This window comes from Ascaphus truei, chromosome 1 (genome assembly GCF_040206685.1).
Source record: "Ascaphus truei isolate aAscTru1 chromosome 1, aAscTru1.hap1, whole genome shotgun sequence".
In the NCBI taxonomy this organism is placed as follows: domain Eukaryota; kingdom Metazoa; phylum Chordata; class Amphibia; order Anura; family Ascaphidae; genus Ascaphus; species Ascaphus truei.
Window position 1 is genome coordinate 158,881,106 of NC_134483.1, and position 288,358 is coordinate 159,169,463.

Below are 288,358 nucleotides of genomic sequence, written 5' to 3' on the forward strand. Positions count from 1 at the left end.
GCAAATCTCCATGCAGAGGCCTGCCTTGGACTTCTGTGCTGAAGCGTTGGTTTCCCCGACGCTGCCCCACGGTGTACTTCGGCCAGCCTGCTGTCTCCCCCTGCTGAGACCGGCATCATGGGCCGAGCCCGCTCCTCGCGCAGAAACCACTCCCGCGCTCACGCCCCTAAGCTGAAGCGGGGAACCCCTGACTACCTGTTGCCGAACTCCTGCTTGAATAACGACGATCCTGCCTTCTCCAATCCTGACCCCTACGAACTGCGCACTCCGGATCAGTCTGCGCGGACTAAGGTCAGTGATTATATAACCCCACCTCAGCCCCGCGGTCCGGTCCCGGTTTGTGGCGAGCACAATCGTAACAGTTATCAAAAAACCTTGGATTTCTTCTAGCAACTATGTGAGGTGATCCTGCCTTTCTCAGAGAACCAATCTTATTGTTTACTGACTAAAACAGCAGGAAACTGACAACACAAAAAGTATTTTAGCATAAAAAGTATTTTAGCAAAATCCTGAGCAGAGAGGAAATGTAATTTGACATAAGCTGAATACATTAGAAATTATATTTCAGCAAAAGGCTGACTACAGAATCTTAACAGGTTATGAAAAGACAAAATGGATGGTTTAACACAAATGCACTTTCTGGCCTTACCTACTGTCCCTAACAGCTTTAGTTCAAGGGGTTGAACAAAAATATTGTATGAATCGTTCAGGAATTGCAACCATTTTCACACAGTCCCCTTATTTCAGGGGCTCAAATGTAATTGGACAAATTAACACAATCATAAATAAAATGTTCATTTTTAATACTTTGTCGAGAATCCTTTGCAGGCAATGACTGCTTGAAGTCTGGAACGCATGGACAACACCAAACGCTGGGTTTCCTCCTTTGTGATGCTTTGCCAGGCCTTCACTGCAGCTATCTTCAGTTGTTGTTTGTTCGTGTGTTTACTGCCTTAAGTTTTGTCTTCAGCAAGTGAAATGCATGCTCGATTGGGTTGAGATCAGGTGATTGACTCAGCCATTGCAGAATATTCCACTTCTTTGCCTAAAAAAACTCCTTGGTTGCTTTCGCAGTATGTTTTGGGTCATTGTCCATCTGTAAAGTGAAGCGCCGTCCAATCAACTTTGCTGAATTTGGCTGAATTTGAGCAGACAATATATCCCTATACACTTCAGAATTCATCCGGCTGCTTCTGTCTTCTGTCACATCATCAATTAACACTAGCGACCCAGTGCCATTGTAAGCCATGCATGCCCATGCCATCACACTGCCTCCACCGTGTTTTACAGATGATGTGGTATGCTTCGGATCATGAGCCGTTCCAAGCCTTCTCCATACCTTTTTCTTCCCATCATTCTGGTACAGATTGATCTTAGTTTCATCTGTCCAAAGAATGCTGTTCCAGAACTTAGCTGGCTTTTTTAGATATTGTTTGGCAAAGTCTAATCTGGCCTTTCTATTCTTGAGGTTTATCAATGGTTTGCACCTTATGGTGAACCCTCTGTATTTGCTCTCGTGAAGTCTTCTCTTTATGGTAGACTTGGATAATGATAAGCCTACCTCCTGGAGAGTGTTCTTCACTTGGCTGGATGTTGTGAAGGGGTTTTTCTTTAAAATGGAAAGGATCCTACAATCATCCACCACTGTTGTCTTCCGTGGACATCCAGGCCTTTTTGTGTTGCAGAGCCCACAGTGTGTTCTTTTTTTCTCAGAATGTACCAAACTGTTGATTTGGCCACTACTAATGTTCCTGCTATCTCTCTGATGGATTTTCGTTTTTTTGCAGCCTAAGGATGCCCTGTTTCACTTGCATTGAGAACTCCTTTGATGCATGTTGTGGGTTCACAGCAACAGCTTCCAAATGTGAATGCCCCACCTGGCAATCAACTCCAGACCTCTTACCTGCTTAATTGATGAAATAATGAAGGAATAGCCCACACCTGTCCATGAAACAGCTTTTGAGTCAATTGTCCAATTACTTTTGGTCCCTTGAAAAAGAGGGGGCTACATATTAAAGAGATGTAATTCCTAAACCTTTCCTCCAATTTGGATGTGAATATCCTCAAATTAAAGCGGATAGACTGCACTTTAAGCCCATATTCATGATTTAACTGTAACTTTAATTTATTTTGGTACACAGCAGAAATAACAAAACTTGTATCAGTGTCCAATTATTTCTGGACCGAACTGTATACATACAGGTGTGTGAAAAAGAAAGTACACCCTCTTTGAATTCTATGGTTTTACATATCAGGACATAATAACAATCATCTGTTCCTTAGCAGGTCTTAAAATTAGGTAAATAAAACCTCAGATGAACAACAACACATGACATATTACATTGTGTCATGATTAATTTAACAAAAATAAAGCCAAAATGGAGAAGCTATGTGTGAAAAACTAAGTATACCTTATGATTCAGTAGCTTGTAAAACCACCTTTAGCAGCAATAACTTGAAGTAATAGTTTTCTGTATGGCTTTATCAGTCATTCACATCGTTGTGGAGGAATTTTGGCCCACTCTTCATTACAACGTTGATTCAGTTCATTGAGGTTTGTGGGCATTTGTTTATGCACAGCTCTTTTAAGGTCCAGCCACAGCATTTCAATCGGGTTGAGGTCTGGACATTGACTGGGCCATTGAAACACCTTGATTCTTTTCTTTTTCAGCCATTCTGTTGTAGATTTGCTGGTGTGCTTGGGATCATTGTCCTGTTGCATGACCCAATTTCGACCAAGCATTAGCTGTCAGACAGATGGCCTCACATTTGACTCTAGAATACTTTGGTATACAGAGGAGTTCATGGTTGACTCAATGACTGCAAGGTTCCCAGATGCTGTGGTTGCAAAACAAGCCCAAATCATCACCCCTTCACCACCGTGCTTGACAGTTGGTATGAGGTGTTTGTGCTGATATGCTGTGTTTGATTTTCGCCAAACGTTGCGCTGTGCATTATGACCAAACATCTCCATTTTGGTCTCGTCTGTCCTAAGGACATTGTTCCAGAATAATAATAATATACTTTCTCACTGTAGAATGATGGACTTTAAATTGTTTGGAAATGCCTTATAACCTTCCCAGATTGATGGGCAGCAACAATTGCTTCTCTAAGATCATTGCTGATGTCTTTCCTCCTTGGCATTGTGTTAACACACACCTGAATGCTCCAGATCAGCAAACTGGTAAAACTTCGGCTTTTATAGAGGTGGTCACACTTGCTGATGATCAATTAAAGAACACACAGAAACACCTTGCTCACCATACAGAAGGGGTTAATACAGACGGTGCAAAGGGAAACGAATACGAAAAAACACACAAATAAGTGGCCAAGAGAGGTCACTAAAAGTCCCTATGGGTTGCACTCATTCCATAGTCTAATATATATCCAAAAGTACCAGTTAGATAACTAGTACCAATAGTGAGGGAGTAAATAAGTAGACCAACTGGGAAAAAAAACCACATAATCTAACCTATAACTTAACAAACTAATATGACAACTTTAATACATAATAAAATCAGACGAAATGCATAAAATTACAACTAAATTACAAAAACTAAAAAGCAGCACTTGAACACACTTCGCTCCGGAGGGGGCGGGACATCTTTGACGTCACGTTGGCAATTTGCAATGCTGAAAATGCCGACAGACTCAGCACCCATCCGCCGCTGCAGCCACAGCAGCACCCGCACAGCCACCGCCCCCCTTCCCCCCCTCGCCAGCAGGCAAAATGCAGTCGCCCCGGCGACCGCATTTGTCGAGGATGGCATATATATTGTGACAGAAACCAGGGGTTGGTAATAAACTCCATATACAGGGCTCCCAGGATACTGAACAGTTTCTGTCCTGTCTAAGCTGAACAGGGCAGCCTCGTGGTACAGGCACTCCATTCCACAGTTTGTCTGCTGCCTGTTTTCTGTCACCTGTCATGCTGACTAGAGTTCAGGTATATAAGACCTGTTTCCTGTTTCCTCTGAGCCCCGCCCAAGAGCCTGGAAGGCTGCTGAACTGCAGAGGGGTGAGAAAGCCTCTTTCCCAAATCGCTTCATTCATTCTGTTAGTTTGTCTAAAGACTGCAAAGGTACTTATTTTGTTGGTGGAAGTGGACAAGCCACTTCCAACTCTGAGTCAGGGACATCTAAGTTTAAGTTATCGCTCAGACGAGCAGCTTTTTGTTTGGCTTTGTTTTCTGTTTAAACTGTGGCAGTCTCAGTGCCTGGGACTGAATAAACCAGGCATAGCCTGTTTAAAGGAACAGTACGTGACGTCTCATCATTTAACCTACCCTAAAAGACCGTGTTCTAACAGTCCCGGACAGACGGCGGAGCCCCGGAGTAAGCCGTTTGTCACATATGGTGGAGAATGCAGGCAGAACACTGAAAGGTCTGGGGGTTAAAGAACTTTAAAAAAAAAAAAAAAAAAAGAAGGTTTTTTTTTTTCTCTCTCTCCAAACAAGATGGAAGACGTGGTGAGTGCGCTGGTACGCAATGTCGCTGTCCAGAAAGACGCGAATGAAGCCCAGCAACAGGCGAGTGAAACCCAGCGACAGCTGTTAATAGCCCAGCAAGAGACTAATGCAAACCAGCAAGAGACAAACCGCCTGCTGAGAGAGGAGCAAAAGCGGTTCGCTCAGGGCTTACAGCAGGAACTCGAGATCCTGAGGGGGACTATCAGTAACCTTCCACTGGCAGAGGCAGCCCCAGTTCCGAAAATGACCAGGGCAAGCCACTACCTTCAGAAGATGGGACCCTCGGATGATGTGGAAGCCTATCTTCTCACGTTTGAACGCACGGCACAGAGAGAGGGATGGCCAGAAGCTGAGTGGGCTGGTCTAATCGCACCCTTCCTAAGCGGCGAACCCCAGAAGGCTTACTTTGATCTAGAGCCAGCCGAAGCTAACGTCTATGCAAAATTGAAGTTCGAGATCCTCGCCCGCCTCGGCGTAACCACGGCTGTTCGTGCCCAAAGGTTTCACGCATGGTCCTTCACGATGGATAAAGCCACCCGAAGCCAGATGTATGACCTCATCCACCTCGCCCGGAAGTGGCTACAACCCGAGATCAACTCAGCAAGCCACATCGTGGAACGGTTGGTCATGGACCAGTTCTTGAGGAAACTTCCCTCTGCCTTACGCCGTTGGGTCAGTCGGAGTGACCCCCACAATGCGGATGAGCTTGTGGCCCTTGTAGAAAGGTACAGTGCAGCAGAAGAACACCCGCAACCCACAGTCGTGGAGCAACCCCACTATCCGAGGTTCCAGGACTCTTCCAGAGACGGTAAAAGGGTACCGGGGTTAAGGGGCGCTGAAGAGCGGCGACCACCTTCACGCCGCTCCAGCAACAGTGGTTCGCACACTAAGGGCAATAGCCAACATGGGGAGCCGGGAAAAGGCTCTAAGTGGGACACAGACTATGTACCTAAATGTGTAAATTGTCATGAGAGGGGCCACACAGCAAAAATCTGCCCACTAAATGATGAGCCCATGCAATGCAACAGCGTGGAACCTTATTCGCTGTTGTCCCAATGTATGGGCCCTAGCCCAGAGGACCCCTTGAATAACCATCTGTGGGCATTTGTAAAGGTTAATGGTAAGAGGGTTCGGGCACTTCTTGACTCTGGGAGTATGGTCACACTAGTGTCCGAATACCTATTGCCCATTAAGAAGAAACAGGTAAACAGTTCACAAAGAGTGGCAATTTGTTGTATACATGGGGATAATCATGAATATTCCACTGTTGATGTTTTTTTTGAAACAGAATTTGGTTCTTTAGATTTCAAGGTGGGTGTTGTACCCAAACTGGCACATGATGTGTTAATAGGGACCGACTTTCCCCATTTTCTAAAAATGTGGTCCCCAGCTCAGAATAGCGCCCAGAGTTCAATAGCAGACCATAACGAAGTGTTAGAAGAAACAAATCCTTTCCCTTTTTCAGAAATGGAGGTTGACGAGGGCCCAAATAAGAAGGGGGAAAAGGAGGAGTGCTGTGAAATTCCCTTCCCCATCACTACTTTGGTAGGGAATACCCCAAATCAAGATGTTGATCAGGCACTTACCACCCCAGTACAGGATAAGACCCTCGCTGACCTAGAGGTCAGTCCTGGGAGTTTTAAGAAGGCCCAGTGGGAGGACCCCACATTAGCGGTAGCAAGGGGAAATATACGGGACCAGAATAGTACTCATGGCCAACCAGATAGGTCACTTGCTTACCCCTACTTCGAGGTAGAGAACGACCTAGTATATCGGGTTGATAAAAGAAAATCAGTTACAACTAAACAATTGTTGGTACCACGGACATTCCGTAACGTAGTATTACACCTCGCACATAGTCATCCATTGGGGGGACACCTAGGGGTGGAAAAGACAAAAGAAAAGGTTCTCCGAAGCTTTTATTGGCCTGGGGTTCTGGCAGAAATTACAAACTATTGTTCCTCATGCCCAGAATGTCAGATCACCGCCCCGTTCAAAGCATACCGCAGCCCATTGGTACCCCTTCCCATAATAGAGGTACCATTTGACCGGATTGCTATGGATCTAGTAGGACCCCTAATAAAGTCTGCTAGGGGACATCAGCATATATTGGTAATATTAGATTATGCTACCCGATATCCGGAGGCAGTTCCCCTACGTAGCACCTCTGCTAAAAACATAGCAAAAGAGTTAGTACTTCTGTTTTCCCGGGTCGGAATTCCTAAAGAGATCTTATCTGACCAGGGAACACCATTTATGTCCCAAGTAACAAAAGAGCTATGTAAACTCCTAAAAATCAAGCATCTCAGAACCTCAGTCTATCATCCACAAACAGATGGTTTAGTGGAAAGGTTCAATAAAACCTTAAAGAGCATGTTACGCCGGGCGGTCGCTAAGGATGGGAAAAACTGGGACTGTTTGTTACCATACCTGTTATTTGCCATTAGGGAAGTTCCCCAGTCATCCACAGGCTTCTCCCCGTTTGAACTATTGTATGGCCGACATCCAAGGGGCTTACTGGATATAGCCAAAGAAACTTGGGAACACGAGGTTACCCCTTACAGAAGTGTAATAGAGCATGTTGCCCAAATGCAGGACCGCATTGCTGCAGTCCTACCCATAGTGAGGGAACACATGGAGAAAGCTCAAGAAGCACAAAGGAATACGTATAATAAGGGTGCTAGGGTCAGAATTTTTTTTCCAGGTGATAGGGTACTAGTTCTGGTTCCCACCGTGGAGAGTAAATTCCTTGCTAAATGGCATGGGCCATATGAGGTCTTGGAAAGAGTGGGAGAAGTAAATTATAGGGTAAGGCAGCCAGGTAGGAGGAAACCTGAGCAAATTTACCATATAAACCTACTCAAGCCCTGGAAAGATAGAGAGGTCTTGTTAACCCTAGTACCCCCAGGTCCGTCAGAGAATCAAGAAACTGACCCAGAGGTTAGCATAGCTGAAACACTGTCCGTGCATCAGAAACGAGAGGTCCAGAGTTTAGTGAGAAGGAACAAAGAAATCTTCTCTACACAGCCAGGTAAAACTAACGTAATTAAACATGACATAGTCTCTGAACCGGGGGTCCGAGTTAACCTTAAACCGTACCGAATCCCAGAGGCCAAGAGAGAGGCTATAAGTTTAGAGGTTAAAAAAATGCTAAAACTAGGCGTAATTGAGGAATCCCAAAGTGGGTGGAACAGCCCTATAGTTTTAGTCCCAAAGCCAGACGGTACAACAAGGTTTTGTAATGACTACCGGAAACTAAACGCGGTGTCAAAATTTGATACTTATCCTATGCCCAGGGTGGATGAACTTGTAGAGAGACTGGGCAAAGCCCGATATCTCACAACCCTAGACCTAACAAAAGGGTACTGGCAGGTTCCCCTCACAGAAAGGGCAAAAGAAAAAACAGCCTTCTCAACCCCAGACGGCCTCTTTCAATATAAGGTGCTGCCTTTTGGCTTACATGGAGCTCCCGCCACATTCCAAAGAATGATGGATAAAATTTTAAAACCACATGTTCGGTACGCTGCCGCCTACCTGGATGATGTGGTAATCCATAGTGAAGATAGGCAGTCCCACCTTCCAAAGGTCCAAGCTGTGCTCAACGCAGTTCGGTCTGCTGGACTAACTGCTAACCCCGCTAAATGCACTATTGGTCTGGAGGAGGCCAAGTATCTGGGGTATTCTATTGGTAGAGGGTTACTCAAACCACAAACACTCAAAGTAGAGGCGATACAAAATTGGCCAAGGCCAGTCACAAAAAAACAAGTAAGGACCTTTTTGGGGTTAATTGGCTACTATAGGAGGTTTATTCCCAATTTTGCAACTAAGGCAACCCCACTAACCGACCTCACAAAAGCAAGAGGACCGCTAATGGTAAAGTGGTCCCCCGAAGCCGAACAGGCCTTTAGAAGCCTGAAAGAAGCTCTCTGTGCCCAACCAGTGTTGGTCACACCTGACTTCTCCAAAGAGTTCGTAGTCCAAACCGACGCATCTGAGGTAGGGCTGGGGGCGGTACTCTCCCAGGAGTCTCAAGGGGAGGAGCACCCCATCCTTTATTTAAGTAGGAAACTAAATCCCCAAGAGAAAAATTACTCCATAGTCGAGAAAGAGTGTCTCGCAATAAAGTGGGCTGTAGAGACACTCAAGTATTATCTGTTGGGGAGAAAGTTCCGATTGGTCACAGATCATGCACCCCTTACCTGGATGTGTCAAAATAGGGAGAAGAACGCTAGGGTGACCAGGTGGTTCCTAAGCCTACAGCCCTTTAAATTTTCTGTGGAACACAGGTCGGGGCACAAACATGGCAATGCCGACGGGTTGTCAAGGATGCACTCCCTAATATCCATGGTCGCTCACCCCTCGAGGTCTGAGCTGGGGGGGAGGATATGTGACAGAAACCAGGGGTTGGTAATAAACTCCATATACAGGGCTCCCAGGATACTGAACAGTTTCTGTCCTGTCTAAGCTGAACAGGGCAGCCTCGTGGTACAGGCACTCCATTCCACAGTTTGTCTGCTGCCTGTTTTCTGTCACCTGTCATGCTGATTAGAGTTCAGGTATATAAGACCTGTTTCCTGTTTCCTCTGAGCCCCGCCCAAGAGCCTGGAAGGCTGCTGAACTGCAGAGGGGTGAGAAAGCCTCTTTCCCAAATCGCTTCATTCATTCTGTTAGTTTGTCTAAAGACTGCAAAGGTACTTATTTTGTTGGTGGAAGTGGACAAGCCACTTCCAACTCTGAGTCAGGGACATCTAAGTTTAAGTTATCGCTCAGACGAGCAGCTTTTTGTTTGGCTTTGTTTTCTGTTTAAACTGTGGCAGTCTCAGTGCCTGGGACTGAATAAACCAGGCATAGCCTGTTTAAAGGAACAGTACGTGACGTCTCATCATTTAACCTACCCTAAAAGACCGTGTTCTAACAGTCCCGGACAGACGGCGGAGCCCCGGAGTAAGCCGTTTGTCACAATATATATACACATATACAGTGGTCGACAAATCACCAAAAAATCTACTCGCCGAACAAAAAAATCTACTCACCACCTAGTACCAAACGTGTGCTGCCTGGGCCAATAGGAGCTCGCCACGATGTTAAACCCACTCGCCCGGAGCGTGCAGATGTATAGGTTTATCGAACATTGCACATATATATATATATATACACACACACATATATATATATATATACACACACACACACACACACACACACACACACACACACACACACACACACACACACACACACACACACACACACACCCTCCACCGTATAGCATATAGCATATACAAATATTACTTGTGAGCACATTCACATGTAGGCAGGTCTGCAACCCTGCCTTTCACCATTATCACCTAGCATACAGCGCTTCCACTGCAGCAAGGGATTCTATGACATGCAAATGAGCACACAGCGCCACCTTTTGTCTCAAGACCACATTACGGTGGAGGGTTTTTAGTCACCTTTTCACCTACCATAACTTAAATAATGTGTGGTGAAGACCTACTCATGTCTCAAGTTGCAAAGCCAGTACAACCAACCTCACACTGATGAGACCCACAAGGTCGAAAAAGTGACAGAGTGGGTTTATTGGCTTTACATCTCATCCCAGGCTATGTTTAAAAGCTGTGTTTAAAGCAGCATGCATTGGCTTAAGGGTTTAACCAGAGCCCCGGAACGCGCCGGCAGTGGAAGCTCGGCGACATGGGACAGAGAGAGGAAAGGTCCTGCAGGCAGCCAAGAGTTGGGGCTCGGCTGCAACGGGCAGCAGGGCCTGGCCAGAGGTCAGGGGAAATTTGCAGCTCTGGCCGGCCGGCCAGTCGGGCCCCGCTCCCCCCAGCTAGCAGGCCCGGTACACCAGCCCGCCTGTCCCCCCCCCCCTCTCGGCAGCCCTGGGTGCATGCAAAAAAAAAGTGACACATAGCGTAGGGTGACCAGACGCTCCAGTTTTGCGAGGACAGTCATGCTTTTTAGGCTTCTGACACGACTTTTTGGGGTGCTGTCCCGGTTTTCTATACCGCTGGCCGCGCATGTGCGATCGGCGCTTGCCGGCTGCTCGTTCGCAATCAACAAGCTCCGTTCGTGCATGCGCATGAACAACCGGCAAACGCCGATTGCGCATGCGCGGCGGCAGGCGCTATTCGCTCATGCTCAGTCGGCACTCGCCGTTCGCCGACTGCGCATGCGTGACATATGTAATGGTTTTTGCCAGGACAAATATGGTCACCCTAACATAGTGTCAAATTTTTATTTTTTTTACATTATAACATATTACATCTCCGTTATAGTTTTGCAGCATTTTATGTGGAAATACTGGGTGTCCTTTTACAGACCCTCCAACATTTTGTATAAAATAGGTACCACTGTTGTTCCACTACTCACAGAGTCATGTTCCGGGCGTTGGTGCACTCCCGTATTCGGGCAGAGTACTCGTACGCCGAGTCTACTGGGACGGTTTCAGAGTTTGCCTCCCAGTGGGCGTTAGGCGGGGTGCTTTGCTCGGTATCCACCAATCAGGGTTCTTCAGATTTAACCCTTCTGTTTTAAGTGCACTTCATCAGTGCACTTGTTGGGTTCATTTCATTTTTGTTTGACTGGTTTATCTTTGTTCTACTTGGTAACAAGTAGAATTGCTGTTCAACTGAATTGGCCGGCTTTGCCGGCCAATCAGTTTCAAACCAGATCAAAATAGAATCCACTACTCACAGAAGTCCCATAACCTGCGCAGTTTAACCACACACAAGAAACTGTGAAATAGGCACAGCTGGTCTCACATGAGCCAAACACATGTAGCGTGCCTGTTGCATAGGTGCAGTTGGAGGGTGCAGACAGCTACATATTCTGAACACATCCAGCAACACTCTGAGCTCATCCATCGCGTGCTGCCCCAGCAGGAGGGTGTGAGCCACCTTGACCCTCCCCCTGGTCTGATCCCTCATGCATGCAGCCCCTCCCTGAAGCATCAGCACATGTTTACAGATTGGGAGCCTGTGGGAATGTTGCAAGCTTTGCAGTTTTCTTTCCACCGGGGCTTTTATTATCAGCATGATGCTCGGTTATTTGCTGTCTCCTTTGCAGGGAGGCTTGTCCTCACGTCAGATGGCCCAGGCTGCTTGATTGGTGGAGCTGAGTGTATGGAGGGGGGCGTGGTGACAGCGCTGGTCTCCCAGTGCTTTAGTACAAAGTGATCAGCAGGTGCCAGGCATTGGGGGCAAGTGCTGCACAAAGTGCAGGAGGGGAGGGGGGACACGGGTGCGCATCCTTCCTGGCAAATCTTGCAACCCTGGTGTGCAAAACCTGATCCGTCTATAAGGGAGGGAGCTTTGTAATATCCATATACCTCTAACACTATTAATTGGGGAGAGAAGCAGAAAAGTTGCAAGCACAATGCAGAGCTGTGCAAAGTGGTGGGGTGTGCTGTGCAGGTCAGTTAGGCTGCAGCAGCAGGGCTGCAGAGGTGTGGGATGCAGCAGGAGGTCTGCATGGCACAGAGCAGAGGGGGTGAGGAGCAGCAGCAGCAGCAGCCGGGCTGCAGCAGGGGCTGCGCTGTCCCCATCCTCCTGCACCCCCAGCTCCCCCCGGCAGATTGAGCTGCTCTTCCCCCGGCACGATGACTTCTCAGAGAGACACATTGGACCCGGGGACAAGGAGAAGCGGGAGATGCTGCGCACTGTTGGGGTGGAGGTGAGTGCAGGGACTATCGCATCTGTGTGTGAGCAGACACAAACTATATTGAAAGCTCTTTATGTACAGTTGATATATACTTTTGTCTAGTTATTTAATATATGTATAATTTGTTTTTATATATATATATATATATATATATATATATATATATATATATATATATATATATACATACACATACACACACACATACACATACACATATACACACACACACACACTTTTAGAAAGGTGTACATTGTTGTGCACAATCATGTAAATGTATATAGGTTTTTTTTGTTTTTTTTAAGATGTAAACAACCAACGTTTATTGTCTTCCTGCTTGGAGTGCTAAATTAGGCAGTCATTTGTTATAATGCTGCATAATAATTTGCCTATTTAACATAACTTATGGCGATCACATGTTCACATCCTCCAGGGCACCCCTGGGGAGGGTTAGATGAGGTGCTGCAAGTGTTCATAAGAAGCCCCACTGTGAGTTCTTGTGCACTCTTTCCATGCAGCAACATAATATCTTTAATCTTCAAAATCCCATATGTAAGATGTGTTGGATAGTAAGGGAAGGGTTAATGATCACTGACCGGATTGCAAATAAGCATTAAGGCTCCTTAGCAAGAAAATAAGGATTGAAATGTTTGATTACCTCCATCCCCCTTCCCCCCCCCCCCCCCCAAATCCACTCCCCCCCCCCCGGCTTGTGTGATTACTCGGTGGGTACAGACAGAGTAATAATCCTTAATTCTTTGTGGGTTGTGTGGTAAAGCATCTGATTAGCACAGCACATAACATACAGTATTAATGTATAGTTGTCATCTCCCCAGAGACGGTTTACACTTTACAGGGGAACAGATTGTTCTATAAAAAATAAAGCACATGCAGACTTTTGTTGTTGTGATACATGGAGTCTTGCAGATGTTTGCAAAGGAGATACCAAAAATTAAAGAAGTCTGTGTGTGCCCTTGTGATGTAGGCAGCAGCTGCCTCTTTTTGGCATGTCTGAGTCTGGCGTGTGATGGAGCTTCTCACCATTGAATGCTTTGTGTTTCCTCAACAGAGTATTGATGAGCTGATTGATAAGACAGTTCCTGCTAGCATCCGGCTGCTAAGACCCCTGAAGATGGATGATCAAGTTTGTAAGTCTGTTTACTTGTGACTGACCGAGATCTCGTAACTAAACCTGCTTTTAAGCCCTGTGACCGCATGCCATCACTGTGCATGGTGACAACTGTGTTTTGATTCATTTTATACAGGGGACAAACTGCTATTTATGCTACCCTCTTTCTATGACAAACTTGGCTAAGTGTCGTAATATACCACGGTATCATGATTCCCTGGTTGATAACTGACTCGTCTAACCTGTTACAAAAATATAGAAGAGTTGTATGTTTATGTATAACCATCTCCTAATATCATCTTTCCTTACGATTGTCTTTATTTAAAGTAATCTGTACAGTGTACCATTGATTTGTCGCACGCTATCGAAGTCATTGGGAGTTTCTGTACGACCCTGCCCTGATCGGCACTATCACAATTGAATGAAAAGGTGAACCAGCACACAAGCTGTAAGCAGCTTTACAAGTGCAGTTTATTGCCTCCATTTTGCTGTTTTGCATTCCAGCCAGGCATTGGTATCTGTAATCTGCATACAGAAAAATCAAAAAGTAAATCCATGAGAATATCATGCATGCCTGTGCGTCTTCAAGCCAATAATAGTGAAAATTAATTGCAGAGCTGTCGCATCCAACTCTTTAAACCGCAATCTCCCTAAACCTTTCAGCATCAGTGGTCTCAGACTTGAGTAGTCCCACCAACATTATTTTTTTTTTTTAATGTGGCCAGTTCATTGTTCACTGACATACTACAGTTTAATCACTGGTTTGCTCTTTAGTAACTTCTGCCCCCTTAGGTTTTCTGGTTTTAACTAAAAACCACACGGCAGAAACATCACCACCTGCTCATTTTGCACTGTCTGTTAAAAACAATACAAATTTGGAAGTGACCCATTTCCTATTGCGTTCCTCCTCTTGTAACATCCCAGGCATAGATCGGAGAAAGCTCAATTGGGTTATGGAAACGGGGTACAAAAAGTGCACCAATAATCAATCGCCAAACGCGAACGAGTCAATTCTTTTAGTTGATGACATGGATATATAATTTATTTTATATGAAAATCCTGGAAAAATAAACATTATTTTTCATATTTATTTATCCCACCCCGATCCAGAAAACTGGAATCCAGACACACACCGCTCATTGCTATTTGCTTGCAAACTTTAGACCCTGGAGCTTCTGTCAAGTTCAGGGCCAGTTTAATCTGGTTAGTTCGGGATGACATCAGAGAATAGCAGCAGCAGCAGGAGCAGGCAGAGCAGGGAAAGTGATTCAATAGCATGATCCTGCTCTCTGAGAGTAATACTTGCTGTAAAATTCATATTTTTTCCTCGTATTCGTTTCAGTTGAACGTAAAAAAAAAAAAAAAAATCCCCTTCTAATACCGTGAAAACAACATTTTTTTTTTTGATTTGTCGGATTTTTGAAGCACTCTCTAATCTGTGTATTTTACAGAATATTCTTGTGTTTGTTTGATAAAACTTAAAGGCTCATTCCGCACAGATGTATTTTTTGTTTGTTTTTACACTCTTGGTTCAGGACCTATACACATTTTTAATTAGTGGGTAACTGGGAGGTTAAAATGAAGTTCTCCCCAGAGCTCATTGTAGTCAATAGGTTTCCACGGTAACCTAAAGATTAAGAAAAATCATGTTTCTGCATTACAAATGATTAAACAAATAGAGTGGGATATGCTCAGGGGGCAAGATCCCAATGTTGTATGAGGTAAACTTTTATAGGCTTCTAGAGGAGATTGCGGCTTTAGCCCTTTGGGCACCAGAGAGGGTCCATGGCGCCACGGCTCCTCTGGCAAACCTCAGAAGGATCACGGATCAAGGATCATGTAAGAGGTGTCCTCTTCCATTTTCCTGCGTTACAGATGGTGTATGGAGCGCAGTACGCGATCTCCCCCAGAAAACACGTACTCTGCGGGCATGACGTAGTAACAATGCCTTAGGGTGCCAGATCCCATGATCAGGGCCACTGACTGGGGGAGAGCCAGGACAAGTGGCTGCGGGGCCTGGCCAGCCAGCACTGGAAGTTGGACCTGGCCAGAGGTCATGTCCAACTTCTGCATCCAGCTGCCGGGCTTCTGGTTGCCACCGGGCTCCAGCTACTGCTGGGCCTGTTTCTTTCCTCCATTGGTGCATGCCAGAAGCTGGGCCCGACCGGAAGTCGTCGGGCCCAGCTTGAGGCACTCAGCGAGGGCAAGGCAGGCCCGGCAGGAGGCCCGCAGCTGCTGGGGAGAGATCCAGTGCACCAAGGGCATGAGGCCATCCTCAAGGAAAGTGTGTATTGTATGTATTTGGAGGATGGGGGGTAGTGAGAGTCCATCTGGTGGGAGGGATCTTGCAAAACCGCTACACGGGGGGGGCCCGGTTGAAACTCTTGTACTGGGTTCTGGGAAATCTGTTGGTGGCTTTGCCCATGATGTAGTAGCTAAGTCTTGGGGCACTCAAAGGGTTAAGACGCAGGGGCACAGCTGCTTTTCATTTTCTGTCCTAGTTTATTATCTGTTAAGTCCTTGGTCTGAAGGGGTGTTTATGTCTGCGCATTTAGTGCCCGCGATGGTGCGTCAAAACAAAAGCATTGCCGCCGTTGTGTGCGCTTATAGTAAGAGCGTCGCGACAGCTTGGTCGCGATCGCTGGAAGTCATCTCAATTTGATTTTTCCAGCAACCACAGCCTGCCGTCGCCAGCGCTATAAGCGTAGCCTAAGAGATCGGCATCAGATGCAAGATTCTCAAATAACATGGGACGCTGGTGCAAACGGAGCAGGAGACCGTTCTTTCAATGAACATTAAAACCCTCTGTTTATTAGGGGCTGATGGATTTGTACTGGTAAAGGGTTAAATCATTTTAGAGGATATGTACATATGACTTTAGCGACTTACTCAGATCTGTTTCGTTCTAATAAAAATCAATTTTATATAGCAACAATGTGCGTCAAAGTGAAAAATTGAGCTTTTATTGGAAAACTGTTGCAAGTTTTCTGTATCCCTCACTGATTTTTAAAGATGATATGAATTCGATATGAAGTGAAACCTAATCTGCATTTGTATAAATGCGGGAGTGTCACGACAATGTGAGAAGCTATTGTTGACAAAACTAGTAGATGAGTCAAGTTTCTGGGAATCGCCTTCAAATGATGACACCTCAATACATGCTACAGAATAATGTTCATGGAATATAGTGTGTGTGTGTGTGTGTGTGTGTGTGTGTGTGTGTGTGTGTGTGTGTGTGTGTGTGTGTGTGTGTGTGTGTGTGTGTGTTTATTTTTATTTTTTTGAGGGGGGAGAAATATGTATGTACCTGTTCCACTACAATAAATCAACACTATTTTTAATGCCAGAATAACAATGGTGTTAAATAATTTTAGACATATTCCCCCTCTCCCCCATTTATTTTTTAAAAAGCCTTTAAAGAATCCAAGATGGCTACAGCGTAGGAATCTCTTTAGCATTCTCATCTATTTTTCTGCACCCTTACAAAAGCAGCATGTGTTCTGCATTCAGTAAAATTTGTCATTGCACTGTAGTTTCTGCAGCCAGGACTTTAATACTTCAAGGCATGGTTTAAAGGTTGTCCATTTCAGATTTAAACTAGCATGATACAATGCTGGACAAGATGTAGCATGAAATTATTTTCTTCAGTGACCTCAATTATTTATTTTTATTGTCTTCAAAAATGTGTATATGCTTTAAACGAAAGGTAGCATCTGCAATTTAAATACCTTAATTTAAATACAAGGTTGTCTTTAATACACTACAAGATATTTCTTAGAAACCGGTTTCTAAGAATAGAGTACAGTTGAGCAACTTTTCTTTAAGGGTGTGGCTTGACGCTCGCCATACTTTAATACCAAATGAGACTTACATTTGATTTTTAAAAGTTCTGTCCTGTATATTTTGCCAATGTCAACCCTTTCCCTTAAGAGTTTATGGTTGAATTTGAACGGGTTTTAAGGATGCTCATTCAGTGTACTTCTGCTTCTTGTAACCATTTAGTGGAAGTGCAAAATTGGAATTGGTCATTGACTCTGTGACTCTTATGCATCAGTCTCCTGGCTGAAAAACTGGGGCAATACTTTACGCCAGATGTCAGAGAATAAGGATTCATAGGATACAACTGGAATTTGTAAAAAAACAAACAACAACAAAAAAAACTTGGGTGTATATATGGTGGTTTATTTCTATTTTTTTCAGCATTGCACCTGAGATGCTTTGCTGGATATCCCCCTCCCCTTAAGTACAGTTCTAACTTAATCATGACATCTGGGTAATCCTTGGCAAACTCTCTTTTCATGTTATGGATGATGATGTCTATCAAGAAGGGATGCTGTGATTGCTAGGCAACCCTCATGTTTATTGCTAAGAGATGTATTCTAGAACCAAAGTAATCCTACATGTACAGTAGAGCTAATAATCCTCGTTTGCTAATTTGTGGTATGGAAGATTCTTGTTGCTGACAATTGATGACATTCAATACTAGTAGTAAATTCCTTGTACCCACTTTTTCTTGTCTGCTTTATGTAAGGTACAGTAACTGTACAGAGCCTTGGTCTCTGGTCAGCCATAGGGAGCATATTTTAGAATTTTGTGACATTGTCTTAAAGGAGCAGTTGATGCAATATCCTACATGTGGTTTTTTGTTTTTTTTTGTTAAATCAGTTCTGTATCTTTAGATAATACTTCCTACATTTTTATTTTTTATATTCAACTCTTAATGCCTTTTTTTATTTTTTATTTTATTACAATCATTTGTTTGATTTCTATAGCAGGTTTTAAAGAGGCAATCTGAGCAGTTTATATAATGTTTTGATTTTTATTTTATAATATATATCTCCTATCTATATCCTTTAATTACCTTTTTTATTGAAAATGAATTGACTAAGCTGCCGATCCTGTTTCCCAAGGTTCACTAAATGGCAGCCTCAGTTTCAAATTAATCCTTCAGTCAGTGTATCTCAACAGCTACAATGTATCCTTATATTACTAAAGTAACATACATGTAATCTGTTAGTTTGCAGCTCAAACTGCAGAGAATATTGGCAACAAATCATCACAAACAGGACCACAAATAGCCCCTCGTTTCTTCCCCCAGTAGTCACAGTACAAAAGCTTAAATAGAGACATTAATATCATCTTGGATCTAAACTTTGGGAGGGAATTGGTAAGCACTGCCATGGAAGGACTCCAGGAAAAAGAAAAATTACGGTAAATTGATATCAAATTAATATTTTCCTGTAGTCACAATGGGACTTAACAAAGCAGTACTCCAACATCCTATCATAAGTGCTAAGATTTATCTCACATCACGGCTGGTTGGTCAACAAGGAAAAGTGCCAATGAAGCCCAAACCAGAATGTAAGTTTCCTAGGAATTGCGTTCAACACACAGCAAGGCTGGGTGGTTCTTCGCTCGGACAAAAGAAAACATTTGAAGCAGATGGTAAAAGCCAGCAAGCGATGGCGGGCCTGTCAATGCATCAGGCTGATAGAGTTCCCATTGGTATCCATACAGGTGGTAAAGTGGGCCAGGTGGCATAGAAAGGCGTTTTGCTGAAACGTTCTTACGCCAGTGGCAGCGTCAAGCCTGGACCAATGGATCGCCTTTCCACGTGATGTAAGAGAATCACGGAAATGGTGTGTTCTGACCGGAAATGCTTAGTTCACTGACGGGGAAAATACTTACAGTATGCTCGGGTTGTCTGTCGCCCACGAGTACACACAAGGACACGCACACACCTAAAGTAAAGGACAGTTTATTGAAATACTTGGCTGCGGACAGTATTAGACATCAGGATATCACACGCACACGGTTTCAGCAGAGAGCCTCCACACCTTGCACAGGTGCCTGGCGATTAGAGTTATGTTATCTGCATATTCCTGGACCAGTGATTCCCAACTTTTACTTTTTTTTTTTTTTTGGAGGAACCCTTGAAGTATTTTGAAAAATCTCAGGGAACCCCTATCTGGCTGACACATTAGGTTCGACAGGGGTAAATCACAAAATTTCACACCTCATGAGCCCCCTCTATTTCCCACCCTCTACCCATGTATTTCTCTCCCCTCCGTCTCACTCACTCTTCCCCCCCCCTCCCGCCTTGCATGTATTTATCCCGTGTCTCACTCTTATTCCTTCTTTTCCTCAGTCACTCCCTTCCCCCCCCCCCCTCTCCTATTACTCGCCCCTATCTTTTGTCAATTACCCCACTCTCTCAATCCCCCCTACAAACTACATACCAAAAAAACCCACCCCCTATATGCATATAACCCCACCCCGTAATACATAATAAAAATACCCCGCCCCCGCCAATACAAAATAAACTTGTACAGTGAGAAGGGCCAAACTGCTCCAAGGAAAACAGATTCAGGCCGCACGGGTAAAATCATCATCCTCATATCTCCCCCAACACCCATCATCCTCATAACACTCCCCCCCCCCCTGCATCTCGCATCACCCCCGGGAAATCGGGGAAATCCCACGGAACCCCGACTGGGAAACGCTGTCCTGGTGACACAGCACAGCATGACTGTTGTCCTTGTTCATAGGCGAGGTTCTGCCCGCCCTCCTCCCAAGACAAAGCTGCTATACCATCATCTCGGAGAGCTGGGGGGGAAGGAGGGTGGCAACGCACTCACTGAAAAATTAACCTCTGTGTGCCAGCAGCCTGACCCAGAAAGAGAGGAAGTATCTTCCACCTATTCCTGCAATTCTGGAGGTTTTGCACAAAGGTCTAGAACAAGGGTTCGGCTATAGCTCATTGAAGGTTCAGACGTCCACATTATTGGCTACTAGGGAGACATTTGCTGCCATAGATCTCATAAATAGATGCTTCAATCAATCCACCATACAGTGACCCAGTTCCGGCTCGGGATTTAACATTGATATTACAGACTCTAACAGATGTCCCTTTTGAACCGCTTTTTCAAGCATCAGACATGGATCTAGTGCTAAAGGAAGACCTGAGCAGTAATGTTGGAGTGTAGGATTGGTGAATTACAAGCTTTATCCATGAAGGAACCTTTATTTTTCATAAAGACAAGTCCGTCTTGAGACCAGTAAAGCTTTCCTTACCTAAGCTTGTTGCAAAACTATCTTAACCAAGAGATACCAACTTTAATTTTACCCCAAACTAGCAAACGACAAATAACTGATTCTACACACGTTCGATGTAGTGAGGTGCTTAAAGCTCCAACTTTCCAAAACAGAATGCTTTAGGAAGTCAGACTGTTGCTTCCAAAGGGAGTGAGGAAAGAGCAAGCAGCCTCAACCTACCATAAATCAATGGATTGTAATGGCTCTGAGGAAGGTCTATAGTACTATTCAAAAGATTCCTGCCTCCAAGCTGGTAAAAACACATTTGGCAAAGGCCATGGCCACATCATGGGCAGCAAAAGCTGCAGGCTGCCCCTTCAGAATTATGCAGGGCGGTAGCATTGACTTAAATTGACAAATGTATGAAGTATTATTCTTTGGGTGTACAGGCCTCCACAGACGCATGCTTTGGTAGAAAGGTCCTGCAGTCAATTGTTTCCACTTGAATAAAAGATCATATTTAAAGATCATATTTAAGTGTCAATGGGTGTGGTGTCTTGTTCTAGGACCCTTCTTCTTCTTCCCTTTTTTTTTTTTATTTATTTTTTTGGTACTGCTTTGGTAAGTTCCATTGGTGACCACTGTAATGGGGACAAGAGGAGAATCTTAAATTGATACCAACTTTCTTTTTCCTGGAGATTCCTTCCATGGCAGTGCTGACCATTCCCTCCCAAAGTTTAGATCTATGATATCCATGTTTCTAGTTCTATATTTCAGCTTTTGTACCGTGACTACCCGGGGAGGAAGGAGGGGCTATTTATGGTCCTCCAACAGGTAGGGAAGAAATCTATCTCAGCTGGAGGGTGGAACTTAACTCATTGGTGAGCACTGCCATGGGTTGACTCCAGGAAAACAAAATAATAGTAAGTTGGTATCAATTGTCAAAAACATTTTTTTAAACGATATTCTCAGTTGGTTACGTATTTGGAAGTTTAAGTTATATAGTTTGTGTACATTAAACACGAGGGCTATTTGTACTACCGTCGCAAGCTGAAAAGCCTTTTGACTTGACCGTTAAGTGGTGGAGAAAATGTTGCACATTTAAGTTTGTCACATCTATGTAACTTGTGAAACTGGATCAAGATGCATTGGTAGCCTTTCAAGTTTCTCTGTGCTTCATACAAATTATGTATGTATGTATGTATGTATGTATGTTATGGTGGGTGAAAAAGGCAACAAGAAACCTCCACCGTATTGTAATGTGTCGCCTTTTGTCTGAAAATCCATTGTTACATTGATTCCTTACCTGGCTTAATATAAAAGCATACCTAGAAACCCACAGACTGAACTCTGAATAAATCACACAAAATATCTGTCAACAGAGGAGATTCAGAGTGTGCTGGCGGATATAAGTCCGGCCACAAGCAATAGTTAGGTGAGGTCAGTTATACAAATGTTTTCATTGAACTGTTCAACCTGTTGCCTTCTCTGTTCTTGTCTCTAAAGATGACGGTGCTGAAAAAGATTGTACTTTGCTATTGGTAGATCATGTCTACTGCCTCTGGCCACCTTATTCAATTAGATTACTTCCAAAAATGCACACGGTCAATGTCGGAGACCATACTGTACTTCTGCAAGGCAAGGATTTTCTAGTGAAGGCACTCTGATAACATGACCTAGTGTAATGAGCTCAAGCTAATACGCTGTATCTTTAGATGTAAATAGAAAAGGATAGACACGGTGAGCTAGATAGTGGTTTAATACCACTGTGACTGCCAATCTTTTCTGTAATAACTGTACACTTTTTTATTAATTGCAGATTAGCACTTTCTGTAAGGTCACCCATCTCCCAGATTTATACTTTGTTTTAAGTTCTTATGTTTGTCACTGGGGTGCGGTATTTCCATTGTATATGGTAGAACAATAGTCACAATTTAAACCTTATTTTGTTTAGCATAAATGGCGCACGTATTTAAATAGATAACAATCAATCAAAGGAATTGGACCAGCACTCTTTCTCCCCTCCCCCCCCCCCCCCCCAAAATAGCCTAATAAAATCCCTTCGTCCTTGTTCACTTGTTGACATATTTATTATTTCATGTAGATTTCTTTAAAGATTTATAGAATGTAGAAAAAATGTAGTTGGACATATATATTCGACCAAATAACGTTTCAGAACCCCAGACTCCTTGCTCGATTGTAAGTATCCCAGGAGAATATGAGAATATATATATGTATATGTATGTGTGTCACGTGTGAAATCAGTGGCCCAGGCACTAGTCCACGCCATTGCTGTGACATCAGACTTTCTGGTTTAGTCAGACACTCTGAGCCACGGATATCTCTTCTGGAAAATGCAAGGCTCCCTGACATGCATAGTGGACTATTAAAGTACCACTTGCATTATCCCCATACATACATACATATTACACTACAAGGTGTTGACCTGAATATAAACACAACAGTGGTTCAAATACAATACAAACAATCATAAAAAATCAAATCCAGTATATAATTTACTTCATGGTCTCTGTATTATTGATTAAAACCAAACCTATATTCAAGGGTATTACCCCGGTTTATGCTTCCACATAGGCTATTGAAATTTAACCCAGTCTTGTTTAGTTCATGCATATTCCAGTTTAGATTTACAGGTCATATCCATAATGGCTATGTTTTATATAAAACCTAAAGGGCATTCCCCATTTTCCTTAATTGTTCTAAAAAATATGTTTGTTGGCAACTTCAGTGACCATGCTCTCCAATTGTTTTGGAAAACAAAAATTATATAAAAGTTTTTACTTCAATAAAACTATATCACAATGTTGCCTTTATCAATGGTAAACTGGGGCATATTACTTGTTGTCAGGCAGATATATTATATAGATATATTATAGATCTAAATGTATGATATAGATACTGTATATCTAGATCATATATTATGATCTAGATATATAGGAGATCATATATCTATTATTGGGCAAAATAACTATTTACAATATGTATAATTATACCATACATTAGAACAGTATACCTGGCCACCAAATATAATGCATAAAAAATATGTATACGCAACGGCAAGGAGAACCCATCATACCTCCCACAGAACCTCGCTCCTGACGACACACAGATCTTGCAACACTTCAGAATTGGATTTTACCTGCCCACATTAAAGACAAAATTTGACCAGTGAAATAATGCAAGTTAAAAGTAGTAGTCATGTTTTTTCTGTTTAATTACACTTTTTTTTTGTCCCATGTTGGTGCATGACGTGAAGGCTTGAGCCTATTCCATCTGGAAATAGAAAAGACTTCTGACCTGTAAGTGGCCTTCTAACCCTCTCCTATGCCCGTCTCCATTGTCTGTCCTTTGCTGTCGGAGGCTCTCAATCTCTGGTGTGGTGTTCACCCTACCTTCCCCCACCATGACTCGCTCTAAATGCCAAGTTGGCCTGATGCCACCATAGCGAACACATGCATTACTGCTAGGTACCGAGAGCAGGCCGTCCTTGCCTGTACCCTCCTCCATAGTTTCATACCTCCTTTCCACTGCTAAATGCAGAAACAGAAACCTGCACGCTTCCTCCCTGATGTAACCGCCTCCCTGCTCAGCTGGTAGGTGGCACATGAGGATGACCCGACCACACAGAGCAGGGAGATTTCATATATGCAGAGGTGCTGGAGATGTCATTACCGTGCGACCAAGCGGAGCGCCTGCTGGAACAGGCAGCTCCACCACACAAGCAGATAAAAGGAGCTCCGGATTCCCACTGTGTGTGGTAGTGGGGATTAGTTGCTGGAATATCTATTGTCCCTTTTTCATTTTTCTTTGTCAGACCTAAGTCCCTCCTCCGCTCATGCATTAGGCAAACTGCATTATAGGAAGCCCCTGTCTGTTCTTCAATTGGTTTAATATCTTCGTGCTGGAAACCTTCAAGGAAGAAGAAGAAAATGTGTTGGTGGTATACACCAACAAGTGCTCGATCAGTATATATTTATACTATGTATTAAATCACACAAAAATAGAAACACAGGACATGAGACTAGATATACCAATACAGCTGAACCCCATTATAATGCGGTGCTTGGGCTCCACATAATGCGACCGCGTTATAATGGGGATCACACCAAAAAAATTGCCGCCGCGATCAGGGGACCCGGCGTCACCACCACGCAGGAGTTACCGGAGCATGGTGCCGGGAATCCGATACCACGTGTCAGCCATCGCGGTGTGTGTCTGTCTCCGTGTGTTGGCAATAAAGCATTGAATAGAGGGAAAAAATGTGACAACGTGATTGGTGAAAAATCTGGCGCTAATTAAATACTAGTGATCACTTAAAATACAGTGACTATATAACACACATATAGTGATTCAGAATAATATAGTGCCTAAAAATAGTGCAATAGTGAAAAAAAATATAATATAGGTTGTAACCCCCTGCTCAGACCCTCTGGAAGGGACTGTCTTCACTGGTCCCAGATGATCAATATGTATTTTCTCAACCCAGGGGGAGCATGTAGGGAAAGAACAACAAAGAAAAAAACACACTAAGTGCAAACAATTTAGTTCAAGGGTGAGGTATGATGCTTGGCCCCTGTGTGCTCCCTACTCCTCGTGCTCCTGTGTGCTCCTCGGCAGAGGAAGCCACGGGGAGACTGTGGAGAAGCCCATCCGAGACGGCGGCGGTGCGGTGAGCTGCGGCAACCACCCTTACACTCCTTATCATTTATACAGTGAATAACGCTTATATTGATTTTTAACATTGTGAGTGCACATTTTAATACTATATAAAGTTTATCCCTATACCATTGATATGCACCATGGAGGTCTGTTTTTATCTTTCCATGTACGTTTGCAACTGACATCCCAGTCCTAGCTGCTTCCTGTATATGTCCAGTGAGATCCACCTGACTTCACATATCCCGCCACTGCACTTATCCTACTAACTTTCTGTGAGTAGGGAGCACACAGGGGCCAAGCATCATACCTCACCCTTGAACTAAATTGTTTGCACTTAGTGTGTTTTTTTCTTTGTTGTTCTTTCCCTACATGCTCCCCCTGGGTTGAGAAAATACATAGAGGGAAAAAATGGCCACCACGATCAGGCGCCCCGGCGGCACCCGCGTGTGTGTGTGTGTGTGTGTACACTATGGACCTAACTAAGGCATGTCAGATCAAAGCTTTGTATAGGTTGTTTAAAAATCCCTTCTACATCAAATTAAGCAGCCCTAGTATTTGAGCAGCTGTTTTGCACAGTGAAAGGGCTGAGCTGAATTGCAGCTCTGCCGGGTCTATCCAATTTTTAAAATGTATTATATATACATACATACATCTCCAGAGAAAGGAGGCTGTATCTTCTAATCCACAGGGTGGACAATAAAACAAAAGTATCTAGCACACTATTTCATACTTTAGGAGTTCTCTCACTAAAAGCCCCATTTTTAAATTTGACTTAAACCCAAATCCGTGTGTTATGGATTCATAAAAGCTGCAGGAGTAACTGCAAATCCAATAGCAAGAGCCTCCAGTTGAGGCTCCATCATCCACTGATAATAGTAATAATAGTTCCCCTTCCGTACATCAATCAATGGGAGGACATGCATTGGTGTCCCACACTTGCAACATATTCTTTTAGCTGTGTGTCTCCATGTGTGTCTGTTAGCAATAATGCTTTGGGGAAAAAACAAACCGTGGAGATGTTATAAATCGGGAGCCACGCTTAGCTCACGTTAAAAGCGGATCCACGTTGCAGCGAATCGCGCTATAACAGGGTTGATATATGTATGTATGTATGTAAAAAAGTCTGAAGCAATAAAGTCCTGAAAAAGAACAATGTATCCCTGAAGGCCTAAATTGGTGGGAATAAACCCACCCCTCAAAGCCTTATTGGGATAGTCCCTGGACTAATAAGAAATGACACAGTATGTACAGTTGTGTGAAAAAGAAAGTACACCCTCTTTGAATTCTATGGTTTTACATATCAGGACATAATAACAATCATCTGTTCCTTAGCAGGTCTTAAAATTAGGTAAATACAACCTCAGATGAACAACAACACATGACACATATTACAATGTCATGATTTTATTTAACAAAAATAAAGAAGCCAAAATGGAGAAGCTATGTATGATAAACTAAGTATTATTATTTCAATAATGCACTTTGATAAAGTCAATTTTTGACGAAACATGTCAGTGTAATCCATTTTTTTTTTTTGCACATTAAATAGTTTTTATTCTCTCCTTTTTTGCTTCTTTGAAATTTGTGGTGCAGCGCTTTACCAGGGCTATATGCCTTGATTTTTCTATTAAAATTTGTCTGGACTGGTTTTACTCATAATGTACAATTCGGTGATCCGGTATTTTTCTTTGCCGGAGTTAAACAAATGGGCAACCATGAGATTTAAGATCTAGAACTGGTGGTAGGCTTTATTTCATTGAGCATTAATGTGTGTGTGTATTATGTAACAGTGTTTCTCTCTTTCCGCCCCCCCCCAATCGCAGATAGGGGCCATTACAGGGTGTGTGTGGTACATACCTGTTGGTAACGAGGGCTGAGTCATCCGCGATGACTTTGGGATACAGGATCAGGCTTCTGGGGTCCATACCACAGATAATACTTAGCAGTGCAGCACCTCCATCTGCCGTAGGTTCCAAGGATGTATGGAGATGATCTCCCACGGTAGAACTTGTACTCTCCCCATAGTTAGATCACACACCAGGCCGGAGGTATATTGCAAACAGGAACGGTTTGTTACTACAGTCTTCGCAGTAATACACAGCTACTCAGCAGTCTTCTGCCGGTTCTGTCTCTTTACTCGCAGCTATCACTGGAGATGGTCCCTGGACCGCCACTACAGGCCAAGGGCACCCGCAGCCGTCCTAACTCTTCCCCACCTCCCTAGCGGAGGCAGAGGTATAATCACACTCACTCCTCCCCGCAGGGAAGAGCACATGGGTCGGCCCCAATCTCAGGCTCCCGGTCACAGTCGTGTGACCTGCCTTCCTCAGAGGGAAGGAACAACCTAACTTAAGTACAGCCAGAAGGTGGGCTCCCCGTTGTCCCAGCTACAACAGGATGAGTCACCCCGCTGCTGTCACTCAAGTGCAGTACCAAAGGTGAAGGGGAAAACCCATACCAACTACTGGCAAGCCTGTAATACCAGGGTTTACTGACAGCCCATAGGGTAGAATACTAGCATGGGGATAACCCGCTACAATTTGTATTATTATTATTTTTTCAATTCTGATATTCTGGTGTTGTCATTACTTGCTGCAGTTGTTGTTTTTAATTACATGCTTTTAAAAGTAGAACTGGCATTCATATATTTTATTATGGATACTCCTGCATCATATTTTCCCTTTGTATCTAATCGATTTACAGCTAGCCTAAAACATCACAGCTCACATGTGAAAGTAGTAATGTCTTGTGCTTTTGACATAGGAAATATTTCCTAACAGTTTAGACAAACTTTAGGTATTGCTGATGAGCAACACTTTCCTCTGCTTTTAATGATTGGGCCCATGCAATATAGCCGTACAAATAAAGCAATGGGGAGTTTACATCTGTCCCATTTTAATTTTTTGAGTCATTATGGAGTTGATGCTTTTTTTTAAAAAAAATTGTATTTTTTTTTTTTTTTTTTTAGCCAGTCATTTGTACTAATTTATGTGCACTGTCTTTTATGTTATCCACCTATAACATAATGCATTTATCGGTAGGATACGTTTAGCAAAACCTTTTTAATTTTCTGGATACATTTTGTAGTCCAGGTTGAATATTAATATGTAAGGTGCTTTCAGAGGGATACAGACTAGATCGACCTGTCCATCCCCTGGGACATGTCATTGTAGTTGACAGATCTTTGGGAATTTTGCATCTGGAACATCTGTAAATGTTCTATCCTGTACTTGAATATTGTAAGAGGCATCGGCCACATACAGAATACCTCTTAATTCAATAGACTGTTTAATGTAGTAATTACTGAACTCTTGAAACTTTTTAGTTTAAATTAAACAAACAAACTACCGCATCGCTCGGAGCACGAGTTTGATACGAGTTTTTGTTGTTGTCTTCTTCTCTTGTAGGTGAAAATGAAATCCTTGAATCTCTCAACAAAATAGCAAGGAAGAATAAGATATGGAGGTCCTACATCGGCATGGGTTATTACAACTGCTCCGTGCCACAGACCATTTTGCGGAATTTATTGGAAAATGCCGGCTGGTAATGTATCTTTCCCTGACTTGTGAATGTAAAAAAAAAATTTTTTTTAAATCCATAAAATTAGGTGGTAACTATGTACTGCACAGTTCATTTTAAAATAGAATAACATGAGTCTGTTTTTCTCATATGGCAAGATTACCAAATGTATTTATTTTTAAAGGCAGACACAGTTCTTGCAAATTGAGTGTGTAGGAATGATGAAACTGAAATAGGAAATATATATTTTTGATTAGTTGAATTTATTGCATGGCTTTGTGAGTTGTACTGCCATGGGTGAAGGAGTGGCTCAATGATTAAAGACACTGACTGGCACTGAGTTTGAAGCAGGGGAGCCTTGGGCAAGTCACTTTATCTCCCTGTGCCTCAGGCACCAAAGGTAGGAGGTAGTCTGGCACACAAAATTACTGTATAGAAAGATATCACCTGCCGGTGCCCACGGACAAAAGGGGGCAGTCCTGCAATGTCCCCTAGGACTCACATATAGAAGGCAAAAGTCCAGGCACTCGGTCTTCAAAATAAGTAATAGAGCTCTCCCCTTGATAAAGACTGCATTTGCAGTCGAAACGTTGGATTTTTCTGCTGTATTAAACTACTTATTTTGAAGACCGAGTGCCTGGACTTTTGCCTTCTACCTCAGGCACCAAAAACATAGATTGTAAGCTCCACGGGGAAGGGACCTGTGCCTGCAAAATGTCTCTGTAAAGAGCTACGTAAAACTAGCAGCGCTATACAAGAACATGCTTATTATTATTACTACTACTACTGTGTTAACTGGTGTTTTGTTCCAAGTCTATCGTGCTAGTAAACCGCTCTGATATACTTTAAAAAAACAAAAAAAAAATGTAATATGCATATCCGCTTCCCCATTACTAGTAGTATTGGCTATATAAAGGCATCGGTTCTGCAGACCTCTTGTGGACTGTCCCTACAGAGCTATGAATAGATGTGTGGCAGGACGGCCTGTAGCCGAGGTCAGGCAATAGTCCACACGTGTAGTTTCAGGTTAAAGCAAATCTTGAGTGGCTTTATTTCTCCACAGCATAACTGAACACGTGGGCACCCTGTCCCTTTTTAAGGCATAAACAAAACATAGCAAAATAAATCCTGATCCACATTGGGAGAACTTACAAACACTGCAAGCCTATTTATCAGGCTGGCTGGCTAATCCATTTACCAAACCGTTAACATATATCAAACAGTCAGAAAACAATAGGAACATACCTTACTGTGATTTCAGAGATATAGTTGTGAGACAGCGATCTGATTACCAGCAAAGACTTCCTTATATCTCATCATGCTGGTGGTCAGGTGTCTGCTTACTTCCTGATTGCCCAGCTTTTTCTCCTGGGTAAACTTTTTAAGTGCTGGATGCAGGACTCAGATGTATGTTTTGCCAGGCGAAATACTCAGTACCTGACTTCACCCTGTCACAATGAGCCTGAAACTTTGTCTATCTGGGTGCGAGGCATGTAATCCTACCCCAATTTCTTAGGAAATGGAGTTACAAAGTTTTGTACGTGATGGTAACTGGCATTAGGCTACAGTTGTGCTGGTCGGGGTAAACACGAAGTGAGAATATACCTATATTCCCTGCCCACGTAACTTTCTGGAGTGGACATACAGTATAATACTTTATTTTAATTTGTGCAATTGATTTATTGAAGGTTTGGAAACGTATTAATATGTAGATGAGTTTTGAAGGCCTCAAGTCAAGTGTAAGGTCTTGAAAGCTCTTACAACTACACATACAAAGAACTTTCGTATTGGTCCATTTTTAAAAGGTGTCAACCTGCATAGAATGTATGCTTGGTAGAAAACTTCATTAAACATCGGGATTTATCACGCTCTGATTCATGGTATAACACACGATCCGGCAATAACTGACACTCAAGTAAATGGCAGTGAAAGCATGATCTGGGTGCAATACTCCGCATCAGAGTTGGATGCATCTGTTGAATTGATTGTTAACTTCCACCCAGTTGAAAGAAGTAGGGGTTTAAGATGTATACAAATAGTGGAAGGGTTGTAAATACATGGCGAGCTCACTCGGTGAGGGAATATGCTGCTTTAGCTCCTAATGGGAACAAGAAACTGATGGATAACGATTATGGAGTTCTGACACAGGTCCCATGGGTTTCTAATGAGGACATCCGGGCACCTAGACTTCCCTATGTGCAGCGTTAATATCTGTGGTATTTTTGTTGGCTAATCATGGGGCCACTGAGATGTTTCTTATATACTATACAATTCACCAATTATCTCTTTCTCAGAGCCACAAGTCAAGAAAAATAAAAGTTCCACTACTTTTAAAAGGGATTGGTTTTCTTTGATAACTCAATACACTGCAATTAGCAATAGATTTATTTCTTTTAAGGTTGCTGCTTGTTTGAGCTTCATAATTCAAAATATTTTGTCCCACCCATAAAAGTGTTTTTTTTTTCCCCTTCTCTTCCCCCTCCCCCCTCCCCCCCCCCGTTCCAAACACTCTCTCACCATATCGCCATAAAGGATTGTGGGTAAGACACTTATGGCGCGCGCTCACACATCAGTTTTTAGCTTCTAAGGTCCTTTTGGCATTTTAGTATATAGGTTTTTTTTTTATCCCGACTATTTTTGTTGTTGAGTACAGTACTTTTTTAAAGATACGAAGTGATGAGATATTTGAGTTGTTGATTTAAATCATCCAGATTTGTCGATGACAAGAGACAGGGGGTGCCCAATGCTGCATCCAATTGACAAAACATATAAAGTAAAATACTTCAATAATAATAATTGGTTATTTAGTTAACCCTTTGGCCAAAGGCGTCATAAGCCTGCATACCAACGTCAAGGTATAACCAAAATAATGCAGGTCCTACACTACACTGTGAAACCTTTCCTTTTACCTCTGTGAGAGGGGAAAACACCATAATGGGTCTTGTTCCTGCAGCAAGTGAAATGACCTTCCAAGTTAAAAGGGTGAAGGAGGAGGAGTGAGCTCTGGGGGGAGGTGCCACAGCCTCCAAAGAGACATAGGTTAACACAGATACCCAGCAAGCTCAAACTCCCCCACCCACCACAAAGTGAATATATATTTATGTCAACCAGAGAGCTACTGAGCGTGGCAATTGTATATAACAAGAGACAGGTTTGTCGATGGAGTGTTTTCTGTCTGCAGAAAGCAGAATAAGGATGTACTTCTCTGTGGGCAATTGGTCCAGACAGGCACTCGAGTGGGCTCAAAAAATATTTATTGATGGTAAATATTTCTGCTGCTGCATGGGCCTTTCTGAAAATAAATAATGAGCCCACTGGAGTGCCTGACAGTGCCTGTCTGGACTGCATCCTAACAGTGCTGTACATTATGCAATCTGGTTTATTATGGTGCACCCGTGGCATTTAACATCATTGTTGGAGTTCTCTCTTTACTAGCCGATCTGAGGACAGGCCAAGAATGAGTCATTTGAAACCCTTTCAAAAGCCATTTGTGCAAGTCTCCACATTTTGTCTGAAGTGCTTTTATAAAGCTGTTCTTAATAAATGTAATAAAAAGAGAAAAAAAAACATGGAGCACTGCAAAAATCAAAGAGAACTGGAGGCAGGATCAAAGGTGAAAAAATAAAAAGATTTTATTGAGACAAAATGCCCATTGGGAAGCTGAAATAGCACTCTGACGTGTTTCTCGCTGTGACTGGCGCTTTATCAGAGTATACCATGACAGTTCTTTCTCTCCAATACCTCTGGCTGATAGAACGCAACTCAGCCAGGGGTATATGAATGAGGTCTTTATTTGTAGCAACCACTGCAGAAGGTAAACCGCGTCGCAGATAGTAGAGTAAGGGTCTCAGATCCATGGATAGTGCTGGCCAGCAGTTAATGGTTGAGGCCTTGTGCCATGCATAGATCTTGCTCTCCAAGCCCCAGGAGGTGGAGGAGAACTTGACACACACTCCTCTCCCAAGAAGGGGTGGAGGAGGACTCACACCTCTTCTCCCTAGGAGGGATGGTGGGGATCTCACTTCTATAATTTGGAACATCCTCCCTAATGCAAAAGTGAGGGCACAGGGTCTGCACCAGGATTGGCTGCAACACAGACCTCATGACACCACCTCTCCTGCCACTCAGGGAGGCTGCGTGAGTGGGGGTAAACCCCACAGGATAGCCTGTCACCACCTGGGGCTACCAGGACTTACGTGATGGGAGGGGGAGGAAGATAGCTGGACCAGCCATGGAGATATTATATTTGAATCGATGTATTACATTTTTTTTTTTTTAGTGTCTACAGTACTAACCCCCTCTTTTCACTTACCATGTTTTCAGGAGAGGTCCCATGTCAGTGGACAATGAAGTGGGTGGCGGTGGCAGGAGAGGTCCCACGGTTGAAGATGGACAGCGGGTGGGAGTGCGGCGGCGGGTCAGGTCCCAAGTCTGCAGGTGAATGAAGATAGGAAGACAGCAGGCGTGCGGTAGCGGCAGGAGATCATAATAGCAGGAGAGCTGAGCAGGAGCAGAGCGGCATAGGGGAACGGCTTGGCAGGTGCACATTGTAACACCGGAAGTTGACCGGTGTCTGACTTCCGATTACAGTGTGCACCTCCCAAGCCGTTCTCCTATGCCGCTCTGCTCCTGCTCAGCTCTCCTGCTATTATGATCTGCTGCTGCCGCCGCCGCCACCACAAGCCTGCCCACTGTCTTCTTAACGTCATTCACCTGCAGACTTGGGACCGGTCCTGCCGCCGCATGCCCGCCCGCTGTCCATCTTGATTCATCTGCAGACGTGGGACCTCTTCCGCCGCCCGCTTCTTCCCTCGCTGACATGGAACTTCTCCTGAAACATAGTGAAAAGGTAATTTTCCTTGATTGTAAGTGCCAAATCGATGGTGCGTCTTACAATCGATGGCGTCTTACAATCGAGGAAATACGGGATATAGATATAGATGTATAGATGCATACATACAACAGTTTGCTACACACAAAAAAAGCAAGGCATTGCAGTACCCTCCGACTGTTTTGGAGGGGTGTTGTGGGATTCCAAAGTTTATGTATAAAAGGGATTTGACGAGAACACATCGATTTTATTGTAATGGGGTTCCAATATAATTTGGTGAATGAGGCCCGGAGTACCACAATGTTTCATAGCAGTTGGCTTTTACCCCTGAAGGCAAAATACTGTGACATTGGCAACCCCTTTTTTTTTTTTTTTTTTTGCCTTCTTGTAGCATTTCAGAGTTTCTTGCACTCACCCTTTAAAGGGGGTGTTTTTAAATTTCTCATTTGATATACAGCGTAATGATGAAGACCTATATATATATATATTTTTATGCAATTGGCATTCAAACGTCTCCTTAGTATTTTGACAATGTTTTATGAAACTGTTTTATGTTTGTGTTCACCTTTTTTATTATAAACAATACATTGTCTGTGATTGACATTTGGGAATTCTACCTCGGACATAGCTGCACATTGTACATTAGAATCTTTTTCAGAGTAGAATACCTTCTTTATATTTAAAAGCGGGAGAACATTAATACATATGTAGCTGTGTTTCCCCCACCCTCTGGGAGATTCTGCTATTGCTGGTCGTGTGGTGCATGATACCTGCTGGTAACAGGAGGGTTGAGTCGTCCACCTATGGTTGTGGAGACACAGGACTAGGCTTCTGGGGTACATATCTTTAGCAGTGCAGCGCCTCCATCTGCCATAGGCTCCAGGGAACTGAAGATGATCTCCAACAATAGAACCAATAACTTCTCCCTCCAGTAAGATCACACAACGGGCTGGAGGTATAACAGGAATGGTTTATTGTTTGTACACCAACAGCAGTATACGGCAATCTTCTGCCCAATGCAGTCTCACACTCGGCTACCGACTGAAGGATGGTCCCTGGACCTTCACTACAGGCCAAGGGCACTTGTAGCAGTCCCAGCTCTTCCCCTGTCCCTCTAGCAGAGGTATGGTCCACACTCGCTCTCCCCCGAAGGGAAGAGACACTTCTAATTTGGGGCTGCACCGCCCTCAAGTACAGCCAGGAAGAGGGCATCAGGTCTATCTCATGATTGGAGATGCTCAAGCCTGATGTCACTGTCTCCCCCTGCCACTCAAGTGCAGCACCAGTGACTGGGGAAAACCCATATTGACTACTGGCAGGCCTGCTTTACCAGGGCTTACTGCCAGGAGTAGGGCTGGTTAGTAGCCATAGGTGGCATGGCTACACATAGAAGTCTGAAGTAGTGACATAAAGAAGGACAAAGAGGTGGAATAGCAATTTAGAGGAGTGGGCTTGCTGCTCTTCCTAAAATCCCATTTGGATTCCTGTCTCCCTGGAAACAGGACCAACAAATTCCAGTGACAAAGGGATCAGAAAAAACAGAAGCTTGTAAAATCTGTTCTTACAATAGGTCTCAACTTGCATTCACATTCCTGTATCCTAGTTTTCAAAGAAAACACAGCGCAATCTAGTGGTAGCTGTTTTCAATTACTGTGTTCAACACAACGTGTTTTTAGTCTATTTTTGTTTTGGGAAAAGATTGGGATCTGATCTAAATTAAAATAATGTTCTCCAGTATTTTAATTTAGTACCAGGCTTTTCAGAGGTTGTACTCTATTGCAATAATCAATAGTGCCACTTTTGCATATTGTGCCTATTTGGCTTCTTTCTAAATTAAATTCCGTTTGAACAAACGTAAAAAAAATAATAATCTGGAGTCCTGATGTTCGGTAAAGATGGGATCCTGATTATGCAGACAAGAGGGTTGAGGTTACAGTAGGGCCATTGGGGTTTGGTGGTGGGGGGGGCAAATCGGGAGAATTGAGTTCCAGCACTTTTTTTTATTGGCGATCAACAATGAGCTCTTTATACCCACCACGATGCAAATATTTGGGATGGGGCTGGAATAATATCTGGGAATGACACACATGGCTTTCGACCACATTTCTTTATTTAAAGTTGAATTATTATAGTTTGGATATGAAACTTTTTATTTTATTTTTTGCTTGGGGATTCTAGCAATGTTTTTCTATACAAATTTGCCTGCACTAGGGCATCCTAAATAAAACTGAGTTGACATATAAAGGTGTACCTTAAGGAAGTGACCCACTATCACGTTTAAGTGTCATACAAAAAAAATGCACTTTAAGATTTAACAGATTTAATTTATTACTGGATAATACATTTCTGATGCTAATGAGATCTGCACTGATTGAATTTTTTTTTTTATGTAATTTGGCCTATTTTCCCAATAACACCATGGGTGATACTTGTTTCATCAAAGTGTTGTGTGTTCCTGGAAATAATAACATGTGGTTACTGTCGGCTGTTTATCGAATTAACGTGGGCAGAAAACTTTGTGTGTGTGTAACCTGGATAAACGCATGTAAAACATCACACATGGGGTATTTTTTTATTTATTTTTTCTAATGTAAAAATCAGCTTTTTTTTTTTTTATCTCTATCTATATCTATATTTTTTTTTTTTATATACACGGAGGTGAGTTTGAAAAGAGGGCAGCAACTCAATGCTAGTACCACTCCTATGACTTTATGCTACCAGACTGGGGCGCTGAAGTCACAAAGCACTGTGTTAAAGCAAAGTTATTAACCAATTCGGTTGCGGCTGGAGGCCGGGGAGTAATTTCAGTAAATTCAGAAGGGCTTAGTGGGCTCCGCATCCCAGACGTGTGTTGTATATCTATATTCTCTTTAGTTCAAACTTTGACTAGTTCGTTTTCTTAACATTTGAGATCTATTTATTTATTTTTAACGCAGAATTTAAAGGTTTAACCACATTCAAGATTGATTGTGGCCAGTAGACAGCGTGCAAACCTGTGTTTTGAGAGGTGATGGCCCCAGGGCTTCTCTGTGCTCAGCCAAGACAGTCCACCCTGTTAACATTGTCTTGTAGGTTGTGTAATACTGTACCTTGTACTGAACATAATGTTCATGTAAACAAGACCTTATGTCTTCTCAGGCTCTTTCTCTCCCCCCACCACCCACTCGTGATAAAGTTACAAGAACATGGTGACAATTGTAGCAAGTTTAGCTAAATACATGCTATGTGGTAAAGCAAATAACTACAAACTACATGTATTTATTTTTGTTCCCTACATTTCTATTGTATTCTAAAATTCTCACTGTAAATGACTATACTATTAGATTTACAGATATTATCTAAGTGAATTTACTGCTAAAAGATATACACTGTTAAAGTTGCAATTGGTGGCTTTTTATATCGCCAACGTACAGAGGTGTCGGCCTCCGAGAAACAAAATTAATACAATTTGGCTGTACTGGCATTTAAAAAAACATGATACCATAGGACTACTGATGCTAAAAAGTTGATATACTATAGCAGTGATTTGGAAACTTTGCGTACAGTCGGTCACAAGGGCCGACACTTTAGGGGACTTTCATGGAATATGATCTTTGCTCGTTGTGTAAGGCTTCATTTTTACTACTCTCCATTTCCAGTCGCATCACTGGGGGCTGGGACTTCAAGCAGTATCTCATGAAGCCGGGGGTCCCAGAGCTGCAATTGGCTCCAGAGGGCCCCCTGCTTCAAGCCTAGAACCGAAAAAAGGTGTAGTGCAAAGTGTTAACCGTCAAAGGCTTGCAACACATTGAACTGAATGGTTGTCACATGATGAAACACGAGAAGTTGCCAACTTTTTAAAGCCAAGCTGATTAATAGTGGTCAGCATTCACGGATTGTCTCACATAGGCCTGAAGGAATGCCAAAATTAGTTTGTAAAACTTATTTATTTATTTTTTTGTGGTGGTCAGGGTTTTTTTATCCTGAAGAGGACCATCATTTTGACTTTGATCTAAACTGCTCAGTTTATTGTAATTAATTCCCATGTGGCATAAAAGTAAAATGAATAAAAGTTTAGGTTTGTCCTTGCACAACCGCAAATGCGCCTGCACGGGTTTCCTTGGGCCAAGGGCTTGAATGTTCCCTCTGCATTCTCCCCATTGATGTTGCAGTTCCCGGGCCCCTCTGGGTTGTTATGGCAGCAGCAATGAATGTTTCATGTCCATGTCAGTTGTTTTCTTGCAGCCCTCATTAGGTGCCCTGCTGTTGTATAATTTAATTCTGTTACACACACCATAGCTCCCGCTTACTGGGCATTGTTCTAATAAATTCCAAACTCTGCAGCGAGGGGGATGGTGACCAGCACGTATTTATTTTCCTAATAATAATATAATAATAGCATGTTCTTGTATAGCGCTGCTAGTTTTACGTAGCGCTTTACAGAGACATTTTGCAGGCACAGTCCCTGCCCTGTGGAGCTTACAGTCTGTTTTTTTTTTTGGTGCCTGAGGCACAGGGAGATTAAGTGACTTGCCCATGGTCACAAGGAGCCGATACAGGAATTGAACCAGTTTCCCCTGCTTCAAACTCCGTGCCAGTCAGTGTCTTTACTCATTGAGCCGCTCCTTCTCTAATATTTTATTTATTTCAAACAGTTATAAGTTTTAATGTATAGGAAATTAAACCAGGGTTGTAGCTATAGATCAGCTTTTTATTTTATTTTATTATTTTTTTTTTTTTAAGGAATCCCAAGAGAAATTCTGAGGAACTCCCAAATCTCTCTAATAGTGCTTCTGTGATGAGATGAATTGTAAATTCTTCTGTATTTTTGGTACAATTTTCAAATGACAAGAAAATTGCAAGGAACGCTTTAAGGATGCCCGGGGAACCCTGGTTGAAAAACAATGCGATGGATAGATTAACTACTCGATAGTGGCAATTTGGGGGGGAGGGGGGTCTGATGGCAGAATAGAGAAGATTCTTGTTCTACATTGTTTTTTTTGATGGCTGATATACACTTGTAGCATGGTTTTCTGCATGAATGATGGGCATTAAGCCTCTCTCTCTTGGTACCTCAAACTGCAAGTTCTACACTCTCTCTAACCCATTTTTCTATTACTGTATTTTTCCATTGATATTTCTAGAATTGTTTTACCTAATAGTTTAATGTGCAAACGTAAGAGTCATGGTCTCCATAGCCATCACAACTGGACTTAACTGGACCGCTATTTCCATTCCTCCTCCCCTCCCCCCCCCCCCCCCCACCCCATTCCAGTGCAATTCATTACATTTAAACTGGCATGGGAGAAATTGATGGATATAGTCTGCAAATTGATGAGAAAATGTGGCCTGAATAGTCAGTCTGAAATTCATGAGGAAGATCTCTGCATTACAATAGCTTGCAGGCCCTTTGTTAAAGTGCTCAAGCTCTCCTGAGAAACTGAATGCAATGTGAAGCTCATCAGGGGTTGAAACTTAAATCCTTGAGCTTTGCTAATAAATAAAAATGCTTCACTGATGCTAACCTTTCCAATTTGTTTCTAATGTACCACTGAAGACGCTCCAACAAAATCTGTAATCGGTACAAATTGTTTTCAAAAGAACTAGAGCCCATATTCACGAAGCGCTGTTATGCCATAAGTTTTTTCAGCACCTTTCAAATGGAATGTAAAGTGCCTTATGAAATAGGATTTCTTCGTAGCCATATGGGCCTTTATTGTGCAGCTTGATCAACCCATTGAACCCTTTTAATGTAAACGTTTAAATTGGTTTTAGTAATGATATTGCAAGGTCAGGGTCATGGACTGATTTACACCACTTTAAATGGCTTTCATGCCGTACCTTTTAAAACAAAACAGAATCCGTGCTGTTCATCTTGTTTGTACTTTATTTTTATGAAAAATGGCATCTGTCTGATGAACGACCACCCTAAATGTGATCTTCAGTTGCCCCCAGTTCAGCAGATATTTGCATCCTTTCTTTGTTTTTTTGGAGAGTAATTATTGTTGGTAGCGACCTTGTTGGAGTGAGCATTAAGAGATTAATTCGAGGGTCATTCAATGGCTAGCTGACCGGGATGTGAAGTCTCACACAAGCACAAATAACACTGAATGTCAGGGGCCGATTTTATAAACTTCTAAGTTTAGATCAGCCAATCGCTCCCCATCCATTGCAAGAGGCGTTATTGACTGATCACTCACAGAATCAGCCTCTTTATGTCTGTTTTTAAACGGGTATTAAGTTACATTGCCTTTGTACAGTATTATGACATTGTTAAAGTAGACTTGCTTTCCCAGTGACCACTCCCTCAACAAAACGTATCCCGCTCCCCATCTATGTAAACCATAGCAGCACTGAACTCATTGAACACCAATAACTTTTATTTGTATTGTTTTACTTTAGCCATGAGGACCACGTTGTGCTACATCTGTGTAATAATCACCAATTGTGATTTTACCGCATAAGATGGCATTCTCTATACTGTATCAAGGGTGGCCAACTGCAGTCCACATGGGCCAGCTATAAGTCGGGTTTACAGGCTATCCCTGCTTCATCACCCGTGCTGAAGCAGGGGTATTCTGAAAATGTGACTTGTTGGTGGCCCTTGTGGCCTGGAGTTGGCCACCAATATACTGTAACAGATGGCAGGTGGCACCTCCGCTTCCTTAGCAGTGGCACCTCAGAGTATGCTTAGTACAGTGTGGAGAACTGCTCCATTGATTATTCTCATCATAGAGATGATCACTGTATTAACCCACAAAACAATATGGGAACCCTGCTAATTGATTTTGAGGATAACTGTAGTATATCAATCTCACTGATCATTACTTAGGGTAACAATTGTTGTTACTAGTAGGGAGTACTGCAAGAGCTATATGGTAACTATAATAGACACCACGTATTAATGAAAAATGTAATGCTGGGCATGTGTACGGCTCTACCCTAATAAAGAAGTCTTGCGAGATATATAACCAGACCTCTTGCTACCATATAAATGCTAGAACTGTTTGCCTTCATAGGGTCACACAGTACACTCCTTACCAACCGGAGGTGTCCCAGGGCCGCCTGGAAAGCCTGCTTAACTATCAGACCATGGTGTGTGACATCACAGGAATGGATGTGGCCAATGCATCACTGCTTGATGAAGCGACCGCTGCTGCCGAGGCTATGCAGTTAAGCCACAGGTAAAAAGACCCATGGCCAGCTTTCCCCTGCTCTAGGACATTTTGGTCACTGCCGTTTCGCCCGTGATTAAGTGGCCACCGGCACTTTGCACTGACTCTCTGCGCCACCGGAAGCTGCTGCCACTGACCACTTCACCACCGGCCACTAACGTAAGTAAACCCTCTACCCTAACCGCTAAAACCCTTAAATTAAAACCTTGGACTAACCAATAATAAAACATGGCTTCGACGTGGCCAGCAACGGAGGTTACAGCGACGGAGGGTCCGACTGTGGTGAAACGGCCACCACCAAATGTCCCCATTCCGGCTTTCCCCTGCCTTCTGGTTCAATGTGTATGCAGTGGCACTGGCTCTCTGACATTGTTACAGATTGCAATTTTAATGCGGGGTTACTGCTTTAACTGTCGGCTTCTTTTTCTGTGACCAGTGTGTTTTACTTTTCATCAGACACAACAAGAGGGGGAAATTCTATGTGGACATCCGATGCCATCCTCAAACAATAGCCGTGGTGCAGACAAGAGCCAAGTAAGAGCGGCTTTTTTTATTTATTTTTTGTCTTTTTTTTTATTTTTTATAATGTGCCAATCTACTCTCTAGCGCAGTACAATAGGGTTGGAGGTCGAAAACGATAACAAACATTAACGTACATTGTTACAATAGGTAATGAGGGCCCTGTGCCAAGTAACTTACATTCTATAAGGAAGGGTTGGTGGAAATGCAATGTACAGGGGGCTAAAATATTTTAGCCAAGACCAATAACGGAGCAGCTGTAACATCAGCACACGACTAACACTCTTTGTCAGAGTTTGAGGAAGAGTGAATTCGGCTGCACAGCAAACGGACCCCCTCACAGTCAAGATGTGCGAAGGGCGCTAATGCACTCTGGGTCTTTTGAACAAGAGTCTTATTTTTATTGTCCTTCACAATAATTGGAGGGAATTGGGAAACAGGTCTTTCAAATGTCTAATTTACTTTTAACTAACAAACTTAGTTAAGTAAGCTTAATGAAAAATAGAAAAATAAGAAATCAGAACGTACCCTATTTGTTGAAAAATACATTTTGTTACATGGTGCCATGTATTAACAGAACATAATACAGTTATCAAACATGCAGTTAAATGTAAAACATTGAAAATGCAGTTATATTATATATATAAAAAATATATATATATATATATTTGTTTGGTGTTTTTTTTTTTTTTTTTTAAATCATGCAGACTCAATACATTTGAAGGGGGAATAAAAAAAAACACCACTTGTATCTTGTTACAACAACAAAAATCCTTTTTGTTCTAGCTACATCGGTGTCACTACTGAACTGATGTTGCCCCATGAGATGGACTTCAGTGGGAAGGACGTCAGTGGAGTGTTATTTCAATATCCAGATACAGATGGACAGGTGGAAGATTTCACCCAACTGGTTGACCGAGCGCATCAAAATGGAGTAAGTACTCAATGCTCATTTTATTTCTCGTGCGCAAAATCGTTTTCATAGTGCGCAAATTACATATGTTAATGAAATAAAAATCTGTATGCTATATAGCAGCAGCTAACATTTGTATGATTACTTGATTCCTAGTTGCTTTGCAATGACAGAGGAATTGAATCTCTGCTGCATGTTTCGGGTGCTGCAGAGGAGACCTGTCCTCTATAGGTACGAAAGTAGACGCAGAATGTTGCGGCTACCCAATTACAGGTTTGGGAGAAGTAATTATGGCATAATTCACTTTGCAATCAACAAAGAATAATTTACTAGTGACTCTGAAGACTGATAAACAGCTAGATACAGAATATAAAAACATTCAAAGCTTTTGAAAAAGTACAAGGTATAGGCAGAACTCGAGTTGTAATTTACTGGACAAAGGTGCGGAGTAGGTGCAAGGGAACAGAAGAGGGACCCTATACCCTCCCAACATACTTTATAAATCAAATACCAAAAAGGGTTCCCAGCACACTGGCGTAAGAAGATATAGACAAAGGGTATATGACAAAAAAAATCTGTATTGGGAAAAAAAAAAATGCTACAGGATATACTGTAGTGACGACGACAAGGTGTAATAAACGGTCTGTACTGACCCTACCACAATAGAAATATACATGGATAATGCAGGAACAGGTGTATATACAAAATAATGAATAAAATGTGTAAGGGGGGGTGGGGAAGAGAAAACAACATGGGAAATGAGGTATGAAGCAAGATGACGGGGGGGGGGGGAGAATGGCTCATTCCCACAGACCCAAGGGTCCCTTCAACCAACCACACACTAAGCAAGAATAAAATGGTATAATACACAGTAACAAATATAAAGTTGGGTAAGTATCAATGTACAAAATGCACAGTAGAACTAAATGTCAGATGATGAAATAACTCTGACAAACACTTAAATAGATGAATATCACACCTAACCAATATTCTGTACTAGCAAAGGTTTATAGTCGGTGACGTGAGATTGAAATACCATAAAGAATAACCTAGTAGTTTAAACTGAGAAACCAATGAGACTGAAATCCCATAAGGCCCGTAATATAGTGGGTGCGCGTGCCTGTGCGAACGCTCGTGTGTGTACGGTCCGTGCTGCTGTGAGCGACAGGCTTGGAAAGTGTACGGTGTGTCACTGTGTGTTACTCTATCTATTCAATTTATATTTAAATGTTTTATTTATTTTTGTCAGAACTTTTAACATATATCTCATTGGATGTCAACAATTCACTGATTACCAAATTAGTGACATGTTAACCCTTTCGCCGTCAGAAGGCCCATTAATGCATAGATAGTGAAAGTGTGTTAATGCAAAACTACTGACTTTAAACAGACATGTCGCTATCACATATTTTCCCATGAGCCTTCCTGATTTTCTGCATCAGCGTTTCATATTCTTCACTGGAGTCTCACTGATCAAAAATAGCACTTTTCTATTAAAAAGCCATTATTACATATATATATATATATATATATATATATATATATATATATATTTTTTTTTTTGCATTTTGATGTAACTGATTTCCCTCTTTGGAGGTTAACATCTCTGTTTTAATTGGTGAGATTCCACTGAGATCTATGAGGCTGCTAAACAAGCAAAGAGTCAGCGTCACTAGCGGAGAAGCAATGAGAGCTGAAATGTCTGCAGTTCTACGAGTTCTGGAAAGTATGTGCCGGGGTTCCCTCTTCATAATTAATAAGCATTTTCTTGCGAAGAAGTGGAAAAAGTGACTGACTACACACATGCAAAACACATAAAAACAACACACATGCGACTACACACATACAACAACACACAAGCGACTACACACATACAGCAACACACATGCAACCATTGCAGAGTGAGCGGTAGCGGCGCGAAAACATAGTTTTCGGAGTCTTCTCCCCGTTCGCCCGGCTCCACGCTCACTGCCAACTATAAGTGCCGTGCGCACGTACGGCGCAGTAAGTGCGCCCACTATATTACGGGCCTTAGAGGTAACCCAGCATCACAAATGGAGCAACATTGTTTTTTTCTGTTCAAACTACTGTCATAATCACTAGTAAAGAAATTGTAATCCCATAAAGGGTAACAGAGTATATGAAAATTGACAGGCAACAAAGGCAGATTAGACAGGCTAAGGTAACCAGCCCTTGGGCTAGAATACATGTCATTAGAGTCCCAATGGTCTGGATAGGGTGACGCCTCAGAGCTTTTGTTTACCATGGAAATGTTAATTTAAACAAAAACAAATGACTCCCTCCTTAATTCACATTTGTCCTGGGGAAGGAGGGGTTGGTCCTTTAAAGCATTAACAAGCCTATTTATTATTCATAGAATGCGTAAACAAAACATTTGTGTTTTTTAGGGTCGTTTATATCCCGTACCCTTTGTATTAGATGTGGACAAACGAACGTCTGAAAATAGCAGCTCATTAAACAGTACATATCTGATTGCAGTGAAATAGTTTTTATACCATTCTCAAGTGTGTAGGTCGTCACCACCCCAAACTTATACCTATTCATACAATAGGTTGGCAACGTTTATACATCCCATTATAATATTGTGCCCAGTAACTCTTGCTAATGAATAACGTGGGGATTAGTCATAGAAGGAAAAAACGAGAAATGGCTCAGTCTGTGCAATGTGCCTTCATATAGATGTAACAAGTCTTGCTGCCCTTGGAGCTGTGGCATAAAAAGCAACCTTCCCTGGCTCCAGGGACGTAAAAGCCATGGCTGCTTGTTTTTGAAGTTTGTTCTTCCGGAGATATTTCCTGGTGACAGGTTACCACGGTCGGGATTCTACTGCTTCCCCGTGCAGCGTGAACCATTGGTCTGGTTACATCTGTACATCGATGCTGAAAGATGCAACATGAAATTAACTTAACTTTTTTTTTCCAGCATTATCTTGCCAGTAAAACAATATCTTCCTGTCTTTACATGGCTTGTAATAGCTTGTATAGTATCATGCACACAAGCATGTTAAAATTAAAGCCACTAGATCACTAGAAGGCTCAGTCTGGGACAGGTTTAGGTGGTCTAAATATACAAAATGTTCTACTTATATTAAATGTGGGTATCGCAATTCCCCCCCCCCCCCCCTCCTACTGTTTTTTGTTTTTGTTTAAACAAATGAGAAACGGGCTCAGCTGTAGCTGAGCTGTGGGGCCGTGTTTTTCTCTGGAGATAAACCCCCCCACACCTTCCCAGTTCCTGAGATATTTGCATTTATCTGCTAGTGTTTCGGATCCCTTTGTTAAAATAATAAGCGCTATGTACATTAATGGCGCTATATAAATAAAGACATACAATACAATTAATATGGTTACTATCCATACCTCCCACAGACTAATAGGAAGCAGCAGTGTCTTCAGGGCTAATTATACATTAGGAACCTGGAGCTAGGAGTCTGGCAGTACCGCTCCAGGGGCCCTTAGTTTTGATTCTGCTGCGTTAAGCAAAATGGTATTTTGAATCCCAATTTGACACTCCTGTCTTTCACTGTGTTGTCAGACACTAGTGTGCTGTGCTACTGACCTCCTAGCGCTGTGCATCCTGAGACCTCCTGGTGAGTTCGGGGTGGACGTCGTCTTGGGCAGCTCTCAGAGATTTGGTGTGCCGCTCTGCTATGGGGGACCACATGCTGCCTTCTTTGCTGTCAAAGAAAAACTGGTGAGGATGATGCCAGGAAGAATGGTGGGAGTAACCAGGTATGAGAGTGGTAATTGTTTGCCATGATTTGGAAATGAAATTTTAATTTTCGGAATGACCCCCTTCATTGCCACAGCGGACTGCAGCATGTTGCTGCTGGGCTCTGGATTTTAGATTGGGGTAATAATGCATGATTTGTAAAAGCATTTTATTTTTTTAATAAAACACATTTAAAATCAGTCTGTCACTATAAATGATCTGTTTTCCCCTTGTGTTTTGTTTCCCCTTTTCCTTCCATTTGTTGTAGCATAAACACCTATAACATTTGGGAAAACCTGGGTACCAGTTTGTAACTGGGAAATGAAATTCTGTAACCTCCATAGGTAAAAAGCTATTTTAAAAATGTTTTGCTATTTCATCTCTGCCGACAAAAAGGTTTGCAAACCACTTTCCTAAATATCAGCTGTTATCCAAAGAGCATTTTGTATGAGTAGTGTTCATCTTAAAACTGACAGTAGTATAAATATAAATAGATTCCCAGAAATAAGGTCATTGTAAATTTAAATAGATTATTTTTTATTTGTATTTTTTTTTTTCCAGAATTAAATATGGCTAAAACATTTGTCTTGTACCTTTTTAGAGATGCTACAGGAAAGGAAGTATATCGACTTGCACTGCAAACACGAGAGCAGCACATCCGGAGGGATAAAGCCACCAGCAACATATGTACTGCTCAGGTAAGTGGGATTTACACCTTCATGCATTTCACTGAGGCACATATGGATACACATCTATGTGGGTACACTTGTACACTTCAGTATTGCAAAACTTTGCTGACAAATAATGCTTTGGGGTACTGGTCTACACATGTTCTTCTGAAACTTTTTGTTCAAGATTTATTAATAGGTGTGAGAGCCTAAACCAGTGCATTTAAGACCCATATCTACTAAACCGTATTCTATAAAAGACCTCTTGCATCATAATAGCCTTGAATGGGCTGCAAGCGTCGGCACTTGACTTGTGGCACAAGACTGCTTCATAAATGTTTTTGTTTCTTTGGGCAATTTCTCAAAGGACAGGGCAAAAAAACAAAACATTAAGTGCATTGAAATTCTGTTGTGATTTTCTAATAATAATGAAAGGAGTGGATACTAAGTTCTTTTTATTTCACTGGTTGATTACTGGTTCATTGTGTGGTTGATCATATAATATGACCGCAATATAAGCTACAACATCTTCTCTCATTTGTGTTGATTTGTGTAGGCCCTTCTGGCAAACATGGCTGCTATGTTTGGAGTTTATCATGGTCCAAATGGCCTAAAGCACATTGCCCGGAGAGTCCACAATGCCACCTTAATATTGGCAGAAGGTAATTATCTCTGTCCTTTTATGAAGGTTTTTGTGGGTTGTGCTGCCTCTTTTAATTGAGTGTGTATATATATATATTATATATTATATATATATATTATATATATATTATATATATATATTAGTTAACATGAAATGTCTTGTTCAATGTCAAATTAATTATATGAATAGTTTTTTTTTTTATGTTGGACCAATAAAAATTACATAAAGCCGCAAAGCTGCATATTCAGAAGCCCAGTATGGTTACTAGGACTTTTTTTAGACCAGTTTTTATCAGTAGAAAAACTAGACTTTCCAATTCTCCTTGTTAAATGGGGAAACTTGTCCAATATTGCTAAATGTATTGGGACGTTTAATTAAGCTCCTTTTTCACATCTGGTCCAAAACGATGAAGCTATTCTGCTTCCGCTCTTGGCTTTCTCAATCCCATTGCAGGCTCCTAGGGTAGCGAGGGGGTTAATTGTGTGTGTTTCTTTCCCATGCTTAGGTCTGAAGAGAGCTGGCCATCAGTTACACCATGAGATGTTCTTTGATACCGTGAAGATTCACTCTGGGTGTCCAGCAAAAGAAGTTCTGGACCGGGCTGCCCAGCGCCAAATTAACCTTCGCATTTACAGCGATGGTTCGGTAAGTCCTCCTCCCTTCTTCCAGCACTTGTTTTGCTAGTTTATTGGTGATGTCCTCCCGTGGATGTCAGATCTAGTTTGTACGGGACTTTTTTTTATCTGGCTCACAGCTGTAACAAGGTGTTGCTGAATATGCTGCAGGCTTTCGTATCCTTCTAGAAATGTACAGAAAGTTAGTACGTTTCTGATTTAGGTAGATATATCGCATACAAGACCAAACAAGTTAAAATTTCAAGAAAATTGCAGAATTAAAGTCAAATACAGAAGTTGCTCCAATTACAAGGTCTCTTTTCTGTAATGTCTGACAACATACAAAGGGCTGGGTATCATATTTTAATATTAGATGGTATACTTTGCCTCATGCGTGGATAATATTTATTTCAAAGTAAATAATGCCCTTTTTAATGGAAATGTAGGGTGGCCATTTACATTGACCCTTTTATACCAAAAAGGCTTTACAATAAACACAGAGGGTTTAGGTAAGGATTTGACATTGTTGCAGTTTATATAGATGATCAGCAAAAAAGTAGCTTTATTTTCTTGACGCTTTGTAGATGGAAATTATAACTCCAGACTGTGAATAGCAGAGGTTTAAAGTGGTTAAAAAAAAAAGGTTTCCGGCCCTGAGGAAGGCCCGTTGGCACTCGGCAACCTAAGGCTGTATTACCAATAATTATGTTCTATATCTAACTGCAGTCCTCTTCCCCAGTGTGCTAACGGGTAAAGTTGTTGTTTCACAGATTGTTAGCATATCAAGGTTGTTTTCCAACCTCGAGCACCCACTTTTTTTTTTTTATATATATATCTCTTTCCTTTTGCGAAGAGTGTACATTAAGGACTCGTTTTGTTCTTGTGAATTTTAAAAAATTTAGAGTCGTAGCTTTCTCTGGAAGCACTGTGTATTTTAGAAAGATTTAAACCAGGTGCTCTCAAACTGCGATCCCTGATTTTATTTTAAAGAAAGATTTTGTTTTAGAAAGGGGAACAATATATTATGCTCTAGAGTTGTAAATAAAACGTGGTTTTACTTTTTCCCACTGGAGCATATTCGTGTCAAGTCGCCCTGTGATTTCTTTTTTTCTTTTTAAATTCTTTTTATTTACCAGCTTGGAGTATCTCTTGATGAAACTGTAACAGAGAGGGACTTGGATGATCTCTTATGGGTGTTTGGCTGTGAATCTTCTGCAGTAAGTAAATTAGAATGTCTTTGCTACCAAGATATGCTTGGGGTGCCTGACATGCTAGAGGTCCAGTAGCCTTATTGAGGCAGGAAAATGGTTTGTTTGTTGAAGGCAGTGATGCCTCCATAATAAGTTTCCAAAATAACATTCCTTCATAGATGCAGTTGTTGAAATCTTACGCAAAAGTCTCTTCTTTAGACGTGCAGTAGCTACATTACACCGGAAGAAGGGACTTACGAGGTCTCAGAAGCTAATGAACAGCTACATCTATGAACCGCTGTCCTGACATTTTACATAGAATTTTGAACCTTATCCAGCCCACAAGCGTATTTCCAAACCACTGTTTTTATTTTTTCAGTGAGATTGTATTTTCTGTGGGGTAACGGGTTTCCCTCCTACATTGCTTGGTAACTCATACAAATCTTTACAGCCCCCTTATTATCGGGATGCTTCCAAAATGTGCAGCTAATGCTGAGTCTTAAGTGCTTCTCTATATCAGCCGGCTCAGGCCGTTTGCAGCTGAAATTGCCCATTGATGTTTGCTGCAGCTTACTGTACATAGAATAAGTCCAATTTATTTTAACTGTGTGGTCATTTTGGAGTTGTATCCATATATTCCATTTCTACTATAGCTCGACAGATTCTCCATGGTATTGTTGGGTTTTTATTTGTACTCATGTGTGGATATCTTTCTTGTACAGGAATTGGTCGCTGAAAGCATGGGAGAGGAAACCAGAGGCATCCTAGGCACTGCATTTAAGAGAACAAGCAAATTTCTGGCTCATCAGGTTTTTAACAGGTTTGTCAAATGTAAAAAAAAATATCTATATCTATCTCTCTATCTATCTCTCAAATATTAACACTTTTTCACTAGATGTTACCCCACAGCAATATTGTCATTTATTATAAATGGCACGAGTAAAAAAAAAAAAATCATATTTCTAATCTGTAGATCTCAGTTGGTTCTATGTGGGGCTTATTTCTGCAAGTTTTTGTTTTTGTTCAAGCTATCATTCTGAAACCAATATTGTCCGCTACATGAAGCGGTTGGAAAACAAAGATATTTCACTTGTGCACAGTATGATTCCTCTGGTAAGACTTTTTTTTTTTAATACACTTTTTGTGTGTGATTTCTTTAAAGCTAATGTAACCGGTCTGAATTACTTTTCTTCACTGTGTTTATCTACAGGGATCCTGCACAATGAAACTTAACAGTTCATCTGAACTTACAGTAAGTGTTCAGTTTGTTTCCTCCTTATACGGCTATAGTTGGTTCTAGAAGCTGTATTGAACCTAGAAAAATGTATATTTGTTGTAAAACCTTTTTCAGGGAACCAACAGGGAAGTCCTTCATATGCAAGTCGTGTACAGAACCTTTTTAAGTCTCAAAGATCTCACTTTTATAGTACAGGTGAAGAGTCCTGAAATATTTTTTAAAAAGCTCTGTAATTTAATTTCACCTAATAAGGAACTCTTTTTTTTTTTTTTTTTGGTCCTGTAAAAGGGATAAAAACTTATAACAAACCTGCTTTGTAATACTGTAGCAAATTATAGATGTCACTTGAGATCCATTAAGGTTCTGAGCTAACAAAATAGAATGTGACACGTACGTTTCTCTTCTAATCTAGACGTTTGGGTTATGTCTGTATATGCTACGAAGTTGTAGAACAGGCACCTTTTTCCTATGGAGATTGAGAACGATTCAATTATTTTGACAATATGTTTGACAGAAGATATTGTGAAAAATGTGGTCAATCGTGAAGTTTACATCTATTATTAACGACACAACCTTGAAATGTAAACTGCTTGGTATGTCTAGTTTGTCTTCACATATGCAAACTAAATACACTATCATGGATTATTAATCTCTTGACATCAAAACTGGTGCAAAGACGCTACTTGCTTTTAATGTTTTTTCCTTTAATACATTGGATGTTTCTCTTTGGGGGGGAAAAACTAGGGCAAAAAAAAACCCCAACACCATTTTGGTTTCCATCTGACCGATGTGGATTAATGTTCCCTGCATGAATAGTTGTTGCAATAGGAAGTAAAACTAATTTGACATGTAGCAGTGATACTTATATAATTAATATTTCATGCGCAAACCTTATTTTTCCCAACCCCCCATAAAGAATGCTACTGTAGATTTTGTGTTAGATGCTTGTAGTAAAAATAATAGTTTTTTTTTCTTCATGACACAAAATATTTTGTGTAGTTCATTATAAACTGTCCCTAGAGAGAGACACATCTGCTGAATCATTCACAGGCATGAATTGTTCTGCAGTTTCCTTGAGGTAAACATTATTTACAGTCTGGCGAAAATGGAACCGGTTTTCTCCAAATCCGATTACAGCACAGATTAATGCATTTTGTGTTTTATGTGACTTGGTGCGTTTTAACACACTTTTATTTGTTTTATTTTGTAGCCAATTACCTGGCCGGCGTTTGCCAATATTCATCCATTTGTGCCTCTAAACCAGTCTCTGGGATATCAGCAACTATTCAGAGAGCTAGAGAAGGACCTGTGTGAAATCACAGGATATGACAAAATATCCTTCCAGCCAAACAGGTAGGAAAATCCCACAATGTTACAATAATTCACTTCCTACTATTTCTCGATTCATAGCTATAAACGACAAAATAGTTGGCAGTGGGTTAAAGAACAAAGAAGAGATGGGCAAGACCATAGGGGGGTGCTCTAGGGAACGGGACAATAGTAAAAGGACATTACCGAGGTGAATAAAGGAAAGCTGCTAATATTTCTGCATCTGTTTTTATTTTATTATTATTCTGACGCTCAGTGGCGCACAGGGAGAATATGCTGGACTGGCTGCAATCAAGGCTTACCTTAATGGAAAGGGGCAACATCATCGAACGGTCAGTGTGACACTGCAGATCATTTTACAAATGTGAAATTGTATTGAAAACATGATGCACATGAGAAGCTGGAAGAGGAAGAAAAAAAACAACGAATTTCCCTCTTCCTACTGTCTTTACAATAACTTCGTCATAAAATAGAAAGAAATGTTCAGGGGGCAGAGTCCACTCCAACACACATCAAATATTGGCTGGCATGATGATGGGGCAAGAAACACATTGGGTTTTGATTTAAAATGTGTATATATATATATTTTCACTTTAATGTCTGCTGCTGTTTGCTCTTGTTACAACTGTGAGACGGCCCCCAAAGTGCATGATAATAATCCTATATGGACACACACAACTCCATTTCCTGGGTTTGTAGGTTTTTGGCATGCTCTTTAACCCACACTACGATCAGGAATGTCTGTGCTCTTCAGGCTTTGCAATCTGGCACCTCAGACGCCAACATTACATTAGACGCTCCATAGGTCAGGGATTCGTTGTAAACCACAAAAGAAAAATGATCTAGCTTTGTAAAAATTAAAAATTGACTATTTATTAAAAAATAGTATAAATTTGAACATTGGTTTCTCTTCTGCTATAAGTAGTAGTGTCAGTACGATAAAATATGGCAACAGAATATTGGAGTCTTAAATGAAAACGTGTTAAATAGATCACCTCAGATCATAAATCGCATACTGCACAGGGGGGGAAAGCCTTCACCCACAGATGCTTTGTTTCAATTAAGATTTTTGACTGAATCAATTGTAACATCGCCGGAAGAAGAGATCAGTGTATCTCGAAAGCTCGCACAAATAAAAGCATTTAGTTAGCCACAGAACGGTATTGTCTATCTGTTTTTGAATACAAATACACCAAAAACAGATACCGTTCTGTGATTAAATGCTTTATTTGTGTGAGGTATGTATATGTATTTATCTATATCAAATAAAAAGATCACTTGTGAGCACATTCACATGTCTTAGACAGGTCTGCAACCCTGCCTTTCACTATTATCACCTAGCGTGCAGTGCTTCCACATGCAGCAAGTATTAACAGCGAGCATTGGCTTATAAGGGTTCCATGTAAAAATGGATTTTAGGTAAAAGGGGACAGTGTGCTGATTTGCATGTCATTTCCCAGAATCCCTCACTGCAGTGGAAGCACTGTATGCTAGGTGATAATGTGTAAGGCAGGGTTGCAGACCTGTCTAAGGGCTCGTTCAGGCTGCCAGCTGAGGACTCGGAGGGAGGGCGGGAGGCAGGCAGTGCTGGGAGTTTGCTGGGCGACATGTGATTATCCCCCAGCAGACGTTTCAGCGTTGGGGAAAGGGCGGGGCTACAGACGGCAGGGTAAAGTATCCAAGCTGCAGTCATGAAATCATTCTGAAGAATGATTTAATTGGCTGCCTTGGTCCCTGTGACGCTGCTTCAGCTCCATGAAACGAAATTTTCGTTTACTGAAGCTGTTGTCAGCAGCAACTCCTGGCTTCGGAGGCAGGGCAGTAGCTACCCTGACAACAAGTATTCAAATTGAATACTTTGTTGCTCACGGCAGCACGCACGTCAGCACGCCCTGCCCCCGAAGCCAGCACCCTGAACGAGGCCTAAGACATGTGAATGTGCTCACAAGTGATCTTTTTATTTGCTATATGGTGGAGGTTTCTTGTCGCCTTTTTCACCCACCATAACTTAAAATGTGATCGAGATATAAGGTGTTTTCACTGGACAGCCGTGCAGGAAAAAAGAGACAGCACACAAAGGTAGTAGTTAAAAAAACTGTATTGAAGTACGTGGCGCGCACACCGACGTTTCGGTCCTCACAGAGGGACCTTTCTCAGAAAGGTATCTATCTATCTTACCTCCTAAGGGATAAGCACCAACATCTACTCCAACTCCATGTGAGTGCCAACTGCCTTACTGACTATATACACGTACGTGTGTGTGTGTATACATATTTATATATTACAATGATGTCTGGTGCACTCCAAAAGCAAAACATGGTGTATATAAGGGCTAATATGGGGTGCCAGCAGATAGACTGGGATGCCAAATTAGTCCAAAACAATATAGAAAAGAGAAATCTGCAGCACTCACCGAGATGATGTTAAAGAAGGTATTTATTCACACCATGTGTTACTTCACATGGTGTGAATAAATACCTTTTTTTTACATCATCTTGGCGAGTGCTGCAGATTTTTTAGATGGCTGTAGAGCAGGCCTGCCCAACTCGTAAAGTCAGAAGGGCCGAACTGCTCCAAGGAAAAAAAATTTGGGCAGCACGGGTTAAATCATCATCATCTCTCCTCCAGCACCTTTCATCATCATCATCATCATCATCCTCATATCTCCCCCAGAACCCCTCACTATCAACCTCTACGATACTCCCCATCTCTCACCCAAACAATACCCGCCTCCACATCAAACACACAATACCCCCCTCCACATCAAACACACAATACCCCCCTCCACATCCCCCCAGCCCATTCCATGTCAGCAGCCCCCCCCCCCCAAGTCAGCATCCCATGTCGGCATGCCCCCCCACAAGTCGGCATCCCCCCATGTCTCTCTTCCCTCAATATGACACTCTCCCCCTCCCCTAAATATGACACGCTCTCTCCCTCCCCTCAATATGACACTCTCTCTCTCCCCTCAATATGACACTCTCTCCCTCCCCTCAATATGACTCTCTCTCTCTCTCCCCTCAATATGACACTCTCTCTCCCTCCCCTCAATATGACACTCTCTCTCCCTCCCCTAAATGACACGCTCTCCCCCTCCCCTCAATGACACGCTCTCCCCCGCCCCTCAATATGACACGCTCTCCCCCTCCCCTCAATATGACACTCTCCCCATCCTCTCAATATGACACTCTCCCCCTCCTCTCAATATGACACTCCTCCCCTCAGTATGACACTCTTTCCCCCTCCCCTCAATATGACACTCTCTCCCAATCCCCTCAATATGACACTCTTTCCCCCTCCCCTCAATGTGACACTCTTTCCCCCTCCCCTCAATATGACACTCTTTCCCCCTCCCCTCAATATGACACTCTTTCCCCCTCCCCTCAATGACACTCTCTCCCCCTCCCCTCAATATGACACTCTCTCCCCCTCCCCTCAATATGACACTCTTTCCCCCTCCCCTCAATATGACACACTCTCCCCCTCCCCTCAATATGACACACTCTCCCCCTCCCCTCAATATGACACACTCTCCCCCTCCCCTCAATATGACACACTCTCCCCCTCCCCTCAATATGACACACTCTCCCCCTCCCCTCAATATGACACACTCTCCCCCTCCCCTCAATATGACACTCTCCCCCTCCCCTCAATATGACACTCTTTCCCCCTCCCCTCAATATGACACTCTCTCCCCCCTGCACCTCACATCACTTCCCCCCCCTGCACCTCACATGTCAGCAGCCCACCCCCCTCACATGTCAGCAGCCCACCCCCCTCACATGTCAGCAGCCCCCCCCTCACATGTCAGCAGCCCCCCCTCACATGTCAGCAGCCCCCCCCTCACATGTCAGCAGCCCCCCCCTCACATGTCAGCAACCCCCCCTCACATGTCAGCAGCCCCCCCCTCACGTCAGCAGACCACCCCCCACCCCTGCACCAGCCCGTTTTTCACACCCACCCCCCCACCAGCCCGTTTTTCACACCCACTCCCCCACCAGCCCGTTTTTCACACCCACTCCCCCACCAGCCCGTTTTTCACAGGCACCCCCCCCCACCAGCCCGTTTTTCTCTGGCACACAGGCACACCTCTTAGATCAGCTCAGCACATCCTCTCCCCGGTACTAAGCCCCGCCCCCGACATGCTCTGACCTCCAACCCGCCCCCCGGCATCCTGCTACTGGAAAAAAAATACTCACGGCTGCTGCTGCCCCCACGCACCGCAAAACCCGGGGGCGGGATGGAGGGAGAGAGGGGTGGGGGGGATGGAGGGAGAGGGGTGGGGGGGATGGAGGGAGAGGGGTGGGGGGGATGGAGGGAGAGGGGTGGGGGGGAGGGAGGGAGAGAGGGTTGGGGGGGATGGAGGGAGAGGGTTGGGGGGGATGGAGGGAGAGGGGTGGGGGGGATGGAGGGAGAGGGGTGGGGGGGATGGAGGGAGAGGGGTGGGGGGGATGGAGGGAGAGAGGGGTGGGGGGATGAATTGCCGCCATTTTTTTAAACTTTTTTTTAAAATATATATTTTTTTAAATTTAATTAACTGGCTCCCGGCCGGAGTCATCGCGGGCCGCACAGAGAGGCCAGGCGGGCCGCATGCGGCCCGCGGGCAGTATGTTGTGCAGGCCTGCTGTAGAGGTATCTGTACCGTGTTAGCTGACCTTAATCAAAAACGAATAGACGATACCGTTCTCTGTGGCTTACGAAATGCTTTTATTTGTGCGAGCTTTCGATATACACTGATCTCCTCTTCCGACGATGTTACAATGGATAAAGCAAGAAAGGTTTTTACTTAAAAGCAGTGCATCCTGGAATGTATCTGACTGAAGCCTATCCCTCCCCCCTGTGCAGTATGAGATTTATGACTTAAGGTGTTAAATTGTGTGTGTGTGTGTGTGTGTGTGTGTGTGTGTGTGTGTGTGTGTGTGTGTGTGTGTGTGTGTGTGTGTGTATAAATATAAATGTATAAAACACCCACAGTGAGTACAGCGCTTTACAAAAGGTGTGTGTGGGAGTGTGTACCAATGGTGTTTGTAGGTGTAGAAATGTAAGATGGTGTTGCGTTATTATTGATGTGTGTAGATACTATGTGGTCCCTATTGGTATATAGGGATAGAATTACATTGTACATATGTATAAAAAGTATGTTTGTGAGGTAGCACTCCACAAATAACTAAATGTATAAATATAAATTGTAGATAAATTGGTGCACAGAGGCAGGGGGGACCTCTGACTCCAGAAAAAAAAAAATGTATATATAGACTATAGACTATAGTCAATTTGAAAAAGTCAATAAAGGTATATTTGGCAAAATTTGTAGCAGCTGTACAATATACCCAAATGCAGGGTCTGGAGATCACATCTCGCAAAACAACAACTACAATAATGTGGAGGGAAGGGAGTGGTTGGGGGTGGGAAAAAGGGGGATGGAGGATAACAACAATGCGACGACAAAAGGAGGGAAAAAACAGGAAAGCCTTATAATAACACGTAAACCATGTAGGGGGGCAACGAACGTTTCGGGGCCTCTGACGCCCCTTCTTCAAGCCCATCAATTTATTTTTTATGTAGCCCTTCCTGCCCAGTTTATAGGAAGATTATTGGTTATACAGGGTTGACTAATCAGGATGTTGAGTTCAAGTGGCTGGACGATGAGGCAACCATTGAAAGGCATGTGAATGTGCTCACAAGTGATATTCTTTATTAGCTATATGCTAACGGTGGAGGTTTTCTGTCACCTTTTTCACCCACCATAACTTAAAATGTATGGTAAACCTACCCAGCCTAGAAATATTTCAAAGCAAGTTTATACCAACCTCACACTGATGATACCCATCAAGGTTGAAACATGTCTGTGAGTGGTTTAAACTTGCTTTGCTAGTCCCATGCTGTGTTTTAAAAGCTGTGTGAACGGCGATACATCAGCTTAAATGGGCTCCATGTGACTGGATATTACAGGCAGAAGGTGACACATTGTGTGCTCATTTGCATGTCATCTCCCAGAATCCCTTGCTGCAGTGGGAGCATTGTATGCGAGGTGATAATGGTTGAAAGGCAGGGTTGCAGACCTGTCTAAGACATGTGAATGTGCTCACAAGTGATATTCTTAATTAGCTATATGCTAACAGTGGAGGTTTTCTGTCGCCTTTTTCACCCATCATAACTTTGTGTGTGTGTGTGTGTGTGTGTGTGTGTGTGTGTGTGTGTGTGTGTGTGTGTGTGTGTGTGTGTGTGTGTGTGTGATACCTTCTATGTTAGCTAACTAATGACATGGGTGAAGGAATAACTGCAGAATACCATACAGTTTCAATGCAGCATCTTAGTTTGTCATAGTTTTTAACATGAGATAACCGTGCATGTGGGGTCTGTACCTTCTAACTTTTCAGTCCTGCTGGGACCTTCATCAGGATGGGAACTGATAATTAAAACATACCAATTTTATGTTTTAAGAGCATCACCTCTCTATTTTTTTCTTTTGTGTGTAATGAGTGACATAGTTGCAAAATCATGTTCCAGGTCTGTCTAATCCCCAAATCTGCTCACGGAACCAACCCAGCGAGTGCCCAGATGGCCGGGATGAAAATTCAGCCTGTGGAAGTCGATAAAGATGGCAGCATTGATGTGGCACACCTGAAATCTATGGTAAATACATTTTTCTCAAACATATATATATATATTTTTTTTTATGTTTTACAAATACCTTGGTCACTACTATCTCTCACTTTTATTAGTTCTGCCCATGGCGGCTCATCTTTTGAAATGTAACCCCTTCTATGCAAGAGGGACCGACCACCAAGCAGTGCATATAAGTGTTTCATGCACAATTCACCAGATACAACCTTCACGTGTAGATTTCAGCGGGCGTCCAGGTGTGAAATACAGATGGCCAGTCTGAGCCGCTATTCAACTGATGTCAATTAAACAATGTATTTTTTCATTCAGGATGCTTTGGGATTTTTTTCTCTCCTTGGTCCCTTTTTAAAATGTAATGCAAGGAATTCACAAAATGCACCCATTCTGTATGCTACACAGGTTTTGTCTCTGAAACCTCATACCATTTCCCCAGATATCAGAATACTTCAGACATTTTATAAATGTATTGATTAAAAAGCATTTGCTCCAATATGAACATACATAGGTTATATTTTGGCAGAGTGAACAATGCACTTCAAACGTGTTTTAACCTGCGTACCTTTTTATAGGTTGAGCATCCCTTTTGTAAAGTTCTAAACAGCTTAAGCACTTTTCACCCCCCACCCCCACCCCCTAGCTCAAGTGGGTTGTTCTATCTACTGCATTTGGTTCTTTGCATAGTTCTTGTAACAGAAGGAAAGTATGTGCTGCAAAACAAAAGGTCTGATTTATCAAAAACATACAGCTGCAGGTTAACATTTACCTGGTACTATGCATCTTCCCCATCTCTGGCCCATCAGTTGCTAGGCTACAACTGCTTTGTTCGCGCAAAAGGCTGCTTCATGAAAAGTCTTTCCGAATGTAAAGAATAGATGCTTTAAATGGCTGCTAACGGACCTTTTCAGGTTGCTTGGCACAGCATCGAAATTGATAACTCGGTATGAGAAACGGAATATTTTAAGAAGAAAGGTAGACGAGGAAGCATTTTGTGAAAATGTTTTTCACATGAAAAATAAGATCTCTTCTCATTGTATTCAATTGTTTTTGTACCAGTTCACTGAAGCAGATTGTATGGTTCTGCATGCATTACTGACGCCACTAACAATTAATTGTTCATGTTTATGCTATAAAGTGTGGCTCTTTTATTAAAGGCTAGTGAAAGCACATGAGATGCAGAATTTGTATTCAAAGCATTACCTATTCCAAGAGCATTATTTGTAGCTAACTAGAAAATGGTTTTATGCAAAATAAATAAATACAACAAAAATGGATGTTCTGCTGCGCATTCAGATAAGATAATGTACAGTAACTCTGAAGATGCTAGTACTACAACAAAAGACGGATGCCCAATGCTACATCCAATTGACAAAACATATATGGTAATATATAAAGTATAAAGTTTAAATACTTCAATAATAATAATTACTTGGTTATTTAGTTAAACCCTTTGGCCAAAGCGTTGTAAGCCTGCATACCACGTCAAGGTATAACCAAAAATGCAGGTCCTACACTACACTGTGAACCCTACACTGGGTTTAACTAAATAACCAAGTAATTATTATTATTATTATTATTATTGAAGTATTTAAACTCTATACTTATTACCATATATGTTTTGTCAATTGGATGTAGCATTGGGCACCCCTGTCTTTTGTTGTATACATTTGCCACGCTCAGTAGCACTCTTTTTTGACATAAATATATATTCATGATGTGGTGGGGGTAGGAGTTTGAGCTAGCTGGGAATGTGTTTTAGATGCTGGTACTAACCTGGCTTTATTTTGATGTGTTGCTTGACCAGAGGTAGAGAGTAGAACTCTCGGAAGCTTGTCTTTAAAATATCATTTGTCCTAATCAAATTTTAAAAAGTATCACCTAATACTGAAGTACTCATTGAATTTTTTTCTTTATTCATTATTGCAACTAGACAAAGATAGTTGCAGCACTTCTATTTCTTTTATTTTGACACCAAAATTAGCCTCAGCGGGGTGGTCAGATCAGGGTCATAGTTACATACTGTTTGGTTCTGCGGCCAGAAAAAGTATATGGTGTCGTAACATTCTTGAACACATTTTTGGATTCCTCATGGCTGCAAACAAACATCCTCCTTGCAAATCGTTGCATCTTCAGATACTTCTAACGTTTTGAATTCACAGAATGTGATTAGGCTGTTCTGGTATGCCAAATTTGGAAATAACGGTAGAGGTAATTGTGTAGTATAGTTAATATAGCGGCTAGTGCTGATCTTCTAAACATGCAAATTTTTTTGTTGCTCTGACAAATGTAAAGTTACAGATATCTGAACAATTAACAATTAATAATGGTGTCTAATGAGAAACCCGATTTAAACTTGAGCTTCCCAGACAATCTACTTATAGTATGATTTTAAAAGAAAATATGGAAGTTCACAATATTAAGACGCCTATAACCTTGCACCTGTTTTGATTTATGTGGAACTCCTAAACCTATACTATGGAAACCTATAGGTATTCATCATCAGGAGTTTCCATAACTGTTTTATACATAGGGTATACATGTTTAGGTCCTTCAGTCTTTCTTGCACTGTTTGTTTGTTTTTTTGGCCACACGTATTTTGGTTCTGTCCATCTTGAGATTTGCCTCGTTCAGACTGCCCCCCCCCCCCTTGCTCTTTGCTACAGGTAGATAAACACAAGGACAATTTGGCAGCCATGATGATCACCTACCCCTCCACCAACGGTGTATTTGAGGAGGACATAAGTGATGTGTGTGACCTCATTCATGAAAACGGTGGTCAGGTTTATTTGGACGGAGCGAATATGAATGCTCAGGTGAGAGTGATCTAATACAATAAATGTTTTGTGTTTATCAATCTAATAACCACTTACTGATATCTCATGTGAAAACATGTAGAGGGGAAACATGAAAACATTAGATCTTAATACAGTCAAAGCTTCTGCTGAACTTTTTGATGTAGATATAGATATAGATCGATAGAGCAAGTTGAGAAACAACTGGTGGGCTTTTTTTGTGTACTTCCAAAAAGCACATGATGGCACGCTTGTTTTTGTTTGTTGTTTTTTGCCATTTTATTGCTTCTGTGTTGCAGTAGAACCTAAATATCCTGGTTTATACCCATCATCGAGGTTGTCGGTAATTAAGTTTTGAATCTTAAATATTAATCATAGTTGCCGCTGTTTTGTAAGGTGGAATAACACTTCTACTGCAGAGTTTTATACAGACTAATGCTTTTCCTCAGTTTTTGTCTCATTGCAGAAACTAACCGGTCTTTGTGTTAACACACAGGTTGGCTTGTGTCGTCCTGGGGACTATGGTTCTGACGTCTCACACTTAAACCTCCACAAGACCTTCTGTATTCCCCATGGGGGTGGAGGTCCTGGTATGGGACCAATTGGAGTGTGAGTAATATGATGCATTGCCTATCTGATGCTTTTACTAAAGTGCATTATGATGATGATTTATCGCCCGTGAAATATGTTGGGTGCAATAGACAATATCATAATATAAAATGAGAGCACTTTTTAATGACTCGGCTTAGTCGCACTTAAAAGCACCTCGCACCCAGGGCAGTCCTTTTTCTCTTTTTTTTTTTTTTTTTTTTTTTTTTTTAAACACCTTTTGCTTCCAGAAGGTCATGTAATGTATCCATACCCTTAACCATGAGTGCTGGGGTGGCTTTACATTGACTTGCTTATATAGTGTTATTCCCGACTGTTTGGTCACCTAAACAAACTAAACTATGTCTTAAGAGAAGCAGTGTGTTGATAGAGCAGAGAAGTGGTCCGGAGAAACAAAGATCAGGATGCATGATGTCATAAAATTGGCAAATAAGATGTATGTTTGTGCACATCTGGGACATGATTGATTGCGAGCATCTCAGGGCAGATATTTCTTTATTTCTAGGCTTCCCTTCATAGTGTGCTCTTCTCCTGGTACTGGTGTGTGCTTATTTCTTAAAAGCCTTTGCAAACTGAAGAGGCTGGATAAATAAAATGGTGATGATAAGGGGACTAATATTTCCATTTCAGAAAGAAGCATCTTGCCCCATATCTGCCCAGCCATCCAGTCATATCACTTCAGCAGGACAATAATGCACGCTCTCTGGGCACAGTAAGTGCTGCTCCCTGGGGCTCCAGTGCTATCCTGCCCATCTCCTGGGCTTATATTAAGGTGAGCTGTATTCTTGTACAAATTGCAAGTATACTTTGCCTGCAATGCAATCACTTTGTATTTTATTATTGTCCTGGTATATAGGTTTTTCAACCGGATAAGCAATTAGTTTATATTAACCAGAAAGCCAATAGTTTACATTAAGCATATATTTTAAAATCCCACGGATGTATTTTGTGGGTGAAAGATTGTTCATTCCAAAACGTTACCAGTAGCATTGCAGTATCCATTGTTCATTGATCTCGCAGTCATACTTTATTTAAAGAGCATACAACGTGAAGTACCACTACTGGTGGGGGAATATAACTGTACTGTACTTACAGCTTCCTTTTGAGCACCTTTTTATTTAGCTATTCTGTGCACATTTATACATGAGATTTTATCCAATGTTTAACCAGCAAGTAATACATTGAGTTGCCGCTTGTTTTGACGTATGTCCTGAGCACAGTTATAATGTATAACCCTGTTCCTTCAATGTAACCATGTATTATATTTAAAGACATTTCACTAACAGTTAAAGATAATTTTGGGAGCATATGTAACAGTTACAGACATGATTAAAATGTGTGACAACTGGTCTTGAAAGAATTTAGATTGGTGGCGGCTTATAGAGTCTCTAGTAGGTTCTTACAGTTGTGAGGTGCACGGTAAGAAGAGCTTCAGGATTCTTTGTTGAAATGTGGTTCCGTGAACAGTCTCTTGGAGTCAGATATCTGGTGATGAGAGCTGTGTGTTGTAAGGGTGAGGAGTTTGTTCAGATAGACGGGTAGCTTGTCCAGTATTTGAAGGCAAGACTGGAAAAATTTACTTTGCGCCTAGACTCAAGTGATGACCAATCTAGTTCTTGGATCATTTCGCAGTGATGTGTGTGTTGTAGTTAGATTATAGGACAAAGCGGCATATTGAGTTTTATAGAGGGTGTCTAGTTTGCCACGGTGAGTTTGGGGTGCTGTACCATATACTATGTCCCCATAGTCTATAATTGGCATTAGCATCTGCTATGCAATGCGCTTTCTGACCACCTGGCTTTGGGAGGATTTGTTCGTATAAAGTGTACCCAGTTTGGCACAGATTTTGCATGTGTAACGGGTTTCCCCCCCCCCCCCTCCTAATCTCACATTGGCCCGGGTACTCTAGCAACCAACCCCCATTACTTGTTCGTGTTTGGTGGTGCACCTGTAGGCAACAGGACTCCCGAGTCTCCCGCTTGATGGTATTAGGGGATGTCATCAGGACAGGTAGCTGAGGTAGTGGGTGCGAGTTCAACTTACATCATGTGCAGCGCCTCCACCTCATCAGGATCTATGCTTCCGCAGGGAGATGGTCCTGGTGAGGAACTCCTTCTCGGTGGTGACTGCCACTGCTGAGTAATCTCACACTCACACAGTGGGGGTTTCGTTAACAAGGTCATCTTTATTGTAGATTGGGATGTAGCAGACTGCCCCAGGCAACTGCCGGCTCTAGCCGCACATCTCCTCGTGCTGTCCCTTTGCCAGGTACGCTCTCCCGTATTGAAGTGGGGTTCCCTCTTCTCCTAGGGAGACCCTCTCTATGCCAGGTCCCTGGACACAGAGTGGCTTAGACAGGCTTGATCGGTCAACCTGTGCCGCTAGTTACTGCACTAGGGTCACAAAGTGTTCCTACAATCCGTTATGCAGGAAAATACAAGTTACCAGCTACTTCACATAACTGCTGGAACACACACTAACTAACTGTGTTGTGCCTTATATACTTCAGGAGGCAGGCGCATCCCTGATGTCACTATCCAGGGACTCAGAGCATACAGCCACTCCCCTCCATACATAGGGCACCTCACCAGGGTGTGAGGGAAAACCTCCATAACTACTGCTGGCATACCCGTTCTTATCAGGACTTACTGCCAACAGAGAGGAAAGTAATATACCATTATTATGCATGGCTATATACTCCCCCTGGTGAATCCCCACCGTCCCGGCTGGGGCCTAAATTTGGTGTACCTTGCGCCAGGAAACACTGTGAAAGAACACACAAATTACATATATAACATCATCACGGTTACATAATAATGTCAGAACATCACGCTCACTGACCAGCAGGGGCGTTAAAGAAAATATCAGACCACTCTTCTTCGGGACCTAATAATAGTGTCGAGGGTCTGGTTTCTTCACCTCCCGCCCCGCTGCATCGGTGACTGTCACGCTATACTCTCGGGGCAGTCCTCGCTCATTACAATACACCGCTTTGTGCATGTAAATGCTGCGCCCGATTTTCCAAACCCTCATCAGTTGGGAAACCCTCTGCTCAGCCTGGACTCCCTTAATGGCCCCTCCCTTATTAACAATGTAATATTCTATGTCATTACAGAGCCACCTCTCTCGATTATTCTCTATTTCTCGCATCAGAGGTTCGGGGACATAAGGGTACTCAAGCCCATGAGACCGCTTATACTTTGCCATAATGGCTCGTTCCACTCGGCAGGCCCGGGTCAATTTAGTTTGCCCAGCCCTTCCCGGTAACACCCATGACAGGGGCTCGTCTGACTCCACCGGATCCTCCAACCCTTCGGTTTAATAAAACCCGCTTTAATTCGGTTCCACCTCACTCCCAACTCTCTGAGGTATGCCTCATCACTGAACTCCCCGGGAGCCCACCAATGGTCCACTATCCTATCCCTTTCTAAAATGAAACGGGTGCGGTCTATCCAGGCGACATACCACTCATATAGTGGTGCCCACCATCTAGTTTCCCGTACCTCCTCTGAGTTGGATTCTAGTGGCTCTTCCTCTTCAGGCCCGCCCGATGATACCCCTGAAGTACCCTCAGATGGCGTAACCTTTCCCCGAGGCTGTGATCCGTGTCTACCCGTGGTACTCAATACACTAGTACCATCACTGGGTACCGACCCTTGTCGGGAAATCCTCCCTCCACCCTCCGATCCATCATCCGAAGTTCCCCTGTCCAGGCTTTCAGTCCGATCCTCGGTAGGACCCCGGGAATCCCCTGACATCCCCAGGCTAGACGTAGACCCGAATGAACACGTGACAGGGACAGGGGATTTAACTAGGGCCTTGGGACTAACTCTGGGAGTGGACGGGGTTGGGGGACGGGGCCGGACAGTAGGTATCGGCAGGGTTACGACCTGCTCCTTCGCAATACCTGACTCGCTTCCGCCACAAAGTCCGTTCTTTTCTTTTGCAGCTGGGCTCCTCTCTCTCCGGCTCGAGCGCCCATTCCGTCTGTCCGTAGGAGATCGACTTCCACTGCTCGACCGCAGAGGCGCGATCATCTCCCACTCGATGCCGCTCGGATCGTCCGGAACTGCCTCTGGACACGCACATGCTGCGACGCCATCTTGGGTTGGGTCCCCAATCGAGACCTCTTCCTCCACGAGGACATCCGGCAACGCCCGTCTGCTACGCGGTCCAGCCTGGCCCTGGATCCGCTCTTCTTTCACCCCCACCCCCTGGGTCTGCGACAAGCACTGTGCTGGCCTACTGCTTCGCAGCGTCGGGGTGGATCGACCTCCTTCCGACCCGCTAGTCACCACGGCAGTGGGACTCCGGCGATCGGGTTGTCGCGGTACTGGAGACACTCGACTCCGTGTCTCCACACCACGCGGTATAGCATCTCGCCAAGGCGTACCACTGGTATGGTACTCGGTTAGCAAGTCCTGGGTATCAGCCAGTCGGGCACACTCCTCGTCCGAGGATTCCAACTTACAGTTCGGGCGGGGCATTCCAGTAGGGGACCGCCGATGGGCTCCTTTCCGGTCACCTCTCCGATGGCTGGCTTTCTCTGCCTGAAGAACCCGGCCTGATTCCTGCTCCGCGGGGCCTGCACTCTCCCTCCATAGTGCACCCGGAAGCTCCGCTGCCGACATCGGGGTAGAATCTTTCACTCCCACGGCTTGTACTGGCACAAACGTTGTCATGGGCCACATATACTGCAGTCCACAGTGAGGGCATCGAGCCTCGCTGCCCACAGCTCCACCCGGCAGTCTGCACTGCAGGCAGAGACAGACCACTGTCTCCACACCCTCTACGCGAATAATCAGGAAGCCTCCTGGAACCGAGTAGGGATGGGTAGAGATCAAGGGACTCTGGTCCACTTTCTCAGAGTGTTCAGCCATAGTCACCAACGGAGGCACTCTTCTTAGAGGTCTGTATCGATCAATGTCTTCGCAACTGAAGGGCAGGGGCTGGTTGAGCAATCCCTCCTCCTTCTTTCTCCATCGGCATCCGGCGGAAAGGCAAACCACTCCCCCTGGTTGAAACTAGGGGGATGTCTCTTAGACTTGTAGGCTGACCCAGCACAGTTGCACAGTGAGTCATAGTCCATGAGGGCGCGGCTCCAGCTTTCGCGCCAAACTCCCCAGCAGGGTGGAGTTTTCTCGTTGCCGCCAATCCTGGCCAACAATTAGCAAACTGCAAAGTTGCAAGACTTTCTGCAGCTGGCCCACCGCCATTTTGGTTAGTATTGTCCTTTTCCATATTTGAGGTTGCGTCTGGCTGTTTGTGTATTGGTGTATAACAAAGTCCATTTCGTTCCTCCCATCTCACAATACTGTCGTCCTCACTCATCTCAGGGGTACCTTCCCGAGAACATAGGCAGGACAAACACGGCGCAGCCACAGCTTTCACGCCATTCCATAACAAACTCACAAAAGTCTCTTCTGTAGCTTGTTCTTCTTCCTCAGTCCGGCATCCTGGACCTTCTGCTCTTTGCAGATCCTCCATTCTGACGGTTGTTTCTCGATCACTGTATACTGGATTATTGTACATGGAGCTCCGCTCTGCGGGGCAGCTACCACATCAGTACAATAAACATGCCTTGTACACCACCTTATGTACCTAACGTAGATCTGACTCGTGTTTGCACTACCTCAGGCTAGGCTCACTCTCTGTGTCTACTGTATCTCCTTCCTCCCAGTCTGTGCTCCCTTCGGTAAGTGATCTGGAATGGCTAGAGTACTCTGGGGCTTCCATGCAGTACTTGGGCGTCTACCTCTCTTGGTCAGCCTAGTGCAGACCCTCTCCAGGATTCCTGACCTAGTTAACAGGCTATCCCTTCAGGCATCCTACCCCTAGCGCTACCTCAAGTTGACTCGGACAGCTATAGCCCCTCTCCAGACCCACTAACTCCTCTCAAGTTCCCAGGTCATCCCTGCGGTTCCATCCCAACACAGCACAAAGTGGCAGCATACACTTTCCCTGTTTCCTAGCGTGTGCCTAGCAAAAGCCTGTCCTGTTAACAGGTCTATCTCAGCAGCGCCTCCAATTGTAACGGGTTTCCCCCCCCCCCCCCAATCTCACATTGGCCCGGGTACTCTAGCAACCAACCCCCATTACTTGTTCGTGTTTGGTGGTGCACCTGTAGGCAACAGGACTCCTGAGTCTCCCGCTTGATGGTATTAGGGGATGTCATCAGGACAGGTAGCTGAGGTAGTGGGTGCGAGTTCAACTTACATCATTTGCAGCGCCTCCACCTCATCAGGATCTTTGCTTCCGCAGGGAGATGGTCCTGGTGAGGAACTCCTTCTCGGTGGTGACTGCCACTGCTGAGTAATCTCACACTCACACAGTGGGGGTTTCGTTAACAAGGTCATCTTTATTGTAGATTGGGCTGTAGCAGACTGCCCCAGGCAGCTGCCGGCTCTAGCCGCACATCTCCTCGTGCTGTCCCTTTGCCAGGTACGCCCTCCCGTATTGAAGTGGGGTTCCCTCTTCTCCTAGGGAGACCCTCTCTATGCCAGGTCCCTGGACACAGAGTGGCTTAGACAGGCTTGATCGGTCAACCTGTACCGCTAGTTACTGCACTAGGGTCACAAAGTGTTCCTACAATCCCTTATGCAGGAAAATACAAGTTACTGCACCGACACACTTTATTCGAGCAAATACCCAGTATGTACCTGGCAGATACCTGGAATGCGCCGCTCCTCACCTCTGACAAGCCCCGTTGCGTTTGCCTTCCCAGCCTGGGTTCATGCCTGGCTGACGGGCGGCTGATCTGTTAAATGATAATGATTAGGATTTAATAGGCTGCAATGCTTCGCGTGTCTACCAGATGGCATAAATTCATGAATTGTAATGCATTATATATATATATACTGTGCAGTTTTGCAGCCAGCGGGAATAAAATGCTTCAATCCCTGCTTGGAAAATACCTCAATGCACTCGGGCAGAAAACAGTCACAAACCTCAATACACCCGGGTATACCCGAATTCGTGGGACTAGCCGAGCTCGAATAAAGTGTGTCGCCAGTGTACCAGCTACTTCACATAACTGCTGGAACACACACTAACTAACTGTGTTGTGCCTTATATACTTCAGGAGGCAGGCGCATCCCTGATGTCACTATCCAGAGACTCAGAGCATACAGCCACTCCCCTCCATACATAGGGCACCTCACCAGGGTGTGAGGGAAAACCTCCATAACTACTGCTGGCATACCCGTTCTTATCAGGACTTACTGCCAACAGAGAGGAAAGTAATATACCATTATTATGCATGGCTATACATGTCAGTATCAATATGGAACCCAAATGTTAAATGGGAGTCCAATCGTATGCTTAGATATTGAACACCATTCTAGCTCATGTCACTAGTTTTTTAGAGTCGGTTCTGATCCGTAGCTCTGTCCTTGGTAGCTTTAGGCTGCGTCCATAGATGGACCAGCCGTGCTGAGGCGTGCGGACGCTCAGCGCTGAGCCCCTGCATCCTCAATGAGGATGCAGGGAGAGGGGGCTCACGCGAGCGTCCGCAGGCGTGCTCAGGCTTTGGAGTTTTCAGCCGAGCGCCAAGCTGTTTTTCAGCGCGCTGTCGGCTGAAAACATCCAATCAGCCTTCAGCAGCGTCAACGTCACGGCGCCGTGACATTGACGTCAGTGCGTCGCGGGCGATTGGCCCAGCGACGTCACTGCCCCGCCTCCAACCACCTCCCCCCCGGCTCCCTTCGCACACGCTGGCTCGCCTGCAAGTTTGTGCAACTGCGCTGACTGAAGCAGGCGAGCCTCAGCGTTAGCGCGCCTCTGCTCTCCCCACCCCTCTATGGCCCGGGCTTTAGAAATGTAGCCTTCGTCCCATACCATTAGTTTCATTCGTGTTTAAAAACTATTTGATTTACGAAACCCAGTTATCAGGTCTTGAAAAATCAGATCGAAGTATGGGTTTAATGTCGGAGAGGCTAGGGCTGTATGCATATAAGATTGTGTCATCCGCATACATGTGCATTGATGCTCCCTTACCTGCTGTAGGTAGAGCATTATTGAAGACTGACAAGAGTAGGGGCCCCAGAACCGTCTTACGGGACATCCAAGGTGTTTGAGTTAGAGCCTGAGACATATATTGGGATCTACAGTACCTGATTTTGGTAGGAGTGAAACCAGTTTAAAGCATGGGACCCTATTCTAGAACAATGGTGCTTGTTTAACAAGATAACATGATCAACAGTATCAAAAGCCTTTGCAAAATCTAGGTATATTGCGCCAGTGAGTTGTACCTGTTCCATTCCACAATGGATCTCATAGCAGGCTTTTAGGAGGGCAGTTACCATGGAGTGTTCGAGACTGTGTTTTTGTCCCCCCTTTGAAGATTGGGACCACTCTGGCAGTTTTCCAGTTCTTTGGGATATGGCCTGTAGACAGAATAGTTGATTAGGGAGTAGGGTGACCAGATTTTCAAATGTAAAAACCGGGACACATTAAAAAATATTTATACTGTATAACAAATTAAATCAAATTGCGCCCCCCCCTCCCTTTTTTCCCCTCTCCACCCATCCTCTCTCCTCCCTCTCCATCCTCTCTCCCCCCCACTCCCTCTCCATCCTCTCCCTCCCTCTCCATCCTCTCTCTCAAACACTACACCATATACACACATACTAAACATGCAACATTAGTTTAACACACACATACCATCTACACATACACATTTATTTGTGTGTGTGTGTGTGTGTGTGTGTCTGTGTCTATAGACCTGGCGCGCATGCCACCGCTGCAACACGTGGGACAGAGACCTGCAGCTGAGGGAGAGCCGGGACCCGGCCGCGAGAGGACCTGAGGCCTTTTTTTTTTAAAAAATATGCATTGGGGTTTTTGTGTTTTATATATGTATGGGGGAGAGATCTATCTATCATCTATCTATATCTCTCCCCCATACATATAAAAAATAAAAACCCCAATGCATATTTAAAAAAAAGACCCCAGGTCCTCTCGAGGCCGGGTCCTGGCTCTCGCTCAGCTGCAGGTCTCTGTCCCACGTGTTGCAGCGGTGGCATGCGCGCCATGTCTCCCTCTGCTGCAGTGCGCCGGACGCTGGTCCAAGCTTACTTCTGGAGCGCTGACGTCCGAGGCCTGTCGTGTGCAGCTGATGGAGAGCCGGGGCCCAGCCGCGACCGGACGCCGGGCCTGGCCCAACTTGCAGCGCCGGCCGACCGGGCCCCCTGCCGACACCGAGCCCGGGACACCTGTCCCTTGTGTTCCACCCTGTCGATGGCCTGGATGCTGTTACCTTTAACCCTTTCTAAGCCAGATTGGCTTATAATGCACCAAAGCAACATTGGAATCAGTGTAACAACGGATGCTTTGCAAGCCCTTCCATTTGCAAACTACTTGCAATCAACCATTCGACTAACCATATCCTCACAATTGCTGTTTTTGAGAGCAGATGTTAAACCTGTTTCTTTGCTTTTTCTGTGCTTGTAAATTACAGATGATGGGTGCAAAGGGTCTGAAGCACGCTACAGAGATTGCCATATTGAACGCAAACTATATGGCGAAGAGACTTGAAAATCACTACAAAATATTATTCAAAGGGGCCAGAGGCAAGTTTCTCAAATTTACACATTTACCTCATCTTCAGATATATATATATTTTTTTTTAAAATAACCTATTATCTATTAAAGCTATTTAAGAGGGTGCATTCAACTGAATGGTTTATAAATAAGTGCCCTCTCTGACACGCGGAATAGACCTTTGCAATCAAAAATATTAAGTGCTGGGCAAGCAAAATAAAATGCAACTGCTTTTATTAAGGACACAATAGCCCCTATTTTATTTTATGCCTAAAAATATTTATAGGGTATGCCATTATTATAGAACTGTACCCACAATGATGGGAAAGTTGGTTAATTTTTCTTACCTACTAAATGAAATTCAATGAATTGAATTATTTGTCTTGTTTTATACTGAAAGACATTGTTCGTGTATTAAGGCTTCACATCTCATCAATTTGTCTTTCTAAAACCTTTTTTTTGTTTCAGGGTATGTAGCTCACGAATTCATTCTTGACACAAGACCCTTTAAGAAATCTGCTAACATTGAGGCTGTAGATGTTGCTAAGAGACTCCAAGACTATGGTGAGATATCATGAGGGTCTCTCGAGATACAACCTTCTACATCTTTCTTCCTGGGCTTTGTAATGGAGTCATGTGAAGACACCATTTACCAGCCGGTTCTCATAATTATAACAATAATATGATTTCCGTGTATAACAATGACTGTACACAGATCTTAGAATCTAATCCAATTCCCACGATGATAGTGACTTCAAAGACAGTGTTCTTACCACTAAGCTACTTCAGCCTGTATTAATGACTATATTTATTAATAATAAATTGTATTAACTATATACAATACTGTGCATATATGCTGCAATTAAGATATTTTATGTGGTGAAGTCTGGGTTAAATACACAGAATCTGTCATTTTCAGATACACTGGGGACATAAATGACTGGAAGATGTGGACCAAGGGCAACCACTAACACCACATCCTTAAGCTGCAAGGTTTCCAATTTAAATATAAAAAGATTTTGCAGCTACAATTAAGATTTTAAGTAGTCATTGGTGGGCAGCAAGTGGTCCTCTGGGCTTCACCTGTGGCCTCCAACCTATAGCTGCTAATGCAACCCTCTCTGTTTCTCTAATGCAGAGGCACCAGAGACGTTAGCTTCTCCTAGATCCCTTGGCTGCTTAATGACCAGTGCACTGATTTGGTATAGGAAAGGGACAGTATTTGTCACTGGTTCCCTGTGTAAGTAGAGGAGTGGGACAGTATTCACCGGCACGATGCAGTTGACCGGAGTGGGAAGAAATTCTTGCCCACTGCTGCAACGTGTGTGTAGCTTTTTGAGGGAGCAAAGGCTGCACATGTGGTACTTTAACTAGCGCATGTTGCCTAACACTGGGTTATGTCATGTATGCAGTCTCTTTTGACTGGTGTTTTTCCATCTCTTAAGGTTTTCACGCTCCCACAATGTCGTGGCCAGTGGCAGGGACTCTAATGATTGAACCAACAGAGTCTGAGGATAAAGCTGAGATGGACCGCTTCTGTGACGCCATGATCAGCATAAGGCAGGAAATCGCTGAAATCGAGGAAGGTAGAATGGACTCTAGGATTAATCCACTAAAGGTAAGGCTTAGAGATGGGGCTTCAATAGAGGGAGAAAAGGTAAAGTTGAAAGGATGAAACCTGTCAAGGAGAACTACAGCTGCCGGTTGCAGACTGCTTGCCTTGAGAATTCTGCACTTAAACCCATCCTACGTTGCGAGAATCCTGCAGCCAGACTAATGGACACAGCGGGGTCCCTGCATTTGAATGGGACTCGCACTGTGTGAATCCTACCGGGCTGCGAGTCTCATTCAAATGCAGGGGCCCCCGCTTTATTAATCCGATGGGCAATTACAGCCTGCTGTGGACCATCTCATGAGTTACTGCGAGATGGTCACAGATTTTCCTTGGCAAGAAGTCTACCACCGGCAAAAGTAGAAACAATAAGGTGCAAACTTAAACTGGTGACAATAAACAAATACTTAATGTGCAATATATTTAAATGATTCCTCTGCAAAGCAGATGCTGCCAAAAAAACACTTGCAGTTTTCAACTGCAACATACCAAGAGTGAATAAATGAGTGTTTACGGCGCAAACGGAATAAAGGTGAAATGTGATAAAGTGATAGAGTGATTACACGGTAACTAATGACATCAGCCCTGCTAAATGGTTTTGCACACTCCTCCGTTGAACCAGGGCATCATGAATCAAACCGCCATCACTGATACATGTGGGAAGAAACACATGCAGAAATGCTGGTGCAATAACGTTTTATCTCCATGCAACAAACACAAAGGGGATACAGTAAACTCGCACTCTCCCCCAAGGTAGACCTCTGACATCAGCGCTGGATTATCGAGGGGTTGGTATGGTGGCCTCCAAGGTCCAGAAAGCCCAACGCTTTTGAGGACCCCAGAAGAAGCCTACAGATTTGGCGAAACGTTGGGCTTTATGGATCTTGGAGGCCACCATACCAACCCCTCAACAATTCAGCGCTGACGTCAGAGGGCTACCTTGGAGGGGGGGGGAAGAGTGCGTATCAGTGATGGCGGTTTTATTCATGATACCCTAGTTCAACGGAGGAATGTGCTACACCATTTAGCAGGGCTGGTATCATTAGTTACCTTGTAATCACTTGATCACTTTATTATATCTCACCTTTATTCAGTTTGCGTCGTAAACAATTCAGTCTACAACCGGCAGTTGTATCTGCAGTAACACTTTTCACACCACGTTTAAAATGGAAGCACTTTGATCACTGAATACACGAGAATTAAATTATGGCGGTGCTGAGCAGCATGGAGAAGAGGTAGATGACAACTTTGTACAAAAACTTGCAAATTTGTGTAAATATGAATTTTTTGCCATAAAACAGCAACTGTTCATTTCTTGCTTTGAGAGAGCATTTGATACCAAATGTGTTGATCTTTTGAAAAAGCAGTTGAACATTTAAAAAAAAAAAAAATAGCACTTCTCTATCTGCAATTAAACAAATTGCTCCAACATTTGACAACATGTATTTGGCTTATTTGTGAGGTTTGTAAGTACTGACTCATTAATGAACTTGACAGAACTGACTTTCATGTCTGCAAGTTTTACATAAGTGTTTCTCTGTGCTAATGTTGGTTCTGACACATGGCCTGATGAGACCCATATCTTGTTTCAGATGTCTCCGCATACATTGACGTGCATTGCATCTTCTAACTGGGATCGTCCCTACTCAAGAGAAGTGGCTGCATTCCCCCTCGTATGTGATTGAGACGGGGGAAAAATACATGCATGATTCGATCCACCAGTTATTTTCGTGTTCAAAACCATTTAATTTAAAGGGCCTTCTCGCACTTTTACTTGAAAAAAGGGGAAAATAGTTTTGCAAGAAAATATCTTGTTTGTACAGCAGAGTTGCTACTTTAGATCATATAAACTTGGCTCAGATGTGAATACCCTTAAGGCCCGAACATCAGAGATGAATGATTTTATCTGTCATTTACTTATGGGGCAATTCTGCTGAACTGCTACTTAAGGAGCAATCCAAGCGCGGGTCTCTCGAGTTAAACCCCCTTAATTTCAGCCCTGGGGACCCCTTGCTTCTGGACATACCTCTCTAGTAGGTGTTGGTAGCTGCTCCCGGCTGGGCTTTAAAGTTTAAAGCTCCTGCGTCACATGGGCCAATAGGAAGCCGAACCTGATGACGACACGGCTTCCTATTGGCCCGCAGGGTGCGGTAGCTTTGAAAAGTGTACATTACGTGATCCCTGGTAGCCAAGTAGAGCGACTACCGGCACCTACTACGGAGGGGAGTAAAAGAAAACAAAATGGCGCTTTGATTGACATTTTAAGGGACCATCATAAAAGTTCCTAATAGATAAAATGAAAGTGTACAGGGCTTTTAAATCCTTGCCGTGTTTATTTTGTACTGTATGGGCTGAAAGAGTCGCTCAGTGAGTAAAGGTACTGACCGGGCTCCCCCTGCTTCAATGTCCGTGTCGGCTCCTTGCGACCATGAGAGAGTCACTGTACTGTATATCATTGTGCCTCAGGCATAAAAATGGCAGTTGGCTTAATGGAGATGGGGCAATTGTGCTCTGTACACAGCTGGCGCTATAAAATAAAATAAATATTCTATTACTGTGTGCTTGATGTTTCAAAAAACACAGCTGTAATTTAATCTATGAAGAACTGGCATGATTGTCCAGAAATGCAGCAAGCAAGAAACCTCCCATCCCCTCTCTTCCCCCCTTCTTTAGCTCCACAAGTTCCTCAGGTACCTGAGCTACTTACTAGTTTTGTTGCTGGTGTTTCTGCTCCCTATGGGAAAAGCAAAATGGGCTCTAAATTTTGCAGAGCCAATAGAAAGCAACAACATCCTTGGATGTCGCAGCTTCCTAGGCAATCTTTAAATGTCCCAGTAGGAACATGGGCAACAAAACCAGGGGTCTCCATGGTTAAAAATAGAGACGTTGTGCTCTGATGGAGCCCCATGGTTCACATTTAACCTATGAATCCAATAGGCAGAATTGCTCCATTAAAAGTTATCACAATCTACAAATTGTTTAGGAAGAAAGAGTAAATATTTGTAATTTCTCTCTAAAGGGAATAAATGTATGGTTTTTACATTGATCTTAGATGTATTTCTCTTTTTTTTTTTTTCCCAGCCGTTTGTCAAGCCAGAAAGCAAGTTCTGGCCCACAATTGCTCGGATTGATGATATTTATGGAGATCAGCACTTGGTCTGCACTTGTCCACCGATGGATGTATATGAGTCGCCTTTCACAGAACAGAAAAGAGCCTCATCGTAGAGTCCACACTCCCTTTCCTTCCCCTAGTTCCCGGCACCCTCCCCATCTCTGCAGTTCAACTACACAAATGACTTTCTCCCTCCAATTTGAAAAGGGGATTTATATACTGTGTATATTTTTTTTTTTTTCCCTCCGTCTATATACTGTTAAATAATGAATCGCTGCTAAGCAAATTTGTGAATACAATCATTACATGGGGTGGAAGCAATTAAAAAGGCCGACCGATTTTTACACAGTGCCTCTGTTTCCATGACAGACAAAGTTGCCTTGATTGTGGATCTTCCATTCTGGGTGTTTGTTTGTTTGTTTAGGTATATATTTTGTTTGTGTTCTGTGCATTAAAATCAATGTAGCGCTTTTTTTTTGGTTTTTTTACGGTGTTCAAATGAGGGTCCTTCGTTTTTGAATCGTTATCAAAGTTGGAAAACTGCGCAGATAATTTTAGGTTTGTATCTGTGTAAAGGAATATTGTAACTTTTTGGAAACTGGAATTTGACCCATACAAAGCTTTCATGTATTCCCCCATAATGTTCTCATGCATTAATATAACCTTGGTAACTGTTTACATTTTGTATTAAAGAGGAAGCGACAGGATGTGTTACTAATGTTGATCTATTATGGCTGACATTGCTGACGCTACACAACTTTTTAACATATCTTGGCTGTAATTTTTTTTTTTGTATTTGTTTATTTTAGCATTCCAATAAAAGACTATATTTCAGTTTTACACAATTATCTTGTTACTAGAGTGGGGTTGAAAACCATGTTTACACAAAAAGATCCCATATGTTATGTCTAATTGATAAAAACCCTAGTAACCAGAGGGAGCACGTGCTGCATCCAAAGTTGTTCTACTTTTCAAAGCATGTAAGACTGGCACCGTGGTCTTTTTTTCGACAAGTCTCCATCGTCGTTTTTATTGAATGATGGCAAAACAGTTCTCTTTGGTGCTGTTCCTCAAGATGCAATGTCCATAGTGGGATATGGAGAAGAAAACAAACAGAAATATGTATAGTATAATAAATCAGTGCAAACACTTTGCTACTTAGGACACACTTTAAAGAAAGGATGCAGACTACATTTCAGTATCAGTTCGGCACTTGAAGGGTTAACCAGAAGTTCTCAACAACTGTGGGATGGTCAAATGATGTATTCCCATAACATGGGGGAAAGAGAATACAGGAGCAGAGAGTGGAAGGTCCTTCGTGGGCTAGTTTGGACCCATAGGCCACAAGTTGAAAAGTCCTGATGTACCACAAATGCAGTTCCACAGACAATAGCCAAATGCTGTATATTTGAGCTCTATTTCACATGGAGGTGTCCCTTCAAGAAAATATTTGTTTTAGGTTTGCTATAATAGGCATGTAGTTCTCTCCCCCTGATATTATTTTCACATAGATAGGCATATATCAAACGCCTGCACCAGGATTTTTTTTTTTTTTTGCAGCGTTGCTAATTGGAATTGATCTAGCCCTAGAAATATTAGCAGGTTTGTTGGGGGCGGGGAAGCTGTAACAATTCCGACGCTGCAGTTTCAAATTGGGTATCATCTCAAATATCAAAAACAACACTTCAGCCAAAAGACTTTCATCCGGGTAACCTGATAGCCAAAACTTAGGTGTTTATTTTAAATAAAGAAAAAAAAAACTTTGTATTGAAAATACAGCTTTTAGATCTTTCCAACTATATATATTTGTGATGGGTAAACATCTTTTCTAAGGGTGCACCTAGTAACCTCCTGTGCATTACCTACTACTTTTTGAATGACTAAATTGTCATTATTTCATCACATCGGAAAACTGATGTTTTTGCAATGCAATATGTGATTAGAAAATATAAAGGCATTTTGAACCCCCCTCCAACAAAAATGTATAGCGAAAATATATGGTCTAATGATATCAACATATGTATGTGACTACAGACGTTAGTACCTAAATATAATATACACTAGATTATAAATGTAGCGCACTTTCCCCCACCCCCTGGGAGATATGGCGGCTACGGTGTATGTGGGGCGTTACCTGCGGCTCACAGGAGGTCTGAACCTCCGCTGATGGGAGCCTGGGGTGTACCTGATACGGTTGATGACAGCGTTTCCACCTGCGCGGGATCCTAACAATGTGGGATAACTCCGTGCAGGACAATATAATACACACACACACCAGTATAATATAACAGGTTTTAGTGTACAGGATCTACTACTGACACTACAGAACATAAAAGCCTCACAGGGCTTTAACCCTGCACTGTCATAACACTGTAGGGTTTGCCCCTCCCCACCCCCCCACTGTACTGAGGTGTCCCTGGCCACCCAAACACCATGGTGTCCACAGAGTCAACCACCCAAATGTGTGAGACAGCGCTGCCCACTAGAATAGGTATATAGTTGGTGCACGTGGTGAGGTACCTGCCAGGTGCTCCAGCAACCGAGCGCGCTGACAGAAAGGAAGACAGGATCTGCTGATCCAGCGATGGCATCGTCCCTGATAAGTCTACCTCCACGTGGGTTGGTATCCGGTTGGAGTGTCCCACCATGAAGAGTCTCTGTGCCTTTTAGTGGTGGTCTGGTCTCAGACCACAGGCCGCAAATGCTGGGTAGCTTCTGCTGTGTCCCTGACACTAGGGATGTGTAACGGTTATGCTCACCACAAACCTGGACCGGACCATGGGGATAGATATACACCAACCTTAGACCACGAAGCCGGATCCGGGTTGTGAATTCCGTGGTCAAACGTAGCCGGGTCAGGACTGGAGAAGGCAGGGTAATCGGTAGACAAGCCAGGGTCAGGGCAGGCGGCACAGGAGCGGAGGTCACTAGCAGAGGTCCTCATCAGGAAAACAAGGTTGAAGTTGCTTCAGCATAGAGAGCAGGAACTACTGCTTCAGCGCAGAGAGATGGAAACAGGAACTGGGGATCCAGTGCTTCAGCACAGAACAGCTCCCCCTAGCCGGGTACAGCTGTGAGTAGTGGAGGCTACTGGAAGCAGGAAGATAGCAGGAGTAGCACAGGATCCAGCGCTTCAGCACAGAACAGCATCCTAGCCGGGTATAGCTGAGAGTGGTGGAAGCCACTGGGAACAGGAACTGTAGACAGAACAAGAAACAGAGGCTTCAGTGTAACAGCTTCAGCGTGGTGGAATCTGCCAGTAGCACAGAGGAGCCAGTGCTTCAGCACAGAACAGCACTCCCTGGCAGATACAGCTGAGAGTGGTGGAGGCCACTGGAAGATCACTGGGAACAGGAACTATAGACAGGACAAGAAACACCGAGGACTTCAGTGTAACCGCTTCAGCATGGCGGAGTCTGCCAGTAACTAGGAACTATGGCAAGAAGGCCAAGGCAGGCCAAACAGAGATGTTGTGGAAAGCACAGTTACTTGAGAAAGCCTATGTTCAGCTATGAGGAAATGGGAGAGCCCAGTATAAGAAGGTCGGGGAGCCAATCAAAGGACAGGGGTGTGAGGGAATTCCTCCAATGACGGAGCACAGAGACAGAGCTGCACAGGAGGCATCCAGGCTGCAGTGATTGCAGGAGCAGGGAATGCAGATTTCAGGAATGAGGAGGTGACTAGAAGCTGCATAGTTCTGAAAGGAAAAGGTTTCAGCCAAACCCAGGAGCGGATTCCTTACAGGATGCTAAGCGGGGCAGTGTCCCTATCTAAGGGGCCTGTCCCAATAGCAGCCACAAACCGAGATGAGTCGGGGCCTAATAGGGGGTATCTGGCCTAGTGCAGGTGCCACAGACACCTGCATGCACAACCTACCCCTTCCTTGTCCCAGCTCCAACTGGCGTGGTGCAGATGCGCCAAACGTAACAATTTCGGAGCAGGGGATTGCTGCAGCCCTATTGGCTGGTTCCTGGCACCTGACCAACTGCTGTGCATTGTGGGGCTGTTGGGTGTAATGGCCACCGCTTGTGCTATACTGCGCATGCGTGCGGGTGAAGCAAGATGGCCGCCGCAACTCCACTTTCTGCATGCGCGTCCACGTGCAAAATGGCGGCGCCCTGCTAAGAGAGCCACCGGTGATCCGATCACCGCTCCAACTGCCCGCAAACCACCTCGCACTCTCCCTATCCTCTGCTGCCAGATGCAGCCGCAGCGGAAGGTAAGGGGATGAAGGGGGGACCGGGTCACATATAAAATAAAAGCAATCTAGTGTATATTATATTTAGGTACTGATGTCTGTAGTTGCAATATTCTGGGCACTAAAATAATAAATAATTGTTCAATATCAAACAAAAAAATGACATCCAGCGTCTTTGTAACTTTATATTAAGAAAATGTAGATGAGTTTTTGTACGTGAGGCAAGACTACATGGGCTCTTCACTATTTATGTTCAGATATTGTTTTGTTATAATGTATTTGTCCAATTGCATCTGTCTTCATTTAGAGAGATTGGAATTGTGCTAATTAAACATGAGCCCTGATGTGCACACAACTTTGTGAATTTTGAGCTTATCGAGTAAGCTACGTTGTGTGCGCCATCTGCCACACACAAAGGGTCCTATTCACTTGGATTAGCCATAGGGTGCGTTACAGCAGAGCACTACTTAGTAAATATGGCCCATTATGGAATATTTACATTTAAAAATGAAGCTTTAAAATGCCATCCAGAACATATTGAAAATACCCAGCATTAAAATGCATAATATAAATGTCTAAACATGTTGAATGCACCACAGGTTCACAGGTTCATTTATCAGGGACCAGAGGTTGTCCACAATTGTCTTGGTAAATACCCCCTGCATATCAAATGTATCTTTGGTTTGACGTGGGAATGTTCAGAATTCAGAGAATCTTTCCTTATGCTGTAGCACCGCAGATGAACCTGCTGGCACATGTCTACATTTCTGTTCATATTTACAGTGGCTGTCACCCTAGTAATTACCAGTTGTAATTAAATGGTTATATTATAATTTATAACAACTGGGGAAAAAATAGAAGACTACAGTTAACTTAGCTTTGATTTTGTTCTGCTAAAAAATGTTTTAAAGGTAGGGAACTTTAAAAGGTATTTTTCCTCTTTGCCCTTCATGGCAGTGACGAATGGGTTAATGTCCTCAGCAGGTTTGGTTGGACAGGTAAAAAATGGTAACTACTCCCTGATGTGGATCAATAAGTAAGTATAGATATAGGATAAAGTATATGTTGTCTAAATGTAACATACTGTAGGTTGAAGTGATAGACGCATGTCTTTTTTCAACCTCATCTACTATGTAACTATGTAACAGTTGGTGATCCCCTCCACACAGGGATAGGTAGTCAGGAGGCTCCTACCCACATCTCCCTTTGTGTTCCTGGGAGAGGACCAGGATGTTTTTGGATATCATCAGTCCATGGCTAGTAGTAGTAGTAGTTGTTGTAGTGAAGGAAGCACATAGGAATCAGAACTGTAAAAAGTTTACTCTGTTCTTAATCCATAAGCAGAGCAGGTCCAAATATGTGATATTTCAGGGCACAAGCGCCCTTTCCTCTGACCCTACACCTATGATAGTGGATAGTGGTCCCCACCACACCAGTCAAGTAGCTAGGAGGCTACCAACATGATTGGGCTAGGTAGCCAGGAGTCTATTAGCCCTTTTCCCTGGACTTCTGGGAAGTAACCGGAGTACTGTTACCACCTGCTGGATTGTTTCTTAAGCTCAGATTGAGCTGCTCACATTGACTAAAAGAGCCCAGGATTGCTTAGCCTAGGCGGCATCCTGGAGGATTGTGAATAACTGTGGAAACCTAAAGTTCTGGGCACAGATTGGGGACCTCTTGGGATCTCTGGTTGTGAGCACCCTTCTAATGTGGCTTAAACCAGGGGTGCACAAACTGTGGGGGGGGGGAGTTACAGAGGCCCCACGTGCTTCCCAAAGGCACTTAAATCCCGGAAAAGCAGCGAAGGCCTCTGTAAACTTCACTTACCTTGGCTCAGACGGCTTCTGGAGATGTGTTGCCATGGCAACGTGACGTCATGATGCCCAGAATGCCGGAGCCAAGGTAAGGGGCAGGGGGTGTGTGGAGAGAGGGGACATCCGGCAGGGGAGCTCATGGGGAAAAAGATTGTGCTCCCGTGGCTTAAACTGGTGGCAACCAATGGGAAAGCTAGCCTCAGTGCCTGGACTACCTGCGGTTCTCCTGGTACTGACAAGGTATATACCAAAATTGACCTCCAGACACGTAAGCACAGCAAAGCCCAACTCCCAACACCCTCAGGGATAGATTCCCCTTTTTACACAAGCCAGTGGTTCCACAATCAGAGCCCGATGGCTGGGCACTATGGAAGCAGGACCAGTGTGTGGTCGGCACCAGGGGGAAACCTGGTGGAAGCGATGCGGATCCATCAGATGAGTTTGCGCCCAACACCACACACTCAGAGAGGATGGCCTCTCTTGTAAACCAAAGGGCTCTAGTATCCACATGGCTGTGGTACATATGGGACGAATATTAGGGTAAGGGCATACCCTGAGATGGATGTTCGGATAGGCGGCTCATAGAATCATCAAGGCACATGGAATACCGTCCCGTGAGCTACGGATAATTCTGGCCGATCAGGGACCAAGCTCCAAAGAGGTGGAGAGAGTGGGAGCCATCCAGTAGCTGAAGGACCTGGAAGACGCTGTGAGGCATTGGCATGAGAGGCTCATGTAGATCTGGAATGCAGAAGGCAGCAGATCTCAGGAGTTCCGCCAAACCCGAAGGTCTAGGGTGCGAATGGCACCAAACCTGCTAGGGCCCTATCAGCACCAGGTTAGCGGAAGGCCTCCCAACAGAGACCTGTGGTGTAGGCAGCACCAGTGCAGCAATCAGACCGGCAAGACTCCCGTAATCTACAGCTCTCTCCCATAATATCTTTTATATATCAAATGTGAGTGAGATAGTTTTTTCAGCAATTGTGCAATATATTTCTCTTTTTACAATACAATACTATTGAGTACTCTCTTTTTTCTCGGCAGGAAAATACACTGAAGTGGATTCGAGGAGACACACTCCAGAGGGTCCGATAAAAGGTTCCAATCTGAGGGTTCATTCAAGGGCTTCTATCAGAGAGAGATGGCTCTATAGAAGAAATTTGTGAGTGAGACCAACACATTTATTTATAGATAGGACATATTTTTACTGGTCACACTATATATTTTTTTGTATTCTCTTTCATATACACATCTCATCACGTGACTCACCAGTGCTCCCCCTACCTGGAAGACGACATACTACTATTTGAACAGTCACATTTAAGGGTGCAGAGCAGCTATAGATTTTTTCCACACTTCGATTTATACCACTGATTGTTCATTTCACTTTGGGGTTAAGGTTTTTATATGCACATTTATTTGTATTTGAGGTATTCAATGTTATAAGGAAAGCACTGATTGTGGGTGTTATACACTTGTTTCACTGGTTCACATCACACAGATTTATATAGAAGTGCCCGGTTCCATTTTTTTCCCTTTCACCCGACCAGGGGCCCAGATCCAGGTGCGATCTGCGAGGAAGGAGGCGATCAGAACGCCAGTGCAATCACTGTAAGCAGTGATCCAGGGAGAAAATGGCCCTGAGGCAGCGGTGACATGCCAGACAAAGGTCTGAGGTTCAGGAGGCACCTGGGTAGCAGAGTAATGCCACCAGTATCAAAGGCCCGGGCGCAATAAGTGCCAGACCGGAACCCCCGATTCAGTTCGGATCAGCCGAGCAGACAGCACTAAATGATATTGCAGCAGTGGCTCCGATTGTGGTTGGCACTAGAGCAAGAATCAAGATCTGCGACCTATGAGGCCGGAGGTGATTTTCCCGCCAGCAGTACACTTCCTGCAGGCGGAGATCGGAAGTGGGAGAGCGGTCCTCCAGGAGCGGCGGTATTCACACATGTCTGGGATGCAAGCGGCACCATTAAAGTGGAAGCTAGGGAGTCCAGAGTGGTGCGGACGGCCCCAAGTCAGAGATATTGATCCCCTCAGCAGCGATCCATGGAAAGAGTAGCCCCAAGGTGGCAGAATTCCGCCAAGCGAATAGCTACAATGCAAGCATCCCCACAGAACTGTGAGCTAATGAGCCAAGGATGGTGGCTCGAAGTGCAGACAGACCTCAGCCAGAGGCACCTTCCCCACAGCAGTGATCCATGGGGAGAGTAGCCTCATGGCGCTGGTGTCCCGCCAAGTGAAGAACCATGGTGCAGGCACCTTATTCACCCAAGCCTGTCTGCCTGATGCAGAGGTCTGGGCGCTATCGGCACCAGACCTATGAAGGTCCTGGAACCAGAGCTCCAGGGAACTACCCCAGCTACGGGCAGGAGAAAGGGTAGATCTGCCGCAGTGGACCCAGCACTGCTGGAGGGGGTAGCAGCTGACTAAGGGGAAAGTGCCTCCCTGCAGTATGTGCTCCAGACAGAGGAGCAGAATCTAACTCTGTCACGGATGAGTTCCCACTGATCCAGTACTGGAATAGATGACAGGAAGTGGAGCATACAGCCCTACCATGGCTGTGATCAGGAGTGGCCCATAGCCAGGAGTCCCGGAGATCATACTGAGCCATGTGGCTCCAACCCCCAAGAGAAAGGTGGTCATCAAGCCTTGTGGGGCTGCACCAGATAGTGACCTAGCATCAGTGGTCACCAGACGCCATGGCTCAGAGTGCGCTCCCTATCGATACCCCGTCACCACCATTGTTTGCCATGGGTATCTGACGGTGGCACTGGTAAACAGTGCCCGATTCAGAGGCAGAACTGCTGCAGGAGGCGGCCGGGGAATATTTAGTCTCTTGCCTGGAGCCACCCGATTTCATGGGGGGGATCATATTTTACCCTTTTTGGAGGATGGGCCCTGGGGGGCCATTGAGCCCCCATCACCCTTATGATGTCCCACACTGTTGTGAGCCCCAAAATTTTATTACACCCCATGGAAGCAGAATGGCTCTGTCTTTGGAGACGATTCTCCACTATTATGGGGGGAACAACCAGACATGCAGTAAGTTATGGTGAGTAAAAAAGTGCCAACTAAAAATACCACTTAAGAGTAGTCACATCTCAGACCGGTCCACAAACCTGTCTCTCCCTCATTATTCTTAGTATGCAATGCTTCCACTGCAGCCAATGATTCTGGGTAATGACATGCAAATGATCACTCACTATGTGTCACTTTAAGCTTCTTATCCATTTTAATATGGATCCCTATAGCCTGGGTTAAATAAGTGCACAGCCAGTAAACCTACTCACAGATAGCTATTTCAAACTTGTTGGTCTCATTACTGTGAAGATGGTAGTGGTTACAACCAGAAAATGGGGGTAGAAGAGCACACAGGGAAGCCCGATAGTGTAAAACCTTTTAATAGAAACAGGTAATGAGTAGGTAACAGAATGTGCAATTACCAAACTTAATCTTTACAAAAGCATGTGAGAGGAGCCAGTGGGTTTCCCAAGCGGGATGGACCCGCATCATCTGACTGTTTCCAGCACAGCGTCCCACTCTATGTGGCCTGTGTTCCTGGAGACGGCGACTGCACCGCCATCTCGTTGTTCTGGCGACGCCGGGGTGACATCACTTCTGGGTTCGGAGGGCAAGTCCAACAACTGTTTCACGGAGCTTCAGCGTTGCACAGTTTCAGAGGAGCTGGATGGCTGCAGATGTCTTGCTTCCTCAGGAGTTTGTTACAACCAGACACAAAGTAAGATATGGTGAGTAAAACGCCACCATGGAGCAAATAAAAATACCACTTGTGAGTATATTCATGTCTGCGAGAACCATGATAATGGCGGGAGAATGTAATCAATTTAAACAAAGGATGCTTGCTAGACGATCCTCAGTGGATAATCGTAACAATGCACGCGTGTTTGAAGGGTTGGAGAGCACATCTCACCCAATAATGTTTTCAGGGTCTCTGGGCTCGAGAGTCAGAGCGACAATGTAAATGTTCTAGAATTAAAAGCCATACATCTAGTGTTGCGAAGGTTCTGGCCACAGATCCAAGGAAATGAGGGTAGAAATGAAATCAACAACCAGACTGCCATCGCTTACATACATCATCATGGTGGAACCAAGAGTTCTCAAGCATTGAAAATACCTTTCCTAAGTCTGAGCACTTCATATCGATGGGGAGATAAATATAAAAGCTGACTTCCTCATAAAACACAAAGTACATCACAAGAGTGGGCGTTGAACAATGAAATTTTTGAGCAGCTGGTCAGCGCTTGGGGTATACCAGAAATAGGTCTAATAGCGGTAAGAGCTAATGCAAAAAGCACATGTTATTGTGGTTGTTCCAAATTGGCCCAGGAGTGCGTGGTAAAATAAATATAAATATGGCAATAGAGGAACCATGGACTCTTTCTCCACTTCCAGATTTACTATTCCAAGATCTGACAAGATTAGCTTTAAAAGGCCGCGAAATGATAAGGAATACCATAGTCGATAAGGGTCTCTCCCCCCCCCCCCAAAAAAAAGTAGTAGATCACTTGCTACGAGCCAGGAAATATTCAAACTTTTATTGCAGGACACATTTCTTCCAGATTGTAAAGCCTGAACAAATAAAAGATCCACTATCTATAGCAAATATCCTGGAAAGCAGGTTTTTGACATATATCTAGCCTTTGGCATCCTAAAAATACAGATTGCAGCATTGGGAGCGATATATTTCAAAAGCATTTCTGCTACTAATGATTTAATTATTGGATTTCTACAAGCAACCAAAATAATTAGACCGCAGAATAGACTTTATTTTTTATTTTTTTAACAGTCGTGGGCTTTAAACCTGGTACTAGATTAATTGATGGACAAACTATTTGAACCAATAGAAAATATATCATGAAGGGACCTCACATTAAAGACAACTTTTTGTAGTCACAAAAAAACTATTCTTTACCCTTCTCTGGGGATTGTTCTGATACTTCCTGTTCGAGGAGCCTTATATATGGGAGGAGCCTGATTTTTTCCCCCCGTCCAACCCAGGCAGGAGAGGGCATTAACCCATTCGTCTCTGCCTGCCATGGAGGGCTCGATGAAAGAAAATGATCGGTAAGAATAATTTGTTTTTAGGGAGTTTTCAAATAGACAGTGCAAGATGTTAAATAGAAGTTGGATAAAGACCATTTTGACCCACCTAGTCTTCCCATATTCCATATTTACTCCAAAACCATGAGTCTCATCTGATGCAAGGCTTTCGTTGCACAAATCACACACACACACATATACACACACTATATTATATTATATTTCCTCCACCATGGAAATAGATATTTTTCTGACCCCCTTGATTTTTTTGTGAACACTTTTTCCGCAGCCTTGTAAGACAAAGGGAAATAGGTTTCTCTTTTTCCTCCCAGCTCACTTTCCTCTCAACCAATTGTTTTTGCCTTTCCAGGTTAATCTTATTGTAGCTGGTGTATATTGCCATACCCACTTTTTTTATTTGAAAACAATGTCCCCCAGTGTTACCCACCATTCTCTCGCCACGTTGTCCCAACCATGGCCCTTTTTCGATATGCTGTGAAGCCGCTAATGTTGGAGAAGAGATAAACTCCATTCAAATACACGGGATTGAAATCTTCCCCAGCATTGGGTAGCATCTGCACATTACATTTAATATGGCCCTATAGCTCTTCTATCACTCATGTCTCTTGAACCTCAGTGACTAGAAATGTGCGAACTGGTCACATTCCCTTACAAGTTTTATTTTGCAAAAAAATAATAATAATAGAAACGTGACAATTTTCACAAATGTATTAAAAAAATGTATATATATTTAAGTCTGTTAACCCCTCCAGTGCCCTTACGTACCATGTACATCTAAGAAAAGTGCCACCTAAGGTCCCCTTATGACGTATACCGTACATCATTGCCCTTTGCAATTTTTGTAGGGGCTGTATGCGATAGGTGCTTCTGGCCACACACCACACTGAAGGGGGGCCCTCCCAAGCCGACCCGATGGCCGCTACCTAGAAGTGTTATGTGATCGATCAGTGACCGGATCGAGGTGGCACTGAAAGGATAAAAAAAAGAAAGAAAAGCACTCCACATTGGTCAGGTGACCTTGCAAACAGAAACTTGGTGTTTTTTGTGTGAAAAATGTTTGCACGTCCCATCACGGGCCTGTATTCTTTGATATTGAGCTATGCTTTAACTGTTGAGGTAGGCACATAGCCTTACTATAAGACCCCAGTCCCACTTAGGAACATAATACCAGTACTGGGTTCAGACTTTAATGGGGCAAGAATGTTTATTCTAAAGTTGCAGTGATTTGGGCAGTTATGAGGTTTTTTTTTTTTGGTTTTTTTTTTACAAAATTCACAATACCTGCAATATTTAGAAAAATATGTTTCAAATTGTAACCTGCTGAAGAATTTAACAGCAAAGCATAAATAGAGAAAAAAAAAGTCACGTCAATTGATGAACGAGAAATATGTTTAGATGCTTCAAAGTCTAGATGCACTAAGCTGAGTAAAGTCAGAGGAAAATGACATGACATTTTCTAAAACAGGAATGGCATTATGTACCCCATATTAATGTCGAGTCCACAAACGTTAATTATATGCAAAAACAAGGTTACCTTGCAGTACCATAGCATTACTCCTATCCAGACCCTGGGGGGAGAGGAGAGAGAGCAGACGTGAGGGAAATAACGCCAGTAAATAACGCTATGTTCATGTAATCTTAATCTTGCCCAACTGCGGCGTTGCAGCCATACAGACAATGCAAAAGCAATATTTTAGGGTCTGGATGGGAGTAAAGACCCGTTTTGCATGTGACTTAAATAATATAACGTTACTTCCCTGTGATAACCTTAAGAGATTTTAAGGAGATGATATCATGCTAAATTTGCATCTCATCACTAATGTCTATTACCGTTAACGCTCTTTATGGCAGAAAACATGGCGTAACATTATTGTCCTTAGTGGATACATCATTCCTATTAACGTGACATTAACTTAGGTTAAGTAGCCTAACAGAGCTTAGTGCATCTAGGCCTGAGTGGAACTAACATTTTTAAGCAAACCTAAGGGCGAAGCTGTGACGTGGTAAGTTATTCATCTTAAATACAGTACAACACAGGCGTCATCCGCTCAAACTCTTTATGTAATATTGGTCATGTCCCTAACTTCTTGCTTTTTACTTATAAGTGGACAATTCTAATAATAATAAGAAGAGTTCCTATTTCTTTTTTGGAGCGCACACAGACCCTACCACAAGAAATATGCTTCCAAGATTTCAATATGGCTGAGGGAACGCCCCTAAACTGTACAGCTCACATGAATTAAAATGTGTTACATAAATACAAGATGATATTATCACCAAATGACTGATTTAACAGACCAATAACCTAATCTAATAATGAGGGGCATGCTTTTGTTCCCCTACTAGTGAAATTATAAGACCACCACAGATATAGAAGCCACTTTATACCAGATTTCAGACACAACCTCACTTAACAAAACGGAACAGTTTCATATAAAAATGTGACCATTATATTAAAAAAAACAAACACATTGTTCATAAAAAAAAATGTTAGCTGGCTACAACTACACAGCATAGAGCAGCAAAGGAGCATAAGCAACATTTCATCATCATAAAATATTTAATAAGGTATATTTTAGGGAATATACTGTGTATAAAATTGGAGATCACAATATGAAGCGATTTCAGACCCTTTCCAAGCTATTACTGCCACCCACTTGCATTGCTCTGTGGGTTGTATTGCCACTGATACAAGGCCCTACTGAAGCAAACCGTTTAAACTAATACAAAAGTGGCTTGTTTTATAGGAAATCATTTTTTTTTTTACACGGCTAGAGTGTCTTAAAAAGGAAAAGAAACCCCACCCCCCCCGATCACTGTACAATAATGCAGCAACAATGCATACATATTGTTCTCATTAGTTATTAGTAGTCAACTTGCATAAGGTACAAGAAAAAGAAGCAGAGAGAAGCTCACGGTAATAAACTACAAATAAGTTTTGCAACAAAAAAAAATAAAGGAAACCGAGCCAAACGAAGAACAGTTCCTAGTAGAGTGTGTGAATGAATGAAGAGAAGACAAAAAATAAAGTTATGCACATGAATCAGCTGCTATTAAATCTAAAACGTTTCTCTCGGTTCTAAGTGCTGTCAGTGTACATTAAACCCTTCAGCCATAGAAGGGTCTAGAACATATTGCCCTGCAGTGTACTGCAGGCCACTCTGGCACTGAAGCAGTAAAAATCTCATGGACGAGGCACAACTAAATATCCAGGAGGCAGTGTGTTGCTGAACATCAGTTGACCCATTGCTTTATTTCTTTTTTTACTCTGTCCCCACGTATTCTTCTCCTCTGTCCTGAGGTAGTTAAAACAAACAAGCAGGATTTAAGCTTCGGGTTTGATGGCCGGTCTGTGCTGAGGGTTCTCTATCGAACCCTCAGACTTGTGTGGGAAGCCACTACCTCGGATGTTGAGACAGTCAATAATTGAATACGTGGCGACATGAGGAAGAGGTGTGTGGGTGTGTGTGGGTGTCATACATTGTTGAGTTCCATCATGCCTGTTGGTCCGCCGCTGATTTTATTTTATTCCTTTTTTTCCCCCATCACTCGAGCTGTCCATTTAAGGTTTATAAAAAGTCAATGAGGGGGAGATGATGTGCGAGCACAACAAATCATCGCCCTTTGCTATAGCCAGGGAAGAATTGGTCAAGCAGTGTCTGCAGGACCTTGTTGGGAACCATGATGTAAGTCTTTCCAAGGTCAAAGCGACAGGCCGGACAGGTGAAGACCTCAGCTCGGAAGGAACGTTGCAGGCAACTCTGTGTGTAGGAGATAAAGATGACAGAATAAATGCAAATGCTAATATTATCTGGATGGATAAAATATGCATTTATCAAATATTAATCTGCGGTAGGAAACGGATGAAATAAAAATATTCCCCCTAGTAAGTGATGTATCTTGGTTTTTGCAACCAGTTATTTTTCACAAAAATCATCCAGTTTGTGTAAGGATTAGAAATTAGAAAGTGATTTTTTTCTCCAGGTATATTTTCCCTTGACACCTGAACATCACATCACATATATACTGTAGGCTAAATTCAGCCCACAAAAAATAGAATATGCCAGAGAAAAAGGCAGAAAAGACAGTGAAAAGTGCAGATAAAAACTCACGACACTCAAAATACAAAGCAATGTAAGTGCTCCCTTCCTTCACAATATTACATATACATCATATGAAAATCTCTGTGAATTTACAAGCTGATTTTGTATTGTATGTGGCAACAGAGTGAAGTGCTAACAAACGGAACCCATTTTTTATCAAGACTTTTTGACAGATTTTTTTTTTTTTTTTTTAAGTCTGTAATAAGAAATATATTTTTGTTTTTTCGATCTGATGGGTTGTCATGAAAGACAGGACTTTTCCCCAAAGGTTTGATATATACATATTTTTTTAAGATTGTTTAATGAAACCATTCAGAAGGTAGAGTGGTGCAGACTCACTTCTAAAAGGGATTGTAATTCAGAAATGTTGGTTCTCCTTACTGTTAGGGAAAATCTTTTAGTGTCCCAATTGATCGTAACATAAACAAGGAATAAGCATGGGCACAATAATGAATAATAATAGCATGTTCTTGTATAGCGCTGCTAGTTTTACGTAGCGCTTTACAGAGACATTTTGCAGGCACAGTCCCTGCCATGTGGAGCTTACAATCTATGTTTTTGGTGCTTGAGGCACAAGGAGATCAATTGACCTGCCCAAGGTCACAAGGAGCGAAACCGGGAATTGAACCAGGCTCCCCTCAGTGCCAGTCAGTGTCTTTACTCACTGAGCCATAAACTCCAATGTTTCATCTGCATCAAGCAGCCTTTGTCAAGGTGATGAAACCATTCAGCACAGTTTATTGACATCAATGTAAACGATTTAGGCCCAGATCTACAGAACCCTGTTAAGTGAGTTAACATGTGCCTAAACGTGCATCTTCAAAGCTTAAACAACGTTAAGTTACAATACGTCCAGTTTACTGCCAGAAAGGGCACTGCATTAACTCTAATGCATGTTAGTGCTAATAAGATGGGGGAAAAAAGATGTTCCTCTAACAAGGCAAAGCCACAATGATTCATTAAAGTTATTGCAGGGATTGAACAAGACGAGTAGCAGACCTAGGCACCGGTGGACCAATTTGGCCATCCACCCTTTTTTTTCTAGATCAACCTAGACAAAAACCTATCCACAGCGGCACGCATCATTTACACCGGATTGATTATTTTAGATTTCAGGCAGGAGGAGTATTTTTAAAGATAACTCTTCCAGCGTATGAACAAGGACACTTCTCCTGTAACATTCATGCTATGAGAGTAATTTAGAATATTCCCTGCAATGCCACACTAATACTTGTCAGTGTTTGAGGGAATGAAAGACATAGTTCAAAACAGTGATGTAATAAAGAGAAAGTGTGTAAAGAAAGAAGGCGAACTTACTTTGCACACATTGTGGAGGCATGCTGTTGTTACTGGTTGGTAAACCAGCTCCTGGCAGCAGACACACATGAAGGATTGCTCAACCTTCTTTAGAAAATTCTAGTGTGAAAAACAAACAACAAAAATTCCATGTAATCGTCTCATTGCAAAAATAAAATGCAATTGTCTCACTGCATAATAGAATGCAACAGTCTTCTTGCATAATACAATGCATTTTACAATGCATATCTCTTGGCGGTCCTAAGAAATACACTCATGAAACCAGAGCCTTACACTTTCAGGAAAGCCATATGCAGCACCTTATGGTGAAATACCCCCTCGCCCCCATCATCCCACAATAGCTGCAATGCTATTGCAAAAAAATAACCAATAAATGTTCAAAATATTGACTAAAATATATATATATATACACACATATACTATCATTATATGTATGTTTCAAAGATTTTCACATAAATAAAATGCAGTTTTGTTTTATATGAAATCATCTTAACCCTTTGTCATCAACATGTATGAAGTGAAGGTAAAAATCCAAATGAAAGGAAAATCCCAACTTGTAAATAACAGAGCTAGGGATTGTGTGGGGAGGCATTTTAATTAACGTAAACCTAAATCCCACTAAATGAATGTGAGCCTGAATCCCAGGCTCAGAGTTCCCAAGAACAGCACTGCATTTTAGGTTTGGCCAGCAAATTAATCCAATTGGGTTTGCATTCCATTTCCTTTTCCTGGCAGCCACCACCAGGGGGATATCGGAGAGCCTCAGACAGCATCCAACTAAGGATATCGTTCTAGTTTGGAGGTTCACTGTCTGTAATACCTTTTCATTTCTAACATGATAGGTTCTTCACAGGTGGATCATAACATTATGTTACATTTAAAGCTCTCTCAACCGGCAACTTCTCCAGGACAAATACACTTAACACTCTGCATGTCTTACTTTGAATAAATTCAGCTGAAACTATTATTAACCAAAATTCTCAAGGTATGTGTATTACAATCGGTACCTTGTTAATATTAACACGGAAACAATAGGGGCTGCTCATTTTCTTTCTTTTTTTTATTGTAGCCTGAATTACTATTTCGGTCTCCGCGGGCTCACAGGCGATTTAGGTTTCTTGTATCTCTGCTCTCGGCAAGCCAATCAATACTGAAAGTATTCTTTTCACAAGGACTAACCTTGGAACACATACACTTGCACCGTCAGTATTAATGGAATCGCTATTATTGCCAAATACATCGAGAGAGTAAAAAACAAAACTTCAAATATCTCAATTCCTCAATAACCGTAGGGAACCTCGGAAAAATTACCAGATGCTCGTGCTCGGGAAGGATCCCAGTTTATTACAGATAAACAAATAATAATACTAAATAAATAAAAACAGTGAGCAGAGGCAAGATGCTGCCATAAATAACATGACATTCACCGGCTCTGGATAAGCACATACTGTACAGTAGAACAAATTTGGTTGTAAAAGATCTACAGGGATTCAGTCTATGTCTTGCTACGTATTTAGTTCAATGAAGAGGTAACTCAGAAATAACAGGGGAAATGAGAGGACGTTTATACGTACGGGGCCTTCTTTGATGGACGCAAGCACTTCATCCCACAGCTTCTGATTCAGGCAGTCCTCGCTAATCAGCCAATGCTGCTGTGGAGTGAGCTGGAAAGTCTCCCCCCGGCCTTCTTCTGTCAGTTTCATGGACTTTGGTGGCGGTTTAACCACTTCCATGTCTGCTGCAATATACACAGAACAACATATAAAAATACAGGAAATGTCAGCAATTTCAGAGTTCAGGGCTTTGTTTTCACTTTTTATTCACATTAGAAAAATACAGTTTCAAACCTTTCTGCCGGAGGGCTTAGCAATTCACCGCATTGCAATGTGCCGGATTGGCATTTCATTGTGTAAGACAGGTAAGCCATTATTACTTCTAGAGGCTGTGATGACAGATTTAGTAGATATACTTAAGAAAAGGTTGGACATCTTTTTAGAAATTAAAGGTATGCAGAACAAGTTAAAACATAAAAAGACAATTGAACCTTGAAGTCAGGAAGGATTTTTTTTTTCCGTTGTAGAAATAAATGGCAAATGTTTTATTGTTTGTGTTTGTTTTTGTTTGCCTTCCTCTGGAACAATATAATTCTAAACATAAGATGAGTATATTATATCTCTCAATTAGAATGAAACAAACGTTATCCCTGATAGACATATGTCTTTTTTCAACCCATCTAGAATGATGTTACTGTGTTATTAGAGAACAGGACAGTCATTTTATACACTCATGAAAGCCTAGAAAGAAATCTAAACATGTACTGCATACCTGAAGTGCTGCAGCATAAAAATTTAAATTAAAAAATGGTTAACGCAGATGTCTTATACGGCATGGAAAAAGAGGGCGGAAAGAAGGTAACTAGGATAGAGGGAAAAGGTGTGGAGGAAGTTCAGCATCAAACCTACAAGGAGGAAGAGGCACAGGTGCTTGGGGCTATGTTTTTTTTCTTGCATTAAACTGTGAAAGTGTCCCAAGGGTTTTTAGGAATAACCCTCTATGGGCCAGATACATTAAGGAAAAAAGAGGTATTATCGCAAAAAAAACAAAAAAACACGTTATTCTTATAGTCAACGTTACAATGCAAAAATGCCTTTCTTATTGGGTCTGCTAAAAATATTGGATTTGTTAAAAAATAGTCAGAATACCACAATTTTATGTATTATCATGCCGTATATTATATAGGTCCGATATTTATTGGAACGTGGTGAACAACATGAAATTCCCCACTTTTTCCCCCACCTACTCCAGGCTGGCGTTAGACCTATCTTGCCATCCTTATCTTCATGGCTGAAGCCACAAATTCAATAAAGGGCAGATCCACAACAATAAAACAAAAAAAGGATCCAATGTTGTAGCCCCAGGATGGCACTGCATTACAAATAGGCCATTGGGCATGGATTTCATTTTGGGGGGTCTGCCATCTGGCTTTGAATTCATTGTTTCTGGTTTTGGGTGGGTTTTTCTTGTTAGTTTTCAGGCTTTGGATTTTTTTTATGGTTTGGGGTGGTGGTTTTTTTGTTTGCGCCCTTTATTGGATTTTTTCCCTGTGGCTTCAGCCATGAAGATGAGGACGGCCTTCATCCCGGCTGGAGTAAGTAATCCGATTTGAATTACAGTCAACATTGATTGCCAATGTGGCTATCTGTTCCCCCACTGAGAGTAGACACTTAAAAGGATACACCGTGTGCCACTTTGTAACATCAAAATCCATGTTTAAATAAGGTATTCCCCAACCCTTCAATCTTCTGTATTAAGACACTTGTTCAGAAACAAGCAACGCACACAGACAATTATTTTGTCCTTTTGGCCTCATCGGCTTGAGTTTGGGTACTTGTTGAAGTAAAGAAGGCTAAAAATGTGGCAAGTCAGTTAAGATATACACTGTGGGGAATATTAATTAATGCAAAAGTTATCTTCTTAAATTGTTCACATAAATGTAAAATCTATTAATAGCATTAGGAACAAGTACCCTCTTCGATTGGCCTTTTCTGGTTCCCGTTGCTTTGGTTGCTGTAGTATTTCTGGCTGTTCATATCGTCCGGATTGACCTGGCCGCTGGTTTGCTCTGGGCTGCTTTGCTTAGTCTTGCCTGCACTGCTCCGGAGATTCTCGTTGACTGGACAGACCGGCGGGCTGCTGGGCTCGGATTTCACAAGCGGTTTCTTGACCTTCTTCTCCTTGTTAGCCATGGCTTCCAAATACCCTTCCGGGAACTAATTCAGGAGGCAAACATAGAGCACAACAAACGCTTCAGTTGTGTTACGTGTAGACCTCTGTCACAAAGCCAAAGCCCACGCCGGTTTCACAGAAAGTAAAACAATATGTCTCATGCTCTCACCTGTAATGTCAGCCCAAGTTTCTTTGAGCGCTCTATGCCTTCTGCCGTCCAGGGAGCAGGTTCAACATCGTCCCGACGCAAAAGGTAGCGCCAGACCAGAAATCCACATTTGCCTATTTCCGGCCAATATTTTACCACCTAAATTACAACAGATCAAAGCAGTATACACCGTTTTTTATTATGTCTCTGACACTCACTTTATACATTATGTAAATCTAAGCGTAAGAGACACATAAAACCCTAATGAGACTTGTACCAATTGCACTGGGGGAGCATAAATGCATTTTTTGCTCGTTCTAGTACCTCTTTACATAGAAGTGCTGGAGGCAAAGGGGTAAAAATCCTAACTAATTCTACCTTTTTGTTGATCAGCTGACAAGAAAACTCGTCTTCAGAAGACAGCCAGGGCCATATTTACTAAGTGATGCTAACACATAAGGCCCCTGACGGCTCATTCAAGCTAATTCACTTGAATGTACTTCCAGATGCCTTACAGCTTAGCATTGCTCAATAAATATGCCCAGCAATCATTTTATATCCTCAGACGATCACAGCTTTAAGGACACTAACTTTGCAAAAAGACATTTATTTTTCTCAATGATCTAGTTTGTCTTTTTTTTACTAAAGTTTCACGGCCGTGAACTGATTTTTGCACAGTGTAAGCGAGCCTCTCGGGCAGCAAAGGGGTTAAAAAAAAATGGAAGATGTTATTCCCCTGGGATTTAACACCTTGTAAATGCCATCGTATCTGTTGCCGTCCTCGGGGGCATATTTGCTGATTCTGCGTCCCTTTGAACTGCGCACTACTCGGACGGGCTTCCCAGCTCTCCAGTTCTTAGATTCTGCTCCATCTTTATCATTCAGGGCCGCGTCGCAGTTTAGGGCCAGGGCCCTGGAAGGATATACAAAGATGGCAACATATGAAGTGCTGTGCATTCTGCAATGCCCTGGACCACAATTGAGCCAATGCTGCTGTTTTGTTTGTGAACTGGTGTTCTGATTTACCACCCTCTATGGGATCTATGTGTTATAGGTGCAAACCCACTGTCAGCCAGAAAACAAACATTTTACAGTCTATCTGGTTTGCCTAAATATATCTAATAGCAAAGTTTGGGCTGCTTTTTTTTTTTTTTTTTTTTTAAACATTTTTTTAAATTTGTTACAAGTTGAATTTCTTATGGGGACTCTAAATATGGAAGTGTTTGTCAATCAAGTGTTTTCTTTGCTCTTATCCCACCTTGTCCTTATCGGAGAGACAATAAACATAAGGGGAGGTGGGGAGGGGGGAATCAGGCTGTACAAGCACTTGCTGATCACACAGTGACATCACACATAAGGGAGCAACCAGGGGAACGCAAATCCCTCCCAAGTGTAATATTAATAAAAAGATTTAAAAATACTTATAGGTGGCAGATTTGAATACAAAAATGTATTAATCACCCAGATGAGACCCCCTTAAACATGTCACTGGAATTAGTTCACTTTGGGCCTAGGATTACCCCTTAAAATTTGTCATGGAGTCCTGGCTACAAAACCAGTGTAAAAATAACTCTATATGTATCAAAGAAAAGGAATCACATTGAGAGCATTTTGATTGTTTTTTCTTCAATAAATGTGGTGCCATTATTTTGCACTCGTTTTCCCCCCAGTTTTTCCTCTACAAAAGATTAGTAAATAACCTGGTATGTGTACATATTGTCTCATATTTAGGAAATTGTTACTCTTTTTGAAAGTATATTATATTACGCTAATCGTGCTTAGACATTGTCAATTACACTCAAGTAATCACGTGTCACTGGTCTAGAATGTCATTATTGCAGACTGAAAGCTTTTGTCATTGTATGTTCTATTTTCTTTTGTATCTAGTTGTTTTATTCATTGTTCAGGAGCAATATGAGAGCTACAGAAAGGGGAGATATTTATAGAGAGTGCGTATACTAATACTGCCATAAGGCACACTGAGTGTAGGAAATGTTTCACTCTAATAACTGGGTTGGCCTTACATTTCACAATTACCCTTCTACTGTTGGATGTGCATTGCTAAGGTGGTTTGAGCAGCTATACAAGTGAAGAAAGCAAAGATGCAATCTGCCATTGTTTTAAAACATGATACACGAAAGCAAAGCTACACATACTAAGGCTACGCTTATAGTGACGGCGACGCGACGGTCAGGCTACGGTTGCTGGAAAATCAAATAGAGATGACTTCCAGCGTTTGCGACCAAGCCGTCGCTCCGCGCTTACTATAAGCGAACGCGACGGCGACAATGCATTTGTTTTGACGCGACGTTGCTTTCGCCGGCACTGTAAGCGCAGCCACTCTGCTATTGATCTTCAAGTATTCCATAATACCATACAAAATGAAACAGTAACCATTTTATTTCTAGGCTATTCAATTTAAGACGCAAGAGAAGGTCTGTAGCATAAAAGAGGGAAGAAGGATTCTTATGGATATAAAGGTTGGTCGAATAGAGACATCAACAAAAGAAAGTGGGTTTTTGTATTTAATGGCCCTTCACAGATTACACTTTGAATTTGTTTTCTGTACAAACACAATACAAATGACATTCAAGGCTGTTTCAATATAAAAGTGCTTTCCAACCTATAATATGTTACACATAATAACTGGAAAGATTCATTCAGTTACAAGGTTCTGTATCTTACTAGTGATGAAAAAAACATAATTTTTAATCAGTGTATCTACGTTGGGCTCCTGCACAGTGTCTCCTATATAAGTTCAAGTTCCACAAACATAACTTATACCTGTTCAGATGAGTCAGAGTTTGGTCAAAAGAATGTTCGCCAATCCTTTTATTCCCAGACAGATCTCGGCCACCACAGCCCGTGTACGTGAATTCGTCACCTCGGTCCTGAGAAAGCAAAATATTTTTTTGGGGGGGCCTGAAAGTATTGCACCTATGATGTATTTCACTTTTCATGGTTAGATTATTATTTTTTTTAATTCTATACTAAACTTAAAAACGTTACAGAAGTAAAAAAAAAAAAAAAAAATTCCTGTCATTTATTTACGATTATTTATTAGTGTTAAGCACATACCACTTCATCTTCAAATCCTCCGGCTAACACAAGAGAATAAGCTCCATCATTACTGCGCCCATGAATTCCACCAACATGAGGCCTGTGGACACCTGCTTCACTGACCTGGACAAAAACAACAAAAGACCAACATTTCAAATCTCAATGTAAAGATATTCAAAGAATAATAGAGAGCGTTGTTGAAGCACATTAACGTGTAATCACATCAGATTATATTACCATTTGCATCTACGTGCAGTTGAATTCTCATTAGTCTATGACAGTCTAGTGAATAGAACATGAAATGTAGTACATACACTGTGAATACCAGTGTTCTGAAAGTGCATTCATTCTTGAATCGAAATTGCGATAAACACACTATGTCCTTGTACTTTCTCAATATCACTCTTATTTATTTCCTAAATTACTATATACTAGATGGTCAAAGCCGGGCTACGCACGGGTTGCAGTAATCAAAGTTACTAATAATAAATGGTCTCTCCCCCCCTTCTCTCTCTCCCCCTCGACTGTCTCCCTCCCATCACTTTCCTCTAATACCTTATGATGTCCACAATTCTTTCCGCCTCTCTCTCCTTCTCCAGTATTCTTGCTTTCTCCTCAAGTGTCAACTGACTTCCTCTCCTTGTCTGCTTTATATCTAAACGTATAGCTATCAAACTCATATCTGCCACCAGGCTATGTGCAGTATGATGTCATGTACAAGATACATAGCACCAGGTACTGTGCAACACCTAATGCTGACTTGCTTGTCAGAGACATTTTAATCACTCATAGAATTAATGCATTTATATAAAAATTAAAAAGATAACCCAGGTGCACACCATTAGGGTCCCCTTAGTTTGCCGGCAAAGTTCCACAGTCTTGGAGCTACAGTCTGGCCTTGACAGACAGACATACTTTTAATATAATAGGGTTATTTTTTTATTTTAAATGTAGGTCGTCATCTTCACTCCAGCAGTTTCCATGCCATCTGATAAATACTTATCTGAATGCACCTTCCCTGAGTCCTATGCCCCTACAGTTTTTCTTTGCTAGGTTGACATAACAAGGAGAGCAGTAAAGACTTCAAATTGCAGTGGTGCACATAGAGCTATTGAGATCACCACGCAGGCCTGGCCTTAGGGCAATGCAAGCGAGGCATTTGCCTTGGGCCCTGCACCTTTGCGACCCACACAACACACTTCAATTCAGTGGTGCACAATCCATAGGAAAATTCCTGGCGGTTGCCAAAGGACCCCTGCAGTGTTATTCTTCTGACCGAAAATACAACAGCTCAAGTATCCTTCTATGTCTCTCTTCCTCCGTGTCTCTCTGCCTCCACAGCAGAAGCACTCTCTGCTCCATTCAGTCAGCCTGGATGATGACATCGTAGATGCCCGAATATTGTCATAACCATATTCAGGCCTCTACAATGTCATCATCCAGGATAACTGAATGGAGCTATGATCGACACTATCGCGTGTTTAATGAGTAACCCCATGTAACAACGCCTTTACCCTGTCTAAAAGGCTTCCAAAATAAAACCTGTCTTTTGCTGATGAATCCAGCAGGGAGCAGGTTAATTTCAGCAGGAGTTAATTGACCAGTCTCCACCTGGTTCATTAAGCACATTTAAAAGCCTGCTGCAAGACTGCCTGGGATCTCTAGCACAGAAGAGTTTGTGCTGCTAGAGAGATCCCAGTTCCCCAGATTCGAGATCGACTAAGCAGTGGGCCCCTTTCTCTGCCAGGACAAATGCAAGATGCAGATGGTTTTAATCCCACGGTCAACAACCACCCCCTTGGGCTGCGCAAGCGGAGGGGCATCCCGCTCATTCCCTTGGGACCCTTGGTTACATTTGTGCCTCGGGTAGCATACAAGCTGGTGGTGGGCCTGCTTCCAAGTCTGCCTGAAATCTCCATATCCTAAGCCCTAACTGCAGACACCTTTTCTACGGTGCACCTACAATTATCAAAAATCACGCCAAGAAATAAAAATCAAAGATTTTTTTCTTTGCATAGAGCCCCATTCAGTGCATTCACCAAGCATTCTACGCTTTCCTCATTTTATTTTCTCTTCCATCCAACACAACTTTAAGGTATTGCACTGTTCTTGTGTGGGTACCAAGCCCAAAGAGATGTCTTGCAGCCAGACCTAAACATTGGTTTCCTAATGCAATACAGAGTGATACAATAATTACTTATTTAACTGTTGTTTTGCTGTGCACCAAAAAAATAAACAACAACAAAAAAATGGCACTCCATTTAGTAATTATCATTTCAAAACTGGCCAAAGGCGTGTGACAATTTTAGATACAAGAGACTCTCTTGGGGCATACATATAGTTTTGTATCAAGATTTGCACAAAGCAGCAATTTTTTTTTTATATAATTTTCAAGCCTTTTATTAAGCTTTTTCTTCCTCTCCATGTCTATGTATTGTTCTGCTTTTTAGCGTCCAATTTTTCAGTTAAATGTTAAAAAAAATAGTTGGCCTGGAGGTATCTTCAGGCATGCAGAACGGTAGGTCTCCAAAATACTTGTAAAACCATATAACACAGTGCAGAAAACTGTCACCATCTGATTTGACTTATTTTTATTTGTACAATTATTGAATAGCTAAATGCTATGTGGCGAAGATAAAATGATAAGGTTACTACCAGATTTACATTTGCTCTTGGCACAAGAACTCTCCCCATGTAATACCTGCACTCGAAATTTCCAGGCTGCACCGACAGGAACACCAGGAACAGGTCCATAGTGATTCGATGGGACGATGGTACATTCCTTAGTACGACCAACGCAGGCCATTCCCTGAAGCAGCCGCAAAGAAGGCAGTGTTAGCACAATCAAGGTCAGCAGTGAGTTGTAATTTTTCAATGTATCAATATATAGGGACATCGCAGATCATTGTACAAATACAGAAAATAAGGCCGTGAAAGAAAGACGCAATCGTTCATTTATAACTTTCTCGTTCAAATTCCCTTCCTCTTTATTCATAGTGCAACAAACTTTTGCAGGCTGTGTACCAAGAAGCATTCCCCAATTGTGTTATTGTGGTAAAGTATTACAGTATAATAGCACTACACTTTTTTTTTTTTAATTCACTGCTGCTAAAGATAATTCTGCATCAGAAATGCTGTAGAGAGTAACAAGTGTTATCCAGCCGCAAAATAATATAATTTAAGGACCAATACTAATTCGAACAGAAATCCGATTAAACACTTTTATTCATAAAGTAAAAAAATGATGCTACGGGGTGGAGAAAGAGGTGGAGTTGAAAGCTGTCTGTGGCGCACATACTGTATGAAAATACGTCATCTTAAAAACGCTGTTGAGTGTCATCAATGCATCAAAATTGTCTGTCAAGTTTTTCTTGACAACAAATGTAAGTCGTCACAAACACTCCGTAGTGCATCCATATGCACTGTATGAACATAGTCGCTCTGAGGCTTTACTAGTCACCAATTTGTGTAATTAATGAACTGTGCATTTGACTAATGGTTAAATAAGAAGATAATGGTAAGAGGAAAAAATGAATATATCTTCATAATTCAGGTACATTTAATTGGGTTTCATTACCATTTGCGACAAATTTACATACTCCACACATTATTTAACAAATCTTTATACTTAGTCCCTTATATCCCCAGTGCAAAGTGATGCACATTAAAATTGTTGTTCTGTGTTTTGGAGCAAATTGCCCCTATTTGATACAAATCGCCCAATGTATAGCGTTTTATTGATCTACCACAAACATATTACTGTAATAGGTTTCATTTAAGTCGGTACAGTCAGTATCCTAAACACAAGCTGTGCTTTCCTTACCAAACATGGAAGGCACACTTGCATCAAAAAATCCCAGCTGCAAAACGGGGGCAACATTGGGGCCAAAAGACAGCACCAGATTTATAAAAGCGAAAAAAGCCCAATGCTTTTCATTTTTGCACTTGTTTTGCATGCAGGAGTAAAGGAAGCCGAACTAATTCTATGCCCCATAGCTCCAGCTGCAGAAGAAATAAAGAGCGGATTGTTCTTTGTTCAAAGAAAAGCTTTTGATGGTTCCTTACACAACCCATATTATTCAGAAAAGATTATACATCCCACCTGAATTTGTAAAGAAAGAACATCTGCAACACGTACACAAAATACCTTGGAAAGGAACATTACACAAAACTTTCAAAAGAGCTGGACACAAAGATTAACATTGCTACAGGTAAGGAAGAAAATAGCTCATACTATACCTTGCCCCAGTCCCTCTGGCTCTCAGTGCTAGCTGAAGGCATCTTTGCTTTTTTTTTGCTCTGCTTGAGTTTCTCACCAGCATTCACCACTTCAGTGGCATCATTTTTACAGGAAGGGCAATACCTAAAATAATCATTATGTGCATTACTTTATCATTTCCAAGCTGTATCTACAACATCTTTTGGTCTCATGTCAGTACTGCCTGGCACAATATAATAACATCATTAAACATTGGTTTCCCTTTGGATATAAAATTCCATGCTTACAGCAATTTTGATCACTGCTACTATATTACATTATATCATGAATTACGGTATTGTAACAGGTATCATATGTAGAGATGTGGTAACTGTTAGCAAATTCTATGAAATTGCTGGGGGGGGGGGGGTTTTAATGAAAAACATTCACATAATAATAATAATAATAATAATAACATATTCTTGTATAGGCTGCTTATTTTATGTAGCGCTTTAGGCTGCGGTCCCAGTCACTGCCACAGCGTGCGGCACGGCGTGCGCTGTGCGTGTAAGCACCGCCCATCAATGAAATTGAGTTTAAACCTTGCGACGGAGGCGTGGCAGGGTGAACCTGCCGCGTGACATGTTGGCCACGCCCTTGCAAATCCCCGACCACGCCCCCTCCCGTCGCAAGCTCCCTCTTCTCCTGGAGACCGCAGATCGCGGTTAGCGCTGTGCACGTGCCGCCCACCGCAGCCTTAGAGACATTTTGAAGGCACAGGTCCTTGCTCTGTTTTTTGGTGCCTGAGGCACAGGGAGACAAAGTGACTTGCCCAAGGTCACAAGGAGCCAGCACTGGGAAGTGAACCAGGCTCCCCTGCTTCAAACTCAGTGCCAGTCAGTGTCTTTACTCACTGAGCCACTCCCTATGGCAATGGCAATGGCAATGGCAATGGCAATGTTTAACTCTAAAAATCTGCTGTGTCATGTGACCCTGATGTACACAGTCACGTGTCGAGTAACCTAAGTTTTTTTAAATGAAACTGTGCAACAAAAAAACGTGCGCCCTTTTTTTTCAATTTAAAAACTGCCACGAAAATTTAGCAAAATTAAATTAAAATGTGCAAACTAAAACACGAGGGGTTTGCGCATCTCTAACTATACATGAATGTTTCTGTGCTTTGGAAGTTCACATATAATGCGTTTCATTTGACAATATTCACATTTTTTTCGCATCTTTCTTTTATTTGTTTGTTGTCCCAGGTTCATTAATGTTTTAATGAGGAGTTAACTTAGGCCAACACCTTGTTAAGTGCCGATGGGTATTTTTAGTGCTCACTAAACCAGCATTAAGTGCCGTTTTTGTTTCGGAACGGCCATTGCGTTAAGTATAACGGACGTTAGTGCTAATGATATGCAAAATAGTTGTTCCCTCTAACAACGCGTTGCACAGAGCTCCGTTATAGTTACCGCAGAGATTTAACGAGACGCCAGTTAGGTCATAGCTAAAGGTGAGGTTACTCCCAATCTTTCACAATCGCTCACTTGATGGGAGTAACACTGGTTTAACGCAATGTTATTTAAATCTAATGCAAGGCAGACCTAGCTTGACATGGTGTTAAACCTATTCTGAGATATACTACTGTTTTTTTTGTAGCTGCAAATAATTAGCTTTGTGGATAGGCATTAACCTCAGGGAAACTAACATCCGTTATTGATTTTGATAGCCCATTTAAACCGCCATTTTGTTTCCCCAGGAGGGGGAATGAAACGCTAGTATGCTCACTGGTAAGTATCTCTGGAACCAGGGCGTCCCCTGAGATGAAAAAAGTGCAGTTCAGGTCTAGCAACCCAGAGGTTCCTATTCTGTAAAAAAAATATAGGGCCAACATTTTTTCAAAACAAGCAACCCTTGGATTTATGCATTGTGTGAAGAACACTATGCCTTGAAATAAGAATAGCAACAAAACATAAATAGCACTACACTTGTTTGTGTTGTAAATTCCTGCTTATGTGCAACAACAGATTCCACTTAGGGTGAACCTCTAGACGAGTCTAGGACTACTGTGTACTCAATATCCCGATACTTGTGCAAGATGTGAATTGACCTCTCTATATAAGTTGCATATTTGATTTACTCTTTATACGTAAAGATCGAACTAACACCAGTGTGTTTGGCTAAGAAAACTTCTATTCGCCCCCCCCCCACACAAAAAATTTTAGTTGAACTATTTCAAACCTAAGCTACCATGCTGATTATAGCTAATACCCCAGAATGAAACCGGTCATCCCTGGTTCAAGAGAGCCTGACTAGCTGTTTCCAATACAAAATTAAATAAAGAGCAAAACATGTGTACGTTGACATCCTATAAGAAGTGCCTATCCCTACAGGTGGAATTCCACTTAAAAACATATATTGGCGGTGAAAGCATTTCCATACGATATAGAATACAAACTGCTTTCACTTGGGGAAGGTCAGTGCTAAAAAAAAATATCCAAAGATACAGAAATCTGAGCTGATTTACAGAGCATTTCTAAAAGACCGCTTTACAATATTTGACACCAATAGAAGATTTTGTAATGAGGTCTATTTAATATCTGCGACAGAGCATTTGGAACTGCTTTTTTTACAGACAATTAGTCATTCAACTTGGTATCACACAGTTACCATCTTTGGGTGGCACAGATAGTATACATGTTCCCTTCCTCATAGTCCTTAAAAATGGGGATTTTATTATTTATTAGCAACGCCTGTTGAAGAGGTATCTAATACGATGTGAAAAATGATCTCTATTGTTCTTACAGCAGCCCGTTGCTCTATAGCAGCGGCGTGGAAGAATATAAATGTACCATTGAGACATACAATAATTAAAAGAGTGAATGAAGTTAAATTAATGGAAAAACTTTCAGCTCAACTTAATAAAAAATTAGATAATTTCTATAAGGTATGGGAACTGTGGCCTCCGGTTTTTAGGTAGAATCCCGATCATGGTTGATTGTTATCCCTTGTCTCTTTTACCTTTTAGCCCTTAAGCATTCCTTCCCCTTCCCATTCCTTTCCTCTCTGGTCCCATCTTTATCTATCCTTTTTCTTTATCTTTTCTATGTTAAAAAAATTAAAATAATTTGAAATTAAAAGAATCCAAAGCGATTTATATATTGATATGCAACATACAGAAAATAGTAAAGAAAAATTGTTATGAAGATAATTGTTTTTACTAAGATAGATGTATAAATATTGTCCCTTTATCAAAATTGTACATGTAAGTAAGATGTTAATTTATTTAAGTAAAATAATAAAAAAATATTGGAAAAAAATAATGGTGACAAATATGTTGGGTGCCATCTCCAAAGGTATGTGGAAGCTGCCATTTTGTTTTATTTCTGCTTATACATGTATGTTACCAGAGAAGCTTATTACATAAACCTAAACAGATACATAGCATGATAGACAACAAGCCACTGGCTCATTGGCAGTGAAGAGATTCAAATATCTTTAGGGATGTCAATACCGTCTTCTTTGTTATAACCGAAGTGAATCCGCAATAATGACCGGAGAAAGTGTTAAAGAAAAAAAGTCGACACAAGCTAGGCCGCTTTAATTTCTCTACATATATTTACCAGTCTTCATCTTCTGGTATCTTGGATAATGGGGGATTCAGGCAGTATATGTGGTAGGCCATGTTGCATTCATCACATAGAAGCTGCATATGGGCATCCTGTTTTCCACCGCACAAGTAACAAGAACAGAATCTGCATTCTGTCTCTGGATCTGCCTTGCAGTGCTTACATTCAGGGCCACTCTTCCCTGCAATACAAAGAGATTCATGTGTGCAGCACAGTACACGACTAGGCCTGCGTTTCGGGCATAAACATATAGGCCCATATTTACTAAGCAAGGCTATTACAAGACACTTTCCCTCGCCAGAAGAGGGAATGGGATGTAAGGAGTCTTCCGGGCCTGATTTACAGACCGACATACAGTAGGAGGAAGGTATTGAAACTGAAGACACTATCTCTGATTTAGTAAATCAGACACAAGACATACAAAATACACAAGTTGTTACTTTGTATACTTGTTATTGTCTTATATTGAATGTGTAACAATGTTTCCATTTTGCTATTTGTTATCAAATATGACATTTATACAAACATTTTTAGTTAATGGAGGACGGTGTTGAAGTACTGTATGGGAAAAAAGGATTATTTGAATAACCATTGGAGGATAATGGACTTAATTAGCTATAAGTAGGAGTGTAGCATTAAGCAATAGAACCCTCTGAATAAAACGCACAAGAAACTGTGAGTCGTCACTAAGGTGGAGCAGTAAGGTCAGCGATAGCAGTCAGTCCTGCCAGGCTGTGACATTGGCGGTGGGCGGAACCTCAGAGCCTGGGAAACTGAGAGGCCACAAGGCATGGATGGACGGGAGAGACAGCACTGGCGTCAGCAGACTCAGCAGGTCAAACAGAAATAACATACATACATATATATTACGCAAAAATGGAGAAGCCATGTGTGAAAAACTAAGTATACCTTATGATTCAATAGCTTGTAGAACCACCTTTAGCAGCAATAACTTGAAGTAATCGTTTTCTGTATGATTTTATCAGTCTCCCACATCGTTGTGGAGGAATTATGGCCCACTCTTCTTTACAACGTTGCTTCAGTTCATTGAGATTTGTGGGTATTTGTTTATGCATAGCCCTTTTAAGGTCCCACCACAGCATTTCAATAGGGTTGAGGTCTGGACTTTGACTGGGCCATTGCAACACCGTGATTCTTTTCTTTTTCAGCCATTCTGGTGTAGATTTGCTGGTGTGCTTGAGATCATTGTCCTGTTGCATGACCCAATTTCGGCCAAGCTTTAGCTGTCGGACAGAGGGCCTCACATTTGACTCTAGAATACTTTGGTATACAGAGGTGTTCATGGTCGACTCAATGACTGCAAGGTTCCCAGGTCCTGTGGCTGCAAAACAAGCCCAAATCATCACCCCTCCACCACCGTGCTTCACAGTTGGTATGAGGTGTTTGTGCTGATATGCTGTGTTTGGTTTTCATCAAACGTGGCGCTGTGCATTATGGCCAAACATCTCCACTTTGGTCTCGTCTGTCCGAAGGACATTGTTCCAGAAGTCTTGTGGTTTGTTCAGATGCAACTTTGCAAACTTAAGCCGTACTGCCATGTTCTTTTTAGAGAGAAGAGGCTTTCTCCTGGCAACCCTTCCAAACAAACCATACTTGTGCAGTCTTTTTCTAATTGTACTGTCATGAACTTTAACATTTAACATGCTAACTGAGGCCTGTAGAGTCTGAGATGTAACTCTTGGGTTTTTTGCAATTTCTCTGAGCATTGCACGGTCTGACCTTGGGGTGAATTTGCTGGGATGTCCACTCCTGGGAAGATTGGCAACTGTCTTAAATGTTTTCCACTTTTGAATAATCTTTCTCACTGTAGAATGATGGACTTTAAATTGTTTGGAAATGGCCTTATAACCCTTCCCAGATTGATGGGCAGCAACAATTGCTTCTCTAAGATCATTGCTGATGTCTTTCCTCCTTGGCATTGTGTTAACACACACCTGAATGCTCCAGACCAGCAAACTGCTAAAACTTTGGCTTTTATAGAGGTTGTCACACTTGCTGATGATCAATTAATCAAGGGCATTTGATTAGCAGCATCTGTCTGCTACTTAGCATCTTAATTCCTATGGAAGCAGTAAGGGTATACTTAGTTTTTCACACATAGCTTCGCCATTTTGGCTTTATTTTTGTTAAATAAATCATGACAGTGTAATATGTCATGTGTTGTTGTTCATCTGAGGTTGTATTTACCTACATTTAAGACCTGCTAAGGAACAGATGATTGTTATTATGTCCTGATATGTAAAACCATAGAATTCAAAGAGGATGTACTTTCTTTTTCACACAACTGTATGTATGTATGTATGTACTGTATGTATGTATGTATGTATTTATATAGTGCCATTAATGTACATAGCGCTTCACAGCAGTAAAATACGTGATAATCATATAAATAACAGATAATATAAATAACACAAAGGGGAGAAGTGCTTCAGACATAAAAGTAACATTTAGGAAAAGGAGTCCCTGCTTCGAGGAGCTTACAATCTAATTGGTAGGTAGGAAGAACGTACAGAGACAGTAGGAGGGTGTTTTGGTAAGTACGTCTGCAGGGTGATGTGATGTAAAACATTTCTAAGTCCCATACTGTATCTTTACAATAGCTGGGTAGCAAGAGAAAAAAAAAGTATATTTTTGTTGTTAGCCAGTCAAACTCTACTGAAAAAGTTTTATTAATTAAGTGTATTCAATAAAACTACTGTAGCAATGTTCCTCCAAGATCATTCATTGTATAAAATGTCCCACTGATAGACCACGTGTACAGGGTCACTAAATTTGTTAAAAAAAAGCTTACTTTTAAATTCTCCATCCATAAATGTCAATGGGTAAGCTCCAGGTTTCTCTATTTTGTACATTTCCTCTGGAAAAAGAATCTTGAATTCATTTTTCGAATCTTCTGAAGAACTGAAATAAAAAAAAAAGATTGAAGTTTACAAATTGTTTCAGTTCCTGGAACCCAGGTGTGTTAATTGTTGTAAATCCTTTTATTAAACAAGATGCGCTATTTATAATATTTCACCAAACTTGCTAAGAAAAGCACTCCAGAGTACTGGGTGCGCTGAGATTGACATCACCCCTTTAGTTTACTGGAACCAAAGCAACGCAAAAATAAATCTCCCAGCACCCCGATGAATAAATGTCCCTTAATGCATTTCTTTAGGTAGATACGGTCAATGATCCGACATCAACACCAGTCCTATCAACTTTACGGGATGTGTTTTGAACTGGTACAAGGAGCGATATGTTGGCCCTGAATCGCATTGTGCCATAAAGTTGGTAGGGTTGATGTTTCTGTATTACCAATAATAACTAATCATAGATACAGTCAATCTTAAGACATGCGGTAAATGATATTTCAGAGCTATTCAAAGGAGTGCTGAAAGATGTATTTCCAAGTTGTTCTCAAAATGTGTGTAGAAAGCTTTAATTGACCGTAACGGAATATTCATACTAGTGCATGACCTCTTGTGCCCCCAATTGGATAAAGTCTAGAGTAGGTGAGACTGCACCATGAAGGATCATTACCAGGATGATTCACCGAAACGCCAATCTTCAGTTCTGCTTATATTTCCCTTTTATTACTAATATTGTATTATAAATTATATTATTACACAGTAGGGCTCCTTCCCTAAATACAATCAGCCATTACCTATGATCAACAGCACTTTCACCGGTATTTTCAACTACATTCCAAAAAATGGATCTGCTGTAAAGCAGCAGTTCCCCGTGCTGGCTGTTTTATTTTTTAGATTACCTAAACCAGAGGTCCCACGGCGCTGTATGGGTCCTGAGATACTTTTTTGTGCCAGTTTGATACAAAAAAAACCCCTCTATATCTGGCAATTGGACTTCAAACATGGGAGAGGGATCACTAATAGAAATCGGCAACGGTATCTCCCGATTACATTGTGGCTTTTCTAGTGGCCGCTGGAGTGAGCCCTAACCTTGTGACCATTTTGAATCTTCTAGCCTGATTGGTTGACAACCGGATGTGTCGCTCCTGAAATTAGGAGAGTGTTGGAGAAGAGGGAACACGGATGAGCTCCAAGGGCCCACCGCGTGTTCAGGTAAGTTAAAAAATGTAAAGCTAGACGGAATAGCTGGTTCAAAAATCAACACATGTTCTATTCGCATAAATATAACAAAGATTTTTCAAATGAGATTCAAACTGCGATGCCTTTTCTTTAACAGAAAAAGTGTACCCTGAAATCCCATGCTGTACTACTAACTTTTAATGTAGGTATACTTATTTCAGGAGATAAGTCAAAGGCGCATTTAATCTTACTGGTTCCCTGGAGCTCAACTGTGCTTCCCCAATGTCCAAGTACCAGTGGTGAGCGCAGGGTTGGCCCGGGGTCCACTGGGTGAAATGGGGAAACATCCTTTTATATATATATACACAGCATCCTTTTATATATATATATACACAGTGGTTGACAAATCACCAAAAAATCTACTCGCCATATATATATTATCACCCAGCATACAGCACTTCCACTGCAGCAAGGGATTCTGGGAAATGACATGCAAATGAGCACACAGTGTCACTTTTTGCCTCAAAAACCATTTTTAACATGGTTCCCTATAGGGTGATAATGGGGAAAGGCGGGGTTGCAGACCTGCCTAAGACATGCAGATGAGCATACAGTTGTATTTGCATATTTGCTTTCTGGTGGCGGGTTTTTGTCACTTTTTTTTACTCACCATAACTTAACTCAGTATTATAGTATAGCCCATCCCATAGCCTCTTATGCATATCCAGTTAAAATCAACCCCACACTGATGAGACCCATCAAGGTCGAAACAGCTGTCTGTGGGTGGTTTTCTGGGTATGCACCTTAACCCTGGCTGTGCTCAAAGCTGTGACCATGCAGCAAGCTTCAGCCTATAGGGAACCATGTTAAAAATGGTTTTTGAGGCAAAAAGTGACACTGTGTGCTCTTTTGCATGTCATTTCCCAGAATCCCTTGCTGCAGTGGAAGTGCTGTATGCTGGGTGATAATGGGGAAAGGCGGGGTTGCAGACCTGCCTAAGACATGCAGATGAGCATACAGTTGTATTTGCATATTTGCTTTCCTGTGGAGGGTTTTTGTCACTTTTTTTACTCACCATAACTTAACTCAGTATTATGGTATATATATATATATATATATATATATATATATATATATATATATAAAAAGCAGATTGTTAACTCACAGATATTGATTAAAACAGCAATCCGCCTACTTTATTATTTATTTTTTAAGTGAAACTTCTTTGCAGGCATCAAATCGCCTTTCTAGGAGACACAAGTATGTTATGCAAGTGATGTCAGTGCTGGCAGATGAGGCCACTAGGCCGCCCTCACCAACACTCACCTCCATTCCTGCAGTCCATTGATCTGTCTCCCGCATCCAGCACACGGCGATCTGTGCATGTCCTCTCTCCGTCTTCCCCATCCAGCATGCAGGCGCACAATTACTGTTTGTGACTACCACTGCGCATGTGCTGAAAGTAAAATTTCCCTGCGCATGCGTATCATCACCTCAACGTATGTGTGCCATCACCAGGGACAAGAGCCCTGTGCATGCGTGCCATCAGCGCATGCGCAGACGCTATCCTACGCTTCAAACTGTTCTCCAAAGACAGAAGGGTCCTCGGTCTTTGCGCATGCGCAGAAGAATACTCCGGCCGGTGCACATGCGCAGAGGCCTCTGGATCTCGGCAGCGCATTGCGCATGGGCAGCAGCAGCACCAGAGGAGAAGAAGACACAGAGCTAAGACCACACACACACTGTCTCACACAGACACTGTCTCACACAGACACTGTCACACACAGACACTGTCTCACACAGACACTGTCTCACACAGACACTGTCTCACACAGACACTGTCTCACACAGACACTGTCTCACACACACACACAGACGAGGAATTCACAGTTGGTGTAAATAGCCAATACGGGGGTGGAGTGCAGAGCACACGCGTTCTATGTCAAATTTCTTTGCGTTTTGTCAATGAAATTACATTTTGATTTTTAATTAAAAACATCACCTACACAAATACAATTTAGGAGACAAAACAGTGACAAAAAACATAGAAGTTTCACTTAAAATGCGCGTGCTCGGCACACACGGATTTTTTTTAACTTACTTGAGCCCCATCCTGAAGCTCATCCGTGGTTGAACCAGCCGTCCATTCGCAAGTTTCAAAATGGCTGACATGGTCAGCGTTCTATTGGTGACCCTGCTGCCATGTTTGTTGCTTTTTTGGGGGGGGTGAAAACTGGCGCAAAAAAACCCACAAATTTCTCAGGGACAAGGGGGGGCCCTGTAGAGCACCGGTATTCTCCATTGCAGCCCGGGATTTAGGTAAACTAAAGCAAAAAGGTCAAAAAGAAGCAAGCAAACGCATCTGCTGCTTTAACGTGAACTCAAAGTCATTCCAAACATAAATATTCAAAAATAAAAAAGGGAATGCTGAAAATGTATAAAAGTGTTTGAATTTCCAGAGCTTTCATTTTCAAAAACATGTTAGTGAAAGTGTACCCTTTAAATATACAAAATCACGATGGTTTAAAAATTTTAAAAAAAATTAAGTCTCCACGCCCAGACAGAACTGGAAAACTGTATCTCATATCTGGTTACTGACTATTTATAATATATCCTGAACTCCAGCGAGCAAAACACATGACTTCAGCAACCACCAAATCCAAATTTCCATGTAGCATGAAGAAATTCAACTCCCACACAGGAAAGCGAAGGGAGAAAATATTATGTTGTGCATACACCATGTCTTATATCCTTCATTGCTTCAGGGGACAGCAAGGAAAAACAGACCAGTGCAAGCCTATCCTTATAATATTCCAAGACAGAGTTCATTCATATCAAATATATTTCGATGATTCTTTTTTTTCTCCAAAGCATTTGCAAAAAAGACTGGATTTTAGTGCCATTTGGCGATACAAAGAAAATAAGGAACAAAAGAAATATCACCTGGTTTTTACCCTTGTGCAATGCAATCTTTTTGCGTTTCTCTGATTCTCTTAGAGGAGATCTATTATCTGACTCAATATGATGGTGTGAAACTGAAAATATGTCTTAACCAGTTGAGATACCACCAAGTGATTGCAGAGGAGCTAGTTAATTAAGAGTTGGCCGCAGGTTTCTAGAAAGCAGGAGAGCACAGCTTTGAACAGAACTCAAAGTCCATTCTGTCTGGACACTAAGGAATTGGTGCACAGCTCAGCACTAAACTGGAGGGATGGTTATCTGGATGTCTGATGATTGTCTGACCCATTGCATTTAAGATAAAGGAAACATGTCCCAGGTAAAAAAAATAATCCAGAAACCCCACTTTAGAAAGAAAAGGTAAGATGTAAAAAGTGCAGCTTCCCTTAACAGAATATAATAAAGGTGAACAAGCAACTGGTTTCATTCTTGCAGCTGTAAGACAACTTGTCAATATTACTCTTGCCTGTACAGGTGCTGGCTAACTTTGAAATCTAGAAGAACCACAAAAGCAATGCAGTGTAATCTTTCTCAGGAACTGTGGATAAAACAGAAACAATGCCTTGAAAGCATTCACACCTCAAACTTGTCTTTTTCTAACTAGCAATCTATAACAGTTAAGAACAGCAAAGAATTTCACAGCCAATTTGGTATTTAAAAAAGGTGGAATAACTTGCCCCCCACACTACAAGGGCACAACTTATTATTTTCATAAATCAATCTCTGATTTTACATAACAATTCATGTGCACCAGAAAAATACATGTTTTTCTTTCTAATTGCAATTCTCAAACAAAGTCATTTCTGTGCAACATTTAGATCTGACAAACAAGTGTATATAAAGGTTCACACAGAACAAGCACACATACCGAATGGAACAAAAAATGTTAATGTATTTATTTGGGTCTAAATAATGACTTTACTCAAAGAATGCTGTAGCAACTTAAGTTCAAAAGTTGCAGAGACCAAGAAATGCATTACATAAGATTCGCACCAAACACTAAGCGGCCTATTGAGGTTGGTTCGATAAGTGACTTATCAACAGTTTTGACCACTTTGAGCGAGTTTGCATGTGCAGCTATTTAGAAAGCTCCAATAACATGCCAAATGGGGTGGGGGATGGGGGTAGTTGCCCCGGGAAGGGTGGTTAGGCATCCCAGCTGGGTAGCGGGCATGATTAACCCCTGAATTACTATAGGAACAGATTAAAAAAAGGCAGTGCCCTGCCTAAAAAGCAGGAGGAGGCTCACGGTAGCAAAAAACAAACAAACAAACACTTTATTCTACTGAGGGATCAGACATAGCATAGCCCCCCACAGCAGCAGCAGGTAACACACTTACGTGTTTCGAGCCGTGTGCCCTTTATCAAGGTGCCCTTTATCAATAGTACTAGGTACTAGTCCCTTAGCTCTATTAGGGCAATTATATTATATTATATACCAGCCTATTTGGAGTGGTCCTAGCCCAGACTCTCATATACTCAAGGGACTGGTTTATTCTGATGCACTGGTCTTCTACACAGCTATCCCTTAATTACTATAGCATTTAATAACCGCTAAAGTAATTAATGGATTAGTTTTTTCATTTTAATGTTGCTGCCCACGGAAGACACGGAGGATAAAGACTGGGAGGAGGACAGCCGTCATCCTGGCAGGGGTAAGTACAACTTTAATTTACAATATGCTGGCTGGGTAATGTTTTATTTTTAATGGGAAAATGCGCTTTTATCCAGGATTTGGATAATAGGGATTTTGTCCATTACTGTACAGTGTGTGTGTGTTGGGGGGAGGGGTTGAGGGGTTGTAGGGGGTGGGTAGTAGGGTGCCCATTCATTGCCTTTGGGGTTATCTTTGTTCCATTGACAGCATAGGTAACGACACAGGCAGTCAATGGGTGTATTGGATAGTATTGGTTGTTGTATTGTATTTTAATGTTTATTAAGGGTAGAGGGAGTGGGTGGAGCTGGCAGTTGCCACAGGGTGGGTGGTTAGGCCTCTCGGGTGGGTAACAGGAGGAGTTAACCCCTGCATTATCTTAGTGGTAGTAACCGCTGAGGTAATGAAGGGGTTAACCCCTCCTGCAACCTTCCCCGTAGGCCTAACCACCCACCCTAGGGCAACTACCCCCTTCACCCACACCGTTTACCCCCAACAAACCAGGTACTCTGGTTTAACCCATTCATTACCCTAACGGCTAGCCACTAAGGTAATGTGGCTGTTTTTATTTTATTTTAATAACATAGTATTGAAGCAGGGAGTCTCTGAAGTGGAACTGCCTTCATTTCAATACCGGGGACTCCCTGCTTCCTGAGTTACAGGTCCCGGTATGGGGTGCCGGTATCTCCCGCATTGTATTTAAATCTCCAGCGTCACGTGACCGGGACATTTAAACTTTGCGAAGATACCGGGGCCTGTAACTCGGGAAGCAAGGGGTTCTTGGGACTTAAATTAATGCGGTTTAGCTCCGGAGACCCACGGCTTATATAATGTGTTATTAAAATAAAATAAAAACCGTGAGATCACTTGTAAAAGCTGTGCAGGGGGATGCAGTTCTCTTTATGCAGCTCTTAAGGACTGCAGTCAGATTACATGGGCTCACCTAAGAAAAAATAAAGAAGTGTCCAATTATGAACTGGATATGTTTTTCTCATTGTAGGGGTTAGGAGTCAAGGTAATGGATGCTGCTGAGGATCTTGGGGTAGAGTATATATATATTGAAAATCTATAGATCTCTTTTTCTATAAGTACTAAGAAAAAGACAGAGATAAGGACACTGCTATCCCAAGCGGTATTGCATTTTCCTACCGAACGGTGTCTGACTTGCGATACATTTTTCTGAATACCGTGATAACGCAAATGTCAGATTGGTCAGTAGGCTATGCCAAACCGTTCGAGATGGCAGTGATTTTATCAAAGTTACCGGAATAGGCCCCTAAGGCCCTTATTCTGTAAGGTGTGATAGCGCAGATGAAGTGCTATCACATGAAATGTCCTATTAACTTTAATGGAGCTTTTCATGCTCTAGCACGTCATCTGTGATATCAAACTTTACAGAATAAGGGCCGAAGTCTATGTTCTATCACAATTTATATGAGATGGGAAGCATCAGAAAGACTTTGCAATGACTATGAGATGACCGCGGTTTGAAAACAGAAGAGGCTACTCCTTTAAGGCAAGAGCTTGTGCAATATCAGAGACTTTAGAAAATAATATCTTACCCCAATATAATTTTGGCATACACTTCCTTGTTAGTTCTTGAGACCTCCTTCAAGTTGGTTACTTCAGCGTCAAACCAGAAGCCCCGCTCCTCTGGCGTTTCAATGTTGTGGTTCACCATGATAGCATCGCCCACTTGAAGATCGTTATACTTTAGTGTGGTTCTCGCGCGTGGTCGCAGGTTAGCGGAATCTATTTCTACAACTCCATTTTCTGGATAACTGGGAATAAATAAAAGAATGGACCAGGAATTGTGGAAAGTTACTAGAGAACATAAAAATCCCATATTATATCTGAGGTAAAACAAGAAATGTTAATACTCTATTGTCGAGTCACAGCGGGTTGAGATATGTTTCAATTAACCAAAAATATCATAGTACATTTGGAGAAGTGACATACTGTACAGTACAGGCATACCCCGCATTAACGTACGCAATGGGACCGGAGCATGTATGTAAAGTGAAAATGTACTTAAAGTGAAGCACAACCTTTTCCCCACTTATCGATGCATGTACTGTACTGCAATCGTCATATACGTGCATAACTGATGTAAATAACACATGTGTAACAGGCTCTATAGTCTCCCCGCTTGCGCACTGCTTTGGTACAGGTAGGGAGCCGGTATTGCTGTTCAGGACGTGCTGACAGGCGCATGCGTGAGCTGCCGTTTGCCTATTGAGCGATATGTACTTACTCCCGAGTGTACTTAAAGTGAGTGCCCTTAAACCGGGGTATGCCTGTATGTGTCTTTTAAATCTCTGTACACTATAATTTCATATATGAAGGCTTAACACAGAGGTTCCAGGTATTGCAGGGCTCTACTCAATAGTTTGACCGGGGACCCATTCCCCAAGACATGGCTGGTTCCCGCAGCTGATGCGGTAGTGTATGGAGGTGAGGGAAGTCTTTCCTGTACCCTGTGTCCCTTGACAAAGGGTAGAAGCATGAGAATCTGGGCCCCTTCAGGCATACGTAGGTGAACTAGGAGGTCGCTTATGTTGCTGAATGGTAGAATCCCACCTCTGGTATCACATACGGGAATTAATCTACAATTCAAGACAAATATGGCTACTAGAACTTTGCACTACAGTAGACCAACAATAGAGTCCAATCTATATAGTGTGTTGGTAACCTCACATCATGTCTCTTATTTATTACTTCTATCATTAAATCTTATCACAACCTATAATACGTGTATGCTTCTGCAGGGCCAATATAAATAATAGAAAGTTGCACTTAATGCATTAGTAATTGCGATTACATGCTGATGAATTCTCCAGGCACATGGCTTCCATTTTCAGACAAATGCTAAGATATTTAACTTTTTGAGTCACATTATTTCTTTGTACTTTATATATTTTGCTAAAATATTCAATGAGATTATCTCAACTTATAAAAACTGATACTGTGGTATATTAATAATATATGGTATAGAAAGATGTACATTATTTAATAAGAAGAAGAATCTTAGGGTGAAGTAACCCTAGTGGGTCCTGCAGGTCTTGAAGAGTTGAAAAACAATTTCCTGGTAATAAGAAAGAGGCATTGAAGACTCAAAGTTGAGTCTTTATATTAAAACAGCAGCCGCCCCCCCCCCCTATTTTTTAATGTACCTGAACCAGGTGGTCTCCAAGAGGTAAACCGTGGCCCCTTGACATTCGCAAAACCCACTGGTTCCCGACACATTTGTAGTTTTTTGTGCTGGGGTGAGATACCTAAAATCTACAGATATGGCTGCTTGGTCACATATAGAAAGGTGCCACGTCACCTCCAAAGATGTTGGCCGCCGGAGATAGGCTGATGGGTCATGTTCTGTCCACCAGGTAAGTACTATTGCTCAGTGGCTAAAACTGCTTTTATTTCAAGAACCGTGAGGTTCCTGGAGATCTGGCAACTATGGATCATTTCAGTATATATATATATATATATATATATATATATATATATTTATATGTATATATATATACAGTGGTCGACAAATCACCAAAAAATCTACTCGGCGAACAAAAAAATCTACTCACCACCTAGTACCACACGTGTGCTGCTTGGGCCAATAGGAGCTCGCCACGATGTTAAATCCACTCGCCCGGGGCGTGCAAATGTATAGGTTTGTCGAACACTGTATATATATATATATATTTTGTGAGAGAAAGGGAGGACCCCGCATCCACAAGACAGATAATGGCAACTAATTACCGACAGAGTAAATCTATACACAGTGATATGTCGGTGGTGCTATAAGGGCAGGTAAATATTGTGAGAGAGAAAAAGAGCCCTGAACAAAAAGCACTCTAGTATGCCTGGCAGTACAAAATCACATAATTTTTATTAGAGGTTGTCACAGAACAAAAGTTAAAAAACAAAGCACAGAAAATTAAAATAGGGCATGGATCCCCTGTCCGTAGCAGAACTTGATAAATCCTCCAACAAGTATATCCCAATGGGAACAATACAATTTCCAAAATTGACAAGATAAATGCTCTAAAGTACCTGACAAGGTTAACACAGTGAGGCTGACAACAGGCCAAACAGAGGTGGCTAAGGCTACGTGGTCAATACAAAAAAATAACGGCACACTTCTATCCCCCTTGAGTCTAGGGTATATAAAAAGTGACACAGTATCAAGGAAAATCAATGAAAGACACACAATATAAAGCCAGGAAAGCACACGTGTTGGAGGATTTATCAAGTTCTGCTACGGACAGGGGATCCATGCCCTATTTTAATTTTCTGTGCTTTGTTTTTTAACTTTTGTTCTGTGACAACCTCTAATAAAAATTATGTGATTTTGTACTGCCAGGCATACTATAGTGCTTTTTGTTCAGGGCTCTTTTTCTCTCTCTCAATATATATATATATATATATATATATATATATATATATACTGTATATATATATACACACACACATATACATACATACATACACAACAGAAAATCACCCGCTCCCCCAAATCGAAAACGAGCAAAGTGGACTGCTGCTTTAGGAGTTCACTGCTTATAAGAGCCAGAGTTAAACCCCCCTGAAATGAACAGGCTGCCTTGTATATTGAGTAAATAGATAGGTTTCAAGATACTTACAGTTATTTTCCTTAAAAATCTAATATAAACTATCCCCAACAGTAATCCTGCCTGATTATGTTAGGGTGGCTTATTAACAATAATTGGAGAGAATGTGACATTTACTTCTAAAAATACGTCTTGCTTGATGCAATAACCCCCTCCTTGCACTGAATCTCCTCCTCAGTTAAATGTTTATAGCCATGGCTGGTGCAGACTATCTTTCTGCCTTCCTATCACATAAGTTCTGATAGCTACAGACAGTGACAGGCTATCCTGTGGGTTTATCCCCCCTCCTGCTGCCCCACTGAGTGACTTGGGTGGAGGTGAACTGAGTTTGTGTACAGCCAATCATGGTGCAGACTCTGTGCCCTCCCCCTTTGTGACTTACAGTAGGGAGGAAGTGTTCCAAATTGTTTCAGTAAAGCCCTTCCCCTTCTGGGGTAAGGAGTGGAGTTGAGCTCTTCCCCTCATGGGGTAGAGACATACAGCCTAATATCTGTGGAGAGCACAAGGCCTCAAGACTGTAAGAGGTCAGGAACCATTCAGAGGTTTGGGAAATCTTCCTGACAAACTCATGCATACGCTGTAATACGAACTGCACAAATAAAGAATCCTTTTTATATACTCCTGCCTAAGAAACAGTCTATTGGGTAGGAGTATGAGAGAAGTCTGTCGTAGTGGGGACTGTCTCCAGGAACCCTGGAGCCTATTGCGACTGGAGGCGTTGATGACACCAAGATAAGAACATGAGGATCACCAAAAGCCTGTCCTGTTTCCTCTGATGAAGTTGCGGCTTCCTATTGGCATAGTGGACCTGCAAGATTTGATAGCCATTTTTATCTCCCTAAGGGGAGCGAGAACGCTGGCAACTAAACTGGTTTCTCAGGAACGGGTGGGGGGGGAGGGGAGGAGTCCATGGGAGCTAAAAACAACATCAATTGAAGAAAATAAAAACAATAGGGGGAGAGTGCTGCTTTAAACAATAGCTGTTAGCACTCACAAACCCCTATTCAATATTTTTTCCTGTGCTGGATAAGCATTTACCGCCATTTATTTGAATGAAGCTAAACTCTTATCCTGCACAGGAAATACATATTTATAGCACAGGGGAGCGCAAACTGGGGGGCACCGGGGGATCGCGTGAGGCCTCTGCAACACTTTACTTACCCAGATTCAGCTGCTCTGTGACGCAACGCCATGGCAACACTGCGTCAAATGACGCCGCGGGGTCATATGACGTGACGTCACGCTTGTCAAATGACGCAGCGAGTCACATGACGTCACATGACCCCGCAACGTCATTTGACGCAGCTCTAAGGTAGGGAGGGGGCGCGAGCAACACAGCAGGGAAGACAGGGGGCACAGCACAAAAAGTTTGCGCTCCCCTGTTATAGCATATTGAATATAATGTTACTTAGGCTTTGGCCATAGTGCACGTGACCACGAACAAATTCATTAAGTGCACCAGTGCAGGCATACTGCGCGATTCGATGCGCGTGGCAGGATTTGGAAGAGACAAATCCATTAAATTTTTCGCGCGACACCCGCGTCACGTGAGCCGTTTGAACCAATGAGGGTGAACCTCAATTGTCCAGCCTGGTGATGTCTCCATCGCACACATCAACGGAGGACTGTATGCTGATAGCAAGACAAGGGGACCTGACCTCTATACCTGGACACAGACATTGGCATAGCACACAAGGGTGCGGACCCAGGAGAGCAGAGAGGCCTTCCCCTACAGCTACAACAAACAGATAAGAGACTTTCTTCTTGAACTGTTGTACATCTATATGTATATATGTTTGGGGGTGGTAACTAGCTTAGCTACCCATCCGGTCAGAGAGGGACGGAGTAAAGGTGTAGATATTCTCCAAAGCAGAGTAGGCCTTTATTTTCTTTATTTGAATGTTTTTGCAGTGTTAAAAGAACAGGTGCAATAAAGCCTCATTTTAGTTTCACCTTAAAACGGTCTCCATTGCATACCTCTGCACACATCTCTTACAGGGGCAAGGTTTTGGGGATGTGCCCCTTCATCAAGCCCGTTCCCAAAGGTCAAATGACCAAAAGGTACTTCCCTTGACCCTGTTAAAAAAAAAAACTCCCTAAAAAAAGGTGAATCAACACTCCAGATGCAGTACCTCAGGGAGCACCAGAGACTGGAAGACCTAATGGGAGGTATACCTAAATGTGTACAGTCCCCGGGGTAAGGGATGATAAGCTCCTATATGCAAGTCCAGTAATACCCTATGTGGGCAGAATATGGAGCTGACCTATCAGTATAGAGAGATGCAACCTGCTTACACGCTCCCAACACTCAGTGAGAAATTAGCGATGCTTATGTAACATGGTAAGTCCATTCTATCTGTCTTTCCCACTGTTATATAAGCCCCTAGTAAGTTCAGGGCAGTAACAGGTTAATTATGTGGGTATTACACCCCATGCAGCCTCCTCTGTGATGGACAGAAGTGAGGTGGTGACTCATGACCTGTGTAAGCCTATCAGGATAGGTACAGATTATGAGCCCGTCCCTTCTGGAATCCTAATCAGAGGAGTGGCCCAAAGTTAGATTAGTCTTGCTCTACCTTTCAAGGTGAGAGCATGGGCTGTCAGACTCTCCCATTGCGAGGATGAGCTGGCCCACTTTAGGCCTAAGGGCCTAAAGACCATCAAGACTCAAGGCCCCATACTATCGGGGTGAGCACCATCTGAAGTCCTGGGACTTTGGACCTCCATATGTATGCTGTATAAAGAGCTACTGCAGCATGTACAATAAATCCATCTGTTCATCATACCTCTGCCTGGGTGTCAGTTCCTGGGCAGGAGTGGTAAGGAGTGCAGTGGTGGGGACTGACATCCATATACCAAGGATCCCATCACAGCTGGAGGCGCTGACACCATAAACGAGAACCCAGAGACCACTCAAAAGCCTGTCTTGTTGCCCCTTACCACCGCGGCAGACTCAGCGCTTCTGTACTAACAGGTTTGCCTCAGTACCATACTAGATAGTAATTCAGTCCTTCCCTCAGAGGGGGGGGGAACGGACATGGGTTACACCTATAAAGCAGAAGCAGATGCTATAGCAAAGTCCTGTAATGGAGGGTCCAATAGGCAATGGATACAGACCAGTAGGAATTCACAGTGGGATCTGACCCTGGGAAACGTCTACTTCTCTCCAGCTCCTGGGAGATGTAGTGGTTCGTCTGCTTCCTTCCTGCATCTGAGGGTGATGTTCTATCAAATGTTGGACTATAAAAGGGTGACGTACACCCTGATGAAGTCGCAAAATTCTGACGTGACGAAACGCGTAGGGCTTTCCTTCTTGTTTGAGGACTGTATGTGAGGAGCCATCTTGTACATGGAGCTGAGAGCAGTGGAACTCTGGAGCCAGTAACATCTCTTCCAGAGGAGGATTGATGCGACATCTAACTAAGGCGCACCCGGAAGTGGAACTCCATCATCTGTTTTTCCGCGAGGCCCAGGTTCCGGTCAGGAGTGTGGCTGAATCATGCATCCTTGGCCCTTGCCACAGTTCTCCAACACTTACTATTTTGCGAATTTTGTGAGTTGCCATTTTTTTTATCTTGACACAAAACTTTTTATATATATATATATATATATATATATATATATATATATATATATATATATATATATATATATATATATATATATATATATAGTCATCTCATTAAAGTGAAAAATGTGGGGTACCATAACAAAGCTGTGCAAACCTATATTTAAACAAATATGGCACCAAACAAAACAGTTTATATCCCTTAGAGGATTTTCTTGTGTGCAGACACACATAAATTCATACACACACAAAATATATTGATATGTATTTTTTTTCTCAGCAATGCCAATACCATTAAATATACAAATTAAAAGGTACAGCTTCTTCCTTGTGTTACTTAATCAGCTTGTAATGCAAACAACGAAAAGATGATAGATATGTAGCCATGACGTGTTTTGGGCTACAAGTCTGCCCTCCTCCTGGCAGTTATCCCTAGTAAGGGTAGGTTTGCCAGGAGTAATCATGGGTTTTCCCCACACCTTTGCAGCTCAGTGAGTCAGAGAAGGTAGTGCAATCAGGCCTGGTGTCCAATCAGGGGCAAGGGGCTAGTTCCTGCTGGACCGACTGACTTAAGGAGTTGTACTTCCTCAATTTACTCAGTTGCCTCTACCCTTGACAGAAGCTAGTTTACCCATCCCAGTAGTGCAGGGCTCTGCTTACTGAGGGCACTCCCTGAGGGGAGAGGAAGGGAGACTATTCCCCTTACCCTACCAGAGGGTAAGAGAAGAGCAAGGACTGCTCCTGGTGGCCAGTGGCTGGGAGTGTATGTCCAGGGACATCCTGAAGGTGAAGACATGTTGCTGAGAATTGATTTCAGTGTGTTCTGTACACTATCTTTGAGTACTGTGAGGGTACTAAGAATAAAGAACACCTGTTTTCACATACTTTTTGCCTGAGACTGAAATCTATCAGGAAGAAGAAGAGATAAGTTCACCTGCCGAGATTTCTCCCCACATCTCTGGGGGCTGCAAGAGATGGAGGCGCTGTCACCGTGAGTACGATTCGGGTAATACCCCAGAAGCCTGTCCTGACCTCCCCTATAACACCAGGCGGGAGACTCAGGGCCACTGTTTATCAGCACGTATGCACCACAATACTTCGAGTAACCAGTGTAGACTTTCTCACAATAGACTCTATCTGAGATTGGGGTGGGGGGGGAAGAAACAGGGTTACAGATATATATAACTATCATCATTTGGAAGTCGTGTCAACTTACGGCTTACAGGAGGAAGAGGAAGGATCAGGCAAGAGTGCAGGCCGGCAGCTCTCTTAAAGTGAGAGAGTGTCTGTGTGTATGTGTCCGAGTAAGTGTGTGTAAGTGAGAGGGCGAGAGTGTGTGTGTGTGTGTATAAAAGATAGAGTGGGCGAGGGAGTGTAAGGGAGGGAGAGAGTGTGGAGGAGGGAGCGTAAGGGAGAGAATGTGGGGGAGAAGGAGCGTAAGGGAGAGAATGTAAGGAGGAGAGTGTGAGTATCTGTAAGTGAGGTGGGGAGATTGTGTGTGTGTGTGTGTGTGTATAGAAGACAGAGGGTGAGAGTTTGTCGGGGAGAGGGAGCGTAAGAGGGAGAGTGTCAAGGGGGAGAGACAAGAGATGGGTGGACGGGGATGAGAGATGGGTGATGAGAGGATGGGGGGGGGGGCGTGAGATGGGTAGAGGAGAGGGGGGGCATGGGACGAGGGAGAGGGTTGCGTTTCCCCAAAATTTCACAATCAAAAAAAGGTTGAAAACCACTGATACAGTACATACACACACAATTGAATAGGCAAACTATGTTGACCTGTAAAAACATACCTATTTATATAATATTTTTTTAGCTTTGCACCATTACAATTGTTTTTATTTTCCAACATTAACTCCTTGTTGCCAGAGGAGCTAGTGGTGCAATGTTCCCTCTGGCAGCGAGCGGTTTAAAAATCTCAGCATTTCAGAATTCACATGTGGTCTCCAATAACCATGGAAACCTTTCTTTGCAGTTCCTCGCCACTGCAAAAAAAAAAAAAAAAAAGAAATCCAGCTTTCATCCACCACTGGCGGTGTTTGCAGCGCAGAAAAAGAAATGAGCTTTCAGGGCTTTTCTTACATGGTCCTCCTTTAACCGCTCGTGGTGCTGAAGGTGCACATTGCATGGAAATGTGGCGACTTGCTATCAATCCTTTCCAATTCCCTTTTCTGTGTGTCATATCGCGCAATCCATTCTTATTGTCTTGTCGCAGCCAATGGCCTGCGAAGCGCTAACGCGAAGCACAGAGGTTGTATATAAATGAACCACAATTAACAGCCGGAGCTCCCTAACTGAAAACTAGAAATGTACCATTTCCTCATTGCATCACAAGCATAGCATTTGCATACAAGACCCGAAGAATCCCGTCCTGCCGGGCATCTTGTAACAACGATGTGTTCGTTCAAGAAAACCATTTCCCTAGAATTGTTATTTGCGCACGGTTTTATTGTGCAAATATAACTGGTTGCAGCTGCCATGCATTTTTGGCATATAACTTGTAACTTATACCTTAGAAATTACCCTCACATTGAGACAAACACATTCTTTCTATCTCCCAGTGAAAACCAGGATTAAAATGAAAGCATTTGATGCGCAGAGCATTGAAACAAAGAGGGGGGATTTGTTTAGAATGATGTATCCCTTTTACGAGCAATGGATAAACAGAAGTTATTGAATGTGTGTTGAATTTGGCCAAATGCGGGTACTTATTCACCTGCATTTTTTAATTGCTGAGCTGCCACAGTATTCTTAGATCACTGAGTGTGTCCAGTGAAATCAAAGTTCTTTGTGGCTTTGCACTGCCAAGGGGGAAGGGTGTACAAGAAATGCAGTATATAGGTAGAAAGATGCCCTACTGAATGCACTCGTAGTGTGAAAATGCAGAGTAAATTGGTGCAAATAAAACACTTTTATTGGATATTAAAATATGTATTTATAAGGGGTCAGGTGTATAGATCCATGACCTGTCCCCAGAAAATAAACCACTACCTTTAAAGCTTCTAAGTTAGAAGTGCTATAACGGAGTCAGTGACTGTATCAACCCCTCCGAAATCCCCCCATAGTAGTATGGAGGTAACTGTCCTCTAGACAGAATAGTGAAGTACACATATACCCTCAATGGAGGGTGCAAAAGCTCTTATTGATTTAACTAAAAAAATCAGGTTTAGTTCATAAAAGTTAATGAACAGTTTGATGTACTGAATGCACCAATATTTTTACAACTGTAGCGGAGGGGGAAATGCAATAGTTGCCACCAAAATTAGTATAAATCAATGAAAATCAAATGACCTATATATCTGTTTATGCAACTTCGTAGGGACGAACATCACGTGTTGCATCAGAGTATGATCAGATGCATTGACAATCAATGTGAATATTAATACAATACACGCATACACATTTATAACCCATGAGAATGGATACACTATAAACAGTATCAACAATATACTGTGTATTGAGGCACACTCTAAAAGTGTTTTTACCCTTCGAGGCGTGGTTCAAATGACCACATCAATTTAAAGCCTCGAAGTAGATGTTTAGCGGTATACTGCTGGTACATGTAGTGAGTTTTCACACTTGTGTCTCTAGAACCGCTATATGTCACTTTAAATCTGCAGTATCAAAAATACTGTGTAGTGAAGCACACTCTGAAAGTGTTTTTACTCCCCGAGGCGTGGTTCAACAGACCACATCAATTTATAGCCTCTGGGTAAGTATATAGCAGTGTACCATTTTATAAGTGTATACTTGCATCAGTCAGATCCATTAAACGCTTATAGAGATTAATGTGCAGATAAACTCTGTTAATCCAAGTGTGCAATAGTGGAATTGGTGCGGACGTGTGGTGAGAAAGGTGTGCCAATGGCATGAGCTATAAACAAAAGATAGCATGCAGTCTGTATGTTACTGGTGATGACGGGGTTAATATCTAAAGGCTGAAAAGAGCTAATGAGGAACTGACCCAGAGTCAAAAGAAAAAACCCTGACAGCTGAAATGCAATAAGTGCCAAGACAACAATAACCCTTCGGCAGTATTGTATGGTCAAAAAGACATTTCAGGTCAATGTGATTGACGAGAAAGACATCTAAGGAAGAGCAAGATGTGCAGGTATTTTGTGTATGTGTGTGTGTGTGTGTATATATGAGAGTGTTTTACTATAAAGCAGCATGAGATTCACTGCTTCAGGCCGAGTGCATGCTGCTGCAGAACGCGTGGACGCGGCGCGATCACATTGCCGTAAGCCCTTGAATGCGCCCATAGACCGCACGGGCAACAGCTGCAGGGGGCGTGCGTTGCGCGAGGAATCCGTTTAAACGGATTTCTCGGCGTGACGGGCAGGTCACGTGAGCGGTTCGCCCTGTGACGTCACTGACACGCCCCTAGACACGCCCGACGGCACATCTTGCATGTCCAAAAAACGCACCTGCTTCACGCGGGTGACGTCACGGATGCGCACGCCTCCGTGCGGGCGAAGGCTGTATGGACTCAGCCTTACAGAGATCTCCAGAGCAGCAAAGCCTAGCTGATGCAATACAGGCATACCCCGCTTTAAGGACACTCACTTTAAGTACACTCGCGAGTAAGTACATATTGCCCAATAGGCAAACGGCAGCTCACGCATGCGCCTGTCAGCACGTCCTGAACAGCAATACCGGCTCCCTACCTGTACCGAAGCTGTGCGCATGCGGGGAGACTATAGAGCCTGTTACAAATGCGTTATTTACATCAGTTATGCACGTATATGATGATTTCTGTACAGTACATGCATCGATAAGTGGGAAAAAGGGAGTGCTTCACTTTAAGTACATTTTCGCTTTACATACATGCTCCGGTCCCATTGCGTACATTAATGCGGGGTATGCCTGTACTGCTGATTCCTGTTAGGCGGGATAATAAAGAAACAAGCTAAAGGAAAAATCTGGAACAGTTCTTTCAGGTAGTATTCGCCATTGTCCCCCCTTTGATATGATGGTGTCTATTTATTTAGGCAATCTTGAAGTAAAACCAGGGTATTTCCATCCTACACCAAGGTATCGATATACTTCCCCACCATTTGCAGAGCTTGTAATTTGAGGGTGTCAGTAGGAGTTGGGGAGGTGTAACATGGTGCAATTCTGCATCCTTTTCCTTTGTGGCAAAAGATGTGCCAGATCTAAAGTGGCATAAGTTAAATATTCTCTACCAGATGTAAGGAACTGGCTCCTACATTTTAATAATGTTCTTGAAGTTAAAAAAAATACAAATAGTGTGCCAAAACACACTTTTCTCTGCATTGGTACACAGAACCCGAAGTGTTTAGTCCAAGGTTGGACTGGAGTGGAACGCACCCTCAATACACCTCCAAGTTAGGTCCAAAAGCTACAAAATACCAGAAGCAAACAATCTGATATGCTTTCTCCAGGGACAAAGACAGAACTGAGAAACTGTTGCAGCAGTTCCTATGATGCAGCAATGAGATGCAGTTCTAACGACTCAAGATATTCTCTAATAACACACAGGACAATTTCACAGGGAAGTATGTGATCAGGATAATAAAAAGAAATGTAAAAATATGAAAAACACCATGGTGGGGAAATTTGCATAACCACGCCGATTCAGACAGCTTGTGATATAAGGCTAAGAAATTAAGCAGCATTTTAAGTTACAACTACTTTTCAGAGCGTACTGTATTTTGTCTTCCTGGCTTGTGTTGCTTGTGAAATGCCAACCATTCCAGTAAACAATAAAATATGATTCATTAGGTCTGACTAGCTCATTTGTATTTGTATCAAACGTTATGTTGTTTAAATGCATCATTCATTCATTTCAACAGTCACCAAAGCTGAACGGTAGATTTAACATATTGCATTCATACTGAGCATGATCTTCATCTCCCCCAAAATGTGAAAAAAGAAATAGTTCCAATTAACTTAATTGTACTATTTTCAGCTCCGGAATCGCCCACGGTTCCACAGATACCTCTGGTGTTACCTGGTTTAAAACTCCTTTCAGGGAATACAAAATGGCTGCCAAATCTCAGGCCCATAGGATATTGCAACATCATCAGTTGCAGCTTCCTATAGTACGCCACAGATTTGAACGCCATAAACATTTCACTACAATTGCTTCATTGTGATGCTAGGAGTGACTGCAGCTTTAATATGTTTACACAGAACCATTTAGAAACTAGTTTTAAAAAAAATATATATAGGTCTCATTCCTCTTCTAACATGACTGTTCTGGTGGAACAGCTTCACAAATAGCCACTCCATTACACTACTCTGCGAATATCTACAAGACTGGCCTAATAAAAGAAAATATTAATATGCACTGTTTTAGGAGGTAAAATTAATCTTGTTGAATGGTCATCTGATACGTGTAAAACATTTCATGGTGGATTAAAACTACAAGCGTGACCAGGCTAACTCTGCCATTTCCCCTGTGCCATTACTATTCTGGCTATGCAGATGTTCAGTAACATTTTCAACACTGTAATTATCTTAACAGGACTTAACATGCTTCTATCCTGCACTCTGGTCAAAACGGTCTCCCTTCCACTCCTTCCACCGCTGCTCTCACCTGTAAAACACCTTTGCTGTCCCTATATATGCCAAGCTCCTAGTCTTTCAAGTTACATCTGAGAACACATCCTCTGAACGAAGCATTTCAATAGTCTGGATATGTGACCCCTGTCCCCATAAACACAGAGACACTTACCAACCATTGTGGTCAGGTTCTGGTATCCACTGCACTTACTCCTTCTCCTACTATCTCTAAGTGCTCTAATATGCCACTACAGAGGTTCTTCATCAGGCTTGAGGGGGGTGGAAGAGCTGGGGCCAAGCATGCAACAGTTACGAATGTTGGGCCCCACCTTTGACCAGGCCCAACTTCCAGTGCTGGCCTGACCCCTTGCAGCCACCGGGCCCGGGACAGATGTCCCGGCTCTCTCCCCTGTCGGCGGCCCTGCATACAGTTATAACAGTGACAGAGGGGTTTGAAAAAGCAGCACTCCTGTACAGCGATGACCAGGGGAGAAAAACATCACAGATGTGCAAACCATGAAGAGGAATGTAAAGTATGGATTCACACAAAGAACAAAACCATCGTCCCTACATTTTTTTTTTTTTTTTTTTGCAAAAGCCCCTGATTTTGGTAAGAAGAATTAGCCTTGTGACAAATGAAAAGGGTAATTTGAAGGAAATCTCCAGTTTAGCATGAAACAGCACTGTGCAACAGAATATATATATATTTTTAATCTAAACCACACGTGCGCGTGTGTGTGTATATGTGTATATATATATATATATATATATATACACACACACACACACACACACACACGTACTGTATATGTATATATAATACACATATATACATATAATCTCAGAAACGTAAAACCTATTCATACTGAAAGTATCGTCTCAGTTGATTTGTACTCTTTATAAATTAGCAACATATACACCTGTGTTTAATATCTGATTCTAGGCATTTCCTGGTTACTACCCAGTGAGCCATTTCCTTGTCACTACCCAGGATACTTACACACCTCATAAATATGTCGCGGTCAGGGTTATGATTAACTCATTCTTTGTCATGTCAGACCCCTTGTCTTTCTTGAACTTGCATATCCAGGTTTTGTTAGCAGAAACCAAAGGGGGGTTGGGGGGGGGTGCAAACACACAGCGTGTCCAAGTAAGATTGACAACACTTACTCGTCATACTTGATATGATAAATAACATCTTCCTCTTTGTCCAAAAAGTCAGAGTAAGAAGTGGAAGGGGCGGTATCCAAAAGATCGGAGTTTTGTCTTGGATGCTCCTGGCTCAGGTTTCCATTCGTCCCTTTGTAAGCGTTGCCTCCTTTTATTTGAGCCTTGCTGTTCTTGTGTCCCTTTGTGGATCGCGTTACATTTTCCACGTGAGCTTCAAACCATGCTCCAATACTTACGTCGCGGGCATCCACCAGTTCATTGATCTACAATGAAATAATAATAAAAAGAAGACGGAATGAAATCCAAGCTGCTATAACCCTGTGATGCCCTGTTCACATATAAGAAATGATGGCAGTCCCCACGTAGTTACACCAGAAAATGAAAAGTTTACACAATAAACATGGAATATAATTATTTTTTTTAGCAATGAGTGAAGGGGTATGTTATTTGTATGCAAACATGAATGAAGAATATAAATGGAAAAGAAAGGTTATTTTGTATTACAAAAAAAACCCCTAAAAATATATATTTTTAAATAGACTAAATTAGGTTGCACTCTTCAAGGCGAAAGATCACCACCTGTCCAAACCCTCCCACCTTTTAATTTTTATCAGGAGGGGAAGCAGAGGTCCCCGGACCTGAACCGTGTTAATTTCAGGTCCCAGGGAAGGTTTGCTCTGTTACGTAGCATATTTAAATCCACCTCATCACGCGGGTCAATAGGACACCGCGACGGAGGATGTTGCGGCGACGTGTCATGTAGTAAATTGAAACTGCCATTTTGTTTCCCCTGGAAAGGATGGTACTGGTGCTAGCTTTACAGATATGTATCCTGGGGACCGGTGGTTCCCAGAGCTGAAATTAACACAGTTCAGCTCCGGGGGCATCCCTGCTTCCCATATATATATATATAGTTGTGTGAAAAAGAAAGTACACCCTCTTTGAATTCTATGGTTTTACATATCAGGACATAATAACAATCATCTGTTCCTTAGCAGGTCTTAAATGTAGGTAAATACAGCCTCAGATGAACAACAACACGTGACATATTACACCGTGTCATGATTTAATTAACAAAAATAAAGCCAAAAAGGAGAAGCTATGTGTGAAAAACTAAGTACCCCCTTACTGCTTTCATAGGAATTAAGATTCTTAGTAGCAGACAGGTGCTGATAATCAAATGATTAATTGATCATCAGCAAGTGTGACCACCTCTATAAAAGCTGAAGTTTTAGCAGTTTGCTGGTCTGGAGCATTCAGGTGTGTATTAACACAATGCCAAGGAGGAAAGACATCAGCAATGATCTTAGAGAAGCAATTGTTGCTGCCCATCAATCTGGGAAGGGTTATAAGGCCATTTCCAAACAATTTAAAGTCCATCATTCTACAGTGAGAAAGATTATTCAAAAGTGGAAAACAATCAAGACATTTGCCAATCTGCCCAGGAGTGGACGTCCCTGCAAATTCACCCCAAGGTCAGACCGTGCAATGCTCAGAGAAATTGCAAAAAAAACAAGAGTTACATCTCAGACTCTACAGGCCTCAGTTAGCATGTTAAATGTTTAAGTTCATGACAGTACAATTAGAAAAAGATTGAACAAGTATGGTTTGTATGGAAGGGTTGCCAGGAGAAAGCCTCTTCTCTCTAAAAAGAACATGCCAGCACGGCTTAGGTTTGTAAAGTTGCATCTGAACAAACCACAAGACTTCTGGAACAATGGCCTTTGGACAGACAAGACCAAAGTGGAGATGTTTGGCCATAATGCACAGCGCCACGTTTGGCGAAAACCAAACACAGCATATCAGCACAAACACCTCATACCAACTGCCAAGCACGGTGGTGGAGGGGTGATGATTTGGGCTTGTTTTGCAGCCACAGGACCTGGGAACCTTGCAGCCATTGAGTTGACCATGAACTCCTCTGTATACCAAAGTATTCTAGAGTCAAATGTGAGGCCCTCTGTCCGACAGCTAAAGCTTGGCCGAAATTGGGTTATGCAACAGGACAATGATCCCAAGCACACCAGCAAATCTACAACAGAATGGCTGAAAAAGAAAAGAATCAAGGTGTTGCAAAGGTCCAGTCAAAGTCCAGACCTCAACCCTATTGAAATGCTGTGGCTGGGCCTTACGAGAGCTGTGCATATACAAATGCCTGCAAAACTCAATGAACTGCAGCAACGTTGTAAAGAAGAGTGGGCTCTTACTTCAAGTTATTGCTGCTAAAGGTGGTTCTACAAGCTATTGAATCATAAGGTATACTTAGTTTTTCACACATGGCTTCTCCATTTTGGCTTTATTTTTGTTAAATAAATCATGACACGGTGTAATATGTCATATGTTGTTGTTCACTTGAGGTTGTATTTACCTTATTTTAAGACCTGCTAAGGAACAGATGATTGTTATTATGTCCTGATATGTAAAACCATAGACATAGAATTCAAAGAGGGTGTACTTTCTTTTTATATATAAGGAAGATGAGGATATAAATATATATATATATATATATATATATATATATATATATATATATATATATATATATACTGTATATTACAAAAAAGGGGGTGACTTCTCCTTTAAGAAGCAGAGAGTATACTACTTTGGCTGTTTTCCTAGCACCACTGGCTAACTCAAGTAAGCAACCATGTTATGTCTGATCCTTAAAGTAAGGAAGCTCACAAGCCGCAGATTTTTGGTTTGAAATAAAATCACGGGATTTCCAGGAAAGGCTGACACATTTTTATGGCCTGAGTCAAATACATTCTTCACTGTAAATTCTTCCAAGTAATTCTTCATTACTTGGATTCAGAATACAAGACAAACTTTTAGTACTGGGCCACAATTTGAATCCTTTTACTGCAAAATACAAACGCTGCTACAGAAAACTACATACTGCAGGGTTTATTTAGAGTATCAGTTGATTGAGTAAACAATGCTTTATCACCGTAGCAGATTTTCTTTCCATACTAAAGTTACAAAACCAATAACAAGGCGTAAGTGACTGATACTCCTTTAGGAACACATTACCTCCCGATGGAAAAAAAAAGTCTTTGTTAAACCACTTTATGCATGTTCCCCCCAATGCATGGAGGACATGAATAGATAATCCCTTAAAATAACTCTGTGACGGTAGGGGGTAGCCGGTCTTCATTAATAAAAGTCACGCCCGGCTGGCTGCCAATATGAACCGTAAGCCAAGTGCTGAAGTGTCAGCTCTTGGGTCTAGTTGTGCGCCCTAATGTAAGCAGGAATGTAAGCTAGGGATGCCAGGTATAGTTAGGAAATAGCTGCAGAACAGGGACTTTGGGAGCATGAGATTAAACAGTGGATATTAGGGAGCAACTAGGGTTAAAAAACTGTGTAATATGTTGCTGACCGGAGTAGCCGGTAGTACTTTGTTACCCGCAAATAGTGTATAATTTTCGGGTACCCGTCTGTACATAAGGACGGGGTGGGCTATGGAAGTCCCATGTAGGGTATAGCAATAACATGACCTGTTGAGGGGCTTTTGGGGTTCCCTCTGTCCTAGAGACATGAGATTTTGGGAGTGTAAGTTTTAGGTGGGATATTTGGGTTGATATGTATTCCTTTTGTTTGCAGGAGTTCGGGGTCCAAAGTTACCGGTAGTCCTTTAATTCTCCCTGGCGAGCAGGCATGTTTTGTGGGTATGCGGGGTGAATTACATTGGGGCTGCACAGTGTCCCCAGACTCCTGGTTTTGGAGCCCAGGTATCCCAAACACATAAGGTTCCCCAAGGTTTATTCTTTATTTAATTGTAGCCATGCCATTCTTGGCTACCTGCCTGACATATTAGTCTTGGTAAGTACAAGCAGTGTCAGGCATACTCCTGGGTTTTCCCCACCCTCAGGCAGCCTCCATGAGTGACAGGGGTGGAGGTGGAACTTGATCTGTGTGCAGCCAATCCGGGTGTAGACCTTGTACCCTCCCCCTCTGTGCTATGGAGGAAGCATGACAAATTATAGTCAGTCTAAGTCTCTCCCTCTTGGGATAGAGACGTGGCCTCAGCCCCTCAGGGGGCTGAAGAGAGACATCAGGCCTCAAGTCTGCCAATGAGCCTAGGTATCATCCATAAGGTCTAGGACCTGATACAGAATCATGTATCCACTGTAATACCATCTGCAGTGGCTGCAACAAAGAAGGCCTTGTTTTATATACCCCTGTTTAAGTCTACAGTCTATTGGGTAGGGGTATGCTTGATGTTTTCCACTGCGGGGACGGTCTCCAGCCATGCTGGAGCCTGTGGTGGATGGAGGCGCAGCACTTGAGACAAGAACATGAAGTCAGCCTTTAAAGCCTGTCCTGTTCCCCACAACATCACAGAAGCTTAGCATCTCCTGGAACCAACAGGTACTATGCATCACAGCACAGGTAGCAAGGGCCAAATCTCCCAGAGGGGACTTTTTACATAAGTATGGTTTATAGTGTGTTATACTGTATTATAAATATCTATGTAGCCAGCCTGAGCATTTACATATATGGCAGGCTGACTGCATAGACATCTGAGCTCAAAGGAGAACCAGGATGTCCAGAGGTGTCGGGCCATTTGGTTTAGCAGGGAGGGGCAGAGGAACAGGCCCAGAAGCCATCGTTGTTCTCTGAGACACTGTGGAGCCTGCCCAGCAGGTGGCCATGAGTGGGCTGGGGTGAAGAAGCGGTGTGGCACGCCTCTTCCTCTGACATCAGCAGCCAGATGAGCCCCGCTCTGATTGGCTGGTGGGACAAGTTCCCACAGTCTGTGGGCAGTTCCTGTTCATGTTAGATATAGGAGACAGAAGTCTATTAAAGGGGCTGTCGCAATCAGAGCTCATTTATTAAACATATTACAATATAAAGATTATTTTATTATTGTTGTTCTATATCCCATATGATGCACATACAAAATACTGTATATTTCTTTATCCAATTTATTTATTTTAACTCCACTATTACAATGTATTTTATTTTCTCCTCAGTTACAGCACATGCAGCATATAGAATTGTCAAAAATTTTAAAACAGCAGCTTGGCCTGCTGCTTTAATATTCATTCAGCTATGACACACACACACACACACACACACACACACACACACACACACACACACACACACACACACACACACACACACACACACACACACACACACACACACACACACACACACACACACACACACGTGACCTTGAGGTGTAGTTGCACTCCACTAAAAGGTGGGAATGCCTGGGTGCAACAACCTGTAACAAATAACTATGTACAAATAGGAGAGAAGCAGGTACCCCAGGTCTTGTAGTAAAATAGAAAGAGTTTACTAGAAAAAAAAGATCAATGTTTCAGCTCTAACTGGAGCCTTTTTAAATGTAGATACCCCTACAACTCTGATTCCTCCTACCCCTGCAGATCCGACACTGGAATCAGTTGCCTGCAAGAAGAGCAGTGTAAGGCACGTTCTATAGTGCTACGCCGGGCGCGCGCGGATCTTTCGTTGGCTGACGTTAGTCAGCCTTTCTATAGATGTGCCCCGCACGGCAGGGAGAGGGGAGCCGACAGACAGCGGCGAAAATGAAGAAATTCATCTTTTCGCGCCGCTGCCTGCACTCAAATGTATGTATTGGTGTGTATGTGTGTATGTGTGTATGTGTGTATGTATGGATGTGTGTATGTGTGTATGTGTGTATGGATGTGTGTATGGATGTGTGTGTGGGTGGGTGTGTGTGTGTGTGTGTGTGTGTGTGTGTGTGTGTGTGTGTGTGTGTGTGTGTGTGTGTGTGTGTGTGTGTGTGTGTGTGTGTGTGTGTGTGTGTGTGTGTGTGTGTGTGTGTGTGTGTGTGTGTGTGTGAATAAATGCACACACAAAAATAAATTATTAAACTTTTTGTTTAATTTAAAAAAAATCTTACTTACACTCCCCTTACACTTACACTCACACAACATATACACACACATACATGCATATACACGCACATACACTGACCTGCAGCTCCCGGCTCTATATACACGGAAAGCATGCGGCACGTGCACGCACGTTCGCATAGGAACGCGCGGCCGCACGCTGTATAGAACGGCCCTAAGAGGCTACTCCAAACATTTGTGCCCCACTGGAATCTAACAATCTGCCCCTGACACACCCTAAGGACATTGAAGGTTATGAAGGGTTGGGGGAGAGCAGGCATGGAAGGGGTTACATTAGTATTAGATCCTCACAAATGAGATCAAATTCCCCCAACCCCCAGTGGCGGGAAGATTTCTGAGTCACTGGAGAAGGAGAGAGATCTTTTTCATTTATATAGGTCATTTTTTTGTAGAAAGAACTTATAACGCTTTTAGCAATTTGAGTTTAATCTGTCATCTGCACTTCCAGGGCTGCAATGCAAGGGCCGCACTTCCAGGACTGCAATGCAAGGGCCGCACTTCCAGGGCTGATGCAGCCAGTGCAGGCTGATTTACATTCACGCCGGCTGCACAGGGGCAGGGGATGTGCAGGACGTACCTGGTACATTACAGGAGCCCCTCTCTTGCCGTCCCCCCTACGTCTGTAGGGCAGTGAAAAGATTGAGGAGAATGTTCTTTATTGCCAAGATTGAGGCAAAACCCCAAAAACTTGTGCTAACCCAAATTAATAACTAAAATAAAAAGTGCATAAACAGAACGGCAGGGCAGCATTCCCTGCTAGTCTCCAGTTGCAGCCTTTCTGAGACCTCGGGAACCTAGGTTCTCTCAAGCAAAAATTAGAGGAACTATCGAGAGCTATTGCGCTTTATTTTATATCCTACAAAGTACATACCTATTCCTAATCAGCTGACTACTTGCCGTCTCTGCATTGCAAGCAGTACTTTCCTTGCAACTCTTAAATGTTCAGCCCCTGCACTGCCTAACCCTCTGTCTGGCTTTTTTACATCATCACACCTGTGTTTGAGATGATTTTTGTCCCATTCATTTGAACAAAGCTCAACTATTCTCCGGTATTGGAGACAGCGTTACCACATATACTGTAGCTTAGGCCTATAAGAGCTATACAAAATAAAATATAAAATACCATTGAGATTTTTTTTTTTTTACATGTGTCCGGTTGCAAAAACTTTAGGTTTGAAGTTCATCAAATTATATTACTTATCCTTCTGATGTGTGCAGCTTCCAGCACAACCCTGCCCTCTTCCTCACTAACGTTGTGTAAAACACAGAGGCACGAGATTGCGCTATTACAGAATAAATATATATATTTTGATAGTGACCAAACTCCTATGGTTAGTCTGGCACTTACAAACATATTAGTTTCCATGGTGATCATTGCATGAGTAATGCTACAAATTAAGAGGTTAAGTAGATGGAAACAAAAGTGTAAAATTACAATTTACTGGTAAGAAGACATCATCACCACATGTTTTCCTTAGTACATATATACATATGCATGTTTACGCGTATTTATTTGGTATCATCGACAGTTAAATAAACTATGGTTCCCACGTTACTACATTTTAAAGTGCCTCTGGAGATGATAAAATTCAGATCTACAAAAAAACGCCGGTGTCAATAACAGACCATTATTGTTCGAGTATGGCATATGCTGCTTGAAAATTGCTGTTTTATCTGCATCCATTTAGCAAATGTGTATTTCATTGTTGCTTTAGGTATCACAGCTAATAACATACATTTTCAGTTGCTGTCATCCTTTTAAAGATATTATGAGGAAATTAAACAATGAAATCTCTCACAAAAGCCAAGTGACATTAGGGTCCGCTGTCAAAAGGAAATAAGTCAGGAAACGAGCCAGTAGCCCTCCATAGGGGAGTTTAAAAAATATACAGTTAGGTTCCGGAAATAATTGGACACTGATACAAGTTTTGTTATTTCGGCTGTGTACCAAAATAAATTCAAGTTACAGTTAAATCATGAATATGGGCTTAAAGTGCAGCATATCAGCTTTAATTTGAGGGTATTCTCATCCAACTTGGAGGAAGGGTTTAGGAATTACATCTCTTTAATATGTAGCCCCCTCTTTTTCAAGGGACCAAAAGTAATTGGACAATTGATTCAAAAGCTGTTTCATGGACAGGTGTGGGCTATTCCTTCATTATATCATGATCAATTAAGCAGGTAAAAGGTCTGGAGTTGATTCCAGATGTGGCATTTGCATTTGGAAGCTGTTGCTGTGAACCCACAACATGCGGTCAAAGGAGCTCTCAATGCAAGTGAAACAGGGCATGCTTAGGCTGCAAAAAAAAAAAAATCCATCAGAGAGATAGCAGGAACATTAGGAGTGGCCAAATCAACAGTTTGGTACATTCTGAGAAAAAAAGAACGCACTGGTGAGCTCTGCAACACAAAAAGGCCTGGACGTCCACGGAAGACAACAGTGGTGGATGATCATAGGATCCGTTCCATGGTAAAGAAAAACCCCTTCACAACATCCAGCCAAGTGAAGAACACTCTCCAGGAGGTAGGCATATCATTATCAAGTCTACCATAAAGAGAAGACTTCACGAGAGCAAATACAGAGGGTTTACCACAAGGTGCAAACCATGCATAAGCCTCAAGAATAGAAAGGCCAGATTAGACTTTGCCAAAAAATATCTTAAAAAGCCAGCCCAGTTCTGGAACAGCATTCTTTGGACAGATGAAACTAAGATCAACCTGTACCAGAATGATGGGAAGAAAAAAGTATGGAGAAGGCTTTGAACGGCTTATGATCTGAAGCATACCACATCATCTGTAAAACACGGAGGAGGCAGTGTGATGGCATGGGCATGCATGGCTTACAATGGCACTGGGTCACTAGTGTTTATTGATGATGTGATAGAAGACAGAAGCAGCCGGATGAATTCTGAAGTGTATAGGGATATATGGTCTGCTCAGATTCAAACAAATTCAGCGACGTTGATTGGACGGCACTTCACTTTACAGATGGACAATGACCCAAAACTTACTGTGAAAACAACCCAGGAGTTTTTTTAGACAAAGAAGTGGAATATTCTGCAATGGCCGAGTCAATCACCTGATCTCAACCCGATAGAGCATGCATTTCACTTTCTGAAGACAAAACTGAAGGCAGAAAGACCCACAAACAAACAACAACTGAAGACAGCTGCAGTAAAGGCCTGGCAAAGCATCACAAAGGAGGAAACCCAGCGTTTGGTGATGTCCATGCGTTCCAGACTTCAAGCAGTCATTGCCTGCAAAGGATTCTCGACAAAGTATTAAAATGAACATTTTATTTATGATTGTGTTAATTTGTCCAATTACATTTGAGCCCCTGAAATAAGGGGACTGTGTATGAAAATGGTTGCAATTCCTAAACGTTTCATACAATATTTTTGTTCAACCCCTTGAATTAAAGCTGAAAGTCTTTACTTCTATTGCATCTCGGTTGTTTCATTTGAAATCCATTGTGGTGGCATACAGAGCCCAAATTATGAAAATTGTGTCAGTGTCCAATTGTTTCCGGACCTAACTGTAACTCTCTTCCAGGCAGTGGATGGATTCATCTATTCTGATTACAGTAAACACTGCACTGTCATCAAAAGAAACTCATTGACAATTATTGCCAAAGGGCCCAGTTGTCCTGGGTATGACAGCACAATTCCAAACTGCTGAAACGTCAACATAAATATTATTGTGGCTTCTCATACATCATAACATTTGAACCATCACTGTCAACTCGCAACGTCCTCTAAAACTATTCAAATACCAGTGGTAATATACCCACTAGTGACTATGGGAAGGATTTTTCTGTTGGTTGTCACTGGTTAGACAGAGACTCTCCAATCACAAGGTTTTTATGTTTGCAAGCCTAACGTCAGCGACTCTTAACTGTAGCCCCAGTGCTGCTTTAGGAGCTCCAACATTTATTTGTGTACCATTTGTTTTTTCTCTGCCATCCTAATCGTGTGCTTCATTGAGAAATAAAACATCATTTTTCAGTGTTGGAAAAATATTGACATAAAGACATATTTGGCTTGTCCACTTAATATATAGGTTTTCATAACTCCGTTCTGTTCACTGCAAATCTAAAATGTTCCCATTTCCTAACTGGTCCGCGGGCCGTGTGTTTGTGTCACTGCTCCCCTTCACAGGCCCGGATCTAACTGAAAACAAAGGAAAATGTTCAGACTCAAAAATACTGATTTTATTTATTTATTTATTTTTAAATTATAAAAGACTGCAAACATCTCATTTTGATCCTACCATTGCTATTAGTTTACTTTATTCCTAAATGGGACTGAACCTCTGAGATACTTGATTTATATACTATGCCAATCGGCCACAGTTGGGGCTGGGTGATAAAAATACCTTGGGTATTAAAATGTGATACAGATGTAGCGAGTTTTACTGTCTGAAGAGCCGCGGCCGAAAAGAAAAAATCCACAGCTCCAGAGACAGTGTCTGCCCGCGGTTGCGCTATGGTAATTCCATGCTTCCAGAAAGGCTCCCTGTCTCATGAATCCTCCGGCGCCGAGGGCAGTAACGTGACCACAGCTTCCCCCGGTGCTGGAAACAATAAGCTTTGCATCTGTATGTAACATTTGTAATGATGATAAATCTAGATCCTTTCCTTTTGTAAAATGGAATACATTTCCACAGACAAGTGAAATAGAAATGATATAGACATGCACTGGTTATTTTTTCATCACTTAAAATATAATTTAAACCACTATGTGCCACATTTTATACACCCCGGACCGGCAGCTTTAGCCAAAAGCCCTCTTTTTGGGTATTCTATATAGGGAGAAGAGATAGAGGTCCAAAGCCAACATTCAGTGGAATTTTGGCCTAAGTTCTATATACTCCAATGTACTTTTTGCAGAAAAAATAACAGTATTTATTTTTTGGTTAGTCCTGGGGGCCAAACGGGCCTCTTTTACATTCTATATTTTGAAAACATAAGAGTATGCCTGGACTAGTAAGAAAAAAAAAAAAAATAACAGTATAACACCTTTGTAGCCCAGGAGGGCCTAACTCCTCCCCAGGACACCTATGTACCACGATGTGCCATTTTAGTGACTGCAACAATCCCTGTCTTGAAAGTGGCACGTTTTACCAAGGTGTACATGCACCATACATATTTTAAGACAAATATAGAATTAAAGATCCAAATTCATATTTTGAAACATTGAAGAAATGGAAATTTATGTCTGTAACCAAAATAAGTAGTGGTGCTTAGGACACAAAGCACCATAATGTTCATCATTAACTTGTGTAATCATAGCATGTATATTTTCATCAAGTCATGGCTTCCTTCTATGCTTATACATATCTGTGTGCCAACCCCCCAGTTCCTATTAACTTTTTGTTTCTGATGGTATTATGTATGTTCAGTGGTGAGAAGTTTATGAACTGCAATGATAAGTACAGCCTTTCCATAGTTTCTCCATGATAACTTTCTCGAATCAAAACAAGTCTGTTCTTAAATATCCAATAGGGTTTATATTAACCAATTCTATGTCTTTTGAAACAAAATGATGTATGAATTAGACAAACAATGAGTAATTAAGAGTCTGGGTATGTGCAATAATAAGTGAAACCCTGGTTTTATCAGCTAAATTAAAGGTGATAATTAGAATCAGGTGTTTAAATAATTAGGTAGATCTTCAGGTGTGAGTTTGGTGGGCCCCACCCTATATAAAGATCAAAAACTTTGTGAGTTTGGTCTTCACCATAAAGGTGTGTGAAAACACGTCATCTCACGATCAAAATAAATCCCTGAGGACCTCAGAAAAGCAATTATTGATGATCATGATTCTAGATAGGGTTACAAAACAATTTCTAAGGATTTGGGGCTCCACCAATCCACTGTCAAACAAATGGAAAAAGTTTAAAACCACAGTCCCTCTACCCAGGAACGGTCGTCCTACCAAAATCTCTCCAAGAACATAATCATCCAGGAAGTCACAAAGAACCCCAGAGTAACATCCAAGGATCTGCAGGCCACTCTCGCCTTGCCTAATGTGAGTGTTCATAACTCAACTGAACAAAAAACAGGATAATAGTGCGCAAAACTAATTCGTGACGTGATAGGTGAAGAATAAGTGAAATAAATAAATAACTTAACCTAGGATTGAGCGTCTGCAGCTGTGATGGAATGGGGGGGCTCAGGATCCCCCTAGAGCTAGCAAATGAATACAAAAAAGACACAGCGCACAACGCTCATAGTGCATTACAAAATATTATTGACATATATAATAAATGGGTGAGTAATGTGCGTACATCAAATACAGTATTAACGAGCAGTTTCGGGATATTTTACCCAACGCCTCCGGAGACCAGAATAGGTGTCTTTGCAGGAGTGATGCTGCTGTCCTCGATATTGCAGGGTCCTATTGAGATTGGTGCACAACCTCTGCTGTTCCTTGCTCCCCTAAGCACAGGTAGGCTGGGAGATGCTGATTCCTGCGGTTCTTCAGCAGGGCAGTCTTTGGCATCAGCTGGGCGCCAGCACTCTCCTCCGTGTGAAGCGCTTCCGGGATCGTGACGTCACCACGGGGATTTCGGCGCCGCTCACAAACAGTCAAAGTCGCGCACTGGGGTGCTGGTATGAGGCTAGAACACTAGTAAACCTTGTCCTACAGGACAAGTTCCTGTACAAAGTTCTCAGAACAAATGTTCTGAGACATCCCTGGTATCGCAGATGCTCCAATTACCCAGTGTCCACAAGGTCACGTATTGATTATATTTATCACTGAATATCACTTCACGTTGTGTATTGATTGTAGTTGCGCACTTTATTTCCACTTCTTCACATATACTGTATGTATTGCTTTATTTATATAGCGCCATCTATACCCATGATTTAATAATAGGAGACCTAATAGGAATAAGCGCTTCATACATAAAAGTAACATTAGGAAAAAGAGTCCCTGCCCCAAAGAGCTTACAATCTAAGTGGTCGCTGTTAAGGTAAGTGCATATGCAAGGGGTCATGGTAAATGGATATGAGATGTATAGTAAACAGGCCACTTGAACACAACCCCTTGCATGTTAATATGTTCTAAGATGCATGTATTTCTAGTGGTGGTTAGTGAATATGTCACAGAAACTGAGTATAGCAATTCCTAAACCCCCATGGTTTAACTATATGTCCCCGACCTGTTATTTAGGGGGTAAATGTAATTGAATAATCACGTTTATTAATTTGCCGCTTTAAACAAAAAACGAGGAAGAGCTGCACTCCTATACAAAGATTGTGTTGATCAGCTCTTAAATGAGACCTCATTATACAGTATTCCTTCGTTATTTCATTTCATGTTGCTTCTTCACCTGCGGTAAGCATTTATACAACTCTCCATTTCTCACTTAGCACAGATAATAAGCCTGCCAAAAAAAAAAACAACTCAGGCCTGTGCCAAAGTCTTTAGTTACTGCAACAGGTTCATAACAAATGCAAGCTCGGTATCAGCATATTCCCATGGCAACTGAATGCTAAATGAGACATGTGAAAAAACTACCAGATGAGAAGAGTATTTGAAACAAGACTGCAGTCTGAATTGCACGTTCTTAATATTCATTTAATTTAACGCTTCTATCACTAGATATGCCCACTATTTTGTTGAGATCATTGCAGGTATCTGCAGCATTGAAGGGGTCCCTGCAAAAGAGAACCATTTTAAAATGTCCTGTCATTGTCCGCAAGAACATCAGTTTCTGCTAGTGCCTTTTTTTCGACTCATTGTCCTCCGCCATCTTGCAAATTTCCTTTCTAGTGTGTTGGAATTCTGCTTCCACTTATCTTCAGTACTTTCAGTAACTCCTAATTGAGCACATTGCTGCAGGGAGCCCCTTTGATGAAAGCTGCCTTCAAAAAATGTGTTATGTTCAAATGCTTTAAGCTGAAGGTATAGAATAATAATAAATAGTAATGGCCGCAAGAACAGTCTCTTCCACTTTATTTTTGTTCTCAGCACTGTCAAATCTGAATAAATTGCAGTCTACGGCTACAGGATGTTTACCAGGACATCGAGGCTGTAAAAGTTTCCTGTCTATAGAAAGGTGAATTTGTAAGTATTGGTCCATAATGCATGGTTTGGTTTAACAATCAGTAAACATTCTGGAATCCACACGTTCATCCTGGGCATGTAAGACTCGGCAGATCAATAGAAGAATGTAAAGTCTCTTCATTTATGGGTCATAGATGTTATACTCTCCTCTAGTAACGTGTGTCAGTACTTCTATAGCACACGGCTTACTTTCTCGGATGCAAGAACAATATTGTCTTTCACATGCAGAGACATGCCCAGCCATAATCCCTACTGGCTAAAAGGTCACACTGGTTTGTGATGCCTTGTATTATGTGGGGCACTTCTAAGGGAAGATGTATTTTGGCAATTTCGTGTGTAAAAGTGCAGTAAAAGAAGAGATGTTTGTACCTTTTTGTATCAAGGCCCTTTGCTCAAGTAGGAGGAGTTACATGATGCACAGGTTATTATGAGATGTATTATATTCTGTGTGTTCAATAGGAGATGTTAGGGAGGAGTTACATGATGCACAGATTATAATGAGATGTATTATATTCTGTGTGTACAATAGGAGGAGTTAGGGAGGAGTTACATGATGCGCAGATTATAATGAGATGTATTATATTGTGTGTACAATAGGGGGAGTTAGGGAGGAGTTACATGATGCACAGGTTATAATGAGATGTATTATATTCTGTGTACAATAGGAGGAGTTAGGGAGGAGTTACATGATGCACAGGTTATAATGAGATGTATTATATTCTGTGTGTACAATAGGAGGAGTTAGGGAGGAGTTACACGATGCACAGGTTATAATAAGATGTATTATATTCTGTGTGTACAATAGGAGGAGTTACATGATGCACAGGTTATAATGAGATGTATTATATTCTGTGTGTACAATAGGAGGAGTTAGGGAGGAGTTACATGATGCACAGATTATAATGAGATGTATTATATTCTGTGTACAATAGGAGGAGTTAGGGAGGAGTTACATGATGCACAGATTATAATGAGATGTATAATATTCTGTGTGTACAATAGGAGGAGTTACACGATGCACAGGTTATTATAAGATGTATTATATTCTGTGTGTACAATAGGAGGAGTTACATGATGCACAGGTTATAATGAGATGTATTATATTCCGTGTGTACAATAGGAGGAGTTAGGGAGGAGTTACATGATGCACAGATTATAATGAGATATATTATATTCTGTGTGTACAATAGGAGGAGTTAGGGAGGATTTACATGATGCACAGGTTATAATGAGATGTATTATATTCTGTGTGTACAATAGGAGGAGTTAGGGAGGAGTTACATGATGCACAGATTATAATGAGATGTATTATATTCTGTGTGTACAATAGGAGGAGTTAGGGAGGAGTTACATGATGCGCAGATTATAATGAGATGTATTATATTCTGTGTGTACAATAGGAGGAGTTACATGATGCACAGATTATAATGAGATGTATTATATTCTGTGTGTACAATAGGAGGAGTTAGGGAGGAGTTACATGATGCACAGATTATAATGTGATGTATTATATTCTGTGTGCACAATAGGAGGAGTTAGGGAGGAGTTACATGATGCGCAGATTATAATGAGATGTATTATATTCTGTGTGTACAATAGGAGGAGTTACATGATGCACAGATTATAATGAGATGTATTATATTCTGTGTGTACAATAGGAGGAGTTAGGGAGGAGTTACATGATGCACAGGTTATAATGAGATGTATTATATTCTGTGTGTACAATAGGAGGCGTTAGGGGGGAGTTACATGATGCACAGATTATAATGAGATGTATTATATTCTGTGTGTACAATAGGAGGAGTTAGGGAGGAGTTACATGATGCACAGGTTATAATGAGATGTATTATATTCTGTGTGTACAATAGGAGGAGTTACATGATGCACAGGTTATAATGAGATGTATTATATTCTGTGTGTACAATAGGAGGAGTTAGGGAGGAGTTACACGATGCACAGATTATAATGAGATGTACTATATTCTGTGTGAACAATAGGAGGAGTTAGGGAGGAGTTACATGATGCACAGATTATAATGAGATGTACTATATTCTGTGTGTACAATAGGAGGAGTTAGGGAGGAGTTACATGATGCACAGATTATAATGAGATGTACTATATTCTGTGTGTACAATAGGAGGAGTTAGGGAGGAGTTACATGATGCACAGATTATAATGAGATGTACTATATTCTGTGTGTACAATAGGAGGAGTTAGGGAGGAGTTACATGATGCACAGATTATAATGAGATGTATTATATTCTGTGTGTACAATAGGAGATGTTAGGGAGGAGTTACATGATGCACAGGTTATAATGAGATGTATTATATTCTCTGTGTACAATAGGAGGCGTTAGGGAGGAGTTACATGATGCACAGATTATAATGAGATGTATTATATTCTGTGTGTACAATAGGAGGAGTTACATGATGCACAGATTATAATGAGATGTATTATATTCTGTGTGTACAATAGGAGGAGTTAGGGAGGAGTTACATGATGCACAGGTTATAATGAGAAGTATTATATTCTGTGTGTACAATAGGAGGAGTTAGGGAGGAGTTACATGATGCACAGGTTATAATGAGATGTATTATATTCTGTGTGTACAATAGGAGGCGTTAGGGGGGAGTTACATGATGCACAGATTATAATGAGATGTATTATATTCTGTGTATACAATAGGAGGAGTTAGGGAGGAGTTACATGATACACAGATTATAATGAGATGTATTATATTCTGTGTGTACAATAGGAGGAGTTAGGGAGGAGTTACATGATGCACAGGTTATAATGAGATATATTATATTCTGTGTGTACAATAGGAGGAGTTAAGGAGGAGTTACATGATGCACAGATTATAATGAGATGTATTATATTCTGTGTGTACAATAGGAGGAGTTACATGATGCACAGATTATAATGAGATGTATTATATTCTGTGTGTACAATAGGAGGAGTTAGGGAGGATTTACATGATGCACAGGTTATAATGAGATGTATTATATTCTGGGTGTACAATAGGAGGAGTTAGGGAGGAGTTACATGATGCGCAGATTATAATGAGATGTATAATATTCTGTGTGTACAATAGGAGGAGTTACACGATGCACAGGTTATAATAAGATGTATTATATTCTGTGTGTACAATAGGAGGAGTTACATGATGCACAGATTATAATGAGATGTATTATATTATGTGTGTACAATAGGAGGAGTTAGGGAGGAATTACATGATGCACAGATTATAATGAGATGTATTATATTCTGTGTGTACAATAGGGGGAGTTAGGGAGGAGTTACATGATGCACAGATTATAATGAGATGTATTATATTCTGTGTGTACAATAGGAGGAGTTAGGGAGGAGTTACATGATGCACAGATTACACTACCGACACACTTTATTGAAGTGTGGTCGGTACCGCAAGCCGGGAAATCTCCCGGCTTGCTAGTGGCCGCCCCTCGGCGTGCCGCGCGTCATAGACGCGCGGTCACGCGTCATCGGGAGCGTGCGCCCCCTGCACGCGTGTCCAGGGGCTCCCCGAGGGAGCCCTGGTGTCCCGCGATCGCGGGACAGCGGCAGGGGGTTCCGGGGGACCCGGCGGACCCGGCAGCGGTAGGGAGAGCGCCCCGATCGGAGGGCGCTCTTCCGCTGCTTCGGCGCGCGCCCGTCACACTCGGGCGCGCGCCAGGCTACTGCTGCGGCACAGAACGGGCAAATGCTCGAATAAACTGTGCCGCAGCAGTATAATGAGATATATTATATTCTGTGTGTACAATAGGAGGAGTTAGGGAGGAGTTACATGATGCACAGATTTTAATGAGATGTATTATATTCTGTGTGTACAATACGAGGTGTTAGGGAGGAGTTACATGATGCACAGATTATAATGAGATGTATTATATTCTGTGTGTACAATAGGAGGAGTTAGGGAGGAGTTACATGATGCACAGGTTATAATGAGATGTATTATATTCTGTGTGTACAATAAGAAGAGATAGGGAGTTACATGATGCACAGATTATAATGCGATGTATTATATTATGTGTGCACAATAGGAGGAGTTAGGGAGGAGTTACATGATGCACAGGTTATAATGAGATGTATTATATTATGTGTGCACAATAGGAGAAGTTAGGGAGAAGTTACATGATGCACAGGTTATAATGAGATGTATTATATTGTGTGTACAATAGGAGGAGTTAGGGAGGAGTTATATAATGCACAGGTTATAATGAGATGTATTATATTCTGTGTGTACATTAGGAGGAGTTAGGGAGGAGTTACATGATGCACAGATTATAATGAGATGTATTATATTGTGTGTACAATAGGAGGAGTTAGGGAGGAGTTATATAATGCACAGGTTATAATGAGATGTATTATATTCTGTGTGTACATTAGGAGGAGTTAGGGAGGAGTTACATGATGCACAGGTTATAATGAGATGTATTATATTCTGTGTGTACAATAGGAGGCGTTAAGGAGGAGTTACATGATGCACATGTTATAATGAGATGTATTATATTCTGTGAGTACAATAGGAGGAGTTAGGGAGGAGTTACATGATGCACAGATTATAATGAGATGTATTATATTCTGTGTGTACAATAGGAGGAGTTAGGGAGGAGTTACATGATGCACAGGTTATAATGAGATGTATTATATTCTGTGAGTACAATAGGAGGAGTTAGGGAGGAGTTACATGATGCACAGGTTATAATGAGATGTATTATATTCTGTGAGTACAATAGGAGGAGTTAGGGAGGAGTTACATGATGCACAGATTATAATGAGATGTATTATATTCTGTGTGTACAATAGGAGGAGTTAGGGAGGAGTTATATGATGCACAGGTTATAATGAGATGTATTATATTCTGTGTGTATAATAGGAGGAGTTAGGGAGGAGTTACATGATGCACAGGTTATAATGAGATGTATTATATTGTGTGTGTACAATAGGGGGAGTTAGGGAGGAGTTATATGATGCACAGGTTATAATGAGATGTATTATATTCTGTGTGTATAATAGGAGGAGTTAGGGAGGAGTTACATGATGCACAGGTTATAATGAGATGTATTATATTGTGTGTGTACAATAGGAGGAGTTAGGGGGGAGTTACATGATGCACAGATTATAATGAGATGTATTATATTCTGAGTACAATAGGAGGAGTTAGGGAGGAGTTACATGATGCACAGGTTATAATGAGATGTATTATATTGTGTGTACAATAGGAGGAGTTAGGGGGGAGTTACATGATGCACAGATTATAATGAGATGTATTATATTCTGTGTGTAAAATAGGAGGAGTTAGGGAGGAGTTACATGATGCACAGATTATAATGAGATGTATTATATTGTGTGTACAATAGGAGGCGTTACATGATGCACAGGTTATAATGAGATGTATTATTTTCTGTGTGTACAATAGGAGGAGTTAGGGAGGAGTTACATAATGCACAGATTATAATGTGATGTATTATATTCTGTGTGTACAATAGGAGGAGTTAGGGAGGAGTTACATGATGCACAGGTTATAATGAGATGTATTATACTGTGTGTGCAATAAGAAGAGATAGGGAGGAGTTATATGATGCACAGGATATGAGATGTATTATATTCTGTGTGTACAATAGGAGGAGTTAGGGAGGAGTTACATGATGCACAGGTTATAATGAGATGTATTATATTCTGTGTGTACAATAGGAGGAGTTAGGGAGGAGTTACATGATGCACAGATTATAATGAGATGTATTATATTCTGTGTGTACAATAGGAGGAGTTAGGGAGGAGTTACATGATGCACAGGTTATAATGAGATGTATTATATTCTGTGTGTACAATAGGAGGAGTTAGGGAGGAGTTACATGATGCACATATTATAATGAGATGTATTATATTCTGTGTGTACAATAGGAGGAGTTAGGGAGGAGTTACATGATGCACAGATTATAATGAGATGTATTATATTGTGTGTACAATAGGAGGCGTTACATGATGCACAGGTTATAATGAGATGTATTATTTTCTGTGTGTACAATAGGAGGAGTTAGGGAGGAGTTACATAATGCACAGATTATAATGTGATGTATTATATTCTGTGTGTACAATAGGAGGAGTTAGGGAGGAGTTACATGATGCACAGGTTATAATGAGATGTATTATACTGTGTGTACAATAAGAAGAGATAGGGAGGAGTTATATGATGCACAGGATATGAGATGTATTATATTCTGTGTGTACAATAGGAGGAGTTAGGGAGGAGTTACATGATGCACAGGTTATAATGAGATGTATTATATTCTGTGTGTACAATAGGAGGATTTAGGGAGGAGTTACATGATGCACAGATTATAATGAGATGTATTATATTCTGTGTGTACAATAGGAGGAGTTAGGGAGGAGTTACATGATGCACAGGTTATAATGAGATGTATTATATTCTGTGTGTACAATAGGAGGAGTAAGGGAGGAGTTACATGATACACAGATTATAATGAGATGTATTATATTCTGTGTGTACAATAGGAGGAGTTAGGGAGGAGTTACATGATGCACAGGTTATAATGAGATGTATTATATTCTGTGAGTACAATAGGAGGAGTTAGGGAGGAGTTACATGATGCACAGGTTATAATGAGATGTATTATATTCTGTGTGTACAATAGGAGGAGTTATGGAGGAGTTACATGATACACAGATTATAATGAGATGTATTATATTCTGTGTGTACAATAGGAGGAGTTAGGGAGGAGTTACATGATGCACAGGTTATAATGAGATGTATTATATTCTGTGTGTACAATAGGAGGAGTTAGGGAGGAGTTACATGATGCACAGGTTATAATGTGATGTATTATATTCTGTGTGTACAATAGGAGGAGTTAGGGAGGAGTTACATGATACACAGATTATAATGAGATGTATTATATTCTGTGTGTACAATAGGAGGAGTTAGGGAGGAGTTACATGATACACAGATTATAATGAGATGTATTATATTCTGTGTGTACAATAGGGGGAGTTAGGGAGGAGTTACATGATGCACAGGTTATAATGAGATGTATTATACTGTGTGTACAATAAGAAGAGATAGGGAGGAGTTACATGATGCACAGGTTATAATGAGATGTATTATATTCTGTGTGTACAATAGGAGGAGTTAGGGAGGAGTTACATGATGCACAGGTTATAATGAGATGTATTATATTCTGTGTGTATAATAGAGGGAGTTAGGGAGGAGTTACATGATGCACAGGTTATAATGAGATGTATTATATTGTGTGTACAATAGGGGGAGTTAGGGAGGAGTTACATGATGCACAGGTTATAATGAGATGTATTATATTCTGTGTACAATAGGAGGAGTTAGGGAGGAGTTACATGATGCACAGGTTATAATGAGATGTATTATATTCTGTGTACAATAGGAGGAGTTAGGGAGGAGTTACATGATGCACAGGTTATAATGAGATGTATTATATTCTGTGTGTATAATAGGAGGAGTTAGGGAGGAGTTACATGATGCACAGATTATAATGAGATGTATTATATTCTGTGTGTATAATAGAGGGAGTTAGGGAGGAGTTACATGATGCACAGATTATAATGAGATGTATTATATTCTGTGTGTATAATAGGAGGAGTTAGGGAGGAGTTACATGATGCACAGATTATAATGAGATGTATTATATTGTGTGTGTACAATAGGAGGAGTTAGGGAGGAGTTACATGATGCACAGGTTATAATGAGATGTATTATATTCTGTGTGTACAATAGGAGGAGTTAGGGAGGAGTTACATGATGCACAGGTTATAATGAGATGTATTATATTCTGTGTGTACAATAGGAGGAGTTAGGGAGGAGTTACATGATGAACAGATTATAATGCGATGTATTATATTCTGTGTGTACAATAGGGGGAGTTACATGATGCACAGGTTATAATGAGATGTATTATTTTCTGTGTGTACAATAGGAGGAGTTAGGGAGGAGTTACATAATGCACAGATTATAATGTGATGTATTATATTCTGTGTGTACAATAGGAGGAGTTAGGGAGGAGTTACATGATGCACAGGTTATAATGAGATGTATTATACTGTGTGTACAATAAGAAGAGATAGGGAGGAGTTATATGATGCACAGGATATGAGATGTATTATATTCTGTGTGTACAATAGGAGGAGTTAGGGAGGAGTTACATGATGCACAGGTTATAATGAGATGTATTATATTCTGTGTGTACAATAGGAGGAGTTAGGGAGGAGTTACATGATGCACAGATTATAATGAGATGTATTATATTCTGTGTGTACAATAGGAGGAGTTAGGGAGGAGTTACATGATGCACAGGTTATAATGAGATGTATTATATTCTGTGTGTATAATAGGAGGAGTTAGGGAGGAGTTACATGATGCACAGGTTATAATGAGATGTATTATATTCTGTGTGTACAATAGGAGGAGTAAGGGAGGAGTTACATGATACACAGATTATAATGAGATGTATTATATTCTGTGTGTACAATAGGAGGAGTTAGGGAGGAGTTACATGATACACAGGTTATAATGAGATGTATTATATTCTGTGAGTACAATAGGAGGAGTTAGGGAGGAGTTACATGATGCACAGGTTATAATGAGATGTATTATATTCTGTGTGTACAATAGGAGGAGTTAGGGAGGAGTTACATGATACACAGATTATAATGAGATGTATTATATTCTGTGTGTACAATAGGAGGAGTTAGGGAGGAGTTACATGATGCACAGGTTATAATGAGATGTATTATATTCTGTGTGTACAATAGGAGGAGTTAGGGAGGAGTTACATGATGCACAGGTTATAATGTGATGTATTATATTCTGTGTGTACAATAGGAGGAGTTAGGGAGGAGTTACATGATGCACAGGTTATAATGAGATGTATTATATTCTGTGTGTATAATAGAGGGAGTTAGGGAGGAGTTACATGATGCACAGGTTATAATGAGATGTATTATATTGTGTGTACAATAGGGGGAGTTAGGGAGGAGTTATATGATGCACAGGTTATAATGAGATGTATTATTTTCGGTGTGTACAATAGGAGGAGTTAGGGATGAGTTACATGATGCACAGGTTATAATGAGATGTATTATATTCTGTGTACAATAGGAGGAGTTAGGGAGGAGTTACATGATGCACAGGTTATAATGAGATGTATTATATTCTGTGTACAATAGGAGGAGTTAGGGAGGAGTTACATGATGCACAGGTTATAATGAGATGTATTATATTCTGTGTGTATAATAGGAGGAGTTAGGGAGGAGTTACATGATGCACAGATTATAATGAGATGTATTATATTCTGTGTGTATAATAGAGGGAGTTAGGGAGGAGTTACATGATGCACAGATTATAATGAGATGTATTATATTCTGTGTGTATAATAGGAGGAGTTAGGGAGGAGTTACATGATGCACAGATTATAATGAGATGTATTATATTGTGTGTGTACAATAGGAGGAGTTAGGGAGGAGTTACATGATGCACAGGTTATAATGAGATGTATTATATTCTGTGTGTACAATAGGAGGAGTTAGGGAGGAGTTACATGATGCACAGGTTATAATGAGATGTATTATATTCTGTGTGTACAATAGGAGGAGTTAGGGAGGAGTTACATGATGAACAGATTATAATGCGATGTATTATATTCTGTGTGTACAATAGGGGGAGTTACATGATGCACAGGTTATAATGAGATGTATTATTTTCTGTGTGTACAATAGGAGGAGTTAGGGAGGAGTTACATAATGCACAGATTATAATGTGATGTATTATATTCTGTGTGTACAATAGGAGGAGTTAGGGAGGAGTTACATGATGCACAGGTTATAATGAGATGTATTATACTGTGTGTACAATAAGAAGAGATAGGGAGGAGTTATATGATGCACAGGATATGAGATGTATTATATTCTGTGTGTACAATAGGAGGAGTTAGGGAGGAGTTACATGATGCACAGGTTATAATGAGATGTATTATATTCTGTGTGTACAATAGGAGGAGTTAGGGAGGAGTTACATGATGCACAGATTATAATGAGATGTATTATATTCTGTGTGTACAATAGGAGGAGTTAGGGAGGAGTTACATGATGCACAGGTTATAATGAGATGTATTATATTCTGTGTGTATAATAGGAGGAGTTAGGGTGGAGTTACATGATGCACAGGTTATAATGAGATGTATTATATTCTGTGTGTACAATAGGAGGAGTAAGGGAGGAGTTACATGATACACAGATTATAATGAGATGTATTATATTCTGTGTGTACAATAGGAGGAGTTAGGGAGGAGTTACATGATGCACAGGTTATAATGAGATGTATTATATTCTGTGAGTACAATAGGAGGAGTTAGGGAGGAGTTACATGATGCACAGGTTATAATGAGATGTATTATATTCTGTGTGTACAATAGGAGGAGTTAGGGAGGAGTTACATGATACACAGATTATAATGAGATGTATTATATTCTGTGTGTACAATAGGAGGAGTTAGGGAGGAGTTACATGATGCACAGGTTATAATGAGATGTATTATATTCTGTGTGTACAATAGGAGGAGTTAGGGAGGAGTTACATGATGCACAGGTTATAATGTGATGTATTATATTCTGTGTGTACAATAGGAGGAGTTAGGGAGGAGTTACATGATACACAGATTATAATGAGATGTATTATATTCTGTGTGTACAATAGGAGGAGTTAGGGAGGAGTTACATGATACACAGATTATAATGAGATGTATTATATTCTGTGTGTACAATAGGGGGAGTTAGGGAGGAGTTACATGATGCACAGGTTATAATGAGATGTATTATACTGTGTGTACAATAAGAAGAGATAGGGAGGAGTTACATGATGCACAGGTTATAATGAGATGTATTATATTCTGTGTGTACAATAGGAGGAGTTAGGGAGGAGTTACATGATGCACAGGTTATAATGAGATGTATTATATTCTGTGTGTATAATAGAGGGAGTTAGGGAGGAGTTACATGATGCACAGGTTATAATGAGATGTATTATATTGTGTGTACAATAGGGGGAGTTAGGGAGGAGTTACATGATGCACAGGTTATAATGAGATGTATTATACTCTGTGTGTACAATAGGAGGAGCTAGGGAGGAGTTACATGATGCACAGGTTATAATGAGATGTATTATATTCTGTGTGTACAATAGGAGGAGTTAGGGAGGAGTTACATGATGCACAGGTTATAATGAGATGTATTATTTTCGGTGTGTACAATAGGAGGAGTTAGGGATGAGTTACATGATGCACAGGTTATAATGAGATGTATTATATTCTGTGTACAATAGGAGGAGTTAGGGAGGAGTTACATGATGCACAGGTTATAATGAGATGTATTATATTCTGTGTACAATAGGAGGAGTTAGGGAGGAGTTACATGATGCACAGGTTATAATGAGATGTATTATATTCTGTGTGTATAATAGGAGGAGTTAGGGAGGAGTTACATGATGCACAGATTATAATGAGATGTATTATATTCTGTGTGTACAATAGGAGGAGTTAGGGAGGAGTTACATGATGCACAGGTTATAATGAGATGTATTATATTGTGTATACAATAGGAGGAGTTAGGGAGGAGTTACATGATGCACAGGTTATAATGAGATGTATTATATTCTGTGTGTACAATAGGAGAAGTTAGGGAGGAGTTACATGATGCACAGGTTATAATGAGATGTATTATATTCTGTGTGTACAATAGGAGGAGTTAGGGAGGAGTTACATGATGAACAGATTATAATGCGATGTATTATATTCTGTGTGTACAATAGGAGGAGTTAGGGAGGAGTTACATGATGCACAGGTTATAATGAGATGTATTATATTCTGTGTGTATAATAGAGGGAGTTAGGGAGGAGTTACATGATGCACAGGTTATAATGAGATGTATTATATTGTGTGTACAATAGGGGGAGTTAGGGAGGAGTTACATGATGCACAGGTTATAATGAGATGTATTATACTCTGTGTGTACAATAGGAGGAGCTAGGGAGGAGTTACATGATGCACAGGTTATAATGAGATGTATTATATTCTGTGTGTACAATAGGAGGAGTTAGGGAGGAGTTACATGATGCACAGGTTATAATGAGATGTATTATATTCTGTGTGTACAATAGGAGGAGTTAGGGAGGAGTTACATGATGCACAGGTTATAATGAGATGTATTATATTCTGTGTGTACAATAGGAGGAGTTAGGGAGGAGTTACATGATGCACAGGTTATAATGAGATGTATTATATTCTGTGTGTACAATAGGAGGAGTTAGGGAGGAGTTACATGATGCACAGGTTATAATGAGATGTATTATATTCTGTGTGTACAATAGGAGGAGTTAGGGAGGAGTTACATGATGCACAGGTTATAATGAGATGTATTATATTCTGTGTGTACAATAGGAGGAGTTAGGGAGGAGTTATATGATGCACAGGTTATAATGAGATGTATTATTTTCGGTGTGTACAATAGGAGGAGTTAGGGATGAGTTACATGATGCACAGGTTATAATGAGATGTATTATATTCTGTGTACAATAGGAGGAGTTAGGGAGGAGTTACATGATGCACAGGTTATAATGAGATGTATTATATTCTGTGTACAATAGGAGGAGTTAGGGAGGAGTTACATGATGCACAGGTTATAATGAGATGTATTATATTCTGTGTGTACAATAGGAGGAGTTAGGGAGGAGTTTCATGATGCACAGATTATAATGAGATGTATTATATTCTGTGTGTACAATAGGAGGCGTTAGGGAGGAGTTACATGATGCACAGGTTATAATGAGATGTATTATATTCTGTGTGTACAATAGGAGAAGTTAGGGAGGAGTTACATGATGAACAGATTATAATGCGATGTATTATATTCTGTGTGTACAATAGGGGGAGTTAGGGAGGAGTTACATGATGCACAGGTTATAATGAGATGTATTATATTCTGTGTGTACAATAGGAGGAGTTAGGGAGGAGTTATATGATGCACAGGTTATAATGAGATGTATTATTTTCGGTGTGTACAATAGGAGGAGTTAGGGATGAGTTACATGATGCACAGGTTATAATGAGATGTATTATATTCTGTGTACAATAGGAGGAGTTAGGGAGGAGTTACATGATGCACAGGTTATAATGAGATGTATTATATTCTGTGTAGAATAGGAGGAGTTAGGGAGGAGTTACATGATGCACAGGTTATAATGAGATGTATTATATTCTGTGTGTACAATAGGAGGAGTTAGGGAGGAGTTTCATGATGCACAGATTATAATGAGATGTATTATATTCTGTGTGTACAATAGGAGGCGTTAGGGAGGAGTTACATGATGCACAGGTTATAATGAGATGTATTATATTCTGTGTGTACAATAGGAGAAGTTAGGGAGGAGTTACATGATGCACAGGTTATAATGAGATGTATTATATTCTGTGTGTACAATAGGAGGAGTTAGGGAGGAGTTACATGATGAACAGATTATAATGCGATGTATTATATTCTGTGTGTACAATAGGGGGAGTTACATGATGCACAGGTTATAATGAGATGTATTATATTCTGTGTGTACAATAGGGGGAGTTACATGATGCACAGGTTATAATGAGATGTATTATATTCTGTGTGTACAATAAGAAGAGATAGGGAGGAGTTACAGATGCAGCTGCTGGTTTTAGACCACTTGCCTTGGAAATCTGTGGCTATCTCGCAGTAACTGGTGAGATGGTACAGAGCAGGCTGAAATGGTCATTCGGATTAACACAGCGGGGGTCCCTGCGTTTGAATGGGACTCGCAACTCACACAGCATGAGTCCCATTGAAATGCAGGGACCCCGCTGTGTTAATCCGTTGGGCCATTAATCTGGCTGCAGAAATCTTGCAGCGTTACTGTGAGACAGCCAAAGATTTTCCATGGCTGCAGCTGTCCGATGCCCAGATTCTCTGATAATTCCAGGAAAACGTAACTTTATATGTATAGGTCTGTCAGTGCGGATGCAGCTGATTCAGCATTCAATTTCTAATTCTAACACGTTTTTATTTCTTGTACATTCTGCATCCAGAGAACTGAAACAGAATTGGTAAATTAGATTTACAATAGTTACAGTTGCACTGTTTTTTTTACCATGTTAAAGCGACAAAATGGGAAAAATCCAATGTGTTTTTTTTTAATAAATCAGTTTTGTAGTATTAGATAATACTGTCTGCATTTTTTTAAAGTCCTAATTCCATTTTTAATGATTTTTTTTTATGTACTGATCATCCTTTGGTTCCTATAGCAACCATTTATAAAGTCATATCCTTTTCCTCTTTGGAAACAGGCTCTCACACACACCTTTTTTTTTTTTTAGCTCTGCCCTTTGGCAACAAAGTATTAGAAACAGATCAGTTGCTGTCTTCCAAACAGCAGACTGTCTGTTGCTCTGAAAGCTGTAACAATAATGTGTTACACTTTGTGCTTATATGTAACATTATATTACTAAGTTAGAAGACGTCCATTTTGTTAGGCACACAATCAGGATTTTGACAGATTTATTACAGGAGCACCAAACTATTGTCAGCTTAGGTAAGAATGTAGATTTATACTTTGTCACATACTTTACATATACAAATAATAAGAAAAAAAGGGGGAATGTAGTATTGCTGCTGTAAGTGGCAGAAACAATTTTGTCCCTCACCCCAAGTTCACCCTTTAATTTGTGCCACTGAAAATAAAGTACTTTGCACCAACCTTATATAATCCAATGCCAGGATCAATGAGGAAGGCTCGAGCGGAAGTAGACGGTTGACTAGAATGAGCGCTGGGCCGTGGCTTGTGCTTATTGGCAGCATTGGGGTGGAGCTTCCCATCCCCCTCCTTTATCTTCAAGGTAGGAGTAGGATCATCTGATTGTGAACGGATTAGCAGCTGGACGATATCGTTCAGTCCAACGTTGTAGTCAAACAATGTATGCCCATCTTCCAGCTGAAAATAGAACAGAAGGAGTTCAGATTCCCCACATAACGAGAATGATGGGTACTGTGTAGGACATTTTTTTTTTTCTTAAAGGAAAATAATAATTCACGCACTTCTAATGTAATGGGAACAAATAATAACGCCTTGGGAAACACAAATGAAAAGAAGACAACTTCCCGTAGCTACTGTATAGGACACCGCTGATTCTCCTTGCAGCAGAATATGTTGCAGTCACATAAAATAAGAGACAAGGCGATATTTGTCATAGTAAATCTGCCATCTCAATTAGCTAGTCAAAATATATATTTTGTGTCTGTGTGTGTGTATATATATATCTATATATATATCTATATAGATATATATATACACACACACACAGACACAAAATATATATTGACAAGCTAATTATATATTATATATAATTATATATATACACACACACACACACAAAGATAAACCATATTTTTCACTACAGAAAATGGAGTGCTTAGTAATGGAACCCACCATAGAATCTACATTTGTTTGCAGTGAGCTGTGGAACAAGTCACTTAGAAAGCATGAAATAAAGTCTAAGGCCGGGGCCATAGAGGGTTGAGCAGAGCGGAGGCGCGCTGACGCTGAGGCTCGCCTGCTGAAGTCTGCGCGATTCCATGGACTTGCAGGCGAGCCGTCAATGTCACGGCGCCGACGTCACGGCGCTGTGATGTTGACGCTGCTTCAGGCTGATTGGATGTTTTCAGCCGACAGCGCGCTGAAAAACAGCTTGGCTGTCGGCTGAAAAATCCAACTCGTCAGCACGCCTGCGGACGCTCACGTGAGCCCCTCTCAAGGCATCCTCATTGAGGATGCAGGGGCTCAGCGCTGCTTGTCCTTCTATGGACGCAGCCTAAGGCTTCGGAAGCTGGTGCACCCGCAAGTCAGGCCCAGCTTCCGCGCGGCAGAAGAGAGGCAGGCCCAGCGCGGGAAGAGGCTGCAGCAGCGGGGAAGAGGTGGGAGCAACCAGAGGTAAGTGGTAATTGCATTTGCGGTGGTGGTATTGTATTGCGGGGGTGGGAGGTGGCGGTAATTGCATTTGGGGGGTGGTAATTATATTTAGGGTGGTGGTGGTAATTGTATTTGGAGGGGTAGTGGTGGTTATTGTATTTGGGAAGGGTGGTGGCAATTGTATCTGGGGGGTAGTGGTAACTGTATATGGGGAAGGTAGTGGTAATTGTATCTGGGGGGTAGTAGTGTTAATATCTTGTAGGGGGTGTTTGCATCTGGCGGGGTTGTAGTAGTGTCTGTATCTTGGGGGTGTAGTAGTGTCTGTATCTTGGGGGTGTAGTGGTGTCTGTATCTGGGGGTTAGTTGTGTCTGTATTTGGGTGGTGGGGTAGTTTTGTATTGGAAGGGGGTAAGTGTGTGTGTGTATTGGGAGGGGGGTTGTGTGGGTAGTGTGGGAGGGGGAATTGTATGGTATTGGGGGGAATTGTGTGTGTGGCCAGGGGAAATGAGTGTGAGAGGGGGGGGGGAATTAAGGGAGTGGGATTGAGTGAGAGAGGGTAAGTGAGTGATAGCAGAGGGAGGGGAGAGTGAGAGGGGGTATAAGAGAGGGATGGCGGTGTGAGTGAATAAGAGATGGGGAAAGAGTGTCAGACAGGGGTGAGAGAAATACAGGTGTGAAAGAGGAGAGCTCTCAAGTTCTAGTCCTGGGCTTAAGGAAATCTGTTGGTATCCCTGCAGTCCAGCATTAATATTTACTTCATAAAATTCATACCATGACCAATAACAACATTTCTATTTTATAATTTGATAAATAATCATTTATAGATTAAAATGACATTAAAAACATGATACCACACTCAGTTATGCTCTCTACATGGCTGCAGCGTTGATACTTTTAAGAGATGCGCACTTACGTAATTCAAGTGTGTGTGTGTTTGTGTGTGTGTGTGTATACTCTTTCATATTTTACTTGCTGCACTGTCAAACATTTGAGTTAAGACTAGCTGTCAGTGCTATGCATCAGCCCCATTCATCAGTTTCAGCTGTAACTTGAACATATAATGAATTATATATTAGCAAGACCGGTGTGAAAGGAAAAAAACGAGTTTAGTAAAGATTAGTATTTTTCACAGTTGGGAGATTTTCTAGCCTGCTGTGAAAACACATACAGTCTCACTGTGTAGGCACTCCAGTTTGTGCAGTTTGCTGAAAGGGACATTCTGAGGCAGCAGAGGTGGCAGACTCGTTACTTGTTACCGCTTCTCCTCGAGTTGTAACAATGAATAATGCTGACATATATCTAATGTCTCAGAATACATTTTTTTTTTTTACAGGCAATAAGGTGTGATACCCTGTCAGAAGCATTCAACTACGAGAAGTCACACAATACGGAAGATGGTTAAAAAAAAAAAAAATGTATAGGGCAACAGCAAACATAAGTCAGTACAGGAGCTCTCTTAATTTAGGGACGTTATTTCTAATTCAATATACAGGCATACCCCGGTTTAAGGACACTCACTTTAAGTACACTCGCGAGTAAGTACATATCGCTCAATAGGCAAATAGCAGCTCACGCATGCGCCTGTCAGCACGTCCTGAACAGGAATACCAGCTCCCTACCTGTACCGAAGCTGTGCGCAAGCGGGGAGACTATAGAGCCTGTTACACATGTGTTATTTACATCAGTTATGCACGTATGTGACGTTTGCAGTACAGTACATGCATCGATAAGTGGGAAAAAGGTAGTGCTTCACTTTAAGTACATTTTCGCTTTACATACATGCTCCGGTCCCATTGCGTATGTTAATGCGGGGTATGCCTGTATACTGTTTTGTTGAGATGTCTCCAGAATTTTATATTAGTTCTGATTCTTTGGGAATGGCAAAAACCCTGTCTCTTGTTAATCAGATCCTTGCCGAAAAACAGTATCCGTGGAATAAAATAATATTATATGATTCCACTGTAACCATAACACATCCCCATCCTCATTTTTCTACCAACCAACCAATAATAAAACAAAAGGATACCAATAGTGGTAAATATGTTTTTTTCTTTTAAACAAAGAAACATATTTATTAAAGTGCAAAAGTACCCTGATTGGCACCATTGCAGTTTAATAAATTACCCACACTGCCTCTGTATTTTGTGACTTTGTTGAATGGTTGACAGCTGACGCAAAATGTTTTTGCTTTTGCATGATATGATCTTAGAACATTATGTCTGCTGTCTTCCTATTAAAAAGTATGTACATTTAAAGGGACAGTCTAACGTAAGATGAAAATGAACAAAGGACACTTAAATGTAAAAAGCAAATCAAATAAGTATTTTAAAGTCCTTTTCAACCTTGAACATGGTAAACAAATGGTTTTACTATGTTTGGGATATTATCTTATCATTAAAAGACATTAAGTAGTCATTAACATTGCCCAGGACATACTTGAAAACGAGAGGTAACTCTCAATGTATCACTTCCGGGTAAAACATTTTTATAAATAAATAGTTAGCTTAGCTTAGTTCTTTTGTTTATAAAGTAATTATGGCGCTATCTATATTCAAACAGATAAACATTATAACTTCTACACTGTTTTTGTAGTACAAATATTCACTTTAATTAATACGTATTAACAGTATTGATATTAATATAACACATTTCTTTCTCTATGCAAGAGATTCAAAGTGCCAATGATGTTGTTATATCAGATAAACATAAGCAGCGAAAAGGTTTAGTTACACTGTTCCAGACAACATGTGATTGGTGTTCATGTTTTACAGCAGGGGGGCGCAAACTGGGGGGCGTGCAACCCGCTGGGCGGGAATTGTGTCTGGGGGGGCGGGGGCGGTTGCAGAGGTCCGGCGCTCTTCCCCCCGGCATTTAAATGATATGCCGGGGGATCGCGTGAGGCCTCTGCAACAGTAAAACTTAACGGGATTCAGACGCTGTGATGCGTCTCCACGTGGCAACAAATTACGCTGCGGGGTCACGTGACGTCATGACCCCGGAGCGTCATTTGACGCAGCTGCCAGGTAGGAGGGAGGGGGCGAGCTCTGGAGCAGGCAGACAGGGGGGTGCAGCAGGAAAGGTTTGCGCTCCCCTGTTTTACAAGATAGAAATAAGTAAGGTAATTACTTCAAAGCAGCCACCCATCCAGAAGGAATGGGACAATTTGGAACAGCCCTTTCACCACCGGTGATTTAGGATTTTTATGGTTTAGGATTAGGGGTTAGGAATATTAGGATTAGGGGTTAGGAATATTAGGATTAGGGGTTGGCGATTAGAGTTTTTTAGGGTTAAGGTTAGGGTGAGTGTTTAAAGTTAGGGTTTACGGTCCTACATTACAGTTATCAGCATTACTCAAACTGGCCCACAATCCCCCAGACTTCCTTGGTCATCTGTGGCAGCAAACTGACCCGGCGACCAAATGACTGCGGCGAAACGGCCATGGCTAACTATCCTAGACCCTCATCCAGAAGCCTAAATGATTTTAACTTATATAATGTTAGCATCTTGCTTCCTAAATATGTCCTGCTGTTTTGTTTAGTGGTAAAAATCCTGATTTTCATAGTCTCAGGTTATCATGGTAACCTTTAGACTGAACTTGTCTGAGGAGAACTCCATTTTAACTTTACTAAACAAAGCACCACATTTAAAAAAATGTTTAAAAAAAGCATTTGAAACGGCAAGAAGGGATCTTAAAGCAAGGTTAGAAGAGAGATCTTAAAGCAAGGTGAGAAGAGAGATCTTAAAGCATGGTGAGAAGAGAGATCTTAAAGCAAGGTGAGAAGAGATCTTAAAGCAAGGTGAGAAGAGAGATCTTAAAGCAAGGTTAGAAGAGAGATCTTAAAGCAAGGTGAGAAGAGATCTTAAAGCAAGGTGAGAAGAGAGATCTTAAAGCAAGGTGAGAAGAGATCTTAAAGCAAGGTGAGAAGAGAGATCTTAAAGCAAGGTTAGAAGAGATATCTTAAAGCAAGGTGTCTTATGGAAAAGCACAACATAGTAAATATGGTCTACAATGTGCATACATACAGTCTGTCACAAATACAAATGTAATCTTTTTTTCCTTTGAAGTTTTTTTTATTGCTGACAGGAAGCAATAATTTACATGTCTGGATTGTTACATTACAATTAAAAGGCAAATCTTCATTGTGAAAGACAGACATGGTTTTCCCTTTCCTCTTCCTTCACGTATGTCAAATCAAAATGAATTGTTAGTCTACATTTTCTTAGCTTGTTAGAACACAATCAATGCAAAACGTGCAGCCCTTTGTATTGCAATTCGACAAATATGTACTGCTCTAGATTTACAAACAATAAAAACCTAGTGGAATAGATATACACAGGAAGCATAGATAATATATAATATATATAACCGCAATAAATCTTTTATTTGGTGAGTGCGTTCCCTGGACTTTATTTATATTACAGTGCCCTTGTTTAATGGTTTACAGAGCACCTCCACTTTGGTGGAGTCCCCATTTCCCGTATGTATGTATATATATGTATGTACATACACACACTCGTAACCTTTGATATATGCACAAATATATGCTATCATTGCAAGTGTAGCTAGTGCTTTGGACAAAAGTGTTACAAATATTTACATTTTGAACACTGAATTAGGCAAAATGAACTAAAACCAAATAGTTGGCAGCTGGGAGTTGGAAGTTCATTATACATTGTACATACAGTACCATTTTCCCCCTCTAAATCGACTTCTCTGGGTTTCAAGGTTTTTTTTACGTTTGGCACACCATTTTAAAACCTAGTTTCTCAACAAAACATCCAGGTTCCAGCCTTAAAGGTTTTATAGTTCAAAGGTTTCAATTGCGGCTTTACACAAATTGACCTTTACTCTCACATTGCAAAATAAAAACTGTATAGGGGGTATCTCAACTGTGACAAAAGTTACAGCTACAGGTTTTGTTACAGATTTTTTTTAATATACATTTTTTTTATTATCTGGGAAATCAGATTAGGGAAATCAAAGCAAAGAAGAGCTTTGAAAACTAAAGGACACTAAAAAGTGGACACAAATGGCACAATTCAGGACCAACTATAGCTTTTCAAGGATTTTAAAATCTACTTTTCTGAATTCCCAAAAAAGTTGGCTCGTTTCAGCCCCTGAGTGCAGAGCTAACACAAGAAGTGTCACATAATTCAAGCAAGTACGTAGACGCCATCACCCAACACTAGTTAAGATGTATGTATAGGGATTCAAACATCAGTTTTCTGAACATAAGCCCATGAAAAAATAACATTGGAGGACTTTAAAAATCATAGCCCATAGCTCTAAATATATGTCCTGAAAGAAATGTTCTTTCTGCTTCAGTTAGCCACGTTCAACGTTTAGTACCAAACTGCACAGACCAGACCAAAAAATACTGTATGTAATACATTATGGGCAAAAAAAGTAAATAATTACCAACACACATAGAGTGAGCTGGCCAACCTGTGGATTGTAATGCAGAACGGGCATTTATATTCACAAGCGGATATCCTTGCCCTCTATTTTTGAGATTTGTAACATTTCAAAATGGCTGTCAATGTCACTTATAAACATGATGTGGACATACAGCCTGGAGTATATACTCTACAGATATACAGTAATTGGACAAATGGTGATTAACACACCTGACAAACAGTTTCTATGGTCTTTTGGAGACTTGAATTGGCTTCTTCCAAAGACTTAAAAAAAAAAATCTGAATTTTACCAATGTGTATTTTTATGTTATGTTTTTTTTCCCCCATAGAGCACCATAAAAATAAACAGAATATTTCTTAGGCATGGTGTAATCCGCGATGTGTGTTCATATAAAGAAAGTAATAAATAAATAGATTTTACACACAGCCCTCCTTACCACTGATATAAAAAGGCTTACAGAGAGCTTTGTGAGCAAACATCTAAACCAGCCAACATTCACCCCATCCAGAATAAATACAAAGCTATTTCAATGCACAGTTGAATGCAAATCATTTTTAAGAGAACCCAGTCATTGCTCTTAAACAGCGACATTGAAAACGCATAGCACATGACTACAATTGTCAGATAGCATGCTGCTCCAGGCATGGTTATGCCTTACGAATCTATAGGTTTTGGAGGCTTTTTAAATTTCCTATCGCAAAACTAGTACAAAAACAGCACCAACATCACCCATAAAAGATTCCCACAGAAAACAACATTTTTCAGAAATGACAACGAAAACAAATATGAAATTTTATTTGATGTTAGTGGAAATTCAAAGAGTTTTTACATACAATATAAAATAAAAAATAAATAATTTAGGGTTTGTATGTCGTGCACGCGCGTTCCAAGTGAAACTTCTTTGCATTTTGTCACTGAAATTGTATTTTGATTGTTATGAATTTGATTGAAAGAAAGAGTTACAGTTACATATAGTAACTATGTAACTGTTGAGTATAGTTTTTTTTAGCAGAAATTTCCATAGTATCAGTTGTAATACATGATACAATTGACTTATGATAACTAAAGTAAGATACGTATATTTTGGATTGTAAAGTATCTAAATGCCGTTACTCTCAAAAGTGTTTTATTCAATCAAAATCATAAAAATCAAAAATACAATTTCAGTGACAAAATGCAAAGAAGTTTGACTTAGAACAGCGGTGCGCAAACTGGGGGGCAAAAGATTATTTAGGGGGGCCGCGAGCTGCGTGCGGGGAAACCTGGGGGCGGGCAGAGCTGTGCACGGGCAGCCAGAAGCTCCGTGCTGAGGCTGCTTCTCTGCTGTGTCTTGTAGAGGGGGTGGGGCCTTCCCTGCATACAGACAAGCCCTCTTCCTCCTGTCTGTTAGCCGCCCGTTTTCAGCAGCACATGGGGGGACCTGAGCAGGCTTAGTTACTCCCTCCCCCCACCCACCCACCAGGTGTGTGTGTGTGTGTGGTTGAGTGTGTGTGTTGGGGGGGGGGGTTGATTGTGTGTGTGTGTGGGGGGGCTGGAGTGTGTGTGGGGGGGCTGGAGTGTGTGTGTGGGGGGGGGGGTTCTGTGTGTGTGTGTGGGGGGGGTGGGTTGTGTGTGGGGAGGGGGTTGTGTGTGTGTGTGTGGGGGGGGGGTTGTGTGTGGGGTTGAGTGTGTGTGTGTGGGGGGGGGTTGTGTGTGTGGGGGGTTGTGTGTGTGTGGGGGGGGGGGTTGAGTGTATGTGGGGTTGAGTGTGTGTGGGGCTGTGTGTGTGTGGGGGGGGGATTGTGTGTGTGTGTGTGGGGGGTTGTATGTGGCGTTGAGTGTGTGTGTGTGGGGGGGGGGGTGTGTGTGTGGGGTTGAGTGAGTGTGTGTGTGTGGGGGGTTGAGTGTGTGTGTGGGGGGGGTTGAGTGTGTGTGTGTGGTTGAGTGTGTGTGTGGGGGGGGTTGAGTGGTTTTGTGTGTGGTTGAGTGGTTGAGTGGTTGTGTGTGCGTGTGTGTGTGTGTGGTGATTTAGTATGTGTGCTGCGTGTGTGTGTGTTGTGATTATGTGTGTGTGGGTGTTGTGATTAAATGCAGCGGTGCACAAACTGGGGGGAGAGGGGCGCGCAGGCGAAAAAGATGTGCGCGGGTGGCCAAGAACATGTGTGCGGGCGGGCAGCCGAAGATGTGTGCAGGCGGCCGAACAGAATAGTGCAGGTGGCGGCCACGTGATTCAGAGGTACGGGGGAGGAGCACGCCCCAGCGCTGTGATGTCAAACGCCCCTCCTTCTGGTGTCTGCCCTGCAATAGCGCTGTGTTCCTACTCTTCTCCGCTGGCAACCTGCTTTGCTGCGATCCTCTGCAAGTGAGAGGGTCGGCTACCACTAAATCACTCATACTATGAATGTACAGAAATAATGGAAGAAAAAAAAAAGTGAAAACACTTCCCCGTTTGTGCTTGCAAAATTATGCAGGACACCCTGCGCTCGTGCTTGGAGAGTTGGTGATGTCACCGCTCTCAGCGGCAGCGTAGACGCAGCCTAATTTTGCAAGCGCGAGCTGTTGAAGTATGTAAGTATTTAGGCTGCGCTTATAGTGCCAGCGACGCGACGTTGCCCGAAAACAAATGCATTGTCGCCGCCGCCGCGTGCGCTTATAGTAAGCGCGACGGGCGATGCGATTTTTTGAAGCCAGCAATATTTGATTTTTATGGGGCTGTCGCCTCATGTGACAGCCCCCGAACCAATCAATGGCCTGGTCGCCCGCGCCGCCACAAAGCGAAATACAACTTTCGCTAGCGGCAACGGGTGACGTCACGCGTCTCCGTCGCGGGCACTATACGCGCAGCCTTAGACATATTTGTATTTACTTTGTATACCGTTAATAAAGGTTTTGCATGTGATTTGATTACATCAGGCAGGGGGGGGGCCCGAGAAATTTCATGGATAAAAAGGGGGGCTCGGCATAAAAAGTTTGCTCACCCCTGATAGAACATGCGTGTCGGCACACACCCTGTTTTTTTGTATAATCACTACAGTTACTTTATTATATTAATCTATATACAATTCATGTGTTATATGTTTACACACCTTGCATCTTTTGCACTTCTCCATTTTTATTATTAATGGTAGATTTTTAAAAGTTATACTATTTGCACTTTTATATTTATACCCACTGGGAATTCCTGTAATAACACTGTACCTTTTGTTTATGTGTATACACGGGGTGTGTGTCTGTGTGTGTCTGTGTCTCTCTGCGCATACACCTTGCGGTGTTGGCCGCCTCTGCAAATGTTCCGGCGGCATTGACCGCCTCTACGCATGCGGGAACGTCACCGGGTACTACTGCGCATGCGCGGATGGCAACGGACACTACTGCGCAAGCGGCGCCGGCCCTACTACGCATGCGCGGACAGCACCGAGCACTACTGCGCATGCGTGCGCTGCAACGGCCGTTTCTGCGCATGCGTGGGCAGCTCCAGCAAATGACGTCACTTCCATTACACATTTTCATTCCCAATGAAGGAGATTTAGTGCTATGATAATTTACTAGGTGAAGAAGTTTTACTTCAATAATTGGAGACAGATAATGGCTCACCTGCCTTATTTATTTTCCCTACTTGCTACAACATTAAATATTCTATATAACTTCAATGTGAGCTTTTTCCTACAATCGTAGATTTGTAATTTATCTTTATCACAAGCATTCTGATTGCTTTGACTGTATTTGCCTTCACCGCTTTGGCTAGAAGGTCGTTCCATGCATATATTACTTCTTCAGTCAAAATACTACTTACTTAATTAATTACATTTCCCTGGAATGAACTCATTTTGTATGTTTAAAGCATGTTCCTGAAAAAATGCTTCCCTATGTGACAGTATACCAGAATTACCAGCTCGAGTGAACTAAAGGGTGTGTGCAGTCTCCAGCATGAATACAAGTGGAAATAAAACTGTGGGTGTAACACATTCTCTACCATTTTTCAAAATAAATGTATCCTAAAGGTTGAGAAATAACAAATATTTTCCCACGATAACAATATATATTTTTCTCATTTAAAAAATATATATATGTCACAATTATTTGCCCAGTAGGAAAGAAAAAAAAAAACATGAACTGTTTCAACAAACGTAAGCATTTTCTTTTAGAATAAATATTCGGGGGGGGGGGGGGGCAAAAAAAGCTTAATATCTTTATAAAACAGTTCTGACAAAGGAAATGTGTTTTTAAATGAATTATATTTTTAAATAAATAAAACATCCTTATGCCTGAACGTCAGAGATAGGGGTAAGGATGGGATTAAGAGGAAGGTGCGCACAGAAAGTAAAATGACAGTATCTCTTTGGGTAGAGGGGTGGAAGACAGTGTACAGATAGCGGCACCTGTCAGTTCTTCCTATGAAGCCTATGCGTTATAAGCTGCATATCACTAGCTGTTCCTAAAAAGTCAATGACATCTAAGGCTAACTGATATTAATATCACAATGAAAAGAGAAATACTGACTTATTGTCCTATTTTATTACCATGATCTTACCATCATATCTGTATATTACCAAACTGTAGTTTAAAGAAGCAGTTCCGCCCAAGGGCCTTTTAAAAAAGAAAAAAGAAAATCCTATTTGAACCGGGGGTCGCACGGAGCTCATCGGTGGTGCCCTCAAGTTCTGGAATCTCCGGTGCTGGAGATATATTTAGGTTTTTTTTTGTGTCGGATCTGACACAAAAAAAACAACAAATATGGACGCGGACAACAAACATGGTGGCACGGGTCACCAATGGAATGCCGCAACTTAAACGCCCGATGACGTCACGTTTTCTCTTTTGGTTGTCGGGCACTATGGCCTGCCTCATAGAGATACGGCCTTTTGTTCACGGCGCGCGGACGGGCACTATAATCGCGGCCTAAGTGAATATCTGAGGAACCCCAACCATCTAATAGCAACTCTGTGATCAGATGCATGGTAAATTCTTCTGTATTTGATAACATTTTCAAATGACCAGAAAATTGCAGGGAATCCTTTATGGATGCCCGGCGAACCCAAGGGTTCCTAGGAACCCCTGTTGAAAAACAATGATATAAGTTAGAATGTAAGCTCCTCGGGGCAGGGACTCCTCTTCCTTAATGTTACTTTTATGTCTAAAGCACTTATTCCCATGATCTATTATTTATATTTTCTGTTATTTATTTGATTACCATGTGTATTACTACTGTGAAGCGCTATGTACATTAATGGCGCTATATAAATAAAGACATACAATACAATACAATAAGTTATGGTGGGTAAAAAAAGTGACAACAATATGAAAAGTTTATTTAAATGGTATTGAGTTATTCTCCAAGTAAAGAAATATGCACTTTTCAGCTTTTGTATGTGAATTATACAAAAATTGTCAACATTGCCACATTTTAAACATTGACTGGAAGGGGGGTTGGTGATGGATATCACAAATCTCCCCAAAAGAATTGTGTATAAGGTGCACTCCTTGGTAAATAATATACCTTTTATTTGTAATAATTAAAATATGATGGCAAGAATAAAAATATATATATAATATCAACGCAGTGTAACACTCGTGCACTGAACTGAATTAACAGTATCAAAATTAATAGGTGTAGAGATCAGATGGTGCCTGATGTAGGCTGAACTGGCTAGTAAATGTATTAAGGTTGATATGCCAGTGGGAAAAAATGCCCAAATGCCTAGAATGACACCAGGGGCAGAGGCAAATGATAGATGTGAAATTGTATTGTATGTCTTTATTTATATAGTGCCAAAAGTGTACTCAGCGCTTCAAAGAATACAGTACAGGGAATTATGATAATACAATAAGTGCAGTAAAATCAGACAATAGGAAAGGAAATCCCTGCCCCGAAGAGCTTACAATCTAAGAGGTTTGATGAGAAATTTACAGAGACAGTAGGTGAGGGAGTAAGTGCTGTGAAACATAATGAGCAAATATATCTAAATGGTTAACACCCTAGTTAGGGGATACCAGTATAATAAGTTGATAATAGTAGGCTAGAGATGAATATGGGAGACTAAGTGGATATAGATTTTGGTGAATCTACAAAATTCCCCAAAAACTTTAATTTGTCACTGGTTTGCACATCTCTAATGATCACAACAAAGCAGAATACATTAAAACTGGATTAGACATCTTATTGTTTTAGTTAGGGTTTGGACAGCAAGTTAGGGTTTGGGCAGCAGTATATAGATTCCGTATATGTGAGCCATTAAAGATGAAGGTTCATATTTACTAAACAGCCTTTTATTTACTAAACAGGCACTGGAAGATGTCTTATGACATAACAGTGCATAGTAAATATGTCCCAGTATTATTGTATCCTTTATTTCAGACAGATGTTAATTTCTTGCTTTGCTTTGTCAGGTTGCCTCTAAACGTCATCAAAGGCAAACAATGCAAGAAACCATTGAACTTTACTGTAAGTTTCAAAGGGTCCCATCTAAAATAACTGCAGAAAAACTAATGCAAAATACAGCACCAAACTGAATGTATAAAAAGGTGTCCCATTGAAGGCAATAGGGGGGGGGGGTGGATGAGGGGTTCCTATAAATTCTATGATTGCACCAAAATTCTGAATTTGCAGACGGTGTTGTGGCCTTGGGATTTGAAAAAAAAAAAAAAAAGTGTACATTTCAGAGGGGTTATACTCTAAAAGGCTGGTATTAACATGGCAACGTAAATCCAGAGTCATGCCATCTGGCATAGTATGCTTAAGGAATTTTCTGTGAAGCTTATAACATTCAACCACAATGCGATCTCATAACTTCAACTATTTATTTCACATATTTCATTTATTACCAACATTCGTTTTCTACAGCAATTACATTTATAGCAATGTTATTTCCCCTGGAAATTATGTAGCACTAAAATCATATTAGTCATACAATGCTGCTGTTTTTAGGCATAATAATGTTTCAAATAGTGTATATATTTGAAATGTTAAAATACATACTAGATGATTATTAACATTGCCACATTATTTGAAGCCTGCGACAAGTTTAAAGTAACAATTAATTGTTACTTAGCAGAAGACAATATGAGCTAGATGTGATATATTTTGATTAGTGACAATTAAATTATACTTTTTTTTTTTGTGGTTCTAAGTACCAACTGGACATAAACAAGATATGCAAATCTGAAATGTTAGTATACCCAAAGCTAGGACAGTATTTCTGATCGCCCACATATTTGCAATATCTTTTTATTCTAGTGTAAGCCTGTAATTTATTGTTGTTTAAAACCAGCCTATACAAAGTTGCAAGAATGCATACCCTGATCTTTATTTGTTTGCTTATTGACTTTAATAAAAAAAAATAGGTGCTCTGTATACTACCGTATTATGTTACCCGATTAAGACAGTTCACGTGAAAAAGAAACCTGTAAGATGTCAAAAACACTGTGCTCTATAATTTCAGCTAGGAAGAACTCATAAAGTCCAAGAAAAGTTATCGGACTCTATATAGTTTTCTGCTTTATACCAAATAAAAGAGACGCTAAGAAAATCTTCTGCTGGTAAGGTTCTGAGATAGCCGAAGATAAAATGTGCTCTGGGTTACCAGTTTTCTTGGACAATGTCAAGTTAAAATCTAGTTTCAAGATACATGTTTTAATTGCCAATCAAATAAATGAGTGCATACAATTTGAGCCGGGATTGCAGTTTATGGTTTTCCCTGGAAAAAACAAAACGTATAAACGTTACTACCGCACACCATTTGAAAACAGATAAACATAAGTAGGTGATATTCTTGAATTCAGCAGAAACCAAATGAAATGAAAGCATATTTATTATTAACAGCATGCACATAACAACGGTTACTTCAATGGTGATCGAATCTTTGTAAGGAAGCTGAATACACTGTTGGGTTGTTAAAAAAAACATTTTTTAGGCTTGCTACATGGCTCTAATCCTTTTAAATGGAGAGTTTTGTAATGCCTTTGCTTGACCATTTGATCCGACTATGGGCCTCATGCAGTAAGCGACGATTATGTGAAATCGGCAAGCTTATCGATTAGTCATGTTATTGGCGTTTTTCCCTCTCCGTATGCAGTAAGTGCCGAATACATTCAAAATCAACCAGAAAACAAATCCGCCCACTCTCACGATGATGAGCCGATCACACACAGGTGTATCGGCGTGCGTGGCGGGGTGCTGTTAGGTTGCACAATCACAAATCTTGCTGAATCAGGCGAAACAAGCATGTTTTTGATTGCGCGCCATATTTAAAGGCAACGTGTACTGCTAATCATTCTCTGTGTTGTTGGGAGTGAGAGAGAGAGAGAGACGCACAGAGCTGGACGATTGAAGATTTGCATATTGACTGAGAGACTTGTTGTGTATTGGGTGAGCTTTGTCCTTTGTTGTTTTGTTTACATCTTTGTCTTGTTTTATATGTGGAAGTGGGTCGTGTGATTGCCTGTACATTTCTTGTCTGTTTTTTGTGAGTGCTGGAAGTATGCCCGCAAAGCGTGGGAAGAGTGATGCTGGTGGGAGTGGGAGTGCTACTCGTGCGAGTACGCGTCGGAGTGAACGTTCTGTTCAGGGGAGTGATGTTGCTGGTGCACCGAGTGGTGTTGCTGGGAGTGGGAGTGCTGGTGCTGGGAGTGGGAGTGCTGTTGTTGGGAGTGGGAGTGCTGGTGCTGCGAGTGGTGTTGCTGGGAGTGGGAGTGCTGTTGTTGGGAGTGGGAGTGCTGTTGCTGTGAGTGGGAGTGCTGGTGCTGGGAGTGGGAGTGCTGTTGCTGTGAGTGGGAGTGCTGGTGCTGGGAGTGCTGGTGCTAGGAGTGTGAGTGCTGGTGCTAGGAGTGTGAGTGCTGGTGCTAGGAGTGGGAGTGCTGGTGCTAGGAGTGGGAGTGCTGGTGCTGGGAGTGCTGCTGGTGGCGCAGTTGCTGATGGGGTGTCTGGTGGTGGCGTGCTTGCTGGTGGCCAGCTTTTGGAGGCTCTTCCATTGGAAGAAGGAGAGTCCAGTCAGCACCAGCCAAGCTCTGACCCTAAACCTGCTCGGAAAAAACGTGTGGAGAAGCCACGTAATCCTCGCTTCAATGACCAGGAAAATAGGGCTCTTGTCACTGGCATTCTGGAGCACTATGACAGTCTCTATGGACATTTAGTAGGTAAGTGTAACTTTACATTTATTATTCAAATACATGTGATCCTAGGTCATCTGAGTTTTGTTCATATGCAAATATGGGTACACAATATCTTTCTATGTTCATTAGTGTGGAAACACAGCTTTTTATCATGCCTTACAAGGACAAATAAACACAGGCGGTCAATTTGCCAGAACTGCATACAATATGAATGCAACCTTGCTTACATGTATAGGTTTAGTAGTGAATGCTCATGTGCTGCACATATTACACATAAAACAGCATGTTTGCTATCTCTTGGAACAGCTAGCAGTGTAGGAAACTGGTGCTTATATTATTATTAATTTACCTCATATCTTTTATATGTTTTTCAAGGGCGGACAAGTGCAGCAAGCAAAAAAGAAATGTGGGACACAATAGTCATTGGTGTCAATGCCTGTGGGAATAGTGTCAGGGACAAGTATCATTGTCGGAAAAGATTTGATGATATTAGGTCCAAATTGAAAAAGAAAATACAAGACCAACGCGTGCATGCTACTGGCACTGGAGGTGGGCCCACACCACAACGTCTCATATTGACTCCATTGGAGGAGCTGCTTCGGCCAAAATTACTTACCGTCGTCGTGGAAGGCTTGGCTGGTGACCGTGACATTGGAATTTATCCGTCACAATTTCCAGCAGGTGATAAATATTACTGTACTAGGCGTGTCGTTGCTTACAGTTATTTTGCATATTTACACTGCTTTTTATACTGTCTTCACAATATAAGCATACCTGCATCTATATATGTATATGTCTGATTCTGTATATATATATCTCAAAATAGACATATATGTAGTAGTCCTACTAAAAGCAGTAACTAATATAGCACGTGCCATTGCGTGCTCATTTACATGTGAATTCCCAAAATGCATAGCTGCAGTGGAAGCAATTGATGGTGGGCGAAGATGGGGAACAACAGGGTAGTACACATGTGTAACACATGTTCATGAGAAATTATTAGTAGCTACAGGTACAGAACAGAAATATGTATCATATTATTGTGTATTTTATTGATTTTACTCCGACAAACATGACATTACTGCCTATTTTAAGCATGCATCAAAGAAATTGCATGTAACGGCCTACAAACATCACTGGCACTAACACATCTATAGTTGCTTATGAAAAGGTCCATTTTTGCTTTATGTCATATACAGACAGCATAATGAGGCACACGTATCATATGTTATGTCATTGTTTTCATAACTTAAACACTGCAGATGACTACTTAGCTCATCTACCATTGTGTTAAAGCAGCTGCAATTAATATCTCATCACAGCATACACTTCAACAGAGGGGGTGGGGTTCAGCACACACACTAATTACAGCCTCATTTCACGGTCAACTTAGTTCACACCATTTGCACCTGTTTCAAGTCATTGAAAGGTGTGGCTGATTAGGCTTTTTGGGGAAGGGAATACCTTTCTTACAACCTGAATAGCACAACTGAAGTTAATCACACTCATTTGAAAGCTTAACTCTAGCTACTAAATGCCCCAACAACTCATTACTTATCAAAGCGTACGTCACACATTAGTTCACTCATATCTATAGTTGAACTACTATGAAAGACACATTATCACACACTGCATGTGTTGTCTTGTTGAGTCACAGCCACATTCAGGTGTGCCACATCTTCGATTAATGTACCACACATATCCTCTACCAAAAACAACACTTTTTGCAATATGACCACCTTCATGATAACCATTGTGAATGGTCATCTCATGATAGTTATGTACATTATGATACTGATATCACTACACAACATATGATTTTTAGATACAAATTTAATCTATTTATCCTCACGCATTACTGCAGAAACATAGTATGTTGTATGTTAGGGAACTCAAAAATTCTAAGTACACAGGCATGTACAGTGTTATTACAACTATTTATGTTCACTTTCACACACATTTTCGGTTAAGGAACTGATGTTGTTAGTTAATCATAAATACAGAACATACAATAAGTGTTTGTTCAATATTTACACATGTAAATGTAAAACTTATGTTATTGTTATATATAGTTGCCCCTGGAGGACATGTGTCACCTGAGATGGAACAAGTGTCTTCACCTGGGTCAGCCAGCTCAACACTACTAGAAGGTGAGTGTATCATTTGCTGGCCATATAATATGTGCTCTTCTATATGTTATGTTGTCATGTGCATTATTTGTTTTGCACATCTTCTTTAAATAGGATTACTTAGTGTCAGTGAAAATTAAGTGTAAGGCAACATGTATTGTGTTAGTGATGTTAATTATCATGTAGGACTTCTGAGTTTAGAGCAACTTTTCATTCATTCATATTTCATACTGAGTCCAAACATTATTCGTAAGTCAAGGTAGTTTTTAATGAGGTTATAAAACGTATGCTAACATGTTAGGTGTTACTTAGGACACAGTACAATTACATAGTAACACAGCATACATTAACATGCCATTTAATAATGTGTACATTTCTTTTTAGAACATCATGGTGATGAGGATGATGAGTATGATGAGGATGACGCCACAGAAGAGACTGAAATACAATCATGTGACCATGAAGAGGTGCCAATAGAAACTGTTGTACCGCCAAATCGTCCATCAACTTCCACATACGATGCAATTGTAGCTTCAGAGGGAAAAATAGTGGACGCAGAAAATCGTCGCCATTCAGACATGATGACAGTGCTGGAAAGGATGATTGGACTGCAGGAAGAAACAGTATCACAATTGGCACATCTCCACAGAGTCTTCATTGAAGTGCCTAAACAGTTGCAAAAAATCAACACCTCATTCGAAGCATTAGTTGTTCAGCAAACACAAGCTAATTACTGGAGAATGACTAATGTACCACAATTCAACACCTCCCAGCCAGGATCTGTTCATGCAGGTCAGTTTTCACCACATTCATCTGATATTCATTCACCAGGCCCAAATGTTACCGGTCAAGTAGCAGACATTGCTGTGCAGGTTCCTGATGACATCCTACCGCTGCCATCTGTACAAATTCAGCAGCAGACACCTACAAAGGAGGCGACAAAAACAAAACAAGACACACATGAAACAGACCAACCATCACTTGTGCAGTGTCTACCAACTTGCTCACATGTGTCACTGGGCACAAGCCCTGTCCGTGAACAGTCACTACCCAAAAGCCCTGTAGGTGAGTCGCTGCCCAAAAGCCCTGTAGGTGAATCGCTGCCCAAAAGCCCTGTAGGTGAATCACTGCCCACAAGCCCTGTAGGTGAGTCACTGGCCACAAGCCCTGTAGGTGAGTCACTGGCCACAAGCCCCGTAGGTGAACAGTCACTGGCCACAAGCCCTGCCCGTGAAGTGCCAGAGGCCACTCAAAGTGGCTCTGTTGTGCCTAAAGTTGGTGGCAAAAGAAAAAGGAAAATTCAAGAGACAACAAGCAGGCCTGTTACTCGCTCGCAAAAGGAACAAAAAAAATAAATGTTATAATTCAGAAAATATGTGTTTGGCCTTGTTTTGTTGACTTCAGATTATCTAATTACTATTGTATGTATGCTGAAGACTGTGTTGTTTCCAAACTTTCAACTATGTTCTTGTACACGTGAAGTTTTGGAAATGTTAACACTCATAATTAATTGTGTTATAAATATTTATGTTGTAATCGTCTGTTCAGTAATGGTCCACCAGGAGCCAGTTGCTAAGTTTAGAGAAGCTGCCATTGACTTTGCAGCAAAACATTGCATTTGGGTGTGTTAATTGATGTAAGAATTGCATATGCATATTAGTCACATGCAATTATTAAAACACCTAAGTAAGTGCAAACATCTTTCTTGTACGTGTACAGCAGGATTATCTGTAAATTATTACTTACCTTTGCCTTGCTTGGCCATTGTAATTTTGTCCTTTAATCAGTTGTGTGTTCGTTTCTATAACATCTCAGAATGTATAATAATATATATACACACACACACACACACACACACACACACACACACACACTGAGTGAGTGTGAGTGTGAGTGTGTGAGTGTGTATATATATATATGTATATATGTGTATATATATATATGTATATATGTGTATATATATATGTATATATGTGTATATATATATGTATATATGTCTATATGTATATGTATATATGTGTATATGTGTATATATATATGTGTATATGTGTATATATATATGTATATATGTGTATATATATATGTATATATGTGTATATATATATGTATATATGTGTGTATATATATATATATATATATATATATATATATATATATATATATATATATATATATATATATATATATATATATAGTACTATATAAACTGGTATACACAAACTAATACACTTCATGCTTCCTTGTGAAAGCACACTATTTTAATAATACAGGCCTAATGTTTGAGAAATATCCTAAGTATGAGACTCTAACAGTATTGTGCTTAAACAAATGTTTATTACTTAATTCAATCATGTTTCTCACCATTTAAATAGGTTTCATACAAGGTATACTTAATGCCATCAATGTTGTGTGTACTCCTGCAATATAAAAAAAAATAAAATATTATATATAAATATATATATATTTTTATAAGAGATATATTTATATATATATATATATATAAATATATATATATTTTTATAAGAGATATATTTATATATATATATATATATATATATATATAAATATATATATATATATATATACACACGTATTTAAACTCATGCAGACAGGGAGTTAACCAGACTTTCACATACACACAGAAATGTAAGCGGGGAAAAAACATTTCTTTTTGCAGGTGTGTTTTTACTGATATGCCTGGCTAAGAAATATTTTCACACACTGGTCTTTGTTAGTTTTCAAAAAAACACTATGTGAACGCATTCACAGTCTAGGGATGTTTTTCACAAACGAGATAAAAGAAGGAGAAATGTTTCTCCCACAGTCCCATATCACGAACCACAACTGTTAACCCAATTAGACAAACAAATCCAATTGGCGTTTGAAATAAGGAGTCAAAGTAGTTAGTTTTGTTGACCTTGACAAGGAAAAACAGGAGTTTGTTAGCCATTCAGCACATTCATTTTGATGAGCAAATAACACAGACCTGCACACAGCTTTTGTGCTACTCAGACATGGCTGATGAATTCGTTAACAATATTAATCCCCTTTTAGGGTATAAGTACATGATCTGTGAAGCCATCTTGAACAGTCGCGGACAGAAAGCAAGCACACGCCAAATCGATGATTTCATTCGAGCAAAATATCCTTATTACCAAGACCGTAAGCATGCACGGAATTTTAATTCCTCAATAAGATTCACTTTATCAAGTAATGACTTTTTTGAACGTGACCAGGATAAGCTACAACACACCTATGGTTTCTGGAAGATTGCCCCGGAAAAACAATTTATCCTGAAAGACGGCACTTATATTGTCGTGAAAGGCATATTTATTCCTAATGGCAATAGCAATGTATCCGCTACTACTGATCCGTTTGAATCGATACGTGCTGCAATATCTGCAGCCTCCATTCCTGAAACCCACATTGTACAAGAACAAAAGTACTATGATTATGTACCAAGCCTTTCAGCTGAAATTGCATTGGAATGGGAACCGGAAGAAATGAACCTACCTCCCGACCAATTATTTGAAGAAAGCAGTGGCGATTCCTATGAGCGCATCCTGGAGGAGATATGTGCCATACTGGATTCAGCGGTTGGGTTAAGCGTGGATGAAAATGGCTTGCATTTCTGGAGCGACCAGTTGCAGCCAGGCGAAGAGTTAATTCTAGAAGAATGGTAAATATAACAATCGTTATGCGTTGACTCTGCGTTTAAATTTTTTTTTTTTTTGTAACCACCATTTTCACTTTCAATGCGTGGATACAGCGTAACATTGCAGACTGCATAACATGTAGCGATCACAAACAAATTGTTTCCTAATACAATATAGTAGGACCTGAAAGAGTAGTACACATTGCTGACGGAATAAATATACGTACTTTCCTATCCCTTTAAACATATTAGCAACATTTTACCATTACTCTAACACATACCTGTTTTGTTATCATGCAACATCTACAACATTGAAATCCGGGTCCACCACGTATGACGTGGGACCCTTGTCATGGGCCAAGGCGTCCTTAAAAAGGATTAGTGATGTAAGTCCCGCCCCCAAGCGACGTGCGCGCCTCAAAGCCTATTGGCTGTCATGTTTTGTTATAGTAACGGTAACTGCAGTGTGTGATGCGTGCGGCTCAGTGTTTGTAGGCGTACCCTGGGCGTTAGCCGAATGTTAATTGAGTGGGAGGAGTGTTAGCGTGCGTTTCACGCTGGCTTAACATGACGTCACACGTATTGCATTTGCGCATTGTGTTATCGGCCGTGCTTTCTGTTCAAACACGTCTGTTTAAAAAGAATACAGATGTACTCGTTTAGAACGAATGTAGTTTCGTCTTCATTGTATTTGAAATAAAGATGTTATGTTTACTGGTATTTTCAACATGTATTGAACGCACAACGTACGCTTTGTTTTGCGCATGCGCTAACAGTTAGTGGAGCCAAGCGTGAAGTGCGTGCGCACACAAAGATGTGCGCGCACATCTTTCAGTATACAGGCAACGTTCACTTCTTATACATAGTTATGCCTGCTACAAATTTAAAGAAACATTACATACTGATGAACAGTTTTACTTCTAACATATAAGTGAGTGACGTGTGTATCTACACAATCATATAGAGCTGCGTAACGCGTTGTCACGGATGCATATCTAGTAAGGTGCCATCTTTGACCATCATGTGTTTGCTGTATTTCAGAGATGTCGGGGAAGATACAATCGGATCAATGTATGATTTCAGAAGAGTCTACCTTTATATGAGATGATTGTGAGGAGGAGCCACCGACTACTATACTACATATGGAACTAATTTTATATTGCTTGCAGCGCTTATTAACAAACAATTAAAAATGTGATACCCTTATGCCTATATTGCATAAGCACTTAATTAACATAATGATGTTGCAAAAGAGTGCCTCATGAATTTTTATTGAGTGTTCTTTAATGACTACTAACATTTTATGACATGGTGTGTTTTATATATAACAACCATTCCCACTCTGCTAACACATTTGTGTATTCTAATATGTAATGGAACGTATGACTGTCGAAACTATGTAACAATAATAATAATAATATGAGCATGTTCATGTATAGGGCTGCTAGTTGTACGCAGCGATTTACAGACACATGTTTCAGCCTGAGGTCCCTGGCCCGTGGAACGTACAAATGTTTTTTTGCCGCATGAGGCACAGGGAGATAAAGTGACTTGGCCAAGGTCACAAGGAGCCCACACCGGGAATTGAACCAGACTCCCCTGCTTCAAACTATCAGTGCCAGTGTGTGTCTTTACTCAGTGAGCCACTCCTTCTCCCAATGTAAAGGACACTTACAACCAAGTAGCCATTTATTTTTAAAATCTCTTGTTACATGGGTATGTAGATAAAATGGTTTGGGACTGTAGCAAATAATGTTAGTGGCCAGATGTTATGGTCCCCTCCAATGCATGATGTTCTGAATATGACATCACCATCATGTTATGAAGTACGTTTCTGTGTATATTTCATTAACCTAACTAACTATAGTTTACTGTGTTTATTAATCGTTTAGAAATACATAGTATAGTCAATATGATGATATAAGCTACCATAATAAAGCTGGTGTTATCATTTGTCGGTGTTATACATGGATCCTACACCAATTGATAGAGACACAAACAGTTGTCTTAAAAAGTGTGTCTATGCTAGTGATGAATGTGCTCCCGTAAGTAAACAAATAAGTACAGTTATCCCCTTTTCTCCAACCACCTCTATATTACATTAATGGAAATTATAAGGAAACATACATAAAATGTGATGAAATGTGAGTAATCATTTTGTAATACAATGCACATGAAAGCTCAAGAGTAGCTAAATGCATATACATGATACAGAAAGTACATATATGTAACATTTGTGTTTAAACCAATATGTTGGGTTTTTAGTTCCAATAATTATAGGAAGATTGAGGTAGCCACATCTTATGAGAGATGTCAGCAAATATACATACCATGATCAGTCATACTGGAGATATACCTATAATGCAAAGGAACAATATATAAATTGCAAACATTGACATGCCATCTTCAGTACCGTAAACAACACAGCAAAGTGTGTATTTGGTGTTAAATGTACAACACCATGTATATTTCATGACATTCAAAATGTAAATCAGCCTGGTGTACACATCATATGGATGTACATGTTACACTGCACCAATAACATTGTATGTAAGCATACTAGAAGCATGAATGATTATGGGCATAATATGTGTTTTGTCTTAGCATAAGGAATAACACAATGCTAAAATATTATTGCTTTGTTACCCAAGTTGTATTCACATACACACAACTAAAGTACAATTGAAGAGGGATTATATAACCTGTGCAACAATAACATACCGGTGCCACATCCCTTTGTGCACACAGCAGAGAAAAGAAAGGTGTGCAACCCATATTCATCTGTGTCCTAACAGAAGGTTATATAAAGAAACATTATTGTTAATATAACATAATTAAACTATAAAAGTAGTACTAGGAACATATGAGTTTGTACTTACAAGAAAAAAATGAATTGATGAGATTCTGTCGTGTCTGGCCACCACTGGCTGTTTGTTCATTTTCAGCAGCTACATGGGTGGGATGCTCGTCTACCAAAGCCTCAGCTAGGTCTGACTGTACATTGTGCCTGAGTGCAACATTGTGCAAAATGCAACAGGCAAGGATAATATCAGACACTTTTTGAGGCTTGTATAGAAGAGCCCCACCAGTTCTGTCCAGACACCTAAACCTGGTCTTGAGTAGGCCAAATGTCCTCTCTATAACAGATCTTGTAGATATATGGGCTGCATTGTACCTGTCCTCTGCTTCAGTTTGAGGGTTTAGCACCGGAGTCAAGAGCCACGGCCTAATTCCGTATCCTGAGTCACCTATAATGAATGGAGCACACATAAGCTGACATTAGTGATCAAATTGTACAATGCCAACATTCCTAAATCAACATGTGTTTTGTGTTAGAACATGTAAATATGTACTCACCCAGCAGCCAACCAGGTTCAAAATGTCCCTCTTCGAACGCATGGAAGACTGAAGAGTTCCTCAGGATAGAGGAATCGTGACTGGAACCAGGGAACTTGGGTACCACATGCATTATCCTCATCGTGGCATCACATACCACCTGTACATTGAGTGAATGGTAGTGCTTCCGATTGCGGTACACATGCTCACTCTGACTAGGTGCAATCAAAGCAACATGTGTGCAATCGATTGCACCCAGCACACATGGTATCCCTGCTATATTATAAAAGCCCGTCCTGACTTCCAGCCACTCTGTCGCCTCTGTAGGAAAATGAATATAATTCCTAGCGCGTCTATTGAGTGCATAGAGAAACTGGGTCAAGGCCCGCGAGAATGTAGATTGCGAGACCCCGCCCACTATGCCCACAGTTGTCTGGTATGACGCGGAAGCAAGATAATGTAATGAGCACAGCATTTTAACAAGCCCAGGGACTGCACGACCTCTGGCTGTGAAAAAATCTAAATCCCCCCTTATCTCCTCATAAAGAGCTAAGATTGCTGCTGAACTCAAACGATAGCGACTTACAATCTCCTCCTCACTCATCCCATCTAACAGGGTTCTCTCCCTGTACAGACGCGGACGAGGCACAAGTTGTCTCCTCTGTCTTCTCCTCTGATCTCCTGTCCCTCTACCTGTCCCTCGGCCTGTCCCTCTCCCTGTCCCTGTCGTATCCGCGTCACTGTCACTGTCCCTCGGTGTGTCCCTCCCTTGCCCTATATGATTGTCTTCATCATCAAGCATGTCATAGAAAAGAATGTTCCTCCGTCTCCTAAACATTCGCAACATTTTGAAATGAGTAGCTGTGAATGAGCAGGTAATGTGCGTCCTTTAAATAGGTATGTGATGATGTCAGGTGACATAGTAAAATGCAAGGTGTTACATTAACATAATAAAGTACTTCTGTGGCAAGCTGTGTGCACTTGTTGTTCTAAGTATTTGTTGTGTGTATTCTGCAGGGAATGATGATATTTGGCAATGATGTGACGTGAAGCTTTGTACAAAGATTGCTTGCAAATAAATAGTTGCATGTGCAATGCATGTAACACTTGTGAACGCAAGAGTCAGTCATGTAATGAGACAAAAAGGCTGAGATTGACGTGGGAAAAGTTTTGTGTAACATGTGTAATTATCCATGTTATTGTGACATGTTGGCAACAATGAATAGTCGTGTGCATATGCATGCATTTGTGTAAGGAGGATAGTTGGTATAGAATGAGTTTACAAGGTGTCCCAATGATGAATTACTGTACATGTGTGTATAAGTTAGGTTGAAGTGCTTGTAATGCAACGGTTACAATGTAAACATGCAATGTGATTGAGCGTCCAATAAGTGACGTCATGAAAATAGGGAGGACCCAAAAGTATATGTAAACATGAGAAGACAGATGTACATGAACGTTTAAAGATGCGTGTCACATTACAAGCATTGTGTAATGTAAAGGAAGATGAATATACTGTGTATGAGTGACATGTGTGACATGTGTGACATCATGTAAATAATTGTCGCTGAGTTGAGTAAAATGTGTGATATGATGTGAGGTTCTCCTTTAAGAGTGTAGTATAGTATTTTCCCTTGCCACATCATCACATGATGAGTAATGTGACCCGCAAATGCTGCAAACATGTAAAAGTCGAATGTTATGCAAATAAGACACATCAGCTGTGACACAATGCAGGGAATGCCCCCACACTGTAATGCAAATCCCCCTTGTATTGTGAGCAATGAAACGTAAACAGTACTATACTGTTATACGTCCCCGCTCCATTGACTTCCATTGATGTACAGAAGATGTTTTTTTTCTAAGTGCCGTTCCGGCAGCCTTAGCGATCGTTCTCCCGTCCAAACTGCCAACTTTAGTTGGCGGGAGAAATCGGCCATAACATCTCAATTTCGTAGTGCCGATCAGCCCCGATAAGCTGTTTTTTTTTGTTGAATCCAGCCGATTTAAAAAAGTGGCGATCAGTGTCGAAAACAGGCTTATCGGCAGGCGACTGGCCATAACCAAATTATCGGCTCCGAAACCTGGCGATATGAAGCACTTATCGGCGCTTACTGAATCTCAAACCCAATTTTGGCTATAACATGGCCATATTTCCCTTATCAACGCTTACTGCATGAGGCCCTATGTTTTCCTGCCAACCCAGAGATTCTGATCCAATGCAAAGCAGCTCTGACCTACTTTAGGTAAAGGGGAATAATGCTTGAATGAATTATGCAGTCTTTTTCCTTTCTAGCTTCTTCGGTAAGTAAATCGCTGTCACGTACGGTAAACCGCACCCCCGCCTCCCTCCCCCCCCAAAAAACCGAGAACAATTTAGCCAAAAAATAGATCCCATTACTATAGAAATTAAAACAATCCATTTATGAGCCTTGTATCTGGATATCGATTACTAGCCGTCTTGGGAATGGTGCCATTCACACACAGTAGTTAACATGGGATCAGGTGGAAAATTTTAAATTTTACAGATGTAGTCTGAGGGCTGTTATATAGTGTGTTATAAAGTGTGTGCGGCTGTGCGCGCGCGTGCCTGTTCGAAGGCGCGTGCACGTGCCGCATGCTTTTTGTGTGTATGCTGTGAGCTGTGAAGGTACTGTGTGTTTGTGTGTTTATGTGTGTGTGTGTGTGTGTTTGTATGTGTGTGTGTATGTATGTGTAATTTATTATTTACTAAAAAAAAAAAAACATTGGTAAAAATAAAATATTTATTACATTTGTGCAGACACACACACACACACACACACACACACACACACACACACACACACACACACACACACACACACACACACACATACATTCAGCGCCGGTAGCGGCGCGAAAAGATGATTTTCCCCGTCTTCCCCGCTGTCTGTCGGATCCCCGCTCCCTGCCCTTGTATAGAAGGGCTGACTAACCTCAGCCATCTATAACTGCTGTAGCACGCGGCCGCACTATAGAACCAGCCTAAGTCTCTCTCTATATATATATATATATATAAAATGGTAAAACTCTGTATGATAGATGTTAATCTATCATTAATCAACGTGTGCAGTGTTTTACAGTATATTCTGTTAATGCCTTTCACTGTTTTTGAGATATTAGGCCTAAAAAAAATGAAAACATATTTGGGGAGTTATTTACTAAAGTCTTCCAGCTCCAAAAATGGCTTAAACCATCAGAAACATGTTGCACCAGATTTATCGAAAGAAAATATCTAATTGCTTTCAATTGGATTCCCTTTCTTTTGACATGGTGCTGTTTTTGCACTGTTTTTGCAACAATTTCGCAGGTTGGATACTTTAATAAATAACCCTCTATAAAGCAGTCACCATTTTGAACAAGAACATTATCAGCTGTGCCAAACACGTAAGATACAATTGATATGAGAGTTTCCTTAGGTTTCCCAGACACTTTCTGAAATCTAGACAAGTCACGGAACTATGATTTTTCAACGAATGTAAAAAAGAACATTCAATCACCTTTTCCGCTAATCAAATAATGTAGTTAGTGACTTTTACCTCTACAACAACGATATAAACATGATTAAACATAGCAATTTAAACATGAACCATTGAGTATCAGTGTAGCTACCTAGGCCATCTCAACAAGCTCCCCCTGGTTGGCAAAAATCATGATGTCATTAGAAATGGAGGGAATCACATGGTACCGCAAACAATGATTGGTTGCTGCACCTTGTGACCCTGTAACATGTCTTCCGCAACAGCCCTATCCAGTATAAAAGGTTAGGGCCCTCGCAGTTCATCAATGATCTTCTTGCAGCTTGTAAGAAACCTCAATACACGTACAGTATGCAGATGACACAATCCTATATGCACACAGCCGTAGCCTCTCCGAACTTGAACACATACTTCAATCTGACTTTTTGAGACTTGAAAATTGGATTTCCCAAAACAAACTACATTTTTAAACACTGACAAGACAGTAACAATGGTATTTGGGAACCAGGCTAAATTTTTAAAGCTTCCAATGACTGAGCTCCAGATCAAAACCAACGCTAATACCACCCTAACACCCGTTACTAGTTTTAAATACCTGGGCATATGGTTTGACTCCCATTTAACATTTGAGCTGCACACTGATACCCTGACATCCAAAACCTTTGCCAAACTAGGTGTACTTTATATGAACAAATCCTCCCTAAGGCCGCGCTTATAGTGCCGACGACGTCGCCCAAAAACAAAAGCATTGCCGCCGCCATGTGCGCTTATAGTGCGCGCGACGGCGACAAAGCAACATCGCGGAAAATGGTAGCCGGCAAAATGTGATTTTTCAAGGGTTGTCGCGTCACGTGACGGCCTTTGAACAAATCAAATTGCCGGAATCACGCGCCGCCCGGCGAAACATACATTTTGCCGGTGGCGACGGCGATGGGTGACGCCACCCATCGTGTCGCCATCGACGGCACTATAGGCACAGCCTAAGTCTGCTGGTCAGAGAGCGTATCGCACAGCAGATGCTAATGCCTATTATCGACTATGGGGACATAGTATACGGCTCGGCACCCCAAACCCACCTTAGCAAACTTGATACCCTCTACAATTCGTTATGCCGTTTCGTTCTCCAATGCAACTACAACAAACATCACTGCGAAATGCTGAAAGAACTAGATTGGTCATAACTTGAGTCTAGGCACAAAGTTTATCTCTCCTGTTTTGCCTTCAAATACTTTCTGGGCAAGCTACCCATCTACCCGTCTACCTGAACAAGCTCCTCACCCCTACCACATGCAGCAATTATCATCCGAGATCTGAATCCAAAAGACTCCAAAGTTACCATGCACCCCAAAACTGGAATAACCTACCGGAGACTCTCACATCCACCACCAGTGTAAGTTCTTTCAAAACTAAAGCTGTCTCATATTTTAATCTGGTGTGTAACTGTTACTTACGCCTATAATATATATCTTTAACTGTGCATGCAATGTCTTGTATATAATGTATACCCTGTTCACTTATGTAACTATGTATTTGTAACCATGTATTATTTGTCATCATAGCTCTATGCCCAGGACATACTTGAAAACGAGAGGTAACTCTCATATTTTCTGGTAAAACATTTTATAAATAAAATAAAATAGAAGATTTGAGGTCACGAAGCAGGCCACATTCTGTGACAGAACATTAAAGAAGAAAGACGAAAGCTTGGAAGAAAAACAGAAGAACATAAATACTTATAGAAGACGAGTCTTCATTCAAGAGGATCTAGGACATCCGGTCAAGTTGAGAATCCTCCGTCACAGGTCCATGGATGGTCCTGGATTACAGTTAGACCAACAGGCGGTAGGATTACAAATTGGCCAACTAGCCTGGATTTAATTTTTGGGGGGTTTCTGGGCATTTGGATTGTTTTTACAAAATTTAATTTTATTGGCCATTGAGCTTTTGTATTAATTCTATAGCCTTTCTTAGACATGGGATTGGCCTTTTTTTGGATTGGTTCTGTGGGGCTGCACGACGTTCATTATCGATGGGATAGGTGTCATTCTTTTATTATAAATTGCCATTGAGTGCCAATGTGGCTACCTAGAGGCTCTCATTGAAAGGGCCTAGGTAGCCACACTAACACTCAATGGGTTAATGTTTAATTTTCTATGCTTAATCATGTTTATATATGTGTAACATGTGCTCCCCCCTCCCTCTATGGGAGATTCATTGCTTGTTACCTGTGTTTGGTGTTACCTGTTAGGCTGACAGGAGGCTCTGAGTATTTGCTGGTGGTATAGGGGTTAAGCGGGAAAGGCTTTTGGTGCTTGGTACTTTCTCCTCTGGTTGCAGCACCTCCAATCCAACAGGGTCCATCAGGAACAGGTTTCCCAATTGAAAAACACTCACCTCCTCCTCAAGAACTGCAGTCTCAGGCAAGAGTATTAAACAGAACTGGGGTCTTTATTCTTCATACAGAAGTACATTACAGCATACCAACATGTACACTCTTCTTTTGGTCCCTGGACTTAAACCCAGGGCTCGAGGCCTCAAAGATCTATCCCTGTCTGCCACACTCCCTGGTGGAATATAGAGTAGATGATCCCACTCGCCTGAGGGAGGGGAAGGAAGGTGAACCAGAGCCCTGGCTCCACACTTCCATAACTCACACTACCATATTTCCTTGATTGTAAGACGCACCATCGATTTGGCCCTTACAATCGAGGAAAATTACTTTTTCACTTACCATGTTTCAGGAGAGGTCCCATGTCAGCAGAGGATGAAGCAGGTGGTGGCAGGAGAGGTCCCACATCTGCACATGGACAGCGGGCGGGATTGCGGCGGGTGTGCGGCAAGACAGGTCCCAAGTCTGCAGGTGAATGGAGATAAGAAGACAGCGGGAAGGTGTGCGGTGGCGGAAGGAGATCATAATAGCAGGAGAGCTGCGCAGGAGCAGGGCAGCATAGGGGAACGGCTTGGGAGTTGCAAACTGTAACACTGGAACTTGACCGGTGTCTGACTTCCGGTTACAGTGTGCACCTCCCAAGCCGTTCCCCTATGCCGCTCTGCTCCTGCTCAGCTCTCCTGCTGCCGCCGCCCCACCCGCCGTCTTCTTAGCTTCATTCACCTGTAAACTTTGGACAAGTCCTGCCGCACACCCGCCACATTCCCACCGCCCGCTTCATTCTCCACTGACATGGGACCTCTCCTGAAACATGGTAAGTGAAAAGGGGGGGTTAGTACTATAGACACTTTTTCACATCGATTCTAAGACGCACCTCGATTTCAGACGTAAAAAATCGGGGGAAAAAGGCGTCTTAGAATTGAGGAAATAGGGTAATTTGGCTGCAGCCCCTATTTTGTCCAGGGGAGGGTCCCAGATCACTGACCCTATTATGGGCAGTACCTCGGCCTTGGACCAATTTCCCCACTGTCACTTCTAGGGAGTTGTTTACTGCAGATGGCCGAGATAAACCCTAACACTGCCTGCGCTGGTACCAGGGCTTATGTGTTAGGCAGGGCAGATTAGTAGTCTAGGGGGTACCTGGCTACATGCTCCCCCTGGTGGACTCTCACACCACCGCTGAGACATCCAATTCTTACCATTCTCACCATTTTCAAATTGGAGAACGGAAAAATAACTTGGAACATGGTATAACATTAGAGCATGGGTACAGTGGATCCTCCCTACGCTGAAGAATCTATACCCCTCAGTAATAGTGCTTGGGATCAGGCTTGCAAACCTTCCTGCCCTCACCATCCGGTACAGTGACCAAATAGCAACGCTTGTGGCCTGTCTCGGAGATGTACTCGACCCGGTCCATATAAATGTTCCTGCCTACCTTCCAGACCCTTTTGGATAGGACACTTTGTTGTCATTGTACTAATATGCCACTGCACAACTTCTTTGAGCCATTCCTCCCTATGGGCCTATGCCTCTCTCATAAGGGGCTCAGGAACATAAGTGTAATCGTAGCCGTGTGACTTCCTATAATGTTGGACCACGATACGATCCGCCTGGCTATTTTTGATTAAGTTCTGCGCGCCAGCTTGCCCTGGCAGCACCCAAAGTAGTGGCTCTGACACGGAGATATCTTTCTTAACCACCTCTGCCTCGGAATGAGTTACCATCCCTTGTCTTATATCCTTACTACAATCCCTAAGGATCTCTGCCGTTTCTTCTGGGGTAAATTCTCCCTCGCCCCACCAGTGATCCACTGTGTTACCTTCAATTAACAGGAACCTAGTCCTATTCATGTGCGGCACATATCCCTGAAACAAGGGATCCCACCGTGGTACTTTCTTGGAAAAAGCGTTAGCCCTCACACTACGTTCTTCCCGCATTAAACCCACAATAGATGATGGTCTAGAACTACTAGAGTTACAGGAACCTTCATGTGAATACATATAATAGTCAGACAACCCACACCTAGGCACATCATCATCAAAGACATCCCATATACATACTATTGTCCTGGGTAGCGCTTGGAACATCAGAATTTTGTCCCAACGCCTTAGAGGCTTTGTGCCTACCTCGGCCCATCACCGCCACACCTTGTTAGTGGCAGTGTCCTTGGCAGTGTGTCAGTCCATGGCTTTGCATCGGGCACAACTCTGTTTAAGAAATGTGGTGGCCTCTGCCTTACTCACCGTAGTGGAGGTTACGACTTCCGTTTTCACCCCGGTGGAAGTTGGGATGACGACTTCCGATAGCACCGGAAGCGTGGCAGTCTCAACTGGAAAAGAAGTACCGGCCAGTACCTCCAAGATGGCCGCCTCCACAGGAAACCAGCTGGGCCGAAGCACCCTCGATGGTTAGGTAGGAACCTGGGAATCGGATGTATCCGCACCGCTCTGCTGATGTCGTCTTGTGGATCTCCCGGCCGGGTATCAGGTAAGGGCTTCTAAGGTACCACGGCAGTCGAAGATCTTGGGGGCATCAGTACGGTACCTGTAGTAGCTCGCAAGTAGTGCACCCACGCTTGCTCCGCTAAGGAGGGTGAAAAGGGTCCCCTCCTCCCACAGAATGTCACCGGGTTTTTCGAAACACATAGTCACTATCAGGATTAGGATTTGTACCGCTCCGTTCCTCCTCAGAAGCCGCTTCTAGGGAACCTGCTCACAATTTCTCAATCCAGGCCATGTAGTCATGGCTTTGGCCCTTTTCAATGCACCCCCGTTCAGCGTGGCACATATCGTAGAGAGCCATCATGCAGTCCTGCTCTTCCCTGGGAGAGGCAGTCGTCGTAAGTTTCTGCAGGCCGCAAATTCGATCATAGAAGGCCCACACATCCTTCTGGGAAGGTGCAGGTGGTGGTGACAGTACTGGCTGCAGATGAGGCGTTCCGCACCTCTTGCAGCGGGATTTTACAGTCAGTTCCCAGCCTGGGAAATCACATCGTGAACATACGCCCTGCAGAAAGTCCTCCCCGCTGATCTGTCCCAGCAGGATACCTCCTGGTAGGGTATACAAGGGAGCACCTTTCTCAGCCATAGTAGTGGTATAGCAGGAGCAGTCTCAAGTAGCTCTCTCTCTGTCGAGTCACCACGTGTGTCTGAGGCTGCGGCATCTGGTGTTCGGTTACGCAACCTAGTGGTGACACAGTAATCACTTGCCTCCTCCCCCAGGTGAATCCAGGAGTACAGGCACAAAGAACATGGGTGCGGCTTCAGCTTTCGCGCCAAGCCACTCACATTACAGGGCGCAGCTTTAGCTTCGCGCCAAGCCCTGCACAATTTTGCAAAAGGAAAGCTTGCATTTTGCAAAGCTTGCATTTTGCAAAGCTCACCACGCGGTTCTCCTGTTTTTGGCGGGAACCCCTATTTCACATGCTGTAGCTCTCTTTCACAGTAGGATCCAGTCCTCAAGGTCCCACAAAACCCCCTTGAGACACTAGCACACGTGGATTTTATGATACAGTTCAGCTAGCGCACACGGTAGCTCCCTGTGCTGGGGACCGCTTTAGTATTGCTGCAGCTCATCAAACGGAGATTCTGGCCTCCTGAATTTTAAGAGCCATTCCTGGGACACTACCCACACATACTGTACTTATTTTGGATATTCATGTGATGGTTTCCCCTTCAGGCGATTCTGGCATCTCACATCTCAAGAATTCCAGCAATCCCAGGTCTACCACGCATAATTCCTCTTGCAACGGCCCTGATACGGTGGGTTTCAAGCACCTCTCAGTCTGGCATGGAATAGGATCTTTGGCATTATTTCCCCCCCGGGACCGTACATCAGGATGTAGCTCACTCTGCTTGGGTACAGTTAGCTAGGGTTCAGTGACTGATCTCACTTCTCCCTCAGCTCATATCCCATTCTCTCTCTGGAAATGCCTGCCCTGATGGTAATCTCTGCAGCGCCACCAAATGTAACACATGCTCCCCCTCCCTATGGGAGATTCACTGTTTGTTACCCGTGTTTGGTGCTATCTGTTAGGCTCACAGGAGGCTCTGAGCTGGTGGTATTGGGGATAAGAAGGACAGGCTTTTGGTGCTTGGTACCTTCTCCTCTGGGTGCAGCACCTCCATTCCAACAGGGCCCATCAGGAACAGGTGCAGTCCTCAGTTGGAAAACACTCTCACCTTCCCCTGAAGAACTGCAGTCTCAGGTAGAAGTATAAAACAGAACTGTGGTCTTTATTCTTCATACAGCAGTATATTACAGCATATCAACATGTACACTCTTCTTTTGGTCCCTGGACTCAACCCCCAGGGGTCGAGGCTCCACACTTCTACAACTTACACTAATTTGGCTGCAGCCCCTTTTTGTGCCCAGGGGAGGGCCCCAGCTTGCCGCCCCTATTATGGGCAGTACCTCGGCCTTGGACCCCCCCGTCACTTCTAGGGAGTTGTTTACTGCAGATGGCCGAGATTAACCCTAACACAGCCTGTGCTGGTACCAGGGCTTATGTGTTAGGCAGGGCAGGTTAGTAGCCCAGGGGGTACCTGGCTACATATGTATATTTTTATGTTTGCTGTATTTATTTATTATTCCCATAGTGGCCAATAGCCCAATCAGCCATATCTGGCTTAGAGGGTTATTGGCCACTGGCCTACTATATAGGTGGTGAGGTTTGTTGGGGGGGGGGAGGTATTCCTCGTAGGTGGAATGCAATGCTTTACTAGCCACTTACAGTAGGTAGCCAAGGTGGGTAGGTAGTATAGTTTGTATTCAATATTAACTATTTTCTGGTCTGTTGTATACCTAGGTAGCCTGGTAGAGAAAAGAAAGGTACAATCACCTACTAACCGAGCAATCAATCCGTCAATTTCAAAGCATTCTTAGCTTGGGTTGCTTGTCTCAACCTCTCTAGCAGTGCACCAATTGTATCTAGTGACAGCCTGGTCACATGATCTTCCCCACAGAACTTTGCATCTTTGGTTCTCTTCTGCTGCGCTGACAGCCATTTAGTGAACCCCTGAGCTGAATCTTGGCCTATCGATCACAGGAGAACGGATCAATCGGCAACTTAGCTAATTACTTATCATTGTGTGGACTGTATTGATGCACATATTAAAGGGAAAAAATTAAATAACACAAACTCGGCAGCTTGTACTGCTGCTTTAAGGCCTCGTCCAGGGTGGAAACAGGCGCGCTGGCGCTCCAGAGCTGCGCCCTGCTCGGCCGTGTTTTTCTTGGCCGGCTAGGTGCGCGTGTCTGGGGGCGCAGCTCCGGCATCACGGAGCTGTTTCGCCCTCATTGGGCGAACCGCTCACGTGACGTGCTTGCGAGCAGCAAAAGCAATTTTGCTTACGTGGCAAGCTGCGAGCCCACCCGCTCACGAAGGCCACGTGCCTTTTCGCAACGTGTCCAGGGTGAGCGCGCGCGCCCGCTCAGCACCAACCTGGACGAGTCCCAACTCCCACTTCTGATGGGCGTGTTTATTGCCCTATGCTGCATAAGCCAAAATTTTAACCTAATAATGTATTTAATTTATGTATTAAGTGAAGAATCAGCTCCGACGACCCTCTGCTTCCCGGAATATTTACTTCCGAGGGGGTGCCGGTATTTCGGCAAAGTTTAAAGCTCCCACATCACGTAGGCTTATAGGATATCGTGCCGGATGACGTCACAGCTCCCTATTGGCCCACAGGATGCAGGGGCTTTGAAAAGCCGACATTACATGAACCCCACCAGCGAGCTAAAGCGGCAAAACGGCACCACTTACTGAAGTTAGTATCTCTGGAAGCAGGGGGTCCCAGGAACTGAAATTAATGGGGTTCAGCTCCGGAGACCCAGTGCTTCCAACCAATTAAAAAAAAAAATGGCTGCTTGGATTGCCTCTTTAAAGTACAATGTAACATTTTCTTTATTTTTATATAACAAGTACAATGATGTCTATAGTGCTTTTGTTTAGTGAAAAAACAGAATAGCAATGCAGTAGCATAACAGACAAGATCATGTATTACTTCTGAACAACTATGAATTAAATCACTACAAATTATGGGCAGACTATGTTAGTCTTTCTACGTCTGACTGTGGGGGTTTTCAGTGCATCTTTTTTTAACTATGTTAATAAACATAAGCATCATAGTTAACGGTTTACACTTGAACAAAATTTTATGTGTAACTTAACCTTTGGGAAAAATGTATTTGTTCTAAAATTAAACCACAATTTCAGACTTGTTGCAACGCTGAGGAGATACAAGTTATGACCATGACTAATGCTCGTTTTATATTTACGTTACAGCTCCATATGCCATAACCTCAGTTAATGTTAAAGCTGTACTCAATAAAGAAAATAATATAACGTTAAGAAGCCTACCAGTGTAAATAGCGGACGTTAGGGAGAAACAGCTGCAAATAAGGTGCAAGCATAAGAATCCCCTACTCACAAAACTCTGTTAGCTCCAACAAAAATAACATTACATTACTTAGGTCATGCCTAAACTTGGCTTTAGACATTGAAATAGGGCAAAAGCAATAGGCAAAGCCTTCTTCCGTCGAATGGATGGAAGCAACGCCAGGTTTAGGTATGACTTAAATAATGTAGTGTTGTTGCCCTGCTTTATTTCACTCTCTCCTCCTCTCCTTCAATGGCTGAAAGTAACGACAAGACTTCAATAACATCATATTATTTGAAGATAACATAGCATTATCCTGAAATAACATGCCGTTAATATTATGCTAATGAGGTCTAGTAGTATGGCCATTATTTTTTAATATCATTTGTTTCCTGGGTATTCTGTAAACCTGAGGGAAAACAATGTCTGTTACGGATTTACTTAACGTCACGTTATTTGCCTTGATGTTACATAGTATAGTGAGTCTGGCCCTAAGTGAGGGAGATGATTTATGTTGCCCACAATCTCTTAAGGCCGGCCTTTCAAAGGGCCTCAAAGTCCATGAAGGACTGCAGAGTAATTTATAAGTGAACTCTGAATGCACAGGAAGCTCACAGACCTTCACAAACAATGGCATAGAAGTGACTGTGGGGGCAGGGATTGCTAGAGGGTTCCCTCTCCTGCTACAGGTTAGTCTTAGTTTATACACAGTACCACTTAAATTGTAAGCTCCTCATTGCAGGGACGCCTTCCGCCTAAAGGTCACATTATTATTTAATGTACATATCCAGACTCTATATTTCTCTTTATTATGTTATACATATCTCTGTAAATCTCAACAAACGTGGTTATCACTAATATGCACATACAGTGAATATAATAAATATATATATATAATGGAAATTTAACTGTATGCTCATTTGCATGATTATATATATATATATATATATATATATATATATATATATATATATATATATATATATATATATATATATATATATATATATATATATATATATATATATATATATATATTCACTTGTAGCAGTGTTTAATTTCCTCTGAGAGAGACAAGGCAAAAGAATGTGAGCCGGATTTTGTGTGGGCGGTCAGCAAATACCCAGGTTTTTTTTTAGTTTGACCCTGGCCATTGTGGCTGGGTGAACTTCCTTGACATGATTGCTTCTGATCAGACGGCATGTCCTCTCTTCCAATCCATATCGCATGTGCAAATGGTCAGAGTTTTGTAAAGAATAAAAGCACCCTCCCCCAACTAAACCCCAGTCCAATTTAGCAACGTATTTTAGATTTGCAATAAATTAAAAGCACTCAAACAGGAAACACCACGTCTACATCTGTAATAGCTTGCTTTAGGATTTAACATATTGAACAGCTGAATCGTCTATAACCGCTGACAACCTAAGTTCACATGTATCATGTTGGAAACAAATAAACAATAATATCCTTCTTAAATAGACAATACTGCTTTATTTGACCTAAACATATATTATAGGTTTGTATATTTATGCATGTATGATGTTCTGTTGCATTTAGTTATTAGGTTATGGCTGTTTTTCAGTAAACTATCCAGTGCTGCTCATATTACATAGGTTTCTTAATATTTTATTTATTATATGAAAATGTGTTCTTAATGTTAATTGTTATTGCGTTCATTAAATCATTTAGTTTGTAATTCAAGAGAATATCAATAAAATATGCAACACAAATGTTTTTTTAAATTTAGGCCTAAAAGGCAAACTTCAAAAAGTTCAACAAATACTGTAGAGTATAAATAACCTGCACCTTTTTGTTAGGGTTTATGCATAAATATTTTAAGAATGCTCAAGTGATTTGAACTAATTTATGAGGCATCTTAAAGAAAGTCAGCTATATTTAAGGAGCAGAACAAAAATATGCTAAATCAGTAGTATAGATATTGAAAACTGCTGAAAGATTTGACAGTCAAGTACAAGAAATGCGATGAAAACGAAAAAATGAAGGCAATTTCTAAAAATAATGTAATTTTTAAAAAAAAGTCTAAGTGGAACGGGGAATGATACCAAATGGATTGTGAGGTATGAACTAAAATCACAGCTTGTAAGTGAACGTTTAACACTTTACGCTGGGGCCATGGTACCGCAGACTGTGCGCTGAGCGAACAGACTGCCTTAAGGCAGTGTTCGCGTCCATGCGGCGTGCGCGCGGGAGGGGGCGAGCGGTGTGCAAGAAATCAGTTCAAACTGATTTCTTGGCGCGACAGGCCGGTCACGCAAGCGGTTCGCCCAATGAGGGCGAAACAGCTCCGTGACGTCACTGGCACGCCCCTAGAAACGCTCACGGACGGCGTGCGTACCATGGCCAAAAAATGCACCTGCTTTAAGCGGGTGACGTCAAGGCCACGCACGCCTCCGCACAGGCAAAGGCACTATCGATCTGGCCTTATATTGCTGTAGTTTATGCTAACCCCACACCTGGAAAGATACAGGGAACCAGAGGATTACCAATAGCGGGGTTTCTAGATCCAATAAGAGCTCCTAACACCTAGGGTTGCCACCTGTCCTGTATTTGGACACTCTGTCCAGTAATAAATGAGAGGTAATACTGGACATGCATCGGTGGCAGCAAGGTGAGAGGCCAATCAGCTGAACTGAACCACGCCAATCGGAGGAGTGGATTATCCATACCATGGAAATCACATAGTTGGGCTGAAACGCCAACCACAGCAAGGTGAGAGGAGAGTTAAAAGCACAGAGTCCCATAGATCGGACAAGTGAGACAAGACGCCAGGCTGAGGTGAAACACCAACCGCAAAGGGATGGAGCTGTCCGAATCACTGGCGAATCAACCTCACACCTTGAGAAAGGGCATAGAGCCCGAAACGTGTAGGTGGATATTTGTTGGGGCTAGGGGGGACATTTGTCCAATCTTTGTATGGCATAAATAAATTTTTCCTTTTGCTGCCGTGAGCCTCCACCTGGTTTTCTTGGCAGTGCACTGCCGTTTTTTCTCCTGTTCCTGCTTCTGTTACTGGTGGACTGCACGCTATTTATCCCTGCTGAAGAACACTCCCCTGGATTCTGCAATTCAAAAGTGAGTTATACCTGTGGGTTGCCACACCCCTTCATTCTCACTATATGGGACATTGGTTGTACTATTCTTTATTGGTGCCTGTGGCATTAAGTACTAGTCCCCTAAACCCTATTAGGGTAACTTTTTTGTTTTATACAGCCTATTGGGAGTTTCTTAACTGCAGATGTTACGAATACACTAAGGACTTGTTTTTCTGATGCACTGGCGTTCTACACATCTATGAGGTGAAACACCAACCGCAAAGGGATGGAGCTGTCCGAATCACTGGCGAATCAACCTCACTCCTAGCAAGACAAACTGGGGCAAGGACTAGAGCCCATTGGATCTATCAGGATTCTTTACCTCTCAAGCAGGGACAGACACCATACACCATCCAAATAAGCCTCAGATATAAACATTTGATAAGCCGGATGAAAATGTGACTTTCCATAAATGAAGTAGACATCCCCCATCTAGACGCACATTTATTGGGATCACCATTTTGTGCCTAGGAGAACACATTTAAGATGGAGTGGAGAGTGGTGAGGCTGTGGTCTGTCTGTGCTGTGTGTATTTGGGCTGCCCTGTGTGTATTTGGGCTGTCCAGTGTGTGTTTTCTGTGGCTGTCCAGTTATTGTGAGAATGACAGAGAGGGGGGAGGGTGAGAATCACAGGTGGTTGGGGGGGAAGAGAATGACAGGAAGTGGAGGGGGGGTGTGAGAGAGGATGTGGGGGGGGGGTGAGAGAGGATGTGGGGGGGGGGTGAGAGAGGATGTGGGGAGGGGGGTAAGAGGATGTGGGGAGGGGGGTAAGATGATGAGGAGAGAGAAGATGAGGGGAGGGGTGAGAGGGCGGCAGGGGGGGGAGAGGATGGCGGGTGAGAGGATAGAGAGGGGTACAACAATCTTGGAATTTGTGGGCGAGGATCATTAAGACTAGTATTGCTCGCCATGGGCAAGTATGATTGCAGGTATGTAATTTACAAATCTGTTACGTAAATTTATTTTTCAAAATTCCACTCAAAGTATGCACCAATTTGCACCATTTCATATTCTATATCGTAAAAAGAATTCTAGGAAGGACGCACCACCCCAGAATGTTTTGACGAACTAGAATTTTTAAAAAACGACGTAACGGTCAGATCATTTAAGTAATAATCCCCATAGAACAGGGCATTACTTGCCAATAATGCCCTGGCTGGAAGAGTTGAAGGCCCGAGGCGAAGCCGAGGGACTTTAACCCAGCCAAGGCATTATTGGCCATTAATGCCCTGTTCTGAGGGGATTATTACTATTATAGGCTAAATGTAGTCTTATTTTACATTTTACACACACACTGCAGCCCCCCATCTACACCCACAAAACACACACTGCAGGCACTCGCAAACCAACAGACTGCCAGCTCTACATCCACAAAACACACACTGCAGACACACACAACAACACTCTGTACCCCTCCTCCACACACAAAACACACACTGCAGCCACCCCTCTGCACCTACAATACACACTGCAGACACACAAATCAACAAAACAGACTCTGACACCTCTACATCCACAAAACACACATCAGCAGCCCCTCTCTACCCCCACTGCAGCCCCCTGTAAACCCACACACTGCAGACACACACACCAACAAAACACTCTGCACCCTCCACCCACAAAACACACACACTGCAGGTCCCGCTCTACACCAACAAAACACAGCAGAAACACACCAACAAGACTCTGCTGCCCCCTCTACACCCACAAAACACACACCAACAGAAGACACACACACTAATAAAACACTCTGCTGACCCCCTTTACTCCCACAAAACACAACAGACACACAAACCTTTCCCCTCACTCTCCTGTGCGGAGCTCTCTGCAGACAGGGAGGGGTGCGTCGCTGGTGACTTCTGTCTAAACACCTCCCCTGTCTAAGAGCAAATTTCATTCTTTGTGAATGAAACCTGAAAGCTGATTAAGCAGTTAATAATAAAAATAATAATAATAATAGTGATAAGCACTTATCACGTTTGTATGACACTTGTTTTTGCGCCGCGTGGTGTTGCTACGGGAGACAAGACAGGCGTTTTTTGGCATAATCGCAGCCTAAGGCTACGCTTATAGTGCCGGCGACATCAGGCTATGGTCGCTGGAAAAATCAAATTGAGATGACTTCCAGCGATGGCGACCAAGCCGTCGCTCCGTCGCGCTTAATATAAGCACACGCAATGGCGGCAATGCACTTTTTTTGACGCGACGTCGCGTCGCTGGCACTAGAAGGCTTTGACCTATAAACTGTCACATTAACTCATTGACTTTGCTGGCCCATCTCACATTTAGGGCCCTGTTTCTCAACCCTCTAGCCAAGACACCCCCCCCAAGCCACGCTGTAGAGATAACCGTACATACATAAGTGCAAAGGTCTGTGCTAGGTAATTCATTGCTTATTTCTACAATGTTGTCTGCCTTGGGTGCACCAAAAAGATATTTGAAAAACACGGATTTAAGGTGGATGAATATAAATAAAATCAGGGATTAGTTTAATCTGCTACGAAGTGACCTCGGGCTATGTTTATTTGTATTTACTTTTCAATGTCTACAGGGAACTTGCTGACCATTTCTCTGTTTATGCAATACATCTGAAAAGGCCACTCCAGCACTGACTATAAACATGGTATATGCCACTCATCTACTATAAATATCCCTTTTATTGTTACACAGATTGATACAACCCACTCGCACAAAACGTGCTCATGCTAGAGGAACAGTGACTGTGGCGTCGTTGACCATTATCGGGCCATTTCTATGCTGGTTGTGAGTGACATCGAGGCGCGGGACACGCCCACTTTGGTATTTCAATCTCTTGGGCGCAGCAGCGTGCGCACATGAAACCGGCGCAGTGCTCAGAGCGCGAGGTGACCTGGGAAAGAGCGCGAACCCGCCTCACTGATAGATAAGAAGGGATAGATGGAGGGGGTGAGGGGAAATGTCCGCCTGCGGGAAGCACGGCGCGCGCACCTTTATTTCACATTAGCACGCTGTGAGATAACATGAACGTGGCGGGTAGGGTATTATAGAGGGAAAGTGCAGGATTAATGCAGGCCGAGTTCATATTAAGCGGGTGTAACATTATTAGAATATAACTTCAACATGTGAACATTTCTGTTTTTATATATTTTTTTAGATGATGCCGCAAAAGGGAAGTGGAAAAATCAAAGGCCGAGGCCCCGCTGCACGCGCCCGCACTGCTTCCCGCGATCTGCAGCTGACTTTTTTCAGCGCGGGGGGCGTGGCCAAGACGGGTCGGGGGGGCGCGGCCATGACAGGGGGTAATGTCCCTCTCCAGGCTGTGCGGTCCCGCGGATGTCACAGCCCCTCCCCCCCTCCGTCTCGGGGACAGACAGTGAGCGGATCTGTGCCCCGTCACCCCCACAGAAAACACGGGGAGAGGGTAGCCGCCACCCTCCCCTCATTGGCTGACTGCCGCACCACGTGACGCGTCAGCGCTACTGATCACCAGAAGCTTGCAGCATCGGCCGGCTGACGCGTCACAGCACGCAGTCAGCCACGTCGGAAGGAGCCAGCGTGAACCTCCAGACTGGAGGAAAGGAGCTGGTGGCCCGCGGCCGCGCGCGCCGCCGACCGCAGCGGGTCCTTAGCCTTAGAGACTCGTTCCGAAGAGAACTAAAAAAAACAAAGCCGCTGTGTTCTGGTGACCCAGGACCAAGTTCACATTTTAATCAATCAGCGTGGCCATTCTATGAAAGCATGCTGTTTTTAAAACAACAAATGATGCCTGCGAAGACGGATTCTAATCTGGACCCTACGCAAAGGACTGATGAATCATCTGCGTCACCATCTGCATCAGCATCATTTTTGTTAGATACACAAGAGGACGAATGTGACACTTCAATATCATCCGAGCCACCGGCGGAAAAAAAAAAGCCCTAGTGAATTCAAAAATAAAATGATTACTTTTGGAGGAAAAAAAGTTGCACTATTGTCTAATGTTTTTCCTATTAAAGCTGATGATGATGACGACGACTTACATTTTAAAATAAACCGTGTTATACAGTCTGCGGATTGGATTCTACAAATCCCGCCACGGGTTGCGGAATCGGCAGAGTATATTGGTATTAATAATAAAAAAAAGCTGTGTGTGCTGTGCACGCGCATAGTAAGTGAAACTTCTTTGACTTTTGTCACAGAAATTGTATTCGTGTTGGTGATGTTTTAATTAAAAATCAAAATACAATCTCAATGACAAAACGCAAATAAATTTGACTTAGAATGCGCGTGCCCGGCACACATCCCCTGTATTAGCTATTTGCACTAAGTGTGAATTCCGCGCGTGACAGAGTGCGCGCGTGACAGAGTGCGTGCGTGACTGAGTGCGAGCGTAACTGAGTTTGCATGTGACTGAGTGTGCGTGTGACTGACTGTGAGTGTGTGTGTGACTGTGACTGAGTGTGCGTGTGAGTGCCTGTGAGTGTGTGTGACTGAGTGTGTGTGTGACTGTGAGTGTGTGTGTGACTGAGTGTTATAACCGGCAGCCTGTCTCCTCTCCTGTGTGTGTCTGGTTACCTCTCTGTGTGAGCCTCAGTCCCTCTCCTGGTTACCTCTCTGTGAGTCACACGGTGACAGCCTCCCCGCTGGCTGTGTGCTCACTAACCTGTTGCTCTCACACTCTTCCTATCGAGGACTCCAGCACATCTAGTCTCCCCTCCTCCTCCTCCTATATTACACTAAGCAGCACCCCTAGTCTGCCCCCTGCCGTCTCTCAGCTCCTTCCCCCCACCTCTCCGTTTCTTCCCCCCACCTTTCCGTTTCTTCCCCCCACCTCTCCGTTTCTTCCCCCCACCTCTCCGTTTCTTCCTCTCTTCAGGGATATCCGGCTTTGTCTGGACTAGGGAGGAGCCGGGGACCGGAGGAGCCAGGGAATGGTGAAGAGGCCGGTACTGAGCCGCCCGAACGTCCTGCTCCTCTCACCAACGGCTCCGCTGCCAGCCGCTTCTGCATATGTGCAGAAGTCCGTAAGCGTCGCCATTAGTAGTGCGCATGCGCGGCATGGCAGCGGACGTGTGGGGAGAATGGCAGCCGTTAGGAGCGGCGGCTCATATGTAATCGCCCGTGTGGGGGGAGCAGCGCCCGTTTGGAGCGGGGGGAGCCGTGACGTCACTTCCGTTTCACATTTCGCCCCCAACTCTCCATTTTACCCCATCAGAATAGGTGCCACTAAAGAAGTTTCACTTCAAAAAGTCAACATCCTTTTTTGAAGTCAATGGATCGTGTAAAAAAAATTGAGGGTACGAGCTCAAATTCATAACTTTGTTTTAATGGCGGTGGAAGATAATTAAATATCTATGAACCATGTTAAAGTCTGTTTCCTTGTTTAAAGTGTTTTAATGTTTTATAAAAATGATATATTTATCAAAGTTGCACATGTTATTTAATGTTAATGTTATTCAATGTTAATAAATTATTTATTCTTAAATGTCTGTTTTTTTAATTTTAAATATTATATAATTCACTTTATCTATAACTATACACGTGTGTACATGTGTGTGTGTATACATATACATACATATTATACTTTACCATCAGCAACGATGATAAATATAAAGACAGTACTCAGCAGTAAGGTCCAAAACAACTGTATTCAGCAGTAAGTCACACAAGTCCAACGTTTCGATCCACACAATGGGATGTTGTTTTGGACCTTACTGCTTAGTGCTGTCTTTATGACATACAGTACATAAAACGTCAAAACCATTGCAAATGAATGTTCGAAATGTTTAGGACAAAATAATAATGAATAATGAAACAAAATCAGATTACATTTTAACAATATTTACATTTTATTTTAACATGGGACATTGCAAATGAAAGGTCAAATGTTTTATGACCAAATAATTTTGTTAATGAAGAACAAGGAAACACAAATATTTTTTGTCAGTATATTAACTTTTATCTAAATACTATTTTGCCATGGAACAGCTCCCTCACCGTTTTAAAAGATTGGCTCGATCAATATATATGTACAGCATCACAAATAAACCCTGCGGCTCGGCAGCAGCGCCAAAATATAATTTTCATAATATTTTCTCCTGTCTGCCGCGCCACCACTCACGGCCGCGCGCGCGTCCCATCTATACAAAAGGATGCCAAACACAGCCAACTATGATTGATGCGCACGGCGGAGGTATCGCGAGCAATATAGAACAACCCTAATAACACACAGATCCCTGTATAAAGAAGGCAATGCCGTGTGTGTGATATATATATAGACACACACACACACACACACACACACAGCAAGGTTTCAACTTAAAAACAGTGCATCTATATCTACATATACACACACATATATATATATATATATATATATATATATACACATATATATACACATACAGCAAAGTTTAAACTTAAAAACAGTGCATCAATATATATATATATATATATATATATATATATATATATATATATATATATATATATATATATATATATATATATATATATATATATATATATATATATATATATATATATATATATATATATATATATATATATATATAAAAGTATACCAGAGTATACTCTGTATACCAGAAAAGTCAGCTGTTTGCATGTATATATTGTCCATGAGAAATAGGAGCATTTCATGAACATCCTCAGCCATTTTGGTTTTGGTAATTCTGGCTGTGTGTATGTGTGAAGCATGGTGTGACGTCATGGCCCCGCCCACCCGTGCGTGTCATAGCCACGCCCATCAGTCGCTCATAGCACAGACCAGTACACACAAAAAGTGTGCTTCTCGTGCACGAGCATTCGCGGCCATGCACTCGCACCAGCTATAAAACAGCCCTGTAACGTACAGCTGCGGGGATAACAGTTTGCAGCCCCCCCGCCCTTGTCAACTGGGTGGTTAATGGGAGGAAGAAGGGGGAGGTAGCCTAGGGGAGAAAAGAATTCTTTTAAATTCAGTGAAGTATAGGAGTTTCACCTTTCAGAGGTTAAACATCTCAAAAGTATATTAATAAGAAGAGATCAATGCATTACACTCCTACAGGAAAGGTTCAGTCCCACTTTGCAACATACATTAGGAAGACAGCAAATAGAATACAATCTTCTCTATAGCTGCTAACTATGATCCTGCAAAGATGAACATTAATTTGAATGGCAATTCTGTGTTCCCATGTAGCACACTAAACTAAAATTATGATTGTGGCTCATACCATGCTCTTTCATTTATTTTTTCTACACAAATCAACAGTTTCAGTACTGAACAGCAAATTCTTTATTTTATGAAAAATGACAGCCCTTTGGCACAAAGTGGGAAAACAAGTAATTAAATAGAAGTACATGCAACAGGTTTCACAGGTGTGGTATCACATAAAAAAAGGTGAGTCTAAGTAAACTGCAAAAAAAGACTTGTGCAAAAAAAGCAATGTCAACAATGTTATGTACTTAAAAATAAAATTGATTATCGCTAGATTCAATTAAAAGTAAATTATATTATCTGTTGCATTTAGTTTGTTAAGGCCACAGCAACTGGGTTAGTTATGAGAACCCAATTTGCATTGTAAATATGTGGTAAGAACACAATCTATGAATTACGGTTTGAAAATCCTGAAAAGGACAGAAATTAGACGCAGCGCGTCCTTGCTTAGAAAAGACTCGCTAGGCTCGTGGAAAAAAATCCAAAACAGGCTTGTTGCATACAAACCCTGAGTGAGACAGAAATACTGCTTTTTCCTGTGACTTTATTTGTCCAAGTTAGGCCTTGTCCAGGGTGGTGCTGAGCGGGCGGGCGCGCTCACGCTGGCCACAATGAAATACATTGTGGCAATGTGTTTGGCCAGCGTGAGCAAGCGCCTGAGCATGCACGGCGCTTAGCTGCTTGCCAAGCAAGCAAATTTGAATCTGCCGCTTGCTTTCGCGTCACGTGAGCAGTTCGCCCAATGAGGGCGAACCAGCTCCGTGACGTCTTGGGCGCGGTCCCAACAAGCCCCCCGCGTACCTAGCCGGCCACAAATCTCCCGGCAGCGCACGAGCACCAGGGCGCCCGCTCCCTGCCTGGCCGCAGCCTAAAGAAAAAAAAATGGATGAAATTAGGTTAAAAATGGAAGAATGATACCTTAAAGGGCAAAGTAATATAAATAGAAGCTTCTGTGGATTGTTGGTCCAATAAACTGGATCATAATTCCATGAATGTTATGCCCAATGACATGTCAACTACAATCATATTCAAAAGAGGGGTTTTCGTGTAACCGAGCACAGAGACGTATTGTGATCACAGAACCAAAACCTGCTGTAATGCAAGGAGGTGGCATGCCACACACTGCCAGATGCCTCTCATTAATTGTGCAGTAAGAAAAGGATTTGAAAAAAGCAAAACAGAATATAGAGTTACAAAACATAACCAAGAAGGTAATTCTGGTTGAATCTGACATTTTCACCAACTTGACCATTTGTTCAGCATAAGTGCAGGTGGCATCATAATAATATGGAATGGAATAACATTAGTCCGTCCTCACTCTCTACAGTACTTTACCTGTAGTATAAGATAAAGGCTGTCAAATAATTATTTAAGGTTACCTTAAAAATGCATGCCGTCCTGCTTGGCAAAAACAGTAGAAAACCACTAATGGGCCAAAGAAGCAGCTCAATCGATCTTGGGATCTAATTTTTGACAGCATTTATTTCTGCACTGACTGCAGCGATTAGGGCAAATTATGTAATGGTTTTCAAGATGGCAAAAGGAAAAAAAAAAAAAAATTTTTTGAAGGGTCATTCCGCAAAGTAAATTTAGAAAACAAAGAAACCACATCTCAATGTTTTGACAATGCATTGCATGAGCAGGAAATAATTATTGACGGTTTTTGTGGTGGTAGAAAGCGAAAGTTGTTGATTTACAAAAACGACAATAAAAGGTGCAGATGTGGAAAAAATATGTTTCCCATGTAGACATGTACGTATTAAAAATAAGCTTGCAAGTATCTCTTAGGCTACTGGATTAGTGAGGGGGTCCTGATACTACAGAGCCTTAGAAATTAGATTGGTCACTGATTAGTTTGGTAACATCATTGGAACACCGACATACCACATTATCCCCAATGATCCTATCGAAAGTCTTCAGCATGCATTGTTCACAAAGACTAGTCACGTGGTGAGCCAGCCACGGCCTAGTGGCTTTTTGTAGCCCATGGGCATTGTTGCAGACACACCACGTCCCACAAATAAAACAGCAAGTAGAGGAATAAAAAAAACAATATTGATGTGGACAAGCAAGCACTACCATAATGCATTTTATGCAAAAAAGATTTTGCACACAATTATTATTTTTTTAAATTGATCTGCTTGCCGCACGGGACAAATCAAATTTAGTCATAGACTTCTTGTACAATAACACAAGTTTTTGTCGGCCCTCACGGGGAAACAAAACATGCAAGCTTCCGCTAACTGTTTCCTCCAGAGAAGCACATTGAATTTTCTCTAGAAACAGAGAGTGGATAAATGAGAATCCCTATAAACATAGTACTTATTATTCTAAAGACAAATTGCAATGGCATCTTGGATTCAAAAGCCTTGAACATGAATTCACCATTGCACAGACACTTCACAAGAAGAAATACAATGCTATGACAGAAAAATCCTTCGTTTAAAACAGGAGAAATAAAAATAGAGGATAGTATAAATGAGGCACAACGTATTTATGCAGTTACAGGTTGATTAGACCATTAGATATGCCGCAATCATTTCTGCATTTTATTTATTTTAATGAAGGTATATTAATATTATGCTCCTGTCATTTCATCCAATTGTGGCATGGATGGGAATTTTGTGCCAAAAAAATGGTGTTATCACATTCACATTGTGACTTTAACCCCCCAAAAAGGCCAAGATCTGGCACATAATTTGTCAGCAGGTAGAAGGATTCATTTTGCATGTACAATAATGAATTACAGGCTCTACCAACTAAAAATAGTTCAAAATCAAGACACAAATCAATTCCATTACAGGCCTCTCCAGCAGTAAAATTACTTGTATGTCTGCTTGCCAAGCTACGCATTTGAGACCTCTCGAGAATAGAAGCAATGCAGTGGAAGCTGTTAGAGTACGGAAGAGGTTAATTATGCCTGTTCAAGGCCCATTCAGTAAGTAATCAGTTAATTGCAAGGATTAAAAAGTTCACTGCAGAGCAGACCCATTCAAGAGTGAAAGAGCTGTACCTCCTTCCTATTGTTTTACTCATATGTACTCTTGTTATACAATGGGATTGTTCTCCCTCCCACATTGTACTGTGCTGCTGAATATTTTGGCATCATACAAATAAAATATAATAATGTAAAACAATGTTGCACAACTAGCACTGCAGGAAAATGGTTCAACACCTTACTGCATGCAATTCCAACAGTTAAGCGCTTGATACAGCAAATGCAAAATTATTTGATAAGAGAAAAGAAGAGGCTAATATCCAAGATACATTGAATGCGAAGCAATGCAGCTCTGACAACTATTGAAGGGGTTAAAGCATTGGATGCATCGCCATGTAGGCCCGTCATGTAATAGGTTCATGTTTAACCCTGTTCTTTTAATGTAACCATGTATTTTTATAACTCTATGCCCAGGACATACTTGAAAACGAGAGGTATTACTTCCTGGGAAAACATTTTTAGAAATAAACACAAATTGTAAAGACATGCATAGCCCTCAATTAGTGAAAGGGTTAATACACTGGATGCAAAACACTACTGAGCCCTCAAATGTGAAGGGGTTAATGTAATGGATGCAACGTAGCCAAGGCCTGTCAGACCGTGAGAATGCAGCACAGTGTATACCCCCAATGCAGTGGATTCAATGTAATGCACTTAGCTGATCTGCAGTAGGCAAAGTGTTAATGCACTGTCTGCATGATCTCTTTGTTGATGATTTTGATGAGCACACGCTGGTCGCTGCAGGTTACCTGCTTGCCCCGGTAGAAAAGCCGCTGTCTGTCCGGGGTCACGTTGAAGCTCTCCTCAATTTTCACCCTCAGACCCTCTATCTTGGTAAGCCGGGACAGGTCATCTATTGTGCGGGTCTCCGTACCATCTATAGTTCGAACCTGGATCCACATCCTGTTACGGCAGTTTATTCACAAAGCTGTTGGATTAAAATATTTCCTATTTTATCTTCGTAGTCTTTTTCTTCAAATTATTTTTTTTGCATTTAACAATGCGAAAAACGAAAACAATGACATTAGCACATAAAGGAAAAAAGGAATTAAAAAAAAAAATACACAAAAAGGCAGGCAAGTCTTCTCGTGGAGATGTAGATGAGCAGGCAATGTTGCAAAATGAAAAACAAAGCGACAATAATAATGTCTTGTTCTCGTCTTGCCTTGTTATTATCTTATTTTGTTTTTTTTTATAAAAAAAAAAAATAGGAAGCCATGTCTGAGCTGCAGGGAGTGTTTACTAGGAACTGCTCTCACATGGGGGTCACGGCGCCAAGCTAAAATCTCGCGAAATGAAAAGTCAGAGTCTGGGGCTGGCTCTTGTTATGATTAAAGAGACAGAGGACAGGCTTGCATTTCTGTTTTTATCCGCCCCTGTTGGAGAGCCATGCAGCTCTCCGTCTCAGTGCTGGGAATGTTCTCTGCCTGAGTACATATGCTGTATTTTCCTAATCATTTCAAAGCAACCTTCTTAGCTATGCATATAACGGGCACACCCTCTCGGGACACATACCTCTATCCTGGTTCAAACACAGCAGAGAAAATATGATCATCCAAAGGGACAGCGGGGACGTTTAGTATACATTACTCACTCCAACAACACTCTCACCACTGAGCCACAAGAGGAAGAAAGAAGCAATGAAAGAGGCCTCACAGGCAGTGACTGCCTTTAAGGCAGATAAGGTTAACTGCAGCAGCCAGCCCCACCTCCACAATCTGACTGGTTTACTTTGAGCTGTGCAACAGAAACTAAAGCCTTCTTAGCCACACTCCCTCATGCCACTAACCCGACCCCTTTTTGCAAAAGGGCGCGATTTTGTTGCATTTGTGGAGAAGCAGTTCTGGAGAGGCTAAGAGAAAGTGAGCAATTGTCATTCTTTATTAAAATGTAAACTGCATCCTAAAATCTTCTGGTAATCTCACTGCGTCATATTCTAAAGCCCCTGTTTACGTCTTTTCTGCAAAGTTATGTATGTTAGGTCCATCACAAGCTGCAAAGCTTGTTTTATTCAGCTATGTGCACTTCGTAAACCTCTTCGACAGCAGATATTTTTTTACAGAAGGTTCACATGATTAAGTAAAAAAGTAGGATTTTAATATTAAACATAAAATGAACGTGTAACTTTATGCGTTTACAACTACTGTATCTTATTTACATGCTTACTTGAATATTTTATTTAAGAAGTGTAGGGTTTGCAAAGTTAAAAAAAAACAGGCTTTGTAATCGTTAATTCTTTTTTCCTGGGGTAGTAACTGTCAGAGCTCCAGCCTTAGGGCTGTAATATACAACGTGCGGCCGCGCGTTCGCATAGGAACGTGCCGCATGCTTTCGTGTATATAGTGCCGGGAGCTGCAGGTAAGGAATATGTGTGTGTATGTATGTGTGTGCATGGGTTGTGTGAATGAAAGTAAGTCCTAGATAAGATTTTTTTAAAGGAAAAAAAACTTTAATAAATATTTTTTTTTTAACTTCTGCAGTTAATTACGCACGCACGCACACACACACACACACACACACACACACACACACACACACACACACACACACACACACACACACACACACACACACACACACACACCCCCCCCCCCCATACAAACACGCATACATGCATACATACATACACATACACACACATACATACATTTGAGCGCAGGCAGCGGCGCGATAAGATGAATTTCCTCATCTTCGCCGCTGTCTGTCGGCTCCCCTCTCCCTGCCGTGCGTGCGCGCGGCCCTTCTATAGAAAGGCTGACTAACGTCGGCCAACTAAAAATCAGCGCACCCAGCACTATAGAACGTGCCTAACATGAAAGTTCCTTGGGCATTCAAAATCCTGACAGGCACCCTCCTGCAAAGCAAAACACTAGCATGACAGGTAAGAGCCCATAGCATGGCATTAGCCCAATAGGCAAGAACCCAAGTCGTGGTACAAGCCTGACAGGCAGCCCCCAAAATATGACACCAGTTTGATAGGAAATCCCCCGTCGTTCTCCCCCTCCCCTAAATTATGGAACCTCCCATGTCATGGCACTTGCTTGAAATATTGTAGTTCCCTAGAAAATGGCATCAGTTTGACACGAGTAACAGGCAGTATCTCGGGGCAATGCAGCGGTAAATCTCTAGCAAAAGAAGACTGCACAAGCTCTAATTTTTCATGCAAGTTCAGATAAGCATACAAACGAAGAGTGTTCTAAACATCTACTGTATAATTAAAAATCTTGATCTGTCATTAATGTGAATTAACCCTAATGTTTTCCTATATTATTTAAAACTAAACATTTGCTGTAGGATAATAATAATTAGGAAATACATCTATCTGTAACTGAATAAAATAATATTTGCAAGCTGTGATGAACCCAGTCTATAGGCTGTGTTCAATACTAATCTCTTAATTATGTGCACTAAAATGTACATCCTATTTGAGCAATCCAAACAATAGCGTATCCTACATGTTTTATAAATAAATAAATACATTCTGTAGTATTAGAATGAGATAATACTATAAAAAAAAATGTAACCCTTAATACCAGTTTTTAGCCCATCTCCCCAACAGGGCAAGATCTTTGTAACATTTTCCTGTTTGTGATAAGTTGTTGCCAATGCTCCCAGCAGTTTGAGCTGCAAAATAACAATTTGTATTTATTTTATATTTGTAAAAATGTTTTACCAGGGAGCACACGCTGCAGAATCACCCAGGATCCCAAGATGGCGGCAGCACTAGACTCCCTTCAGAGTCAGAGGGAGAGGCAGACGCTAAAGCGTATGCTGGAGCAGAAGCAGCAGGAGGTATGGATGACAGTGCCTGACCCAATACAAAAGGGGATCTTGACAATTTATTGAAAAGTATGGTACAAAAGATGCAAATAGAAATGACCAAAGTAGTGTCTGAATTAAGAAGAGATTTGCACAGACTGGGAGACAGAACTGACTGTCTAGAAGGAGTAGCAGATGAGCCGATATCAGACAGATATCTGTCACAGAACATGAGCCTTAAAACACGTAACAAGTAAACACCTTGACGGAAGCCCTGGAAGACACCGAGAACCGCGCCAGACAAAATAATCTGAGACTACGGAATATCCCGGAGATTGTACTGCCAGAGGCACTAGCTGACTTTGTCACAAGACTGTTCCAGAGCATGCTCCCTGAAGTGACGGAAGAGAGACTGTTATTAGGGTACATAGGGCTTTAGGTCCTAAACAATCCGACCCCAGCAAGATGAGAGATGTTATATTGCGGGCTCACTACAATTCGGTGAAAGAAGCCATTATGCAAGTTACCAGAACGCCACAGTGGATACGATTCCAAGGACACCAGATTAAAATATTCAGTGATCTGCCTCCCTCCTCTCTGCTAAAAAGAAAGGAATTTGGATAAAAATAGCGAGCTCTTATAGCTCGCTATATCAAGCCAACTACCCCCCTCTCTTCCGCCAAATCAAGAGAGACCTGGAGGCCTGGCACGCCCATCAGATCTCTTGGTTTGGAAGAATTGTGTCCGCCAAAATGAATGTCCTACCCCGGTTACTCTACTACATTCAAACCCTCCCAGTCCCCGTCCCGCTAGCAGAACTGCGAAACATGCAGGCCCATATCCTCCGCTTTATATGGCGGCAACGCAGACCAAGAATCCCAAGATCGGTGCTCTTGGCGTCAAAGCCGAGGGGGGGCCTGGGGGCCCCGGATGTAGTCAGATACTACCAAGCCGCCCAGTTGAAGCAGGCGGTGGTATGGAATAACCCCCCGTCCTCCAATTGTTGGTTGGAGATAGAGACGCACCACGCGGCCCCCGCCCCCCTCTCGGTCCTATTATGGTCTCAGACCCACAAGGGTCGGAGGCCCCTGAGGTTCGACCTTGGAGCAATGAGGTGCACGTGGTCTACATGGATTAAAACCAAAGGGAAACATGGCCTAGCTTCATCCCCCTCGCAACTCACCCCCATATTCGGGAACCCGGACTTCCCACCCGGATGTTCCTGTACCCAATTTGGCCAATTTCAGCGCCTAAATATCAGTGATTGTGGATCTGCTGGAAAGCGATGAGGTCCTACCCCTACAGGAACTGAAGGATAAATTCTCCTCCATAGACCTCTCCACCTTTAAGTACCTGCAGATTAGGCACTTTCTGAGAGCCCAATCCCCGAGTTTAAAATTCCCAGCGTGCACAAGATTCGAGACCCTCTGTCTAAGGGGAGAATATCAGAGAGGCCTAATCTCCAAAATATACAGAACACTAGAGGCATCTCAATCCCCCCCCCCACGCACTCCTATATGCAGAAATGGAGCGCTGATTTAAATACTCCTATCGACCAAGAAGATTGGGAGGATACCTGGGAAGCTGCCACCAAAACATCAATTTGCTCAGTTACAAAGGAAAATATCTATAAAATTTTGTTCAACTGGTACCTGACCCCGAGTAGACTGAGCCAGATCTACCCAGGCACGTCGGACGTGTGCTGGAGAGGATGTGGTCAAAGGGGAGACATGCCCCACATTTGGTGGACATGCCCTGAGATCCAGAGGTTCTGGACCAGGATCCAGAGCCTCCTGGTAGAAACTTTGGATCTAGAGGTCCCCCTGGACCCCCTGACATACGTGCTGGGAAAACCAATTGAAGACCTCCCCGCCCATATAGCCAGACTCTCCTCGGCGATCTTGACGGCCGCCTGATGCTGCATCGCGGCGGCCTGGAAACAGGTTAAGGCCCCTTCCAGGAGAACAGTAATCAAAAGGATAGACGGGGTCATGCATATGGAGAAACTGACGGCCATGTTGAAGCAAAGAATGCCTCAATTTTATAGAACCTGGGAGCCTTGGCCGGGGTCGGGGGCTCCGACACTGATGCAAGCCCTGCCCCAACACTAATACCCCTGCGTGCGAGGGCTGACACGCCCCTCCCCACCACAACCTCCTCCCCCCCTCCCTTCACCCCTCCCTCCCCCCCTTCTTCCCCATGTCGTTCCCAACTATCTACCTGCCCCTCGTCATCCCCTCTCTTTTTCATCACTGAAACTGGAAAACACGTTTATTGTGTGTCTTAGAATATTCCGCTGCCATGTGCTCGTACATTTTAACTAATTACCACGCTACGCTATGAATGTATTGTCAAGATCTAAAATGTTACTGCATTGTAAGACACCAATAAAGGAAAAATATTTAAAAAAAAAAAGAAGGAATTTCAGCCAGTCACAAAGACTCTGAGACAATCAAATCAAAGTGGGGCTTCCCATTTAAGATAGTGATTTGGCACAATAGATCATTAATAGTGGGGAAGAGTTTGGAGGAAGGAGAAAAAGCACTAATCAAATTGGTGTCAGGAATCGGCGTTCTCCACGCTCCTCACACAGAGCACTCCCTCCACGCAGGGAGCCCTTGGACACACAAAACAATCCTGCCTTACCGGCCTCCACGGCTCCCCGCCCCTGCCGCCGTCGCGGGATCACTCCCCTCGGTGATTCCTCTGTACAGCGCCGCGCGCGCCCACGCCCTCCTGCACGCACACCTGCACCATCCACTGGCTCGGTGCACGCGCGTACACGAGTTACGGAGCACGCTCAGTCTGCACACTCTTCTTCCCGGACCTCAGGCTCCGCCCCCGTACACTGCACGAGCATACTCAGGTTACCAACAAGACTCACCTGGCCTGTTATGCCTGCACCAATCTGCAGTGTCTCCCTGTTGCTCTTCCTGTCCCGCCTCCGTTCCTAATTGGACCTTCCTGCTTTATCTAGCTCCTCTGTGCTCTCAGTCTTTGCTCGACATAGTCTCTGTATGGAAGTACTTCTGGATTCTCTCTGTGTTTTCACAGGTTCTGACGCGGCTTGTACGACTACCCCCTCTGGCTCGGCACTCCTTGGACAACGCTCACTCTGGTAACCCCTTGAACACGGCTTGGACTACGACCTATCTCCACTCTCCACTCCCTGACCTCGGCAAGGCATTCATCACTCTATCTCTACAACCGGTACCGGCAAGTATTGTCTACCTTACTACACCTGGCCTGGCAACGCTTCATACCACACTCCGGACACGCTCCCTTTGCTGCGGGTGCGTGTATTACCACTTCCCCCTTCAGCTCAGGGGACGGGTCTGCTCTGCGGGCAGCACCGCCGTAACATTATGTCGAGCCCACAAGACGCAGACCAGACCGAACTACAGCAGTTTCTCTCTAATCTGCTTCAGCAAAACCAGGCCATGGCGGATCAAATTGTGGCACTTACACGCCAGGTCGCAGTACTCTCAGACAGGGTACCGACCGCGACCCCGCCAGATGTAAGCCCCCACTCCGCAAGCGCAGTTAGCAGCTCAGATGTAAGGATTCCTCCCCCCAAGCCTTATGCAGGTGAACCGCAAGATTGTAGGGGTTTCCTAAACCAGTGTGAGGTGCAGTTTGAAATGGCCCCCCATCTCTACAATACTGATCGCAAGAAGGTAGCCTACATTTATAACCTCCTCACTGGCAGCGCCCTGGCTTGGGCTTCCCCGGTTTGGGAGCGACGTTCTGACCTTACCCAAGATTATCCGGCATTTAAAGCCGAGTTTCAACGGGTATTCGATTCCCCCGCTCGTCGGGAGATGGCATCTGTTTCTCTCCTCCAGATCACTCAGGGACGGCGGATGGTGACACAGTATGCTGTGGAATTCCGGAATCTAGCAGCCGAGACTAACTGGGGACAAGAGGCTCTCGTCTCCGTATTCTGACAAGGCCTGGCAGATCCCATCAAGGACGAACTCTCTCGCCAATCCAGGCCGGATCAACTGGAGGTCCTGATTGATTTGGCCGTCCGAGTGGATCAACGCATCCAGGTACGCCGCTCAGAGCGTCAGCGCACTCGCTTCTATAACTTTCAAGTTCCGTTCTCCAGTACTCTCAGCAGCACTCCTGCTCCCCCAAGTGCTACCACACCTCTTCGTCCTGCACTGGAGTTGCCAGAGCCAATGCAATTGGGGGTACAACGCATCCGCACACCGATACGGCAGTTCCGCCACGCCGGGGGATTGTGTTTCTACTGCGGATCCATGGAACATCTGGTTCGGGAGAATCCACTGTGTCCGGTAAACGGGAACACCCAGTGAGTACAGAGGGGCTCTCTCTGGGTGTAATGTCTCCACGTCCCCTTCATAAAGATGAACTCCCTAAGAAACTTACATTTCCAGTCTTCCTTTCAGGCGATAAGTTCAAGACTTCTACCGCCGCTTTCATTGACTCAGGAGCTGGAGGAAACTTCGTGGATCTTGAATTCGCCAGGTTAAACCGCATACCACTAGTGAGAAAGAAGGTTCCCATCGCACTCGTCGGTATCTATGGACGTCCTCTTACCCCGGCCCACATCTCCTTAGAGACGGCTCCCTTGCTTCTGTCTTCACATCTGCACAAGGAGACCTTAGTTCTCGATGCCATTCACGCTCCTGGGATACCCATCACCCTTGGTCTTCCTTGGCTACAGCTTAACAATCCTCTCATTGACTGGACTTCCTCCGCTCCCATTTCCTGGAGGCCGAGGTCAGGCGAGACTCATCAACTGCTGGCCAATACCTCTGTTCCCGAAGTTATTCTACCTTCCATTTACCATCAATTCCGGGACGTTTTCAATAAGGTACAGTCAGACCTCTTGCCGCCACACAGGACTTACGATTGTCCAATCGATCTAGTTCCTGGTTACTCCCTACCCAAGTCCAAGACCTACCCCTTGTCGTTACCAGAATCTCACGCTATGGATGAATATATCCAGGAGAATCTCAAGAAAGTCTTTATTCGTCACTCCAATTCCCCAGCAGGGGCTGGGTTTTTCTTCGTCAAGAAAAAGGATGGGTCGTTGAGGCCTTGCATCGACTACAGGGGTTTAAACCAGATAACTATTAAAAATCGTTACTCCCTTCCCCTTATTACCGAACTGTTCGATAAATTACAGGGGGCCAAGATTTTTTCCAAGTTGGATCTGCGTGGTGCCTATAACCTGGTGCGCATCAGGAAAGGGGGTGAATGGAAGACGGCCTTCAACACGCGTAGTGGACACTACGTATATCTGGTAATGCCTTTCGGCTTATGTAATACTCCCGCTGTCTTCCAGGATTTCATCAACGACGTCTTTCGTAAGGTACTCAATATTTTTGTTTTTGTATACTTGGATGATATCCTGATTTTTTCCAAAGATCTCCAGGACCACATACGCCACACCTCCTACGTCCTTTCCCGTCTCCGGGAACACCATTTGTACGCCAAACTGGAGAAGTGCACCTTTCATCAGACCTCTACTCCGTTCCTGGGGTACATCATTTCCGATGAGGGGTTTATGATGGACTCCGGTAAACTTCAAGCAGTCACTGAATGGCCAAGACCCAACTCTCTCAAGGCCATACAACGTTTTTTAGGGTTCGCTAATTATTATCTGAGTTTTTCCACCATTGTGGCACCCCTTACTGCGCTTACCAGAAAAGGAGCTGATCCTTCTGCTTGGTCATCCGAGGCCATCTCCGCCTTCGAGACACTCAAGGAAGCCTTTATATCCGCACCTATTCTCCGTCATCCCGACATTGAACTTCCCTTCGTCCTGGAGGTCGACGCTTCTGATTGCGGCGCTGGTGCCGTTCTTTCTCAGAGACCCACGCCCCAAGATAAGTTACATCCCTGCGCATATTTTTCCAAGAAATTCTCGTCTGCCGAGAGGAACTATGACGTGGGTAACAGGGAACTTCTGGCCGTGAAGATGGCTCTTCAAGAGTGGAGACACCTGCTGGAGGGGTCGAAAGAGCCGTTTACTATCCTCACGGACCACAAGAACCTTCTTTACATAGAGAACGCTCTACGCCTTGGTCCACGACAGGCTCGTTGGGCCCTTTTTTTTCCCCGATTCGATTTTCACCTTTCCTATATCCCCGGGACCAAGAACGTTAAGGCAGACGCACTCTCCCGAATACATTCTTCTGAAGAGAGGCCAGAGGAATCTTTGGAGACTATCCTTCCGCATGAGAGGATTCTCGCCACGTCTTCTTTTAAGAATCTTGACAAGATTTTGCACTCCCAGAGACGCATTCCCAAGGACTTGGTCGTTCCCGACAACAAACTCTTTGTACCTTCCAAATTTGTTCCAGAGGTCCTGTCTTGGGGTCACTCCTCTAAATCTGCAGGTCATCCAGGTTTTAAGAAGACTACTGATCTCATTCGTCGGAATTTCTGGTGGCCAAGGATGTCTCAAGATATTCTGGAGTTTACCTGCGCCTGTCCCACGTGCGCTCAAAGCAAGACTCTCCGTCAAAAGCCTCAGGGTTTTCTGTTACCCCTTCCAGTTCCCGACCGCCCCTGGTCCCACATTTCGATGGACTTCATCGTGGAGTTGCCCAGGTCCAGAGGAATGAACACTATCTTGGTGGTCGTGGACAGGTACTCAAAGATGTCCCATTTCATTCCACTTAAAGGATTACCCACCTCCCCCGCCCTTGCTGATATCTTTACGGAGCAGATTTTCCGGATTCATGGGATCCCTTCGTCTATTGTTTCTGACAGAGGTTCTCAGTTCGTATCCAAATTTTGGAGAGCTTTCACGAAGAGATTGGGCATCTCTTCTTCTTTCTCTTCCGCCTATCATCCTCAGTCCAATGGACAAACGGAGAGAATCAATCAATCCCTGGAGAAATACCTGAGATGTTTCATATCCGATTTCCAGGATGATTTGGCTCAACTCCTCTCTTGGGCAGAGTATTATTCTGCCAAAAACGAGTCCACCCGGGAGTCGCCCTTCTTTATAAATTATGGGTTCCACCCTCCCTGTCTTCCCATCCCTAACATTCCTTCTGGAGTACCAGCCGTAGATGAACGCATTTCTTCCCTCCAAACCGCATGGTCCAGGATTCAGTCTACCCTTCTCAACTCCTCCCGCAGGTCGAAACTACAGGCCGATCGTCGTCGTCATTCGGCGCCCAGTTACAAACCAGGGGATTTGGTATGGCTCTCCTCTAAGAATATCTACCTCAAGGTACCATCTCCTAAACTGGCACCCAAGTTCCTGGGTCCCTTCCCTATTTGTGAACAAATCAATCCTGTGGCATTCCGGCTCCAACTACCACCCAGTATGAAGATTCCCAATGTCTTTCATGTGTCCCTCTTAAAACCATTTATCTCCAGTCACTTCTTTCCGGATCAGACTCGTAAACCGGATCCCATTACTGTACAAAATAACGAGGAATACGAGGTTCACTCTCTTTTGGATTCTCGCCTATCCAGGGGTCAGCTCCAGTTCTTGGTGCAGTGGAAGGGCTTTGGCCCTGAAGTGAGATCCTTGGTTCCTTCAAAGGACATTCATGCCCCGGCTCTTCTTAAGTCCTTCAGGGAAAAGTTTCCAGAGAAACCGTTCTTGGACCGTCCTGAGGCCGTTCCTGAAGAGGGGGGTACTGTCAGGAATCGGCGTTCTCCACGCTCCTCACACAGAGCACTCCCTCCCCGCAGGGAGCCCCTGGACACACAAAACAATCCTGCCTTACCGGCCTCCACGGCTCCCCGCCCCTGCCGCCGTCGCGGGATCACTCCCCTCGGCGATTCCTCTGTACAGCGCCGCGCGCACCCACGCCCTCCTGCACGCACACCTGCACCATCCACTGGCTCGGTTCACACGCGTACACGAGTTACGGAGCACGCTCAGTCTGCACACTCTTCTTCCCGTCCCCCGGACCTCAGGCTCCGCCCCCGCACACTGCACGAGCATACTCAGGTTACCAACAAGACTCACCTGGCCTGTTATGCCTGCACCAATCTGCAGTGTCTCCCTGTAGCTCTTCCTGTCCCGCCTCCGTTCCTAATTAGACCTTCCTGGTTTATCTAGCTCCTCTCTGCTCTCAGTCTTTGCTCGACATAGTCTCTGTATGGAAGTACTTCTGGATTCTCTCAGTGTTTTCACAGGTTCTGACGCGGCTTGTACGACTACCCCCTCTGGCTCTCGATCTCGGCACTCCTTGGACAACGCTCACTCTGGTAACCCCTTGAACACGGCTTGGACTACGACCTATCTCCACTCTCCACTCCCTGACCTCGGCAAGGCATTCATCACTCTATCTCTACAACCGGTACCGGCAAGTATTGTCTACCTTACTACACCTGGCCTGGCAACGCTTCATACCACACTCCGGACACGCTCCCTTTGCTGCGGGTGCGTGTATTACCACTTCCCCCTTCAGCTCAGGGGACGGGTCTGGTCTGCGGGCAGCACCGGCGTAACAATTGGGTCTAATACAAAATAACTAAATCACCTCCGCCTTCGAGGTCACCCAACAAACCTACCCGGATACCCGTCGGGACACAGGCGAAATCCCAGAAAGGAAGTAAGCACAAAGACCAAGAAGACAGAAAGAATCCAAAAAGCATCTGGAGAATTACTATTGTCCTAACCAAAGGTTTTGTCAGACAGAAGAATTCTCAAAGTGGAATAATGGTGAGCGCATCAGGTCATCAAAAAAAAATGATATATATATATATAGAAAAGACAAAATTAATATTGCCAAATAAATATGTCCATACTAATCACACCTAAAATACACAGGAAAGGGAGTGGTGATAAATATAAAATAATATAAAGCTGATAACAGCCTAACTCACATGGGCAAGTGTGAGTTAAATCACAACAAGAAATCTTTGCCTTTCCAGACAGCTGGTGTACCGTCTCTGGGCTGCTCACGTCAGTCTCTCGCCACGGTGTTTCCAGTTCGCAATACACAGTTTTAAGTTTAAAGGTAATTTATTGATGCAAAAAGTAAGTACATATGAACTTACTGTCACGACCTGGGAGTCACGCCGCCCTCGGCGTGCTCCTCACTTACCCGCGGCTACTCCGGACTCTCCCGTGCCTCGCAGCGATCCTTCCTCCAGGACGCCGGTCGCCATCTTGCCTAGACGCGCGCACGCCAGCACTCCCCTTCTACTGTCGGGCCTGGGCGTGTGTCCGGTCACGCGCTCGCAGGAGCGTCCACATGGGGGCGCGCCCACATAGAGGAGCGTCAGCCTCTTAAAGGCATATCGCCCATTTGTAATGCTGCAATCAAATACATCCGTTCGTCTACTCCCTCCCCCAGGAGTTCCTCTGGACCTATCCCTGACTCAGTCTGGCCCATTCACACACCTCCACCTTGCTACTCAGCCATTGGACCCTCTTGCCTATATATACCCTGCCGCTTCATTAACTAATCGGCTGAGCATAGAACCAGTTGTTCTCATCACTCTCTGCCTCCCTAGTCCTGTCTTGTCCTGTCTTGTTTTGCAGTCTTCCTCGTGTACCGAACCGGCTTCCGCTATGTCTACCCGCACCTCTGGCATCCCGAACTCGGCATACAGCAACACGACTCTTCGCACCTCTGGCATCCCGATCTCGGCAAACGGTAAACGATTACGTCCCTCTCTCTAACCCCGGATTTAGCAAACAGCACCCTCTACCATCCGTACCTCTCCTGCCCCGATCCGGACTCCCAGACCACTCTACTCTCAAGACGTGCCCTCGTGGCTGTGGGTGGCGTTATATCCTATCCCACCTCAGCACCGCGGTCCCGTCTCGTTTGTGGTGAGCACGCCCTGACACTTACATAAAGAAAAAAGCACATCCGGCATCCGTCTCCTGCGTTGTTGCTCCTTAGAGGAACCCCCTGCTGCTGCATCCGGTCACAGAGCCTGTATCGGAGCCGTCCCGCAGAAACTACGGAAGCCTTCCGTTGCCAAACGAAAGAATAGCTCCAACACAGAACAATGCGTTTTGAGGAAGCGATACAATTCGCGAAATGCGTTTTCGGAGTAGAGAGCATCCAGAGATTATCACCCCCCCCCCTTTCCTTTCTTTTTTAAGAGAAGAGGGAAAGGGAATCCCCGACCTCATTCAGACCCCCTTCCCCTTGAAGTCCTTGAGCGCCAAATTGCTGTCCTTTATCCTCTGGAAATCCCTCAGGGGTTGTTTAGTTTAGGTTAAGTTAGTTTATTTATTTTTTAACTAGATGTGGTTCTATATGTTTTTTTATTCTTCTTTGGTCTTCCCCCACCCCCCACACCCAAGGCAAAAGATAACCTACACATATAACGGATCAAAACTCCAGTGTATACACAAAATAACAAAAAATGTCTAGGAAACATGGTTTAATTTTCATATGTTAAAATTAGGTATGCTAAAAGCTAAAGGACTAAAACAGCAGTGCGCAAATGGGGGGGGGGTGCAAGATTGTTTAGGGGTGGCGCAGGCAGCGGGGGCGATTTTGCCAGGAGCAGAAAGAAAAACAGTCGGTAGCTGCAATTTCTCCTTCAGCCATTAGGTGGAGCTGTGCTGCACAGCTCATGCAGCACAGGCTTTGCCTTGCTGAATGCAACTGATAAGGAGAGTGTGTGTGTGTGTGTGTGTGAAGGTGTGTCATGGAGAGGGGGGTCAAAGAGAGACATGGAGAGGTGGGAGGGGTGTGTCAAAGGGGAGGTGGGTGGGGGGTCAAAGAGAGACATGGGGAGGGGGTGAAAGGGAGACATCGGGAGGTGGGTGAAAGAGACATAGAGAGGTGGGTGAAAGAGAGACATGCAGAGGTGGGAGGTGGGTGAAAGAGACATGGAGAGGTGGGTGAAAGAGAGACATGGAGAGGTGGGAGGGAGTGAAAGTGCGACATGGGGGTGAGAGACATATTGGGGGGAGGGAGAGAGAAAGACAAGACACTGGGGGGATTGGGAGACACCCTGGGGGAAGGTGAAAGAAACACTGGAGGGAAGGGAGAGACACACACACACTGGCCGGAGGGAGAGAGAGACACACACACACACTGGGGGGAGGGAAAGAGAGACACTGGTGGGAGAAAGAGACACACAATGGCTGGAGGGAGAGAGACACAGGGAGGGAGGGAGGGAGGTAGTGAGAGAAAGAAACTAGGGGAGGGAGAAAGAGAGAGAGGTGGCACATGACCGGATCGGACCCAGGAGCCCGAAGGCAAGGCTCAAAGGACCTCTCCCCGGTCATCCGCGAGTGGCTCATCCATAGGGCCAAAGGTCCCAGACCCTGTTAAACTGTTCGGTCTTTTGGTTCAAGAGAGCCGTTAAGTACTCCATGAGTTTTACCTCATTCACTCGTCTAAGAACCATTTGTTTTGTTGGGGGGTTAATTTTCTTCCAGCAAGCTGTAAGCGTGCAGCGTGCTGCTGTGAGTGCGTGCGCAATCAGTTTTTTATGCATAATATTTATTTTTAAGTGATGTAATTTGTGTTATACCGTATTTTCTCGATTGTAAGACTTTCACATGGCTGAAATAGGACTGCGTCTTACAGTCGATGTACTGAAAAAAAAAAAACCCCAGCTAGGGGGCGGTGCAGAAAAAGTCACAGCAGCTTTCTGCGTTTTACCATCCGTGTGGTGGCCGGCTGCTTTTACCACAGGCACCCCGCCCGCTCCCCCCTGCGACTCACAGCTGATGTACCGGTAGCTTGCTGGGTTGAAGTGCTGCCCTCCCCCTAAGACAACTCACAGATGATTTCACCAGTGTCCGGCTGCTTGGACCACGTGCATCCCCCCCCACACACACACACGTGCGACCCTGCTTGTCATAATGAAGTGCCGCCCCCCCCCCACATAAGGAGATGCTTGCTGCCACTCCTATTACCCCCACCACGACTGTCAGCTGTCCAGCGGTGCGGCTGTCTTTCCCATTGCACCCCCTCCGGCGCAACTATCAGCTGTCTATCGGTAGTAGTGCCTTTCTACCGCCGGCTGTATCCCCATTCCCCCCCCCCCCCCCCCCCACTCTCTCTCTCCCTCGGCGCGGCCTGCGATCAGCTGGGCTGTGCGGCTGTAGAAGTGCCGCCGGTCGCCTCTCCCATCCCTCCTCCTTCACACCCCACCCCCCCGTGCGCGGGAGACTTGCCTCTTCTACCGGCATCACCCATTCCACCCCCCTCTCTCCCTCGGCGCGGCCCGTGATCAGCTGGGCTGTGTGGCTGTAGAGGTGCCGCCGGTCGCCTCTCCCATCCCTCTTTCTTCAACAGTGCACGGGAGACTTGCCTCTTCTACCAGCATCACCCATTCCGCCCCCCCTCTCTCGGTGCGGCCCACGATCAGCTGGTCTGTGCGGCTGTAGAGGTGCAGGCTGCCTCTCCCATTCCTCCTCCGCCTCCTCTCACCCTCCTGCGCGCAAGAGGCTGCTGTCAGTGCTTCTACCACCCCCTCTGGCCGGAACGTGTGAATGCAGCCGGAGGGGAAGATTAGGAGCACCTGTCACTCAACGTACAGTAATGACAGCATCCCTAGCGCAGCTCCCATAATGCTGAGCAGGATCCGGTTTGTAGTGCTGAGGAGAAAAGTTGTACTGTAGTATAGTGTAGTGTACTGTTGCGCAGTGTGGTTTTACGCAGTGTGCAGTGTTATACAGTGTACTGTTGTGAGTGTGCATTGTTACGTAGTTTACTGTTGCGCAGTGTGCAGTGTACTGTTACGCAGTGTGCAGTGTTGCGCAGTGTGCAGTGTTGCGCAGTGTGCCACAGTGTACTGTTGTGCAGTGTACTTTTACGCAGTATACTGTTGTGCAGTTTGCAGTGTTTTACGCAGTATACTGTATGGTGAAGTGTAGTGTAGTGCAGTGTACTGTGACTTACCGTAAAATGTCATCAAAAGACTTCACTATGATGCAGCATTGAAACGCAAAGTTATTGCGTACGCCGAAGAGCACGGAAATAGAGCTGCGGAACGTAAATTTACTATAAATGAAGCAAATATTCGTCGCTGGAGGAAGGACCGCACTGCCATATTTGCTTGTAAAGCAACAACCAAGTGCTTTACAGGACCTAAGAATGGAAGATACCCACAAGCAGATGAAGCTGTGCTTCGTTTTGTCATTGAGACACGTGCAAGAGGATTGTCTGTCACACGTCAGGCAATGCAAGTAAAAGCTGTAGAAATTGCCAAATCTCTCGGAATAGATTACACAATTTTCAAAGCAAGGAAAGGTTGGTATCACCGATTCATGCGTCGTGAAGGACTATCACTCAGGCGCAGAACATCTATCTGTCAAAAGATTCCAGCTGACTTTCAAGAGAAGCTGCTTAACTTCCAGCGATACGTCACTGACTTAAGAAACAAAAAAACTATGAGTTTAACCAAATTGGAAATGCAGACGAAACCTCGGTATACTTCGATATGCCCAGAAATTACACTGTCAATCCTAAAGGTGCTAAAGAGGTCAAGATCATGACCACGGGTTATGAAAAGCAGAGTGTCACTGTGATGCTATCCATTACTGCCGATGGCCGAAAGTTGCCGTCTTATATCATTTTAAACCACAAAACAATACCCAAGAATGAGATCTTTCCCACAGATGTAATTGTGCGTGCACAAAAAAATGGATGGATGACAGCTGAGCTGATGGAAGACTGGGTAAAAATCGTCTGGAGTTGACGTCCAGGAGCCCTACGTAACACACCCAGTATGTTGGTTCTTGATGCATTTCGTGGACATTGATCTGAACAGATAAAGAATAAGCTCGCCAGAATGCGCTGTGACTTGGTGGTTGTTCCTGGTGGCATGACTAGCCAACTTCAACCCCTCGATGTTTCTGTGAACAAACCGTTTAAAGATCATCTAAGGAAAGAGTATGAGGCATGGTTGCTATCTGAAAACCTTCCTTTGACACCTTCTGGTAAAATTAAGAGGGCATCTGCATCAAAACTTGCAGAATGGGTGTCCCCTGCTTGGAAGAAAATACCAGAAACAATAGTAGAGCACTCATTTAAGAAATGCTGCATCACAAATGCACTTGATGGTGCAGAGGATGATCTTTTGTGGGAAAACGCTGACCTCAACAACTCCCAAAGTGATTCAGAAGAATCTTTAGACTCAAACTCTAACTCTGAATGTGATACTGAAGAAGAAAGTGATATGTAATTGTATGGATAAATGTATGCTATTATTGTCTGCTAGTAAAAATATTTTTTTCTGCACATTTAATTTAGTGTTTTTTTTCCCAAATTTTTTTTTTATTAAATCAAGGGTACGTCTTAGAATTTATGGCATCTTAGAATCGAGGAAATAGGGTAAATATTTTTTATGATGTGTCCCGGTTTTTACTTTTGAAAGCTTATTCACCCAAGCTGGTGGCCAACATCATAGTGCACGCGGGGGCTGCGGAGGTACGGCGGCTGAAGAGAAATGGCTCAAAAGAGGCATGGGGAGGAGCACAACCCAGCGCAGTGACATCAAACGCGCTGCAGGTCTGGCCGGCACCGTGGAGTGATTGATGTTCCAGCTGCAGCTGCATGCATTCCTGTGTCTGCTGCTGCTGGGGGGGAGGGGAGGGAAATTCCAGCAGGGAAGGCGGTGGTTCCCCTTTTAGACCAATGAGCGGCACACCCACTGGTATCAGGGCTTTCCAGCACCTGGAGGAGCCGGAGCAGGCCCCTGCCTCATGATCACCTATCCCCAAGGAGCTCCAGCAGAACCAGGAAGAGACCAACAGAGCGCCTTCCTCCCGCCCTCCCCCCCCCCAGCTAAGCGGAGGGATGAAGGTCAGGCAGAGATGGCACAAATGAGGGGCTTGGGAGGAGGATGAGTTTTGGGGGGCTGAGGGTTATTCTTTGGGTCAGGGGGGTCACTTGGGAGTATTGATCAGCAGGAGAGATGCATCAGTACCCCCCTTGAGTTTGATTATGAGGATCCCTGATCCCTGGGCAACATTTAAAACGGGAATAAATAAATAATACAGAATACTGGTAGGTAGGAGTAGATGACACTGGGAAAAGCAAATGGGAGAAGGAAAAAAGGGAGGGGAAGGGGGGGAGGGAAGGGAGGTAGCAAAGAGGTGGATGAGTGCCCCCTCAAATGGATTGCCTTTGTGCACCAGAAAAAAACATATTACCAGATGCCAGCAAACAATAAAATAAACAGTGATCCAATACTAGTATATTGCCTGTGCGCACGCCTGCAGCCCAAGCGATTTGTGAACTTGGCTGCAGGAGATTGTAGACGCATGGCGGACGGGTCACAAAGCTTGTTCGTCCTCATTGGCTGAACAAGCTCATGTGCGCTGACGTCATGTGATTTTGATTACATCAGGCAGGGGGGGGGCCCCGAGAAATTTCATGGATGAAAAGGGGGGCTTGGCATAAAAAGTTTGCTCACCCCTGGACTAAACCAGGGAACCTCGGGGTTCTGCAAGCACCCATCGGGGGTTCCGTGACCACCAGGGGGAGCCTGCTTCTGCTGTCAACTTCCGGCTGACAGGAGGGAGGAAGCATCAGCGTGAGAGCCAGTTCTCTTAAAGGGACAGTGTGTCTGTGTGGGGGAGAGAGAGAGAGTGTGTGTGTGTCTCTGTGGGGCAGGGGGAGAGTGTGTGTGTCTATGTGGCAGGGGAAAAAAGTGTGTATGTCTGTATGGGGAGGGGGAGAGAGTGTGTGTCTGTATGGGGTAGGGGCTGAGAGAGTGTGTATCTGCGTATGTGAGGGGTAGGGGTAGTGCTTGTGAGGGGGAGTGTGTGTGTGTGAGAGGAGGAGTGTGTGTATGTGAGAGGTGGAGAGTGTATGAATGAGAGGGGAACTGTTTGTGTGTAAGGGAGAGGGAGAGTGTGAGGGGGAGTGAGTGAGAGAGGGGGAGAGTGAGTGAGTGAGGGAAAGTGTTTGAGTGTGTGTGTGTATAGAAGAGGGAGAGAGGGGAAGAGTGAGTGTAAGGGAGAAAGTGTGGGGGAGAGGGAACATAAGGGGGAGAGTGATGGGGGAGAGACACGAGAGACGGGGTGTGAGGAGGGGTGAGAGACGAGGGGGGCGAGGGTTGGGTTTCCCCAGAATTTCAAAATCGAATTTTGGGGCTCACTAACCAAAAAAAGGTTGAAAACCACTGGACTAAACAATCCCAGAAAACAAGTTAGCTTTGTAGGATTTTAATAAGCAAATGTTGGATGTTGTTTTTATACAGGAAACTAATTTCAGGAAACAGGATCAAACGAATCTTCTCGGTTTCTTCGCATCGGCGTGTGTGAAGAAAAGAGGAGTGGCTATATTGGTCAGAAGGTCGGTACCATTTGCTCTTGAGGAAAGCGACTCAGACAAAGAAGATCGATTTTTATTCCTCGAGGGCAAACTTGGAAACACAATGGTCACCCTAGCTAACATTTATGCTCCCAACGAGAAACAGGTAGCTTTTTATGGGACGGTTTTCCCTAGATTATAAAGCTAGGTAAATCAAACCCCATAAAAGACTCTGAACGCACATGACCCAAAGTATACAGATTTAGCTAGATGTATACGAGATATAGCACTATGGGATATTTGAAGGGTTCAGCACCATAAAGAGAGACTATACATTTCATTCAGCACCACATCTAGTATTTTCAAGAAAAGATTATTTTTTTATCGAACATTCACTAATCCCAGCAGTATTAGACTCAAAGATCAACCCAATCACCTGGTCTGACCACGCACTGGTACAGTGCACATTAAGAGATTAAAAGATATTAACCCTACTAGGGTGAGACATGGGTAAGTTGAAAGACTCTCTTGAGAGACCTTGCGGTGGTTGCCGAGATAAAGTCACATTTAACAGAATTGTTTTACATTAACGATACTCCGGGAATGACACAATGATCTGGGAAGCACAAAAAGCATGTATGAGGGGAAAGTTTATTGCTATCGCCTCTTTAATGAAAAAGCAAAGGGATTATAAACTGACTAAATGTTCAATAGAATTAGCAAAAACATGATACATATATATATATATATATATATATATATATATATATATCTAATATATATATATCACATATTCAAACGATTAAAAATTGCTTAAAATCAGAGGAGATTTAAGAATTTTGCAAATTAACAAAGCAGAAAAAGCTCTAAAATGGACCAAGCAGTTCTACCAAAAAGGTAATAAACCGAACAGTCTACTAGCACAGAAATTGAGAAATATTCAAATTTCCTCCACTATTAAATCAATAAAAATGAGAAATGGCAAAACGACATTTGACCCAAAGATAATAGAAGAGGAATTTATAGCATACTACTCATCTCTGTGCAATTTACAAAATAAACATAAACAAAACCCAGATGCTGTATATTCAAACAACAATTAGACACATATTTAGACTCATTTCAATTACCAACTTTGAGTGGACTGGTCATATATGTTTATAACCCCAGAGAAATTTGGGATCAGGGGAAATATACTAAATTGTATTAAGGCACTCTTTAACCAACCAGGGGCCATGCTAAAGATTGCTGGGATCAGATCCGTTGTAATCAATATAAATAATGGACCAGACAAGGTTGTCCATTTTCACCTTTATTATTTGCGCTGAGTCTAGAACCCTTAGCAAACAAAATGCGGATCAATAAAAATATCAAAGGTTTGATAAAAAATTCTAAAGAGTATAAAATAGGTCTTTACGCAGATTATATTTTACTAACATTCACCAAACCACTGACATCTCTTCCTAATCTATTTGAGGAGATTTCAACATTCAATTTTTTCTCAAATTATAAAATAAAAAACACAAAATCAGAGGCACTAGCATTAGGAGTAGAGACAGGGATACTAAAATTATTGAAACTACATTTCAATTTTAAATGGGGAAAAGAGCGTATCAGATATCTTGGGGTGTATTTGAAGGCTAGATATTCTGAACTTTATAAGGCCAACTGCCCAAAAGGTTTCTGTCAATTAAGAGAGATCTGGAAGAGTGGAATAAATATTGTATTTCATGGATTGGCAGAATAATATCAGTAAAGATGAACTCTCCCTAAATTACTTTATTTATTTCATAGTCTCTCATTAACCAAAAGACCCCAAGAGATAGGGTCAGAAAAGCACCCCCGTTATTGCACTCATTGCCTAACTATCGACCTATCTCCATCCTGCCTTTTGCCTCTAAACTCCTTGAATGTCTTGTATTTTCTCGCTTGCTCCATTTTCTCAACACCTATTCTCTCCTAGACCCTCTACAATCTGGCTTCCGCACTGCTCACTCCACGGAAACAGCCCTCACTAAAATAACTGACGACCTCCATGCTGCCAAAGACGGAGGTGTGACGATAGCCTCCACAGGTGCATTAATATTACACAAAAATAACTGGGTTTGAACTGAAACGAGTCTTAGATATAATAAAGTGAGTTTATTCCTTAGGATAGGTGAACACATGAATAATACACTAACAGACAAGAAGTACACTTACTTAGGGGTTGGGGAATGAGAAGTTTGATGTAGCATTTCTCTTCAGCAATCAGGTAATCATCAGATGATATCAGGTAACCATACCAGCAAACGAAGACAAAGGATATATGGGTGGACAGCAGTTTATAAACCTTTTGTCCCTCTATCCTTAACCTTAAGCACCTGTGATTGGTTTCCCATTATCTCCAGCCAATCTTTGATGGGGGAACACATTTTGGGACAGGCCCCCCTGCTAGCTGGCACATGCGCAGTAGAACTCTGGGGTCTCATTTCTGTAACCCCCCATAGGCAAATGGAATGCCAGCCAGTCTACCCATCTGGACCTCTAGCAAGATAACCTTTGTTGGAAGGTGATAACTGGGACACATGGAGACTGCTCTGGTTTGAGCCTCCTCCGCCCTTAAATCATCAGGGAGGGTGACAAGACCCTTTGCACAACACTTAAATCCCAGACATTGGGGCGCCTCTGGGGCCATCTGCTATCCTGGTAGACAAAGGAATTTCTCTGAGTCTTTGTCCATACCTTGGAACACAGTATTAAAACATAAAACATCAACGTATTAAAATATCCGGTTCTATTGGGTCTAGCAGAACCAAACTTCCCAGTTCTCATGGCCGGAACTGGGACACCATATGATCCAAAAAGCGACTTGCTATGACCTATGGAACCGGAGTTACACAAATGCACATTAAATCATTTTTCATTTTAATACAAAAATCTCCGCTAAAAAAAGAAATCTCAGCTGCTCACTAAATCCCCATTGAAAACAACGGGCTTCTCCGCCATAGGCTCTCAATGGTAAATTGCCGCCATTGAGGTCAATGGGGTTTCTCTGCCATTGAAGTCTATGGGAAAAGTCCCGAACCTTCAAGGGGGTCCATACCCCGTCAGGTTGGTCCAGGCGGGTCAAGGATGGTTCTGCAGTGATGCCGGAGCAGTGACTGCAGACACCCCAAACCTTGATCCGCTGGGCCCTCCGGAACCTGAGTTATGGAGTACCAAAATACAGCATTTCACACTTAGTCATTTTTCTGAGCCGTTTCTGCCGCCGCCGGCAAAGCCTATGGCGCGACCCGTTCTTCTCGGTTCGACCCTTATCGGGGTCCAGGATTCAGGGACCCGGTTGTGGTCGAGTGGGGGGATGCCTAGGAACTAGGGACAAAAAGAATTTTATTCCTAGGGCCCCTAGAACTGTTTATTCCCACGCCACTTGACGTTGACCTTGACTTGTAAGTGATCAAAGCTCTCCTATTGAAAATGTATCCGCTTTGCGGTTTGCGGTCTAGACGGCAGCCAACTTGTTCTTCGAAAGTTACCTCGAGGAACCTCCATTGAAGTCGATGGGCCCATTGACTTTCAAAGGGAAACCGCCGCTCTCCCTCTCGGACGCCACCTGCTGGTCTTTACAGGAAACAGGACTAAAACAACAAGATTCTCCATTAGAATGCATGGAGCCCTAATGGCGGCCAATGGGGACCTGCAAAATGGTGCCTGAAAAGGTGGGAAAACTTCACAAAGAGCTATAATCATTAAAGGACTATTAACCCTTGTGCTCCCGGATGGATTCTAGTGTGTGTGTGATGCAGACACTGAGTAAACCAGACATTACAATGGAACAGGGGAATACACATGTACATATCATTACAGGGGATAAATCACTGTTCTGGGTCAGAGCCCAGTTAACCATTTGACTCCCGGGTGAGGTCAGGGGATGGCCAAATGGGGTATAACCCCTTTAATCCCGGGCCACCCCCTTTCTCCCTCTACAAGAGGTCATTACACTCTGCTCATATTACTCGACCTCTCTGCAGCATTTGACACCGTGGACCACCCTCTTCTCCTTCACATTCTCCATACTCTTGGTGTTCGGAACAAAGCTCTATCCTGGATCTCATCCTACCTCTCCCATCGTACTTTCAGTGTCTCTTCTGCTAACACCTCCTCCTCCTCTATTGATCTCTCTGTGGGGGTACCCCAGGGCTCTGTCCTGGGACCTCTTCTCTTTTCTCTGTACACACTCTCTCTAGGTGACCTAATAACATCTTTTGGGTTTAATTATCACCTCTATGCTGATGACATACAAATATACTTTTCAACACCCGACCTTACACCTGCTGTACAAACCAAAGTTTCTGAATGTCTCTCTGCTATATCATCCTGGATGGCCCTCCATCGCCTTAAACTCAACATGGCTAAAACAGAGCTCCTCATACTTCCTCCCAAACCTGGCCCTGCTACCTCCTTCCACATTACTGTTGGAACTACGATCATTCACCCAGTAGCCCAAGCACGCTGCCTAGGGGTCACACTCGACTTCTCTCTCACATTCGCCCCTCACATTCAAAACATTTCTAAAACCTGTCGCTTTTTCCTCCACAATATAACTAAGATATAACTAAGATACAGGGATGAGATTGAGATTATAGGCCCCTCTTAAATTGAGTTTGGAGAAGATAGAGGCTCCTTGGAGACGATCGAACAGTTCAGAGATTAGGGGAAGGGGATATCGATTTTGTTGAGTCCGCGAAAGTCGATACAGGGTCTTAGCGATCCATCCTTCTTTTTCACGAAGAAGAAGCCTACCCCAGCGGGGGAGGTAGAATTGTGGATGAATCCTCTCTCCAAATTTTCTTGGATGTAAGACGTCATAGCCTCAGTCTCAGGGACTGATAATGGATATGATTTCGACTTCGGGAGGATGGTTCAAGGAATTAAATCAATAGGACAATCGTAGGGACGATGAGGAGGCAGTACTTCAGCTTGTACTTTGTTGAACACATCCAGGAACTTGTGATACACGGTCGGAAGATTCGACAGGTTGGACACCGGCGAGCACAGCAGCAGGAGGAGTAGTAGAGTCTGGCTCGGCTGAGGAAGGCCATTGGATAGGTAAGGCGCTGGTCCAATCAATGCGCGGATTGTGGAGCTGCAGCCAAGGCAATCCTAGAATAACCTGAATGGTAGGAGAATGGAAGATATCAATAACTATTACCTCCTTATGGCCGTCGGCCAAGGTCAAAGTAAGAGGAATGGACTCCCAGATGATGAAGGCTGGCTGAAGCGGACGTCCATCGATAGCTTCAAGGCCAATGGGTTCTTTTCTCTTGACCAGAGGAATTTGGTTCTCAGAGGCGAAGGTATGATCCAAGAAGTTACCACCAGATCCAGAGTCAATGAAAGCTTTTACTTCTAATAGAAGGTCAGGACCCGCCAGCCTTACAGGAAGCATGAATTTCTTTGGTAGATCTTTAGGGAGAGAGGGGCAAGAAGAGATAGTACCCAGTAGAAGCCCCTCTACCTTTACTGGGTGTTCCCGTTTCCCAGCTTCAGGGAACAGTTCTGGAGGCGATGTTCTGGAGAACCACAGTAGAAACAGAGTCCCTTTTGACGACGTCGCATTCTCTCCGCAGCCCGAGGTTGTTGGCTACCGATTTGCATTGGTTCCGGGGCGTCCAATGCCAGGAAGGGCGAAGGAGAAGACCTGTGAGAGACAACCGGGGAAGAAAGAGAACGGGAACAGTGTTGCTCATGACGTCGTTTCTGGGTGCGTTGATCCATTTGTACGCTGAGATTAATCAGTTATTCCAGAGAGGATGGCCGGGCGTGGGCTGCGAGATCATCTTTCAGGGTGTTAGACAGACTGTGCCAATATGCGGTTGCAAGTGCCTCATCATTCCATAGAGTCTCCGTGGCGAGGGTACGGAACACTATCGCGTACTTGGCAGCAGATCTTCGAGCCTGTGAGATATGAAATAGAGAAAAAGCGGCTGTCTCTCGGCGTTCGGGAGTGTCAAACACTTGTTGGAATTCACGCCTAAGCTTAGGGTAATGTTGGGTTAATTCAGCTTTGTTTTCCCAGAGGGGAGAAGCCCAAGCGAGGGCGTCACCAGTGAGTAAGGCGTAAATGTAAGCCACCTTAGAACGGCCGGTAGGAAACTGAGAGGGAGACATTTCAAAATGAACCTCGCATTGGTTTAGGAATCCGCGGCAAGTGAGAGGGTCCCCATCATACCGGTTGGGAGGTGGTATACGTGGTCCAGAATTAGCATAGGTTACAGACACATGGGGTGACGGAGCCACTGGAGTTTCCTGGATAGACAGGTTAGCAAGTTGTTGCGAAACAGTGGTCAACTGGTTGCTCACAAATTGTAAATGTTACAAGGAAACACCTTGACCCACCTCAGGGGGATCTGCATTTATTGGGCTTTGCATAATGTAACACCTGTATGCCCGCAGACCTGCCAGTCCCCAGTACTCAGGTGGGTAGGGTATTAACACGCACCCACAGCAGTGAGGGCGTGCGCGGAGTGTGGTAGTGCGTTGCCGGGCCTGTAGAAAGAAGGTTAATGTATACTTGCAACGCCTTGGGTTTCAGATTTCAGATAGTGATGTCCGTGTGCCAGAGTCCAGGGGCAATAGAGAGCAGGATAGTGATGTCCGTAAGCCAGAGTCCAGGGGTAACAGAAGGCAGCAAAGTCGTATCCGGATGCAGGGTTCAAGGGCAGGAGAGAGCAGGGTAATCCAGTACAAAGCAGAGTTCAAGCCAGGGAGATCCAAAGGTAAGCAGGAACAGGAACAAACGCTGAAAGAGACAGGAGAGCCAAGCATAGGACTGCACACACAGGGGTCACAAGAAGCTATGCAGAGCAATGAGTGAGAGGACAGACAGGGGTTATAACGGAGGGAACACCAATGGGAGAGAGAGGAGGAGTAGAGGGTAGAGTGAGAGGCAGCAGGGATAGGTGAGAAGGAGAGAGGGAGGAGACAGGTAAATCAGAGCGGGAGATGGCCTGTACAGCATGGGGGGCGGAGCCAGAGGTCTGGGGAGGTTTACAAGAGGAGCGTGTGCGCGCGCCCTCTGTAAGGCTGGGGTGCACGCACACAGGCTGCGTCAGAAAGCGCGCGGAGCGCTGCGCCGCAGGGGCGCCCGCCGAGGGAGGAGAGAGAACCGGAGGAGTGACTGCAGAAGGTATTGAGACCGGAGGGGAGACAGAGGGATGCCGCGAGCAGAGAATGCCGCGGAGGGGATCGGGTGTTTGGGAACATGCGCGCGCCCTGCGGGGAATGCACGCAGCAGCTGGGAGTGCGTCAGGGCATGCCGCAGAGGGACGGGTGCGGGAGGAGGAAGGAAGAGCAGAACGAGGAGGCAAGGGGGAAAGATCAGAGGCAGGGGAAAGCGCGGTGATGGGGACACATGGAGAGGAAGGAATCCCCTGAACCGTCACATCAATGCAGTTGGAGTAACCCACGGGGGCCTTGAAGTTTAGAAAAAGATGGCATGATTTAAAAAGATGCCGATGTGACAGGAGGGGGTAACCAGGCTCTATAACAAAGGTCAAGCCCGTTTTGGTTACCCCTGCTCCGTGTATAAGGGTCCCAGAGAGTTAGCCCTTGGAACCAGTAACATTGTATGATCACATTGTACTTTGTGTAATAAAACCATTTTTGTGTTTTTCCCTTTCCGGGCATGCAGGGATTGCTAGTGTATGAATTTCAAGGTTGTTTTTTTTGCGTAGGAACCGTTGACCAATGTGCCTAGGAGGGAGGGGTCTGGAGTTGCCGGTCTCCCCATAAATATACCCGGGAAACATGCCCGATTCTCAGATACATGTTGGCACATTGTCCCGGCAATACCTTCCCTTGAAAACGTAAGCGCGATTCACCACTAGGGTACCCTGCATCAGCACAGCACAGAAAGGAGAATTAGGCACAGGGATAAATATGTATTCCTGTAGCTGAGGGAATCCCTAGGTTAAGGGGTGTACACCAGCTAGTGCCAAGGTGACCCACAACCAGTATAGGGGTTGTGGGTGTCCAACCGTATATAATGGTTTTTTTTTAGGAGGAGGGCTCTGTGAGTCCAAACTGTGTCACAGGGAAAGTGTGTGGGAAAATAAGGCAGACAGAAATAAAGAGACATTTTTCCTTTTCTCTTCCCTGTACCCCAAGACTCAGAGTGTATTAAAATATACTTTAATACATTGTAATATGTTTTTACATTCAGAACCCATGTCCAAACAGGCAGCCCGTGCAAACCCATAGGCGTACTAGGTCCGTAGATCAATGACAGTCCTCTGGGATGCCACTTGTTCTGCCAGATCTAGTAGAGCCTGCCCAGCGGGTGGCATTAGGATGCTGATGGGGTATGTGACAGGATTGCGCATACCCCTTAGCTGTTTCGCATTTCCCACTCACCTGGTTTTTCTAGCCGGCTCGGCTTCGATTGGCTTCTTGGGAAAGTTCCCACGCGCTGATTGGCTGTCCGCTCTGCTTTTATTTTATGAATGAAGCAGAGAATACTATAAGAAGCCCTGAGCCAATGAGATGGTATGTTCCCCTTGAGTCTGAACTGGAAGAGCTTTTCAAAGATGCTTTGTTTGTAATAGTAAAGCAACCGGTTTCGATTTCAAGCCTGAAAAGCCAGCACGCCAGAGACTAAGCCCAGCATTTTGCGACCAAGTTCTTAGAAGAGAACTTAGCAGTCGCGGCTGGAATTTTATGCCGATTTGGGTTCCAGGAGATTCCAGGTTACTGCACCGACACACTTTATTCGAGCAAATACCCAGTATGTACCTGGCAGATACCTGGAATGCGCCGCTCCTCACCTCTGACAAGCCCCGTTGCGTTTGCCTTCCCAGCCTGGGTTCATGCCTGGCTGACGGGCGGCTGATCTGTTAAATGATAATGATTAGGATTTAATAGGCTGCAATGCTTCGCGTGTCTACCAGGTGGCATAAATTCATGAATTGTAATGCAGTATATATATATATATACTGTGCAGTATTGCAGCCAGCGGGAATAAAATGCTTCAATCCCTGAATGGAAAATAACCCAATGCACTCGGGCAGAAAACAGTCACAAACCTCAATACACCCGGGTATACCCGAATTCGTGGGACTAGCCGAGCTCGAATAAAGTGTGTCGCCAGTGTAAGTCCCGGTCAGGGTAAAACTCTCCCATAGAGTTCCCTGCACCTAGGAAAGTCTAGTTTTCAACCCCAGCCCCAAAGTATGTGTTTCTTTTCATCTGTATTTTGTGTTTCACTGTGTGTAAGCGAATTTATGCCGAATAAATTACAATTTATTTCTCTACCTTGTTTTGCTCAATGAATGATCCTTGTAAAAATGTGAAAATAACCTGGTCTCCCTTGACAGGCTTATTTACTGGTGGTAGCGGTGGGATCATTGAGCTTTATGCTATAAAATCCTGCAGGGATTTATAGCATAAAGAGCAATGCGTAGATTGCGAGCTCTCAACACAAGTAGTGGCTTACACACATTACCCAAAGCAGGAAAAGCTCAGGTTTCTCTTGTCACTTTCAGTTTAGTGCCACCAGGCGAAGATGGATAAACATTCAGGTCGGTTCCGGACCTGGAAACATCCCAGAATCGTAGCCCGGTGTGAGGGGTATGGAGTCCCGACCACCGGTCAAGCAAAGACTCACCTGGAGGAGGATCTCAAGCACCATGAAGCGGGCATAGCTTCACCTGCTGATGCAGGGACAACCATTCCGGCCAGAGTCCAGGAGGATCTTCCAGCCCTGGAGGAAGTGGAGGCAGAGGAGGAAGAGAAAGGGGTAGAAGAGGACGCAGAGGGTGAGCATGAGCTCCATAGTAGCCCCAATTGCTAACGGTCTCCCTACCACAGATGTTGCCTCTCTCCTCGGCGTTTGGGGAGAGGGGGTCACCTTTGAGCAGAGGTTGCAGTTGATTACAGCTTCTCAAGGTATGCAGCCCCCAAGACCCTGGCGGGACCCTGACCAATCTCCACCACCAAGGGTGTCACACTACAGCTTCAGCAAGTTTGTAGATGGCACTGACAACATTGACAGATTTCTAAAGGTGTTTGAGGATCAGTGTCACCAGTTCCGTGTGCTAGAATGGGACTGGGAAATGCGGTTGTCTCCGCTATTGACTGGGATAGCCCTGAAGACCTTCCAGGGGATCCCGTCAGCGGACAGCAATGACAATCCGCATGTAAAGGGTCTGTTACTGTGCCAGTGTGCCCTCACTCCCGAGGCATACCGGTGAATGTTCCAGTCTGGGGAGAAGACCGGCCGGGACACTCACATGATAGTTGCCGTCCGACTCAGTGGGTGGAAGGATGCAATGCCACCAAGTACCACAGCTTACTGGACTTAATGTTCAAGGAGCAGTTTTTACAGCGGTGCCAGCCGGAAGTAAGGAATTGGGTGTTTGACCGTAAGCCCACCACTGGCCAGGATGCAGCCAGCCTGGCTCATGAATTTGTCACCAGCCGTGCAATGTAGGGCAGGAAGGTGCCTGCCCAGAATGGAGCCACTCCGGCTCGGGCACCCAAGGGCACTGAGTTCTATACCAGCGCTCCACATGTGAAGCCCAGAGCATCTGTAGAGGGGAGTTTACCCAAGCCTTCAGAATTCAGACACAAGAAGCGGTGTTACCATTGCAATCGGACTGGGCACATAAAGCTGGACTGCCCTGATTTGTCACGTTCTCCAGTGGTCAGACCGGTCACCTTTGGGGGACTGGCACTCACAGCGGAGCAACGTGCAGCGTCCAGCAAGTACAGCAGTGGACCCAGGCGGCGATTTCTACCCCTTCTGCAAGTGGCACAGCAGAGTAGGCAGATGAGCATCAGGTTGCAGCTGTCGGGCTGCCTTCCAACGATGTGAGGATAAAGCATTTGCGACCAGTGACCATCGGAGCTCGCCAGGCAGCCGACTTGATCGACTCCGGTGCCACTGTTACTCTGGTGAGACCTGATATGGTCAATACAGAGGACCTGCTCCCAGGCACAGGGATGCAGGTAACCATGCCAGACGGGAGACCTAGGTCAATCCAGGTCGCCCGGATGTTCCTCGACTGGGGTGCCGGTAAAGGTATGAGGGATGTACAGTAGGTGTTTTTCCTGGGTTGGATACTGAGGTGCTACTCGTAACGACTTAAGGCATCTCATCTGCTCCTTTGCGGAGGATGCTGCTCTGGTAGCAACCATCACCAGGAGCTCAGGCATTAACAGCCATTGTAAGTTATTGTGTCCTTGAATCTCTGTAGCATAGCCCAATTTTGTCTTGCTTTTAGGTGGTATCAGATAGAGGGAACCTGTACGTCTCCCTATGCGCTAAACGGTGGGATCTAGAGGGTATACGGCAGAGGAGGGACCACTCACCAGGTGTGGAGGAGGGGGGGGGAGAGGGGAGGGAAGAAAAAAACAACAACATAGAAGAGCCGGGCTAAGTCCTGACCAAATTTGGCTCTTCTGCCCTAGGGGTAGGTCTGACAACTGGCCACTTTACCCTAGGCGGCCAACGTTCCGGAGGACCCCGGAATACAGACTCCCCTCGGGTGTTTGTGGTGTACATGATAAACCATCATGTATCACGTCCTGAGATGCAGGCGAACAACCGATGTTTTCCCACTACTGGTAACTCGATATTCGTACATCCTAATCATAATACGGCATTTTACAAAATTTGAGGACACCTAAATAAACCTGTATATTGAACTGAACACAGCTGTGGAAAAACATTCTTTATTGGTCAAAGGGACTATTTAACACCAGACAGTTCTATTGGAATCTATCCCCTAATGAAATCCGCAGAGACGGAAGAAACGCGTAGGGTCACGTGGCATTGAAACTACGGTGGTCGAGCAGTTCAGGCGCCAGTGTGAGGACGTGAGGACGTGAGTGAAGATCTTCCGGGTCCCGGTTTCCCATGTGAGAGAGTAATGGCGGCCGCACGCTACTAACAAGCTCTTCACAAGTGAAGTACATCCATCTTGGAGATAGCGGCGTTTGCAGACACAAGATCTGGAACCATTTCGGATGCTATTAAGCAGAGGTGACCGTGGAGTCTTCAGTTGGTGCATGGGCTGGTCCCATAATATGCCTTATTTTTATAGACAAATTGTAAGTGTGCATTTGTCTTGTCCATGATTTATTAAAAATGTATTCATCTGATTTTACACAAGGATCGGGCGCTTTTTCTCTTCTTTTTTTCTAATAGGTACTGTGGGAGGTTGGTGAGCCCAAGAAGAAGCAGCTTGGACTTTTGTATCATCTTATCCATGGACTTATTATGGACTTAAGTATTCATCGTTATTTTTAATTCACTTTTATTGGCATACTTTCACACGGTTTTTTATATGCCAATATTCACCTATTAATTTGGTGTATTTTTTACTTTAGTCCTACGACACAATTTGTGTCATTTTTTCATTTTTTATTCCATTTTTATTTTTCATTTTTTGAATGCACACTTTTTTGTTTTTTATTGTATAGATATTCATTTGTTTCATGCCATCTATATATTGATATACCTATTTTTAATTAGTCATCTGTACATGGTGCAACATCTTGCCACATTTAATCAGAGCTGCAGCAATTTGGGTATAGTGTGTGAAGGGTGCTGTCTTTAATACTGTTTATATATATATATATATATATATATATATATATATATATATATATATATATATATATATATATATATATACACACACACACACACACAAAATTCCCAAGATCTCAAGTCACACAACCTATCTGTTGCGAACTGACATGGCCTTGGGCAGGTGATCAGTGATCTTGTATCCCTATAACCCATTTCCTGCCAGCTTGTCCGTTTATGAGGTGTAAGGCACTCATTATTATTTTATTGAAGCCCTATAATTTGCCCTATATTAATTATGTAAGAATTAGGAGTTAAGGGTGATTAAGTGTTAATGTGTCAAAAGGCACTGGTACCTTGTAAAGGGGCTCTGCTGCCACCTGCTGGCTGCACACGTCGGCTACAACACGGACGATGATGAACCTGCATTTATTTCTTCATCTCTTCAGAGTACTCCCAGGAATTTCTCTGGGACATCTATGTACCACTAAACTCATGTCAACTAAGCAACAGAATAACATGTGAACATGTAAATAGGCTTTCCCATTAACCCACCCTCTCCCCTCTTTTCTAGGTCATGTCCGTCGTCTTCCCCCGGCCGAGATCTGTGTGCAATATTTATTATTTTTTATTTTTATGTAGAGATATCAGTTACTTGCCATCCTGTAGTAGGATCTTGGTGTGCAATGTCCACATCCAGTATCCCCCTCTTATAGGGTCCTCTCCGGGTAATATCGGAGTATCATAGGGGGACTGTGTGTGGCCCGCAACAGAAGGGCCTCAGTCTCCCGTTCTGCTAGTAGGGACCTCGATTCGGAGGGTTTCCCGACACACTCCCGATCAGGTCACTATCAATGTCTGCCCTCCAGAGGGACCTTGGCCTCTTATCCAGAGGTTGACTGACGGGATTTTTAGTCCATCGTTTTACCCAGAGATAAAGATCGTGAGATCTATGCAGACTTTGGCTATAATAGGGGAGAGACAGATAAGCACATACTCATAGATACAGTAGATAAACCGACACCTAAGCACCTGGCCAGATTCAGTATCCACTGAGACAGACACCCACAGACTAGCTCAGAGGGACAAACACACACATAGAGACATAGACACACACAGGGAGACTGACACCGATAGAAAGATCAACCCACACAGAGAGATAGATCCACAAATATACACAGCAACATACACACACACACACACAAAGAGAGACAGACACATACATGCACAGAACCATCTACATACACATATACGCACTCACCCCCCCACACACACACAGAGATCTGTTTATTGTTTACACTGGTGTGAAAAAGAAAGTACACCCTCTTTGAATTCTATGGTTTTACATATCAGGACATAATAACAACCATCTGTTCCTTAGCAGCAAATTCACCCCAAGGTCAGACCATGCAATACTCAGAGAAATTGCAAAATACCCAAGAGTTACATCTCAGACTCTACAGGTCTCAGTTAGCATGTTAAATGTTAAAGTTCATGACAGTACAATTAGAAAAAGACAGAAGAAGTATGGTTTGTTTGGAAGGGTTGCCAGGAGAAAGCCTCTTCTCTCAAAAAAGAACATGGCAGCATGGCTTAAGTTTGCAAAGTTGCATCTGAACAAACCACAAGACTTCTGGAACAATGTCCTTTGGACAGACGAGACCAAAGTGGAGATGTTTGGACATGACGTTTGGCGAAAACCAAACACAGCATATCAGCACAAACACCTCATACCAACTGTCAAGCACAGGGGTGGAGGGGTGATGATTTGGCCTTGTTTTGCAGCAACAGGACATCTGTCCGACAGCGAAAGCTTGGCCGAAATTGGGTCATGCAACAGGACAATGATCCCAAGCATACCAGCAAATCTACAACAGAATGGCTGAAAAAGAATCAAGGTGTTGCAATGGACCAGTCAAAGTCCTGGCCTCAACCTGGTTGAAATGCTGTGGCTGGACCTTAAGAGAGCTGTGCATAAACAAATGCCCACAAACCTCAATGAACTGAAGCAACGTAAAGAAGAGTGGGACAAAATTCCTCCAGAACGATGTGAGAGACTGATAAAGTCATATTGAAAATTATTACTTCAAGTTATTTCTGCTAAAGGTGGTTCTACAAGCTATTGAATCATAAGGTGTTCTTGGTTTTTCACACATGACTTCTCCATTTTGGTTTTATTTTTGTTAAATAAATAATGACACGGTGTAATATGTCATGTGTTGTTGTTCACCTGAGGTTGAATTTAACTAATTTTAAGATCTGCTAAGTGTAGCCCTCTTTCCTATGGCCTAGAGTGACTTCGGGTACTGCACACACCTGTTGGTTCAAGGAGATCTGGGCCTCCGCTAGCTGGGAGCCTGGGGTAATAGTTATCTTATTGGCAGTGCCTCCACTTACCCAGGATCCCCATTGCATAACATTCCCCTGGGTAAGAACAATAGCAACACACATCAGATTGTAACTGTTTACTGTAATACTGATAGAAACTTGTCTTATAGCAATAACACACATATAACACATCAACCAACTTCTTATAATATAACCCTAGTGGCTCGGCCACTCTCATAAGGAGAAATGTCACTGTCCCATCACCGCGTGCCCCCACACCGTGTCCTTGTAACTGTAATTATGTATATAGGCTCAGTCCTTTGGCCACTCCACTTAGTGTCCCCAAAGAGTGTTCCCTAAGGCGGGATCAGCGCCTGTTGACCGGTGTTGGTGCACTTTAGTAAATACCTTCCGGTCGCAGTCTCTCACGAGTAATGGATGATGCACAGCAGCCTGGGCCCAAACATCTGTCACCAATCGCAACTCCGCGATCTGTGTCCCTATCTGTCTATGCAGTAAGGGGCATATGTTGCTACCAATATAGGGCGTCCCTGCAGCACCACAAGCTATGGTGACTCAGGGAATACACTGGGGCCTGAGGCGGAATCTGCCTACGCAGGTGGGTCACTGACCCCCTGCACACAAACTACCTCTCCCCTTGCTCCTCCGGTGCCCTCTGACTAGCGTGGTCTCTCCCCACGCTTCCCTTTCCTGCCTCCCGCGATTCCTGGCCTCCTATTTGGTTCCTGGCGTCAGGTGACTTCGCAGAGGCTCCTGGGAGTTGTAGTTTACTTGCCGAGCCTCTTTTGATTGGTCGCCCGTTCACGCGCTTTGCACTGCGCATGCGCAGCCTTCTCCGCTCTAACAACCGCTCCTAACTATTGTGCAACAACATGGCGGTGCCCTGTGCTGCTGGGCCGCTGCGGAACCTTCCAAACACTTCCTCCCAGAGACACGCTGCAGCGTAGGTAAAAGCAAAACTGAGATATCCCTACATTCTCCCCCTCTCAGAATCCAACGGCCCCGCTTGGGAACACAACCATAACATATTTACACAATAAACTTGTATTCCTGTGAAATACACCTTATTCTGTATACTCTACATGAGGTTGTACATTTCACTGAACATGCCAATCACAGATCTCACTTTATGACGAGCCCACTGCTGAGCCTCATAATGGGGTGCCCCAAATTGATCATACGCCATCCTCATGGGAGGTTGACCAGTTCTTTGGCTTCTGCGCAGATGCTCTTCTGTTACTTCCTCTGGAAAGTAACAATTCTTGTTTGGCAATTCGACTACTGCCCTTGAGGGGCTCAATGTTTCTACACAGTCTCTTTGGGGCACAAAGCATGGGCTCTGTGGGACGAGTGGCTGGCTCATTGCAGTCAGCGTATCAGTCATTGGACCAAGGGGCCCTTTACCCGTAGCTTCTTCGGGAGATGCCCCCGCGGTCAGAAGGCCCCTTTGAGAGGTTCCTTCCATAGGATTCTCAGAGGTGGCATTTATTACAGTCTCTGGGCCATCCTCTGTACTATCAGCTTCTCCATCGAGTGAAACAGTGGGCACTTCCAATTCGTTATCCCCTACTTGAGGTATAGGGAGGAGATGGTTTCTATGCCATACCTTTACCCGGCCTTCGGAGTCTTTGATGCGGTATACCGGAAGGCCAGGCATCTGTGATTCCACTTCATACACACCCTCCCTCCAACGGTCGGCCAGTTTGTGCTTTCCAGGAATACCCAAATTACGAAGGAGAACTGCGTCCCCTGGGCGGATTTCTTTATGTCGCACCTTGTGCTCATAGCGCCTTTTATTACTCACATTTAATTGCGCCGGTGCCTTCTCGGCCAGTTTGTATGCCTGCTGCAAGCTGTCTTGTAATCTCTGCACATATCGAAAATGCATCCTATTGGATACCCCATCGGTAGATATCCGTAGTCGCACATCCACTGGCAACCTAGCTCCTCGTCCAAACATTAAGAAGTACGGGGTATAACCTTTAGACTCATGTCGAGTACAGTTATAAGCATGCACCAACGTCTCTACGTGCTTACTCCGCTCCGTCTTCTGTGGGCCTTTCAGGGTGCCCAACATGTCAAGTAGCGTTCGGTTGAAACGTTCGGGCATAGCGTCCCCTTCGGATGGTATGGGGTAGTCCGTGACTTGGTAATGTTCAGCAACTTCAGCAGTTCTCGAATGAGGGTACTCTCGAAGTCCCTGCCTTGATCAGAATGCAATCGATTCGGCAGTCCATAATGAATGAATTATTTTTCCCACAGCATTTTAGCCACTGTCACCGCCCGTTGGTCTTTGGTAAGAAAAGCTTGAGCGTATCTTGTATAGTGGTCTGTAATCACCAGTACATTCCCGATGCCCCGGGTGTCGGGCTCAATGCACAAGAAATCCATACACACCAAATCCATGGGGCCGGAGCTTTTCAAATGGGCCATGGGGGCCGCCCGGGTGGGAAGTGTCTTCCTCTGTATACAACGAGTGCACTGCCGGCAATGTATCTCCACAGATTCCCTCATTTTCGGCCAATAGAATCGATCACGAAGCAACTCGAACGTTTTTGTCAATGCCAAGATGGCCATGATCGTCATATAGGGCCCGGAGTACCATGTTTCTTAGAATCTGGGGCAGGAATAACTGTCGCCGGTCGGGATGATTGTGGTACAAGAGGCAGTTGTCCAGTTCGAATTTTCCGAGCTCCTTCATTAATAGGTTCACTAGTTCTCTGGGAGCTCATTTAAGTATGGAGGGGTTCTCTTGTTGCAAGGATTGACGAACTAGTTCCACCACTGGATCTTGAATCTGATATTGCACCAATTCCTTCCAGGCAATAATCTTATCTTCAGTAATATTCATTCCAGCTGGATGTCGGTACGCCTTAGGAACTGCTCTGGACTGACATCCTAGTGAATCTGCTATTCTTAACTCCGAGAACGCTACTCGATCGTCAACCACGGCAGCTAGAGAACACAGCGCCCGTATACCAGGCCCCGGGATTTCTTCCCACACTTCCTCGTCAGTAGTAGGGTGGAGCCCCGGTCTTCTAGATAGAGCGTCTGCCCCTATGTTGGTAGGCCCGGGTTTGTACTTGAGATTGAATCGATAGTTTGCCAGTGCCGCTAGCCAACGATGGCCTGTCGCATCCAGTTTAGCCGACGTATTGACGTATGTCATCGGGTTATTATCCGTCCTAACCTCAAACTGCACTCCATACAGGTAGTCATGTAACTTATCCACGATAGCCCACTTGAGGGCTAGGAACTCCAATTTGTGAACTGGGTAGTTCTGTTCACTTGGGGTCAGACTTCGACTAGCATACTCCACCGGGCGGAGTCCAGTGTCATGTTTCTGATGCAACACTGCCCCCAAGCCGTTAAAGCTTGCACCCGCACCGGGGCTTGGGTTAAATTGGTCTTCAAGGCTAGGAATGCCTGTTCGCATGCAGGGGTCCACTTGTCCCCAAATGGTGCTTGAGCTGAGGTGGCTTTCCTCTCGGTGTCTTCAGGGTATATTTTTAGAAGATTGTTAAGGACTTTGGCCTTACTCGAGTAGCCCTCCACAAATCTTCGGAAGTACCCGCAGAACCCCAGAAATTATCTCAATTCCTGGACATTATCGGGTCTCGGCCAATTCACCACAGCCTCTATCTTCCCTGGATCCGTAGATATCCCTTCTGCCGATACAATATGGCCCACATAAGTCACGGACGTGCGGCAAAACCGGCATTTGTCCATGGACAGCTTAAGTCCCTCGTTGCTGAGTCGATCCAGCACCTTCAACAGCCGTTCCTCATGCTCCTCCAGCGTCTTCCCGAACACTATGACATCGTCCAGGTACACCAGGCATTCCCGAGGATCCATATCCCAATGGTCTTTTCCATCAGATGCTGGAAAGTGGCTGGCGCCCCGCATATCCCTTGAGGCATACGGGTGAACTGGTAGAACCCTAAAGGGCAGATGAAAGCCGTTTTCTCTTGATCGTCCGAATCCATCGGCACCTGGTAATACCCAGACCTCAGGTCCAACACGCTGAACCACTTATTCCCGGATAGCGCATTCAGGAGGTCTTCAATTCGCGGAAGGGTATACTGATCGGGTACAGTACGATTGTTCAAGGTCCTATAGTCCACGCATAGGCGTACAGTCCCATTCTTCTTGCGCACTACTACAATAGGTGATGCATATGGACTGCGTGATCCTTGGACGATACCGGCCTCCTCCATTTCGGTTAACAGCCTCCTCACATCTTCCACATCTCTGGGTGCAATGCGTCGAGACCGCTCGCGAAATGGCGTCGTGTCATTCAGTCAGATGGTATGGCGGGCACTGTGACTGCACCCCACATCCATGTCACTGGTGGAAAACACCTCCCGTCGGGTTTCTAGCTTGGCCTGCAGTCTCCTCTTCCAATCCTCCGACATGGGCGAATCTCCAAAGTCGAACGCCAACTTAGGGGCGGCCGCCTGGACGTAGCTGCCGACCGCACCTCTCTGGTCATTCCTTCCGGTCACTGGATATATTCGACCCAGCTGCTGTCCGTGGTCAATGGGCATGGGATAGGGGTAAAGGTTTCGTACATAAACCCGAGCTCGAGGCGGAATTTTACGAGGCCACTTCTGTACGGAGGCCACCACCTTGTAGCCGAACCGCTGATCGTCGAGTACCGTACTTTCTAGAGAGAACAGTCGGTCCTCCGGACGTCTTACAGGATAGTGACACACGGCGGTCATCATTCTTCCTTCTCCAGTCAGTCCACGCTCCATATTATACAGCCGCCCATGCTCTTCTTCGATCGCGATCTTACCACAAGCCTCTTGTAATGCTGGGCACGCAGCTAGAGCCAGCAACGGTAGCTCCCCCGCTTCCTGCAAATACATACGGATCACCGCTTGTACAATGTCCGTATTGGTCCCCATGATTATAGGGGCACTGGGGTGGTCCTGGGGCTCTGGGCACACCAGCGCTTCCACCTCCATGGGATGGTGCTTTCCGGTATTCAACTGCGGAATGTCCAGGTGTACTCTCACCACTCCATCGATAGGGTAGTCTTCATGGCTTAGCCCTCTCAACCTCAGGGAATCTGCGGGCAGTAGTGGCAGCCGATGCAGATGCTGATCATAGAAGGGTAGATACACTATGGTTACTTGGGACCCAGTGTCCATTAGGGCTGAGGCATAGATACCTTCAATAACCACCTTGACGATGGCCGCCGGCCCAATGTGGCTACTCATCGGAGAGGAGCCCGCCGCTTCACTGGCTTGAGGAGTACACAGCATGGACTTGGCCGGTCGGGACGCCGTTCGTCATTGGGTGGGACAGTACGCTCGGATGTGCCCCATCTTTCCGCAGGCGTAACACTGGAGGTGGCTGCGGGAGGGACTATCTCGGAGGGTCGGAGAAGTTCGCCCCGAAGCAGTGCGTCCCCGAGCAACCGTAGGTTCCTCAAACTCCTCCTTCTCCGGGTTCACATCCTCCGCCGGCTCAATTTTAGCCTCTGACTTCTTTGGCGCCACTCCCGTCTTCTTCCCCGGGGTCAAGTCACGCCCCAACAGCACAGTCTCATGTGCCTGTACTCGGTCCATCAGGTCATCAAACGCCAGGGCTTGTCCCGGCACCAGACACCCGATGACTCTTACGGACACCGGATGTAGCGGAAGAAGTCCCCTCAGCAGTTGCGTGGTGCGCAGTCCATCTGCATCCGCCTTTTGTACTACCTTCCTCCTCACCAGAGTCCAAAGATCCAGGTGTAGACGCCTAAGAAAATCGGACACCATCTCTCCCTTTTTCTGGGTCAGAGCAGGAAACTTGGCCATCAGTGCAAACGCATCCACTGGAATCCCATAGGCTTTGGTGAGGGCGTAAATGATGCCGTGCGTATCTGCATCAGGGTGGTCATCCCGGTAACAGTGCACCATGTGGGAAGCTGGTGGTCGCAGGCATTCGATTATGCGCTGCCTCCGTATGGCATCAGTGCAGGACCATTCAGGGAGTACCTGTTCAGCGTGATCCAACCATTCTTCAAAGCCGACTTCTCCCAGAGGGGATGGCTTGTCTCCAGAAAACGCCTTTAGCTTCCGGTACTGTTGAGACTGAGTGGATTGATGTATGGCCTCGGCTAGCACAGGAAGGGACACATTATCAGGTGTGCTATTCCCGGCAGGGGCATATGCGTCAAGTCGGAACATACTGCTTCTACTTAGCGAAGGCCGAATGGTGGAGGGGGTGAAAGATGCGCCTAGGCCCATTGCGACGGGCCACCGGGGGTTCAGACTGCTCTCAGGGGTACGGAAGGGATTGGCCGTTGCTGTGCATGACGGGCCAGGGTACTCCCTCTGTGGCGTGGACGCAGCCAGGGTTTCGGCTACACCCACCTGTACTAGCGAGCAATGGATGCCTGGAGCTTCAGGCAGGATTAGTATTGAGGGAATGGCTTCAGGGCATATGTCCCGGTCTGTAGCGAAGAGTATTTTACGCCAGGTCTGCTCCCTGTCATAATAATGGTCTACCACTCGGGCAGTGGCCAGGAACGGGAGTTTCCTTACTTGATCAGTCACAGTGCCCAGGGAGGTGGCGGCAGGGACATGTCCAATGGCAATTGCGCAGGCCAGTGGAATCTGGTGCCGCTGGGCCCACTTACGCACCTCGGGCTGTGAGGGCACAAACATGGCGAAAACTTAGAAGCACAATTGAAAAAAAAAATTATAGGGCACCCCAGGTCTGAGATCTCAGCAGCACCTCCAAATGTAGCCCTCTTTCCTACGGCCTAGAGTGACTACGGGTACTGGTTCAAGGAGATCTGGGCCTCTGCTAGCTGGGAGCCTGGGGTAATAGTTATCTTATTGGCAGTGCCTCCACTTACCCAGGATCCCCATTGCATAAGATTCCCCTGGGTAAGAACAATAGCAACACACATCAGATTGTAACTGTTTACTGTAATACTGATAGAACCTTATCTTATAGGTATAGCAATAACACACATATAACACATCAACCAACTTCTTATAATATAACCCTAGTGGCTCGGCCACTCTCATGAGGAGAAATGTCACTGTCCTGTCACCGCGTGCCCCAACATCGTGTCCATGTAACTGTAATTATGTATACAGTATAGGCTCAGTCCTTTGGCCACTCCACTTAGTGTCCCCAAAATGTGAGTGTTCCTTAAGGCAGGATCAGCGCCTGTTGACCGGTGTTGGTGCACTTTAGTAAATACCTTCCGGTCACTGTGGTGACCGGCAACAACTTCACAAAGGATCCGCCGATCCAGCGCAGTCTCTCACGAGTAATGGATGATGCACAGCAGCCTGGGACCCAAACGTCTGTCACCAGCTCCACGATCTGTGTCCCTATCTGTCTATTCAGTAAGGGGCATGTGTCGCTACCAATATAGGGCGTCCCTGCAGCACCACAAGCTATGGTAACTCAGGGAATACACTGGGGCCTGAGGGGGAATCTGCCTACGCAGGTGGGTCACTGACCCCCTGCACACACACTACCCCACCCCTTGCTCCTCCGGTGCCCTCTGACTAGCGTGGTCTCTCCCCCACGCTTCCCTTTCCTGCCTCCTGCGATTCCTGGCCTCCTATTCGCTCCCTGGCATCAGGTGACTTCGCAGAGGCTCCTGGGTGTTGTAGTTTACTTGCCGAGCCTCTTTTGATTGGTCGCCCGTTCGTGCGCTTTGCACTGCAATGCGCAGCCCTCTCCGCTCTAACAACCGCTCCTAACTATTGCGCAACAACATGGCGGCGCCCTGTGCTGCCGGGCTGCTGCGGAACCTTCCAAACACTTCCTCCCAGAGACACGCTGCAGCGAAAGTAAAAGCAAAACTGAGACATCCCTACATAAGGAACAGATGATTGTTATTATGTCCTGATATGTAAAACCATAGAATTCTAAGAGGGTGTACTTTCTTTTTCACACAACTGTATGTGCTGCATGTGTATCTAATGCGTCCCAGTACCAAGACCCCACCACTTCTAGCTGCGGAACCTAATGTGTATAATCAGGTGTCTGGGACCCCGGCACGGTCCTCCTCCGATGTCCGCTCCCCTCGTTGTCCACCCCTCCGTCGGGTACAAATCCCAAATCAAGATGGCCACCGGATGATGCCTTGGGTGCTGCTCTGGATGCTGGGAGTCTGTGTCGTAGGGACTTCCTCCAGAGGACCACGCCAACTGCGTCTTCTCCACTGCTACCTTCAGGTAAGATGCCTGCCGATCTTCTTTCTTTTTCCAGCAGTGTCAACTGGGGGGGGGGGGGTGTCCTGGTGCTCAGGAAACCCTTTAACTATTACAACTGGGGAATTGGGTTGGGCCCTTTAAGCGCTCAATTGGTCTTAATTGGTACCAATTACCTCAGTTTTTTCTCTTTATTCTGCCGGAGCTCCCACTTTCCTCCAGGAGGTCTCAGTAGTCGGATCGCCATCCGGAATGCGGTGAGGGGAGCTGGAGGAATCTGATAGCAGGCCCAATTTCTTCAAGAAAGCGCTCCCTTCCTCTTCTTGTCTTAGGGTGAAGACAACCCCATTCTTTAATACAAGGAGGCCAAAGGGAGATTGCCACCGATACCAAATCCCCTTGTCCCTTAGGATCTTAGTGACCGACAGCAGGCTCCTTCTCCTGGCCAATGTGGAGGGGGATAGATTCTGGTAGATCTGCAGTTTAACTCCCTCAAATTCAAGGGACTTAGCTTCTCTGGCAATTTGACATACAGATTCCTTTATTCTATAAAAATGAAATCTGATAATAATATCTCTGGAGGGGTCTCCAGATTGCGGTTTGGAACGCAGGGCCCTATGGCATCTGTCAAAATGAAGGGCCGGCTCTGGTTTATCCGGGAACATGTGCTCCAGCTATCTTGTGGCGAATTCCTCTGGGTCGGTGATATACTCCGGGACCCCTCTAACGCGTATATTATTGCGTCTGTCATGGTTCTCAGAATCCTCCTGTTTGTCTGCCAGCTCTACCAGCTTTGTATTCAGGTAAGCCACCGTTGTGTTTGTTTTTTGGACAGATTCTATGGTGTCATCCAGCTTTGTTTCCAGGGCCTCTGTTCTGGCCCCCATGCTGTCCACGTCTTTCCTCATCTCCCATAGTTCTTTTTGGAAGAAAGATTTGATGTCCCTACAAAACTTATTGAGGTCTTTCCTAGTGACCAGGTCCTGGTCTCTTGCCGAGTGACCCTGTACAGATTTCTCGCTCTCTGAGTCGGAGCCCGCGCTCTGCAACGGTGGATCATAGCTGCCCGCCAGAGCCATCTCACTTTTATTAAAAGTCAGTTAGCAGCGGGACCCCCCCTCTTAGCCTTAGTCCTCGTTGGTATCCTGGTGTATTCCGATTGATATATCAGCCCCCGTTAGTGAGCTGCGGTATCTGCGTTTGCCGATTATGTAAAATACTAGCGGCGGTAGAATTTATGGAGCTCAAACGCTAAGCGTCCATATACCTTGCCGTCGTGCATGCATCTCCCTATTGTGTGTTTTTTTTTAACAGATTCTTTCCATATGTTTTGTATTTTTCATAATCTGATCTTTACACCAAGTTGGGGCATCTTGGGATGTCGGATGTTGGGATGTCGGGCATCTTGGGATGCCACTCACGGCAGCATTACCTTCTTTTTTATGGGATAGCACTGATGTAATTAACTCTTTAGAAGATGTTATATGGGAAGAGCACTTTATTTGGGTCACTTTAGATGTGGCGTCACTTTATACATGTATACGTCACGTACAAGGTTTAGAAGCCATCACTTATTTTCTAAATTTTGATAATTCTCTATCTAGCACACAACAGCAATTCATTGTAGATAGTATTAGTTTTATACTTCAACACAATTATTTTTCTTTTGAAAAACACTTCTATCTCCAGACCACTGGGACGGCCATGGGAACCCGACTTGCTCCTACTATGCTGGTCTTTTCTTAGGGAAGTGGGAACTTGATGTTGTTTGGAATAACAACACCGATAGACAATATCTAAAATATTACCGACGATACATTGATGACATCTTAATTATCTGGTCAGGCACGCGTGATGACTTAGATTTGTTCATTAGGTATTCGAATACCAATGATAGAAACCTTGTTCTCACTGGGGAAAACAGTAGTCAGGAAATTAATTTCCTGGATCTTAAGATGCTGATTCAAAATAATAGTATCGTTACAAAAATGTTTTTCAAATCAGTAGACGTGAATTCCTACTTGGACCGAAACAGCAATCACTCTAGGCTATGGCTAGATAATATTCCTTATGGCCAGATTCTGCGTGTCCGTAGGAACTGTTCACAGATTACTGGTTTTGATATACAGACACAAAGTTTAGCCAGTAGATTTATTGACAAGGGATATGATGAGACACTTGTCAACAGATCTATCAAGAAAAGTAGAGAAATCCCTAGAAAATACTACCTAAAAACAAAAGAATTAACTCTAAGAGAAATGTTTATAGTGATACACCAATATTTATCTCTAGGTTCTGTAAACAAGAAAACAAAGTGAGAGGAATCTTTAAGAAACATTGGGACATCCTTAAAATTGACCCTATTTTGTAAAATACACTACCTTCTAATCCCAAAATAGCGTTTACGAAAGCTAAGAATATTAAAAATCGCTTGGCGCCGAGTGTTTTAAAAAAGGCTGACACTATTGTACCTCTGACTGGTAACTTTCTGGCTAAACCAATTGGAAATTACACATGTGGCAGATGTGTGGTTTGCAAATATATGATAAAGGACAAAGTGATTTGTGACAATAGAAGGGGCAACACTTTTGCTGTAAATCAGTTCCTTAATTGTCTAACTTCTTTTGTTGTTTACGCAATAGATTGCCCATGCCAACTTTTATATGTTGGGAAAACGAGCAGAGCTCTTAAAGTGCGTATCTGCGAGCATATCAATGGGATACAAAATGCACAACTAAATTTGGATAGGGGCAAATCTATTCATAATTTAGCCCAGCATTTCTTAACGTATCATGATGGGAAAGTGGACATGTTTCGCTTTCGAGGTTGTCCCCAGAGACCCTAGGAGAGGGGATAGGGATAATTTCTTTCTCCGAAGGGAACAATACTGGATTCTTACGTTGGGTAGTAAATCACCTGGAGGACTCAATGAACTAATAGAGCTGGATCCATTCTTGAAATAAAATCAAATAATCAATATATCGGTTTCAGCCAACTATTCTTCTACCTAACACCCTGTGCAATAATGTGCACTTTCCCCCCACTCTTTTTTCCTTTTTTCTTTAATAGAAATGGGGGGGGGGGGGTACCATATGTGAAATTGGTCCAATATCACCTGGTAGTCACTACATCTTGAATAAATGAATGAACATCATAAAAGTTTAATGTTTGGACTTCATTATATTTGTATTCATTTTCTGTGTATAAGCCACGAATCCTGAATAAGTGAATGAATATCTTAGAAGTTTTAATGTATGGACTTCATTATGTTTGATAATTAATTTGTATTAATTTTCTGTGCATAAGCCAAGATTTAATTATTATGTATCACTAATTATTTGTGTGGGTCCTGGTAGAATTAATTCTATTGGATGTATTATTATAGTTACACAACTCAAGTAGATTACTTATTTTATAATTTGCAGTTCAGGTTTTATACATATTAATATTAGGAAAATTATCCATGTTTGAGTTCATTTTTATTTATAAATAGGATGTATAATGGATAATAATCAATATTTATGTTTCTTTGGTATACATAAATTAAGGTTTCTGCGAGGTCAACTTTGACCATGGTATAATTTGTGTAAGCTGTGTGTAAATACATATACTATTTCATTCTTTGTTAGGGTGTTATGTTCGTATATACATATATGTCATTAACAGTTTGTTTTATTGATTTATAATATTGGTACATGTTTGGTATATTATAACTGTTATTACCATCTAGATAAGTGTCCTGCGAGCTTTGCTCTGACACTTGCAATTGTATGTGCAAGCTGCGATGGGTTGGATGTATTTTTATCTACCATCTCTTGCTAATGTCTCTACTAAAATATTTTTATTTAAATACTATTTCATTCAAATAATGGATTTTTTAAATAATATACTTTTTAAGGGATTTATATAAAGGGTACTAGCCCCTTTTTTCTTATGAATTGCAAAGGTTTTATTTTTGTCATATGTATTTTTTGTTAAATGAGTTTGTTTTTCTGTATGTAGGTCTCTAGTATAGTTACATAGGGAACTGATTGGAAGGTTGAACCACCTGATATAGGAAGTGTTTGGCATTGGTGGATGCATTAACCTACGGAGGTATTTAAGTATCACCATGCGATCACATGACCAAGCCCTGAAGAAGTGTCCTTTGACACGAAACGCGTAGGTGGTGACGTCATACGCAGCGACGTTACGTCCGTGACGACGGACTTCCGTGCTGCTGCCCCAGAACAACACAAGGACGCTACTAGGAGATCCCCTGGAGTTACTAGGTCTATAATATACCAACTAGGCCACCTAGTGCTCCCTTTTCTTTATACCAACTGGGGGGTTCTCTTTTAGTTTATGGGTGTTAGTACCCTATCCTTGGTGGGTGTCACGGGTGTCCTTCGATCGATTGGATCGTTTTGAATGTAGTGTCTTATGATTCTCATTGTGATACAATTTTTTGTGGAAACTTTTGTTTTATATTATAAAGATATATGTATTAATTTTAGTTTCCTGGTTCTCCTTTTCATGCGCTCCTATTTTTGTGTCTATATGTGCTGAGTTTGATCACGCTGATCAAGGGAGATTAGGAGTTGCTGGGGAGACTGGATTAGCCGAGGGAGAGCAACTGGAGGGACAGCGCGCACAAATACCTCCTTCATCTACAGAAATGCTCCCTGAATCGTGTGGGAGATGCCGATTACTTTGCCTGGGACTTCGAGGCTCTTAGATCAGCCAGGTGATGTGTCTGGGCAGCAAGGGAATCCAGTCATCTTTACACTGATGACGCGCGTGTGGATGACGAGTTATGAGAGTCCATGGAAACAGCTGATGCCTTCCCACTACGTGCTGCCATGTTCGCCGCTACCCCAGCAGCAGTTTCTTGTCGCCACTGCACGTTCCCTGCCGCTACCTTTAAATAAAAGTCGCTTTCATTTTTTTTTTTTTTGTAACATTTATATTAGGAAACAGGCAAGGTTACAGGCAAATATCACATCACAGTATCCTAATACACTTTGATTTTCAAATTTTCCATGTTGGAGGAGGGGGGGAGTGTACCGCCAAGAGTGGCGCGACCTCTGGGTCACCGGGTGACCAGGGGAGCGAGAGGTCTGAAAAAGAGAGGGGGATGGGGGGGGGGGGGTGAGCCTCCCGTGCCGCTGACCCTGGCGTCCTTCAGGCTGTGGCCTGGGTGGTCATAGTTTCTCCTATCGGATTCTCTCGGGTGTCAGTGAATCTCCCAGGGTTCACAGATTTTGTAGTGACTTGTAGTCTTGCGTTTGAGAAACGCCGTCAGACTTTCCATAAGCATTACGTCGTCTATTCTTCTCTTAACCGCCTGAATGGAGGGGGGAGAGATCTTTTTCCAGGAGAATGCCACAGCACACCTAGCCGCGGTAAGGATGGAGGAGATTAATTTTCCTACCGGGAGGTCAATTTCCTCTATTGGCCTGCCCAGGAGGAAGGTCAGTGGATCTGGGGCTAATGAGAGGCTAGTTACCTCTTGGATTAAAGTTTGGATAGAAAGCCAAAATTTTGGGATTTTTGGGCATGGCCACCAAATGTGGGCCATGTCTCCTCTCTGTCCACAGCCTCTCCAACACAGATCTGAGGCCAGGGCGTAGATTTGCTTCAATCTAACTGGGGTAAGATACCAGTGAAACATGATTTTGTAGATATTCTCTTTTGTTGTGGTACAGATGGAAGTTCCTGAAGCAGCGTCCCATATATCCTCCCAGTCTTCTCTATCTATATCTATACTTAGTTCCGCCGCCCACTTGGACATGTAGTCGTGAGTGGAGGGGCCTGCTGTTCTCTCCATACCAGCGTATATGTTAGAGATCAATGCTGTTTGATGTGTACTAGTTCGGCAGAGTCTCTCAAAGTTGGTGAGGGGAGGATACTCAAATTTTGGGGACAATTTTTGGAGAAAATGTCTAATTTGGAGATAGTCGCTTTCATTTTTTATTATACTCTGGGAAGAAGCCCCGAGGGGTGAAACAGTCAGCGAGTGGAGTGAGATTTTTGGGGGATCCAGTCTCCTATTTGTGTGTTGTGCTTCACTTGCACTTTTACACTAGTTTTTGGATTTCGGACTTGCTCCGTTTTGTTGATTTTCTCACATCTTTGCTGATCCAGCTGAGTATTTACCCCTTCCCACACTGACTTATTCGTGACAGGGGGGTTTTGTTTGTGTGTTTACAGAGTGTAGCAGCTATACTCTGTTCTCGCTGTAACAGCTTTCCTGCTAGACAGTGTGATAGTTTGACGTTAGAGTCTGCCTATCATTCCTGCAGTCCTATTCACATCCTGTGTACTGCTACACCAATTATTCTGTTCTATACGGCACATGCTTAGTTATTTTCCTGACTTAGCCTTTTACCATTTAAGCTATTTTGTCTTGTTGTGACCTGCTGGTTACGAGTACACAGGGATAGTCGCTTTGTGTCCCCTGTATACTTATTACAGCTAGGATCATTGATCCGCATACATATTGTGTCCTTTCTGTGTTCAGAGAGTATTCACTGTGATCCCCTTTTTTTAAATGTTTTTATCCCTGTCCATTTTTTGTTTTACCATGTTCTAATACATTTGTCATTCTTTGGTACACTCCAAGTGCTCTATTTGGGATTACTTTTTCTTGTATGTTGTCATATTCTCTTAATCCCTGAGCACCACCAGCTACCCCAATGTAAAGGGTATTATTATTTCTGCTTTTCTATTGGAGTACCTTTATATATGTTGGTGTGACTGCGGTACTTATTTGTTTAGTGTATATACTGTATATAATGGAATACAGGTGCGCGAAAAATCAGTGAATGGCAATGAATGGTGAATTTCCAAAATGCAGCCACAATGTTCCTAATCTCACACAAAGACACAAATATATAGAAAACAACAGTTAAACAAAGTGCGCAAATAGGTAAACAAATGTGATAAAGTGTTACAAGTAAGCTGTGTCTCGAAGAAGAGTATCCGAGATTGCAAAAAAGTCCCAACTTCTTTCAATCCTACGGGAAATAAAGAAAAGTTACAATAGTGAAGAACTGAAAATAAAATGTATGCGCAGCAAGACGATTGGCTACTTACAATGTAGCAGATGAAAACGGGCAATGTGGGTGTATGCCACCACACGACCAAACAAAAGGTAAGTCTCCCTCTCACATCCGAAGGGTCCGTTGGGGGCTGTTACTCCAGTAGCAGGATCTCGCGATAGGTGCTCGAAGTCCCGTTCTTGTGACGTCAGGAGGTGGTGGGGAAATTGGTTTGTTGTGATGTTATCTCCGATCCCACCGCTGTAATTACCTCCTCTTTGGTCAACGATATGGGAGCAGTAATGACGGATAGGTCTAATACACTCTAACAACCCTATGCGTTTCATTCCTCACGTTGGAACTTCATCAGACCCCTGATAGATATATATATATATATATATATATATATATATATATATATATATATATATATATATATATATATACATATACATATACATAGTTAGGTCCGGAAATAATTGGACACATACAAGTTTTGTTATTTCGGCTGTGTACCAAAATAAATTCAAGTTACAGTTAAATAATGAATATGGGCTTAAAGTGCAGTCTATCAGCTTTAATTTGAGGGTATTCACATCCAAATTGGAGGAAGGGTTTAGGAATCTTTTTTTTACATCTCTTTAATATGTAGAACCCTCTTTTTCAAGGGACCAAAAGTAATTGGACAATTTACTCAAAAGCTGTTTCATGGACAGGTGTGGGCTATTCCTTCGTTATTTCATCCTCAATTAAGCAGGTAAAAGGTCTGGAGTTGATTCCAGGTGTGGCATTCGCATTTGGAAGCTGTTGCTATGAACCCAAAACATGCGGTCAAAGAAGCTCTCAATGCAAGTGAAACAGGGCATCCTTAGACTGCAAAAAAAAAAATCCATCAGAAAGATAGCAGGAACATTAGGAGTGGCCAAATCAACAGTTTGGCACATTCTGAGAAAAAAAGAACACACTGGTGAGCTCTGCAATACAAAAAGGCCTGGGCGTCCACGGAAAACAACAGTGGTGGATGATCGTAGTATCCTTTCCATGGTAAAAAAAAAAAACCCTTAACAACATCCAGCTAAGTGAAGAACACTCTCCAGGAGGTAGGCATATCATTATCCAAGTCTACCATAAAGAGAAGACTTCACGAGAGCAAATACAGAGGATTCACCACAAGGTGCAAACCATTCATAAGCCTCAAGAATAGAAAGGCCAGATTAGACTTTGCCAAACAATCTCTAATAAAGCCAGCCCAGTTTTGAAACAGCATTCGTTGGACAGATGAAACTAAGATTAACCTGTACCAGAATGATGGGAAGAAAAAAGTATGGAGAAGGCTTTGAATGGCTCATGATCCGAAGCATACCACATCATCTATAAAACATAGTGAAGGCAGTGTGATGGCATGGGCATGCATGGCTTACAATGTTACTGGGTCACTAGTTTTTATTGATGATGTGACAGAAGACAGAAGCAGCCCGATGAATTCTGAAGTGTATAGGGATATATTGTCTGCTCAGATTCAGCCAAATTCAGCGTAGTTGATTGGACGGCGCTTCACTTTACGGATGGACAATGACTGAAAACATACTGCGAAAGCAACCCAGGAGTTTTTTAAGGCAAAGAAGTGGAATATTCTGCAATGGCCGAGTCAATCACCTGATCTCAACCCGATCGAGCAAGCATTTCACTTGCTGATAACAAAACTTAAGGCAGAAAGACCCACGAACAAACAACAACTGAAGACAGCTGCAGTAAAGGCCTGGCAAAGCATCACAATGGAGGAAACCCAGCTTTTGGTGATGTCCATGCGTTCCAGATTTCAAGCAGTCATTGCCTGCAAAGGATTCTCGACAAAGTATTAAAAATGAATATTTTATTTATGATTGTGTTAATTTGTCCAATTACATTTGAGCCCCTGAAATAAGGGGACTGTGTTTGAAAATGGGTGCAATTCTTAAACGTTTCATAGGATATTTTTGTTCAACCCCTTGAATTAAAGCTGAAAATCTGCACTTCTATTGCATCTCGGTTGTTTCATTTCAAATCCATTGTTGTGGTGTACAGAGTCAAAATTATGAAAATGATCTCAGTGTCCAATTATTTCCGAACCTAACTGTATATACATACAATGTCTCATTTTTTATTATTCATTTTATTCATTTTTTATTTTTACTCATTTTTCCTTCCTGCTTTTTTTTCTGTTACCCTTCTTTGTTGTTTTATTTTCTACTTACATTTTCCCTCTTCGTTTTAGAAATGTCATTAGCAATTATATTGTGGTATACAAATGCTTATTCTTTTGTTTTTATTAACTTATGATATTTTTCATTTTGTATGTTCTTTACGTTTCTACTTTTGGCAGATTTGGACACTATTAGGTTTATGCACATGTTCTTTTTCTGTTTAATAAAGTTTTTTTTTCTTTCTTGTTTTAAACCAATCAGGGTTGAGCACCCTTTTAGAATGGGTGTATACCCTTTAGATAGTAGCACGTGACATCAGAGTACCCATAAGTTCTCCCTCAGCTATGATTAAAGTTTTGTACATTTTGAATACCCTTTAGATCTATGGGGATTCGTACCTATGGTGGCCTGTTGGCTCTGGATATGCAGATTGGCTCTGATATATATATTACACCATGAGGAAGCGCTCTGCGTGAAACGCGTTGCGTGATACTGCCTCTAGAGGTTATTTTGATATGATTCAATAAAAACTTTCAGATTTTTATATGAATGTGTGGATACATTTTTTCATCCTGGATAGTGCTTTGCCTTAACTCTCCCTTTTGAAAAAGGCATTGGTCTGATAAACCAACTGGCCTGAATTTGGGGTATAAAAGGGTTTGACTAAGAATTTGGTGCTTTCGGAGTTATTTGCAATTGTGGCGGTAGATATTTTGTCTGATTTATTTAAAAATATATATTTTTTTTGTTCAGATAATTTAGGTGTGGTTTTTGCTATTAATAAGATTTCTACTTCTCCTTCGGTGATTCAAATGTTAAGACATTTTGGACATCCTAGTGTTATAAATGAGCAAAATGTTTTGGCGGATTTAAATCCGCCCCAAATTAATCGGTTCTTTTGGCCCGGGGCTTAAAAAATGTCCTGTTTTTAAAATATAGGTTTGAAGCATGGGGTCGCTGGAGCTAAACTGCATTATTTTCAGCTCCGGGGACCCCGTGATACACAGCTCCGTAGGGGGTGCCAAATGAAAGCCATGACCAGGACATTTAAACTGCAGAAAGATACCAGCACCGCCTACAGAGGTGTGTATCTCAGGAAGCATGGGGTTCTGGGAGCTGAAAATAATGTGGTTTAGCTCCAGTAACCCCCTACTTCAAATCTCAGCTCAGGAGACCCACTCCTTCAAATCTATTAATATATACAGGTGAACCCCATTATAGCGCCGTCCTCGTGGTCCACCCGAGACCACCGCGTTAGTAACGGGTCGCGAAAAACAAAATGGCCGCCGCGGGAAAAAAAATGGCCGCTGCATCACTGCTACCGCGTCTGCCGGAGGGAAAGCTGAGAACTCTCCCAGCGTTCCCAGACCCGGTGGGGCAGCGGCAACCACACACAGCTCTTACCTGGCATCTGGCAGCTCTGCTTCCCGTCTCTGTTAGTGTTAGGAATGCCCAGCATATAACTGCTGTGTTACGATCGCACTGCGCATGTGCATGGGATCGGCTTTCAAAGAAGAGACTATGGCGTCCCTGCTTTGTTTACATGAGCCATGTGCCGTGACGTCACATGACCCCGCTGGAACGGAACTGCAGAGGAGCAGGGGGAACAGGCAGCCCACATCTAACAAGCTGCACCGAGTGCAGCGAGTGCACAGAGCGCCCACAGAACACCGTGTGAACACCGTGTTTGAGAAGGGGGTTACTGTGAGTAGGGAGGGGGTTACTGTTTGAGCAGGGGGGATATTTTTAGCAGGAGGGTACTGTACTGTGAGCAGGTGGGGGGATACTGTGAGAGAGGGGGGGGGTACTGTACGCAGGGAGGGTACTGTGTGAGCAGGGTGTACTTTGAGCAAGGGGGGGCTGTGAGCAGGGGGGGATGTTTTGTCCCAATTTTGCCCGACCACCCCCAAAAAAAAAAAATGTAAATTTAAAAAAAAAAATAATTAAAAAAAAACGGGAGCCACGTGAAAACCGTGTTATAAACGATTTCGCGTTATAACGGGTCGCGCTATAATGGGGTTTACGTGTATATGAACAAAAAGTGTTTCCGCACAACCTATTTGAAAGTGTAAGTATAAGATTATGTGAATCAAGGGTGAAAAAGTGATTAAAAAAATATACAATGTATTTAACCCTTTATTGATTATAAAGTGCTGCTCCAGATAGACCTTTCCAGGGTAAAAGAACACATTATATACAGAACAGGAGTGCAGCTCTCATCGGATATGTGGAGAAACAAATAACACAAAATAGTGCAGCACAGTAGTATAAAAATAGAATACCAGTAAACCAGTGTCAAATGTACTGTCATATTCTCTAGCCTGCTGTACCTATGCTTTGCCACCGGGACTGCTGCCACTCTAATGTCTTGTTATAGCCTGCAGTACCTAAACTTGTCCACCGGGATTGCTGCTGCTAAACTAGGAACATTCCAGAACCTGTTACCTGACACCTCTGCACCTGTGCTCCACCTCTCAGCCTGCCTATATAAACCTCCCTTTCCTGTTCCTCCTTGCCTGTTTATACTGGTTCCTTAGCACCTGCAAGGTTCTTGTGTTTACTGCTGTGTTAGCTTTTGCTATCATCCTGTTCCAGTTTCCTCGTTGCCGACCTCTGCTTGTTTCCTGACTTCGCTACCTGCCGCCTGCCTCGGACCCCTGCTTGTTACCGGACTTCGCTACCTGCCGCCTGCCTTGGATCTCTGCTTGTGACCCCTACTTCGCTCCCTGCTGTTCCTGCCACTGGGATCCACTTCAGCCGAAGTTCAATCCTTGACAGAATAAACAGGACCTACCATGGATTCCGCTGGAACAGACCCGACTCAGGCTCAGACACTCCATGACTTGCAACATATCATGGTTGGTTACCAGGAACAACAAAGACACGTGTTTAATCGTCTTGGCCGCTTAGAATAAAAAGCCGCCACTGCGGAAGCTGAGAATCGTGAACTACGTGCAGCCTTAATCACCTTGTCTGGTCAAAACACTGTGACTGTGCAAACCGCACCCCGTGTAACCCTTCCGGAAAAATTTGGAGGAAAAAGACAATCTTTTCGGGATTTCCTTAATCAATGCAGACATGTGTTCAAGCTTCAGCCTACCATCTATAATACCAACGAAGCCCGGGTTGGACTGATCATAACCCTGCTCAAGGATGAGGCCCTTGCTTGGGTCTCCCCTATGTTAGAACAGGATAGCCCACTACTAAGGGACCTGGAGGAGTTTATCGATGCCATGAGTCTTATTTTTGATGACCCAAATCGTAGTGCAACCGCTGAGGCAACTCTGAACAATCTTCGTCAAGGAAGACGCTCGGCAGCTGAGTACGCCGCTGAATTCCGCAGATGGGTTAACGATACTGAGTGGAATGAGGCCGCGCAGAAATATCATTTTCGGCAGGGTCTCTCGGAGCAAGTTAAAGACGAACTAGCCCGGGTGGAGACCCCAGAGAGATTTCAGGACTTTGTCCGTTTATGCATTCAAATTGATCGTAGGCTTACGGAAAGATGATTGGAGAGACAGGGGTTCATGCCAAGCACCCCCGGGTTTAGAGATGTCAGTACCCCAAGACGTTCCAGGGAGACGGAGGAGGAGCCGATGCAAGTAAATACACTGCGGGGACCCATCTCAACCGGGGAAAGGAATAGACGCCGAACAGAAGATCTCTGTTTATATTGCGGAAACGATGGGCACTATCTCGCTGATTGCCCAAACAAGTCCAGGCGGTCTTCTTTCCAGAGCCCTAGAAGAAATCAGCTGCACGCTATTTCAAAAACTGTTCTCTCTGCTTCTCAAAGGAAAGATAACCCTCCTTCGCTACACCCTCACCTCCTGGTTCCTATTATCATCGAGGAAGGAACACATCGTTTTTCAACCACAGTAATGGTCGACTCAGGGGCGGCAGGGAATTTTATGGACATAGAATTCGCCAAGAACAATTCGGTATCATTTGTAGCCAAGGAATCGCCAGAAAGGATGGAAGTCGTTGACGGTTCTCCCTTGAGCTCTGGACCTGTTACCCATGAAACCAGCAACTTAACACTAATCATGGAGCCCAATCACCAGGAGAAGATTTCATTTGGTCTCATTCCATCACCTTTGTTTCCAGTGATTCTGGGAATTCCATGGCTCATGATCCATAACCCACTAATCGACTGGAAGACCAAGACACTCACGTTTCCCTCGGAGCACTGTCAGCTAGCCTGTCTACCTAAAACTCCTATACCAGAGTGTGTAGGAATACATAAGATTTCCTCGTCTCAAGAAAATCTTCTGCCGGCTCCTTACTCTGAGTTTTTAGATGTGTGTGACAAGAAGAACGCGGATACGCTTCCCCCACATCGCTCTTATGACTGTCCCATTGAATTATTACCGGGTGCTGCTATTCCTTTTGGAAGAATTTATTCCCTCTCAGAACCGGAATTGAAGGTCCTCAATGACTACCTACAGGAGAACCTATCAAAGGGTTTTATCCGACCCTCTACTTCTCCAGCAGGCGCTGCGCTCTTCTTCGTGGGAAAAAAAGACGGTTCTCTACGCCCCTGCATTGACTATCGGGAACTAAATAAGATAACGGTGAAGAACAGGTACCCATTACCTCTGATTCCTGAACTATTGGAAAGAATTCGGTCAGCCAAGATCTTTACCAAATTAGATCTCAGAGGAGCGTATAATTTGGTCCGCATTCGACCCGGTGACGAATGGAAAACAGCCTTCCGAACCCGTTATGGGCACTATGAATATCTGGTGATGCCTTTCGGACTCTGTAATGCCCCTGCTACCTTCCAGCATTTAATCAATGATGTCCTCCGAGAGTTATTGGACCAATTCGTAGTGGCATACCTGGATGACATCCTAGTCTTCTCAGATAACATCATGGATCACCAGAGACATGTCCGAATTGTCCTTGGGCGTCTCCGTAAGTACAATTTATACATCAAGTTAGAAAAATGCGAATTCGAAAAAACCAGCATGCAATTTCTCGGTTACATCATCTCTCCCGAGGGTTTGAGTATGGACCCAGGCAAGATTCAAGCCGTGGTGGAATGGCCAATCCCTCGGAATGAAAAGGACATTCAGAGATTTGTGGGTTTTGCCAATTTCTATAGACGTTTTATTAAAAATTTCTCTGGCATTATTGCCCCAATCACCCAACTCACACGGAAGGAATTCCCCTTCAAATGGTCTCCTAAAGCGGATGCGGCATTCGAACAATTGAAGTCACTCTTCACATCTGCCCCTATCCTCATCCATCCAAATCCAGAATTACCATTCATCTTGGAAGTGGATGCATCCGACTCCGCTGTTGGTGCCATTCTGTCACAAAGAATTGGACCCAAGATGCTCCTTCATCCATGTGCTTTTTATTCATACCAAATGTCAACAGCTGAACGAAATTATGACATCGGAAACAAAGAACTCTTGGCTATAAAAGCTGCATTCTCTGAGTGGAGACATCTACTGGAGGGGGCCAATCATCCAATTACGGTCTTTACGGATCATAGGAACTTAGAATTCATTCGATCCGCAAAGAGACTGTCTGCGCGACAAGCCAGATGGGCTCTCTTCTTTGCAAGATTTCAGTTCCACATTTCATACCGCCCTGGCTCCAAGAATGGGAAAGTCGACGCTTTGTCACGGTCCTTTCCGAATCCTAGCTCAGACAAAGAGCAAGAAGAAACTATTCTTCCAAAAAGAAATTTTTTGGGCGTCACATTCTCTGCCGATCTCCTCACACGAATAAAGGGAGCCTACTCAAATGACACTTTTCTTAAAAACCCTCCTCCGGAAGCAGAACTATTTCTATGTGATGGTCTCTGGAACTGTAATGATCGTCTGTTCGTTCCTAAGGAGGTAAGATTAGAGGTGCTCCAATTAATGCACGACTCCCGACCCGCGGGTCACCCAGGTGTCCTCAAGACACAGGAACTGTTGTCTCGCTCTTTTTGGTGGCCTAAATTAGCACAAGATGTTAAAGACTATGTCCTCTCCTGTGAAACTTGTGCTAGGACCAAGACCCCTCGAGCATCACCCGTGGGTTTACTGCAGCCTCTTCCGGTTCCAACTCGTCCTTGGGGGTCCATATCAATGGATTTTATTGTTGACCTGCCACGATCAAATGGACATAATACCATCCTGGTAGTGGTGGATCGACTTACAAAGATGGCTCACTTCATTGCAGCACAGAATCTTCCTTCTGCAGACCAGACAGCCAAGTTGATTGTGAAAGAGGTGTTTCGGCTTCACGGGGCTCCTGATGAGATCATATCCGATAGAGGGGTACAATTCACTTCAAAATTTTGGAGGACCTTCTGTTCCTCTCTAGGAATTCGTTTAAATTTATCGTCTGGCTATCATCCACAATCCAATGGCCAAACAGAAAGGACCAATCAGACTTTGGAACAATACTTACAATGTTTTGTTTGTCATCTCCAGGATGACTGGATTGATTTCCTACCATTAGCTGAGTTTTCATACAACAACTCACATCATTCATCGACTCAGAAGAGCCCCTTTTTCTCAAATTATGGATTTCATCCAACCTTTATTCCTCGTTTTCCATCTTCAGGCCCCATTCCGGCAGTTACAGAGAAACTGGAGACTCTGCGAGACATCCAGGAGACCCTCAAAGAGACGCTTCGTGAGACTCAAGTAAAGTACAAAAGAGCAGCAGACCAACACCGCAGACCGTCCCCAGAATTTCAAGTCGGGGATAAAGTCTGGCTTTCTACAAAAAATCTACGTCTAAAGGTTCCAACCATTAAATTGGGCCAAAAGTACATCGGGCCTTTTCGCATCTCAGCACTAATAAATCCAGTGTCCTTCAGATTAGAGCTTCCTGAGACCATCAAAATACACCCTGTGTTTCACTCTTCTCTGCTGAAACCTTTCCGTGAGAACCCATTTCCTGGACGGAGACTTCCTCCCCCTGAACCCATCCTCGTGGATAACGAAGAGGAATTCATTGTGGAAAGAATTTTGGATTCCAGGTTACACCGAGGGAAACTACAGTACCTGGTTCACTGGGGGGGCTATGGCCCAGAGGAGAGGTCTTGGGAACCCAAAGATTTTGTACATGCTCCGCGACTAGTCAAAGCTTTCCACCGACGATATCCAGACAAGCCTAGCAAGGATCGTCCGGAGAACGCTCTTGGGAGGGGGGAGTAATGTCATATTCTCTAGCCTGCTGTACCTATGCTTTGCCACCGGGACTGCTGCCACTCTAATGTCTTGTTATAGCCTGCAGTACCTAAACTTGTCCACCGGGATTGCTGCTGCTAAACTAGGAACATTCCAGAACCTGTTACCTGACACCTCTGCACCTGTGCTCCACCTCTCAGCCTGCCTATATAAACCTCCCTTTCCTGTTCCTCCTTGCCTGTTTATACTGGTTCCTTAGCACCTGCAAGGTTCTTGTGTTTACTGCTGTGTTAGCTTTTGCTATCATCCTGTTCCAGTTTCCTCGTTGCCGACCTCTGCTTGTTTCCTGACTTCGCTACCTGCCGCCTGCCTCGGACCCCTGCTTGTTACCGGACTTCGCTACCTGCCGCCTGCCTTGGATCTCTGCTTGTGACCCCTACTTCGCTCCCTGCTGTTCCTGCCACTGGGATCCACTTCAGCCGAAGTTCAATCCTTGACATGTACATTGCAATATGCAAAAGTATATAGGTGTGTTGCACACCAAGACAGTGCAAATAAATGCAAAAAATTATGCGATACTTGCGCACAACACCGGAGCTCCTGGTTCAGGGATGGCCTACCTGCAGCAATCCAGATACACAGCAAAAAGAGATGATCCAGGGCTCCACAGGTTTTTCAGCAAACCTATGATAAAGCCCCATGTAAGGCCGAAACGTTGTGTATCATGGAATAAAATTCTTTTGCTGAAAAACCTGTGGAGCCCTGGATCATTTCTTCTTGCTCACACATTGCAAGCCAACTTTTGAAAAGTTAGTAGAGATTTCAAAATACTATCTAGAGGGTTTACCTTTACGCATCCGTCTCAATAATCTTACAAGCCATGAAAAACTGGATTTAGATATGCTAAAAAAGATAAAACCATAGTCATTAAATCTGTACAAGATTACAGGAAAGAAGCACTTAGACAATTAGAAGAGAGTCACTCCTATTCTAGACTTTGAAAAAATTCCACTCATGATTATATGATAGAATTTCATGATCTACTATTCATGGGAAAAATGAGTCATAAAGAATTTGAATTTCTTATCTGTCCACATTCTGTCATACCTGTGTTTCACCATCTCCCAAAGATCCACAAGTCGCTCACCTGCCCACCTGGCCAGTCCATCATGTTGAGCATCAGATCTTTTGGAGATGGTCTGTCACGGTATGTGGACAGCTTCTTACAGCCCTTAGTGGCTACATTGCTATCATATATACAAGATAAAACGGACTTATTGGTTTCCATACAGGATGTACAATGGGCTAATGACTACAGATAGGTAATAATGGATGTTACTTCACTTTATACTATTATTGAGCACACTCACGGGCTAAAAGCCATACAGCACCTTTTTCCAGTTTCCAATTTCTCAATTTCATTTTGCACTTTTCTCTCAGAATCCATTATGCTTTAACTCACTCACAATTATTTTCGTTTTGACTCTCAGTACTACTTACAGCTCACTGGTACAGCAATAGGGACTTCATTTGCCCCATCCTATGCCAACTTATTTATGGGGTTTTGGGAATCACATCATATTTATGGTGAGATTAATTCTTTTAGATCACATATTGTTTTATATAAAAGGTACATTGATGACCTTATATTTATTTGGAAAAGTGATGGCACCAAACGGCAAACATTTTTTGACACACTTAATAATAACACTTTTAATTTGAAATTCACTATGGAACCATCATATCAATTACTAGGATGTTACATTGTATGTAGATAATAAACCAGAAAAAAAGAACTCGGCTAAAATAGCACTCAATAACCTAGGTATGCGAAATGAAATAAGTTAAAATTAATCTTTAATAAGTAAAATGTTAAAATAATGTGTGCACATAAAAGGACACATGAAGGTGATAGAACGGCACGAACACCAATAAGTGAATCAAAACAATACATGTGTTAAACTAAATGATGCAAAACATAAGAATAAAATTCCAATTGTGACAGATAAGTGAAATATAAAGGTCTAATATCCCAGATTAAACCCTCTGGTGAGACCTGTCTTCACGGGTTCCAAGATGCATGGATATTTCTGATACAATCCAGGGGGATCATATAAGGGAAAGAAAAGACAAACAATGCAAAAAATAAGTGCAGATGTTTAAAGTGTCTGGGGATAAGGCACTAATAGTATTCTTGGCACTTATGTGCAGCCTACTCACAGGATACAGAAGAATTATAGGCACTTGCAATGTCCAGTATTACTGTACCTCTCATTTTCTACTGGACAGAGTGTCCAAATACAGGACAGTCCAGTTCAATACCGGACACCTGGCAACCCTATCGCTGAGCTGAGTAATAAGATCAGGAGAAGAATTAACATAATCAGCAATTTGCATTTCATTGTTAGTGTAATTGTATGTGTCCACGGTCATTTTTTTAAAGGGAAAAAAATGATGATCTCTGTGGTTGCACATGGTTTGTCTGCTGCACCTCACGTCTATTGTTCTTATGAAATGATCCTGGTGGCCGCTGATTTGTACCCCTTGCTGTTCTTGAATAATATGAGGCGTTATCCTGTTGATTACTAAATGAGACTGAATGTCCCGAAGTTGTCTCATCAGAAAAGTCCGATTCACCACTGGTTGCATCGTTGGAAGATTTTGTCTTAAGAATGGATTTAAATGTGAAGGACCTTTGATCACCTTTCCTAGATGGTGTTGAGCTGTTAGTCTGAGAGGGATAGTTAGATCTTCTATTAGTTGTTTGCTTCTGCCAAGCTTAAATTTGATTTTTTTTCATAGTCCATCTTGTCCCTCTCAAACGTAACTTGCTTTTTTGCCATGATCTCCTTTTCTAGTTTGTTAATATTCTGAGCCAGGGATGGGTCGCACTCTGCAAAACCTTCCATTTTGGTGTATTCATGGAGTTTAAATTGTAAAGTTTTTATATCTGCTTCATTAGAAATGTTTTCTTTTGCTTTGAAACTAACAATCAACTCCATAAGCTTGAATGAACAGTCATTGAGTACTTGCTTCCATTTTGTTTCAAAACCCCCCTCTTGAAACCCAAACGTCAAGGTTTTTTTGATTCTTAATCCTCTCGGAATTCTAACTGATTTTATATAGTTTTCTATAGTAACAATATCCCACCATAAGCGAGTATCAGTGATCAACAATTTTTCCAAACATGAAAATTGACTCTCTAAGTCTATGATATCATCACAGTTAGAATCCAGGGCATTACCAAAGACCCTTTGTGCCTTTTGTAATCTCGTTGCATTATCAACACAATTGAATGCGTAATTTGAGTCAGATTGAGATAGTTCATCATGTTCTGATCATGTTCCAAGTAAGATCCATTATGTAAATAAAATCACAAAAATTATCAATGAAATCCAGGGAATTCGGAAAAAAAATAGAATTTCTCCAAAAAATACACCAGGGAAATATTATCTTTAGTGAGGAAACCCCCCTCTATCTGGGATCAAGTATCAAAAAACGTCTTCTAATAGGATAAATATATCAGTATATACAGCAAGCAGCAATGAAACACAAAAATCTGATGCTACAAAACAAACAAACACCCAGGATGTAATTCCAATTATATTGATATTTTATGGGACCTCCGTATTAAAAATGTATCCTGTGAGTAGCAGGTATAGGGAGACTAGTGTCTAGTGTATCCAATAGGCATACACATAAGCAATTACTGACAAAAAGAAAATCTCCCACCAACTATTGTATAAATTATAACATAAGAGAAGCAAACTCACTATTAGTTGATATTCATTCAGTGCTTAAGGAGGTCCAGTGATGTGCATCCAAGGGGGGACCAGCAATGAAGCAGAGTAAAAGGCAAAGCCCTATCCAGGATGAAAAAACAGATCCAGAGGGGGCTCACTTATATAAAAATCTGAAAGTTTTTATTGAATCATACAAAAATAACCTTTAGAGAGGCAGCATCACACAACGCATTTCGCGCAGAGTGCTTCATCATGGTTTAATATTGTAAGTAAAAATCGGCATATTTAAATGATTTGGTGCGCGAGTGACGCCAGAGCCAATTTGCATATCCAGAGCAAACAGGCCACCATAGGTACGAATCCCCATAGATCTAGAGGGTATTCAAAATGTACAAAACTTTTCAAAAGGCCCCAAATTCAATTGCACCAGCAGTATTTGTAGATAGCTCAAAGTTGTAATTAGCAATTAAATCCTCCTGCACGAAACAATGACCATTACAACTCTTTCAAAATACATCCCAAACTGACACTGCTCTTTGAGCTCCTTAGATAATCTAATATGATATGTGATGTGAACATCTGCCAAAGTTGCTGCTAGCCACCTAGCAAATATCTTTCCCATAGAGCCACAGCCTCTATGTTAGTGTTGTAGCCGCTTCCTATATCTGCTTTTAGTTTTGTAGGCTTCTGCAGATTAGGGGCGGTTATGTGTTTAGAATACCAAATTGCATCTAGATTTCCATTGTCTAGAAAAGCCATCCCAGAGCTGTACATGGAGCTGAAGGGCACAGGCACAATGACCTTGAAAAATGCCAGTATACCAAACTTCTACTTAACTACTGGTATGAGTATTACTGACACAGGTGACTTTGACAGCCCACTGTGTATCAGTTTCAGCAACAGCAGAACCTCCATCATCATCATCATCCTCTATTTCTACTAGCATGTGGCTGGAAGAAGTAATTCCCAGACAAGCTGTTTTCTGTATTTCTGGGGTTATTAAGAACCATACTGGTGTCAATCGCTTAGACAAAACTGAGGAATGTCATTGTAAAATGGTTGACCCCTCTTTGACTTTCCTCAGGCTTCATAATTTAAGATAATGTAGCAAACATTGTTTGTGTACTATGACTTGGAGAGTTTGGACACACTCCTTGTTTTGTACACATTTGCTTGTACAGAATTGTATTAAACATGTATAGGAGATGCTGACTGTCTTACGTAAAATCTCTGGTCATTTACGGCATTTGGCCACAGCATGCAGAAATCTGCAACAGCTGCAAGAAAGGTTGAATTCCATCTTATTAGAACCTCTTGCATCAGCGACTTTAGGAGCAGCGACATGCCATCATTAGCTCACTTGCATCTCATGAGATAGAGAGAGGAGGGAGAAGGTCTTGTGGAAAAGCAGCTTGAGAAGCAGGAAGACTATATGAAAAATGATGGTGCTACAGTAGATACATTGGCTTTGTTCATCACCTAATTGCTGTGCTTAATGAGGACCCAAGGGTTTCCACCATATTGAAATCGGTGCACTACATTTTGGCAACCATGCTTGATCCTTGCTTTAAGCCAATCGTGACTTCTTTCCTTCTACCAGGCACAGGTTTAAACACCTGAATACAGCTTGTGGCCAAGGTAGCTCAATAGTCACATGTACCTCAACCTTATATTTCACCTGAAACTGCTGTCTGCTACTAGTAAAAGTATTGGTGCCAATCAGCAACAAGCAAGAATGATACAGAAATGTAACCACAGTGTAATACAGCAGTTAGGATAGTGATAACGATGAAAATATCTTGTCAGTTTTAAAGGGCATGCCCAAATATCCTGCTGCTAATGAATAAAACAACCTACTCAGTTTTTAGAATGATGGAAGATTATTGTAATGAAAATACAGACGTTGATATCATGGGCAGCCCATTTATATTTAAAATCAGAGACAGGACATAAAACACAGACAGAGCTCAGTTTTTAGCACATCCAGTGAAACTCATACAAGGTACAGTGCCTAAATATATATGTATAAATATCGAATAAAATGGTCTTTTAGTTTAACATTTTTGGCCAAAATTGTTGTAAGCCCCTGAGCCAACTGCACGGCAGACCACAATTCAGGGCAGCCCATTTATATACAGTACCAGAGTCCCTTATAGACACTGGCTATGGTGTACTTAAGATGCCTACTCTCCAGTGTGCATTCTAAAAAAAAATATATGTCGCACCACTGGAAAGTGACTATCAGAAGGCTACAGCCCAAAAATGTCAAGAAGATGGTATTAATCAATACGAACTACTACATGGTTGATGAATACCGTGTCCATCAAATTGAAAATGAGCAGTTAGCAGTTGATTCCAGTGGAAGTGAGCTTATATTAGGTTTCAATGGCAATGCTTGCAGCGATGAGCAAGATGAATCGTAATCTATTCCAAATCCTTAATCCTTGATGCTGATTGGCACCAATATAAAAATAATCGCTCACAGTAACTGCACACACAATGTGGCTTTGGAGCTGGGATTAGAGTGGGAAACAAACACACACACAGGACAGTGAAAATAATGTCTAGTCGTGGTCATTTTGTAGGCGTTCAAACAAGCCAACACTTTCTAACATTGCCAGAGACAGACATAACATCCATGTGGGTACAGTTCTTTGTTATTTCTAACTGTTTCATCTGTGGTACACGGGTGAGAGAAAGGAACAATGACATACTCCTTTTTTTCGTTGCCTGGGAAAAACATATATACTTGATATATATGATTGTACACAACAGTGTTTTGGACTGCTGCCACAACAGTGGGTGTGAGACGTACACTTCCCAGCTAAATTGCTGCTGACTGGGCTGACTGACCACAATACATTTTGTATGCCTACTATATAATATTCACAACGTTGCATTTCTGTGGTGCCCATTTCCCTAAAATACTAGCATAAATACAGAAGGATTGTAACAAGTTGTTGAAAGATCCTGAAATAGGCCTTCTCTCATCCTGCTTGAACAAATCCTCTTCATTCTTTTTAACAAATGATTTTCCTGTAGCAAGCTAAAATATCAGATGCACATAATCCCGTTACCATCTTTTTTCAGAAAAACGAAGATGCAGACCAAATACAGTACAGTAGTCTCATGGCTTACTACATTTTTAAAGCAAGCCTTGGAGATAATATCATTAGTGACTCTTAGCACCTTTTTAAGGAGTATTAGACCAGGGCTCTTCAACCAGTTTTTCAAAGGGACCAGATCAGAAAACATTTAGGATCACATGGTTATTGTAATGTCATTTTAGATGTATTTTAAAACTTGAAAATTATTATTTCAACATTTTGCAAGCATTTATTCCATCTGTAACATATATTTATATTGACTGGAGAAATATATCCAAAGACGGATACAGAGGGTCCCTGGATTTGGCGCACTGCAGACCTTTATTTTATAATGCGGTCAGAGGTAGCAAACAAATTCTATAGATAAAATCAATTTTATTAACATAGTAGGTATATTTAAAAGTAGACACATAGCCAAGTAGGGTACATGTCTATGTGTTGAAGTTATTCAGTTATTACATTCACATATTCTTGGAATGTACGTATCAAGTTGTTTATAGCGATGAGTACCAGTGTAAAAGATGGTCCAATGCTGTATTTTTGGCTCCCTACCTCACATGTGTATGTGTAGGTTCTATTGTTTTAATAGGGATTTTATGCCCTGTATCAGGCTGCGCGTGTTGGATGTTAGCAAGTTCTGGTTATGAGATATAGGCGGACGGGTAGGATGTAGATCCTGAGTATCTGGTGACTCTCTCTAATCTAATATAGTTAGCATATAGTTTAATGTTAACAAGTCCTGGTTAGGAGATACAAGTGAACAAATAGGGATGTAAACCCTGAATGTATAGTGGCTCTCTCTGATCTAGTATAATGGTAAGAGAGTGTTATAAGTTATCGTGATGTCCCTGATGCGTGTATTCTCTACCAGGTTTTACTGCTCATGCGTCACTTCTCTTTGTAGATATCGTATTGTTGTGACCAGGGGAAAATGCAGGGAAACCATGGGGTAGGTATATCTGGATCACTAAGTAGATCAATTGTTATTGCTAGGTTAGCATCAGGCTAAGAGTTACAATTTTGTTTATATCCATGACAATGTCCGACTGCGCATGCGTTGCGCTCGATGTAAATCTCCCGTTTCAATTCTGTCAGGCAGAGGGATGGAGGTTTAGAGGGATCAATTTGCCATAATATCTCTATAACCTCTCCGTCTAGAGTGTCAGTATTTTTATTGAAAAGGATGTTTGTAACGTGGGATTGCTGTATCTATATATATAGGGGGCCTCAATAGATATCCCCCATGTAAAACTCGCTTCCGTGGTTATTATAGTGGAAGCTTTCAGCATGATGTATAGATCTGGAGGTGATGTGCCTCCAGCCTAGGGGGTATTGCCCTGTGCTGATCTCCTAAGTTGTGTATATAGATACTTTTCCCATGCAGTCTTGTGTTTCCAGACCACTCTCTGCCCAACTTTGCATAAACTTAAGAGGATTTGGTGCCAAATTGTAAGTATAGAACACTCCTGGTTAGGAGATACAAGCAGATCGGTAAGGATGTAGATCCTGAATGCGTGGTGACTCTCTTTAGTCTAGTATAATGATAGGATAGTGTTATAAGTCATCATAGTTTCCCTGATGCGTGTACTATCTAACAGGTTTTACTGCGCATGCGTCACTTTTCCTTCGCAGGTATCGTGTGATTCTAACTAGGGGAAGAGGCAGGAGAATCACGGGGTAAGTATATCAAGATCGCTAAATAGATAATTAAATCATTGTTGGTGCTAACTTAGCGTAAGGCTAGGAGTCACAAATTCAGTTTGCTTATATATTTGCTCCGTTAGCATGTCCGACTGCGCATGCGTTGCGCTTGATACACATCTCCCGTTTTAGTTCTTTCTCACAGATGGGTGTAAAAACGCTCAACTTGGTGTGTAGATCTGGAGGTGATGTGCCTCCAGCCTCGGGGGTAGTACCCTGTGCTGATCACCTAAGCTGTATAGAGAGTTCTCCCATATAATCATTTGTTTCCAGAACACTTTATGCGCAACTCTGTATAAACTTATGAAGTCAATGGTGCCATCTTAACGATATAAAACGCTCTAGCTGAAATAAACTTCAAGTGTAACAACTGTCGGCAAAGACCCGACGTACAGTACGTATCGTCGCTATCTGAGACTTCTTCCGGGGTGGGCGTACCCTTTATACGTGATTGTTGCCAAGGCAACCGGAGGACAATAGTTGTGCCGAACACGTCGGTGGTGGTGCACAGGTACTGCACCATGTTGATCCTAAGTGTTTTGTAGGATCTGTTTGGTCTGACCTTAATGTACACTGTATGTGATTAATACAGTATTCACTTAGTGTGGTTAGGCTAACAAGCTTTCCCAAGTTGTTGTGGAATTCTAATAATTATAAAAAGGAGGTATATACAAAACCTTCGTTGATGCCAGATGGATATTGAGTGTGTAACATGTATATCCATCTGGCTTCTCACTGCAAAAGTTTTTTGTCCCAGTTACCCCTGCGGATGCTAGGGGGCACATGGTCTATGCCTTGAAATGTAAGTGTGTTAACATTCCCTGCATGTTTATCCCGAACATGTCGGGAGACAGGAGTGTCTGTGGAATTCCTAATTGATCCCAGGTGTTCCAAGACTCGTCTTCTTAGTTCTCTTATAGTTTTGCCGACATATTTTTTTCCGCAGGAGCATGTAATCAAATATGTAATTCCGGTGCTTTTGCAGTTTATAAAGTTTTTGATTGTGAAGGTTTTTGTGTCACCTGTGTTTGTGAATGTTTTGCTTTCTTTCATGAAGTCACATGCTTTGCAGCTATGACATTTGTAGAAGCCTTTGATACTTAACCATGTTGTGCTTTTTTTACTTTGAGTATTTTTAGTAAAGGGGCTATGTACAAGTTGGTCACTAATGTTTTCGGAGCGTCTCCATACGATAGACGGTCTATCCTTGAGGACCAAATTGAGGTCATCATCGCACGTCAGGATGTGCCAGTGTTTGGTAAGTATTTGGTTGATATTTTTCCACTGGTATGTGCTGATACATCTTATTTCTTTTTTGCTGTCTTCTTTAGATTGTTTTTTGAGAAGATCCTCACGGGGTGTGTTCACAGCGGGATGATAGGCTGTTTTTAGTTGTCTATTAGAATAGCCACGGCTTAGAAAATTGTCCCTCATTTTCTTAGACTCAGTTTTGAAGGTTTGAATATCAGAGCAGTTTCGTCTCATACGAAGGTACTGAACTGTGGGTATTCCCCTGATAAGTGGTTTGGGGTGGAAACTATCCACTCTCAGGTAACTATTAGTTGCAGTTTTTTTCTTGTAGTTACAAGTGGAGAGATACCCTTCTTCATTCTTGGTGATTCTGGGGTTGAGGAAGGTGATACTGGTAGCACTTATCTCTGAGGTCAGTCTGAGATTATGTTCGTTTGAGTTTAGAAGATTGAAAAAGGTTTTCAATTCTTTTCTGCTACCGTTCCACAGCAGCATAATGTCATCAATATATCTGATCCACATAGATATGTGCAGCTATGACATTTGTAGAAGCCTTTGATACTTGTGGTCAGTATACTGAGACATGCCTTCAGAGAATACGCTAACCTCTTCCCACCATCCTAGGTAGAGGTTAGCGTATGTGGGGGCACATGTAGTCCCCATTGCAGTGCCTTGTGTTTGTAGGTAATACTTGGAGTCAAAAAGAAAGTAATTGTGTTGGAGGACGAACTCAAGGAGTTCTAGAACAAAGATGTTATGTTCAGAGAAAAGGCAGCTCCGTGTGGACAAAAAGTATCTGACCGCCAGAAGACCTACTTCATGCTGGATGCTTGTATAAAGGGACTCCACGTCAAAACTGACTAGTAGATTCTCTTTCTGGGTCTGTATCCCCTCAATTCTATTAAGGACATCTTTGGTGTCTTGAACGTACAATGGTAGTGCTGTGACGAATTTCCTGAGCACTTGGTCAATATACACACTTGGATTTTCTGTTAGTGAGCCTATCCCTGATACTATCGGTCTGCCTGGTGGCTTTTGTTTATTTTTATGTATTTTATGGATGCTGTAGAAAGTGGCTGTGACCGGATGTTTATTAGTCATAAATTCTCGTTCTTTTTTTGTTATAACTTTATTCGTCAAGCCTCTTTCTAAGATTTTCTCTTGTGCTTTCTGGAATATCTCTGTTGGATCTTTGTCCAAAACCCTGTAGCATTGTTTGTCCTTTAATAGTCTCAGGTTTTCTGCAACGTAGTCTTCAGTTTTTAAAACCACTAGATTGCCACCTTTATCTGCTGACTTGATTGTGATTTCATCCATGCTTTTGATTTCTTTTAATGCACTTGGTTCTGATGAGTTTAGATTGTTTTTGCCCTTTTTAACCTTAAGTGCCTCCAGATCTTTAGTTACCAGGTTTAGAAAGGTGGAGATATTGGGACACGTGTCTTGATGTGGTGTAAACCGACTTTGGGGTTTTAGGGTGGTATGGGGACCGTCCCCTGGGTTTTTTTCCCCATCTTCGAGGAGGTCGACCAGATTCATAAGATATTCCTGATCTTGTGTATCTAATAATTCATCAAAAGTCATTTGGTGTTGTATTTCTTTCTCTTCGTTTGAAGTATTTATGTAGAAGCATTTTTCTGGCGAAAAGATTTACGTCTTTTACTGCTTCAAACAGATCAAATCTTCTCATTGGGACATAAGAGAGACCTTTCTCTAGTAGTGTCATTTGTGCCTCTGTGAAAGTGACGTGTGAGGGATTCATGACTTTGCCCCGTTATCTGTGGTGTCTGTCTTCGTTACCGTCTCCTCCTCCTCTGTCTCCTGTAGTTGGACCATCTTCCTCTTCCTCTCCAGTAACCCTCCTCTTCTGGTTTTTCGGGTCCGTAGTCTGTTCCTTCCTGTACTGAGTCTAAAAAATGTGGGTCAGATTGTGTTGTGGGTTTTTCTTTGTTCGTTTTTGACCTTGTTGTTATTTTATTTTGGTTACTACTGTTCTCTTCATTTTCAGACATATCCCAGTCAGTTGATGATTCGCTGTTCTCTTGCACCTTAGGCTTATCTGCTAAGAAGTGGTGTTTGTAAATTTTGCCCTTTGCAAAGTCTCCACTATCTCTGAGATATTTATTATGTTTCCTCTCTTTAATGCCTTTCACGTATTGATCGGTTGTTTTTTGTAGTATGTTTTCATATTTTTCAAAGTTTGGAGAGTCTCTCCATTTCGGTGCATCTAATTTGTTTTTTTCAACTTCAATATTAACCTTTTTAAGTTCTATTAATTCATTGTCTATCAGTAGGTTCATAAGGTCATGCGAACACTTACTTATTATCTCATCCCATTTTTTTATAAATGCATCCTCTTGGATATGGTATGACGGTGAGAGATTCACTCTTAGGCCTCTTGGTATCATTTTATTTTTTTCATATTTTTGTAGGCTGCAGACTTCCCACCATAGGCGGGATTGCTTTTTATATACTGTAGTCTTTCCATGTTTTGAAAGTAAAGCTTGATATTACTGACAGTTGGTTCTTCTTGTGCAGCCTGTGTTACAGAGAAAATATTCTCTGAGTCAGTTTCCCAATCATTAAAGTCCATTGTTCTGGACAGGAAACCCGTCATCTTGTTATGGTGTTTCTTGACCCAGCTGGGTCCAAGGGGTGAGCAAAGGTGGAAAGCAGGGTAGAGATACCTGCGGATAGAGACTAATACTGTACAGAAAACCTTGCTCCAAACCCCTAATGGGATTGCGTGCTGCCCGGGAGGGTGGCTAATAAAGACTGGAGAAATATATCCAAAGACGGATACAGAGGGTCCCTGGTTTTGGCGCACTGCAGACCTTTATTTTATAATGCGGTCAGAGGTAGCAAACAAATTATATAGATAAAATCAATTTTATTAACATAGTAGGTATATTTAAAAGTAGACACATAGCCAAGTAGGGTATATGTCTATGTGTTGAAGTTATTCAGTTATTACATTCACATATTCTTGGAATGTACATAGCAAGTTGTTTATAGCGATGAGTACCAGTGTTAAAGATGGTCCAATGCTGTATTTTTGGCTCCCTACCTCACATGTGTATGTGTAGGTTCTATTGTTTTAATAGGGATTTTATGTCCTGTATCAGGCTACGCGTGTTGGATGTTAGCAAGTTCTGGTTATGAGATATAGGCGGACGGGTAGGATGTAGATCCTGAGTGTCTGGTGACTCTCTCTAATCTAATATAGTTAGCATATAGTTTAATGTTAACAAGTCCTGGCTAGGAGATACAAGTGGACAAATAGGGATGTAAACCCTGAATGTATAGTGGCTCTCTCTGATCTAGTATAATGGTAAGAGAGTGTTATAAGTTATCGTGATGTCCCTGATGCGTGTATTCTCTACCAGGTTTTACTGTGCATGCGTCACTTCTCTTTGTAGATATCGTATTGTTGTGACCAGGGAAAATGCAGGGAAACCACGGGGTAGGTATATCTGGATCACTAAGTAGATAAATATATTTATATTACCTTAATTTACAAGTGAGTTTGTGTAAAACATTCTACTTTGCCCCTTGATAATTTAATACTAGATTCTAAGGCAGCTAAGAGTTCAAGGGCCACATTAAAACCATGCGGCCATTGGCCGCCAGTTGAAGAGCCCTATATTTTATTTATTTATAAAAATGTTTTACCAGGAAGTAATACATTGAGAGTTACCTCTCGTTTTCAAGTTTGTCCTGGGAACAGAGTTATAACAATACATGGTTACATTAAATGAACGGGGTTATACAGTCAATTCAGATACATTTTATGAACAGTTAGAGTTGGAAAATTGGGTGGAGGGATAAAAGGGTTGGAGAGTTTCAGATTGAAATACAGCAATTTTAACACCAACAAACATCAGCAAACGGCTCACACCCTTCAGCTGCCCTTCGGCGGTGCCAAAGGCTGTGCGCCTTTGGGATGATGCAGATGTAGACTGAAGGGGCTCAGATTGAATGCATCTGTGATTTCAGAGTTATTTTGTCCTCCACGACATTAGCATTCCAGATACTAAGCCATAAAAAAAACACCATCCTCGTCCTACTGATATAGCGTAAACCAATCCCTTGCAATTGAAGGATCAGGGGATCCTTCGTCCCAATTAGGCTACTTCAGATAGATTCTTAATCATAAATGTAAAGAATCAAGAACGTCACTAATAGAGCTTTTACTAGAAGTAATATTATCATTTAAAACATGCACACTCCGGGAAGAGACTCCTTTACATGATAGTCTCCTGTGTCTCTACAGAAAATCTACTCTCTTGCCTTAATCTCACTGAAGTGCTTACAAGCAGGATGCAGGGGCTACAACATCTTAACACAACCAGATTAAATCTTCTCCGTTTGTTGCGGCAACCTACCTGACCATCTCTTCCTCAATAACATTACTGATATTAAGACACACAACCCACAGAGCTTTTAGCCCTGTATGGTGACCACAACACAACTAAACAGCTTGGGTAACACTGCCTGGGGGAGAAGCGCATACTCAACAACTTGGCAGAAAATTAACTGCAGTGTCTCCCAGTGATAGGCAGGAGAGAAGACATTGCAGTTTCATCTCTCACTGACTCCGAAGACTGAACTCAGTGGGTTTCAGGAGATGAAGATGGTGCCCCATCTCAGACATTTTTTAGCTACTCCACTGTGGGGTAGTGTAATAAAAATGGTGAGGGCTATTAAGTATCAACCTGGAGCTTCAGGGGTTAACGTTAATTAGAAATTATGTTACAAATACAAGAAATTGGGTTTTTGACAGGCCAAGACCCTTTCTGGGTCTTTGCTGATTTACAAAAAGTGCTTAATTGAGGTGGGGTGGGGTGGGGTGGGGTGGGGGGGTGTATCACTGATGGCCCACTAAAAGTGAAATGTGTGTGGACTTTCGGGAGGTAGAGCTGTAAGATGGCTTACTAACAATCTACAGACATCACTGTTTTTTCTACCGCAAAAGTGCAGATTAAAAGGTGCCGCTAGGGAGTGTACCTATTCCACAGATTTCCTGCTTTACTGAGACCATTATTGATCTGATCGGTCATTTCCCCAGAAGTCAATACTTATGATAAAATCTGGGGCCTAACCTCAGCACATGCTCAGGGCTTGTTACATACGTTTTCTCTCTTTGTGAGGGTCCTGCCGGCTCGGGGGATCCTTATCTCCTCTATCACATCTGCTGTGGGTCTGGTGCCCATGCTGTGGGACCTTCTAGCTGTGGACAGAGCTTTTGGTGAACTCGGAGTAGTGTCGCTGTGGAAATAATCCGCTTCCCTGCAGAAGCATCGTCCCTCAGAGATCACAGATTCTCGCTACAACGCCTGTCTCGCCGGCTAAAATGAATGATACGCGCGTGCAGACCAGGAGGGTACAACAGGCAGCAACTACAATGGATGATCATTACTTACTACTGATAACCAGGCAGATGTACAAGATATTTAACACATTATTAATGAATGCTTTGATACTCTGAAAAGAGATCTTGCTGAAATAATAGGCACCTCCATTCAACAAGTGACCATGCCTGCAAAACATGGCCAAGAACGACCACAGCCCAACTCACCCCTGAATACCCCATGGTGGCAATGCTGCAGAAATCAAACAGCAATGCACAGCCTCAGGACAAAGTCTAAGGCTTTGGTCCAGCTGTGTCCGGCGGCGTGTGCAGCCACGCGCCAGAGGAGCACCAGCCCCTTTCCTCTAGTGTGGAGGTCCCCGCTGGCTTCTTACTACTTGGCTGACTGTCTGCTGTGACGCGTCAGCCGGCCGATGCTGCAAGCTCCTAGTGATTTTCAGCTCTGAGGCGTCACGTGGAGCGGCAGAGGGAAGTAAGGGAGGGAAGGAGGTACGGATGGGTGGCGGCTTGGAAGGGGAGCAGGGAAGGAGCTGCGGGGGAAAAGTGTGGGAGTGTGTATGTATGTGTGTATGTATGTGGGGGGGTGGACGGCACCACGATATCAGACCTGGCAAAGTTTTACCACGCGCCCCGCCCTCCCGCTCCCGTCCCCCTCCTGCTCCAGCTCCTGGCTCCCTACAGACCGCATATCGCGGTCAATTGCCTGTCAGCGCGCCGCCTGTCTGCAGTGCGGGCGCGCTGACTGAGGGAGCGGGGCCTTAGCCTTAGAGACAGGATTTAGCAGCATGAGTATCTCAGGGTTCAGAAATACAGCAAAGTGGCCACAAGGGGTCACTCAAAGTCCCTCAAAGTTGAGTTAAAATATATACATTAAGTAACAGTACAGATGACTGTTACTACAAGTTATAAAGTACGTAGATCAGTCATATGATCCCACAAGACCAAATATACCAAAACAGTAGACAATTTAATACAAGATAAAATCCGACGAAACTCATAAAATAACAACTAATGTATAACTTAAAAAAAACCCTAAAGGGCAATCCGGAGATAGATTGGTTGTAAGTGGTGGTATATTGTAGAACAACCTAAGACTGGAAATTTAATAAAGTTCCAGATAGTGTACTGAGATTGTTAACCACACTATCAACTACATGCAGTACAACAACAGCTAGAGAATGCATGAATAAATCTTGCTATACGTAGAGATATTATACTTGCAAATAGGTGCTAAATGGTGGTATATAGCAGCTATATAGCCCGACAGTTGAATAGAGGGCCAAGATGTAATACCCATCAAGCATTAATATGCACTATATTCACTGAGTACCATGGAGGCTGCGTTCAAACAACCGCAATATACTGTAGTTGAGCAAGAAATATACAACCTAACTGCTAGATATACAGTGGTATTCTTCCAATAGATAGATCACTGGAGCGTCAGGTATTGAAAAAATGCTGTTTATGCCCTCCGTGATCGTCAATATAATGACGTCACTATGCCCCGACAGCCGTTTCGCGCGGCTCACGCGCTTCTTCAAAGGGGGAGGAGGGGTTACCTGATCTAACGGTCAGCCAGCCATTGCTTAAAGGCCTGGTGGAAGAACTCCCTTACCAGGCACGTCTGATCAGTAAATTTACCTTACAAGCAGTGGGCTCAGACTACGACTTCCATCTTGAGCCACAACATATAGCCGCCATATCGCTGCACAACCAGCTCAGCCCTGGTCCAGTTATGACATGGTCACTCAACCGGCAAATGACCATTTCGCAATCCTACAAGAGAAAGGTTTCTCTCTTCCTCCTCGACGATAAACTTTTACTTTTGAAAATGCTGCAGAACTGACCCCCGAGAGAGGACGCACTGTACTCCCAATTACCACTGGCAGTGTGGAAATGGCAGTACATAAATTGCTGATTCCTGTGTACAGAAAGGGGCAGCTCTTCATGGTAGGTTTGCTCACTATGGACGCTCCACTTTCCTTCCGGAATAATCTCCTATATTATAGACAATAATTTAATCCCTCACTGCTAATGGGTTAAAGTTTAACTCTGTGTGAGCTGTCTCTGTCTGAATATAACACGTTTTCCCTTCTCAGGGTCCTAGACATAGTTGTGTGTGTTGTTTTCCTGTTCTATGTAGTATATTGATTCTGTTATAATATGTTTTCTTAATGCCTCTGCTCGTCTGCTCACCTTGTTGAAACATAATACTCTAGGAAAAGTTAACTTATCTGTTTGTAGGAGAAAATCACCACCGCTAAGGAGGAGAGTGAAACAGCGGGCACGGCCGCACAACAGAAATGGCAAAGGCTGGACTGTGCTATGAAAACGGCTTTATTTCAACATGGATTTTGAAGAAAAAAAAACAAGAGGAGGGGTAGCACCCCCCCCGCACCTCTTACGCGTTTCACCCACTCAGGGCTTTTTCAAAGAGTAGCGTTACTTGGTGCACAGCCTCCTAGAGTACCGAATACAACCGGACGTGACGTCACTCAACCAATGGCATGCAAGTACTCCCGAGATCGTATGAAGGGAGACTCACCAAGGGTAGGGGCTTTCCTGAAGGGAGGAGACATACACTCCAAGGAAATGCTATGTAAAGCAGATGAGCCAATAAACCTACCCCTATGACGTTTCAGTGACACTATAATAAAATGCCCTTAAGGAGTATGCAGCCAGGAAAAGGATTGCCTAATATTAGTGAAAAACTGTACATATTACAGTTCGAGGGCTCCTCCCTATAGAAGTTTGCTGCAGGTAAAAAGATAGGCCTTACATATAGAAAAACAAAAAGAACGATTCCTGCGCTCCTACCAATTAGGCTAAAATAAAATAATCTCATGAATAAGGGTTATTTAGTTAAACCCTTTGGCTAAAGCGCTATAAGCCTCCAATGAAGGAAATTCACTCCTGCCGGCAAAGAAGTTTCACTTCAAAAAGTAATATTGCTATAAATGGGATTTTTTTCCTTTGATACATATGGTGCCGTTTATTCCCCCACAATTGCTCCACATTTGCTTCGATACATAGACCCCATGATATTCAGACTTACTACCTCATGAAGAATATACTGATGTAAAGTAGCCCTACTTACTAAATAGCACGGCGAACCATAGTATGATTGCAGCATCACCAGTAATA

At 42.9% G+C, this 288,358-nt stretch overlaps 3 protein-coding genes and 1 long non-coding RNA gene across 6 annotated transcripts; 2 read left to right on the plus strand and 2 right to left on the minus strand.

Annotated features, from left to right (window-relative positions):
• Positions 1-11,639: 11,639 nt before the first annotated feature.
• Positions 11,640-76,460, plus strand: GLDC (glycine decarboxylase). The gene is made up of 25 exons (XM_075596512.1): positions 11,640-12,145; positions 13,203-13,281; positions 28,385-28,520; positions 40,326-40,490; positions 40,938-41,015; positions 41,787-41,934; positions 45,469-45,665; positions 46,247-46,343; positions 46,870-46,975; positions 47,462-47,601; positions 48,707-48,787; positions 49,483-49,580; positions 49,789-49,873; positions 49,971-50,012; positions 51,208-51,350; positions 51,583-51,658; positions 57,837-57,962; positions 60,614-60,763; positions 61,239-61,351; positions 61,982-62,123; positions 70,809-70,920; positions 71,360-71,455; positions 72,337-72,509; positions 74,096-74,176; positions 75,585-76,460. The coding sequence occupies exons 1-25, from the start codon at positions 11,849-11,851 to the stop codon at positions 75,726-75,728; spliced, it is 3,105 nt and encodes a 1,034-aa protein (XP_075452627.1). The 5' UTR covers positions 11,640-11,848; the 3' UTR covers positions 75,729-76,460.
• A 12,622-nt stretch (positions 76,461-89,082) lies between these two features.
• On the minus strand, positions 89,083-212,384 carry UHRF2 (ubiquitin like with PHD and ring finger domains 2). 3 transcript variants are annotated; one of them, XM_075596543.1, is made up of 17 exons: positions 212,170-212,384; positions 211,404-211,582; positions 160,260-160,493; positions 131,449-131,711; positions 117,120-117,338; positions 109,706-109,815; positions 106,888-107,074; positions 103,309-103,432; positions 101,771-101,878; positions 99,088-99,192; positions 98,794-98,900; positions 96,760-96,922; positions 96,031-96,168; positions 95,662-95,905; positions 93,710-93,870; positions 92,136-92,234; positions 89,083-90,476 (listed from the first exon to the last, which is right to left on the minus strand). In XM_075596543.1, exons 2-17 carry the CDS (start codon positions 211,554-211,556, stop codon positions 90,330-90,332), a joined length of 2,562 nt encoding a protein of 853 aa, XP_075452658.1. In that variant the 5' UTR covers positions 211,557-211,582; positions 212,170-212,384; the 3' UTR covers positions 89,083-90,329. The 3 variants fall into 3 exon arrangements, with proteins under 3 accessions (XP_075452658.1, XP_075452641.1, XP_075452650.1); XM_075596526.1 differs by having other exon boundaries at positions 93,710-93,873; positions 212,170-212,383; XM_075596535.1 differs by having other exon boundaries at positions 93,710-93,873; positions 212,249-212,379.
• On the plus strand, positions 163,742-179,458 carry LOC142468399 (uncharacterized). Its single transcript, XM_075574958.1, has 4 exons — positions 163,742-163,820; positions 176,350-176,655; positions 178,047-178,124; positions 178,488-179,458. The coding sequence occupies exons 1-4, from the start codon at positions 163,742-163,744 to the stop codon at positions 179,456-179,458; spliced, it is 1,434 nt and encodes a 477-aa protein (XP_075431073.1).
• On the minus strand, positions 180,453-184,115 carry LOC142493079 (uncharacterized). The gene is made up of 3 exons (XR_012800975.1): positions 184,089-184,115; positions 181,617-181,771; positions 180,453-180,520 (listed from the first exon to the last, which is right to left on the minus strand). It is a non-coding gene; the product is annotated as an uncharacterized LOC142493079 (long non-coding RNA).
• Positions 212,385-288,358: the final 75,974 nt, after the last annotated feature.

Bases quoted from the DNA above. Each gene is read 5' to 3' on its own strand.
- GLDC (XM_075596512.1), top strand. From the start codon at position 11,849: ATGCAGAGCTGTGCAAAGTGGTGGGGTGTGCTGTGCAGGTCAGTTAGG. The intron at 48,788-49,482 runs GTAAGTAAATTA...TTTCTTGTACAG, and splicing joins TTGGCTGTGAATCTTCTGCA to GAATTGGTCGCTGAAAGCAT. The intron at 51,351-51,582 runs GTAGGAAAATCC...TCTGACGCTCAG, and splicing joins ATATCCTTCCAGCCAAACAG to TGGCGCACAGGGAGAATATG.
- LOC142468399 (XM_075574958.1), top strand. From the start codon at position 163,742: ATGAAAATGAACAAAGGACACTTAAATGTAAAAAGCAAATCAAATAAG. The intron at 163,821-176,349 runs GTAAACAAATGG...ATGTTTTTCAAG, and splicing joins CCTTTTCAACCTTGAACATG to GGCGGACAAGTGCAGCAAGC. The intron at 178,125-178,487 runs GTGAGTGTATCA...ATTTCTTTTTAG, and splicing joins CAGCTCAACACTACTAGAAG to AACATCATGGTGATGAGGAT.
- UHRF2 (XM_075596526.1), bottom strand. From the start codon at position 211,556: ATGTGGATCCAGGTTCGAACTATAGATGGTACGGAGACCCGCACAATA. The intron at 131,712-160,259 runs GTTGGTGCAAAG...ATTTCATTGTAG, and splicing joins CTGGCATTGGATTATATAAG to ATCAATGAACTGGTGGATGC. The intron at 95,906-96,030 runs GTGAGAGCATGA...CTCCTGAATTAG, and splicing joins AACTTGGGCTGACATTACAG to TTCCCGGAAGGGTATTTGGA.